General features: G+C 44.6%; 10 protein-coding genes, 1 long non-coding RNA gene and 1 other non-coding gene across 19 annotated transcripts in view; 4 read left to right on the forward strand and 8 right to left on the reverse strand.

Moving 5' to 3' along the window:
* Window positions 1-855: 855 nt before the first annotated feature.
* LOC115246612 (uncharacterized) lies at window positions 856-1398 on the reverse strand. The gene is made up of 2 exons (XR_003885725.1): window positions 1152-1398; window positions 856-1068 (listed from the first exon to the last, which is right to left on the reverse strand). It is a non-coding gene; the product is annotated as an uncharacterized lncRNA (long non-coding RNA).
* Window positions 1399-7669: 6271 nt separating this feature from the next.
* atp2b1a (ATPase plasma membrane Ca2+ transporting 1a) lies at window positions 7670-33697 on the forward strand. Of its 4 annotated transcripts, none has more exons than XM_011613362.2 (21): window positions 7670-7777; window positions 14934-15401; window positions 19666-19863; window positions 20105-20362; window positions 20461-20586; window positions 21326-21481; window positions 21788-21826; window positions 23176-23331; window positions 23419-23633; window positions 23787-24029; window positions 24102-24343; window positions 24697-24934; window positions 25257-25436; window positions 25520-25607; window positions 25701-25807; window positions 25888-26079; window positions 26222-26435; window positions 26518-26729; window positions 26851-26958; window positions 27481-27669; window positions 30637-31011. In XM_011613362.2, the coding sequence occupies exons 2-21, from the start codon at window positions 15209-15211 to the stop codon at window positions 31009-31011; spliced, it is 3729 nt and encodes a 1242-aa protein (XP_011611664.1). In that variant the 5' UTR covers window positions 7670-7777; window positions 14934-15208. The 4 variants fall into 4 exon arrangements, with proteins under 4 accessions (XP_011611664.1, XP_011611665.1, XP_029707511.1 ...); XM_029851651.1 differs by lacking the exon at window positions 7670-7777 and adding an exon at window positions 28194-28368 and having other exon boundaries at window positions 15209-15401; window positions 30637-30819; XM_011613363.2 differs by lacking the exon at window positions 19666-19863.
* A 451-nt stretch (window positions 33698-34148) lies between these two features.
* mest (mesoderm specific transcript) lies at window positions 34149-42926 on the forward strand. The gene is made up of 13 exons (XM_003972799.3): window positions 34149-34297; window positions 34888-34944; window positions 40186-40373; window positions 40475-40554; window positions 40636-40713; window positions 40811-40947; window positions 41048-41106; window positions 41189-41229; window positions 41315-41385; window positions 41468-41569; window positions 41640-41716; window positions 42492-42555; window positions 42637-42926. The coding sequence occupies exons 3-13, from the start codon at window positions 40220-40222 to the stop codon at window positions 42752-42754; spliced, it is 981 nt and encodes a 326-aa protein (XP_003972848.1). The 5' UTR covers window positions 34149-34297; window positions 34888-34944; window positions 40186-40219; the 3' UTR covers window positions 42755-42926.
* On the reverse strand, window positions 37849-40221 carry LOC115246697 (zinc finger and SCAN domain-containing protein 20). The gene is made up of 8 exons (XM_029825872.1): window positions 40162-40221; window positions 40034-40071; window positions 39835-39971; window positions 39515-39761; window positions 39269-39399; window positions 38943-39185; window positions 38703-38809; window positions 37849-38578 (listed from the first exon to the last, which is right to left on the reverse strand). The coding sequence occupies exons 1-8, from the start codon at window positions 40219-40221 to the stop codon at window positions 38537-38539; spliced, it is 1005 nt and encodes a 334-aa protein (XP_029681732.1). The 3' UTR covers window positions 37849-38536.
* An 11-nt stretch (window positions 42927-42937) lies between the features above and the next one.
* On the reverse strand, window positions 42938-48428 carry copg2 (COPI coat complex subunit gamma 2). Its single transcript, XM_003972801.3, has 23 exons — window positions 48283-48428; window positions 47667-47719; window positions 47444-47524; window positions 47282-47353; window positions 47125-47204; window positions 46931-47006; window positions 46715-46807; window positions 46511-46597; window positions 46177-46334; window positions 45950-46083; window positions 45799-45866; window positions 45504-45692; window positions 45323-45418; window positions 44994-45237; window positions 44838-44913; window positions 44647-44750; window positions 44442-44567; window positions 44303-44371; window positions 43915-44226; window positions 43744-43841; window positions 43507-43645; window positions 43334-43432; window positions 42938-43261 (listed from the first exon to the last, which is right to left on the reverse strand). Exons 1-23 carry the CDS (start codon window positions 48317-48319, stop codon window positions 43131-43133), a joined length of 2622 nt encoding a protein of 873 aa, XP_003972850.1. The 5' UTR covers window positions 48320-48428; the 3' UTR covers window positions 42938-43130.
* Window positions 48429-48897: 469 nt separating this feature from the next.
* ucn3l (urocortin 3, like) lies at window positions 48898-50477 on the reverse strand. Its single transcript, XM_029825332.1, has 2 exons — window positions 50303-50477; window positions 48898-50155 (listed from the first exon to the last, which is right to left on the reverse strand). The coding sequence occupies exon 2, from the start codon at window positions 50143-50145 to the stop codon at window positions 49690-49692; it is 456 nt and encodes a 151-aa protein (XP_029681192.1). The 5' UTR covers window positions 50146-50155; window positions 50303-50477; the 3' UTR covers window positions 48898-49689.
* Window positions 50478-52001: 1524 nt separating this feature from the next.
* Window positions 52002-85997, reverse strand: col7a1l (collagen type VII alpha 1-like). The gene is made up of 105 exons (XM_029825331.1): window positions 85797-85997; window positions 82045-82212; window positions 80553-80733; window positions 80312-80471; window positions 79188-79281; window positions 78004-78177; window positions 77650-77804; window positions 76676-76805; window positions 76495-76611; window positions 76221-76376; window positions 75818-75934; window positions 75559-75705; window positions 75276-75395; window positions 75048-75206; window positions 74533-74646; window positions 74298-74447; window positions 73898-74035; window positions 73666-73812; window positions 73420-73539; window positions 73155-73301; window positions 72817-73053; window positions 72571-72710; window positions 72003-72126; window positions 71786-71929; window positions 71533-71714; window positions 71253-71333; window positions 71123-71140; window positions 71015-71041; window positions 70864-70929; window positions 70533-70613; window positions 70419-70445; window positions 70261-70305; window positions 70095-70169; window positions 69927-70022; window positions 69792-69818; window positions 69664-69717; window positions 69503-69574; window positions 69374-69433; window positions 69262-69297; window positions 69148-69192; window positions 69041-69076; window positions 68913-68957; window positions 68765-68836; window positions 68648-68680; window positions 68355-68426; window positions 68199-68258; window positions 68078-68113; window positions 67915-67995; window positions 67684-67719; window positions 67538-67582; window positions 67121-67183; window positions 66979-67014; window positions 66663-66689; window positions 66437-66475; window positions 66308-66361; window positions 66151-66189; window positions 66030-66083; window positions 65904-65936; window positions 65745-65810; window positions 65447-65491; window positions 65160-65195; window positions 65048-65074; window positions 64911-64973; window positions 64773-64835; window positions 64680-64697; window positions 64565-64600; window positions 64430-64468; window positions 64321-64356; window positions 64110-64232; window positions 63882-63974; window positions 63621-63794; window positions 63450-63551; window positions 62825-62869; window positions 62438-62497; window positions 61830-61916; window positions 61361-61411; window positions 61166-61219; window positions 61034-61087; window positions 60578-60916; window positions 60435-60470; window positions 59597-59623; window positions 59443-59502; window positions 59054-59179; window positions 58849-58920; window positions 58730-58765; window positions 58594-58653; window positions 58466-58510; window positions 58288-58323; window positions 57864-57899; window positions 57679-57735; window positions 57393-57464; window positions 57232-57303; window positions 57125-57160; window positions 56968-57048; window positions 56834-56887; window positions 56715-56768; window positions 56580-56642; window positions 56442-56504; window positions 56246-56362; window positions 55606-55683; window positions 55255-55308; window positions 55126-55174; window positions 54140-54337; window positions 52883-52954; window positions 52002-52399 (listed from the first exon to the last, which is right to left on the reverse strand). The coding sequence occupies exons 2-105, from the start codon at window positions 82190-82192 to the stop codon at window positions 52200-52202; spliced, it is 8637 nt and encodes a 2878-aa protein (XP_029681191.1). The 5' UTR covers window positions 82193-82212; window positions 85797-85997; the 3' UTR covers window positions 52002-52199.
* On the reverse strand, window positions 72481-72553 carry trnak-cuu (transfer RNA lysine (anticodon CUU)). Its single transcript has one exon. It is a non-coding gene; the product is annotated as a tRNA-Lys (tRNA).
* A 7577-nt stretch (window positions 85998-93574) lies between the features above and the next one.
* On the reverse strand, window positions 93575-102530 carry lrguk (leucine-rich repeats and guanylate kinase domain containing). 2 transcript variants are annotated; one of them, XM_029825334.1, is made up of 20 exons: window positions 102243-102530; window positions 101952-102053; window positions 101769-101850; window positions 101593-101693; window positions 101235-101316; window positions 101012-101136; window positions 99929-100072; window positions 99753-99833; window positions 99576-99662; window positions 99402-99508; window positions 98949-99068; window positions 98766-98862; window positions 97109-97222; window positions 96818-97019; window positions 96145-96261; window positions 95607-95686; window positions 95415-95503; window positions 94599-94661; window positions 94035-94180; window positions 93575-93959 (listed from the first exon to the last, which is right to left on the reverse strand). In XM_029825334.1, the coding sequence occupies exons 1-20, from the start codon at window positions 102354-102356 to the stop codon at window positions 93784-93786; spliced, it is 2229 nt and encodes a 742-aa protein (XP_029681194.1). In that variant the 5' UTR covers window positions 102357-102530; the 3' UTR covers window positions 93575-93783. The 2 variants fall into 2 exon arrangements, with proteins under 2 accessions (XP_029681194.1, XP_029681195.1); XM_029825335.1 differs by lacking the exon at window positions 102243-102530 and having other exon boundaries at window positions 101769-101845.
* Window positions 102531-103100: 570 nt separating this feature from the next.
* On the reverse strand, window positions 103101-172362 carry exoc4 (exocyst complex component 4). Its single transcript, XM_003972871.3, has 20 exons — window positions 172225-172362; window positions 171491-171680; window positions 171059-171253; window positions 169140-169333; window positions 167582-167691; window positions 165944-166044; window positions 165669-165823; window positions 162598-162778; window positions 156628-156773; window positions 156427-156515; window positions 147529-147625; window positions 129985-130087; window positions 129748-129864; window positions 121626-121762; window positions 120366-120521; window positions 118714-118892; window positions 112560-112704; window positions 111307-111485; window positions 111063-111222; window positions 103101-104669 (listed from the first exon to the last, which is right to left on the reverse strand). The coding sequence occupies exons 1-20, from the start codon at window positions 172302-172304 to the stop codon at window positions 104432-104434; spliced, it is 2952 nt and encodes a 983-aa protein (XP_003972920.2). The 5' UTR covers window positions 172305-172362; the 3' UTR covers window positions 103101-104431.
* Window positions 172363-175373: 3011 nt separating this feature from the next.
* On the forward strand, window positions 175374-219834 carry chchd3a (coiled-coil-helix-coiled-coil-helix domain containing 3a). Of its 4 annotated transcripts, none has more exons than XM_011613393.2 (9): window positions 175374-175611; window positions 176071-176884; window positions 182353-182446; window positions 188599-188779; window positions 202200-202283; window positions 207532-207602; window positions 216855-216990; window positions 217119-217152; window positions 219287-219834. In XM_011613393.2, exons 1-8 carry the CDS (start codon window positions 175531-175533, stop codon window positions 217122-217124), a joined length of 1467 nt encoding a protein of 488 aa, XP_011611695.2. In that variant the 5' UTR covers window positions 175374-175530; the 3' UTR covers window positions 217125-217152; window positions 219287-219834. The 4 variants fall into 4 exon arrangements, with proteins under 4 accessions (XP_011611695.2, XP_003972921.2, XP_011611697.2 ...); XM_003972872.3 differs by lacking the exon at window positions 217119-217152 and having other exon boundaries at window positions 176071-176481; window positions 176791-176884; XM_011613395.2 differs by lacking the exon at window positions 217119-217152 and having other exon boundaries at window positions 176071-176268; window positions 176791-176884.
* An 18062-nt stretch (window positions 219835-237896) lies between these two features.
* Window positions 237897-286790, forward strand: part of plxna4 (plexin A4) — a 146218-nt gene continuing 97324 nt past the window's right edge. Inside the window, exons 1-3 of the mRNA XM_003972873.3 lie at window positions 237897-238326; window positions 254209-255553; window positions 263391-263573. Of these exons, the coding sequence (XP_003972922.2) occupies window positions 254315-255553; window positions 263391-263573 (1422 nt within the window). The 5' untranslated portion in view covers window positions 237897-238326; window positions 254209-254314. The remainder of the gene's footprint in view (window positions 238327-254208; window positions 255554-263390; window positions 263574-286790) is intronic.

The following is a 286790-nucleotide window of genomic DNA, read 5'->3' on the forward strand; positions in this document are numbered from 1 at the left end:
GCTACACTGCGGGTCGGACCAACACCAAGCGGAGGAACACTGAGATGATGGTTAAGGTAACTTCAGCGTTCCGTGACTGAAATGACTGAATCTGAGCCTTTTCACATCTGCTGTCCTGTCACTCATTAGAGAGATCTGGTGAAGCTGTTCATCAAAGGAGTCAAAAAAAGCCAAGAATGCACTTTGATGCTGGGTAGAGTCCAACACACACACACACACACACACACACACACAGGAAGCCAATGGAAGCACCTTGACAAACATGCTCTGATTTCTCCAGAGTCTCGATGCACCACACCAGGAAGGGTGTTTTTTTTTTTTTTTCAACAGACGGAGCTTTGGAAAACTCCTGCGTCGCCCTTCACATGACACAGCGACAGAGAGGAAAGTTTCCATTAGTGCAGAGGGAAGTCCGTAAGGGCGGAGTGGATGTGAGATTCCTGGCAGTAGTTTTCAAGGAAGAAACAGAATATGGGTTTCAGTTGAATCGTGCATCACAGTAACCAAAGCAAATATCTGGATGATAGGAAAGTCCTCATGGCAACTACGTAAGCAGGCGCGAGCAAAAGGTTCATCTCGCCAAAATAAATACACAAATATTGGAATCAACAGCAGAGAGAATCAAATGGCAGGAACAGTGAGAAGAAGCTTGTTGGTGAATTCAGCTCTTCAACAGGCGCTGGAAATATTTGGAGCTGACTGCTCAGACAAAAGCAGAACATATGATAGAAGTGGAAATGAAATTCCATATTTCAGGATTTTCTCCAGTGACGGATCAGCAAGATAGCTAAAGTGCTGACGCGGGTTTTTTTCCCCCCCTGTTGATATTGTGACAAACTGGCTATAACAGCGGTCTTATTACACTGAATCCTTTTTATTACACATAGGTAACACTGTTACACACTTGGCTGCCGTATTTACCATAATGTCAAGCCAACAAAGTTTAAAGTATTGATTTTATCCATTATTGACACAAAATGTCAACACTTTCTGGTCTTTCAGTCAGGACTGGATCATCTAAATTGTTCCCAGCGTTCACTCTTTTCCCCCCAGACAAACCCAGGGTACCTGAAACACACACAACACACACACAGGCCATTATATTTACAGCAAAGCATCCCCATAAGCCCAAGCAAGCATGTCTGACATACCCATCTGTTGTGTTAGTTAGGCCTGATCATTCTCTCTCTAAATCAGGGAGACGTGCGCTCTTTGAGCTCGTTACAATTTTTCCGCCTTTGAGTCTACCCAAATTTGCAAGTCTTTTCAATGAAAAAGCTTTAAAATTCATAAGCTCCCATCTGTGTAAATTCTCAGTCATCCAGGTCATTGTATCCAAGGTGGTTTTCTCTGTCAACTGGACTGGGTTTCTTCTCTTGAAGACGTTTCGCCTTCTATCCAGAAGGCTTCTTCAGTTCTGAAATCGCTGGGGAGAGAGCTTAAAAATATATAGCCCCTGTGGACCATTAGCATGCTAATGATCTGGGTGGTCACCTGAGAGTCGTTAGCAGGGTCGTTGGTCGGGTCGTTCACCTAGTTTCTGTTGAGGTGTCTCCCCTTTGTCTGCTGGGTCACATGGTGATGAGTCACTGGGTCTCCTGGAATGGTGTGAATGTTTGTTTTGTTGTTGGAAGGAGTGGAGGACTGCATTGTATGTGGGTGATAGGAAGTGCCTCAGGCCACCACCTCTGTTTAAGGATGGTTTTTCCAATTTAACATGGATAGCTTCCTTGACCCCCCTTTCTGCCTGTAGAAGCCTTCTCTGTACTGGAAATAGGTGGTGTTCAAACACAGGTCCAGCATGGTGCAGATTTGGGCCGGTGTTAAGGTTGTTCTTTCTGTAAGATTCTTGTCCAATAGAAGGTGCTTGTGGATGGTGTCTATGGCGCAACCGAATGGCACAACACAGACGTGCCACCTCTTCGGGTCAAGATTCAGCAGTCCACTTACACCTAAAGTAGAGTGGGCACTCCTTCGAGGACAGCCAAGTAAGGATACTAGCCAGAGAAGACCGCTGGTTTGAAAGGGGTGTCAAGGAAGCTATCCATGTTAAATTGGAAAAACCATCCTTAAACAGAGGTGGTGGCCTGAGGCACTTCCACATACAATGCAGTCCTCCACTCCTTCCAACAACAAAACAAACATTCACACCATTCCAGGAGACCCAGTGACTCATCACCATGTGATCCAGCAGACAAAGGGGAGACACCTCAACAGAAACTAGGTGAACGACCCGACCAACGACCCTGCTAACGACTCTCAGGTGACCACCCAGATCATTAGCATGCTAATGGTCCACAGGGGCTATATATTTTCAAGCTCTCTCCCCAGCGATTTCAGAACTGAAGAAGCCTTCTGGATAGAAGGCGAAACGTCTTCAAGAGAAGAAACCCAGTTTATGTGAATATTGTATTTAAGTCTCACGTTTACTTTAAAGTGACTATGGCAGAGGTTCAAGCTTCGTTTGGAGTATTCTTGTCAAATTTTTGCATGTTCCTGGCTGCAGATGATGAGCATCCACAATCTCAAGTGCTCCAATCAGAGGCAACCGGACCTCCGCTCTCACATTCAAGGGTTTTCCGATGATGATTATTCGTCACCAAAGTGCAAATGTGCGCCATCCGTCCCGGTCTGTGAGCTTGCCTCTCTGCCCGTTTTTCCCTTCTGTCCTTCCCAGGGGAAACGCCCCTGTGCGAAAGGAAAGAAATGGGTGTAAAGGGCACCGAGTTCCCATTAGGTCTGCTTCTCTAAATCCCATCAGTGCCCAGTTTATGCCACTCTGCTTTGAAAATGGGGAAAAAAAAGCCCTGTGCTGACTTGGGAAGAACAAAAACACTGTCAACGTGCCCCGTGCTCATTCTGTGGGTTAAGCAGAAATATGATAGGACACTGTAATTAAATTGCCATTAATTGTTTTGACTGGTCCCGGGTGGTTCTACTCAGTCTTTGGGATAAGAGAGCAGTAAATTTATAGACCTTATGGGCTCCATGGCTTAGTGAACAGCTAAACAGCCAAAATGATTGTTAATTGCTGCGTGCTGGCACTGATTCACTTCAGAAGTGCTTCTAACTGGCTGCATGTGCAGGCTCCTTCTTGGTGCTAATGTCACCGTGGGCGATTAATGGATAAATAAAAGTTCATTTTCAATATTTACATCACGCTGTAGTCGGGGGAAAAACATTAAAATGACTGGGAGAAACTGGCTGTTTGTGTTTTCGTCTAGCGCGGCGACTGTTTCAGATGGGCCTTTTTTACAGCCTAAAATGTTACGTCTTCTTTTTGGGTATATATATATCTATATGGGAAAGTTGTTTTCAGCCAAAACTCGTCTAATTCTACAGTATTTTCGCCTCCAGTGTTTGGTTTGCACATTCATTCCTGTCCGACTCTAATGGCACATTTTCCATGAGTGCTGCACACTGAGGCTAAATGTGGAATCTCAGGTGGTTTCTCTGCCTTGGCTGTAATTGAATCAAGACTATTTATATGCCCTACATTTTATGACATGTAGATGTTCACTGGCCTGAATGAAATACACTTTCCAGCTCAGCTGTGGGCTGAGCCAAATGTAAATACTGAAGATATGGATGGAAAACAGACCATGGAAAACATGTCCTGGAGGGCACTGCTTCCCCGATCCCGCTAACACCCTTCTATGGCTCTTGCGTGACACACTTACACACACGTGTTTTTATGCTGCGAGCACACTATAACTATACACCACCGCGTCACTCAAACACCCTCATTTTGGCCTGGGTGGGTCCGTATCCTAAGTCTCGCCTCATTGCGCACTTGAGGTGAATTATTGTTTGCGAGTGGAAACTTAGATAATCTCAATGCTGCCTGCTCAGGGCTGAGTAAGACCACTGTCTCCTTCCCCCAGCGCACAAACACACACACCCCAGCCACACACAAACAGCTTCTGTTCCACCATCCATTTCTAGCGTGCGCTAATTAGCTGAGAGCTATCAACAACCACTGTCTGTCTCCCTTTCTTCCCTCTTCTTTCCATCTTTCTTTCCACCGCTCCTTTTCCTAACAACTCCGGCCTTTACCCTGCAGGCCATTCACCTCCCCGCGGATGCCCTTGCCAGTGCCTGCAGTAAATTCCAGCAGTAGTTGGAAACACAAACATGCAGCTAAGAGGAGCCGCTCAGTCACGATGGCCCCCTCCGACACCGCTGCCTCTGCTAACCGTCCTAAGGGATCTTTGTATGTATGACAAGGTCTCACTTCAGCTCTAAGATGATTACGTGCACCATAGGTGTTATTCATGCGCCTGTGTGTCATCTTACTTTAGTCAGTCAGCAGTGTGCGAATGCTAATCATGTCTTTGGGGATTCCTCTAGAGGACATAAACCGGTGTTTGGACACTTGTGGACGTCAGGAAAAATGTGATTACAGTTATTGTGACAGGCTAATGATGTGTTTGATAAGGAAGGCTTGTTATTATGTGCATTAACCATCCCTAATATAAACGTTGTCTGATAAATATATTTACTAATGTCCTAAATAATAGGTATGCACAATCACATATACATGCAAGTGTCTTCTCCGCAGGGTCAAATAAGTGGAAAAACCAGTATAGAATTTTGTGCAGGGAAAAATACACCCACAGGACCCATCGGTCGTCTCCTTCTAAAGTATTTAATACAGTTTTCTCTCTTCCTCTTCAAAAGGAGGAAGCTGCCCCCACCCTTCTGCGTCTAACTCTTGGCCAACGTGCTGAGCCAGTGGAAAATCCAACAGTGCCGGTTCAAGAAGAAAAAAAAAAGCGTGGTTGCGGAAAGATCATTTGACCAGAGGAAGCAATATTCATACAGCACGTCCTCGCTGATAGTAGCCTGGTTTTGCAGGCTGACTAATGAGACATCTTCACGTTCCCATTTTCCGCTTGCCTTGACCTGAGAGGCACATGAGCTCCAGTTGGTTAACTGTTTATTTAAAGGTTGTTTAGGAAATAAGGGATGGTGTCACCGCCACTTATGAGTTATTGTTCCATTCCCTTTTCTGTTTTTACCCTTTTGCAGCAACGTTTGCAAAAGGCCTTATCAGCTGGCAGAAGACTGTTATAAATGAGATAAGATGCCAAAAGTCCACAACTAAGCCGGCCGCTCGGCTGGAGCTGCAGACTCTGGCGGTGCCAGTTGCTAGACGCTCTTTGCCTGAACCTGCAATTATCTGTCAAGCTATCTTGTCGCATGGTGTGTAGAGCTGCTCCCCTAGTAATTAAAGTTCTATGTTGAGATTAACACACACACCCAGCACACGCCGCCGCGGTTAGCTAATTTCTTCCCAAACACTTGCGTCCAAGTTTTTATCCTCTCCGCCTCCTCTGAGGTGCTCTCTTTCGACATAGATTAATATAAATTTCTGGTTGGAGATTGTGTTCGGCGCCCAAAGGCAGCATCCCCTTTTGAGAGAATTTTGGCATGCCTCATCATTAATGCTGACTCAGACAGCATGAACAGCACATTTAGCATGCACAAAGGCTAACGACACTCGACATTTACTGTAGTTCACGGGATGTTCCGGAGCATATGGCAAGTTTCCACCGAGAAACTGAGTCAACAGTGAGACTGAGACAACAGCTGTGGGGAAAATGATCGGTCCCTTTAATTTAAAAAAAAAAAAAGAAAAAAGTTTGTGTTGTGCAAATTTTCAACCAAGGAAATAAAAGACAAGTCTTTCCATGAGCAACTCTGGAGACTTGGGTTGCTCATTACTGTGGTGTCTAGCTCAATTGAAACCGCTTCATCGGAAAATCCGGCCTCTGAACACTAAAGGCGGAGGTCTGATTTGGTGGGTGCGATATTAAGAAGAGGGTCAGGGAAGCATCATTGGTAGAGAAACACTTCCATGAAAACTCAAAGAGTTCAGTTTTCTTTGAGAAAAACAAGCGTCGCGAAACGTCTGCCAATCTGTAAATTACCGGCAGAGCAAGGCAGAGCAATTAATTGGCGGCACCGGGGTCAAATCAGTTGGATATCGGCAAATTCAAAGCTCTGCAGACTGATAATTAGGCAGCCACCAAAACCAGAGAGTGAAATAAATAGGTAAAAACACACTTTTATTCTCTGTTTGCTTCACAAGATCTGGGGGAATTTGCAGCCCAGGCTCTCCTGACGTTGGATGAAACGCTGCTTGGTTCGAAGTTTGACAGTGGAAGATTGCTCGATTGATTAAATTGACTCACTAATTTCCCTCAAATTGCAAAGAACAAATGATTGCCCACGCTGGCTCACGTAAACAACTTTTCCAGCTTCCCCTCTGTCTTTCTTAACGCTTTATTGATGCGGCTCTGACGCACCGGGTCACAAAAAAAGCATTTCACAACCTCCAAACTGCACGCAGACGTGCACGTATTGAACGTTTTCCTGTTTACAAATCTGTAAACGTACTCATCAAAGTGATAAATGCCTCTTTGTGCTTAAGGCGGTCACGTTAATGATAAAGCCCATTAAGTCGAGACAGCAAACATATTACGCTGTTTGACCTAAACCAGTTTTTTTTCCTCTGTTCATCATCTACCAGCGCTCATCTCTTGTTTTTTTTCTTTTTTAACCCCAACTCCACCGTGTTGAATGTCACATGACAAAACCACCTTTTGACCTTTGGCATTTTCTGATTTGTGCTGCTGCCGTGGCGGGTCAACGTATTCAATTGTCAATATTTGCAGCGCGGCCACTGTGAACTGTAGCTTGTGGTTGTTCTTTTCACTGCACATCCAATGGAATTTTGCTTTCAACACTGGCTTTTTTTTCCACTGCAGTTCATTGCATTGTAGCTCCAGGGCCCCCCAAAACAGGAAGGATGATTGTTGAGCATGTGACTCCACAACAGGACTACAGAAATGTAAAGAATACGGGCATTGAAGTAATAGAAAAGGTTAAAAAGTGCTACATCATGGAAAGAATGACGTCAGGTTTAATTAGGTGCCTGGGGAAGAGCCGTGTGGCCATGGTGGAGCTCAGAAAGGCAGAAAGCACAAAAAATGATGTGGGGGTGAATATTAGGCCACTTTAGAAGGGCTGCATCATTCTGAAGGGGGGGGGGTGTTTAAGGGGGGTGTTAAATAATCGTGTTATTATAAAGCGGCACGGGAGCAAAGAGGGAGTACGAGGGGATCATGACGTAACCGTTTCCATAGGCGACTGATATGCTGGCTAAGCCAATGGGAATCCACACTAGCCGTCTTTACCCATCCTTCTTTTGACGCGCATCACATGTCCCCGTTGGTGTTGTGACAGAACGACACACGTTGAGGCGAGATGATTCCGATCCACTCACTTCCGCTTTCGCCAGTAGCTGCGTCGCAGAAGCCCGGCTAGCGTGCGCACTCGCCATTTGACTTAAAAATCGAAATGTTTTCATTCAGATCTTCCCGCAACAAATTGCTGGAACTGCGAAAGAAGGTGTTTTGTTGATCGTTTTCTGTCTGCCATTAAATAGCCCCTCTAATTTTGAAAAATAACCCAAATTTAGCCATGTGCTGTGCGAAATACAGTTTATGCCTCCAGTGTGTCCAATCGGGTGATGAGTCAAAACAGCCCAGCGCAATTTTATCCCGATTTATTATGACGTGGATTCAAATTTCGATCGCGTTTAAACGGGACAGGTACTATCTTGACCGCCGCGGACGCAGCCGTCGGTTGTGGCCGTGACAGCGCAGTGGGCGGGGCTTTACTTCAGACCAGGGGAGAGAGTCTCGTCGTTGGTGAGACTGAGGGGGAGTTCAGGAGAGAAAGGGACCCGGGGTGCGTTTCGGAGAACCGAGTAAGTATTTTCGCTCGTATTTCTAATTTTACAGCGACAGAGTGTCGCACAGGTGCGGTTGCTGCTCGGCGTGTTCTCGTGTTGCACACAGCAACCCGAACACTGCAGACTTTATTTTTTTTTTGTTGTGTGCCAGGAACGACCCGAGCCAGCCACCGGTGGGAAAGCTGCCTTCGGTAGTTAGCCTTCTATCAAGCTAACGCCGTTAGCTAACGTAATATCTTGGGCACGGACTGACATTGGGCGTCCCGTTTTCCAGCCCAGGTGGCTAAATCAACCGGGATGCTGCCAAAATTTCCGTCCCTGCGCTCCATTTACGCAGACATCGGAATTGTCTTGGGGCGAAGTTTTACCGACTTGTTAGTCTGTTGGAAGTTGCAATGTGCCCCTTTCCCCCCATCATTTTAACCCACATAAGCTAACGCATGAGCGCTAGTTGGCTAACATTGCACCCCAGCTTTTAACCATGTTTTCCAACGCGCTACGGCATTTAGAAGGCGGCAGATTGACGTTGACACTTTGGGGCTCGTCGTTCGCAGACTGTCAGTTTAAATCGTGCCAGCCGCCTCAAACGTGGACGTCTCCGCCGGAGTCAAAAATCCGACGTCCACCGTGTTTTACGGTCAGTTCGGCATGTTTAACGGTGTTGGGATTATCTATCCCAGGCAGAAAGATAAGGATTGCATCGTTATTAGCCCTTCCTAGCTGTCTGCTCCGCACGCTGCGGCTCACGCCGTCAATCCAGCCACCTCCGACATGCACGTTTAATTTAAAGACTGGGGGGAAATGCAAGAACCAAGAATACCGCTCTGCAACGCCTTTCCTCGCTGGCTGCTCTATATTTGTGTCTGCAGAACGTAGTGTTCCAGGGTTTGCATTATCTGGTGTATTGTAACGGCGCAAGCGTGTCGATCGCGCGCCTCCAAGCCCAGCGTGCAGCCGCAGGAGCGCCCTTCTGCACCGTCCCTATCTTATCAAGCCATTGGCACCGTAAGAACCTGCCACTTTGCACGGCTACAACAACCCAAGTACCCACTTTATGAGTGGCAGGGAGATTTTAAAGGGACGCCGGTGCTGTAGCGCAGCGTATGCAAAGCTAATATTGGGAGCAGACGTTGCGTTGACAGCGTGAACGCCACTCGAGTGACGTCGGTGCGCGCAATAGTTCTGCGCTCCGACATTGCGGGAAAGTTTGCAGGTTGATGTGTCCGAGCACCTGTTAGGATCCAGTTGAAGGGATCACTCCTTATCCAATTAAAGCGCTCCAGGTTTGCTGCAGCCCGCAGTGTCCCCCTCCACCATCCACAGGATCACAAGTCATGCACAAATGAGCTTTATTCCTACATCTGCTCACCACAGTCATGTCTGCCACGTCACCTTCACGCGGAATCTAACCTTTCCATTAAGCAATTAATTTCCCAAGCGTTATCTTTTGGGTGTCCTTGTGCCGATGTAGGTCAAATGTCATCATTTTCCTTCCTGATGGAATCCGGTTTTCTCCGTTGTAGCATTGTTCAGCTCAGCACTGGGGGTTAGTATAATGATTCACTTATACCGCCAGTAATATAATATGTTGCCGTCTGAGCCCTTTGAACCAAGACTGTCGCTGTCACTCAAGAATGACAAAAATATCCTTTCTCATGCCATGATTTATTTGTTTTTTGATATATCTATGACTGAATATCGAAAGTGCTGCTCTGCCAGAGCTGAGAAGGCTCTTATTTATTCTCCATTCGAAATGAAGCCGCTGCTCAGAAATGGCATGATCTGCTCGGTGTGACTCAGGCTTTTGCACCAAACAACATTCCAAGACTGTAATTCGAGGTTTGGTTTTCATCCTTAATGCGATCCATAAATTAAACTAATTATCCGTGCTGGGTAGTATGCAATTTCCACTCATCCGGCATTATAGCTGTCATGGAACGGGAGGTTTTCTGCCGTCATATGACGATATTCAGCCCGACATGTTGTGGAGTACACTCTGTTCCTCCCAGATTCCCCCTTTTATGTCTGCTGCCTATTGATTAGGCCCTGGAACTGTTGCCGTCTGGTCTTAGCAACGCTGCAATTAATGCTTTTGCCACTGCCGCTGTATTATTTAAAAAAAAATCCCTCTTTCTCTGAAAATAGGGATCACTATGAGGAGGACAATGCGTTAGGGTGACGTAGTGTGCTGATCCAGGGCCGGTGGTTTATGAATAACCTCTATCCTTCACTGCGTGGAAGAGAGAGCGAACCTCGCCTTCAACGCTACCAAAGCCCGACAGATAAATATGTATGAATTAAAAATCTGCCCTGGTTAACTGGATCCCATCATCTGCGATACTTGATCCAGCTGCTATATATGGCTCGGTATCGGAGCGATACGCGATACTGTATTATTCTGGGTTCTGAAGGGTAAGGATGTATAGCTGATGGATGTTTAGGGATTCAGCTCATTGGATTCGATCTTGGACGACCAATATGTTCATCCCAATCAGTCTTTATAGGCATAATATTAAAATGTAGGAAAAGAGGCTGCGTTGCTGTGGTAAAAACCCAGAAGAAAGGGGTTCAAATAAAATCCCAGTGTTCTAGGTAATTGTGGTGTAACACATGACTAAAGAATGTATTTCCAGTGACAGGTACTTTCTTGCAGCTCCATCTGTCACAATTAATTTTGTCATCATTTTAAATCTAAAGTTTTCGAAAGCTCCTTTCCAACGCTGATGGCTTCCACCACTGATGCGCGGAGCGTGTGTGGGAGTGTTATACACACTACAATACAATGACGTTGACGGGCACCGTTTTGATTTATCTTAAATTATGTCTGCAAATTAGATTCTTTTTTGGATTAGAAGGGTTAGCGGGTTGCTAAAATATTGACAGATGTTAGAATAATGTAATTTAGTGTTTGGTTAAATGAGACAATTTGTGTTCTTCACTTCTGTAACACACAATAGTGTAAATCCAGCTTTACAATAAGGCTAAGATCACTGAGCCAATTAGTGGAAGCATTCTAATTTAGACAAATCATTCATTTTATCTCATGTCGCTGTGGAGTTTTTGGCAGCTTTTTGCCCGTATCTGTGATTTAATTGTAGCATTTTAGTCGTAATGGTCGTCCAGGCTACATCGCCTGTTTTTGCAACCCTGTTCTGATTATTAATTATTGATGAAGCTCTGTTCGTGTGGCACAAATGGCCCGAGGCGTTTTCCCATTTGGGTCTTATGAAGCTGTTGGTTTAATCTTTCACTCGGCAGCTGTATTTTCTGTCTGCGGTATTAATTACAAATGTGTATGGTACAGATGGGTTTCTGGAAAATCATCCATAAAACGGGCACTAGGGGTGCGGGAGCAAGCGTCTGTAATGATGGTCAGTGGTATAAAAATAAATAAAACGGTCCCTCTTTCTTTCTTTCTGTTCCCTCAGTAGTAAAAAAAAAAAATCACAATCACAAGTCATCTAATTAAAATGCTTAATAAGGGGATTAAATCCTGCAAATGGAAATTTATAGTAACAACTTTTCGGGAGTACTTAAGGCCTCTGCTTAGGAATTGTTAATGAAAAGAGGATTAAACGGTTACACCAAATGGTTTCACACCACCCAGAATTGGGAAAGTAGTCCCGATGAAGGCGGATCAATACCGAGGGCTCCAGACGTCTCCTGTCCGCTTCTTGTCACAGAAGCTTTGCTGCGTGATTGTGACAATGTCACATTTAACAGGAACAAACTTGTCGCAGGGATCGACTGGAATCCGGCCTTTTTTTCGGACGGACCCTCTCCATGGGGAGAACTCTCCCTAATTGCTTCGACAAGTCATTTTGAAGCAATTACAACTTTCTAATTAGGATAATTTAAAAGAATAAAAAATAGAGTGGCTAGGTGTTAAGAAAGGTACACAGGGAACGTCTTTTGAATTCGTTAGCATGTTCCTTCCGTGCATAAGAGGAAAACTGTTGATAGTGACACCTGACTGCCTGTATGAGCTCGCAGTGCGACATGGTGATCAGGATGGGTGTCAAGAATCCTGTCCTGGGGTGAAGCTGCGTCCTCAGCTGCAGGGCGCGCAGCGCACGGAAGGCTGGGTGTCTCTGCTTTGTACCCTCCACATTTATATGGCCTGACCCAGTTTAGCAAAGGGCTAGCGGAGGGGGGAGGGGACCGTCTGAGAGAAGCTAAAAATACAACTTGATGCATTAGGCAGCTCCGTTGCAGAGGGATCCCTAGAATTGCTCTCCTTGCATCGCCTTCTTGGCGCGTAGGGGCGCACAACCTGCCAGAGGGTTTCCTTAGCATGGAAACATGTTTCTGAGATGCCCACTGCAGAGGAATCTATATGTCGCCACTCCAGAGCCCCGGGTGGAGGATCCAGTGTGCCTCCGGTGCTTTAAATCGCTCCGGTAAGGAAAGAGACGTGTGACTTGCAGAATCTGGTTCTTGGGTAAAACCGGCCTGCCGAGCTGTGGGTTTCGCTGCTGTTGGCAGGAAAGGGTTAACGTTGGCCTCTGCCATTCAACCATACCATGCCAGCTGTTGGCTTAGAGATCCAATCACAATGATTTTCCACTGTTGTGACATGTGACCTGCTCCGCAACCTGAAACTGTTGCAGCATAGCAAATGTTGGCACTTCCTCCGTCTTGGCGGCGTTGCTGTTTTTAAGGATACAGACACCAGAGAGTTGCATTGATTTCCTCATCAAATACAGATAAACTATATCGGAATTAGGTGCCTCTCAATGATCTGCGCGTTAGCACTTTGGGGAACTTTGGACACTACTCAATTTTTAATGTCGAGCTTCACAGTTTAATTATAAACGCGTGCTGTTTACCAAGAGACCCCACCTCGCGCTAAACAACGATCCAGTTTAGATTACGCAATGCTGTTTGCACATGGTTTACGGTCAGCTCATTATCTGTTGTTAACATTACCAAATTAGCCAACCAAAGCTGCCGCCGTCCTCCTGCAGCAGCTGATCACACCTCTGCAGAGATCCTCCTCCATGACGTGCGAGACCTGTTGGCGTTCGTCTTCACCACAGTCGCACCTGACGCACTGCTGCTCCGACGACAATCCCTGTTCTGTCGGAACCTTTTCCACCACGCAGATATTGAGGATATTAACGGCTAGCTCCTATAAATGGTTATATAGCGTGCAACATACCTTCTGTGGGTTGCTTCAGATGGTTATGGTGCAGTGGAAAATCATCAGTGGCCCAGTGGGAAAATGAAATCCAGGCAATTATCTGTTTACCTGGTTAGCATGGCGCACAGCACTAAATAACTACAATGTGCGCTGACAAATGCTTAATACATGCACACATTTTGCCTTCTGGCGGCGAATGATGCCGTGAAAACTCCGTTCGGATAGTGTTTTGACAGCGGCTTGCTTGCATCAGCAACATTATTTTACTTCCTGGTCAGCTGCCAGGGGATTTAAACATGCTGCAGCTCATTTAGATGGATCCTCAAGCCACACTTGCCGCACACTTGGGACCCTCACCAATTAATCTAATCACCAGATAAACTGTAAGGATGGGGCAACTATCTAATCAATCTGTTGTAGAAGCAAACCGGGTTGGTCCCATTGATTCCAGTTCCCATTCTGTCAGGATCCCAACGATAACGTAACGATTCCCTCGTTAGTGTGCTCTGTGGATTTAATGTGTAGCTGCAGTGTGTAACCGTTACGCCTCATTTCTGCGATGCAACAAATGGATAATTGAAGAGAATCTTGAAAGGTTTTTCTTCGGATCGGACGATTTTTGTTGCTACGTTGCTTAGCTAATGAGCCAAGTTTCAAACAACGTTGTGTGACGGTTCACAACATCACACAGTTAGACCAATGTGACGTGATTTTTATTTTCTTATTGCTTGTAACAAACTAAGCAAAATAGGCACGCCTCATTGGTTTAAATGTGTTTTTAATGACTGGTGTTTCTTTGAAACTAATCTTAAAAAATATCAGATGCATGGTGTGAAATATGCAGCAGACTTGTTACAGAAATGTAATTTTAATAACAGGAAGTTAAGATGTTGCGCCCATTATTTGGCTCAGGTTATTTTTGTTTGTCCTGATTGACCTTTGAACTTTTATCTGTCCAGCCTTGAATGCCCTCAGGAGGTCATTCATGTTTAACCTTTACGTCTCAGGTGTGGTAGATAGTCAAATATTGACAAAAAAGGCTCCAGAATACTGTTTTTGGTACTCAGTAAACAGTACACAAGTGTGTACAGTAAATAAACAAGTTATTGAGATGGACATAATGCTCTCCCGCATGGTCGAACCATTATCGGTTTATTTGAACTGATCGGAGATCGACCCCACAAATCCAGATCACGTAAAGGTCTCGTTGTGTTTCCGTGTGGCCTGGCGGCAACATGACCGCGCTCCCTACACAGATGAGCAGATGGTTGTCTGTGCAAGTCCCTGGGTTTAGAACCCAACGAGTGACACAAGGCAACATTCAATACTTATATTTACAGCCAGTCGCCTTCCATTTAATTAGAGAGTGTTTGGTTAGCAAGAAGCACATGCTACACATCGCTCGTAGATTCGGCGCATACGCTACGAGCAAATGGTAAGAAAATAGATTGCTTTTCCATCCTGTTTTGGTGCTAATCCGGAAAGTGAGTCAAAGCTATCCAGCTCATATCAACTGGTCCTTGTTCTTTGGGAATGATATCGTCATCTCACATAGCAGCAAAAGTTGTGTTCAGCGTTGTCTTTTTCCATTGTTTCTATATTTCTCTTGTGGTTTAAATTACCATTTTATTGCAGTCGTACTGTACTTAAGTTCGTTTTAACGTGGTCACCATGAATGGAGCAGCCTCATTGTGTTAGGCTGATTAAAGCTGAATGGACATCAGCCTCATTAGAATGGACTCTCCGATGTAGAGCACCATGGAGCTCCCTGATGCCTCAGATAGTCTTAATTAGATTAAACACAAGGCTTTTCCTGAGGTAATCAGTCACTTGGTCCCTGCATACTGGTGCCGATTCCTCCCTCCCTGCCCTCAAACATCTATTATCGACTCCAAATTTTCACCTAAGCCTGTACAGAGCATTGACGGTTTGTATTGTATACTGTGTTTATGGGCCTGGGTAGTACTTTGGTACCTGAAAAAGCAGTGGATCATTTCACTAATCACTTATTTTTCCTCCTCATTTCAGATCTGCTGCAGTAATCTCCACCTCTGTGGATGATCCTCAGTCACCATGAAAGACTAGGGACTCGGCTCTCGGAGGAAAATGGCTGGTTTTGTATTATCCCTGTTCTGCTACCTGCCATCCCATTCAAGCTGCCTCTGAAGGACCCATCGGCTGTTTATGGGAACTACGGCAGCATTCATACACTTGAGGATTTAAGCTTTTCTGGGGCAACAATTTTTTTTAATCCCCACTGTTGAGCCAAAGCAGCAAAGCTTTGTGGGCGATACAGCGAGACAATGGCGAACAATTCTTACAGTGGGGTGAAGAACTCCACGGCGGAGGCCAACCATGACGCGGAGTTTGGCTGCACCCTCAAAGAACTGCGATCGCTTATGGAACTGAGAGGCACAGAGGCATTAAGCAAAATCGGGGAAACTTACGGGGACGTTCAAGGACTCTGCAGTCGGCTAAAAACATCACCTATAGAAGGTAAAGTGACGTTTTTATTAACCTGTTGATTGGATGAAATGCAGGATGTTTTTCAGACCCGTGCCAATAGTGTTGCAAGCAGTCCAGCAGGGGTGTCATTGGACCCATCAATAACAGTGTGGATACCTTGACATCACTTCCTTGGAAATCTGGCAGGCAGGACAGGTGGCTTTCACCCCAGTCAGCCCTGGTCTATTTCAAGGCTCCGGGATAGGTTCCTCATACCCTCCATTTCTCCTTTTGTACCTCTGTGTATGTCTCTGTGTAAGCTTCAGACAGAACAGCTGTCCGCCTGGGCACAGAACCAGGCTGCAGGCCACTCGGTGTCCCACTTGAAGGTGGTAAGGCTAGCTGGTAATGACTTGAATGTGTTGGAGGAGTGAATTTAGCACTCATTAGCTCTTCTCACCATACAGATAGGTGGATACTCTTACACTGCAGCACTGTTTCTGCTATTTCCTTTTTTTTTTGCCCCTCTATCTGCTAGCTTCTGTATAGACAGTCCACATAATCGCCAGTATGACCTTGACTGAACTCTTATGGGAGGGGATTTTCAGTTTGATCCCAGATTAAAACAGCACCGCATATTCACTGCAACAGCAACAGTTCACTATTCACCGTCTAAAAGTAAGTGGAAAAATATTGCGGCCTTCACCGTACCTAAAGGAATGTGGCAAACACTGCTCCGTGGACCAGACCCGAACAGCTCTCATTCAAGAGCCACTACCTTGCTTTTTAATGCGGGACGTTAAAGCCAATTGTATGTATTCCAATGGGTAGCCATCTACATTCAGGGTCTAGTGGCGAATAGGAATGTGGTGGCAGGATGGGTGAGTTGTTCATGCATCCGGCCGTGTCAGGTTGCTAAAATAGAGTTTTGTCATATTTGCACAGGAATTCTGGTCGATTCATCACTCTCTGTTCCTGCTATCTGCTGTTTGTAGACATTTGAAGGCTCTGCTAGCAGGCAGTGGGGAGCACAAGGTGTGGGAACAACTTTAGCCTTTGAACCAGACTCCAGTAACTCTTTTGGCTACATGGTTTATTTTACATTTCAATAAAACTGTCACTTGGGGAATCGACTAAAATAGCTGTGCAAATGTGCCGAGGGCATCGGTTCTCTGTCAGATGAGGCATTAATAAATCTACGAAACCGTTTTGAACTTCTGCATCACTGCCCCCAATAAACCACCCCTGTCTTGGATAACACCAAGCTGCCCCCCCCCATACAGATGCAGATGAGGAGCAGTCTGGCGTCAAAGGCAACTAGTGCTGGTTTTCTGAGAAACTCCTAAAAGTCACGCTGGATTTTCTCTTCTGAAATACCCTTTTCATGTCAAAATCAGCTGCAGAGCTCAGATTTTTATGCAAGGTACTAAGAATCCTGTAGTTGGTGTCGCGGCGTACGTGATCTCGTATGAAGCCCTGAAATGGCGGGCGGCGCTGCATTTCTGTCCCCGTTTTCAAACCCTCTGGATTTAGATGTTGTGTCGGTGGGACACGCTGAATCCATGAGAAGCAATGTTTTCTGCTCGGTTGCCAGCTGCTTTGTTCCTCAACCTCTAGTGCGATGAGCCTGACGAAGGCCGGCCGGTGCTCACGTCGCCACCGGGTTCGGCCCAGGTCTGCCCTTCACATTGCATGCCAATCAAATATCTCTCCCTCTTCTTCTTTTTTTGTTTCTGTTGTCCTCAAATGTTGATGGGTCTAAAGAATTGTAGTTAATTCCTCTCTGAGTTAGCCGCAGCTGCTGCTAGCTGCCTTAAAATGAGAAGTGATGCCACAAAAGGCTGCAGTCTAGTTCTCCACTGAAGGAACCCCCCCCCCCCCAAGCCTTTCAGATGGTCAGTTTGTGCCCTTCATTACCTGATTGCTTGTAAGGGGTAGGACAACTTAGATCCCATCTCCCATACATCTCCATAAGGTATACTGGGTGGAGTAGGGTATCGCAACAGTCCCTTCTTGAAGTGATTGTCAGGTGCAGAAATCAGTGTTCAAGTGGTTTAAGACAGTCGTGGACAGCACAAACCTCAGACAAAGATCAGCCCTTGCTGGTTTTTGATGCCTGCATTATTAACTTATGTTTGCTTTTAAGCCATTTATTTAAGCTGTTTGTCTTGGCGACACGTAGCTGTGGAGTTAGACCCAAAATTAAAGCAAAGATGCTAGAAGGTAGTGGAAGAAACCGACTGGTAAAACAGGAAAGGGTAGGACATTTCAGGTTTTTCTATTATTGCATATCAAATGCAATAACCAAGCTTGTCGCTGTTTTTCCACTGCAGCAGTTATGTTGCGTTCATTTCGTAATTACTTCTTCTGTCGCACATCTTACAGTAATAAGTTCTTCCCCTATAGCAATATGTGCGGGGTTGAGCACTTGTGTTACAACAAAACCAGTAATTTGTTTAGTGTTCAGTAATGGCTTTTTAAAGGAACTATTTTCTTGTCAGACCACTACTGGCCTCAGAATGTAGAACAGGGTGGGCCTATTTTCATATCAGAAAATGTGCCTTAACTTCCCCTTTACTTGCAAATGTATTGCTGTGCTGAACTAACGTAAGTTCACAGTTGTGACCCCTGCAGCAGGTGCTGTTCCACCCCGTGCACAGCTACCCAGTTTAGATCCAGTCTCTTTCAATCATCTCATTCTTCACTGGCGTGAGGAATTAAGCCACCGTTTAAGATTTCAGGGGCTCAACAATCGAAAAGGGATTTTGTAATTAGTTGGTTGGCCATTTCCTGGACCTCTTAATCCAATCCGGTGCTAATTCTTCACATTTTCAAGCTCAAGCTCAACACTTTTGCTTAAACAAGTTTGAATGAACTCTTCCAATGTGCTGCATTTGGTGCCAAGATGTATATTTGAATACTAATGAATATTCCCTGCACAAGTTGCCAGTTGACTGTAGAACGCACCAACAATTACCGGTAACTCTCACGCGTACGTTTGGAGACATCTATCAGCCTATGTTGGCTACGGGAGGAAACTGTACACGCTAGCTCCACACAGAAAGGCACCGGCTCAGAATAGAACTTGTTTGACGCCTTGACACATCAGTTATGGGAAGAGACGTGTGTGAATGATTAAAGTATTGGAAGCTAACGCCAGCACTTTAGCTTGTAAATGAAGCCACAAGCTAATTTCTTCACGCAGAGCGATGGCTGACCTTTACCCTGGTGAGGTACGTTTGTACTGGTGGCTAAAGTGGCTTTATTTAGACAATTATCAAAATAAACGGTTAATGATTAGCTGTTTGACTTGGGCTAAATTCAGTGTTGAAATGATTTGAAGGGCCAAGGACATGCTCTTTTCTGCTTATGTAACCAATGTAAAAACTTGTTGATTGTCCATGTCACACGCTTTTATTTTCGCGAATGCAAATGGGAAACGTGAGGGGGAATTGAAAGGGGGATCGGCTGTCAGCATGTTTTCATTAGAGGCGTAGAGAACGGAGGCAGGCGCTGGGAGACGCAACGGTGAGTGATGCAGATCAAACCTCATAGGCTTTTAATATGCTGCTGTGATGAATCTCTCATTAATGTGACCTCCTTTTCGAAACGAAAACCCCCTCAAAACATGTATTTATTAGTAATTATCACCATGCTACCATATGTGATCTGTAAACAGCATTTCTAAGGAAATATTCCCTTTAAGTACAGGAAGTACCGACAGCTTCCTTTCAGGCAGTCCGTTGCCCCCTCAGTCCCAACCACCCCCGTTTGCCTACACACATCCACTCCTGGCCTCTGAAACTGCTCCCCCTCCTCACTGCCGCACACGCGCAGCTCCATCCAGCCTTCGCAGCCGCCCACACACTCGTTGGGTATGAATAGAAGTGAAAAACTGTCATGCATCATCAAATGTCCCTTTTGAATATGACTGCCTTGGATCTGGAGGAATTTGAATTTTTTTGTGTGTGTGTGTGAGGTGGGGATCCAGAGCACTCTCTGTTCACATGAGTAAATGGCTGCCAGGCCAGGCCAGGCCAGGCCAGGCCAGAGGTGTGATGCGTCAGGCCTCACGCTCACTCATCTTCTCCCTGTCACTTGCAGCAGCAGTTAAGCTGCTTGACTCTCAGTCCGCCATCATTGTCAAACTTTATCACCTCTACAGCGTCTGATCATAAAGGCTTAACGCAGCATCGCAGCTCTGCGTCTGCCATTATAGCCGGCGTGTCTGTGCTTAAATGGCAAAAGCAATCTGCGCTTTCTTTCTTAGTCTTATCAATATTAAAACACATTTTGTTCTGTCTTCTCTCCCCAGGTCTAAGTGGGCAGCCTGCAGACATTGAGAAGAGGAAAACAGTTTTTGGGCAGAATTTAATACCACCCAAAAAGCCCAAAACCTTCTTACAGTTAGTCTGGGAAGCGCTTCAAGATGTAACACTCATTATCCTTGAAGTGGCAGCCGTAGTTTCACTAGGCCTTTCTTTTTATAAGCCCCCTGAAACAGAAAGAGAACGTAAGTAACAAATCACCCTGCGATAAGATAAATATTAACTTATACTCTACTTAGACCAGAATCTGCACTTTTTTGGTGATATATTTGGCAGTTTCCTGTGTCATGGATCAAGTTAATTTGAAAAATGATACTATCTAAGTGAAAAATGTTATCCTTTGTGTCCCCCTCTGTAAATGATGTGATAAATGTGTGTGTCGGTGATTATGATGGCTTCTAAATCTAATATTCTCTCTCTCCGCAGACTGTGGAAGGGCTGCTGGCGGTGTCGAGGACGAAACTGAGTCAGAGGCCGGCTGGATCGAGGGCGCCGCCATTCTTCTCTCCGTTATCTGTGTGGTGTTGGTGACCGCGTTCAACGACTGGAGTAAAGAGAAGCAGTTCAGGGGCCTTCAGAGCCGCATCGAGCAGGAACAGAAATTCACCGTCGTGCGCGGAGGGCAGGTCATTCAAATTCCCGTGGCGGAGATCGTGGTCGGAGACATTGCACAAATAAAGTATGGTGAGTTCTCCATCTCAAATGCGTTCCTTCATTGAATGAAGAACACGCACAGTTCCCCAGTGTTCCTTCAAATCACGGGCTTGTGCCGTGTCTTTCAGGTGACCTTTTGCCTGCCGATGGAGTCCTCCTCCAAGGCAATGATCTAAAGATCGATGAGAGCTCACTCACAGGGGAGTCGGACCATGTCAGAAAAACGCAAGAAAAAGATCCCATGCTGTTATCAGGTGATATAGATCCTCAGGCTCCTCGTTAGTTAGCGGAAGACGTTTCTTCTCGCTTTGTAGAACACGTCCTCCGCGTCTCCGTGGCTGCTGGTGCTGTCAGACAGCTTTGGAGTCACAGCCAGTCGCCCCAGACTATGTATGGATCCTGCACAAACGCTTTATTTACTCGTCTGACTCCACATGACAAACCTTGAATAGAAATGCATTTTTTTGTCGCCCTGCTTCTCGTTCGGTTATTCGGAACAGGCTGCGTTCATCACGCAATCACTCCCAAATGAATGGAAAGAATTCTCTAATTAATAAGGCACACATGAACTGTGTTTCACCTCTCCTTTTGATCTTTGCTTTTCTGTTCGCGTCAACAAGGTTCGACCAAACTTTAAGGGGTAAAATTAATGTTCCAGACTGACAAATGGCTCCTGATCAAAAGCCTCTGATTAAAGCTTTTGAGGGTATTTCATTCAATGGAAATTTGTCTTTGCAAGTGTGCTCAAAACACTCGGAAGCTTGCTTTTGTTTTCGGGTTTTGCGTTGCCACTTAAAAGTCTGGTTAAACCAACCCCCCCCGGTCTGAGCAATGGAAAGTCAGAAGTTAGAAATGTTACATGTGTCAGGCTTGAAGCTGTTGGAAAGATGGAACCGTGGAGTGTCTAATCTGGGAAACATCATTGATTCACTTTTCGAACGCATCGCCGTCCTCCTCCTTATTGACAGACCTTTTATTTTCCTCTGCCCAAAGGCACCCATGTAATGGAGGGCTCAGGGAAAATGGTGGTTACTGCCGTGGGTGTCAACTCTCAGACTGGAATTATCTTCACTTTACTTGGGAGCGCTGAGGAGGATGACGATGAAGAAGAGGAAAAGAAGAAGGAGGAGAAGAAGAAGCAGCGCAAAAGTCAGTATCCTCACGAGTCGGCTAACGTTTATCGTAACCCGTTGCTAAAATGCAGCCTGCATCTATATGTGTAAAAGCATCAGGACTCTCCAATCCATTATCCACGGTGGAGGTCGAGCCGCATAATTTAATAATTGTTCTGCTGAGATATATAAAATGGTTAAAAGGGTTTTTGGACAATGCAGATGTCCACATTCATAGAGTACATTAACAAACATCCGATATGTTGCTTGATGATCGGCATTAGCAGTTAATGTTCGATCTGCTCTGACTTGCAAACATTAAGTCCTGGTGTATTTTCCACAGACAAGAAGCAGGATGGATCCGTGGAAAACCGAAAGAAAGGTAAATGACTTGCACACGCAGGACAGTGTCTGCCTCAATGTGCCGCTCTTTAGTTTTTAAGGAAGGTTCCTCCTTATTGGTGCTGGATTATATGTGGAATTTTTGCATGACCTTGTGTCGGCGTATACTAGTACTGGCTGTTCTCACCCATCCATTGTCCTGTCTGGCTCTCCCTTCTGTCTCTATCTCCTTTTTTCTCGTCCTTCCCCGTTCACATTGCGCTTCGAGCAGCAGGTGCTACTGAATCCAGTTATAGCGATTAGTGGTGAGGAGATTAAAGCCATGCAACAATTCTGGGGCCAGAACATCTGCTTTCCCACCCATCTCTCTCTCCAACTGTCCCGCAGGCCCCCGCAGTTTGTTTCCTATTGACATTCCAATCTGCACCAGGGAGCCGTACTGTAAGGCTGTTACGTTTTCAGACTGACAGCATTGATAGTGAAGCTGTTGAGTGGTAAGACAGCCCGCAAGTCCCGTCTCGTAGCCCTGCTGGGACACCATGATCAGTACTGCTTGGTTTTGTGACCACAACCCTGGCACAAGTCCCTAGTGCACAGATTCCCTCTGCCTGCCAGGAATCAACAGTAATCCTTTAGACTGAGATTACACAGGCCATGTAAGTGCAGAACAAGCCACAGTCCACAGCAGCTGCAGCAGCCCATGTCCCTCCTGTCTCTGCTACATATATTTACACATAAAACTCTCTATTACGGTAGTTAAAAAAATACCCGAGCATTTCTGTAAACTCCTATCAAAAATGTAAGTTGCTGGGCTGGAAAAGGTTTTAGTCCTGATGTGGAGGCAGTGCAGATGTATTCATAGGGGGTGTCTGGGTGACACAACTGGACCCGACTCCTGCTGGCAAGCCTGCCACCTCACATCACTCCTTGGCTATTAGAGGCTCTGTCGCCAAGGTTACCTGATTTACTGGCTTTGGGATCTTTGCCAGTTTTGCAGAAAGGGGAAGAAGGTCCATTAGTATGTTGAGAAAGATGGGAGAATTTAAGTGACGGCACCTGCTGCTGCAAAAGGAGGCGGTGATCACTAACAGATCCCAACACTTCCAGCTTGTTACCCTCTAGGTAGAGTTTGGTAATTACCTGTACTATTGACATATTTGGTTCTCATTACTGGTGTAGATAGAATTAGAGCGACATGTCACACGTTTTGGATGAAAGAAGCCTGACTGATGTAGCAGCCCTTTTATGTAAAATAGAATTCATTTACAGGACCTGTAGAGTCATTTAATCGTGTAGTCGCCATATTCCTGGTGTCTTATATGTCACCAAGTTTCTTTTGTATAAAAATTGTGTTCTGTGCTGCCGCTGAAAACGTTTTCTTTGCTTCAGCAAAAGCACAAGATGGCGCCGCCATGGAAATGCAGCCGCTTAACAGTGACGAGGGAGCTGATGCAGAGGAGAAGAAGAAAGCCAACCTGCCAAAGAAAGAGAAGTCTGTCCTCCAGGGCAAACTGACCAAACTGGCTGTCCAGATTGGCAAAGCAGGTGAGTTGAACCAAACATGCTGAATTCATCTGCCCGTGCTTTTTTAATTCTCATTTATAACTGTTTTTATTCATCTATCTCCGTCAGGTTTGGTCATGTCAGCCATCACTGTTATTATCTTGGTGGTGCTGTTTGTAGTCGACACTTTTTGGATCCAGAATCTGCCTTGGGTCAAGGATTGCACACCTATTTACATGCAGTTCTTTGTAAAATTCTTCATCATTGGCGTCACTGTTCTGGTGGTTGCTGTTCCTGAAGGCTTGCCACTTGCTGTGACCATCTCTCTTGCATATTCTGTTAAGGTAAGTCCTGTGACCTTGCTTTACCCTCTTAGCCATGCTACCCATGTTAGCCTGTTAAAACTAGCAGGGGATGCTAAACAAGAAAACCATTTACTGCTGTATAACCAAGCAAAATGATGGATTTTAGTTACTAATTTCTATCCGGTTTTTCAGAAAATGATGAAGGACAACAATCTTGTGCGGCATTTGGATGCTTGCGAGACGATGGGCAACGCTACGGCCATCTGTTCTGACAAGACTGGCACACTCACCATGAACCGCATGACTGTGGTGCAGGCCTATCTCGCTGAGAAGCTCTACAAGAAGGTCCCCGAGCCTGAGAATATTCCACCCTCCATTTTAGACATTCTGATTTTGGGCATCGCAGTCAACTGCGCCTACACTACAAAGATTATGGTCGGTCTGCTAAAACCAAATCACACCGTATAGCATTAACATTAGCATACTAAATGTCCTCACTCATTTCAGCCTCCGGAAAAAGAAGGCGGGCTGCCGCGGCAGGTGGGCAATAAGACAGAATGTGCCTTGCTTGGGTTTTCGAATGACCTGAAGCGCGATTACCAGGCGATTCGCACAGAGATCCCCGAAGAGAAACTGTACAAAGTCTACACCTTCAACTCGGTGCGCAAGTCAATGAGCACCGTGCTGAAGTTAGCTGATGGAAGCTATCGCATGTTCAGCAAAGGAGCCTCGGAAATCCTCCTCAAAAAGTAAGTGTGCTTTTTAAATTTGGAATTCATACTAACAACTAATATGTGATCATTCTACACAATCAGTGTGGTTTATGTTGCTTTTCAGCTAAACGGCTAAAAAGTGTCGTGTAGTAAAAGATATATACGTAATGGCTTAAATGGCTAAGACGTTCAAGCGCATCCCACCCAAGCCCCTTACTTTACGTCTTAAAAACGGGCACAGAGAAAATGAGCTGGTAACAGCTCAGTAAGCCTCTTAACCAAGCAGACATCTTTTTAACCCACAGAGGGCTTACTGTGACGTTTTACTACTGCATACACCGTCATCTTCTCCACACGTGTGTTTTAATGCATCCATTTTCACCTCCCAGGTGTTATAAAATTCTGACTGCAAATGGCGACACCAAGGTGTTTCGCCCCAGGGACAGAGACGACATGGTGAAGAAAGTGATCGAGCCGATGGCCTCGGAGGGCCTGAGGACCATCTGCCTTGCTTACCGAGACTTTCCTGCCTCCGAGGGGGAGCCCGACTGGGACAGCGAAAACGATATCCTCACTGGACTCACCTGCATCTGCGTGGTGGGCATCGAGGACCCCGTGAGACCCGAGGTCAGTGGCCACGCGTGCAAGGATCCGTGACTCAATGCCGATCTTTTACCAGCGAGATACCTGAAATCCCAGTTAAACCATAACCGTGTCACGAGTGTGCGTTGTTGTCAGCGTTATTTGGCCACTCATTTACTTGAGCTCTCTGCCATTTTGTGCTGAACAAGTAGTCCTCAGCTCCTTTGCTAAAAAGCTGCGGTTAGCCAGTCGCTTGTTAAGGGCATTGGGAATCCAATGTTTGCTCTTAGAGGTGACTGCTGTGGAAAAAAGGAGAAGAGTAATGAGCGGTAGCATCCTCTCCTCCACTGTTCGCACTAACCTCTAGGTCCCAGATGCCATCAGGAAGTGCCAGCGCGCTGGAATCACAGTGCGAATGGTGACTGGGGACAACATCAACACGGCTCGAGCCATCGCCACTAAATGTGGCATCCTCCAGCCTGGAGATGACTTCATCTGCCTGGAGGGCAAAGAGTTCAACCGCAGGATCCGCAACGAAAAGGGAGAGGTGAGCCACAGGAAACCGCTCTTCCTTATGACCCATTAAATTTGAACCCTATAAATTCGAATTGCGTATATTTATGTCTTTAGATTGAGCAAGAACGCATCGACAAGATCTGGCCAAAGCTGCGAGTGCTGGCTCGCTCTTCCCCCACAGACAAGCACACCTTAGTGAAAGGTATCTTTTTTTCTGCTTAAGAAGAATTATGTTATAAAAAAAAGAAAAATGTTTATTTGTGGTTTCATATCACGTTTCCATGCATTTTCTCAGGTATTATTGACAGCACAGTACTGGAACGGAGGCAGGTCGTCGCGGTGACGGGGGATGGTACAAACGATGGTCCTGCCTTAAAGAAAGCAGACGTTGGCTTCGCCATGGTGAGTTAATTAGACACTGAATAGGAGACGGCTAAAGTTGCACGGTGGTAAGGTGAAGACGCACTGTCTCCTGTTTTTAGGGGATCGCCGGCACAGATGTAGCCAAAGAGGCATCTGACATCATCCTGACGGACGACAACTTCTCCAGTATCGTCAAAGCTGTGATGTGGGGACGCAACGTCTACGACAGCATCTCCAAGTTCCTCCAGTTCCAGCTCACGGTCAACGTGGTGGCCGTCATCGTGGCCTTCACGGGCGCCTGCATCACACAGGTTAGTAGTCTGAAGTGCGTTGGTGGGAAGGACAAAGATAGTTCCGTGAGTAATAGTGGATGGATGAAGCCGATGCTGGAAATACAGCAGATTGAGTTCTTTTCTCGCCCCGATGCCTCACTCGCTCCTCTCCTACTTGCAGGATTCTCCTCTGAAAGCGGTGCAGATGTTATGGGTTAACCTCATTATGGACACTTTTGCTTCGCTGGCTCTGGCCACAGAGCCTCCAAACGAAGCCCTGCTGCTACGGAAGCCGTACGGCCGCAACAAGCCTCTCATCTCCCGCACTATGATGAAAAATATCTTGGGTCAAGGAGTGTACCAGCTCATCATCATATTTACTCTGCTCTTTGCTGGTAAGTGGAGCTTCAGCTTGTTTGAGTGTGTGAGTAATAATTCCGTTTACGTTAACGCTGCCCCTCTCTGAACCTCCCGTAGGAGAGAACATATTTGACATCGACAGCGGCAGAAACGCGCCCCTCCACGCCGCCCCATCCGAACACTACACCATCGTCTTTAACACCTTCGTCATGATGCAGCTTTTCAACGAGATCAACGCGCGGAAGATTCACGGAGAAAGGAACGTTTTCGAGGGCATCTTTAACAACCTCATCTTCTGCAGTATTGTCTTCGGTACCTTCATTATCCAGGTGAAATCGGCTGCAGATATTTTTTTTGCAAATGTGGATGACTCGTGTGAAAGAACATCAGTCAGGGTCTCTCAAATTTCAAATGTTTGTAATTGAATTCCGCCTCTCTGTGTTCTTGTAGATCGTCATAGTGCAGTTCGGAGGGAAGCCATTCAGCTGCGTGGGACTGACAATTGACCAGTGGCTTTGGTGCACTTTCTTAGGTTTTGGCTCTTTGCTGTGGGGACAGGTAGGATGTGATTTAGCTTCACCTTCACACGTCCACATGAGAAGACGGTGACACACTGCCCCCTTGTGTTCGACGGCGCCAAGCGCCCGACCGTTTCAGCGATTTAACCAAATTCTATACGGCCGCTCCTGTTAAAGTTAATCTTTTGAGCAATTCCACTGATCTCTCCCACTTTTGAGCTTTTTAAAATGTCATTCATTCATTTTCGCTCAAAACTTGCAGATTGAACCATTTTAATCTTCATTGTTTGTAGAATTGCTGTTATGATGAAAAAAAATGACCCTATTTTATTGCTATTCAAACTTTCCTACTTTTATGAAGTAATGCTTGTCGCGGACCTGCTGTAATACTTTACTGGATTAATTCGGGGGAGCTCTATGAGGCAAATGGGATGACATCATGCCTCTTTTCGGGGCATCTCATTTTCTGGTTCATTGGCTGCTTAATGGGTGTGATGTACCCAGAAATGCTCAGCCCTGATGAAATGTCAGGTCTGCTCACATAAATCCTGACGTCTTCCAGGTCATTTCCTCGATACCCACCAGCCGCTTAAAATTCCTGAAAACGGCAGGCCACGGCACGCAAAAGGAGGAGATCCCGGACGAGGAGCTGGAGGAGCTGGATGACATGGATGAGATCGATCACGCCGAGCGGGAGCTCCGCCGCGGCCAGATCCTCTGGTTCCGAGGCCTCAATCGCATCCAGACTCAGGTAACCTGCTCCAAACCAGAGCTGTGCACCATCACCACACCACACCAAGGGAATCAAAAAGCCATAAACCCTTTAACCCTTTGTTGCTCCTCCAGCTTAAAACAATTTGTTCTTTCTCTTGGCAACCTTAAAGAATGGCTTCTGCCCTCAAAATAAAAGCCCTCCTTCTAATCTTCCTGTTCTGCTTTGAGCTAAAGCTGGTTCGTACATCTATTTTGTCCGGCTCTGAGAACTTTCCGCTAAGATTTTGAGGAACTGACGGGAAGCGAGTGGCTCCGGTTGGATGGAGGGATGACTGTTGGGAATACTGGCATGGAATACTGAAAGAGAACCCCCCCCCCCCCCCCATTCCCCTCCCATTGCCCTTCCTCTTTTAACTCTAAGGTCTAAATCCAATTTCCAAATGACGTTTTGTCCGTGGTTACTGGTGCCTTTACTTTATTCTCCTCTCTTCTCTCGTCTGGCTGTTCTGTGTCTTATTTCCTCTGGGCTCTTCTCCTGTCATGCTGTCTGATTCTTTGCAGATGGATGTAGTGAGTGCGTTCCAGAGTGGAACTTCCTTTCAGGGGGCTCTAAGGCGGCAGGCCTCCAACTCCAGCCAACAACAGCACGATGTAACCAATGTTTCTAGCCCTACACATGTAGCCTTTTCTACTACTTCCACTACTGCCGCCAACACCGCTTCTGCCACTCTGGGGTGTGAGTGCGTGTTCTCCTCTTGTGCATGAGACTTTTATTTCTTCTGTACCTCTAACACCTTCCTCCTCCGCTCTTTCTTCTCACCTAACGTTGACACTATGACCCTCTCATGCTTCCCAATGCCCCCACCCACTCCCCCCTCCCGCTCCTCCTCGTCCAAAGAGCCAGAAAACCGCACATCTTCCATACTGCTTTGGTAACACCGCTCAGTATACATGTACACAGTAACCAGGTGCTTCTGGTGTCGAGACCTTTTCTCTGTTTCATCATGTTTTCTGTTCCGCTTCTGCTTCGTTCTCCGAATAACGAAACGGTTTCTACCACCGGGGGAGGGGGTCGGGGCGGTGTGCGTTTGATAGAAGTTGGGTTGACGGTCGGCAGGTTTGTCCGCAGCTGCCTCAGTCTGTTCTGTGCCCCTGTGAACACCCGTGGGTCTGTGTCGCAGCTCTCTGTTAGCTAAATGTTTTGAGTATACGCCCATGGTCACTGTTTAAAACAGTAGGGCCACGTCAGGGACACGCGGTGCTCAGTGGACGCCCTGTCAGTCGGCGTGAGACGCTAGTCGGTCTGTGGCGTGTTAGAGATGATGTTTGATGGGCAGCTGCAGGCGATGGCGGCACGGGTCGCTCGTCCGGGTCGCTGAGAGCGGGTCACTCCGAGGTTTCCCGATAACGAGGCTGTGCTGGCTCCTGACAATGACATCTTCTCTTCCTCTTTCAGATCCTCCCAGGCACTAATGTCACACGAGCGGCAGCGGATTTGATTTCAAATCTGAACGCGAAGCTTCCCCGGAACTTCCTTTTACTTTCCCGACGTTGTTGTTGTTTATTGCTGACTTTAACAGGTTTCCTTGCAGGTGTTCCAGAGCAAAGCGACTCCTCATGTGTTTGTTGTTGTGAGTGTGTCTGTGGGTAAAAGGTGTCCTCCTGGCACCACGCTGCCTGAACAGAATGAACCCGACTGACCCCCCCACGTATCCTCCTTTAGATTCTGTGAAATGTGTCATGGGCTATACTCAAAGGTTTACTACTCTTGAACACAAGGTAGCGCCGCGCTCTGCATGGGTTCAAAGTCTCTGGTCTCGTTTGTGAGTTTTTTCTCTTTGTGCTGTTTTCTGACATGTATACCAGCTTGTAGACATGCTTGGCTGTCGCAGCTTTTTTTGTTTTGACTCCACAAACATGCTAAAACTGACCACCTCTTTCTGTCTCTCTGATTTCTCTCTCTTTCTGTCCCTCTCTCCCTCTCTCTCTCTCTCTCTCTCGCTCTCTCTCTCTTTCTCTAAGCATGTCCAACAACAGTAAACGATTGTCCAGCTTCAGATGTTCTTGTCCAAAGAACAGCTTTCCTCATGTCTCTGCTTCCTTTTTGCATTTTGATTAATCAGACATTAGATCTCATTGTGCTTTATGACAAAAAAAAGAAACCAAATAGGCAAGAAGCAGTCGTTGCATTAGCTTTGACGCTGCTTTGAACCCATCTTCAAGCAGAGAATCAGGTACGTTTTAGACAGCAGCCCCTCCAGGAAATTAAGATTCCTTGTTTGTGAAGCTGAAGATGCAGGCGTGCGACAGTCAGTCAAACATCACTGAAGCGTTTGAGGCCAAGAGGCTGACCCTCAGCGCTCGTGCCCCTGTTGAGAAGCGCTTCAGGTTTTCCCTCTCCGAGTTTAGACACTAGGAACAATTACATTCATTGTTTGGATGAGGATTTTGAAAAATCCAAGAGGAATCCTACTTCTCTGGGTTTTTGAAGCTGTAATTCATTTAAATCCTGGAGGATCTGATTTCTTATATTTTCCTCAATTTAAGCTGCCACTTTTTGGACTATTTATTCTTTAGACCTTAATTTAGACCTAAACTGAACCCGTCAGGTCGGGTGATGTTACAGAGCTCGACACATCCAGTATATAAACAGCGCTGAGAGTGAATTAGAGAAGCCAGAGGTGATGCAGATGTGCAACTGGAATCCTCTCTAACACCTGTATGACTGTGAGGCTAACCTAGTCTAAAAGGTGGGTGAGGCTAACTGGTTAACTGGTTCCGTGCTGTAAATTGACGGCTCACCTGCACGTGTTTCTGAGAGTTTTTGCCCCCCCCACCACTGAAAATTCTTTGCCGTTAAACTTACCTACTATTGACCCAATAATAAACTGTTTATTTTTTTATATGTGGTGTTACCCGACGGCTGAAGTTCAACACACGTGTTTCAGTGCCGACCGTGACTAAACGCGCTTCTCCACTTCCTGTCCCTTCTCCGTTCCTCCAGATCCGGGTGGTGAATGCATTCCGCAGCTCCATCTCCCTCTATGAGGGGCTGGAGAAGCCCGAGTCGCGAACATCCATCCACAACTTCATGACCCACCCTGAATTCCGGATAGAGGACTCTGAGCCCCATATTCCCCTCATAGACGACACCGACGCGGAGGACGACGCTCCCACCAAGCGCAACTCCGCCAGCCCCCGTAACGCCACGCCCACCCCGCCCTCGCCCACAGCCACCCTCACCGCGCCCGTCTCTCCCTCCCCAAACCAGAACAATAACGCGGTGGAAAGCAGCAACCACCTCCTCCCAGAGGGCCACAAATCAGGAACCCCGTCGGCCCCAGGGAGCCCCTTACACAGCCTGGAGACCTCCCTCTGATCTGGCCCCGTCTGTCACAACCACCAGTCTGCCAGCGGCTGAGCAGCTCGACTCGGACACAACAAGCGGACTCTTGGAGGGGGGGGGACGGCGGCCCGACAGAGCGGAGTCTGGAGCGTGAACTTGGCCCGGGCCGGACTCAGAACAGCAGACATTCAGAGGAATGTACGGCTTGGTGTGGATGCTTTCTCTTATTTTTGGTTCTTCTTTAAGCCCCACCGTGACATGAGGACTCAGTCTCCACCCCTCCCTCATGCTAATGGTTTTTCTCGGGGGGGTGATCACAAACATGGGACTGAAAATGACCTGTTTTTCTTATTCTGCTGTTATTACTTTGATGGAGAAGGGGAGGCGCTCCCCCTGACTTGAAGATCGTTTGCAAGAGTAAAAAAAAGAATAATCTTTAGCTTCTCTTTATCTGAATGGTGTTGTATATTTATCTTTTTTGGCCCCCGGCTCATTCAATTACTGCTCCATTGGCTGTTAATATTTTAAGTTATTTATGTTTTTGGAAAAAAGCAGGTCTGTTTACAAAGTTTGTAGATACTTTATTTTCCTGTTTGTAGGCAAAAGAGCTTCCTGATATGATGCAGAAAACTGGGACAGAATAAAAGAAACAAGGATTATTTCAGATACTGCTGTATTTTCAGGAAAAAATGGTGTTTCTATTGAAACTTAACTATTTTTGCCTGCAAGTTTTATTTGTGATATATTTGTAGATAAACGTAGAACCTTCTAGCCAAACGGATAAACTCTAAGGCTTGTATAGAGAAGAGGTCCACGTAGTGAGGTGTTTTCGCAGGAGACCGGAAAGGAAAGACCATTCGGACCTCTGTTCACTAACATCGCTATAAATATTTACTTCTTCCATTTCTTCAATAGTTTTCATGTGCACAAAACCTTCTGGAGTTCTGGATTCTCTCTTCATTTATGTTGTGTTCAAGGATTTCCACATGTTGAAAGGTTCACTCGTTAAAGGGAGTATTTAGTATATATCTGGGCCCGTATTTAGCAAGCATCTCTGGGTGATGTTGACACTTTTCCGTCACTTTTGGACTATAAAACTGAGAGTCTGTGTAGTTCTGGGTCCCTAAAGGGGTCCTAGGTGATCTAGTGCAAACTGCTTCCATCGTGGGAGGATCACAGGCTCATTTTTGCACATCGGGGCTGAACGTGTTTTTTGCCAAAATGCAGAAAAGCAAGAAAATTAGAGCTTTATTCTGAGCTGATCACCCACCAGTGCGCCTGTTTCTTTTCTAAGGAATTAGTTGCTAGACAAAAATGTGTGTGCCTTGGCTACATTAAGGATGTTTTGTCCCGTCAGGTTCCACCTTCGCACAACTGCTAATCCTACATATCACAGTAGGACCAAATAAGCCTCGTTCTGATAATCCTGGGCCAGGTCTGAACAGTTTCTCCCCCTGGATGCTTGATAAATATGGACCCGGGACATCCTTTGTAAAAAGTAATACAATAAAATCAGTGCATTTAATTTATTTTTTTCCTTCAGCAAAACATTACCCCCCCCCCCCCCCTCCCCCGTTCGCCAATGTACAATATTGTTTTATTCATGCATAGAAAAAGAATAAAAGGAATCTATACAGGAAGAACCTTTTAACTTCAAACTTTGTGTATTTAGATTGTGAAACTTTGTCTTGGTCAGAGCAACAACAAAAAAAAAAAACAACCAAGTGAATTATTTTCATATTTTATTCAATCTATAAGATAACACCTTAGGAAAACCTTAATTTTACTTCTATTGCTGGTTTGTTGGCATTAATTTTTTAAAAAAAGGGGGGAAAAGTCTTATTTTTTTTTCCTCAACTACAACTGTCAATAAGGCTCATTTTACCATGAATAAATGTTGCTGCGTTTGATTTGTTTGTAAAATATTTTTTGACACCTGTTGTACTGGAAACGCTAACCAATTGGACGTGCATTTTTCAAGAATAAAGACGAGGAATACACTGGGATCTATCTGCACAGGGTACTTTATTGCATAGCGTTCCTTGGGGGAAACAAATTTTGATATAAAGCACGAATTTAAAGAGAAATATCCGTTTGTATTTTTATGACAACATGGATGATAACTTTCCACGTCCTAAACAGATTTTGGATTATTTGACACGAATCATGTTATACTGGGAGTGCTGTCGGAGGATTGGGGCACTGAAATGCGTGTTGTTCTGGATCATTCATCTCAGGGTGCAAATGGTGTGAACGTGAACAGGCCTCTTTTTTGCGTTAATGTTTGGAAAATGGTGCTTGTCAACAGCGCAGGATGTCTCGGACAGCAGGCTGCACCTTCCTCCTGCAGCCTCCGTCACCTGAAAAAGGCCGTGGAGGGGTTCAATCACAACTCTCTCTGGGGAAATAGTCTGTTCCAGTGGTTTTACAGATGTGGAAATAGCAGCTGGGGTTGCATTAGAGCGAGATTGGAAAGACACACGGAGTCTACATGAGTTTGTTCAGTAGCTTCTTCCTGTAATGGGAATGAATGTTTGTTGGGTTTTTTTTTTCCATCTGTTTTATGGATTATTTTTTTATCTTTTAACATTTGGAAATAAAAGTACTTCATGTCTGTTTATCTTGAGCATTTTAAATGGATATCGTGATTGGATTTACATTTGAAACTTGTCGAGTAATGTGTATGGTTTTTAAAAATAAAAAATGTATTTAGCCTAAATGCGGGCTCGTGTTTGTCATTTACGGGACTATTTTGCAGTGTGATTTTGAGTGATAATGCCACAAATACATTTAATTTCCAAATGTAAAATATGTCTCAAGGTTCCTGTACTGAATACTACAATATTTTTGGGAATATATTATCTGCATTGGAGTGGAAACGAGTCAGTTTTGGCATTCAGGTGTTCAATTAAAATTTTATTTTCTCAATTCTAAAATATATTTTAACCCAGAAACCTTATTTAAATGATAAATAATTTTAAAGGACATGTGATCATAGATGCACTCGCTAAATGTTGCAATTGTATGTAATTACACACCCGCGCTGATAGAGGGCGATATTTCCCCCTACGCGTCTCCGTCTTGTCGCCCTTTAAACAAAGAGCTTTGTGTCATGTTGAGAGGACTCGCTCTGTAGCCTCATGACGAATGACGAGGAAAATCACCCACCTCGCTTGGTGCACTCTTCAGGTCAAAGAAACCGGAAGTAGGGAGAGAGTGAGACGTCTCAGGTGCCTTTTCCTCATCTTTGTCTACCGGAATGTCTGCAGCAGCTTAAACGCTGAGCAAAGGTCTACGAGTGGCAGGTCAAAATAAATCCGTAAGTACCGCCACGTTGTCTGAATGAAAAAATACCCGTAACTTGTGTTAGAATCATAGAGTTTTACGATTTGGCCGCCCTCTCATTTCAAATCAACCATTTAGCCATATTCACGCCTTATTAAGGACATTAATGTTGCTTTATTTGAAGGCCCAGCAGGTTTTTTTTTTTTATTATTTCAGTGTGTAAAAGGCGAAAGTAGCAATGCGTTTTATAAGCTTGTCCTTCCAGAAGAGACCAATGTATGTATTCGCCCTTATTATAACAATAACAATAATAATTATAACAATCCAGCTTCTTCTGAGACCTGATTTAGCTCCAACTGGACTGATAAGGACTCCTAAACTGTATCATCCATGCAGTTTCCAAAGGCTGTAAACCAAGATTAAAAGATCATGTTTAATGATCTTACCACTAAATAAGTTGATTCTGGTTCATCCAGATAAATTGTGAGGCTGTGAAGTTGTGCAACAACACCTGGAGTTTGGCTGGACGATGACGAGGATGATGTTGAAGACCGGCGGTCTATCTGACATGGAGGATCTTTCAATCCTCATCATTAATCCTCTTTTCTCCTGTTCTGCTTCCAGATCGGCGCCTACGACCAGCAGATCTGGGAGAAATCTGTGGAGCAGCGGGAAATAAAGGTGCCCTTTTTGTCCTGCTTGTCTTCGTTTTGCGTCCTTTTCCATTCTCCCTTCCTTGTTTCGCTCATTTCAGATTTCTCTCCTTGTCATTTATCCTGTTACTCAGTTTTTCTGTTATCAGTGTGTGTTTTTTTTTCTTTTTAACCACGTGGAACCCTGCTATGTTGAATAACTCCACTCTGCATTGAGTCCGTGGCACCGCTGCTCACGTGCAGCATGAAATATTCTTTCTTTTTAAATTTTCCTCCAGACTTCTATTTTTTTTAAAGGTTATTTACTCTCTTGTGCCACTCTCTTGTGCCACTTGTGCAACGCGTTGGGGGTTATTTGGACGTTACGCATCTGCGACTGATGCTAAATTTAGGAGCGCGGTGGGGGGTATGAATGAGTATGAACCCCCCCCAACATGCTGACAAGTGTATATTTATTCATAGCTGAAGGTCTGATTAGCCTCTATCTGCTAAAGGGCATCAGGCATAAGTTTAAAAAGACGTAGGCGATACCTTGGAGTTTAATCTTAAATATCAAAGGAGCTTTGATTTAAGGGGACTATGTAATGTATTACTACTTCTACTATTGGAATAGATTAACTTCAGCACTGGACAGCAACTATGGAAGCTAATACAGCACAGACAGAGGTGCTTTTGGTGTTGGAGCGCTCTTAAATGTATATTAGAGGCATTAGAGGTTTGGGGCAGGAAGGGCCAGGGCAGAGGCACATAGTCACAATTACTGTGTGTGTGTGTGTGTGTGTGTGTGTGTGTGTGTGTGTGTGTGTGTGTGTTGCACGTGACTGTTTGACCTTTCCCTCTGTAGATTCGATGAGATTTACAGTGTTTAGCAGCTGTTAATGTTGAACAGAACATTTTATTTTTGTCAGTGTCCAGGACACCACCTCTGTCTCTACCTGTAAACAGGTGGCACATTTTCATGAGCTCAAAGTCCACACACACACACACATTTTCATGCTCTTATGCACACGGCCGTGACATTTTTATATATATTTATATCGACTGGGAAGTCATTGTATTAGTTTGATTCATGTTCTTTTTAAAGATAAGAACATTTATCAGGCCTCTCAGATAAGACTATTCACTGTTGCATGAAGAAGCTGTGCATCCTCTGACATCTTTCGTCAGGGGGAAACATGCAACATGTTATAGACTCGAGTGACCCCATGTCACCTTCCTGTAGAGCAAACGGCGACGAAGGATTCTCAGCTGGACCTTTAGGCTTAACGGTGGAAATTTAGCTTTCCTAGCTTCTTTCTGATTGCTGCGACGTAGTTGATCAACTTTCTTTGACGTTTGCTTTAACTTGCATATCATTAGAGCAGCTAAGACGGTCTGGTCGCCGTGGAAATTGGTGTGTTTTATCAGAAACAGAGAATTCTAAACACTGCAGTTAGACTGTGTTGAAAGCAAGCGAATATATGCACTTTAAAAAAAGAAAAATACAGAAGTTACATCCTGTTTTAAGGCTTTTTAGTACCTCACTCTGACTTGTCTCTAATGGAGGAAGAATGTATTTGCAGCGTTTGTGCTTTAAGATTTGTTTACCTTTTTGAGCCGCGTCCGTTTTGTTTTTGGGTCTTTCACCGTTTGTCTGTGATGAAGAGACGAGGCACGTTTTAGTGTGTTTTCATGGAACAGAACAGAACTTGATTTGTATAAAAGTTAAAGAGAGAACTGTAAGGTTCTGGGACTGAGAACGTCTGTCCATACGGCTAGGGCATGGTAGCTGCATCATCCTGGTGTCTGTCTCTGATATAACACTTCATGCACAATAACACCAGATTTGAACACAATGAGGCACACAAGTGTTTCGAGTCAACCAGATGCTACAAAAGTGCTAATGGAAGAAATTAGAGCATTCACCTGTCTGCTGAACTAATTAGCGTCACCTGCTAACCAGGTAATAATAGGTGTGTTTACTTTCCTTTTTAAAAAAGCAATGTTAATCGTGTGTTCAAATGGTATTTCAGTCTCATTAATCTGATGTGATGCCTCCATCCAAAAAGTCAGAAAAGTGAAAGGCCTTAACATAATCAAAGTTGTCCAGCTTCGCCCTCCTTTTGTAATCATGCTAAGCTAACATGCATTATTTAATCAACTCCCAGGGTGGTGTAAAATTCCAGCTGTTGGCCATCACATGGTCCGTAACTCCCTCCATTTATGGACCCAGGGCTTTGGGAGGGGACACGGACCCCTCCCTCAACCCCCTCAGGCACAGACAGGACTCGAACCAGAGGCAGCACCACTGGCGACTTACGGTTGCGTTCTTTCCCACCAGGCCGTCGGAGATGAGGAGCCAATGTCCTCATGGGACTTTTGACATTCAAGTTGGACACTCGTTACACTAAAAGTAGGAAAGGGGATTTGAACCGGGAACCTTCAGAAGCACAGCCCTATGTTGAAACACCTGAGCTACACCCTCAGGCCCCACGAGAGACTCTTGACACCAGTTTTCTTCACAAGACTTCGGCTCCTTCCAGCAGCTTCTGCGTAACGACGCATCTGGAGAACTTCCTCGCTGTCCGACGTCTGAACAAACTCGAAAATGACTCTTAACACGGTTTTTGTTTCTTAAATATTCACCCAAGTGCATCTTCGATAAGTGCGCTCACATTTAAGACGTTTGGGGTGAGTCCGGTGATCCCGGCGCCGCCCTTCTCTTCTGGATGAGGAGGGCCTCCATCAAAGGCGGATCCTGCCACAGCTTCCTGGTGGCGTCCTGCAGGTGCAGGCGCATCCACGCTGACCCAAAGCTCCTGCAGCAAAGCCAAGTTCCAGCCACCCTTGGAGGTCCTCCCACCCCGTCTGGGGCAAATTCCCCTACTAAAGCAGCTCCCTCAGAACAGGAAATGGAATAATGTCAGTTTTAAAGAATTGACTGAACATTTTCCCCGATTTTAACAGTACTAATTTATTTGTCAAACAAAACATGTCGAAAATGTCACATTAACGTTTAAAGGAACAAAGTCAATAATTTAAATAAATAAAGTTCTATACAAAGTCAAGTTGTATAAAAGAGAAGATCTGAGTAGATTATGGAAAAACAAATGTACTGCGTGTTTTGGTAAAAAAAAGAGTTTTGTCTCTGGAGTCTGGTCGCCATACTTTGGAAAGACAAGAGTTTACGATGAGCTTGAAGTAAAATCCGTGTGTGTACAAACTTTCTGTTCACTCGAGCTTTACACTGTTCTAGAAAAGTGAAGCAGGAAATTTAAAAGTTCATTGGGATCGAGTGTTCCACTCCAGATCATCGTTCCATATTTTGTAAGGCAAATGTAAAAGTAATCCTATAAAAATTGGCAGAGCTAAATAGAAAAGTGGGTTCTGTAGTTCTTGGACGCTGATGACCTGATGTTAAATACAGATGTGTGGCCAGATGTTGACCGTTGTGACAGAGCGGTGCCCGGTGAGACCTTTTAAAAGCAAAGAAAATACAGAGACAGAACAGGACGTTTTGTGTGACTCCCACCGAGTCAGGATCAGAAGTTCAGTTTTGTTCCTCGAGCCCTGAGCTTCCTGGTTGTCATGGCTTTGAAATATGTACAAATCCCAGTGAACCGGAACACTTCCCCCAGCCGTCAGGACACGGCCCATTTGTCTTCATAACGGCTGCGTCGGGTCTCCTGAGAACACGGTTTTAAAAGTGCTGCACGTCCATGAGTGTGTGCGTCACTGACATAATTACTTAAAATGATGGAATTCCAGATCATTGGGCGTCTGGGCTGAAGCGATGCGACTTCTTACCTGCGCCGTCGTCTGCGTCTTCGGCCACAGGCTCTGAGTTGATGACGTATTTGTTGCCAAACAGCTGCACCATCTGGTCAAAGAACTTGAATTCCTGTCTCTCCCCTCTGGAAACGACAGGGAAAAGCCGCCGCTGGTTTGATACGAGCTTTAAAAACTGGCGCGCGTGCAAGACAACGCCGCTTGAACACAGATAAGACCGCCTGAACGTCACCCCTGACAGAGGACGGAGGAACCTACCTTCTCCCTTCCGGAAATTAGCCTTCAGCCTCTTTATCCGGTTCTGACACTGCTCAGGAGTGCGCAGGAAACCCTGGCTGGCCATGAGCTCGGACACCTGCGAGTAGATCTGTTTGTTCATCGCCGAGCCCTTCAACATCTGCTGGATGTCTCCGCTCCTCCAGATGTTCAGAAGGGCCTCCGTCTCGCTGTCCGTCCAGATCTGCTTGGAATTTTCCGGCATCCACTGAGCACTTGCTGTCGCTACAGCCATGAAATGGGGTTGAAGCCACAGCTTATTTGGTTTGACCCTCAAATATCACCTCTATTTCAATTTAAAATCTCACCTCTGCCGAGTTCAGCCTCGGCCCCGTATTCCTCTGCCTCTTCTGGCACCAACAAGTCCGAGTCCGAGTCGTCCACTTTCAGCTGCTTCCTGAAAATTCCATCCATCTCGCTGAAAAATGTAAAATCCTGCCTACATCCAACGAAAAGATTAAAACAATGAACCTCCACCAGCGACACGCAAGGAGCGTCGCGTGAAAAAGCCCCCCCCCAAAAAAAAATTGGGAATTAAAATAAACAGCACTCACTTTTCATGGAGGAAGCCGTATTTGAGCCGCTTGATGCGGGAGTAGCACTGGTCCGTGGTCCGCGAGTACCCTCGGTTGCTCATCTTCTCGGAAATGTACTCAAACACGTGGCGGTTCTTCTGGGAACCTTTCAGCGTGAGCTGGACGGGGTCCTCGCCCCAGATCTCCAGCAGGGTACGCGTCTCCTGCTCCGACCAGGGCGTCTTTCTACTCAGGTCAGCCTGGAGGAAGTGGCCGCCCTGCTCGTCTGGGTAGAGAAACGACACGTTCACCCGATGGATTCTTTACCTCCGAGTCCAATTGACCGTCCTTCAACCTACACACGTCGGGACCCTTTTCCACAAGCGGCTGCGACGTGGCGTCGGCGGGGGAACCGTCCTCGTCCACGTACTCGGAGGTGTCGCCGAGAACCGGGGCGAGGAGGTTAAAGTACCTGAAGGAAACGGGGCGTCCGGTTCTGGAGGACGGAAGAGCAACTTAGCGATGCCCCACAGGTGGAACGAAGCTCTTTGGTTCTACCTCCGGCTGTTGCAGTAGCGCCTGTACTTACCTTTAGCCTAATAACTAAAATTAGCTCAGTCCGGGCTATTTTCACTGACGCACCCAGCACAGATATAAATATTGCTTTTCTGTTTGGGAAATGTGACCTCCCTTGTGTTGGGGTCTTGCAGGCAGGAATGAGACCACCCCACCGCTGAGCTCAACATGAGAGAGTGGTGGCTTCATGTCGGCCTGATCTGCATCCCGCTGGTGGCGGTCTACCTCCACATCCCGCCCCCGCAGCTCTCACCTGCCCTGCAGAAGTGGCAGAGCGCCGGGGACGTCTTCCACTTCAGGGGCAACAAGATCTTCTACAGAGGTAAGAGGGCAGTTGCAGTTTCAAGGGGTCAGTTTACGTTCCACCACCTTTGTACTTTGCACTTCTATTATCTCACGCGCGTCCTCTTATCTTTGATCAAGACTCTTATGGAGCTCTGGGAAGCTCGGATGTCCTTATTCTTCTACATGGCTTCCCCACCTCCAGCTACGACTGGCACAAGGTATCTTCAGCACGCTCGGATTGTTTTAAGCTGCTTTTGTTGAGGGGGTGGAAAAAGGATGAATGTGCCTCTTCCGTACAGATCTGGGAACCGCTCGCGCTGCGCTTCCATCGGGTCATCGCGCTGGATTTCCTAGGCTTTGGCTTCAGTGACAAACCTGTGAGTCCTATTTTAAGGGCAGCCATAAAGCCTGTGTTTGATAAGGTTGGTCTGTGTTTCTTATGTTTCTCTTCCTCTCTACATTTTGCCACCCCAGCGACCGCACAAGTACTCCATTTTTGAACAGGCCAGTGTGGTGGAGGCCCTGGTGGCTCACCTGGGGCTCAGCAACCAGCGAGTCAACCTGATTTCCCACGACTACGGAGACACCGTCGCTCTTGAGCTGCTGTATAGGTATGGTTGTGGATGCTGAAAACCACTTTGGTAAATGAGGCATTTGCTAACGTCTTTCCTCTCCTCTCTGGCGGCGTCTCTGCTGTGCATTATAAACTAGGAGTGACCAAAATCGCACCGGTCACCTGACTCTCAACAGCCTGTGTCTTTCTAATGGCGGTATGCTGCACGATTCTGAAGAGTAACAATGCCCCGTCACTGTCGTGGATGGAATTCTGAGCCTTTTCTGTTTTCCCAACAGGATTATTCCCAGAAACGCATCATCCACGGCTGCTGCAGACGGTAACGTTCCCACCTTTATGTTTTATCTTCCTGCTCCGGAGGGACTGCGTAAAAGACCTTGTTTGGTGTCCTCTTTCTCCTAAAGCTTCTAAAGGATTCCAGTTTTCTGGCTCCGCTTCTCACGCGTCTCACCAACTTCATGATCTTCCAAAAGGGGTGAGAGAACTGCAGTTCTTGGATGTCAGGACCAGGATGTCGACGCGCCGCCATGTTGACATTGTTTTCCCCTGGCGTGCAGGATTGGAGAAGTTTTCGGGCCGTACACGCAGCCCACCAACGCTGACTTCTGGGACATGTGGTCCAGCATACGCTACAATGACGGAAACCTGGTTATGGACAGGTGTGTGTGTGTGTGTCTTTGAATTCATGGTTCCGTTCAACCTCCTGATGTTTTCTCCTCCTCTCTTCAGTATTCTGCAGTACATCAACCAGAGGCTCAAACACAGAGAGCGCTGGGTGGGCGCGCTCACGTCCACATTTGTACCATGTGAGTTCACCGCTGCGTCATCAGAGCTCTGAGAAGCTCTGTTCCGGGCGAAGACAACACTTCCTGAAGGTGTATTAACTCAAATGCTTTGAATAGTGTGCCTCCCGTGCTAAGCTGCTTAACCCACGAGGAGGAGCCTCGTGGTCCATCTGTGATCTGGAGTTCAGGGGAGGAGAGTGGGGGTTGGGTCTTAAGTGTGCACTAGAATCGAAAACCAGTTTTCATATTTCATTTTTGGGAAGTGGGCAGAGGAGCAAAGGCTTGGTGCAGTTCACTGTTTGGCCACAAGATGGAGGAAAAGACATTTGAACTATGTTCTCAATGCAAATGCAAATTAGTTTTATATATGTATGTAACCATGACTGAATATATATCTTGTCCAGCAGAACAAGACTTAAGTAGCTTTTGAACAAAAGGTAGTTAGGGTAACCTAACCTAGCTGGGAACATCTACCAGGTTGTGGCATGAAGTGAGCACTCAGCATCAGCCAGATTCCAGCCTGGGGGGTGGGGGGCAGTGCACGTGCTGCCAGCTGGTTATTGTGTGTCCTGATGCACCTCTCAGGGCAGTCTCTGTGGTTTTGTCCATGCTGGGGCTTGAACTGGGAGTCCTCTGTATCTTAGCCTGGCAACTTAGTGACTGAGCTAATCCCACCACCCACCTTACATTTTCTTTATCTTAAAAGACCTGACAGGCAGCATATGGTGACAGATTTAAAAAAAATAAATAAATAAAATCGCTTCACTTAGCTACAACAATCCTTCTTGTCCTTTAGTGCACATGATCTATGGCCCGTTGGACCCAGTCAACCCCCATCCCCAATTCATTCGACTTTACCAGTAGGTGCTCCCCCACTACCACCGACACACATTACAGATTTGCTCTTCAGCAGATTATGACTGAAATGTCGCCTCCTGCAGGCAGCTGGTCCAGAGGTCTACACTGACCATCCTGGACGAACATATCAGCCACTACCCTCAGCTGGAGGATCCAACCGGCTTCCTCAACGCGTATTTCAACTTTATCCACTCATTCTGAGGGGGAACCAAAGGAGAAGGAAGTGCTGCTCTGATGGAGTGATGTGTGCATCTTTAGTTTTGATTCTTCAAGTGCAAAGTGTCACATTCAGCTGCACCAACAGGTTTTCTATGATTTTCTACATTTCAATGAAATTGCTAACTTTTCTTTGAATAAAAGTAGTTTTATACACAAGCGCGAGTGTTGTACTTTGACAGCGTTTATTAACACGAACAGCTGTGTTTCAGAGAGAACATGAGGACCTTTAGACAGTGGAAAGAAAAGTGATAAAAGATTTTATAGGTTGACTTTCACGCATAATTGTTGCTCTAATTTTCCTTTCTGAGCTGCGAGACGACGAAAATAGACCCAAAAAAAAGTGACATAGCCGCACGATTTAGCCGACGGACGCCAGAATGACGTCGACGACCGTCTCCTCGCTGCTGCGAACCGTCACCTGCATGGTGACGCCGTCGGCCAGCGCCAGGCGAGCGCGGACCAGCACGTCGTGACCCCCCCGGAACACACCTGAGACGAGAGAGACATCAGAATGCGCAACGATGGCGGGCGCAACCACAAGAGCCGAAGTCAGACACCCACCAGCGAGGAAGAGGACGTGCGAGTTTTTGTTTTCGGGAACTTTGTCGGAGCGCTCGCAGGGCTGCATCCCCAGGAAGCTGATGATGTTCCCCACCGCCTCTGTACAACACAAACACACATCGGTCCACACGCTGAACATCGAATACGAGCCTTGAGCCGCGGCCTGATCGTACCATCTAACGTCCGCACGGACGCCAGGGCGAATGTCTCTTCCTTCTCAAACTCGTCTCCCACTTCTTCCCACGCCGCCCCGAAGTTGGGTTTCAGAACCTTCTGGATGTGGTCGGCCACCGTCACCTCCAGATCCTCCAGCTGAGACACACGAGAGGTGAGGAAGATCGTTTTACAGCGGCGCCCGGACACAAAGGTCACCGATCTGGCCGCCTGCACGCGCGGGCGTTCTCACGTACCACGTACTCGTCGTCGTAACCGTCGTCGTCGGGCTCTCCTGTGTTGGGGTCGCAGTCTCTGACCAGATATTTCATGGTGCAGCTGAACGTGCACGACACTGAAGGGAGACGATGGGTTAAGACGGATAATGGAGAACATAATCGTTGTGTGTGTGTATAAAAGCAACAGACCGGCTGTTGGGTCGTCATCAGGCAGGCGGACGAGTGAGTAGCAGGAACCGGGCTGACTGTAGGGGAGGCTGGGGGCCGGGATGTAGTGGATCACCTCGTAGGCCTCCGACGGCTCCATCTGCACCAGCACCTTCTGCAGCAGCTGGTCGTTCAAAGTGTTTGTGCAGTCGAACTGGAAGACCATGTGCCTGGCGAACGTGTGTTTGATGCAGCGCACCACGTACTCGGTCTCGGCCTCCGTCAGCTGCACCGGATCGGAGGACTTAAAGAGCGGGCCGAGACCCTGGAACTCTGGGATGGCGGCCAGTTGTTCTGTTAACGACGAGAGGGGACAGGTCAGTCTGTGAAGGCTGTGACCTTCAACCTGACGACAGGGCTACCGGCTGACCTTGGTAGATATCCTGCCGCGACGGGGCCAACTTTTCTGGCAGCTTGCTGGTGGCAGCAGGAGCGATTTCTGAGAATGAGAGGTGCAAATTCTTGATACACAGAACATCAAACTCAACAGCGGGAGTGTGGTGCCGTACCAGTCTTCTGCTCTGTGATGGGAGTGGTCGCCAGAGGGACAGACTTCATGTCGAAAGGTTTTTCCGAAGGTTCTAAAGTGTACTGGTGCAGAGACTTCTCCAGGCCAGGGATGGAGACGGACAAACCTGACAGCGGCAGAAGACACACTCACAACCTGATATCTACACAGACCCTGTGTGTGTGTGTGTGTGTGTGTTTATTTACCATTGAAGATGTAGGCTGCATTCAGGGCCTTCTGCTTCTGCTGCAGCACGTTCATGTAGAAGGTGGCCCTGTCGCGCACTTCGTCGTCGCTGTCCATCATGCACCTACAGGGAGAGCCGGGTTTGAGTTACACTGTGAACCATTCTTCGAAGAGCAACAAAAACCAGCAGGAAACAAACGCTCGTGGCTACCTCTGCATGAGGACCAGCACGCTCGGCAGCAGATCATCATTCTGAGCTCCAAATTTAGCCAGAGCACTGACAGCGGCTGGAGGACGGAGAGATTATGTGAGGGAACGGGACAATGGTTGCATTTAATAGATGCTAGCGTTAGCGGGGTCACGCTACCTGCACGAACTGCTTCACTCTCCAGCACCACCCGGTTGAAAATGAAGCGGATGTACTTGGACGGCTGGGGGGTGCGCGGGCCCTCCTTGCCCAGCAGGTGCAGGATTTTCGTGGCCAGCACCGTGTGCTCGCAGTCCTCGATGAACTCGCACAGATGAGCCAAACCCGTCTCCTTGCTCTCCGGGTTCTCCTCGATGATGCTGATGATGCAGTCCACGATGGCGCGCTTGTACTCGAAGCCGCCCTGCGGGGTAGAGATCCGCTTTAGCGCACGTGACTCATCGCTGAGGAGGACGCGAGCAAATCCGACGCCACCTCAGTAAACTTACGTCATCTCGGAGCATGTTGGACAGGAAGTTCATCATGACGCTGTGCTTCCTGGGATACTTCTGGCACAGAGCGCTGATGGCCTGCACCACCACCACCTGAGGAACACAAAGACCGGCACAGATGAGGAACTGCAGCACAAACTAAATCAACCAGACGAGATGGTGATCTTCTCCTTCCGACCTTGAACTCGTCCGAGATCTCGGACACGAATGAGGAGATCTGCTTCATGAGGCGATCCACGCTGCTCTCGCTGCCCGTCTTGAGCAGAGTGGTAATGGCCAGCGTGGCGATGCTGCGGTTGGAGTCAGTGATCAGGTTCTCCAGGTCCAGGTTGCACGCAGTCACGGCTGATGGGTGCTTCATGGCCACCTGGTGGACGTAATTAATATTACAGGTGTGTTCTGAACACTTTGCATGCAACTAACTTTGAAATAACAAATTCGTTAAAAATAAGCAATATTTAATGAAGCGCTACCTTGTTGAGGGTTCTGACTGCAGCATATCTCAAGGCTGCTTTGGGGGAACTGCAGAAGAGCTGCAACACTGCAACAAACACAATTTACAAAGCTCAAACCTTTACGACTACATAAGGTTCCTTCTCATCATTCAAACGTTTGTGTTCTGACCGGACACAGCAGGAGCCAGTTCCCTGGCAGTGCAGTTTGGCATGTGGACGATGGCCGACGCAGCCTCGTACACCACCATCTCGTTCTTGTTCCTCAGGCAGCTCTCGATGAAGTCAAACAGAGGACTGTCGTGGCTGACGACACAGAGACAGAAGAAAACACCGTCAACAACCCCTCCGTGTCCACACATCCCCGGCGTGCCACCCGACTGCTGCAGGTCTGCTCACCCGGCTTCGGTCTCATCCAGCAGCTTACTGGCGATCCTGATCAGCATGCAGTAGGCAAAGGGAGACTTTAGGCCAGATTTGGTGAACTTGTTGAGCATCTTGGTGACAGCGAGGCGGTCGTTCTTCCTGAGGTGATACAACAGACCCAAAGCGTGGTACTGGGGAGAAAAAAAAACAGCATTCTGGTCAAGTAGCACATCTACACAGTAAACATACAATATCTACGTGCTTAGACTGGACTTCTGTTCCCCTCTGCCTGAACCAAACCTCTCGGTCTATTGAGCCCACACCTACACACACGACGCGGGGTCTTTCTGCGAGGTGTACCACCTACCTGGACCATGATGTTATCACTGGAAGCAGCCTCCTGAGCTTCATTCACCCAACGCTTCACCACATCGTAGCTCATCTTCACCATGTGCTGAACACAAACAGACGTGATTTAACCCGGTAAAAAGAACGACGTAATGTGGTATTAAACACGTCGACATAACCATAAACCCAAACACATGTGGTCAAACTCAGGACATGTATTTACCAGAGAGGAGACCAGGGCGGAACTGGAAACACTGGGAACCTTGTCAACAATAGCCTGCTTCATGTATCGCTCAATGGCTTGTAACATGGTCGTCTGTGTGACAGAAAAGAGACTACTTATCCACACGATACTGGTGATAAAGTTGGTATTTACGGTGTTTCTGCTTTAAATTAAAAAGTAATTGTAACGTGAAAAAGGGAGTAACGAGACACTTACATCTGTAATCCTGCACAGGGCTCGGATGGCAGGTCCCCGGTAAACATCTTCCTTCCCAGTCATGTCTTTAGTTAGGCTGTAAAATATCACACAAAGATTAACAGCATAACAGACCAGACCCCACAACAATATTCTATTCACAGTTTAGGGCTAAAGTTAGCAAAGATGCTGAGAAAGAAGAATATAGCACAGACCTGCTAGTGACAATGATGACATCCTCAGAGATGTTGGCCATCTCTTTAATGGTCAGGTAGCACATCCTCCTCAGGGTTTGCTGGGGAAAAACAGCAATGAGGACAGATTTAGACAATACTCGACAAAAACAGGACAAATACGGAGCTGAATTCTTACATCGTTTGACTGAAAGAGCCTGGTCATTGCAAAGAAAGCCTCAGTGGCCTCTGTGGTCCCAAAATGCTCCCCCTAAATTAACAACAGCACAAGAACAAGTATTAAACTCCTGTCTGGATAATCATTATACTCAACTACAACACTGGTAACGTGACGTTTTACCTGGTTCAGGAGGTAAATAATCTTGGTCAGAATATGCAGGCATCTTCGTGGGTTGATGGGAGTCTCATTGAAAATACGTGCCTGTAAACAAGGCATTAGTTATTTTACTACATGAATTCTGGTGTTAAATATTTGTTCATCTACAAATCTGATGCAGATATGTGTTGTTTTGTGTTAAAATAAAAAAATAAATAAAATGATAATAATAAGGCACATATATTACCTCCTGCAAGACAGCACTCTTCTCAAGATTCTGGAAAGGGTTTGACCCGCTTCCTAAATAACAAATGGACAGAGTCAGACATCTGAACAATTAAGCCTAATATTTTCTGTCCATAGTATTAAGAATATATAAATTATGTAACGGCAGTCAGGGGTAGTGATGACGCTACAACCTATATAGATCATACATATTTACCACTAATCAAAGGAATATCATTTTGATATTCCCAACTTAAATAAAGACGATAGTGCAGAACATATATATATTTCACCTATCTCGTGTGTGCATGGAAAAAATATCAAACTTTGGAAACGTCCAGCTGTTGTAGCTTAGCTAGGAAAGCTAAAGGCTGTGACCCGCGATCACCATACAATTGAACGAAACCTTTAGAAATGCAAGTGCCAGTCATAGTATATCCTTAAATGCATGCTGTAAATTGCGAAATAAGGTTAGAAACCACGATAATAAATCTACAAAGCTATCATTTATTAGCAGGTCGGTGAAATCTGACAGGTTAGCTCAACACTAGCATCTAAGTTATCCTCCATTTACAGGTCCAAAAACAGCTATTCTTCAAACACTCTCACAATTCAACGACATAATCCTTAAAACCTACCAGACTCCTCGTCCTTCTTGTCAAACTTTTTAATCATGATGCCAGAATGTAGTTAGTAGACGAGGGCAATAGATGCTCTCAGCCTCGACCTAAAGCACAAACTACTTCCACGTCGCCAAAATGAACACTCGACACTTCCGGTCCACGTTCCCGGAAATACGTCATAACCCTTTTCACATTAAAAGCAGCAGAGGGCAGCACTCCTCCATTCACGGTCACTTTCAACACAACCAAGCAATTCCTCCAAATAAACCTTTAGTTTTAGTCGTAACTGTCACACCAGTTTATAATATACAAATGCCACCAGATGGCGAGATCGTCTCGTTTCGTGAGTCTTTGTAACCTTAAATAGCGTTGTTCTGCATTATACATAGAAATAACTAATATAACACTTTGTAAATGAAAGAAATCCCTGCGTTTTCTCTCTGGAAAGACTGAGAAAATAAAATATTAGATCATTATATGCAAGCATGTATCTATTGTTTGATATATAAGCGTGTATCAAGATTGCACATTTTCAATATTGATGGAATGATAAAATTGTTAAAGAATACTTTAACATAATTAATGTGTGAAGCATGTAGTTTGTTAGATTTGCTTTATTTGAGGAAAAATAATCCTTTATTTTGAGTATAAAAATAACAGACATCTGACGAACACATACATTCTGATGCATTTACATTTTACTGTTTTTCATGTTGGGTTGTGTTGCGTGTCATCGCAGAATCTGGGGAAATTAAATATATTTCATCATATAAACTTTAGACCAGTGAGGCTTGGAAGATTAAAGTGAGGCGGCCAAGAAAAAGAAAGGAACAATGCATGAAATCTAATCTTGTGCTTATGCAACAGAATGAGAAAAAGTTTCACTGGGCTTAAAAATGATCGATGCTTTCTTCTGTTTAGGTCAAGAGTTAAAATTTAATTACTCTGGGGCTAACGAATCACATTAAACATTCATTTTTGTTGAAAAAGAAAGTGCTTTACTGCAATTTATTACCACGAATAACGTAAAACATAATTATAATAATAATAAATAATAAAAACACGTCTTAAACTCACATTGAGGTGAGTTTAGAGCCAAAATGGGACAATTTTAACGGTTTCCACAGAAAAACATTCTCACCTGAAAATGATCAGACCCGAATTTATGTCCACTTTTTACATTTATCAGCCAAGGCTTTCAGCATTTATTGGTCTTTAACAACACGTATAAGAATCCAGTGTTTAGTCATTTGCATTGATTTCCCTCACAGGGAAAATGCGTTTACGCGCAATGTGAGTGGAAAAGAAAATTCCCCGCGCGAACACAAACGAATAATCTCATTAATTATGATTAAAATAAGAAATGACGAGCTGAGAGGCCAACACCGGTCATGGCTGTTAAATTTAAACTGTCTGATTCGGTCACTTTCTCCGGCCAATGTGCGCCAAGAGGCGCGCGTTCTCGGCCGCCTTTGCGCGCAGGTTTTTGGCCTTGGCCACGTCAAATAGGACGTTCATGATGTTGGTGGGGACGTCCAGGGAAAGGGTCAGCCTGCTCCTTCGGTCCCCTTTGCTGCTGTTGCGGAGCATCTGCCCCCTGAGCTTCGTCCGCCTCAGGAAACGGTAGTTTGCGGGAGCAGCAGTCCTTTTCTCCCGGCTGGACTCGGCGGAGGAAGGGGAGAGGTACGCGGATTGCAGGAGGGACGCCCAGTCGTCCGCGGGGGAGTAACCGGGCACGTCGTCGTCTCCCGGGAGTCCGACTGCCATGTGGTCGTCGCAGAGGAGAGGGAGGCGGTAGTCGGAGAGGTGCAGACACAGGCTGGAGGTCGGTGTGCACAGGACCGAGAGCAGCAGCAGGGTCTTCAGGGACGACAGCATGCTGTGTCCTCTGCGCGGAACATTTCGTCAAATATTAATTAATGCACGTTAATGAGAGGCTTTATGTTAAAATGCAGGGGTGAAGCAATGCAATACAGTGTTGCTCGCACCGATTTTAACTTAAACTCACTCCTCCAACCATAAAAGAACAACTTACCACCGGCGTCGCGCAGTAGAAAACACTTAAAGAGCTCAACTAAGGCGTGTTTGCAAAGGCAACAAAGGGAGGAATCCTCACAGGTGCAGATCTGATAAGAAATTCCGATGTAAATCAAAGTTGCGCGGAGGTCAGCGGCGCGCACGGTCTGACCGGCAGCGTGTGTCGCTCGTCCATTCCCTGCGCGCTCATTTTTAGTAGATGCCATCAAACTGCAGCCTTACGCCAGCAACGACGTCATCACGGTCATATTTTGGCTCGCTGGGAGTTTTCCTATTGGTCGGGATGCGGGGAAGAAGCACGAAAACTTCTGTGTGACATGTTTGAAATTCAATTGAAGTGTTGGGAGCAATTATAAATTCTACTTCGGTGCAGTTTTATTTTTTTGTTCCGTTCGGATCCAGAATGATGCTGCCTGTTATGACGCCATACGCACAACATACACGTTCACCATCTTACTCGAAGGTCTCACCGCACTTGTTTTAAGTCATGAAAAAAGTAGAATCAAATAAAGGGAACTAGAAGATTCTTTTTTTCACTCATTGTTGTAGCTTATGTACAATTCAGAAGCATCTTCACGCAGACAGTGCAACAAAATCCAGGGTTTATTTGCATTTCCCGACCCATCCGCATATAAATGATAACAAAAAAGCACTTTTCAGACCAGCATGAAGTCACTAATGACCGCCTAACCGTTTTTTACCCAAGTGTCTGAGTGTTTCTGCTCTGTATCTTTTAATTAAAAACTGCAGTTGAAAGCCGAGCTCAGCACCAGGAGAGCGACCTGCAGTGTCACGGGGGACAGGACAGGACAGGACAGGAAGAGTGACAGAATTAGATGGTGTTGGGCTGAGCTTTAATGAGCAACCTCATCATGAGATCAAGCCGTAATTATCATAGAATGTGATTAAATGGTCCCTCTTTCATTTCAGCTTGTGTCCTTGAGCAGATACCTTTGAACCTGGAGCCATGCCACATGGCACCTTTTACATTCTTGCCCAGTTGTGTGTTATCTCTCCGGCGTCCTGCTTGGGATTCCGGATCCATTCCTCACTCTGGGAACGTCGGCCTCATTTAGAATCCCAGCAGTGGGGAGACACTTGAAGGCATCCTGTGGAGGTTTCTGACCACTCCTTATATTCATTATCAGGCGGTTTAATGAGCTGCTGCTCTGACGTGAGCTGATGGCACCTTTTTCTTTGCTCTTATCTTCATTGAAGTGGAACTTTAGAAACACGTCAGCTCCGTCGGTGCGTTGCAGCACGTGGGCGTCCATTATCCTGCAGCGTCGTGACTAATATTCTCTGGAGGACAGTTGGTGACAGATACGTCTCTCCTTCAGAGGAAACAGGAACGACGCGGGCTCAAACACAAAGCCCTGGAGCTGCTCTGAGAAGGTAAAGGGAAGAAGTCTGCGTTGAAACTTCACTTCTTGTCCTCCCGAACCCTCAAACGCGTGCAGTCGTGCAGGAATCCCCCCAGCCGCTGCTGATGGAGAGACCTCCGCCGCAGCCCCCCCATGGGTCCCTCATCTGGCTCCCAGCCTGACCCACGACGCCCCCTGCCAGAGGGAGCATATGTGGCGGTGGAGATGGCAGCTTTTAAAAAATTATTTCAGAGAGAGAGAGAGAGAACGTAAAAAAAAGGTGATTTACGTGAAGCAGACGAAGGGAAGAGAACGATTCGACCCACAGAAATGTTCTGTTTAGCGGATTTATTTGGAAAAAAAGGTTTTGAACATTCGCACTGAAATTTGCAGCAAAACGGCTTTGAAATGTATAAATAAATTCAACACTTTACACATTTATGTACAAAAACACTTGTCTCCCCGCCTGAAGCGGCTCTCTCTGTGGATCGAGATGATCGAGCTGGAGAGGGCGTGGCGCTCCTCCCAGCTCTAACTGGGGTCTGACTGGTTTGACCTTTGCCCTCCGCACCAGCTCTGGCACTCTTCCCTCGAGGAGAACCGGTTCCCGTTGCCGTCACAGCCGCCGTACACAAACGGCCTGCATTCTCCAGAGCGAGGGTGGAAGTACCACAGCAGGACGTACTCCGAGCAGGGGCCCTCGGCCATGGGCTCCTGGCAGCGGGCTGCCGCTGAAAGGGACAGAAGGTGACGATCTCATAAGCACATCTGAACGGGAACATGGAGGCTGCTGTACACCACAGACGCAGTAAGCTTTCATGCAGCAATAAACAGGCTTCCGTTTCCCAGAAAAGAGCAACTTTTACATTTGAATCCGGTTTAATTGCCTCCCACTAACCCACCGCCTTCCGCCACTCTCCGCGTGTTGATTGCTATTAACCGTTGTGCGGAAATGTTTTATTAAATTTAGATTACCATTTTCACTCCTTCGCTCTGAAATTGCCTCGTAAAACCTAGCGCAGCCTGGGAAACATTGGGGGATTAAATTTAGGCCTTATCGTTCTCCCCCACCTTGTGCTTTTAATAATTTCAAACAGTCGTTACAGATTATAAAAACACTAAATGGAGCAGGGTGGGGGAATAATATATATATATATATATAAAAAAAATATCAAAGCTGAAAGATAAGAGGAGAATCAGTCTTGGCCACTCACCAGTGGGGTCTGTTCCAAATACCCTTCTTTTCTTCCTCTGTCCTGATTCTGCAGCCCCTTCATTCAGAGAATCTGAGGGGAAACAACATCAGCAGCGTCTCACACAGGTTAGAGGATGAATCCAGGACAGGCCGACTCGGACTGATATTAATTGGACGGGGCTGCATCAACACAATCGTTATCTCGGAGCGTTTCCGAACGCGCAGCGTGCCTTGATTTATTCATTCTTAATTTCTTTGTGCTGGCCTTCTTCTGAAAGAACCGCAGTTACGCAATCAGCTTACGTCACTGTCGAGGGAGCGCTCTCCTTGAATCAGGAGCATGAAAAATAAATAACGTAAAAAAACAAACGCATGAATGTGACTGATGTTCCGAGTCGGCGTGCAGGCCCATAACTAATTAAATCGGTGATTTCTGAAGCACAAAAGAAGTTGGGCCACAGTTTGACTTAAATTAACAAAAGAAACAACGAGAGAGGGGGAACGAAAGCTGTACACTTAAGACAAGTGTCAATTTTTCATTTTGTTCTCTCTGAGCCTCCAAATAAAAGGTTCAAAACTGAACTGTGGGTGACTGGACTTGTACCCGTTCATTAGCAGCCGAGGGTCACCCCTCCCCCCCGCAATCAATGAATAAACAAGGTGACATTGATGCTGGGTGAAGGCTTTGATTAGCTTTCTGCCTTACCTGAGGCCAGAATTTAATAAACTGGGGGTGTGGGCGGGTGATATGTGGCCGGGGGCTGCGTTCGCTAACGAGCTTTATGAAACCACGCGTGATTTCGCTTCAAGTCGACCCTTTGTTTCACCGTCTGCTTGGCTTTTTCTCCCGGTTTCAATCTTCTCAGTGCCAAAAGCTGACATGTCATACATCCCTTCCCGTTCAAAGTTCCCAACCTGCCAAGTGTGCTCAGAAATGTACTTGGTCCTCCCATTTTATCAAGTGCATACCAGACATACTTGTTATGCTTTGACAGCTACATCTCCCACAATGCACCTTGGCCAGGCAAGAGCAGCAGCAACGGCGGAAAACGTGCAATTTAAAGAAAGGACATCTAAGTATGTACTCGAGAACTTCACAAGACGGTGCTGGCATCCTCTGAATGAACAAACAGGCTCTCATTATGAGAATTATGAGACACCGCTGCCCCCTGAAGTGGAACACAACTTATGAATTCTGTGTTTTCGGCCCACGGGCTCGGACTACAGACCAGCAGATGCCTGTGCTAATGTGCACTGCTGCAGTAATGGAGATTACCAGTGCGGTTTGCTAGGCGCCCCTCGGTGACGGCAGGGGCAGGGGTGGACAGTTCTTCGTCTTCGTCTTCATATTCTTCCCATTCTTCGTAGAGCTCGTTGCTGGAGAGCAGAACGCGGTCTGAAGCGTTTTCCCTCTCCGTAACTGGGGCAGATCCGTCTGGATCCACGGATTTTACCAGAAACTTGTATTCCAAACCTGGATTAACGACAACAGAGGCAATTATGAGTTTTTCCTGGCTGGTCATTAACTTGATGTTGGCTTCATCGGTGGGTGACAACAGCTGACAATGGCTGCTGGGAGACGGTCCAAATCTGGACTGGGGAGAAACCAGGAGAGCCAAAGACCTTCTGACCCGGGAGGGAAAGCTCCAGTTCCCCGAGTCCAGAACTGAGATTTCCGTTTCGCTACATTTGATCTGTTTTCATCCTTTAAATTGTAAATATGCCAGAATTTCCACCAGTGGCAAATGAAAGAACAAATGATCTTAAAAGTGTGGACGGATTCTGAGGCGTCCCAGTTAATGGTGGTCGTGTGTCTGTGAATGGTTCTGCTGGTGCTGGCCTCATGGTGTGTGTTCCTCTGAGAGAACACAACAGATGGCGCAACACACACGGGTGCCATGCCGCTGCCACGAGAGCACACACACGCACACACACACTCACACACACACACACACACACACACACACACACACACACACACACACACACACACACACACACACACACACACACACACACACACACACACACACACACACACACACTCACACACACACACACACACACACACGCACACACACACTCACACACACACACACACACACACACACACACACACACACACACTCACACACACACACACACACACACACACAAACACGCCTACACGCTATACAAGTCTGTCTAGAAACAAATGTTTATCCATTTTTGGGGGGGCAACTGTAGTAAATAACCTGATAGGAACGCTGAAATAAATCTTACCACATTTTTGTACCACCTCCTGGGTGACGAGCTCCTTCACTTCTTCAGCCTGAAAGAACATTTCATTCACAAATTATGTCACATTCCAGTTTGTGAGTAAATGTTGAGTGTTATAGACAGTCGACGTACAGAGAGTCCAGGTTCCCCCTTCTCCCCTTTAGCTCCTTCAGTGCCATCTGTACCCTACAATGAAAACATTTTATTTTTAAAATTCTATGTACACAGTAAAAAGGGTATTGATCTGTTATTGTACTAAGCTGGACCTTAAAGAACATTAACTGTATCAAGTATAGTGACTATAGTGCAGATTTTCCGCCCCCTGGTGACTGACTGCAGTAATACCTGAAGAGCTGCCTGTTTGTGTTTGTGGTTTGGTTTTAAATTGTGATAAAAGATTAAAAACAGGAAGTGAGATGATTGCTAACTTTGGGGCTTCTGGGAAGGAACAAGAAATTTTCCCCCAGCAACAGTGACTCTCACCGTCTCTCCTTTAAGTCCAGGGGTCCCGGGTCCTCCTCTATCGCAGGGCTTGGATTTGCCCCTTCTGCCCCTCTGCCCCTGTATGACAACAGACAGAAAACACACTGAGCAGTGTGATCGCATACCAATACAAAGCTAAGCTACCAAAACGCTACGTAGATTGGAAAATCCTCATTAGAGGTTTGCCGCCGCTCTTCGTCACCACTGAAGGAATGGTAATCATAGCTGAAAGGCTCTAATTGAATAAGATATTAGTTGAAAGCTGCAGACAGAAATAGATGTGTGTGTGTGTTTGTGTGTGTGTGTGTGTGTGAGTTTGTTTTAATAAGGACACAGCTCTGTTGTGCTGAAGAGGACATGTTGCCAGTTTCTTTCTTAAAGACACAGAGCGGTGATAACTGTAATCAAGCTCACCCCTCTGCTCATTGAGTTCTGTTCTGTCACTCTTCTTTTGGTCTAAATTAGTTGAAATAAATGTCTTCATTTAACCTCTAACACATTTCTTTTTAGGACGACGACAGACGTACATGCAGTATATAGAACACTAAGATAGCAGCTGTCATTAACAGAGTTCTGGATCAAGCTAAGCTAAATTAGCCATCAGACAGGTCTTTTTTCCATATTATTACATGGAAAACACCTTAGGTCCTGGGTCCCCAGGGTGTCCTGGCGGTCCAGATGGTCCTCTATCGCCATCCCTCCCTGGAATTCCAGCTGATCCCTTAAACCCTGGGAAGCCTGGAAAACCAGGAACCCCCTGGGGGGACAAAAAGATGATTGAGAACAGCAATGAACCTGAGTATGAAGGTGGAAGACCTATAACAGGTGATACTCACCCGCTCTCCTTTCACTCCTTGAATGCCCTCTACGCCGTTGATGCCTCCTTCACCTTCATCACCCTAAAGAGATGCAAACTAGATTTATTTATCTGCTAGGATAAGAAAGGTGTGGTCGGTTTACCTTTGCAGTTTTACCTTTTTCCCCGTGGGTCCGATCAGTCCAGGTGTGCCAGGGTTGCCAGGTGATCCTGTGTTTCCCTGATTTAAAAGGTTATCGGTGTTACTAAAAGAGCTTCCTCATCGTGCACATGCTGATTTTTGAGGTTAAACCTTTTCTCCAGCCAGGCCTGGACTCCCAATGCGCCCAGGTAAACCCCTGAAACCCTATAAAACAAATAACTTTTAACTTCTGCCGATAACCCAAAACCGTCAGACTTAAACCGCAGCACCTTCTTGCCCTTCCCCCCTTGGTCCCCTGGCAAACCCGGTTCTCCTTTATCTCCCTGTAAAAGAAAACAGAACACAAAAAAACCCAACTAAAACCAAGAAACTTTTATAATAACTCTACAATGTTGATTTCTACCTGAAAGCCCCTCAGGCCGTGCAGCCCCAGGTCTCCTTTGTCCCCTTTGACCCCGTCCACGCCGTTTCCCCCGTTGTTACCCTAAAATCGCAACACGGCGTCAGTCTCCAAACTTGACCTTTGCCTCCACAAAGCATGTGTTTATGTCCTACTTTACCCTGATGCCATCGATTCCCGGCTCTCCCAGTTCCCCCTACAAGTGAAGAAGACAGTATTTCAGACGGCTCCACATTCAGAGTACTGAAGGGTCCGCGCCTATCTCACCTTCTGGCCCACTGGACCTCGCGCTCCGAAGCGACCCAGCGTGCCTTTGATTCCTGCTTCACCTTTTATACCCTTTAAAAACACATTTTATCCAGAGTCATGCTTTGCGGGCGCTTCGATACCACGGCGGACTGTCAAAGTCACGGGTTTTTTCCCAATACCTTGACTCCGGGAGGACCGTCTTCACCCTTTTCTCCTTTATCTCCATCAAAACCAGGCGGACCGCGCTCACCCTGAAGCAAAACAGTTGCAAACTTTAAAATCCTGAAAGTCCATCCGTCCAACATGGATTCCGAGAACACGTCCAGCCAAGTGTTCTGACATCAGCGTGCGAGCGCTCGGCACCAGGATTGATCCTTCAGTCCGATATCGTTGCTCTACCTGCTTGATTTTCCCCTGGTAAACATTGGAAAACAGTCTGAGTAAAAACAACTTCAAAGCTCTCACCAGGTCTCCTTTAGAACCTTTATATCCACGGGGTCCTTGGATCTGAAGCACACTCCCCTGCAGGAGGGGATGAGACATGCGCTGAGGTGAGAAACATGCACGCTCCCGATGTTGTGCGATTCTTTGCACCGAAGCGGCTGTGTACCGTCGGTTTAGATGCTCTGATTTGAGGAAAATGGACGTACCCTGTCTCCCTTGACTCCCAGCAGTCCTCGCTCCCCCTTCAAAAGAGACATTCCTCAGACATTGTTTCAATTCCTAATCATCAGAAGCAGTTCGGAGGCCTCGCATCGGCTTAATTAAAGGTCATCCACCTCTGAAAACAACATTAGTGGCGTTTGACAGGAGAGCGTTCGAGACGCTGGTCCCGGAAGACAAACGCGATGGCATTCAGAGGCGGTTCCGATTCTATCGCCACCACGCAGGCCAGGCTGGCTTCACAGTAAATCAAATTGGCTGTCTCGGGATGTGAAAAGGAGTCAAAGTTCTGCCGCCATTCGCACCTCGCCGCTGACGCAAACGTTTCCGTGGAACGTGAGTGAAGGTGAAGCGCGTCTGGGAGCGTCCAGACGAGCGAGTTCAGGAGAATCAGGAGAAAAAGCCTCTTACCCGTTCACCTTTGATGCCACGGAATCCTCTCGTACCCTTGGAAAAAAGAAAAAAAACAATCAATAATACAGATTTTAACCACAGGTGAACCTAATTTTAATGGAATGTGATTACAATAGATCTACTGCTGATCTAGAAACCAAAATACGTATTTAATCATAAACTGGAGTTGACTTACAGGTAATCCAGGTGATCCTTTCCCACCTGGAGTGCCTATTACACCCTAAATATAAAAGAAAATGCACAGAACACACGACTCAGACGGCGCTTTGTAGCTAAAAATGAACCTATGTTAATAAAGATTACCTTTCTGCCTGGAAAACCAGCCAAGCCTTGAGGTCCAGGCTCTCCAGGAACACTCTCCCCCTGATTTAAACACAATGATTGATCAAAGATAATTTATTATTAGTCTGTCATTACATTTTAATAACCGCTTTTGTACCTTGACTCCTTTGGCTCCAGAAACACCAGGTGGACCCTTAAATACAGAATATAAAATGTCTTTTATGGATTAGATAAATCACTAATTCCAGTCATCATTTGGGCCTTCAGACTTCTTACTTGAGGTCCTGCTGCTCCTCGAGGTCCTGGAGCTCCAGGTGACCCGTTCTTCCCTCTTTTCCCCCGCTCACCCTGGAAGAAAATTACAAAACATCCACAGATGATCAGCAAAACCTGTGTAAACGTAGTGATTCCATCTCCAAGTACTTTGATAAGATTAAAATGAGTGGAGTTATGCTACGCTACATCGCGCGTAACCACCTACTTCTCTTCCCATCTCTCCTCGGTCACCCGGGGGACCTTTGGGGCCGGGGGGGCCATGGATACCCGGGATACCTGCGATCCCCTGGATGCCCTGAGCACCTGGAGGTCCTGGTTGTCCTGGTTCACCCTAACACGGAGTGACAAACGCATGACATGAAGTCAAAAGGACCGTGAAAAGGTCAATGATTTCGCAGTATTTAATTATTCGGCTCATCTATTACTTTCAAATAATTGCTTTCAAATAAAAGCTCAAATGTTTATATGCCCACAGTCTCATTGAGCCGGTGAGTCACTGGGACAATTATAAAGCCATGATGGAAACAGGGTCAATCAAGAGTCTGCAGACGCTAATTGATTTGGAAGAGACGTTACAGATGAGACAAATGTCACCTTCTGTCCCGGAGGTCCAGCCTGGCCTTCTGGACCCCTGTGACCCATGCCCGGTTCTCCCTACAAACACAAAACGCTCCCTATGATCCTCTGTGATCCATCACCCAGGAATTCCCCACTAAAATATTACAAAAACTCCCCCAGAAGTTTTTACCTTTTGGCCTTTTTCTCCAGTTTCACCCTAAAAGAAAAACAGACATCAATGAACTGCTATTTAGCTGAAACAATCCAGCACAGAGGGATTTAAAATAAAAAAAACCCCGTCAAACGTGTTCAACAGGGGGAATTATTCACGTCTGCTTTGATCTGCCGTCTCACGGTCAAACAGAAAAGTCAGGTGGCGTTACTGACAGGCGAGACGGGAGACCAGTCCTCCCAGTGCTCTGATGCCATCTCCTGAGGCACGGCTGGGAGGAGTGCGTGATATTTTTATGACCTGGTGGCACAGTTCATGCCGTGACTGTCACTGTCGCTCAGCACGTTATGACAGTGATGCTTTAAATGAGTCCGAAAAACACGCGTGAGGTGAGTAAAGTCAAACAACACATGTTTTGGTACCACCTTCTGACGGGGAAGGGGGGGGGGGGGGGGCTGATTTTGTGCAGCAGTTCCAAATTTTAGCACTTTATGCTGCTGTTTTAGTGAAACTGATCCTAAATGGTGAGGTGAAAAGCTAATTTTGCTCTTTTTCTCATTTGTGTTCACTTTAAAGTAATAACTACTGACAGGTGACAAAGCTGTCACGCGCCTTTGCTTTGCTCTGTGGTGGCCCGTCCATCAAGGTGGACAGCTGACCCCTCCATAAAGGTGGAGAAGCTCAAGAAAACAGGCCAAAGGATGAAGAACTGCTCCTACTGGTGCCATCAAGGAAGAGTTCAACTCAAGACTCATGGTCGTTATTTTATGACCTCAAATAACGAATTTTAGACGTTCGGGAAAACTAAAACAGCCTGAAAAGGTGTGTTTGGAATTTACATCATTTTGTCACTCACCTTTTCTCCTGGGTTTCCATTCTCACCTGCTTTTCCCTGTTGCCCAAAAAAACGCATCAGTCAGTGACTTAGCATCTTCTGAATCATCATCATCATCATCATCATCCTCCTCCTCATCATCATCATCATCTTCGTGTCCTTACCTTCAGGTAATAATACTCTGGGGAGTGTGGATATGGCTGTGGGCTCTCCTCGTCATAACCCCCCACTCTCCTCCTCTCCATCTCCACTCTCTTCCTCTCCCACTCCTCCCTCTGTCTCTCCATCTCCTCCCCTCCTCCACCCTCCTCAGGTTGCCCTTCATCTTCTCCGCTCGTCTCCTCCTGGTCATAAACTGGATCGGCTCCTGGTTCTTTGCCGACCCCTCTCTCTTCCACCACCCCTTCGGTGTGCGTTCCTGGCTCCCCCTCTTTATCCATGTCGGCCTCCGCGTCCCTCTTTTCTTGCCTCTGCCTCCTGAGTTGAAGGTTTGGCTTTTTTTGCTTTTACCACACAGATTAAAACATTTATCAGGCACAAAGTGATAAAAATCAATAAAGCCACCAATTTTATGATCATCACAAAAAACTTGATTGTCAAATACAGTAGAAAATATTTACATTTTCTCCTTGGTTGAGATCATTCCTCCCACCTGGAGCTCCTGGCATGAACCTCTTTGATAGAAAATATATTTAAAAAAAACATTAGTGTCCCTCTACAGCTGTCTCTCAGGCTTTGAGACGTTCACTCACCCGTGAACTGGACCTGGAGGTGCTTTTCTTCACCCTGACGCTGGCGTGAGGGACCTGTCAAGCCCCCACATTTCCATGAGCACAGTTACCAAAACAGGAACTATGATGCCAGTTGTCTTCAGCAATGTTTGACCCTAACCTGATCAATAACAACTAAATATCTATCACCCAAGAACCAGTAAGAGCCACTTCTACCTGGTCTTCTCCATTTGTTGTGATGAGCGGTAGCGGTACTGGGGCCGTCACCTGGTCAGAGAACAAAGAAAAAAACAGGAACGTTTGTGAAAAGAGTGTGAAATCGATTCCAAGAAGATTAGCAAAGACCATAATTAACATCCCGTTATCAAAAACAACCATTATGCGTGCCAGCTCAGCTGAAAACCAGGTAGATCATAAACCAAAAACTAGCTGTTGCATGAGGGAATACCACATTGTTCTGCCTGTTTAGGCTCCTCACATAACTGTAGGACTCTACCAATGTCAGATTAAGGCCTATGATCACCATCGCCATGGTGATGCAATGTCCTCCATCGTTTCCTGATTGCTGTTGGCAGCTTGCAGAAGGCTAAGCAGGCTGAACTTTTCACCAACTGTCCTCTTAATTCACCAGCACATGCATGATTTATCAGTATATCACATCAGTAGAGTGAAAATGACGTCATACATTCAGGAAAAAATCACTTCCTCTGTCTGGGGAGGCTGTAAAATGGTGACTGGTGGATGCTTCCTCTCCAGGGTTTCCTGTTTCATCCTGCAAAGACAGAACAAATAAGCAGAATTCACCAGGAGACTGGACTACAGCCACCTTCCTTGGCTTCCTATCAGAATAAAGTCTTGCCACAGTCACTGGATTTACAGAATTACCAATTTTTGATCCAACGGCGGCACAAATGTTTGGAAACGAAGGTGCCAGTGGTTAAAACCATATTCATCATCAACCCAACAGAATCAGATGCTGTTTAAAGAGGGTTAAATGAGGTCGTCTAAATGAACATTTCCCCCTTTGATGAAATAAATTGAATGGCGCCCTGCAGATAATCTGGGGAGCAGAGGCAGTGGGCTGAAATGACTAATTTGATTTTAATAATCATTTCAGATAGTGGGTGTGCCATTAACCAGCTCTCTGCTTGTGATTATGAGCCTGACAGGTCTGCTAATAAAGTAGTAACACCCACCACAACAGCTCTCCAAATCGGTAACAACGCCACGTCACATTAAAACGAAAGTTTCCCGCAGTTCCCAGATTAGTCACTCATTGCGGCGGCTGCCCACCTCATACTCGTATTCTTCCTCCTCCTCCTCCTCCTCGTCTTGCTTGTCCTCTTTGCTTGTCTTTAAAGATGGGAGACATGACAATAATGAGATAAAGATACCGCAGCGCGTCATAATTTGTCATTCGTGGCAGCGGCGGGATCAGAGAATAGCCGAGTGATGAGGAGCCAGAGAGCCGAAGCTGCGGTCGATGTGATGAGAAGCACACTGACACGGGGAGAAACGCGTGCTTATAGCCTCTAAAGCGTGAGTTATTGTTAGTTTATGATGAAAGATTTTAGCTACAAAGCATTTTTCTTTCTGTATTGCAGAATCCTAAAATTCTGCAGGGTGGGGCTTCGTTGTGTTAGTGTTATGGATGAGTCTGACCCCTTTAGGGACATTTACCAGGCGTTGCCTCTGCCTCTTAGGTCGTCCCTTATTTCTGTTGCCCTGGTTAAAAAGTTGGAGGTTTAAGAGACAGAAAACAACGGATTTTCATGCATCAGATGATCAAGTATGAAAAAATTCAGATATGAGTAAATATATATATATATATATTTAATAAAACACAATGTTGACAGAAAGACGTTAACAATAAACAATAATTTATTAATGGATTTCGGTTATAGCTCATTTATTGTTAAAAAACCAGTATATTAATAAATATATATGTAAATATTGTAGTGGGTCCCCCTCCATGGGTTGAGCTGTTATGTTTCTACGGTTACCCTGATGGACAGAAAGGCTGAAAATTGATCATGTAATTTCATTTCCAGTGATTACTCCTTAGTAAGTCTAAAAGCCAACAACTGAACCTGATTGAACCCGTGGGAACCAATTTTGTTCCCTGACAGCCATCTTAGACTAACATAGAGTTTAAGGAGGTTTGAGGCAGGTATCAAGGTACCTTAAAGTTAGACCCAAATCAATGTAGTTGTAAAGGAATCAGCTGCATGAAAGTAAGCTAATTTATGTTTAAATTGTCTTTTTGGGGTGACTGAAACATGTGAGATCACTGGTGCAGCGTTACCTTCCCGCGCTCTCTGTTCTTCTTCTTTTGTCCCTTCTCCAAAGAGACTTCTGGACTGAGCAAAACCGTCTCCGCCAAGATTTCTGGTAACTCTGAAACAGTCTGAATAATTTAAGAATTTCAGGACATTTGAGAGCCAATAAACAATTAGCGTGTTCGTTTTCTCCTTACCTCCCGGGTGAAGGGAGGGTTTGAAGTAGAACCGATGACATTGAGAGATGCTCTGTCTCTGTCCCCGTTGGCTGAATCCTTAAAACTGGATCTGTTAAACTCACCTCCGTCAAGGTGCTGCTCGGCATTCTGGGTGATGGGAGGCTGTAATGTAGGAGCCGCGGCGGCGGGGCCCTTGACACCAGTTAAAAAGGTGATGAGCTGCATTCATAAACATGAATTCAGACAGAAAGGAACTCAGGTATCAGACCCGCCACTCACGAAGGGCAAAGGCAGCTGTCCTTTTAAACCGTAGCCCTCTGTCGCGTGTAACTCCGACAGCTGCTGGCCGCCGACGTGAAACTTTCCTGAACTCTGAAATATAGAATTTCCCCGCCTTTGAGCTGGGTTTCGTATCCTTTTTATGATGTGAACGACTTAAAGTTTGAAACGAGTTCATAAAAGAGTGCCCAGGAAGTATGAGCTGCAGAGCTAGCTGGCTTGACTTACAGCGTACTCGCTGATGACGTTGGAGGTGCGGGTTTCTGCCGTTTCCTTTGTTTTCCTGGCTCCGAGCGAGTCCTCTGTTCCGTCCTGCAGCAGCCTGTCGATCAAAGCCTTCAGCAACGACAGCTGAGAGAGCGAAAATGGTCTTACTGACAGGATGGAGCGGAGACGGCGAGAGGAATCCTGCAATATTCATCAGTTGCCCCCAGCTCACCCTGATGCCGTAGGCTTCAAACATCATTTCGATGTCCTGTGGAAGATGGAAAACAAATTGCTGCACCCGCTTGAGCGTATTAGGGCAGCATTAGGGAGGTTTGACGCACCTTCATCTCTATAGATTTTCCCGGAGTTCCGGCATCTCCCTGCAGGAAACCAGCGCGGCCAAGAAAAAGGTCAATTCCACTTGAATACTGCGATTGATTTTTTTGTTTTTGTTTTCAGCAGAAACGTTTAACTACCTTGTCTCCTCTCAGGCCCATTTCTCCTTTATCCCCCTAAAAAATCAGACAGGCCAGCAGGAGCAAATATGACATTTCAATTATACCTTGAGTGTAAACAGCTTTACCATCGTACCTTCAACCCTGGCGCCCCCTAAACACAGAAGCAGAGGACATTCTGCCATTATTGAGGGGCTGTATGGAGCCGGAGTGTAAACATGTGACTCACAGTAGCTCCTGGAGGGCCCATTGGGATTGGGAATGCTTGTCGGATATCATCAAGCGTGGCGCCCTGCATTCATTTAAACAATATTAAGGTTAAGATTGTTCTGCTGTGATCATTTTCCAGAAAAGGACCACAATTTACCTCTGGAGTGACAAGCACCTGTTTGCCAGGCAAACCTGGGGGACCTGGTTCTCCCTTATTCCCCTGTTGCAAAAAAATGAAAAGTTTAAAACTTACAACCTCTAAATTTAGGAGTTTTGTTTCTCCGAAACACTTACATCTGCGCCCGCCTCGCCCCTCTCGCCCTGAAAGCCCCCCCCCAAAAAAGGAAGATTGGAACTTGAACTGGCTTCACGAGTGCATTTGTCGGCCGTATTCGATTTTAAAGACCTTTTTTCCGATCTCTCCCTTTGGTCCTCTCTCACCCTGTGGAAAGAAAACAAATGACACCACTGTGCAGTCTGTCGCTCTCCAAGGTGCTGATCATCCTGACGACAACAGGAAGTCACGGGCCGATCCCATTAGATGACTGAAAGATGCTCTTAGAATGTAACTAACAGGTGTAATTACATTACATTTGCTATTTAAACAATGTTGATGGCTGAGCAGGAAAACAACAAAAACACTAAGACATATGAGCCGGTGCTCGGTGTCATTTGGCCCTAATTGCTCCTTACATCTTGTCCTGGCTGGCCTCTCTTCCCATCAATGCCAGGTCTACCCTGTAGAATATAGGAAATCAGTCAGTTACAGCAGGGGTGGACAAATCCAGTCCCCAACGCCTGAGTCAAGCCGGGTTTTGAGTCCTACCAGGTAGGCAAGCTTTCATCTGGGGTCCCACTGCCCTTGGTGAAAGCGTTTTGCAGTAGGACACAAAACCCGGCTTGTATGTGGCCCTCAGGACCTGGATGTGTCCACCCCTGATTATTGACAGCAGGCCTGATCCAACCAGGTTATATTCAGCGTGACACTCACGGGAGTTCCTGGTAATCCAGGCATTCCGACAATCCCGAGTCGACCCTGCTCTCCCCTGTCCCCCTTCTACACACACACACACACACACACGCACACACACACACACATTCATAGGTGCTTCATTCCTCTCATCCATCACCAGGATTTGGCTGCACTCACCTGTCCAGGTCCTCCTTTCTGTCCCTGCTCCCCCTGCGTTCATCAGAAAACATCTTGTGAGCAACACGGAGACGTTGTCTGAGCAGATTACAGCCACGGAGATCATGTTGAGTATGTTTGGCTAACCTTCATTCCCGGTTTTCCTGGTAAACCGTCCACCCCATTCCTTACCAGTCCAGCCTGCAAAAGACTGCCAGTTCTCAACACAGTCGGGCCACAATAGGCACGTTTGTATGTATGCACCTACCACAGATGCTCCTGGTGGTCCAGGTCTCCCTTCTGGACCCTGTGGAGAAACATCCATCCTGTCAACGAAGTCATCAATAACAGGTTTCTGCATTTTGACAATAACCAAGTCAGAGAGCAACAACACGTGTCACGAGAATCTGCGACGGGACGCTCACTCTCGGTCCAGGTAGACCAGCTTCTCCTTTCACGCCAGGTTCTCCTCGTTCTCCCTGAAGGAATAAGAGGAATTTACAGTACCAAACCCGCTCAAAAAAAAGGAAATAATAAAAATTACGCGTGACTACCTTTACCCCTCTAGTCAGAGCGGCGTGCTCGGCCCCGGCCTGGTGGGAAAAGATAAGAAATGGCGAGTTGTTCTAATTTGCATACGCTGGATGATATCAGCCAACTGGGAAATTGGATCTTTGTTCTTTTTGACTACCGATACAACAAAGACCTTTCCGGGCAAGAATGAGACATAAATAACAATAATAATAACATTAATCTTTAAAAAAAAGACGTTTTGTTTACTTGGGGTCCAGGAGGTCCAGGTTGTCCCTTTGTACCAACAGCAGCATGAGAACACACACACACACACACAGACACACACACACACACACACACAGTTAAGATCTATGGCGTCATGAACGTATAAGAGGCGCAGTCAAGGATGCTAAACACAAAAGCCAGACTTAATTATTGAACACATCAGGGGAGAGATCGTGAAGTCACGCTACGCTAGCAGGTTGCAAACATGTGACGTGGTGAGGGACACGGAAGACTGATCAGAATCAGACACAAGGGAGCCACTCAAGCATGAGGGGAACGCCGGTGATTATCAACCTACCGGCTCTCCTTTGTCACCTTTCTTTCCATCAGCTCCCTGCCGAGAAAAAAAAAAAGTTCAAGTTTAGGCTTAAATGTTACATAATGATAATAACACTTGCTTTTTTTGTCATCGTTTCCATTATGCATTTTAAATAACCTACTTGTGGGCCAGTCTTTCCAAGATTACCCTTCTCTCCAGGGTCCCCCGGTAATCCTAGGAGACCCTGAACAGTATTTGGGAAAAAAAATAGAAAATTAGAAATTTGATGTTTGAAAGAAACCCTTTTTTTCGTTTGATTTTTGTTTGTTTTTTAGTCGAGAGCATATGTGGTTTAAATTTAGATCGACTTCAAGTGCAAAGGGGACGTCACGATCACGATTAAATATGGATCAGTGGACACTTCTGACGCTTGTTCTGACGGTGGTGTTTTTCACGAGACGCGGTTCATCCCCCCCCCCACACCGAATCTCCACTGACAACTGTGAACTTTGCATCATCTTGGAACAATATTATATGAAATTAAGACCACTCGGTCTAATTCTGATTCAATCTTAGTTTGAAAAAAATAGATTGATACCCTGATGCCTCTTTCGCCAGCCTCTCCGGATGGTCCTTGTTCACCCTGTAGATCATTATGATCAATTAATGTTTGAACATAAGACTGTATGCCATATAATAATCTTTCCTGAGCCCAATAAGATAAAGTTAACATCAATAATTTACCTTAATTCCTTGGTCTCCTTTAATTCCAGACATTCCCTGCAAACAGTGTCAACAGTAATCACCTCTAACATGATGAATATATGCAAAATGCATCTGAAAGTGGAAATAGAAGTTTGTTTTATGTGCTTAAAGAATACCACAAGCTTTATTTGGCTCTTTGAATAATCCCTTAAAAAGAAAACACACTTGGGTTTTGCCTTAAAATCAAAACATGGCTGCAACGTTACTTACATCTTTACCTCTTAATCCTGGTTCTCCAGGATTTCCCGGTGAGCCAGGACTCCCTTTGTCACCTTTTGAGCCTTCCTGACCCTGGACACACATCTGTGTTAGTTAAGGAGAAGATACAGCGCAGGCTCCAATAAATATAATTTTTTAGGTATTTTTTTCTTACTTTTGGTCCTGGTTTTCCTGACAGGCCAACATTTCCCTGTGAATTACAAAAAGAAACAACATTAAAAAAAACAAAAAACAGATTTATGCTTCTCAATTATAAGTGTTAAATGGTTTTTCACCCTCTCTCCATTTTCTCCTTTCGGTCCCCGTTGTCCTGGAATTCCAAAACCAGGGCTTCCCTGTGCAAGAAATCATCAAGACCCAAAAGATTCTCACATTCCTGCTAAAATGCTACACGCTAAAAGAAGAAACTACATTCTACCATCATTTCCCACCTTTTCCCCTTTGTCTCCTTGTTCCCCTTTCATTCCCATGGGTCCCGCGGCCCCGACTGGACCAACATCCCCCTGGTAAAGACATAAACAAATAACTGAGTCATAACTGTGTTTCAGCAACCTGTTAGCGATCAAAGGCTGAACACTATTAAACTGTCTCTCAAATGAGGATAAAAAATAGCACAGGCTCCAATAGGGTGCTTAAAAACCTTCAAAACACTAATTACTGTAACTGTCGCATGGGCATTAATTTGAAACTGTACATCATTAATTTATGGATCCATAAAACTTACCCTGGCACCTTTTTTCCCTGCCGGGCCCAGTATCTGTAGCGATGGGGGAAAGGCTGCATCATGGTGCTGAGAACAGGGAGATTTGTTGCTTCTAAATGAGTGACAACGTTTTCTTACCCCCTTGGCCGGGTCTCCAGGGGGACCTCTCGGACCTGTGTCGCCTTTTAACCCCAAAGGTCCTGTCAGTCCCTGGAAAACAAGGAAAAACGTGATTTTTGTCTGGCATGTCCAAGATGTTTGTGAGCGTATCTTAACTGGAACTCACTGTCGGTCCTGGTGGTCCTTTTGGTCCCATCTCCCCTTGTTCACCCTACAGGAAATGGGAGCAAAGCGGGACTGGTGAGAAACATTTCTGCTCTGGCACCACAGACTAAAACTGGCTACATGGCCCACCTTGTCCCCTTGCTCTCCTTTTAATCCCTTCTTTCCCTGCAAGGAAGAATAATAATAATATTAAACTGGCAGAACATCTCTAGTTTTTGGACTCTTGTGCCGCGCACCCTTGGTCCGATGATCCCCGGAGTTCCCTGCTCTCCACGATCACCCTATAAAAAGATTGAAATCAAGTTATTTTGCCCAGCTCTGCAGACTTTATGCAATTTTCAGGCCGTTACCTTTGGGCCAACTGGTCCCATGAAGCCTATATTCCCCTGAAACACAAGTGTTCAAACACCTACTGCGACTGAATTTCTTCTTCTAATGGATGTTAAATTGTATTTCCTTCACCTTCTCTCCCGGCTCACCGCGAGGACCTTGGATACCTTGAATGCCGATGCCGTTTGCGCCCTGCAAAACAAATCCAATTGGGCTCAAACTTTGTGTATTTACGGCAGAGAAAACAACGTGAATTTGCACCTTTTCTCCTCTCTGACCAGGGGAACCTGGGATGCCATCGATGCCGATTGGACCGGGCAACCCAGCAATACCCTGCGAAGGTTCAGACGGGTGTCAGCGAGGAGGAGGAAAAGGATCTAAATGCTGATTAATCTTGTTAGTTTGCAACTGTATGTCCTTACATCTCTCCCCGTCTCTCCTTTGTCTCCTTTCACTCCCGGCTTCCCGCGTAAACCCTTTGAAAAACATCAGACGCGTGACCAGATCAAACGGGCTCAAAAGGCCACAGAGGAAGTTCTGATTTACATACTTTTTCACCAGGGTCCCCAGGATCTCCCTGAAACGTAAAACCACCTAAATCAACTCTCGGTTCTCATCTGAATGTCTGTAAGAGCCTGTGTGTCACATACAGTCGCGTCATGACCCATTAGTTTATGCGCACTACCTTCACTGATAACCCAGGTAATCCTGGTGGTCCTAACTGGCCCGGTAGGCCTGGAGGTCCATTGGCCCCCGTGACACCAGGTGGTCCTTGCGGACCCTGCAACACACAATTAACAACCCATAACTTCCTCACTTCTAAGAAACAATAATCATATTTTTTGGGACTCACCGAAGGTCCCTGCTCTCCTTTTCGCCCGGGAACAAAATTAGCACCAGGGCTGGCTATGACGTATCCAGGTTCTCCCTGAGCGGAAACACACGAGGAAAGAAAAATCAGAGTCCGGACTTCAACTTGAGGCAGGAATCAGTCTGAAGGAAACACACATTCAACATACTCGCTCTCCTCTCTGCCCCTTTGAGCCTGGGATTCCTGGTTGGCCCTAAAACGGAGGCGACCTTGAGATGTTAGTCGACAACTGATTGCGAATAATTTCACCTGGTTTTAGAAACAAAATCCCAAACTCCCACGTTTGGGGAGGGAGGCGTATCTTACCAAATCCCCCGGAGTGCCCGGAAGGCCCTGAAACAAAGAACAGGCAATAATCTCGATTGAACTTGAAGAGTAACCACATCAGAGGGAGATTTACGTGTTTAGGAATTCAGTTACCCGCTGGCCGCCAGGACCTGGAGGTCCAGTTCTCCCTGGTCGCCCTGGCAACCCAGGGACACCATCTGTTCCAGGAGGCCCCTGTTATATTCAAGCATTACATTTTGAGCTTAAGATAAATGACATCACAGGTAATCAATGCAACACTCGGGCCCCGTAGCAGGGGGGTTAGTGGAATAGATACGATACAAATGAAAGATTAATGACAACAACAGGTTGATAAATCAGATTTTTGGGAATGCAGCCGCCATGTTAGTATTTACTGTAACGGCTGGGAAGGATGAGGGCGAAACAGAGCGAGGGACCAAACATGGAAAGCGAATGCTCTTACTCTTTCTCCTGGTTGTCCTTTAAAGGAATCAAAAGGATCATACGGTCCACCCTTTTGCCTGAATCTCTAAAAGAAAAATACACTTTTAATAATAACAGTAAGACATGTGGACACCGAGGCTGTGAGTGTGTGGAAGCATCGTACAACTTACCAGACTTCCAAGACCGAACCCATCTCCCTGACGGGATGAGAGCAACAAACAAATAAACAGACATTTGGATTCATTACTGCAGACCTACAAACTGTTGCATCGGCCCACCTTTTCCCCTTTTTGGCCCTGAAAGATGCAAGAAAAGGTGACAAAAATCAAAGATCATATTGATCATCGTCTATATTCTGCCGCTGAGTTGTTTCTCTCACGACGACCGATGAGTCACGCTGGAACCCACCTTCGCGCACCGGGAGGGACACGGGCCCCGGGGCTGGAGCAGCTCGTCTGGGCTTTCAGTGGGAGCGTCCAACAGAGAGGACTGAAAGTGTGAAGCGAGGGGGGAAGGGACTCATTAGGGACTGGACGGGCACGTCGTGACACGAGTCACGAAATAAGGACACGACTCTGACGTGAGGTGGAGGACACGTGTGCTTGGACAGTAATAACCTGCTCGTTGGACACCACAACTAAACATGGTGCATCTGCTATGTTGTGAGTGAAACATTTTCCTCTCTTGCCTCGACTTTGAATTCAGAGAGGAGCTCCTCGCTGCAGAGGCTGCTGATGAAGTCTCTCTCGACGGAGGGGAAGTCGTCGAAGGTCGGCGAGTAGAAGATGTTCTTGTAGCCGGCAGGCGCAGCTATTCTATGCAGCTCCTCGATGTCTGCGTTCGACACTCCCACCGCCAGGACGCTGACTCCTAGAGAAAGCACAGAGAGCTGAAGTGATGCTCCGCGCAAGACACGTGGGAGGTTTAAAACACACACTGACCAAGAGCACGTGCAATTCGTGAAGGTGGCACCACGTTATCCTGGGCCCTGCCGTCGGTGATCAGGACCAGGACATGGGCGGCTTCTGGACGCATCCCCAGGGACTCCTGGAACAGTTCTTCCACAACATAGCTGATGCCTTTTCCTATTTGAAAGGGCGGATTAGGCGACGTCTAATGATGACATGCGGGTTTGTACTTCTGGGGCGTGCTGCTTGCCTGTCCGGGTGTTGCCGCCTACGTATCGAAGCCCTCTGAGCGCCCTGAGAACAGAGTTTCTGTCCTTGAAGTCATTGAGACGGAATTCGATTCGAGGATCGTCGCTGTAATGAACCACTGCGATCTGAGGGGGGATTAACGGAGAAAAGGCTCATCATCATCAATCGTGAACAGCAGCTTAGCTGCAGCCGTATATTTACTGTAATCCTCGTAGGTGGCTGATTTGGGTTATTATGTTACAGCTCAGGCGCTCAGGTAATCACAAGCCTCGTGACGTTAACAGTACCGGCCATACCACCGCCAACTTAACAGCTACTATTATTCATAATTACTTGCATGCAGGTGACTTTAAAGTAGCAGTAATCCTTCATTATTAGATGCTGAAAACTGCATAATTCTGATGCTGTGCTGTTCAAGTTTAGCAGAGCCTGTCTCAGTAGCTTAAGACATAAGAAGAAATCCGTAGACATCACAGCAGCGCCCAACGTGGGGCTCGAACCCACGACCCTGAGATTAAGAGTCTCATGCTCTACCGACTGAGCTAGCCGGGCACATTAGGATGACAAACCTGTGTAGTCTGAGGGCCAATAGCAGGAAAGTAGGTGGCAACACGGAATATGAAGTCTTTTATCTTGACAAAGTTGTTTGGGCCAATGCTGGAGGACTCATCCACCAGGAACACGATGTCTGCTTTGCTCTGTCCACACACTGAGGAAACAAAACAGGTCCTCATATACTTCCTAAGAGATACTCTTTAATGCAGCTGGTGCTGTATAATCCCACCACACAGAGCATAAATCAGAAGCCAGAATACCTGGTCTTTGTTCAGTTGTTGTCTCCACCACTCTGGATGTGGTCGATCTGTCTGATGTCTCCCCTCCTCCTCTGGACTGAGTGACCCGTGGCTGACCCCGAGGCTTCTGTGTTGTCCTGGATTCAGTGACTGGAGTTGTGGTCGTATGCTCGGTGGTCCTGGTGGCAGTGTGAGTGACATGAGGGGCCTCTGTTGTTGGCACAGGCAGGGCTGTCACCGTTGGAGGACCCTGCCCTTCTGGGAAGTAGAAATGATGTGACAAAGGCCCCTGAAAAAATACTGATGCCCTGAAACCCAAAACGGCTCCCAAGACTGAAATCCTTTCTGTAACGTCTTACCTATTTTTTGATATACCGTGCTTATAGGACCTTCCACTTCTCCATACAAGGGTCTGATGGTAAAAATATAAGTCCTGTCATGCAGCAAATCAGTGATCTTATGAACGGTGAAGCTGGGACCCAATTTCTGTGATTTAGTCTCCAACACTGGAAAAAAAGGAGCCTTTTATTGCCTGGAAATGTCATCCTCCTGTTACATGGAGTCACTCTTATCAGGTCGCCCATAAGGCAAGATCAAACACTCGTGTATCACTCCTCCTCTGACCTGAGATGTGCCTCCAGGTGAGGAGATATCCAGACACGCCGGTCACTGGTGTCCAGCTGAGCGTAACGCTGCTGTGCGTGGTGTTCAGTGCTGCAAAGCTGTTTACTTTTGGGAGATCCACTAAAACAGCGTGAGGGAACATTCAATGAAATTTTACGCTTAGAATATATAAACGTCCCTTTGATATGGTTGCCATAACCAAAACGTCAGAAATTTTCCCCCAAGAAAACAGGACAGGAGACTCACAGGTGCGGGCAGTGACCAGCACTGGGCTTCCCTCCCGCTTGCCCACCATGGCGGAGAGCTGGACCTTGTAAGCTGAGCTCTCCCGTAGATTGTCAATGGTGAAGCTGTGTGACGCTCCAGACACCACGTGGGACTTCTGTTCACCTCCTGGAGCAGCAAAAGTTATCAGAAAGGATGTAAAATGCCCGTCCAGTCCTTGTCAAGAATAATCACAATATGTATGCTTCCGCACCCAGGAAGGGGATCCAGGAGACTTTGTACCCCGACGCTCCCGGCGTGTTCTTCCAGGATAAGGTGATCGAGTTGATTCCGACATCCATAACCTTCACCTCCTTCACTCTTGGGACGGGTCCTGTGTCTGAGACAGCAGCTGGAATATCAAACAACAACATTATCCTATCTCCCAGCTAACTGGGCCGACTTGAAACTCAATCTATTGTTTGTCAGGGAGCTGCAACAGGAATTTTGACATGAGGATCGCAACCGTGGTGACACATTCGGTAACTGACAGCGACAGGAAGGGCAGGACCAAAATACATCACTTCCAAGTCAGGCCGAGACGAGACAAGACAAGGCTTTGATGATGTCGTAGCTCGCGGCTATCTAGATCTAAACATAAGTCATGATTGTACCTGTGAGTTGAGCTAAAGAGGATTCTGGACCCTCCGAGTTGCTGTACACTGCACGGATAGTGATGTCATAGGGAGACTTTGGGTTCAGGCTCCCAATTCGATGGGAGAGAACGCTGCGGTCCAGGTAGGTGAACTGAGGTTTGGCTCCCCCTGGACCAAGTCAGGTTAGATGGAACAAATAAATTGTGTCGGGTGGTTAAAATCAATAAATGCAAACCCAAAGATGATTTTATACCAGTATTCCAAGACAGCTTGTACTCAGCCGCTTCAGCAACAGGACTCCACTCAACAGCTATGGAGCTACTGGTGTAAGACGTCACCTTGAAGTTGGACACAAAGCCCAGTGGAGCTGAAAAGAGGAAATAATTAAAATATTTATCACCAGTTAATTATTCAGGGACATTTTGAATGGGCTTCTTTAACGCAACAGTGACTGAAGACCTGGTCTTTGCTGCCCTCTAGTGGCAAAATCTGCAGCAGTGGCGGAAAAGACACCTTCTGACCGTAGATTAGGTGCAGGTGAGCTTTTGTTTTAGCGCTTCAGCATATATTTCCTTCATAATTAAAATAAATATAAGGTTCCTCATTCATTTATTGCGTGTTGAGCAACACATCACTGCATCTTATAACACCCAATGCAAATGTAAAGCTAAGTCCTCCAACTTCAAATTAATCAAGTTTTTTAAATAACTTGTTCCACTATGGACGAGGCTTTCTGTGCACGTGAGATGAGTCTGCATTGTTGCTCACGGGTTTTGAAGGTTGCAGAGACTCCAGGTCCCACCACAGATCCGAACAGCACGTAGAGAGTCAGGACATACTCCGTGTCGTGGGCCACATTCTTTAAATGGTACTCTGTGGTGCTGCCGTTCAGAGCCAACTGCCTGGGACGGTCACGACCGACGAACTCTGATGAGAAATACGTTGACATTCACAGTGTAGCAAAGATGTCTGTGTCTGCAGGATGAGTAAAATCACCTGAGGTGGGTCCCCAGGCCAGTCTGTATCCCGTAGCTCCTGGTACGCTGTTCCACGAGATGAGTGCTGCACTGGTGCTCACAGAAGACACTTTTAAAGTCTGTACTGTGCTGCTTTCCACTGACACACACACACACACACACACGCACGCACGCATGCACACACACACACACACACACACACACACACACACACACACACACACACACAAACATTGTGCTTTCTTTTCAACTTTAAATAGTCAGCGTTCTTATTTGCACTTCTTTGCGTGCATGAGTTTTACATGTCCTGATGTTGGCAGTGGTGATAGACCCTTCTGTGTCTCCAAAGATGGGGTTGATGGTAGTGGTGTACTCAGTGCCTGGGCTAAGGCCCTGGATCATATAGAAGTTAAACGCTTCACCCAGGTTTATGTTCTCTATGTGTCCATCTGGAAGAAACAAAGTGTATATGGATAATTAATAAATTAAAGAGTATTTTTTTGGTTTTGTTTTCCTCTCACTTGTTTTCGTGCAAGGCTCGAGAAGAGTCATCAACAGTACCTGAGGATTGCCATGTTAGCCGGTATCCTGTGGCACCTTTTACTGAGGTCCACCTTGCTTGGACTGTGTCAGTGGTGGCGTTCTGGACCAGGAATTTCTTAACTGGTACCAGCTTTACTGTAACAAACAAATAAGCACATGTTCACAAAAGCACACCACACAAAACAGCTCATATTATTAATAATAACACCACAGTGCTGAGCTAAAAGCTATCTGCGTAACGGTGGATAGCACCCTCTTGTGGAAATAGTGTAGTACTACACTTCACATATGTGAGGTTATTTTTAAATCTTGTTTAATTAAGAAAATTATGAGCTTAAAGTAACCAAAATGTTATATATTTTAGATTAGTGTGTAAGGTCAATCAATCCACATATTTGCAACAAATGGGCAATATACTTACACGTCTTGCCCACTAATGAAATTGGTTGACTTGGTCCATGGGGGTAAATAGCAAAAATACTGACAGTGTACTCTTTATCCTCCTCAAGACTGTCAACGACATGTGACGAGGTGTCTCCAGGAAGCAGCTGCTCATAAATAAACCCTGGTCGGTCAGCTGCAGGTCAATAATATTTCATGGGTCACAATCACATTTTGCAAACGTCACATTGGTTCTTTATGCTTGATAAAAACGAGTTGAATTGCATCATTATAACTGCATCATTTCAACATACATTTTGGGATGAGGATCTTGAAACCATTAATCTTCCCTGGGGGGGACGACCAGCCCAGACGCAGAGAGAACAGACCCTCCTCAATGACACGGAAATTTAACACCTGAGGCAACGGCGCTGAAAGACAAAGTACAGTTGACGTGCAGGAGCAGCTGTATATTTCAAAATGTGCAGCACCCACTTGTCTGCGCGGACACGGTTGCAGAGTCTCCAATGGAACCGGGGTAGACGGCGTAGACGGTCAGGGAATATTCCGTTTTTGGACTTAGGTCTGTCACCACCGTCGTGCTCACGTCTGCTTGAAGATCCAGCTGTCACACAAAAGAAGCAGAACTCAACAGACTTCAAATGGGTTTTTTTTTTAACTTTTACTTTGCATACTTTTACATTCATTTGACGAATCGATGGCACGAATGGTGTCATAATACAAAAATATTCTGCTTCCAGCAGAAGCCGGCGTTAGAGCTATCAATTGCAGGCAGTGGCGTGTCTCTCTGATCCTCTCGCTGTCATTTTCAGCATAAATGATGACCCACATCTGGAGAAGAGCTGAACTGTGAGAACACGTGCAAAGACAAATCTGTCTGATGCCCCAGCCCCACAGACGGCGCAATACATCAATACACAGCACAGTGTCTGGCATTTCATACGGACGCACAGCCTGATACCAGACACATGATCAATGCAGATGTTCCAGAGAGAAAATCTGCACTGCTGCAGAGGGGATAAATTTGGACATTTTACCAATAGTTTCTGCAACAGCCAGTGCCCGAGTGCTTTGTTTCCACCACGGTTTAGTCAAACGTCTTATGGAAATGAAGCTGGACCACGACGGACAAGCCATAAAAGCTCATACAATCATCATGGAAACATGGGGGGGTTACACTCAAGGACAAAGCATGAGAAGCACATAAGAGTCTTGTTGAGAAGCCTCTGTCGGCGTGCTGCTCCTCCCAGAGGTGGAAACACATCCGTCTCCGGCGCAGTCCTCAGTTCCAGATGATTGTCCCTTGTTCTACTCTCCCTCTGCCATTTGCCATCAGGCTTTAAAGTCTAAAAGCAGCATTTACTCAAGCGATTGCGGTTTGTGACAGCGACGGGAACAGTTTTGCTGGATTTTCTCGATGGCGTGCAAGGCCAGGTGCGGGCTCTGACCTGTCGTTGCTGGAGGTGTCCCTTGGTGCCCAGAGGGGTGACAAGGAGCCGATATCCTCTGACGTTACTGGTGGCGTGGCTCCATGTCAGTCTGAGGGAACTGTGGCCCACCTCGCTAACCTGCAGGTCTCTGGGGCCCACCACCCTCACTTGGACTAGTAAGGGCACAGAGACACACAGATACTCAAGAGAAAATACATTTAAAATATCATGATGTGTTATAAAAGTTCTTTATAGAGCAATACATTCCATTTTAACAACGATCTTCACATTTCCTCAAGCTGTTTAAGAGTGATGAAAATCAAACTTTGCTTTGGCTTCTCTGCTCTCGCCCTGCCTTGTTTACTCACTCACCAGTCGGGGATATTTTCACAGGACGTGGAGGTTCAGAGGCAGTGATGCACACTCTGCGAGACAGTCTGGCCAGAATGTTTTCAAGGGCAGAGTAGTGGGTGCCCAGCAGCAGATGCTCCTCACGTGGCTCCGACACGATCCTCCTCAGCTCTGACTCATCAGCTCCCCCAACACCTGGTCATAGGATCCGAGGAGAAAACAATAACAGAGTAGAGGCACAAAGCAGATGCGTCAGGCAAGAAGAACAATCTGAAATCCAATTTGCATAATGAATGTTTAATTGTAAGTTATATGCAATGTGTCGTTCCACCACTAGAGGGAGGTGTTGCACCGCGTCATCCTGCAGGATCCAGTACAAGTACAGAGATCGATCAAACCTTCTTTCACAGGACAGGAGCTGAATGTTAATGTGGGGAGGGGAGGTCTGAAACTCCCAGCTAACCAAATCCCAGTTATAACAAGAATTTTAAAGTGAGGACCAAGGTAAAAACACCAAAGTGCGGGTGTTTCTGGATACTTCTGATGCACGCTGGGGCCACTGATATCAGGTGGCTCCAGAGCCTCTACGGACATGTTGATTTTGAAAACGGAGCTACACAGCAAGAGTGATGAATGGGGGAGCAGATTTCAGTGTCAGAGGTGGAGATGGGGACAATGAAAAGCCTCGTGAAAAATGACTGCAATTAGAACACCATCGGCTAATGAGCAGTAATTATTGTACAGCTCCTCGTTGAGAGGGAGAAGTTGCAGTCTTGTGTGTTCATGCAAATCAGTAGGAGAAGAACTTATGGTGTCTAAGTAAATGTCTGAGTAGAAATGAGTATATATTCATGAGCAGGGAGTGTTGGGGGAGGGGAACCTGCTTATTCAACTCACAATGTCAGAAATGTTACTTTTATAGAGATAGTGCAGCAGGGAAATTTACCACTCACTTATTCTTACACACATAGATGGTAGATATTGTTCTGCCTGCACGAGTGCTTCCAGACACTCAAAAACAACAATTTTCGCAGGCGCTCGCCAACACCCTCCCTGATTCCAATGAATTCAAATGAACAGGACAGGAATTTCTAACCGCAAACACTACAGATAAGCCATCAGATCTCAGATAAAAAGAAAAAAATGGGAGGGCCGGCTGCAGCGGGGATGTCGAAGGAATTGCCAATACTCCGGTCGGCACTTACCGACTGCGAAGAGGGAAATCCCGTTGTCGGCAACGAGTCTGGCTGCGGCCTCCACCGGGTCGTCTGAGCGCCCGTTTGTGATCAAAACTGCAATCTGGTTCAATAAATGAAGGTCATGACACAAATATTTGATTTGCAAACCAATATTTCGATATGGAAGAACCTGACAGGGATCCCTCTCTACAAGGAGCCTGGCAGACTTATTTTAACTCTTTTTCTTGACTGCTTATGACTCCTGGGTCGGTCCTGGGTCGGTCCTGGGATCTCCCCCACAAACAAAACCACTTTCCATGGTCTGTCCAGACAGGGGATTGAACCAACAACCTGTCATGTCTCAGCCCAGGCCCCTACAGACGGACCTACCTCTGCCCAGAAGACCTAGATCAGTCATACTTAAATTCATAAATACTTTCTAAGTGGGATTCAAGGATCCTTGATCTCAGATAATTTGCCGATTAAGGGAAATTGATTTGTGCGTTAAATTTATATCCCTGGTCAGTCAAGATGTGGGGCAGGCTGCGGCATCAATGCGAGGCCGCGGCTCCTCCTCACCAGCTCTGGGTGAACAGTTCAATATCGTGGCCCAAATCCTCAATCCGCCGTCTCCTCCCATCAAGTGCGCTGCTGCAAGATGATCTGCGAGCACGCGGCTGGATGGAGACACGACGGGAATTCCAACTGCAGGCGCCACGGGGTCTGACTGTTGGAGCTGTTGGACTGCGTTTGGATATTTGACAAGGCAATTACAGCGCGAGGTTAATTAGGATTCTACTGGCTGTAATTACAGACTGTTGCCCTGTCATAAGACACAACACTAATTTCATGAGCACAATGTGGGCAAGGCTCATTTGGAGGAAACTGCTCCAAAATGAGCATTTCGAAGCTCCTTTTGTTCCCACTTAAGTTCATCTCAAATATAATCTGTTTTCCTTGCCAGCATAAAGTCCGACTGTTTATTCAGTTTGTTTTTGAGGTGGTTTTATGGTGCTACCAAGGAAAGACGAACTCCTCCAGCCATGTGGGCAGCCTGCTGGAAGCGGCGCTCTTTGGAAAAACGGGCTCTAATCTCGAGTTCATTATTTCCTTGTTTTTCCCTGTTGAGCTCCAACCCCACCCCAAGGTACCTTCGGGGTGTGGTCGCGACTGATGGCAGGGCTGAAGACCTGATGGACCAGAAATGCCAGGGCGTCACCGATCCTCCTGGATCGCCCCTCGTAGGGGAGATCTCTGATGGCCCTCAGGACCTCTTCCAGTGAGCTGTAGTCTGTCAAAGCGATCCTCATTCTGAAAAGGAAGATGGGGAAAGATCATTTTCCACAGTTTTAAGTCACTTTGGTTGTACAGTTGTGCGTATTCTGGACCTACTTGGGGACGTCCCCAAAGACCGTGACCCCAAAGCGGACCCCCTCACTCCCCACCACACTGTCCTTGAAGCTGGTGATGATGGCTGAAACGAAGTCCTTGACATGGGAGAAGCTGCTCGGCCCCACACTCCATGACTCATCTACCAGGAACACAATGTCCGCCTGCGCCACCGTCCTGCACGCTGAGAGAAGCAAAAGAAGAGTGAACCCCCCCCATTCCTCCTCACGGTAACCACCAGATCGCAGTCTTGCTCTGCTCTGCTGTGTTTAATGTTGCAGGAGAACTGCACAAATCCCCCTGAATTTTTAATGAGACGCAAGTGAGCAGAAGAGACTATTAATATTCTGGGCACTCCAAAGATAAAACCTGACTACAGCAATGAGGAGGAACGGGGAGAATAACAGCGTAAACAGCCCAAAATCAGGGGTCCAAATCAGTGAGTCCAAATATTCCCTTCTAACATCCTGATCTGCTGGGGAGAATGAGGGTTGAAAGGTCAGACGCAGGGCGGGAAACAGCCTTCCCATTGATTGAAGACGTGTACACAGACCTATGGGTGCGTGCATTAGGGCTGTATTGATGAAAGCTTAAATCTGCTGCGAGTGCTGATGCCGCTCCAGTCAACGCCTTGGCATTACACATGCAATAACCCACTGCGACAACAGCATTGATTGGCCTTTCTGCTGGATGGCCACCGCCGTTCGCTTCTGTAAGCCATAACTCAGCTCCTCTGCTGGCGTCTGCCCCATTACAGAGCTTTCCCTTTATTATCTCGCCCCGTTTCCTTTGGCTGTAGCCCCAGCGCTCACTCAGAGGGACATATGTGTCCAGTCCACCATCCAACATTGCGGGGTGCTTCTCGGCGTCCTCTCGACCAGCCGCGGAACTATTTCGTTCAACTACGTGCATTAAGCAGGAACCTGAAAAGAACCAGGCTGTCTGTCAAGCCTGCCAGGCGGGTAAGAGCGCCAATCACGCTGGGGGGATTAAGCGTAGTTTGCTTATAGCATATCTGCACCAGTGTTGGATCACCATTGATTAATGCATTAGATATAACCCTCAGCCTGCTGCAGGAAACTGCAGCTCCAACAAGATCAAGAGGAAAAACTGCAAAGCATCAGCAGTATGAAGCCAAAGGTTTGGATTTTAAGGAGAAACAGATCGGAGAGGAGCTCCGGAGCGATCATTTATTCCCAAATTTTTCAAGTAATTGCTTGGTCGTTTGCACTTCCTGTGTTTTGTATGAGTAATCTGTCGCATATCAGGTCTACCAGCCTTGTTTCTACTGTGCAGGTTTAGCATTTAAATTTCATGATTCCAAACTGTGTGCAATGAATATTGTGCAGCTTGATGATCTCGGCCACACGGGGGCAGCAGATTCAACTAGTTCCCTGTTGCTTTGTGCGCACGTGCCGTAAAGCTGGAAAATAAATAGTACATTATGCCGCATGATAAACGTGCATGCATGCGATGCTGAAACATCCGTCGGCACCTTCAGGTTGTGCTGCGATGCTCTGCTGGGAGAAAGAAAGTGACAGTAAAACGATCCACACGTAGGAGTGACCCATGCTCTTCCTCCTCCTCCTCCTCTCGGTTCTTCTCGTCGCTGTGGCCCTTCCTGGATCCCCCTCTGCCGTCATCAATTCTTCCTTCTTCCTCTCTGAGAATACACAAATGAAGTAGGACAAAGTCATTAGCGCTAATAACCAACCACGAAGATAATAAAGAATCAAACTGTAGCTGATACGCAGAGGCTGGAGCGGCCACGCCTTCGAAAACTCAGCCCCTGCAACGTGGTTTCATTTGAACATAACCTTGTTTCCCCTGCTATTGATTGCGCGATCATTAAATTGTTTATACCGAGGGTCCGCGTGATGCATCTGTTGCTGCGCGGCTACATTTGCGGACCAGTTCTCTCGGTAATCCATTTTGCAACAGATCCAAATGGCACCGCAGTAATAAAAGCATCAAGCTGGCTTTTAAACCTTCAAATATAAAGGCCATTAAAGGCAGTTACTGGGAAATCAAAACATTATGGACATACATGGACATTAAAGTTTATTATAGCTCGCTTGCAACGCCGGGTTTGTTTCGGGATAGCGCCAACTGATCAATAGGCTTATACTCTGGATCAATGGAAAGAATATTTGCTCCGAATTGTTTTGCATTTTCCTTTCTTAATAAGTCTGGGAGAAGTTCTTTTAGAGGCAAGAGGGGCTTGTTGCTCCCTGCAGCCTCCTCCCTGGGTGGAATTGGAACGATTGGCTCTCACTTCCTGTGTCACATATCTTTGCTCCATACACAGTTATTACTAAAAGAGATAAATGCATCTCTTTTATGACTTCCCGGCAGTGGAGGCTGCGTGCGAACCTCTGGACATCGTGCACCTGCCTCAGACAATTACTGTAACCGCTCCACATTCGGGTCTGCGCGGCTCAACCACTCAAATTTTTAATGAAAGTAAGCCCAAGACAGTATAACTAATTGCTTATGGTTTGTGTAATTAGAAAAATATGTAGCTCCCAGGCAAATCTGCAGAGAGGCGGTGTTGCTCTTTGGGTTTATTTGTACTTATTACCTCTTGTGTTTTAGTGCACGGGAAAAGGAAATTAACATTTTCAACCTGCCCACCGTTTCACCGCACAGTAATGTGAGTTCATGACTCCTGCCAGCCAGCACAAACACTTTGACTTTGTTCCTGTTTAAAAAATAAACATCCATGGCTGCTGTTATTGTGTTTTTTTGGCTGGATCTCTCCCTCTACTCCCTCGGTAGAGTAACGCACAATACGGACGGTGTTGAAGCACAATTTAAGCCTCCTGGAAGGAAGAGTTTCCTTCTTCCTCTGCTGCAGGGGCCTGTTGGAGGGATGCTGGCTCACCGAATACGGCATTTATCATTTAACAGCTTTGGCCATTCATTCCTGAAGACCTCAGTTTAATGCTGAGATGCTCCACAAAAGACAAATGCAGCAGCTAAAATGGTTGGGAGATCTAAGTACCGTGTATAAAATGCCATTTTTCATCATTCCTGAACAATAAGTTAATTCTTTTTCAAATTAAAGATGAAGATCTTAAGTTAATTCACAATTGGTTTCATTTCATAACCTTTTTTTGGGGACACAGATGCAAAACCCTCAAATTTAATGAAAGTTTCAGCTCTACTGTGCATGCTAATTTGAATAATTGTCCTGATTGTCCCGGCTTTTGTTGCAAGTTGGTGCAATGTGAAACTCAACGATGCGAGTTGAACGTTTCCTTGTCGAAAAAAGAACATGGAAGTTCACATCAGGTCATCGTTGCACTTTACAGTGTCTACGGAGGAATAAAACGCTCCTGAGAGTAAATGTGATGTTCGGGCATTAAAATAATTTGAGAAAAGTCTTCTTTTTTGACAGACAGACTGCGAAGTGATATTAAGGGAAGCTAAGTTTGAAAGTGAGCTGCAATTACGGCAACCTATTGTCCAATCACGCTGCTGGACGGCCCGTTTCGAACTCCGCGCAAGGATCTTGCTTCAGGTATGTAAATTTAAACCCGCTGCTTCAAATACGCCTCTTTCAGTCAGCACAATCGATGAGGAGCCGGAAGAATTCAGCTGGAACTCACTGTCGGAGGGATCATTAACAGATCCCATTTGAAAACCAATGAAACCTGATTAGAGAATCACACGTTTACGGGGACGTAACAACTGGCGTGTGACGCCCACATTCTGTCCATCTAATCTAGTTTAATCCCAGAAGAGATCGTCCATGAGGCTTCCAGCACATTCCTACGCCTGGTCCCATCAGCTTGACTGGTTAACAACCACAGAAGGAAGTTAGTTTTGGCAGAGCTTCAACTTGAATGCAACACAGCTCCCTCCCAAAAAAAACAAAAAGAAAAATCCGCTCTTCACATACCAGTGCTGGGCTCCGATCTGCCTCTGCACGTACCTGGAGAAGACAATCCTGTGATCTGATGAATGACTGAGCACACCGTAGTATTTGTCCTCTGGCGAGGGCTCTGGCACGTCCAAACCTCAGTCTAAAGGAAACATTTTAACTCTTCCTTTGGTCCAGTTGCGTCAGAAATATCTTCAGGCACAACATTGGACGGAATAAGTAGGACCTGATTAGGGATGTGACCCAAATATATTCTTCGCCTCGTGCACGAAAGAGACGACACGTCAAAAAATATTGAAGAATTTAGCCAAACGAGTCTCTCACTGGATGGTGAGTAAGTGAAAAAACGTGATCATGGATGTACTGAGGCGCTCATTCAGGGACCTGAGAACATGTTAACTGGACTGGAGGAACGATTTTCTGCCACTGAGCACGAGAAAAGTGTGCGTTTTTGTGTGTCCCGCACAGGAGATGCCGGTTGTGTTGGCTTCAACACGTGTGCTCGTACAGCAGCGACTCAGATTTAAGGCTAAATCTAGCGAAAGGAGCCGCAGCCTGAACCGGAAAGCAGCTGTCAAGTAGGATCAAATGAATTGTTTTGTGGAAAATAGCATAAAGACCTATAAATGCTCTCCGGATTAAGCCCCCGCACATATTGAAGGTAGTTAAATTAAGTGAAAGAACTACGTGAACACTAGCTCAAACCCTCCGTGTGAAGCCTAGAATCTTAATCCTGAACACACAGACGTGCCTGTGAAGATCTAACGGTGACAAGAGCCTTCATCATCAGACCACACCAAGAACACGAGCCCTCCCAGCGTCCGATTGTGTCTATTCTGGCCCCGTTGGTGGTTTTTGCCCCACTTCTGCAGGATTAAATAAGGGTGCAGAACCAACCCTGGCTTCCCCCCCTGTCCCCATCTCATTGACTCCCCCCTCGCACGTTCACACCTCGCAAGTCTGACTGTGCGTTTCAGCGTTTTTCTTTTACATAATGGCCTTTTTCACTTCAACACTCCGCAGGATGGATTATCCCCCACAGGTGGAAAAACGGTAACGGTGCAAAATAACGCAGGCGGCTCGGAAGTGCGGCGTCTGATAGCTGCAGCCTTTGGTGCGGTAACTTTCAGGTGTGCGTCGGGATGCTGCCTTTAAATCACTCTGCATTTCGCTGGAGGTCGATAGGAGAGAGAGACCGTCTCATCAAACAGCCTGTTTGGTTCAGTCACTTCAGCAGATTCCACACACGTGTAAGACTCATTTCTTATTCCTGTTTTTGCAATGCAGACCACCCCCCCCACACACACACATCCTCAAAGTTCACCAGAGTTCTGAAACAGGCCCATGTGGGTCTGACTTACCACTGCAGACAAGAGAATCATCATTATCTTCCAAATCCAGGCAACCTCTTGACAGCCAATGGGGGGGAAATACCCCCTAAACTACAGGCAAAACTTTCATCCGAGTGTGACAGCAGTGCGGGGCTGATGTTGTATTCCTGCGGTGGTTGGTTATGACAGATAACCTTCTGCGTGTGTGTGTCTGAGTGAGAGAGGAGGTGTGTGTGTGTATGTGTTAGAGCTGCTGTAACCTGTTGAGCACAAAGGTGGGGGTTATGAATGAGCGTTGACCTCGCCAGGAATGCATTACTACTCATCTACCCCTCCGCAGGGGAGGCGGAGACACACGCGGCCGGCGCTGGCGCCCAATGTAGCTAAACGTGAACATGACGGTGCAAAACTAATCTGGGATAGTTGTGCCTTTCCTCAGGGTTCGACTTTTCCAAAACACTCATTAAGCGAACGAGTGCTCACAAGAGCCCCGACTAAAATAACGCAAGGACGCTTAAAGAAAAGAAAGGAAAAACAATAAATCTGTCATGTTTCGCACGCCCCTCTTCCTTTGTGCGCGCACCGGAGGGCATTGGGTCATCTTTAATGGTGGAACCCAGGAATGTGGCGACCAGTTTAATTAGGTTTAACCAGCTGTCAGCCTCGACACGCTGTAACTCAAACACGCTGGGAAACTTGCAAGATTATGGGATCACATCCAGTCGGACCAGGACATAAACCAGTACATGAACATATCGTTAGCGTCACACATGCTGAGCCTCGAAAACCAATTTTTTTTATATAAACAAGCTGCCAAACCAGCACACATGCGAAACAAAATGTGGCGCCACAGCTGAATAAACCTGAGTGGCTTTCGGCAGCAGCTGTGATTAGAAATAAAAGGTGTTGGGGACCTGTTCAGACGGGGGAGATTAACAGGCCTCGTCTCCGCTAATTGTGCTCCCCAGTCGCGAGAGGTCCCGCGACAAAAGTTTGATTAAATTGCTTTTGTGTCAAAGAAGGGAAAACGGTGAAGGAGGAGGAGGGAAAACAAACAAAAGTCAAGCGGGGAAGCCGAGAGCCCCCGAGAAACATCAACCGGAAGCACTTAGGTCGCGACGTGGAGCAGAACAGGTTCCATCCCAGCAATATTCAGCCGGAAAAGGTCATTTTAGACGCTTTATTTATTCTACAGACATATTTCTTGAAGGCCGTATCACTTCTGTAAGCACTGTTGCTGATGCGCTGGAGGTAAAAGTGAGTATAATTACCTCGGAATATTCTGTTTGGATGAGCCGCGGCTGTTTCCCATTCATGCCTCGTGGCAGCTTTTCAAAGAGCTTCTACTTCTAATTTGATGACATAAAGATTTAATGCATTTGTGCAAATCTTAATTTCTCCTCCTCGTTCCTCTGCGCTCCGCCGCCTCCATCGCCGAGGCGACGGGAATCGAACATTCATTTTCCCACTGGTTGTAAGGCACGTCGTTAATTGTGCGATTTCTCAAAAGTCACTTTGATTATGTAAATTGAAGTTTTCGGCTGACATTCAGAAATGATTACTTTTCTTCTTTTTTTTTTACCCTGCTCTGTATAATTGGTGGATGTTTGGCAGTGATGGGGGGGAGGGGGGGGGGGGGGGGGTCGGAGGGACTACGGGAAAGACGGATGCCTGTCAGATTTGATCCACATCAGGAGGATGGGCAGCGTTTCTGTGGTCGCTGGCTAATGCTGCTAACGGCGCCGCCATACAGACGCATGAACACGGAGGTGCTTCAGAACAGGCCTGATGTCCCATCCTCGGTTGACATACAAGCTGCCATGGCAACGGGAGAAAACAGCGGCGAGAGGGGCTTGTTTTTTGGGTTTTTTTTTTCAGATGAGCTGCACAACGCCACTCGATTGAGATGCTGCAGAAGTCTGGGCTGAAAGAATTAGTCATGAGAGTGTGTCCAATTACCACTCTGAGGCACAAATAATGAAGAAAATCAGTCTTTTTTTAATGCACCTCCGTTTACACAGACGCACCAGAAACAACCACGTGCAAAAACTGGGAGTATTTCAGCGAAAGTGTGAGTCTGATGTCAAAATTCTCCAATTGACACACACTTGAGATAATACGTTATTATAATATTGAGATTTAAAGATAAAGATAGACAACACTTTCAACGCATCTGTCCCGGAGAGAGGCAAAAAATCCCGCGGGTCAGAGGTCAGCAGCTGTCCCCACTTGCCTGTTAACCTTTTGGAAGCCTCACATACAGAGAGAACGATAATGAGAGGCAGTAAAACAAGTCAGAAGAGGAGAAATGGGTGCATTTGTTTTTTTAAAGAGAGAAGACGGACCTTTGGGCTCACAGCAGAGTGAGGAGGAACCTTTAGGAAAAGACTTTCTAAAATCTCTACCTGACTCTTCACTGAATTCTGAATTCAGTGTGTTTGTTTTGACCGTGCTATTAAAGTTGAGCTATTTTCCAGGATTTATTATCCCGGCTGTTGCCGCGCCTGCTGCTGCTGCTGCTCTCCATCCCTGTTCTGGCTCTTTTCAGTTGGCAGACTGAACGATTAGCCGCAAAGCACAAACAACCGAGGCTTTAAGACACTGCTGGGTAAATCCAGGTGTTCTGAGAAATTACCCTGCCTGGTTAAAATGTGCCACTTAGACCAAATGCTGCCAATTAAACCTGACCCCAGAGCTGAGCTGAATGCCAAAAACATCCCCTCCGGCATCGCTAGCGGAATCCAGCATTCTGGTTTGTGCTCTCGGTGGCGAGAAAAGCCGATCCGGGGTCGGCTGGTCCCTACGATCCCTGGTAAAACACAGGTTTGTTGGAATCAGACACCGTTCGCTCCCAAACCTTATCAGGCTGAAGGAGATCGTAGGGAGACTCACAATTCTCTACATTTGCTGCTCAGCTGAGCCTTATCCTGCTTTAATGAGCCAAGATTGGGATTGGAGCAGGCAGCTGGTTCGGGTGTGCAGCCGCACTGGGATGAAGCACCTGTACGCATGTCCCACGTGTCATATTTATGGTGACAACTACCGAGAAACTGCGTTACATCACACATCTCGTGTAATTTATGGCCTCCTCACCCTGTTTTCATATAATTTTTTCCAAATCTTGCGACAAATCTAGCAGAAGCAGGCAGATGTCAAGCCTACACAGTGATTAACAACCTATTTTTACTTTATGTCTGAAAGGTATTTGCAATTTAACACCCTCTGAGTATCACTATTACACTGGATTTCATTCCAGTTTTAGGGCCTTTATCTCTTTTAACCTTTATTTGTGGACCATTTATTTCAATTTGGAGAGTGACTCCGCTAAAACACGTGTTAGTTGCTCTAATATGTCGTGTTGTAACCGCAAATACTGAAGAGGGGGTGTTTGGCTTCCTTGCAGGCAGGATGAAGGCTTCAGGTCAAAGCTGCTTCATGGGATGTGTGTGTGTGTGTGTGTGTGTGAGGGGGGACTCTCATACTGGGAGCAAACATGGAGAAACAGCAATGGATTATTGCAGGATCAGGTAATAAAACAGGTGGGAAATGCAATATTTAAAAAAAAAAAAAAGACATAAACTGAATTTAGCAAAGCAAATAAGCGACAATGAAATGAAAATTATAGACCCCCCCCTCAAAGGCCATACTGGGAAAATTGCTCATACAAAAATTGTGCATAATACAGAAGATAATACACCTAACTGCGGTTTTACACATTTGCTGGCTAAACAGGAAGGCAACCACAGGAAAGGTGTGAACTCAGCCTTGGCTGAAATACGCCGTTGTCAGCTTTTCACTTGTTTGCTTACAGGAGGACAACAGAATATCTCGTAAAATCCGGGGTGTGAGCTCACCAGGTATTTGCCAGACATTAGCCAGGGTGACCTCATCGCTGAAACCGGAGAGTTTTCCTCTCCATCAGTCAGGCAGTGAACTCGCTGGAATGTGTCATCCTGTGTTGTGTAACGCTGCACGGCTGAGGGCTCTCAAAGACACACACAGGCAGAGACAAGTCTGCAGGGAGCAGGGCACTGGAGCTGTGCAGCAGCATACTGGACGGGATGGAAGACAGGCGTGTTCTGAGACACCAAAAGTGAATGTTTGCATAAAAAAACCTTCCTTTTTCCTTCGCGTTTCGTTTGTTTTTCCGGTGTATTAACCGCCGACAGCGCTGCGGAGGAGGAGCAGGGGGGTGGGGGGGGGTGGGGGGACGTGGTTCAGCAACGTGGAAAATGAAAACACTGCGGCATGATTCAGAACTTTTTCTTTTTTCCCCCGCCCCTCCACATTTCTCCGCAGGTACGCCGGCCATCGACTGACCTTGAGAGCGGTTTGAAAACAAACGCTGCTTCTGCATGGCGTCCTGATCCAGTCTAACGAAAGCTGCTGCCTGCCACATGTAACTACATCAGTGCGGTGGAGTGGAGGACCTCAGAGGGGTCCCTATAAGCGTCGCGTGACCTTTGTCCCCGTCACGCACCTCTGGCTCACCTCCCTGGGCTGTAATCCCCTCTCTGCACAGTTTGTGCCCTTTAAAAATACCCCTCTTTGATGGAAATTAATATTCTTGGCACTGTGGAGTGAGGAAACAGATAATAATTTGTTGCATAGTTGGAGGCGCTCGCTGCTTTCTGTGGGCGCTACGTCGAGGAAATTCAAGTGTGCCGGTGCTGGAGGGATGCACAGATGGAGGAGGCTCAAGGAAAAATGGCTGCACAGCAATAGTTCCTGAATAATAATGTGAAAAGACCCCCCCAACAAATAAAGGTTATTATTTCTAAAGTGGGAGCCAGGAGATGATGGCAACAACAGGAACAAGGACACTTGTGGAGGGAGGAGAGAACGAAAGCCTCCCAAATTTGTACATTATATCCTTTGAAGGCACCCCTTAGATGCTCTAAAAGAACCAATAATGGTGGTTAAATGGTAACATACTGCCATCATTTCATGCTCTTTTGCATGTTTACACTCTGCCAGAGGAACACGTGTGATATATATGTGAAATTAGCAAGTGTGCATTCACATATAGGTACATAAATGCATAAATATTTCCAGAAAGGTGGAGAAACACGGAGGGTTTTGTTGATCGCAAAAGGAAAGAGAGGCTTTATAAACGGTTGTCGTCATCCTCCGGAACGCTGACAGTCTATTTAAAGGTCAAAAGTCTTTAAAAAAAAAGAAAGAAAATATGAAATAAGTATGTGTGTTCGTTTGCACGTCGGCACTTTATCACCTCGCGCACGCACTTGCAAGGCTGGGCGGTAAAAATCCCACCTGCCTTAAAAGCTGTAATTTCTTCTTTATCGTTCCCCTCAGGCGGCCATTCGCAGGTTGCCAGGTGAGGTCAGCCCACCCTGGAGGGGGCAGTATTGTTCCAGTAAGGGTATCTGTCGAGGCCTGTCCCACGTCTATCTAATGGGATCTGCCATCGCCGGACAGACAGCCTGAGGGATCCAGCCAGACGCAACTTGAATGGGTGGTTGAGAGCCTAGCAAACATCCCGACACAGGGAATACTGTGTCATGTTCACATGCGTCAGTTGGCCAATCCGATGAGAGTATTCGTGTCTGTCCGGGTCAGATTAGATACAGAACAAATGACAGATTGGTGTTACCTTGAAACCGCGCGTCATAAATATGTATGACAGGCAGTCTTCAGATTTCATGTTCTGAAGAATGTGAGGGCAGATGCCACAACACGTATGGAAAAGCAACGGAGGAACCATGGGAACCATCCACATGGACTCCAGAACAAAGACTGATAAAAGCAGAGTTTATTATTATTCTGAATAGACCCCCAAATACACTAGTTCTGTAGCTTAGAGCCGGGAAGTAGGCTAGCCTAGCTTAGCACAAGAATGAAATAAAAGTGTCACAAAGCAGGTCTGTCAGCACTTTTAAAGGGAACAGATTAGCACGTCGGCTAGCAGTTTTCCAGGTGTTTTATGCTAAGCTAACCTTGAAGACCTGCACGACACATTACCAAACGACCGACTGAAAGTGCCCGGCTCCTGTCTGCATATTGATGAATGGCAATGTCCTTACTATACGCTGTGTATTGATTATTGTAATTACACACTATTATGGTTCTATTATCTGTGCTGACTGTCTTTAATTACACTAGAAAGCAAGAGGGAGAGTGAAGGAGGGGACAAACAGGGGGAGGGAGCCGGAGTGATAGATAGATGAAGCGAGACACTGCACCAAACTAATTAAAACTGAAACTTTTTGTTTCAGCGAGTTGACAAGGAAAGAATCTGGCAGGGAATTAATCTGTCCACGGGGAACGCAGGGAGGAGGCTCGAGCGCACGTGCGCGGGCTGAAAGAGAGGGAGGTGCAATGCAGAGTGCCGTTGCCATAGTTACTGAGCGCAGTGCCACATCATTGCGGCAGAGTTAATGCAGAGGTATGTGTGTGTGTGTTATTTAAGCTTTCCTTATATCGCCTCGCTGACCTACGCCTGCATCCTCTACGCAGAGGAAAGGAAATTAGGGAATTAGGGAAGCTGGCGGGAAGAGTTTGTGATATTTAGAAGGATGGGGATGTGTCCAGTTGAGGATGACGTGCTCGAGAAAACAGCTGCAAAGTCAAACCCTGGCAACAGCCGAGGCGTGGCGAGCACGAGCGGCTTTGTCACCCACGCCCCGTACAAATCAAAGCCCATCCGAGCACAAATGCGCAGCACTTTGGGTAACGTCCCGCATCAGGAAGGCAAGTCACCCAGGGTGTCCTGACACGCCGTGCCACGTCCCACCACCAAAACTGCAAGCTCAGCGCAAACCCAAACACCTGGGACTCATCTCATTGTCTGACACTATCAGCATGTTCTCGGAGTGTCGAGGCAGATCGACTCCAACGCGAGTTACTGACGCAAACCTGCTGATTAGTTCTTAATTTCAACGGGATGAGTCAGTTCATGAAGTGATAATTCCGGCATACACACAGAAGGTAATTATTAGAGATGAATATCGGTTCAAGTCTCGAGGAATGTATGTTATGATTGGAAATAAGTGGGAGTCGTCGCGCCCCTCCCTCTAACTCTCCAGCTTTACTCCTGTAGCATATAATTGTACTTTCACAGCCGTTCTTCGAGTCCATTCCCCACCTCATCACCCTCCTTCTCTCCTCCCAGTTATTTTTACAGGACCTTTCACGAGCTGTTGCTTTGAGTGAATCTGTCAGTCTCAGGCTGCTCGCAGAAACATCTCCTTGAATAAATACAGCTCTCTTAGTCAAAGTGTGTGAAGTTATCCTTCGTTAGCAGCCGCTCGTGCTAGCCAACGCATATCACATGCTCTTTAATTGACTGTAAATGGTGTGGAGGGGAGTTATGATGCATAGAAAAGGGTGCAAACGTAGAAATGCGGCTGTTTTCTCGTCCGGTTAAACGTTTCTTAATCAAATCAGGCAACAGTTGCAGCTGTAGTCATGACAACCAGCGGATAAAAAGGGCATGGAGGCATTAAAAATGCACTGCAAACACAAGCAAAGGCCTGGTTTACGTCTCTTTAAAAGAGTACAAAGCTTTTTTAATGTCTCAGCCTGCAACCAACTACATACATTGAGAGAAATGTTCTTGTAGGTGTTGATGAGGTACAGGCTGCGGGGTAAGTGGGTTAGACGCCAGGGGCCCAGAAAAGCCTGTCAAAGAATTATGACAGGGTTGCAACATCTGTTGCCTGAGTGGAATACAGACAGTGATGGATGACCAGGTGGTGTGTGTGTGCGTGGAAAGTGTATGTTCCTTAGGTGCACCTGTGGTTGCTAACACAAAGCAGGCCATAGAATCATGAGATTATAGCAGTATAGAAGGACAAAAGCTGTTTATTTAAGCTTCTACTGTACTAAACTTGAAGTTTGGCAGATCTCTGCCTATAATTATCTAAATTCTCACAGTCGTCAGCTGTCATGTATAACAAAATCAAAGATTTGTGCAAGCTAAGACACGAGGGAGAGATCACAGGGGAAGTGTTGACAGGACAAGCATGTGGGGTTTACGGGTTTACAGTTCTTAAATCTACTGCAAAGCTAACCCCGTGTCAGGAGCCACGCCGGGCACTGCTGGAGTCTTACGCCCCGCGGGGATCGGCGGCAGGACAGCCATGACTTTAGATGCTGGAGGTCCGTCTGAGGAGGCGGAGGTGTCCGCTGCTGGCTGATCAGAGCCTGGATGGGGCGCTTCAGGAGACTGGCCTGTTCGTACAATCAGAGTAGCCCATTTTTAGATGGAACGGGTATGAGAGGAGGCAAATATGGTTTCAAAATAACCTTTGAGCACTTCCAAGGTGTGTCCAAGGACACACATGTCTAATGGGTCCACGAAAGCAGACAAGGCTCTGGCTGAACTGGGAACAGACGGAGGGGAGCTGGCAGGGGCTTCATCTGAGGTGCTCACGGACGCAAGAGCAGAAGGACTAAAAACACACACACACACACACACACACACACAAATAAACCGCCTGAGTCATTTGTTTTAGACTGAATGACCTATGAAGCTAACAAACGCCAACAAGAACAAGACCTTCGGCTGATCGAAAACTAAGTGACAGCAGTTATGATGAAGATGCCATCAGGATCTGTGGACTTGCAGCCTCTCAGCATGTTCGACATGTCTGAAGAAACGTGGCCTCCAAAGGCAACTTTCAATCTGAGCACGTCATTTGTGTGTTTTTTTACCAAATATTGAAAAAAGTTGACATATTTACATCCATGTGAGGCAGAAATAAGACCCAGATCTACAGCAGAATCTCAGAAGTGACAGATTATTGTGTCAGTGTGACGCCTCCTCTGTTTCTCCTCCCTGAATATTGTGTGTATTATGGGGTTTCTCACCTGACGTCCTCGCCCTGATGGACAATCAGATCGAGGCAGTACAGCGGGGCTGTTTGGGAAGACCTGAAGGAAACAAAATTGGGCAAAATTCAATCACCCAAAGAGCCATTTTATACTGCTCTGTCCTTATAAACAGATGTGCAACGGCCACCATTTCTATCTAACATTATACGACTATTACAGAAGAAATAAAGCATTAAAACCTGTCATCTGTGTAAAATGAATGTAGAAACATGTTAGCAGAAGTCATTCATGTCAATGATATCTAAAGTCTTTAAATATTAAAAAAAACATTATTTATGTTCCATTATAAATCCATTATTTAATGTTTAAAAAATGATAGAATAAAAAAAAAGAACTTTGAGGAGAAGTTTGAACCAGTTTTGGCTGCGCTTCTGCATAATCTGTTAGTAAATTATTGATTATAAGTGTAGTAAAAGGATATTTGCTGAAGTGGAATATTTAAACGCCAGAATATTGGAACAGTCAAGCGATTCCAAATAACTCAGCCTGCAGCTAAATTCCTCAGCAGGACTAAATGAAGGCAGCAAATCCACAGTTGGGAAATTCAGGAAATTACAAAAAAAGTCTTTGGTTGGTCTTTGAGGCTCAGTTTTTTCAGAAGTGGAGGGTTTGGCTGCACGTGAGTGATGGCGGCACCTGCCACTTCAGCATCAAGGTCAAAGACCGACTCCAACAAACCGTCTAAACGCAGTTAGGACGAGTGCACCTATTAAACCAATTTGGACCGACTGAGGGCGGCCACTTGAAATTAGGAAGTGGAGTGCAGACAAGGGCCCGCTGCTTCTAATGAACCTGGGGGGGTGCTGGCTGTAGACCCCCGGACTCTTTCCCACTATTGCCTCTCTCACGTGCTGCTCACGCCTGCTGATGGAAGCGAGCTCCTGCAGACCAGAAAAGAGGAGACGGAGGAACGGTGAGGTGAAGGTGACATCTCCTCCTACAGTCTGGGAACCATTATATGGGGTTTATTTATTACTGACTCACAGCGGGGCTTTTCTCACGACTCAGGGCGTCTAAATTTGGCCTGAACTGGGGTGAAAGTGGGTTCCACTCGGGCTCGTGACCTAAAAAAAAGTTCTCAATTTAACAGACAACATATTGGAGCCGTTAAGCTATTATTGTGCTGCAATGTGAACGTGGAAGGAATGTGTGGGCAAATCCAGTCCTCCAGGGTCGTATCCAAGCCAGACTTTCTGTCCTACAGGTAAACACTCACCTGGGGTTCCATTTACCTTGGTGAAAGCGGTTTCTCCCTGGTAGGATGCAAATCCTGGCTTGATTCCAGCGTTCATGGATTGGACTTGCCCATCAGAGGAGGTCAAATCCATTCCTTGAGGGTTAAATTCAAGCCGGGATTTGCATCCTACCAGGCAGGAAATGCTTTCACCAAGGTAAATGAAACCCCAGGTGAGTGTTTACCTGTAGGACAGAAAGTCTTGCTTGGATACGGCCCTCGATGCCCACCCCTGGTTTAGAGAATAAAAAAAGACATGCGTTAGGAGTTGAGTGGATAAATGTGCACCTGAGGGGGTGTTGTTGGGAGACGTGCTGTTGTTTTTCTCTGTCTCTTCCTGCTGCTTGATCTTCAGGTACTCATTCATTACCCGCCTCAGCTTCTGGTAGGCTTCCTCCAAATCATCTAATCACACACACACACGTACACACACACACATCTGGTTGTGGATGGGGCCAATGCATCTCCCATCAAACACTAATGAATCAAAGATATGAGGATGATGACCTCAGTGTAATGAGGTGCTTTCTACCAGTGCATAAAAGTGATGAGGTTCCACGCTGCCTGTATGTTCACCTCATTAAGGAAACGGCTAACATGTCTGAGTGCTTTCATGAGGGGATGATAAACACTGATGTTCCGCAGCTCTGTGCCCTTAATACACGTGGTAATTGGACTGAAAGTGTCCTGTATGGATTTTAGTGAAGTGTATTCATTTATCTAAAAATACTCCAGTGACACGCGTTAAGCCAGAGTAAGAGGGCAATTTTTTTGGGGGGGTGGGGTCTTCCAGGTGCGGAAATGACAAACTGCTGGTGAAGCAAACAGAGGCTTTGAAATTCCCTGCTTACCAAGAGCCATAGGGTTCGCTGAGCTGCACGCCGAAATCATCGATCCCACCATCAAGCAACATTCATGGATATATTTGCTGTTATTGTGAAAGAGTTCCTTTGCGACCTACTGGTGGGAATAACGCAGTCAAAGAACCCCGGGTGCTGCCTGTTGGTAGCGGCGTAAAGCTCTATACGTGACACCGCTGCCTTCATCTGTGCCGGCGTGTAGAGACCGCGGCTGCTCAGGCGGCTAATGTAGCTCTCCACCTGGGTGGGGATGAGTAGGATGTAACGAGGCTCAAAGCAGCTCTTCTTCAGGCTGAGCACACCCTGCAGCAACACACAGTTTGCAGCACTGTTAGAAAGAGCATTTCTGATCACATCAGCTTGAAATACCCTTTCCCCCCCTCCATACGCACCTCTAGCTCCATATGCACGCAGCAGGCTAGCCCTTCTCTGGCTACATCCTCTATGGCATCTCTGCTCAGGCCGTACATGTGACCCCCATACTGAATAGTCTGGATAAATTTACCCTAAAATGGGAATAAAAGAACCTTTAAAGGAGCGCTTTTTCTACTCTCGTGCAGCTTGACGGGCAAACACAAAACCTACATGTCGCCCAACCGTTAATAGAACCTCTCACAACCTCTGACAGCGTCTGATTGAGCCGAACACAACTGAAATTATTTGTTATGAGTCCAAGCAAGATTATTCCTGTAAAAATCAGTAATCACGCACAGCAAATTTAGTTCAATTGGTCTGTCCTGTATGGTCTTAATGACCCTCATTTCTGAATTATTGCAGTTCATTCCATTTAAAGAGCAATCAGAGAGCAAAAGGAGTATTTAGATTCACAAATAGAACCAGAAGCAATAAACAGTTTAACAAAAACTTCTCATGCATCTGACGTCAGCTGCATACAGAAGAGAATAGAAATGTATGATAAATATGACTATTTTAGTAATTATATACATAAGTTTTGCCTCTGGAAGTCAGGCATGGATTTAAAACACCCATGACTCTTAATTTCCACCTGAATATTCCAAACAATGTTTCTGAATCACCATCCTGAAATGCTAAATTGCAGCAGGTGTTGCCTTTGTGTACTGTATGGAGTAAAACAAGCAGCAAATAGTGCTGATTAAGGACGATTTTGCATGAAGCAGCTGGGTCAAGAGGTGGTGTTGACAGTAAAAACGCAGCTCTGATGAAGGGGACAAAGGGAAGTGGGCAGGTGACAGGTGCGGGGGCCAGAGCATGAAGAGCGGGCACAATTGAGCAGGAGAGACCCTCCAATTGTTGCGTGAGGGACAAAATGACATGAACGCATCAGAGCTCTCGGTGTGATTTGCTGCCTAACGCAGCCCTTTCTCATCCCTGACCTTTTAAAGTAAAAACCATAACTTGAATGCAGGAATCATATGGAAAACAGGAGACACCTCTGTCTCCACCCAGTTACAAAGCTGTTTTAAAAAGATCTCCTTTCCTGCGGGTGTAAAGTGTCACGAGAGCCCGCATTGAGTGACATCGAGCTGCTCCCTCTAAAATCTCAATTAAAAACATTAGTTAAATGAAACACTGGCGGGTAAAAGGCAAACCAACCCAGCCAAGTAAAACTAATAATCTTAATATCTCATCTCAATATTGCCAGTGAGTGAACACAGCAAATTGACCAAGGAGGTACAAAAAGAGTAATAGCTTTTGATGAATATCGGTCCATTTCAGTGACTTATTCTGTTACTGGAAGTAAGAGTATTTTGGCTCCAAAGGTCAGACAGAGGGTAAATAAGTCTTCTTACATCTGTCTGAATGTGGCATTTGAGTTCAGCTGATGATTGGAAATACAGATTATTGTGTCCTCAGACGAAGGACCTTTGATGTCAAACCGCTTCTTTCGGAGAACTGTAGCTGTTCCCAAAGCCGTGGCTACTGGGAATCAATCAGGACTGGGGGAGTGGGGGGTGGCGACGGGCCAAAAACAAAAGCGGACCCCATATTTAAGATTACAGATGAGAGTCTGAGCACAAAAGTTTCTTTCCAATGACTCCAGAGGTCAAAAGTGGAAAACTAACGCACCATGTGAATCATATGCTGAAACTCTTCCTCGCTGATGAAATGGTAGTCGACGCCTTCCTCCTCGCCGTAGTAGGGCCCCCTTGTGGTGTGGCAGGTTCTGTGGACGCAAACACAAGCGTGAAGACGGTCACACCCACCTGGAGAGGCCGTGTCGATTCTCAAATTGGAATATTCGACACTGACCCGTAGGCAAAGTATTCCCCCAGATCCTGACACAGTCTGTGGGTCAGCTCTCTCTTCCCACAGCCCTGAGGACCAGTCAGAACCAGCATCGGATACGGCGAGGCAGCGCAAATCAGAGTGCTGCTCGGAGACACACACACACACACACACACACACACACACACACACACACTCGAAATGATTTCTGTTAAATGTCGATTTTGCAGGTAAACTTCATTCTGCCACAGGCTCATTGACAGAGTTGTGAAAGACACCCTCTACGGGCCCTGTAGCCAGGACCCCGTGGCCCGTATGGATGCGCTTCAATGGTAAACTAGACTGTAGAGGCAGAATTTCCTTTGCTGATGATCAATGTTTTCAACAAAAGTGCTGACGCGTGAGCTCATTTTCTTTTGTTTTTATGAAGGGAGAAAGTAGGCACAGCAGAGAGAAAGAATTTATATCCGTCCCAACCTGTCATACAGCACCTGGGGTTGCATCATCTGATAAACCAGGTGGGTCATGTGATCCCTGGCGGCCGCCAGCTCCATCGGGGGGTCATATTTGTTGACCGAAGACACCTGAAATTCAAAGGTGAGTCCCACGAATGTTGAAAGTTGGATTGAAATGAGTAAATATGCACGGTACCTTTTCTTCCACCGTGACTGTGTCTTCATCCAGCAGAGTGAGATGTTGGAGAAGGAAGACAACTTCCAGTCTGTAATCTGCTTGCTCCTATCCAGAACATGCGCGCCATCACACACCTTATTGCGAGCATTGCGTGGCCATTTTTGTGAGGGTTGTCCTCTTAGGACGCTGAACTACCTGCACAGGATTTCCTCTAAGTTTCAGCTCCCTCAACAGGTAATGGTCACGGATGTGTTTACACTCCTGGACATCGCTAATCTGCAACGAGCCACAAACAGTTCTATGCGTGCAAATCCCAAAAAAGGTGGCAGGCTGACACCTGTGTTGTTTCTGAGGGACGCTCGGATCCGTACCAGGTTTTCCTCCAGGTTGATGCGGCACAGGAGGCGGAGAGTCTGAAGGCCGGACAGACTGGTGATTCTGTTCGAAGACAGGTCGAGAACCTGCAGACTCTTGAGGGTCTCCAACCCTTCAATGGCCTTCAGCTGGTTCCCGCTCTTGATATTGACGGGGGAGAGGGCGTATTTAAAGAGGCAAGGACATGATACTCATGAATATGCATGCAGGCATAAGGAGTTCTACTTTATACACAGTCGCTGATTTTCGCTCATAAATATTAAAGGTGCCGTGGTCGCTCTGCGGGGTGCATGCACTTCTTCCCCGCAGTGCCGAGTTGAATGGCAGGACTGCCTCTCTCTGCTAAACCCTGACAGGTGAGGACTGACAGCCCAACAGATGTTGAGGTGCTAACACAGCACGCTAACCAACCGAACAACCGGACCTGAGCTTTCCACCCTTGTCAGGGTCCCCAGGCTGCCACTAACTCTGTTCTACTGACTAAAGTTGTTATCAAGCTGTCTGGCCACACCTCACCCAGCTCTTGCCAAGCATGCCGTCTGGCAGAGGTCTGCTGTCAGTGGGGGTGGGTGACTGGGCTGGTCCCACAAAGCCCCAGGTCAGTGCTGTGATGGGCTGTGAAACAGGCCGTCTGACAGGTCCGTCCTGTTTGGGGAGGCGGCGTGTGTGGAAGAAAGGTCAGGGATGGGATGAGATGGATGCTGGATAGATCAGGTGCGAGCGTCTGCTGGCGCCAGCTCACCCAAACATCGGCCGCTGGCACCGAAGCAAAGCCACAGACGGGTAGGAGAAACAAGGAGGAAACAGCGACACGGGTGCAAACCCCACCCACATAAGCTCAAATGGAGAGATGGGGAGAAAAGACCCGCTGTTGGACCATATGGTGCTCCTCAAACAACAGTTCACTGACTACAAAAACAGGCCTGAGGAGAAATTCACAAGGAGAAACTAGGGGGCAAATAAAAACTGCTGGAATCTGGCACACGTCCCTATAAATAACCGCTGCACTAGCACGAATACTGGTGAGTCAAAGTGCACGCCCTCGAAGATAGTTTTGACAGCAATAGAGGTGAACCTACGAGGAAAAGGTGTGTGAGCGGCAGAGTGTCCAGGCCACTGATCCGAGAGATCTTGTTGTGCGCCAGGTTAAGATGGGTGAGCATGCAGCAGTGCTTGAGACCACAGATCTCACTGAAACCGTTGTCTGAGAGTGGACATGTTAAGGACGGACAAGTCAAAGCCCTCGTGTCTCGTATCGAACGAGAAAAGACTGATGCATTCACCCCAAAACAGGAAGGATACAGCCAAGATCGAGTTTTCTAAGGCAACAAAACGCAGACAAATCCTTCATTTTCTTCATTTGATTATGGGAAAGATTAACCTCCTGGAAAGAGAGAGAGAGAGAGCACAGTAGTGAGCACAGTCATCAGTTTTCACAGCACCTCACTTAAGAAACCCTCTGCCTAAATCCACAGAGTGCAGGAAAGATGTTTAAATACGCTCAGGTCCAGTGTCATTCAAGGGCAGTTAATGCCTTGTAAGCAGATTCAGAGTGACTACAGAGGGGAGATGTAAATCCAGGCCCATCATGAGGGAATAGCACAGAAAAGGCCGAAAGCCAAACGTGGACTTATTCTGTCAGTTCAAGGTCTCGCGTTACCTTGAGATTCTGTGGTGGCTGGAAACCAAAAAAGTCGGAGATTTGATTGCGGGAAGCGTCCAGGATAACGAGAAGTGGCATGTGGCTGACGCAGGACAAATCTGTAACGTTCACACAAGTCGCAGTCGTCATTAAAAGAATAGAAAAGGGAATGGATGTTAATAAGATCAGGTCACCTTTGATTTCATTCTGTGGCACTTCCAGCTTCTGCAGATGGCCGTAATTGCATAAAATGGAGATGTCCTTGAGATTCCTATTCTACAGCAGAGAACACGCAATGCTTAAAATGTTGAATGCACAGGCGACAGCGTGGTGAATAATGCACGTTAGAAAAGCTCCTGTGTGTGTAGGTGTCTTACTGGGAAAGATAAACAGTGGTACGTGTGTTTCATCCCAGTAACACCATGTTCCAGACTGGACAAGCAGCTTGAGACCATCTCAGCAGTTACAACACCATCCTTCTGCAGACATAATGAACATAAACACACAATGCAGACATGCAGACAAACACACGCATCACTCCACTTTTTCTTTGTTTTATCACATCCTTACATATCCCCTGTGAATATTATCCATACATGACGCATTTTGCTCCCATATAGACTGCATATAACACACACAGGCTGTGGTTTACCATCTTCCCAGCTTACCTCCATCTCCGTGTTTCCTTGACTCTCACCGCTGCCGGGCTCCGCAGCGATACCGGCGTCACCGCGGGACCCCGGGGGGCAGCAGCTTGGCGACGGTGGGGGAAACTGTTCCATTCCAGTCAAAATACGAGAACAAATACCTCTTATGATGTCATTTAGCCCCCGAAGTACTTTCAGGATCAGGCAGGAGTTGAATTAGCCACGTTCGGTAACGTTAATGGCTCGCTAGTCAACAAAAAAGTTAGTTTCGATCGGTCCCTAAGCAACAGGTGACGAACGAAAGGAATTGTGGGAGACGTAGTTTTGAATGTAGAAAAGAGAAACGACGAGCCGGTATTTAAATGTCAGAAATTTAATAAAAACAAAAAAATATTTTAAAAAAACATTTCTTTTAGGTTGGCCACGTATAAATAATAATATTGAGATTTCCATAATCCTTAAATTCTGAATATCTTAAACAACACGGGCACTTGGAGAGAGAGATCTGAGTTGTCTTCCTTCAATGGAGGATAAAGAGTTAACCAGTGCCAATAGTTTGGAATATAGGCAGTGGTAATGCAAGGTTCCATAACATTGTAGGTTGCTTTATGATCAAAGCCCGTTGGTCTTGATCCTTGGGAAATCAAGTTGTGACTTTTTACCCGCCATTCGGGGAAAAAAGTAAGAACTCTAATTCTGTAATAAAGAGACACCAAATACTAAATGGTCAAATGAAATGCCTGCTCTGTAGCTGTGACCTTTGAAAAGAGGGCAACATCACACACACTCCTTTGCTTATTTGACTCTACTGTACGCCACATCTGTTGCAACAGATGTTGCCTCATGCACTACAGCTAATGCAGTCACTTCAGCCACGAGCAGAATGGGAAAGTTTATTTTATTCAAGATGTCCCTTAGCAGTCACATTGATGACAATTTCAACAATTTGCAGCGTCGAAGCAAAGAATATATAAAATAAAAAGACTGCAGAGAATGAGAATGCAGGTGCATGGACACGCATACTATAACATGACCAATGAAAACTGAGGCAAGGACCAAATTTATGTAATTTCAGGAAGTTAAAGAGCTGAATAGGCAGATTTCGAACTTTACAGTGAGTGCACATTTCGGAGTGGTGGGCGAGCCCCTCTGCAGCTCGGCGGTTGGGTTCCCATCGATTCCAGCCCATGTGTCATTATGATGGATTGCTGCGTGGGCTTCTGGGAGACCAGCGCCGGGCACCAAGTATTGACAAGTCTCCCGTTTCCCTTCCCCTTCTCTCGTTAAGTACTTCTCTCCAAAGTTAATGAACCAAAATCACAGATTGTAGCAGGGAAAGAAACCTTTGTGATCGAGTTTATTTGGAGTTAACTTTAAAAGCTGAGACGTGTGGGTGGGCGTCCCAAACCCCCCCAAAAAACCCTTAGAATAGCTCGTTTTCCCATTTTATGGGGCTTGTGTGATGGATCTCTTCACATTCCTCAGCTCAAAAAAAGGGAGGGAATTAACATCACGTCGGACTTGGATAACATTTGATTTTAATTTACCGAAATGAATATGAATTAGAAAAGAAAGGGAAAAACTTCCAGACTCAGTTCCAAACATACAGCACCAGGTAAACACTAAAAGGATTTTAGCAGGCAGAAATATTCCACAATTGTCAGCTAGCGGAATCTTTAGGGAGCCCGCCAAATTGGCAGCAGGCCGAGGATGTGGCCTCTTTCACAGCCTAATCTAGCATCTGTTATGGCAGAATGAATCAGCAGGCCCGTGGGGATGCTGAAAGGAGAGAGATGGAGGTGTAATTGAGAACTGCAGTGTAGATCTAATAGGAAAATGAGATGGCGCCCAAGTTTGGGAGAACGTCCCCGACGTTGGCCTGAAGTGACGGTGAGCAGGGGATGGTTGGGAGTTGCGGTGGCTTTCTTTTATAGCTCTCAAAGTGGAAAAGATGCAGATTAGCTGTGAGCGTGGGAGCGAATAGGGTGGACTAGCGTCCCTCCGCCGGGGACCGCTGAGAGGCTCCAGAACCGATCAGGAACAAGCAACAAAAAAAAAAGCATAAAAATAATATAAAAGGAAAAACAGACAGCATGCGAGAGGAATAAAGAAACTATTGTGTTGTGAAAAGCAGGTTTTCCAGCCTAATCTTTAATGATCAGTCGACCAATCAAACATTTGACACCCATGTGACAGATTTGCTGATGTCATCACACCGTGGTTATCTTCTTGTCCTTTGAAGCCTGTTTGATTGCAGCCTGCTCGCAGATGATCTCCTTCAGCCTCTGCAGACGGATGTTTTGGGTGCTCAGGTCTCCCACGCCGGTCTGGCTGCGATGGAGCAGCGACAGGGCGTTGATGTACTCCAGCTCGGTGTAGCGGACGCCCTGGTCCACCACCAGGTTCAGCAGCTCATCGGCGGTGTTGTACAACATCTCGTAGTACTGCCTGAGTTGAGACAGAAGGAACTAAGTTAAAAATAATAAGGCTCTCTTGTGCGGGGAAAAGGGGGGGGGGGGGGGGGGGGGGTGAGAACAAAGGAGAAAACACAAAAGTCAAACTGCTCTTGCTGTCAAGCCCAATTTACTAAAAAGCACTTCAAGAGCCTCAGTCTGCCGCCACCGGGAGCGGAGAGCACAGAGGAAACATTCAGCGGCTACCAACTACACAAAGCGTTTTAATGAAATGTTGACAGAGCCACAAGAGGCAGGAGGTTTGCGGAATTAATAGCTCTTTCATTAGAAGCTGCGGGAACTTTGGGCTATTCCAGAGAGAACACACCGACACGGAACGATCGGCAAAAAGTGCAGGAGGACGTCGCTGGCCTGTCATAGCTGACCAAGACACCAGGTGTTAAAGTCACAAGAAATGTGTGTATTCGTCACAGTAAAAACTTGAAATGAAACTGACAGCATTAGCTCGCTCGCTAATATTGAAAGCTAATACATTAGCACAATACTCTGTAATAGTTGAGATGGTTTTTCACCTCTTGAGGTGGTAGTTTTTGATGCTAACGAGATGATAATGAGGAGCGCCTGTCCCAGAGTGTTAAACCTGCTGAAAAAGAGTGATGACTGAAAGGATGAGTCAGGAATATTGCGGGGAAGGGGGGGGGGGTATCCATATCCGGGCCTTCTTTTCACAAATAATGACCTTGGCTGGCGGAGGATTTGCATTCGCACCTGCTCTCCATCCCGCGCTCTCGATTTCACACCAAGGTCTTGTTCATTTTTCCATCTCTAAGCTCATTTCACGGCAAAGCTTGTCAATATTGATGAGGGTCGCGCCGTTCCCTCTTTAACTGGGGGCGAGACAGAAGGGAAAAATTCATGACCATTCATCATAAAAGGCGCCGCGAACCTGCTCTGCGCCGCTGATGCCGTCTCCGTGTGTTTAAATGCTTTTACCTCTCCGCGGCAAAACTCAGCCTGGAAAACATTTCCGCTCCATTCCCAAGAGGGAGCAATTACCTGCACCCCCGAGGGAAGTCGACTGATTATACGATCCGAGGGGAAAATACTGAAATAACAAAAAAATAAAAACGGCAATAAACCAACAGAGAGAGGGGAAAAGGCTTCGCCGATGAGGGACGTAATAAAATTCAACAGCTTTTAATATTTTAAACTCCACCACAACAATGTTCTAAATGTGTTGCACTTATTAATGGGACGATTTCTGGAGAATATCATGTAATAACGTCATTAACCTGACTTTAAAAGCTGGAAAAGGAACGGACACAAAGTTTTCCCTGAGTTGCTGCTTTCGTACAACAAGTTGCAAATCTTAGCTGCTTCTTCAAAGTAGGAAAGCCCATCTGGCAGATGAGTAAATTATGCACATGGAGGGAAATTAACAACAACCCTGACTGCTGATTGCCGAAACGACGTATCTGCGATGGTGTGAATGAAGTTTAGAGATTTCTCTGCAGTCTGGGGGAACAGAGAGAAAAGCAGGAGGAAGAACAATGCTTAGCCTGATGGGCAGGTCATATGTTAAAGTGTAGGGCGTGTCCTGCCCCAGGACCAAGACTTGAGTCCGAACCTGCTTCCCCTCTCCCCCAAATCAGTCGGCAAATTAAAAATGACAAAAAAAAAGAAATCTCAAAATCCCTCTTGTTGTTCCTTGTTGTGTTGCACCTCACAACACAACAGGAAATGTGCTGTTACAGGACTCTGTGTGTCTGCATGTGCATGGATGCGTCTGGTGAGGACAGCTGGCAGTGAGGAGTGTGCGTGTGCAAAAGCGCTCGTGTCTGTCTTTGTATACGTCTGAGTGATGCTAGCTCGCGCTGTAAACACTTTTAAACAGTTCATTACCCCAGCAGTCGGAAAGCCATTTGCAAACCAGCGTAAGGGGCCGTTAATAAGAATAAAATCTCTGGGCGAACCCGCCGTGGAGACACAACCCCTCAGTGACACACACCAACACACAAAGGTGCCAACGCATCTTTTCATTCCTTCAAGATGGAGCGAGGTAATGAAACCTGCGTCTTGTTGTTCACAAAGGCACAACGAGAATTGTTTTGCTTGGTCCCTGCCTTAAACTCTTTATTTATGCTGCTCATTCTCTCCATCTCCACACACACACACACACACACACACACACACAGAATCATGCTAATTTGACCAGTTTCCACCTGCTTCTGCCAAGAGCTCCATCTGTAAGAGCAATGCTTTAGTAATCAATGAATGTGTGTGTCAACATGCCTCCGTGGTGCGATTTCCATTAAATTTTAATTAGCTGCCCCTTCTCTTCCCTTGTATTGAAAGCAATAAACAAATTCACAAGGCAAGGCTGCGGCGGCAGCGCGTGTAAGTCGGTAGCAAGTGAGTGAGAGGAAAGAGACAAAGACGGACAAAAAGCAGGAATCAGCACTATCTTCGCTCCCCTCATTTTCCGGCATGAACAATATTAAGGCCATTACATGCTGACTCTGTCAGCATGTTTGGAACAACACATTAGTTACAGAGGGAGCGATGAGGAGGGGGAGGAGGAGGAGGGGCAGAGAAGATGAACCACTCCATCAACTGGATCCAAGACTTGTTGCAGCAATGACAAATATGAGGCTTCCCTTGTTGTATAGACTTTTTTAAATTTTGAGTGAAACCCACACACGCACCAGCGACGGACAATTGATATGATCGCGCGCCTTAAATGCCAGTTAAAACTCTCCCACTTGCAGCTGTTTTGGCTAGCATGGCGCAGGAAGTGGGTGCGTCATCTGCCTTTATTTTAAGGCTCTGTCTTCAGGACGCGGCCACTTCCGTGTCTGTTGCATTTCTTTCCGCTCTGCTGACGGCAAAACATCTTTTCCTGGCCATTTCTGACTGCAGCACCTCTGGAAAACTCAGATTTCCAGAGGGATTGTTGTGCTGCTATTAAAAGCAGCGGGTTTAAGCCTGGCTAGTCAGAGCTGATGGCTACAAACAAGGTTTCTAATACATGTTTGACTCTTCATATGACACTACAATTAATGCAATTTAGGCAGCATAACACACAACTAATAAGCGATGCAAAAACAGATGATGAGGAGTCAGCATAACTAAATGGTTACGAGTGGTTTAGCCAAAAACAGCGGAGGTCTTCATGTCATGCTGCCATTTTCAGTGTCTCTCCATCTCTCTCGCCAAAGCTGTGCAGTTGTCTCTCCTCCAGTAATGAGCAAAGGTCTGCAGGGACACCGAGACAAAAGCTTCATCAGCAGAGACCGGCCGCATCATGCTGCGCAACACACCGCAAGCAGCTACCAAAATGCACACGGGCTTCATTAGCAGAGAGCAGCATCATCACAAACACACACACACGCGCGCACGCAGGGGCACTGTGGACGGACATGCTTCATCAGAGCCGGAGCATGTCCAGAAGGAAGGGTGGGGGCGGGAGACGGAAGGCGAGGCAGAGAATAATAATTCAGCAGAGGCTGTGCAGGTGGCAAAGGAAATAAAACAGGCACAGAAAGCTAAATAAAAAAGGGAGTGCGAAGGGGAGGGAAGAGAGAGATAAAGGGGAAGACACAAGGTGACAGGAAGGGAAGCGGGAGCCGAGTGAAGTGACAGCGTCGTGAAAGCCGGGCCTAAACACAAACAGTTTTATCTGTTGACACCCACTGCCTCCTGACACAGCCGTCAACTGTACTTATTACCACATTTTCTGTAGACACACCGGCCTGTCACCTCTGCACACACACGTTCGGTAAACAAAACCCAAGACAGATTGTTTGCCAACGGACACGTACCAGGCTCTAAAAGAAAGGGTGGCGCAACATACGTCTTTTGTGCACACTCGCAGGTGGCATTAGCTGCCGGTACTGGACAGGTGAGTGCGGTTGGCAGAACCTTCAGGGCATCTTGGACCTGCACTAGACCTGACAAAGGGATGCACAGCTTAGCTGAAAAGCTAATCAGCCCGCGAGTTAGCTTGTTATGTTATGACAGCGCGTCGGCCCGCCGACACAGGTCACCGAGCACCTCAGAGGTCCGACATATTGCACATTTGCATTAGTGAGTGAGGGTGAGTTTGAAGTTTGTCACGTCTCAATGTGGCGCCTGAAAGCTAGTAAAAAATGCTTTATTTATTCAGTTTTCTAATCAATCATTTATTAAGATTACCTATTCATAAACGAGCACGAAGCTAATCAAATCAGTAATTTAGCAGCAGGCGTCGAGACAACTGCTGTGGGAAGAAGAAGAAAAAAATCAATGTTGTATAGAGCAAAAATTGAAATAACTGGTGTTTTAAAAGAAACAGTCAAAATTTCTTTTGTGGCAAACAACACAAGCATGTTTTTCAAATGCCATTTCACCTAATCACTTTGCCAGAGTTCCATTTAACTAATGACTAAAGGGGGAAAACCTGAATGAAAAATCTGTCATTTTCTCAAGATTTTCACATCTAGTACTGTCTCCTGTGTTGTGGGACGCAGACGTGCACACACACACACACCAGACACCGCACGGTTCTGCAGCCACTGAAGTGTTTCCGAACAGATGGTGTGTGTCTGTTTGTCAGGTTTTAAGTATGCATATGCGCCTTTGACCTTTACTCACAAACTGATACTGGTGCCAAACGCCTGGCTGAGATGCAACAGACCACCATAGAATGCTGCCATGCAAATACATGAGCTCACACACTCGAAGTAACTTTACCATTGACGGGCTATAGGTACCGACAGTTGGACGACGCGGAGGAATAGCGGCAGCCAGCAGATGGCACTGTTTCCCCACTCTTCTTTATGATCTGGGAGTGAGCCAGTGGTGGTGCGTTCTGCAGTGCTGTTACCAGGGCTCTCCTTAGATCAATGATTATTTCTGTGTCCTTGTTCAGGTCTTTCTTACCCCCCTTTTTCCCATCCAGGGACACCAAGTGTGGATGTCTGCTTTTGTCATGCACGCCAGACAAAAGCCAAAAAAACAAGAGAATTTTCACTTTTGCTACAAATGCAATCATTTTATCCGTGTTTCCACTTGAATACGGTCTCATCCAGGCAGGAGGGGTCACCTCTGTGCACAGGTGTGTGCCGCAGACTCCATGAATATTTACGTCCTCGACATGAATATGGTGATTTAAGAAGAAAAAAAAAAGAGCTGATTGGCTTGGCTGAGTTTCAGCGCGTGAATGGGAGAAGCAGTCGGTGCGAGTGCCACATGCAAGATTCGGCGTTGTCTTGATGCCAATCCGGAACGCCATCTATCTGTAAACAATGCGGCCTGCAATTCCCAATCAGACCGCCCACGTCTCGCAATCAGAAAGCCCAGACCCATAGCTGTTATTTCTCCCTGATCAAAAGTGACAGAGGGTAGAAATAACATACTAATCAAGGGGCCAATGCAGCCAGTCCGGTCCAGGTCATTTAAACTGACTTCTGTTTGCTTTTTGTTTCCTCCTGGTTTGCATTAACGCCGTTGTGTCATCCGTGCAAACGTCCAAACAGAAACGGCGCAGACGCTTGTCACCTCTAGCGTGACATCTCTGCAAACATTTCCAGGAGCTAATTAAACTCTGGACGCTCCTTTACAAGGTGGCCGACACGGTTAGACCCATTTCCCAATGCAAAGTCTGTCCCAGGAGTTTCCCCACTGGATTACCTTGGGGAAATAAATACAGATATCACTCAAAGACGGAAAACAAAGGCAGAGTAATTCTCTTTCTTGCCATCTGGCTTTCATATCTGTAATTCGTTGTTCTATTGTCTCCAAATCATCTAGATATATATTTTTTTGCAGCTGCATCATTTCGACAACTTTGGCTTTGGAATTTCTCTCCTCTCTCCATCTTTGTCATCACCGTCCCTCTCACATCTTTGCTCCTGGCAAGGACACGAGCCCCGCAAAGAGATTAAATATCAAACAATCAACGCTAAACTCATATCCGTTCCTCATATTTACAAAGATACCCGACTATTTCTGACTTGTGGGAGGGTTGTCAAGGCTGGACAACACATGGCAAATCTATAAAAACCGGAGCGACCATCTGTGTGGCCCATACAGTTGTTTTTTAGGCCTGGGGACATAGTTCACATCTGCCCATACTTCCATGACTGGAGCGGGTTCAGACCAGGATCTCAATTGTTTTCACCTGCATTCGTTTTACACTCAATTTGCCGCTTTAACGCTCCACGCTGATAATGTGCCAGGTGTGTTGGCTTCTAAAGGCTCACAGCATTGTGAATGCAAATAAATCCAGCTTCCTGTTATGTAGCAGTGGCGGCATTTAGAGGCAGAGATTCTATTAACCATGACGCGGAAACGGTCTCCAGGAGGGAGAGCCTGCTGCTAATGGCTAAATATTGGGGGAACCCGTTAAAGCTTGACAGTTGCTTTGGAAACGCGAGGGGACCTTTACCTGGCAAAATCTAGGTCTGCCTCCCTGGACATGGTGATGTTGGTCAGGTTCTGCTGCAGGACAAAGATGTTCCTACACATCTTCTTAATACCGGATTCGCTGATCCTCTTGAAGTACTGCGCTCCGTTTATTAGAATACAGGAGATAAGATGTCCCAGTCCTAGCGTGAGGGAACAGGAGAGGGTGAAATCAGAGGCTGCCAGAGCAACATGGTGCAACGAAACAGGGGCGCTCCAGTGCAGACCTTCAAAAATGTACTGGAACTTGTGCTGCTGCAGGGCGGCCCCCATCACCTCCTCGATGGCCGAGATGTCCTTGTTGAGTTTGACCACCAGCGGGTCGTAGTCCATGCTCTCCATGTTGGCCACAATGGCGTAGTTGCCTTGCTTGGTCAGGGGGATCAGGTAGTGGAAGCAGTGCACCCTGGATTGAAGCAGGGAGAAATGACAAAAACAGAGATTTTTCTCTGACATACAGAAAACTGAGTGGAGACAAAGGGTAGAAAAAAGGCGGAAAAAAAGATCATTGAGAGCTGAAATCAGTATTTGATTGTGTATTGGTGAGTGTTGCCCTCTTTTCTGAGCTCCACGACGTTGTCAATGTTGTGCTGAAAGCCTTTCAGAGTGTGTATTAATGCCCACCGGCCCCCGCTTCTTTATGTGTGCATGATGATAGTTTTCAAAAGAAAATTGATAAGGAACAAACACAGATCAGGCTTTTGGCCATCCAAGGCAGCTCCAGTCAGGCTTGAAACCCTCAAGGGTTTTTGTCTTCGTCCGGTGAAATTACATTCGTCTAATTTCACCACACTATCAATAAAATGCCAAGTGTGATTAACAGTTGTTGTTATTATTATCATGACTCGGCAATTCCAGAAAAAGGCCAGTGCGTCTTCAGCCGGGGGCGACGCTCACAACGGTCCCACCTCTCCAAAGCTTCCATCCTCTTCTCCATCCCTTCATTCAATTGTTTCTCACACTTAGCTGGCGTGTGACCCCACCTTAACCCTCGGCACCATTTTAAACCCCCCACCCTCTTTTCCTCACAAATCCCTTCATTCCCGCTTGCGCTCTTCCTCGTGGCTTCATTTAGCCGGTACCACCATCAGGGGAAATTCGCTAGATGGGAAGAGTCAATGGACTGTGGCAGCAAGACATCAGCCTCGGGGAGGGTTTTCTACTGGAATCATAAACAATATTGCATAAGCTACACAATAGTCTGCAGGGAGGGAGCGAGAAAGGGATGATGGAAGACTATTAAGGTTGGCGTATGGGGGTTGAGGGTCTATGATGTGGTAAATGAACTTGGATTGTCTCTCCAATCATAGGAAGGTATACACGTCTTAATTTATGTATTCGGGGTAGACATGCGACACCATCAATGATGCCTATGACCATCAAATGATGTCGACTCTCTGACACTTCAAATCTAAAACCTATGTGAAGACAGGCATCATTTCTTAAATGGAAGAGAGGTGTGTGTTCGACCTCCACCTACCTGACCTCCAGGTGTAACACCAGGAGGCAACGGTCTGCAATGTCCTGGAAGCCCCTTGACAGGTCGTTCAATGTCTGGAGGATCTGCTCTCTGCTCCTCTCACTCTCACCAATCACCTGGCTGTCCGCTGAGCAAAGGGGCGCACCTAAATGGGGAGAGCAGAAGGCAGGGAGGTCTTAGCCCTCGAGGACAAGCGCACTAAAGAAAGCATCACGAACAAGGGGAACCATTCTTAGCCCATTCTTCGCTTCAATGTTTGGATTGGACCTTGAATCCTGACCACTCGATCATATTCCTGTGACCCTTTGGTGCCGATGCATAATGTTCTGGCCTCCCAAGGTGATGTCACATCATAGGAAATGACACTAGCTGAAGGAGTCCACACAAAGGAGGGCCATCAGCTCCACGCCAAGAGCGTGGTCAGCGTGGTCGTGGACTTTCATCGCACCGCTTGTGCTGAGACAGCAGGGGCGTGTGTCATTGCTCTGTATTGTATACAACACAAGTGTGTGAGAAAACAGCGAGCACAAGAATGTGATGAGGGTATATAAATTCACCCCAGCGTAGATCAATGGCCATAAATTAGCCAGAGAGGGAAAGGGAGAGAAATTGGCCCCGTCACTCATCTGTAAGTCTAGTTGGTCAATGAGGCAAATATGTGTGTGTGTGTGTGTGTGTGTGTGTGTGTGTGTGTGTGTGTGTGTGTGTGAGAGAGAGAGGAGTGACTGTAGAGCGGGGGGCAATGCAGGGGTCCACAATCAATGTGCGGCCATTAAAGCCAGCTCCCCAGTTACTCTTCATACCCTTCAGAAGGTCAAGCACGTGCACATACACGCACATGCACACGACGTGACAGGAAGGAAAACAGGTTGAAATAAGCCGTACAATCTGTCTTTCCCATATGTGACAAACACTTTGGACCCATATCCAGTAAAACGGAGGGGCATGGATTTACAGGCACTGGCACACCCCTCTGCTGCACTCCTACAGGCGCCTGCACGGCGGGAGCCTGCAACAGCAGCTGAGGGCTGCACTGACTGGTGTGTGCCCTGGCCAACGCTGGTTATCTGTTTCTCCTCCTGCTCTTGTGGAATAAATGTGCCTGCAGAAGCCTGCAGATGCAGCATGCGCCGTTGTCACCACGCTGCGAGGGCATCCAGATGGCCGCAGATAGTTGCTGCTAACGCTGGTCTGGAGCGGCACAGATGTTCGCGGCCACCGCATTCAAAGGGCTGCAACGCTTCAAAAACACTTAACTACAACAGCACACATTACAATCTGTCATCATCCTGCTAAAAAATCCACTTTTGAAGCGCCAGTACAAGTTGAAATCACCGAGGCTGCAGTGTTTCATACTAGAGCAATTCTTTCCTATTTAAAGCTGTGAGCTATGGATATATGATGTAGTGAACACATTTCCCTGACCCAATTTCTATTTCATGTAAATCAGCTCCTGATAACATGAAACGCCTTTAGCTTAGACAAACAGCAAAGAAGTCGGGCCGTGGCATCCAATCAGCCAAGCAAACACACTCAGGACCGCTGTGGCATCGGTGGGACAGCTGCTAATATGGTATCCACGGTCACATGGAGACGAAAGCTGGGGACTGTATTTCTTTGTAAAAAGGTTGTACGTGCGTTGCGAAAATGTGTGCGCATATATTGCTTCTAGGATCTGACTTGCTAATTAAGTGTCTTCGGGAAAACTCCTGGTAACTTGAGTGGGTGGACGCTGCAGTGCACGATCGGCTGCTGCAGGTGGTTTGTCCAGTAACAAGCGGTAGTCCTTCGATGAAAAGACTGTCTCAGTCGAAAGAGCCCTTAAGTTTCTAACCTTGTTAGCGCTTCAATGTGACACATCGCTCCGTGAAGAAGCCCGGTTTATTCCACCGCTTTGGTAAATTTCAAAAGAAAGAGAAGTCTGCCGCAGAGAATTCTGTACATGTCAGTAATCAATGTTCATAATGCTGGTTTGAATCCAAAACGAATATAAGTGGTGCTGTGTTGACAAGCGTTATCGAACGAGCGACTCAAGCATCAGGAGTCATTGGAGTCCAGCCTGTGGTGCGGTGCACGGATCAAATACGTGATTTCAATCTCTGCTGTCGTTTATGGAAAAAGTGCTGAAGTCAGCTCGTTAGGGAACGCTCCCTCCTCACCCCAGGATGCAGACAGCTCTGTAACAAATACCCATCTCAGATATAAATGGAATTGCTCATAAAACATTAGTAATTAGCAACGGAGAGTGAAGCTCCATCTTTATCTTCAACGTCAGTGAACACATCATAGATGGATGGGTTTGGAAGATCGATATTAATCCACCTGAGTGGGACAGAAGAAACAATCCAGGTGAGTCTGAACCAATAATCGAGACTTTGGTTTTATTCAGCCGATTTTCTTCATTCACCTCATCAGATAGACGGATACACAACGCACCGGCGGACACTCAAACTAACAGCAACCACTGACGGAAAAATACCCATAAAATAAAATGTAAGCAGCACCAAATGAGGCAAGACATGATTATGTTCCATAGAGAAAGGAACAGTAATATTACCGAGCAGTGGGCCAACTGCATAATTAACATATTTGTCAACCTGCACTTCCAAGTTCTCCACAAAGCAGCCGATAGAAGATAAATGTACAACTGTCTGACACGGACAATTAAACTCTCGGTGCTTCTCTTTTCTTCAGGTTGTGTGTGCAGGAGGGTGCTTAGCAGGGTTCCACCTCTGCTGCCTGTGGGCATCGCGGGCAAACGCGGATGCAGCCAGACAAATCTGTGCAAAAACTAACTTTGAGGCTTTTCTTCTTCATCTCACTCACTGGCTGTGGGAAAAAAAGTAGGGGAGGGGTTTGGTGTGGCACCACTGCTGGGAGCCTCTCCGGGGGGCTTCCATGAAACAAATGCGCGTGCACAAATAAAAAATGGATTCCTGTCGCCCCCTTGCCTGCGCCGCTTTGATGATGCGAGGGAGGCATCGCAGCATGGGGGGGCTCCATTAGAGTCGGGGACAGACGGGAGAAAGGAGACGACTCATTGGTCCGGAGTGACAACTTTCTGCCTCTTTTTTCCTCGCGCATCCATTTATGAAAGCCTGCACGTACCAGCGAGTTCATCCAATTAGTTTCAACGCCTCTGTAGTAGATGACAAGAAAGTGACCTTTAAGCGGAAAAATGATGACGGACACATCCAGGCAAATACATACGTGAAGAGTCGACGCCATCTTGCACCGTACGACCTGGGCGTGATGCCGTCGAGGAAATGAATTCAATTGTCTGCTGAACTGACAAACACAGACACTAAATAGCGGATGAAATGTGATCTGTTTTGCAAATACGGAACAAGGTTCCCTTCTCCTCAACAGAGGAGCAGAATAAGGCAGATAAGCAAAAGACAGTATCCTGCAGGGATGGTCTGATGAATGATTCATAAACGACTGACGAGGAGCAGAGAGGAGTTATTAATTATTTTGATGCCTCTGGTAAAGAATGTACATGGTGCACCGGGGGATGTGAACTTGTGTCCAGAGACAAAAAAGGGGGAGTGGAAGGCAGATATTAAATATAGGGATGATTGAAATATTGTGATATCCAAAGACGCGCAGATTGCTTTATGGCCTCACATGGCAACAAAGGCTCTCAACAACCCCGCCCTGAGGGACCAAACAAAAGAAAATATTCCAAACAGAACCACCGGCTCATGCTGCAAATTGTCCCCGAAGCCTGTGAAGTGAATAAGAATCTGGCCTTACTCAGCTTGCCTTGTTAAATGGAGGTTTGCTGAAGGGAACTCACAGTGGTGAAGGTTAAGAAAGGGAATTCTACAAACGATCCAAAGTAGGAGGGATGCGGTCCCAAGAGAGCGCATACTTATTTTATAAAGCCAGCAGCACAGGCTGGAATCAACACAAACATGCTGGCAGGAAACATGAACTTTCGCAAAAAATGCTGCCTCACTCTTCTTGATCTGTGCAGGGTTTGTACATAAGGATCCAACAGCGTGACGCAATGTCAAATATTAAAAATTCATATAGAAACTCACACCTCAAGCTGACATTGGCCTTTCCATTTAGAGCCGAGTTATTGGGCAAATATGGTCAGTCAGACCACTTCAATAAACTTGATGATGAATTGAGATTCAGCGCCACGAGGAGGGGGAGGGGGGGGAATTGTTATCATTCTTATCACAGCATTGGGTTCCACGACACAAACGGGGGGATTCAATCATGCCGGGCGATGACTAAAGCAGAGATCACCCAGTCACACTGAACGGGAAAGGAGGGGAAAAAAAGCACGTTCTGAGTGTGAGCAATGGGAAGGAAAGGAGAAAAGAAACGGAGAAACAAAGATCAAGAGCGACATGACGAGGAAGAAGGGAACACAAAAGTCAAAAAAGGAGAGGGAGAGAGAGAGAATGGGAGAAGAGAAAAAGCAAAAAGAGGGAGTGGAAAATGAGTTGTTCATACCTGACTGCTTCTGTAATATAAAATCCAATTTAGAGAGGCCGAGACTTGATGCGGGGGGAGGGGGAGATAAGGTGGGGGTCCCTTTTCGCCGCCATAGCCTTGTCTCATCTTAAAAATTCATGCTTATGTATACACACACGTGAGCGCGCACGCTAACACCCGAACCGGCGCACGTAGTCCGTCATCAGCTCAGCAAACACTAAATAACGAACAATGCGGAAGCTGTCCCGGCACGATAAGTGAGTGCCCCATCCTTCCCATTAGTGCCAGCCGACAGAATTAATGATAATTATGTCACATCCCTTCCTAACTTTTATTGAATTCTTATCTGTGAATAAACGAAGAAAGCTGGTGTGAGAGTGAGAGGCGAGTTTATAAAGAGATAGTGAAGTCAAGCCCAAATAAGAATATTCCCAATTATTTTATGTCCAAAAGAGGGCTGGTGATATGAACAGCAAAAAGTTCAATGAGCAATCACAGCACTGAAGTTAGAGAGTCGTGACAATGACTGATAAGGACGGCGTTCCCTCTCGATCCCTCTAGGAAAGGTGCATAATTTACCAGAGCTCTGCCTAAGGACCAAGGCGCTGCGATGAACACAGCCCAGGCTCTCCAGAGTGCTGCGGCACAATAATCTAACGCTGAAACCAAAATACGGCGACTTCTGTGGCGTGTGATGTGGTTGGACTCCTTATTATACAAAGCAAAGATTGCAGTGTTCTAAAGAACACTTGGAATTCACCTTGATGATGTTGGAACACAATGAAAAAAGACGGGATTAACAATAACTTGTTAAACAGCGAAATGTGCTCACATTTGCAGAGGCAAAGCAGTGGATAATCAAAGTGTGTGTGTGTGTGTGCGTGTGTGTGTGAGAGAGAGAGCGAGAAAGACAAGTGCTCTTTGGCAAACTCCAATAGAGAAGGTAATGAGTGTGTGATAATGCACTTTAACAAGAACTTAATGAGCCACAGGTAGAGAAGGATCGCGGCAACATCTGACCGCTGCTCTGCATACAGTAATGCACCCGCAAAATATAAATATAAATGAACCTCAAAACGCTTGTCCTGCATTGTATTATTGTTAATTCTGGTTGTGCGCTTTTCAATATTCTTAAGACACAGCAGAAGGAACAACTATGCTGCCATAAAGACAAACATTATCCTCCCTCTAATGTTAAAAGGAGTGGTCTCATCGGGGTCCTCATTCCAGCAGGATGTTTTTTAAAAGGCGCCTAAAATTCCAGGTGAGGCTCAGATTTGTCTGCAGCCAGACAAACTCAGCGCTGCACAAAATTGGTGAAGTGATCCAGAAGCTTCTGAAGCTACAGGCTGCACCAAGATGCAGAGGCATTCACTTGTATACAAGCACTTTTGAGAACAGTGAGTCTACGGACTGCTAATGTGGAGAACTGGTTTCCCATTTTCTGTATTTCTAAACAAAAAGGATGCAGAGAAGCTCATCCTCCAGATTTAATCTTGAATGTGAGGGATTTTTCCATCTGGATCGGTGTTCGAATTGAAGGTTAGCTCCGGAGCTGCAGCCAATAAGCAGTTTTAGGGAATTTTAGACTGCGTTTACAATAACCAGATCATATGAGCATCATTGCAGGCCCTCGTACCAGACTGTGTTTCTGGGCCATTATCCCAAATCCCCTGTGGTTCAGACGTAAAGATGGACTCACCTGACGTTTGGGGTAAGTTAGTGAAGAATGCCTTGAGGCGGGCAGCAAGCCATTCCATGCTCTCGTGAAGATTGGCCAGAGCCTTCAGGTCACTGACGTCACGCAGGATCTCATTTTGGGGGATCAATTTGTCTCCCAAGTTGCCCGTGAGCACCTCCGACTCCTTCGCAAAAGCTGCCCTGAATGATGCCGAAAGTCAGCGCGATTAGAAGGAAGTCGATAAAATAGTGCAATTAAAACTGAATTTCACCAGCACTTGATGTTGCTAATCCAAATGACTGACAGGGCAAATAAAGGGAGCACCAACTATAAAATTATAAACAGTCACACTTCCAGGTTTCCAGTTATTAGTTACATGATTGGCCTCCATTAATTACACATAAACATAAGCCTATTATATACACAAGGACGGAGGACTGACAAATAGCAATGTAGTGTACAGCAATAAATAAAATAAAAACCTTAACTGAGATAGAGGGGAGGGATGCACATGTGGATGAAGAGTGTTAGGAAAAAAAAGAGAGAGACAGACAGACAGACAGACAGACAGACAGACAGACACACACACACACACACACACAGACAGACACACACACACAGACAGACACACACACACAGACACACAGACAGACAGACACACAGACACACAGACAGACACACAGACAGACACACAGACACACAGACAGACACACACACAGACAGACACACACACAGACACACACACAGACAGACACACACACAGACAGACACACAGACAGACAGACACACAGACAGACAGACAGACACACAGACAGACAGACACACACACACACACAGACAGACACACACACACAGACAGACACACACACAGACAGACACACACAGACAGACACACAGACAGACAGACAGACAGACAGACACACAGACAGACAGACAGACACACAGACAGACAGACACACAGACAGACACACAGACACACAGACAGACAGACAGACAGAGAAGCCAAGTTGTCTCTCATGTTGAAAACACATTTCAGACTCATCTTTGAACAACAAAGGCAAGAGAAAACCACACACTTTTTCCTCACCCACACATCGGCAAGCGTGGCTTATTAGTGAAACGTTATTAAAGCATCGAGGTTGCCAGTCGTGGAGACACTAATCCCCCTTTCATACTGATGAAAACATCTACTGCTCTTAAATCAAACAGCCTTATGGTCTTTTGCTATCTCACTGCGCTTGTGTGCGTCCGTGTGTGCACTCGCGCGCGCGTGTGTGTGTGTGTGAGAGAGAGGGAGGGGGTGTGAAAGCGTGTGCACACAACAGATTGACTTTCTTTGGCCACATAACCAATTTATTTATTTACTTCACTATTCCGCTCCGATGAGCTCCAATGTTCCCTGAAGAGTGCGCACATTCAAAGGCAATTTTGATAAGAACCCCCCCCCCCCCCACACACACACACACACACCCCAACCGCAACTGCCTACATCTGTTCTCGGTGTATTTTCTCATTTTGTTCTTCATCTGTTTCCACTCGTCGGCAGCGGGTGACTTAAGTGGAAACAAGTACATTCCCCCACTCATAGGCGTCTGCCCTCAGTTGTATTTTGATTTTTCCGGACGTGCACGAGGAAACGCATGGTAAGCGCGTGTTTTTCGACGCGGACGTACCGGGTGAAGTCCTCCTCGTCCTCTCTCTTCTGCCGAGTCTGCCTGGGCTGAGTCATGTTCGCCCAGTTGGGGAGCGACTGCAGCAGACGACTGATGTCCTCGTCTTTAGACCAGGAAGCACTGATAGTGAGCTTCTCCTCACACTGCACGACGGCCCTGAGAACACACCGACGCACAAAACACAGACCAAACCATTACAGTGCCTTTGTGCTCAATAATGGACGCAGATGAGAAAAGCTTTGCTTCTCATTATTTCAAGGTGCGACGCAGAGACGCTTAAATATTGTGTTTAATATCAGCGGTGTCTCACAGCAGTTGCCTTTACTTAAGTATGAGTTTTGCATCCTTAAAGCGTTGCTAAATGGGGCGTTTCAGAGGGATCCAATCGTGAAGGGTTCTCTCAGCTGATGGCTGTGCGGAAAAGAGGAAAATAAATAAATGAAAGGATCCGGATGGTCTGGATTAACCCTCTCCGGATGCAGGAGACATGTTCCAAATTTCATGGCAGTGCACCCAAATGTTGCTAAGATAGAGCTGTGTGGCTGGGAATTAGTATAATCATTAAAGTCAGCCAGATTTGAGGATTATCGCTGGTATTCAGGTGCTGACATGTAAAATAGTGTTACGACTGCTCTGATTTGGTGTGAAGGCAAATCTTAGCAGACAGCCGTGCATTTGCTTTGTGTGCGTGTGTCTGGATTTAGTGGTGGTGTTGTAATTCGGGCCCGTCTTGTTTAAGAGGTGCACACGCATGGGAACATCAATACACAACACACACCGCTGACAGCCACTGTTGGGCTTGTCTTGGGTGCTAGAGATCCCAAAATGACCCCTGGCGCTCTCCAGATGGAGACACCATGGTAGCACCTTGAATCGCCCCCTTTCTCAAACCCTCACTTTCTGGAGCCCCCCTTTACCTGGACAGGTGTTACATGCGACCAGGGCGTACAGATAACCTGCAATAGTGAGCATGTCCATCTGATTTTGTGTCTCTTAAAGCTTTAGTTTGTATTTTAGGCACCTTCATGTTATTGGAAGGAGATACGGATGTAAGGAGGAAATACAGACAGGCTTTGCCAAGACCAACATATTTCATGCTCAGTCAGCCAATTCCTTCAGTGGTTTCCTTGACGGATTTACACATGCTGGTTGTAAAAAGCATCTTTTTTCCCAACATGGCTTAGCTTCATCAAGTTGAGGCGCTCCCTGATCATGAACCCTCGCCAAATATCAATATCACGGAGCACAGCACAGCATTACCTGTAGGCCGTGTTGCAAATGTCCTTGTACTCTTTTAGCTTGTCGCAGACCATCTCCAGGAACTGGTTGGAGTAGGTACTCAGGTCTTGCATGAGGTTCATCAGGTCCTGGATGGACTTCTCCACGACCACTGTGCTCTGGAGGCAAAAACGAGAGGACGCTATTGAGTGAACAGCTTCATTCACAGGTCAATGGGGAAAAACACAACTTTGATTGCAAATGCTGAAATGAGTTATGATAAAGAACCCCCACCAAAACTGCAACATTCTCAACACTCTGCCGGGCTCCTTGCATGTAAGCGCACAGATTTGTGGATGTTTTGAACTTCTGTGTGGCGTCTTCAGAGGCTGCAAGTGAGAGCATGAGCATTTGTCACAGCGCACCCGTCACCAGGAGCCACTGCGGGGCTGTGACAGCAGCCATTACAGATTAGCCACTCCTGCGTGACTAATAGCTGGCCCAGGAAGAGCGCAGAGGCTTCATATCTCCAGACGCACCCACACATACACACAATGTGTGAAAAAGCACACCTTTGAGCAATACTGAAGCTGTTAAATGAGATTACAATGCAGCGTGTTCCCGTTTGCTGGCACCCAGCACTTTAACAATCTATCCTACATCTTCAAAATCGGTGATATTGCCATTAGCCTGGCTGCAGTCACTCTGAAGCACACTTCAGCTGTTGAGGTAGACGCGCTGCGGGGAGCATATATTCAGCGCAAATATACCCCGGGAGGAAGGTTGAAAATATCATTTATATTCATAATTTGCAGATGCTTAACGTTCATATCGCTGTTCTTCCAAAGTAAACATAATATGGGGGTTCATTGTTTAGCTGTGAAATAGAAAAATTAATAGCTTTTCCAGTGATAGTGGAATGCAAATGATCTGTGGAAGCTGCAACTAAATGAAGTAGAATATGCAGGCAAAAAAAAACCAACAAAAAAACGACGCTTTATTGTGCCCTTCTGACACATTTGGGACAACCAAACGGTTTTTTCCAGTTTGGTTAGCATGCGCTCATCTAAAACACATTAACATCAGCACTAGCGCTTAGAAGAATAAAGCTAGCACCACCGTCATACTTATGACTCATTTTGAGGGTAAGAAAATAGTTTATGTATAATACCCGTCTCTCATATTTAGTTGTGACTGTAGGGGGCAGTAGTGACTGTTGCTTATCTTTACGTATTGAGAGACACCCAATGTCATTAATATTAATAGCTTTTTCTGTGTATCAGTTACCCCCCCTCGGCTCCCTCATTCTGTCGCAGCCAGAAAACCGTGCGCACATGCGCGCACACCCCTGAAAAGCACCCGCTCCGATGAGGGGAGTAATGATCCATAGCGGCGCTTCTGCCCGTGGAGCGCTAACCAAGGCCTCGTCGCTGCCAAGGGAGCACGCTTTACTGTCCACGCCTGACTCCATGGCAACCTGCCAGGGTACGACAAAAAGCAAAACACACGGACCCCGCAGGAGGGTGCGCTCGACGAATGGCAGCTACCGCAGCAGTTAGCGGCCGGAGTGGTAAACAACAACAAGGACAGACTGACAGTGGGATGCCATGCAGAGCAGCGCCGCTGCAGAGGACTGCGTTGTGACATTAATCATTCATATTAATGATCAATAATGAGCGCATCGAGCCGTGTGGTGTCGCCCAGTTACAGGAGGCCGAGTTCCAAATGCAGAGTTTGCGCAATTAAACGTTCTGTTCAAATGTTCCGATGCAATAAAAGAAAGGAAAATTGCATAAAATTGTTATATATGATACAATTGGCCTTCTGTTCCTGCTTTCCAGGCCAGGGAGCACAATAGCAGGCCGAGCCAGTTAATGGAAAAGAGTAAACAATGTATGCTTGATCCATTACTCCTGCTCTAACAAATGCTCTCGCACTCGGCTCCCTTGTCTAATTCTGCTCATTTAACACAGCCATTTGTCTCAGGCTACAGAAATCATTAAAAAGTAATCAAGGGACAGGCTGAGAAAGGGGAAGCTGAGAGAGTGTGACTGAGAGTGGTGGAGGGAGTGTGTTCTGTTCCGGTTCCTCTATTTGAGCTGACCATTATATAGGAGGCATCGTCCTCAAGGGAGGCGTCCTTGCTTACGTCTATTTTAGCGCTCGCCCTAATGTGTCCCGTGCTTAAAAGGTCAACACACTGCTTGATTATGTGAAAAACACCATTATACTTCTTGCAGTTCTAGCTGACAATATCGTGTTATCCTTGAAACTGAGCGCTACCAGCGCTATTTCCACATTCTTCCAATGTAAAAGCAGCGGCTTCAAGGCGAGATTAGAGTGCTGCGTCGCAAATGGACCGGAGAAATTTGCAGGGGCAAACTGCTGTGGCGAAGACAGAAATGAAGGCCGCAGTCACACTGGTTTAATGGCAGCAACAAACCGTTGCTAGCACTTACAGCAGCGCATCAGCTCAAAAAGAATGATGTTAATGGATGCTCATCCATACAGAAAGCTCCCTTGGCTACTAAAAGTGGTGGTTTCCTTTGGTTGAGTGAGTAAAAAGCAGAATGCAGGAACATGACTAATATAGTGGAAAATGCTTTGTGACTACCAGGATGCTTTCTCTTTACCCAAGCACTTAATTAGCTAAATGCTAATAATGATCTACATAATGATTTTAACAGCTAAAATGGAGGAGGAGGGGAAAGATCATAGACTTTCCCATTAAAACAGCAGGGGTGAAAGTGTTTAACCTCGCAGCCTGACCCCGAGCCACTGATTTGTGTAACGTCCGTCGGCGCCACTGACGTGTGACTGCGGGTTGCCAGAATATCACACGTTTAGCGGTGCGCTAACACGACTGCCCACACCCACGCCAACAAGGACACATGCAGTAATAACCCCCCTACTCCCCAAGTGTGTCCCAGACGTGCGCGCAGGCTGTCCTTCCCTGTAACGGGGGAGCTGGACACAGAGAGGGACAACATCTTGACAGATCATTCATCAAAGTCAGAACGGAGCCGCGGATCCCCTGACGCGCACCGGATGGCCCTCGCACGTCTGCTCCTTCCACCACTGCACACGCTTCTGTGTGTGCTTGAACATGCTAGCAGGTTTATGTTAAGGTTTGCTTTAGCGCTGACATCTCGGTAGTACGTTTCTCCTCTTTGACAGCGCCTTAATTAACTCAAACGTCAATGTTTCACGCACAGATAAAAAGTGTAAAACAACGCTATTGTTGTGTTCGTTCCGTTTGTGTCGACCGTTGCTGTCAAAGAGACTAAACCGACTAATTAAGAGAACCTACATTATCATGATCACCATGGTCCTCATCGTCGCCACTGATGAGATTAGGGAAGTGGTGGTAGGTGTTGTAATTAACGGATGAGGAGAAATATCATGCACGGGTGGTCACAGACGGGTGATCATGTTACACAGGCCATTAAATTGAAGGCTCTGGTGGGTAGATTTTACAGGTAATTCTTCTATTTCATCTAGTAATTCATCATTTATTGGCCAAATTATGAAGAATTCTTACACACAAGGATGCCTGTGGACCACATTAAACTGAATATGCATTATATGTTTCCCCAGTAAGCCCATCAGTTCACATGCTCAAAATGATGTATGGGCAAAATACATAGGGGCAGTAAATGCCTGCAGCTACACGACGGCCATTTACCAATTCTAACTTGCCTATTCAGAAAAGAGGTTTTATCAGGCGCTGTGAGCCGGGCGGCTCTTTCCTTTAAGCCAAAGGACAGGTTTGTAGAAGAGCTGACATTTCTCCCTCTCTAACTCACTCACTCCAAAGGCAAAGATGATGTCTCGTCACACGCAGCGGCTGTCAGCGGCAGAGCCGCGCGGTGTCACCGCGATCCACCCTCGGCTGTTGTTGGACAGACTGGATTCTTCTCGATTAGCCCACGTGGAGAAAGGGACGTATTATTTATAATGTCTATTAGAATGATATTAATATATTAACAGCATAAATAAAGCGGGTTTCTCTTGTGTGGGAAAGGAACATGGCCAAGGTAGAGGCGGGATGGGGGCCAGAGAAGCCATGTCTGAGCCTCGGGAGTCTATGTGTTTGGTGTGAGATAAGAAGGCAAAGGTTGGTGGTGGAAATTGTTACACCTGGAGCACTGGGGAAGAATGCAAAGCAGGAATAAGCTCCACAGGGAGCCTGCCTCCAAAACTTTCAAAGCATTTAAAAGAATCCACAGTCCTCTGTAAACACCAGCATAGCTTCGGATCGCGTTATTTTGCGTAATAGCATTGTAATGACAGAGGGGCAGCAAGGACTGATGGAATTACTGCAAATACTCATTCAGAACAAGTAAAAAAACTAGTGCAGTCAAATACTCCTCAAGACCTGGCCATGTTTGATCGGTAATTGCAATTCTTCTCTTTGAAAAGCTGGTGAAAATGGAGACCGGACTTTTAGACTCAAGCACTAAAGCGGCGATTTTTTGTAAATTATTTTTTATTGAGCAACTGAGTTACCCGACTGTATTTAGACACGGGGAAGAAGCATAAAATGATTCCTTTTTGCTGCAAAGCAAAAGACTTTAACTATACTTTTTTGGTGCACTTTTCTCCTAATCTGGAGAATTCCAGTTTGGTTGAGGGGGGGTATTATCAGCCTGGATGAGGGTATTGTATGTTTGTGCACAAACAACCCAAATATGCACCTTCCTCCCACTCCCCACTCGTGTCCCAATCACAGGGCATGACCGATGCAGTTAACAGTTGTATTGTGTTGTGATTGCTGTGTTAATGGGTGCAGGGTGCTGAGAGTCTCCTTAATAAAGAGACACCCCTGTTTCCACGCATTAATCACAGCACCGCGCATGTGTGTGTGTGCGTGCGTATGTGTGTGTGATCGGGTGTTCATAGAGGGGAGCCAATCAACAAAAATGATCCACCCCACCACAAATAGACACAGCCTACACCACATCGCACGGCAAAAGGTCGTGCGAACGCGCCCGGATCGTGTGCACGTCGGATTCTGCCCCGCCCTTTTTGCGAAGCCGCAATTGTGAGTCCAAAATGTAAAATGTCACCATCATTAGCGCCCCGATTGGCAGCTGGCTGTTTCTGAAACACGGTCCATGTTCGGGTCGTTGAGGCGAATCAAATTCAGTCATAATCTGGATCAAGAAAAAAAGACAAATATGTGCACATATTACTCAGACACTGGCTGTGGGCAGAGAGAAACAACAGGGCTACTTAGTGGGTATTGTTCTGACGGACAGGAGGCACATTTGAATGATGCCTGGTTGAAAGAAGAGGACTGACGTATGCAGTAATTACGGTTTTGACTGATGGCGCCGACAACTGTCCCATAAAACGGCGCGTGGACGGTCTCACAGGCGTGAGTGGACGTGCAGGTGGCTCAACAGCCCTGTCCTGTGGGCAGAGCGGATGCATTGGGGCGTTCGCTCGCTTTGCTAGGTTTGTGTCGCTGCCCGCGTGTGAAGCTGCGTGAAGATTAATGGAGCCAATCTCTGGAGCTATCCAACAGAGTGGCCATTCCCTCCCTATCCCGTGTTCTCCTATTCCCTAGCTCTCCCTCTCTGCTTCCACCTCTACCTTTCCCCCCTCGATGTAACTCTAATTAAATGAATCAATCAGTGGCGAGGCCATCGCCGGACCGATAGCATTAAGCTGCTATGGCTACCGGCGTTTGTATGTTGACGTGATGCGGGCTGTAAAAAACAAGTAGAATAACAATGATCAGTTGTAAAGGCGGGAATCAAGAAAGGGATCAAACAGGAACGAATGAAAACCAGAAAACAAATAAGCTACAGACAAATATAGAGCGAGGGGACAGATTTGTGCCTCGCTGCCTTTGTCCTTCCTTTCACAACACTGCTCCTCCTGAGACTTATCAGCCAGGGCTTAGTTATCACACAGACACATGAATGGCTGTTAACCTTTCCCACTGAACTAGACGTCGTCCCGCTCAGCTCTTATCACGCACTCCTAGTGGACAATATACAGCCAATGTCAGGAATAAAACCATCATTATTATGCAATATACACACATGATGTATGTATTAGCACGGCGGCTGAGTCTACTGGGTCCATGTGATAGTCAAATCATTGCCTATTACTATTTTACTTATAAATTGGATGCTTGGAGTCGCTATATTGCTTCCTGTAGACTGATATGATATAGAATCTTCACCTTGACCCGTGTGCAGTGTATTTATAAAGTCACTCTCAAATTCTCCTGGAGAGATATCACTGACAAAGGGTCAAATAACTCATAAATATATTTAATAATCTGGCCCTAAAAGTCTAAAAGTTAATGTTATGGAAATGTATCGATAAATATTCTGCAAGGAGGAAACAAGGCGGATAAATCTCCTGGATTTGATATCGCTGATAGAGTTGAACGGAAGTGTGAAATCTGCAACAGCGGGATAATGCACGTGAGTGCTATCTGCACGCCGGGACATTTGCATGTGGGCCCTCCTCGACTCTATTTCAGAGACTGCACACGCGCCGAACACCAATGCCATCCCCAGATTTGAACTATTGCACGCATTAATGTGTGCTCCAGTGCTTGCAGGGAGCAGATGCATTCATAAAACCTCCTCCCTTGTGGTCCATACGTGGCTCTGGCCAAGGTGTATGTGGAAGAGTGTTTAATGTGGTGTGGCAATATTGAGTTTTCTCCATCTCATCTACCAAGACGGGCCCAGATTGGAGCAGCACGCTGGTCTCTCTGGTTGCAACTGGCACGGAACATATCAGGGCACTTAAAGCACATTATGGATACAAATTCAGCAGGAACAGACACACAAAGAGACTCACAATACCACACACACGCACTGTTACTATGGCAAAGATTATATACAGCACCACTGTCCTTATAACACTAATTATTCATTGCAGTTTTATAGTTGGTCCATCAACCACTGTCTCCTGTGCAATAAACTCCTCTGTGTGGCAAAAAGTATTGTTTTCTTATTATAAAGAGCGCTGACAGCAAATAAAGACTTCAAAAATGTATTATAGGAAAGAGTAGTATCATAGCAATGGCAGTGCAGAGGCACAAAGCAGTTGGAATGCAAGCGCATCCACACAGAGAGCGAACTAACCCCCATTTAAACATAAACACATCGCCAAAAAGACCACAGAAACAAATGCCACTCTAAGCCAGGGATGTGAATGGCAGGGCGAGAAGAAAGGAAGACGCTTTTATTCAGCCCAATTAAAAAGGCAAAAAGCCAAAACAAAAGGAGTGTTCTATTGCACTCCTCACTATTGGCAGAAAGGCTCATTAGCCGCAGCAGCATAATTAGCAAGATGCTGCACCGCTCGTTAAGGAGGGGCCCGAGCCGTAAACAAGCCCTCCTGAACTCCAGACGCCCACGGTCTCCTCTCTGTAATGATCTGCCACCGCTGTTCCCTCGCTATGAAAGAAGCAGGAAGACTCTAACAGAAACAAACATGTCGTAAATATGCACACGCAGACTAATGCATAGCCAACACACCCACGAGGCAACACAATATCTGTATTCATCACAGCCCAGCCCACAACTTCTACAGTTTAGTTCCATTTTTCTCAAAACAAACAGGTTTGCTCATGTGGGATTCAAAAGCACACCCAATATTATTAATACAATTTAGAATAATATATTATTCTAACAAGCTCTCTTTTTTGTGGTTCGGGTCCTCAGAAACATGCTGTTTGGGTGTCAAGTCTTGCTGGTACCCTTCATAGATGAGGCCTGTACAAGAAAAGCCCCCAAAGAAAGAGAAAGTCTAAACGTTCCGTGCGTGCACGTGCGTGCGCATGCGTGTGTGCACACGCGGGCATCAGCACCTGAACTAAATGAAATCTCACAAAACAAGGTGAGTCCACTCAGGAGATCTTTCCTCCATTGAACAGTGGTAGAAAGGGGAGGCAGCGCTAGGCTAGCAGGTAGCGTGGGATTTTCTTTTGTAAGTGCTCCTAACTGCTCACCTGTGGGCAGGGTACACACTCGGAACAGAAGGCTTTGGCTATTCACGTCCTGCCTTCTTAGCTTGGACTGTAAAAATGAACAAAGGAAGCAGGCCGGGGCTAGTCCCGCCTCAGAAATGGGCTTTATTCCACCCTACTTCAATTGTATTTCTATATAATCGAAGCTGGGGAGTTCCTCACCTGCAGCAGGGGTCTCTGGACTCCCAGGACCTTCATGGTATCAGCACCGGCCAGGATCTTCAAAGGGTCGGCTGCTTTGCTGACTGCCTCAATGTCCTTGTTGATTTCATTCCGCACCTAACGGTAAACTCAGTTTCAGCACCAGCCTCGAGTTCTGCTGTTAAACGTCAAATCTAAACCACCCAGATCAGCTGCTGGGTGCTGGGTGTCCACCTGACAGGCTTGAATTTTACAAACCTGGTTGAGAAAGAGGTCGTTGATGTAGTAGGTGAGGAAGGCCCGCAGCTGGCATTGCTTAGCCTGACCTGGGCCCATGTTCATCTCTATCTCCTGGATGAACCTGAGCAGAACAGTCAAAAAAACAAGGGAACACATCAGCTTAGTGGCAACAGTACAAATGTAGTGAATCAAGTGACATGGAGGGTTAAAATCTGCTGGTGATTGTCAAGACACAGGAGTTGAAAAACATTTAGGTGAGTGCGAGCGGCTTAGGAAAACTCTTGGTTCACATCAACAGCGCTTCTGTGTGCAGGCCTGTGGATTTCCCCCCCCCCAGAGACGTGGTATTGTCAGGGTCAGGCCTTAATATATGGGATGGGCGAGATGTGTGCGCAGCACACCTCATTTGTCAGAAAATCCTCGGTCACTCGAACACACCACAGGGTGAACCACGGGACACAAAGTGCTTCCTCAAGCACTCAGTGCATATAAATGCACAAATAAATCAAAGTCCTCACGAAAAGGATTCTTCGACGGAGCTGCATTATTGTATTTGCCCTTAACTTATAGGAAAGCAGGAGATACGGAGAGCACGGATAAATGTTTTATCCAAGGAACTGAAGACAAATCTGTGGTGAAGTGAAGCTACAAAATGAGCCTTAGCAGCGATTCGGATGGAGGGAGAGCAAGAACGAAGGCTCCATTGTCTGGAAATTAGGCTAAAGGAGGAGAGCGTCACCGGTCTATACAGGAACTATCCACCAGTGGGGCGGATGATTGATCAGCTGCAGTTGAGCTGGCGTGCATGAAAAAAAAAAAGGAAAAAAGAAAAAGATGCAATTGCAAAAATGCAATCACAGCGGGGGTGGGGCTACAGAGCAACTCTTGAGCGCTTGTACGCGCGAGAGAGGAAGAAGTCAAGCTTCAAATCATTTACCGATCCTCACAGAGTGGAAATCTAAGGTGATAAACTCGTCTGTCCATCAAAGGTCAAAAGAAAGGTGGTCTGAGATGCACCGCTTTTGTATAAATCGTATAAATTCGCCTCCTTTTACAGAAATTCTAACCCCTGCCAACGGCTTCATTTGTACGAATCGATCACGAGACAAAACCTGCCAATTGAATCGTGCGTGCTGTTGTCCCGAGATCCATCTCATCCTGTCATCATTGTCAATGTTTCAATGCAAACTGTCGAGATGATGGATCCTCGAGCCTACCGCACGAGGACAGATGGATTTTTGTAGGCAGGGGTGATAACGTTTGAGTAATATTGCAGGGATGAGGCACTAAAAGGGTTTTTGTCTATGCAGACGGCCATCTGGAGCCCAGCTGCAGGTCCTTTCATGAGGATGCTGAGCCCATGGGTGCTGCAAAAAAGTTGAGCCAAGCTAAGTGGGCTAAAAGTGCTGCTGGGACCTGCAGCAGAAGCTTCATCAGAGCGAGTAAGCAAATTAAAAAATTTAACAAAGATAGCAAGCTTTGTGAAAGGCTTCAGGAAATTACTGCCCTGTACATTTAAACAGGCTAATTAGATAAGGATGCTTTTAAAAAAAACCTAAATAACACCTGAAAGAAATTATCATTGGACTCGTTCCAACCCTGCTGAAGACGCAACAGCGCTGTGCAGCTTCTAGTGAAAATGAGCGCCGGTGCTGTGCACAGAGCTACATACTTTAAAGGTATTTTCTGGAGCTCAGAGTTTCATCCCAAAAACGTCCTCCTACGCTGGAGCCGCCAGTCGTTTTAGGAGGACGGCTGGACTGAGCTGACGTCTCGGCTTCAACAAGGCTTGACGTTACACGGGTGGAAATTGACATGCTTTCTCCACATCTCCTGGACTTCTGCATGATTGAATGAAAACAAGACCCGGCTCTTCAACTCGTCCCTCGGGAGAATCTAAATCTCAGTCTAAATTGTTATCGTGTCATTAGGCAATGTTAAACAAGCATGTATGCTCTATTTATCAGGGTGTACGGCACCAAGAATAATGAAAAAATGGTCAATTAGTGTATTCTATTCTTCCATTTGAAGGTAAAAGTGTGGGGAAAACGGTTTCCTTTTTCACTTTAGATGGACCTTTTTGGTGCGTTTGGCAGAACCCCTTCTTCTGCGGGGCCATCTCCTGTGCTGACGCCACCGCCCAGATGTTTCACTAGACAGAGAACCGGACCCTGACTGGGTCACCTTCATCAATTTTCAGCAGCTGTGACAATGGAAGGTAGATTTCCCCTTTTTGGGCCAGTTTTTATTTGAAACAATTGTTAAAAAATCGATTTCCATGGCAGAAAACCCCTTTAATTTGAATATTAACTGTAAATCATTTTATATGCTAGCTAATGTTTGAAATGTCTATTAAAACACAAACACAGTCTTACAAAAGAGCTGTTGGAAACTATTTCCATGTGCCGCATCTCCTGTTGCTATGGTTAAGCTTTAGACACGGATCCCGGAAGATTGTCATTTCATGAACAACAACAACTGGATTGAGCAGGAATACATAAAACGGAAAAGGAAAAAAAATCAATTTGACACACTTTGCTATGAAGCGATCATTCGTACGCAGTCTCTCCGGTTCCAAAAAGGCACGCTTGAAGGCACCACGCGCTTACACACCCAGCCTGCTATTCAAATTCAGTAGGTGTTCACAATCCCTGTCCTCCCTGTGGGGTGGGTTGCCACAGGAACCAACGTGGCTGCGGACGTAAGACTCCAGATCCAGTTTCTTAGTAGTGATCTCCAGCGACTGCACTCCACTGGATGTAATAATCAGTCAGTAATAATTAGAAAACAGATGTCAGTCTCGAGTTTGGGGCTAAGGAACTGAAAAGGCCGTGCCCTCTGTGTGTGCACATTAAGAGCGAGCGCATCATGCCTGGACGGAGTCGAAGATTTGGCTCAAAAATGAAAAGATAAAGCTCGATTACTTATGAAGGCCTGAAAAATGAGAGCAGACAGGGACAAAAGAACCCGTTAAACAGCAGACAAAATTAATCGTTCACTGGGAACTGAACCTGAAGTCATAAAAGCCTCTTTAAATAGACGGGGTTGGAATCCCATCATCTATTTCCATCTGCATCCGAGGCGTCATGATTCTGAGAGGGAAACGGGATAAAGACAAAGATTTCCCAAAGACAGAGGAATAAGCACGGGCCGGGATCGATTCGAGTCGGCGTCTCGGAATCGCCTCGAATTCCCCTCCGGCGCAAAGCTCTGTGCTACGGTGAATTCTGATTTTGCCAGACAGAGAGGAGGGATGGTTCTGCAGAGGTCTACGCTGAGAACAGGATGCGCTGAGCCCCTGTCAGCCGAGAGAACTAGAAGGAAAAAGAAGGAGAACGCACGTGCCTCCGCGGTGCAGACAGGAAAAACCTGCGCCTGTATCATTATGACACACATGGACTGATATAAAAATGAACTGCCACCTGTCAGTAGATCAACGCGCCACATGAAGTGACACTTGAAAGCACTTATGCCAATAAAACTACTATTCAGTCACTTCAGGAAGCTTTCCTGAGCCATAAAAGGTCCTTAATGGATGGCGACAGCTTGGGTTTTATGGTGCAACATTAGCTTCCATTCCAAAGGGTAAGACAATAAGATCTACCGCGGTCGTTTTTAATTCCAATCAAACGGCACATTTTATATTGATTTTTTGCACACTCCGATACACACCCTAGCGCAGAAGAATAAAATTAATGAAGTACCACCTGAGAATATACAGAACCATTCCAAAAGCTGAAAAGCTTTAGGAACAAGCTCTACTAAAAGATCGAAGAAAAAGTCCTCCTATCTTGACCCACAACCCATCCTTCCATAATAACTATCACCACTAGATGGCAATGTGTCAGCTTTTTAAGCTCGGACCAGTTGAGTCCATTTTTCTTCTTGTTTCACAATTGGTTTTGGGGAAGAATTAAGATTCCAGTTGGTGTGCGCCATCTGAAACCTGTGAAGGATTTGCCATGTGTGAATAAGAAAGACAAAGGGTGGGGGGAGTGAGGTGCATGTGTGTGACTAAGTTACATTAAGTGGGTATTTTCATCAGCGCCTGGTAAAATACATATGGGCTTCCTACTCACCACCTACGCCTTCACCAGCCTCCCTGCTGTTTCTACCCTGCCCTTGCCCCTCATGCTGCAACACATATGCTGAAGGCTTTCGGTGTTTGTTCAGCAGAACAAAAGAGAACGCAAATGCAAGGTAATCAGTAAAGTCTCAGTCTGTGGGCAGACACTGAAAGCAGCAGGTATAAATGAGGTTTATATGCAGGACTTTTTTTCAGAAAGTACCAAAATAAGGCAATTTTTTATGATGCCTTTCATAATTTCTGCACACAAATATTGATTTAACAGAGCTTGTTTTTCAAGAAATGCCACCAAAACACAGCTACAGTTAATGTAAAAGTACGACTATATTACACACATATCTCATAAACGTTATTAATGATGATGTATGAGGTCTGAAGCTGCAAATGGAAGAAAACCCATTAAAATAGATGGGTTTCATTTATCCACGCACAAGTGCACGACTGGGTATTACAACAGAAATCCAATATATAACGCCAATACATGTTACTGTGCTGTGCAGAAACCGAGAAAAAAGAAACAAAACAAAGCCTGATGTTGATGTACATAAAAATGCTGAACAGCAGAACTAATCAATCCCTTAGGTGTGTATAGCCACTCGGGATATAAGCAGCATTTTAGCAAAAACGCAAGTTCAATATATGTAGTAAGCAGAAATGTGAGCCAAGGGACTGATGTTTGAAATTCAAGTGATCCTATCTCTGAGTGACACAAAGGTACACAGGTGTGTATCCAGATACGGGCTATGGATGTTCAGTGTGTTTGTGTGTGCGCCCCCATATTTCTATTTCTTGCATGTGCATTTATGCGCCTATTTCCGTCAGCATGTGTACGTGTGTGCCGGCGCGCCGCAATGTGGCGCAGACCAATTAAAACGGAGGAGATTGATGACCAGGGGCTCCGAGTCGTGGCGGCGGCAGAAGCAGCAGCAGACAGCTGCTTCCTGCAGACAACAGGAAATGAGATGGCCTTGTTTAGCTGACGCTGCCGACGCGAAACGCCGCAGAGCCTCAAAGACAAATCGCCGCCTCGTCACCGCGGCTGGTCCTTTCCTCCATTCCTTCTACAGGATCTCCTCCATCTGCGAACTTTTTCATGCCTCTCAAAGTCTGCACCCGGAGTAGATAATCTTAATTACATAACAAATGACGAGCGGCTCAAGATTTGTTTGGTTAAAAAACACTGAGCTGTCTCGCGGCGCCTTTAATAACAATGCGCACATGCTGGGTCTGCAATGGACTCTGGTCTCATGGGAAAAAAAGCAGCACAGAAGCTGGGACGGTTCTATTCACAACAGCTTTCAAATTTCACATTTTCTGTCATGAAAGTGTGAATATTGAACAGGCAACGCAGGCTAAAATCTAAGAGGCATTTTTCACTAATGAGCCCATAAATGGATGCCGAAATCTGGTAAGGGCACTTATGCCCCAGTGTGCTGCGTTAAAAAATCTGATTTGTCACAGCGGTCTGACTAAAGCGTTGGAAAAAGGATTCCACCAACAAGTTACAATCATTTCTGTGCTGTAGGAATGGGAGGTACCGTCCACGTCTCAATTTGAAAGTCAGCATTCTAAAGGATAAGAGGGGGGAAACTGAAATGCACCCTTGGAGACAGAGCCCCATTTATTCCCATGAAGTTGCTCGGTGAAGCATTGAGCCATAAACATGTTATATTACCTGGTCAAGAAGTGACGTCTGTACAGCAGCGCGCTATTGACTTCTGGCAAACAAGCAGTCCACTTCTAATTTAGCACTCTGTTGAATTTAATCAAGAAAATAAATAATCTTTTCACCTTGAATAAGAATACAAGTTGGTTGTTTGATGTGGTTTTGGTGGTTTAAAAAATGATCAGTTGTTCAAAGTTAAATGTGACACTGTAATGACCCAGTCTGACCAGCATTCAGTGGAGGTCCTAATATCTGAAATTGCTTTAAACGCCCATCTGCAGTATAAAAGCTTGCTAGCACAATTATCCTAACTGCTTTTAACCCTGGCCAACTTCATTTCCTCCCTTTCTCTTTCTATCCCATGACAGGAGAGGGGCTGCAGGAGGTTCCCCCTCCTCAATGGAGCCTCAGGAGCATAGTGACGATCTTTCATAGCCACAATGGGGGGCTTTTGGGCTTAAATTGCCCTTTTTGTGCTCACTGTAAAACATCAGTCAATACAAATAGCGACAGGTGATAGTACTTATCATGACTGGTCCTCAGAGAATTTGTGTCAGTGAGGGGGGTCTTTGGCCCCCTATTTTACGATAAAAGGCACCAATTGCTTGATGTGTTTGTCACACACACCCACACACACAATTCTATAGTCAAAGAGCCAGGTGCAGACCAAAATCTTGTCTGATTGTACTGTTTACTGCACAGCTAATGAATCAGGATTTAAGTGTTTACCTGCGCCTTATGAAAGAGGGCTGATTAATAACCCCGGCGTTAAACGAACTCCCACAGGTACAATTAGAGAAACAAGAGGAACAGGACGGCTTTATTAAAGTGTGACAGGAAATCTTAAAGAGACAACAGAACAACAAAAACAACAATGCAAGGCTGCTGGAGTACAGCACTGGAAATGATGCTTTGGAAATGAAGGAATTTGATACCCAATACAATTTCTGCCACTTTTTCGGGATTCTTCACCTTCTGCCCCTCTCTCTCTCATAATTAAAGTTTTCCAATCAGAGCTACCGGTGATTACATGATGACATGATACGTCTTATTGAGCATCAAAGGACGCTCGTGTCTCGACGAGTGACTCAGCAAGACGAAAATGGCAACTGTCCCTGAGAGAGCGAGGCGCCAAAGCACTTTTCAATTTGCCTGAAAACTACTTTGAAAAACACTTAACTTGCACAGTGCACGTAAAGCTCTGGCTGCAAAGATAGGGAGTCTATTTTGGCCCAAAGGGGGAAGCGTGAATGGAATGTCGCCCTTAAGAAAGGTAAGTCGGGGTCAATTGTAAGGAAATTGCAGCGGTTTCTGATATATTCCTCAGAAACAGCCACAGGTCAAAGGAAGCCATTTATAGAGCAACTATTTCACACAGCCAATGATAAATAGATTGATCTGACGTTCCCATACTCACGAGCGTGTGCTATTTATTGTATTTTCTCCATATATGTTTCATAGTATCAGAAGAATGTAAATGTTGACGCATTTATTTCTCCGTCAGTTACACGAGAAGAGCCCTTAAATATCACATTTGGAAAAAAAATAACACTTTATAGCCCTTATTTTACACCACTACATCTCACCCTTTATTTCACTCACTTCTCTCCCGCCAGATCGCTTCTGCCTTTTAAAGTTTTTCACGTCCCGCTCCTTCATCTTTCTCCCAATTCCCCAACGTCTCTCTATTTTTACCCCTGCGTTGCCGTTATCTCTTCATGACACCGTTTCAACCCCTCCTCTGCTCAGCCAACCCTTCCACCATCCCTCATCTCACTCTATATCGCACCTCCATTCCATTTAGACCTTTATGTTAGCGTAGGACTTTCCATCCTGTTGCATCTGGGTAGTAAAGTGAAATGGTTCTAGGGGCCCCATTGGAGCCTGATTGAATTTAAAAAGAGAAAATGCCATGAAGAGAACTTGTGGTGAACGGACTGGAAAACACTGAAAGGTTCCCCAGGCTATGATGGTGCTGGCAGGGAAGGAGAGGCGGGCTTCAGCAGAGAGAAATGGTGGAAAGGTATAAAAAGGGGAGTAAAAATGCCACAGAAGAAGAAATTAAGGAAGCAGCGGTGGAGAGAGGCTTGATTTTTTCAAGGCTGACCACGGGCATGAAAAGCAGCCTATGAACGTCGCACAGGAGGAGGCACAAGAGCGCTGACAGGCCCCAGGGAGTGACGCACCACGGGTGGGGAGGAGAGGTGACAGGTCTCGTATTGGAGAGTGCCAGCAAAATGTGAGTCTAGCAAGCAGCTATCAGGTTGTGTGTCTGTCCTGCACACACTTCTGACCCTCCTCCCCCACATCGCATTAGACGCTGAAGCCGCCGCCTGTCAGCGCACAGGGACGCACCAAACCCAAAGGCGGAAGGTAAAAGCAACCACACACAATACTTAAAACACACAAGTCCTTCTGTATACATTTCCGCCATGGGGAAATATGATGTTAGGGGTTAAATTATTCATTGATCCTTTCAGAGCCGGTCCGAGGCTGCTTGTCTTGGTGTCACGTCTTGGTCTCTGCATCAGTGTGTCCACTTGAAAGGACTCTTGGGAAAAGAGACAACCTTGTCCTGACCTTTAACTTTGTGTATGTGCTCTAAAAAGTAATGTGGGTGCATGGGGGGTCATGTGGGTGCGTTGGGTTTTCTTCATATACAATAACTATAAAGATTCCTTATAAATCGGGTCCCGGGATGGCCGATATGCTCCAGTGGGAATGGATAGAAACAAATTCCATGATGGATTTATATTTCAGACATGCATAATAATTTGAGGTTCTATCTCAAATATTAAGCAAGCGAGGCAAATTAATTAAGAAAATTAGCATCAAGACCTGTGCTCCCTTCGGATTTCTCTGTATTTCTCTCAGATTTCCCCCACCAAGAGACCAATTACAGATTAAACCTATTTGTTAGAACTAAAAAGCAAGTGATAAAGACTGCTCTAATGTGTTGTCTGCTATCAATAGTTCATGACATCACGACACATCACATCAGGGATGATTAACTGATCATAGATGAGACTCCGTCCATATAAAAGATGATTTTACGACAATAATTACCCATTCCATTGTCCAATTGTTTGCGGGTGGAATGAATAGTTTCAGTCTGAAACCTCCATAATTATAGCAGTAAATAGTCTTTCTTATTCTTCTTACTAGGAGACCAAAGTCAGTGGTAAACAGATCAATGAGAGAAAGAAAGACAGAGGAATAAAGAGAGAGAAGCCAGAGGAGCAAGGAGAGATGCGGAGACAAGAGGATTAGCCAGAAGAGCCCTAATAATCAGCGCACAGCCGACAACTGTTCTCAACAGCCTCAAAGAGAGAGAAATAAGTCGACAGGGAGAGAGATATATGGTGCTTAACAACAGTTAGGTCAAGAGGATGAGATTCCCTGCTTTGAACATCTGGATATACATTACCTCTGAATCCTAAGACATTATACTTTGCGCAGGAGCGCAGTTTCCCTCCAGCAACTTATTTCTGTGTTATAACTGCGTCTATAACAGGGGTCGGCAACCCAAAATGTTGGAAGAGCCATATTGGACCAAAAAAACAAGAAACAAATCTGTCTGGAGCCGCAAAAAATTAAAAGCCTTATATAGGGCTCATAATAAAGGCAACACTTGCTGTAAGTGTCTATATTAGCTGCATTAGCCTACTTTCCAAATGATAAGTAGGCTACAAATACATAATGAGCATTCATGATGAAATGTTTATTTTCCCTGCAGCATCCTGGAGAGAATGAGGCACCACGTGGCCGCTCTGCTGTACGATGACGCTTTAAGTTTAACTTCCATTATAATGAGATGTTGAAATTAAATATTTATTATACACATTTATACAGCATTGGAAAACTTTAAGAATGATTGTCACGTTATTCCTCCTACAGAAATTATATTAAAACAATTTCCATTTTCATATTTTTGAAAAAGCTCCAGGGAGCCACTAGGGCGGCGCCAAAGAGCCGCATGCGGCTCCAGAGCCGCGGGTTGCCGACCCCTGGTCTATAAAATAAGATAGTCGGTTTCTTTATCTGGTCTTGTGGGAACTCAACTCGGAGATTCTTGACGGTTACGCGGCGCCGCAACAAGGCGTTCACCAACCTATGTCCTGGAATGCTCTCATTACCTTAGCGCAGTTGCTAGGGGAGCCGTGTGATATTCAATACTTCTGTTTCCCATCCCTCCAATCTCATTTACACTTGACACCTGACATTTGCATAATGGCCTCACTCCATCTCCTATCTGTTGAGACACAGGATGGAAGCGTGTGTGCGTGCGTGTGTGTGTGTTTGGCAATGATGGGCGCATATGCTTGTTTAAACTGAGTTTGTGTTTTTGAGTGGGTGTCACACGGTAGGGGTTAAATTACTTCCGTCTTAATCTTGCTCTTTAAACTTGCAGAGAGCTCAGAGTGCATCATACTGGCTGATTTGGGTCAATTTACTGAAATGCTGGCAGGAACACGAAAATGCTAATCAGGCGTGCTGTGACCCCAATCAGTCAGAAAGAGGTATTAGGATATGAGGAAAACTGAGGCGTTGTCATTTCTGTAGCAGGATTATTGGAACATCTGATTATTATCCTACTAAACAGCTCCGAATCAGAGGTTCAGGTAGAGAACAGGAAGTAAAGGGTTGAACTCATGGCTGTTGTTCATGTAGCTGATCCTGCTCTCTGGAAGGGCTAAACTTCACCTGTGACTGACAGGTATGGTACATCAAGAGGGAGCATGACAATAGACCAAATGAAGCCACTAACTGAAAGGAACACCATTTCCACAAGCCTAGCGCATCGGTAATATTGAAATGTATGAAAAGATGGCATCCTGCTAGTTATTTATTTTAAGCAGTTGGCGTTACGCAGAAAAAGCACTTAAAAAGACGTAAAAGACTACTGCTAGATATAGGGTCACAAGACTAATTAGCCAGTCTGTATGTTAGCATCAACCACAGCCTCTTGCTAAACATAAAGAAATGAACAAGACTGAACTTAACTGACTCTTTCTGTGGACATTTAGTTACTTTATTAAAAGAATGAATTGCTTTTATTTTGCTAATTTGTTGCTCACGGTAATCATAGCGAACACTTGCATTTTAATGTCCATCAATTCAATTATATTGAAATTCCAGCAACAAAGACACTTAGCACATATAACATTATCCGTTTAATAGATCATATAAACAAACTTACATGCAAAGGGCCATTCTAGAAAATATTTCTGTCAGCACACCTTTGCATAACTTTCCATCCCTCTCTGACCCTCTCTCTTTTGTAATGTACCAAATTGCCACAAATGGTGTGCCTTGAATATTTATCATGATATCTTTATGTAGCCCTCTGAACAAAAATGAAAAAACATATTATCCCCTCCCACATGCCTTCTAGCCAGAAAGCCAGTGAGCTCGAGCCAAGTGAAACATCATACTTAGTAAATTGCATTTTGAAACCAAGAGGGAATAAATACTGGAGATAAAGACTGCTCTAATGTGCTTAAATCCATTAGAAATCTCATATTCACACATAGTAGAAATCACATTACAAGACACCCCTAATGTCATTTCACGAGGTTTTTCCACGAGCATTTGCTGCCAGGGTAAGACACGAACATCAAACATAATGGATTTTTCTCTCCACCTCCCTTATGTTCGTTCCTCTCAGAGGTTTTGCTCAGTCCGCCGGTTGAATTCATATTCCCATTTGTCACTATGGTGGATCCGAGCTCTATTTCAGCTGTGTGTAATGACATTAACTAATGAGCTTTATTTAAAAAAAAAAAAAAAAAGACCTTCACAGAGAGAGGAAGGCATGTGGGGAGAATCCTAGATGTTTGCTTGGAGTCCTGGAGGAAAGCTCGGCTTTTTCACTTTGGTAGCTTTAACTGTAACATCAAATTGCTCCTTTTTTTTCCCTCAGCTGTCTGCGCTTCACTAGATTCACCCCCCCATAAAATAAATAGAAAAACAGGAGGGCGAAAGAGGTAACGTGGAAGTAAAACGCGTATTTCTGCTTGTTTGGATAACTCTGGAAGTGAAGCGACTGACATCTACAGCGTATTGATTTTTCCCTCTTCAGAGGAAACTCTTTAACAGCCGAGCTGCCTTACAGATATGTACTTAAAAATCAAAGATTTACTTCCAAATACCTCTTGCAATGGGAGCAGGGCTGATTGAAGGCAGGAAAGGCTCGATAAACACATGCTAGCCATGTGTTCTGGTCTGGTTTTTTTTTTCCTTGCGGTTGCACACACAGTGGGAACCCCATGAGTCCACCACGCCCCGCTGGGGATTGAACCATCACCGACCAGGGAAGATGCTCACAAAGGAAGAAATATCCATCCTCAGAGTAATGGGTGATGTCCTAGGGTCCGGGGTAAATTGCATTTGTTTTCAACAGGAGAATTTATTTTGTCAAAGGCAGCAGGAGCTTTTTTTAAAAAAAAACAAACAAAAATTAAACTTGCAGTTGGATTAGAAGTGGCAATTAGACGGGACCACCTATTTTGAGGAGCTACCCGGGGAAATAGACCGACCTTGCAACCAACAATTTAAAGTTCACACATATTTCTTTCAAGGTGAGACGGGGAGTGTTAATTGGACTTTATAACAACTCGGTGATGGGCTGGAGGTCTTTTTTTTTTGAGTTGTGAAGTACAGAGGTGTTAGGCTAAACTACGAACCCTCGCTTATCTGTTTACCTTTGCTAGATTACGCACATGAGCATAAACTGCATCTATAGCTTTATTTTTAGAGGTGGGTACAGTTATCTGGGGCTCCTCTTCAGAATGTACCGCCCCCACACAAACCCACATGCGCACAACCACAAACACATGTAAAGGCTACTTCAGAAGCCTGGCCCCAGACAGGGGAAGCGGATCAATCAATTACATCTCTGCTCCAGCAATCAAACAAGGTTATTATCAGGCAGCGGCTCGCCGACCTGGAAAGGCCTGGCCAATCAAAGCCTGCTGTGATGTGAGGGCTGTTGCTCGCTCATGTGACAGTAACAGAGAGTGGCAGCTCATGTTGTCAAGGGATGGGGAGGATGGAGAGAGTGAAGATGGGCATCTGAGGCTGAATTCAAAGAAGAAAACTGGAGGGAAAAAGGTTTGTGAGGGAGCAACAACAGAATATCTGTAAATTACCCATCTCCGACACTCTATCTTCACCTTCACTTTAATCTCTGAAGGAGAACAGACACAAAGAAAAACAGAAATTGCTATTTTATAACGGGCCCAGACAGGATATGGCGGCTAAAAATATCTGTCCACTTTAGTGATTCTCATTTTCTTTATTCAACAGGTATTAAGAACACAACACCCCCTACTTTTCCTTTTATAGCAACAGGTCTGAAGAATCATATTAAGCCTAATTCAGGAAAGACTCCAAAACACTTTCATTTTATTACTTTAGTGTTGGTAATAAACAGCTACAAATCTCCAGAGAATGTAGAAAACTTCGACAGCAGCCAATCACAGACCTTTTTATGGACCTTTAAGAGGGGGGTGTTGGGGGGCGGCAAGAATACACGAACATCTGTGTGACTACGATCTGGTCACCTGGAAACGCTACAAAGGCAAAACTGTGGTTCCAGGCGCACAGCAATGTTTGTCTGCGTGTCCCCGGAACAATTCGTCTTTCTAAACAGACTGGGCAACAATTCCCAGTCCAGCTATTTTCCCCTCACGCAGGCCTAAAGCCGCAGGGACAGCCAAAGCTGATTTCATAAGAAGTCGACTGCTGAGCATTCAGACAAACTAGACCCCTTAAGCTCCCACCGACAACTCGGTGCCTCGCGTGAGTCTGTTGGACAGGTTGCCCTGGGAACCGATCCTGATTCCATTATGGGATGGATGAGCACAATCAAAGAGTTTATCCTCCTTCTATAGCCAAAGAAAAGACCTCCGCAATGACGGATCTAATCTCCTGCACAATATCTGGTGTGTGTGTGTGTGTGTGTGTGTGTGTTGCCCAGAGAGCACATGTGTGCCTCTGTGAATGTGTGTGCTTGTAGACATGAGAAGATGGAAAACTCTGCACCTCACTAGAAAGTGGCTGAAGCTGCAGTTTCAGAGAGCGATAAAGCTGGGGGTATTATTTGCAGGGTTGTGTGTGTGTGTGTGTGTGTGTGTGTCTGTGGGTGGGTAGTATCCAGTGGGGAGGCCAGAGAATAGAGCCACTGCGGCGCTGCTAACAGGGGCTGGTGGGAGAACCTGGCGGGGCAACAAAAACGCTGGCAACGGGTTCCGCAAATGTCCAAAATGTTTCCGCTCTTGAACACTTTCATTTGGTGTCCTCGCCACTTTCCATCCATGAGAATTCCAGTTTCATTTTGGGGGAACTTTAACGAGAGTTACATTCCAAAGATCAGAAGATGCCAAAAGCTCAAGTCGCATGAAGCGAACGTCTTTGTGAGACTCCTTGATTCATCAATAAGTAGGAGTTACGCTCCCCTGCTCTGTAGGTTATTTCCTCGCCGTGTCTCATATTCTCCTCATGTATAATATATGACACGTGCGAAGTCTGTGCAAGCACAGGTGCAAACAGAATTCAAAGCATGAAAACGTGCCACCCAGCTTACACAGGATCCAACAGGCTTTATATCCTTCTGCATTTTCTTTCTTCTTGGACTTATCTCATTTTATTCTCATTCCACCTGTCTGTTTCTTTTATCATCTCTCCCTTTGTGTTTTTCTTTCATTGCTTCCCATCTGCTCTTGTCTCTGTTGTTGCCTTATGCTTTGTTTATCTGTCTCTCTCCGTATTTCTGACCTTTCCAGTGTAAAATCCTCTCTCCACCTTGATTTCAAGTCCTTAATGGGCACGGGTTTGTGAGGGGGGTGGCAGGAGTGAGGGACAGGAGGAGCGCTGTTTTCTGGGGAAAAGCCTTCTCAAAGAGTCAGAAAAGATTAGAAAAGAGAGCAAAGGCTGAGTGCACGAAGCACGCCATGTATGTGCGCCAGCAGGATTTAAGAGGAGACATTTTAATAGACTCAGGGCAGACTCTCTGATCAGAGGTGAAGCTGCTATTTGGGAATTTGCAACTTCTAAATCAGAATTTCAAGCAAGCCCCCTTTGTTCAATGTCCAATGTGCACAAACAAGTGATAACAAGCATTGAGATGTGTGTCCTCTCTGTCTTATTCCTTAGGATAACATTTCACCTCCTAATTAACTACCAACGCCTGGACACAACCAAACAGATATACACAGCAGAAATATAAAGACATGGCCGTCCCGCGAATGGCGAGCACTTTTCAAAATGCCAACCTCGTCCGGAGCACAGGGTGTAAATACCACCCAAATGTCAGCAGGAGACCCCAAAAGTCAAACTAAATTGGCTGTTATATGCACAAACACTCCCCTGCGTCTGCCACATATTGCCTCCTTAAAGATATACGCTCCCAGCCGTGACACATCTGGTGTGGTTGCTTCACTTGTGGGTGCAAAAGCCGATCTGATCTGGGAGTGGATGTTCAGCAAAGCCCATGTGTATATATGCTGCTTGTGATAACTTCAGAAATGCTCGTGTTTAACATAAACACAGGCTGAAGGGCACACAGTAAATACATTCAGTAAACACTCATCTTCCCCATCATAATCCATCCCTTTCTGGCCTTTAGCCAGCGGCGGACTGTAGTGGCAGCTTGCAAACCAAGGGAACCCAGATGTCCTCCTCCCTAGCTACCTGACCCAGCACTTCCTGGTGGAGGCTCTCCAAGACCAGGTGGGACATGAAACCCTTCCAATTTGCAGCCGTTACTCTGATTTGTTCTTGTGCTGCTTCAAATAATTTCATTCCCATTAACAGACCATTTCAATAAATTCATTTCATGTCATATGGAAATTAGCTCCAAAAAGATTCGCAAAAAGGTGACAAGTAAATGATAATAATGTACATCTGATTTAGGCGGCTGAGGAGAAAAACGGCACAAACAAACTTTAATACCCTGTTGTCTCATCCGCCCACACAAAACGCTGATTTCTAGCGCTACAACCCCCAACAGCTTTTGTCATTAAAGCTACCATAAGTTGCATGGCTGGCTGCAGGAGGTGAAGTGATCCATCAGCAGCATGCTACAGCACTGCCATTAGAAAACCATCTGCAGGAAACAGCGCTCCATTGGCACTAAAAGTTGAGAGAGGGCACGTCAGAGGGAGGGGGGAGCAAGAGGAGAGAGAATATGTGCACGTGTGTGTGTCTGTGTGAGAGGTAGTTTGCTATGATTGATATGATCCATTACGGAGAACATGGGAGATGTTGGCAGAAAGCTCGTCACCATTTTAGTTTTGTGCGTTTGTTCAGATAAGAGCGCGGCCGGGCCGGACCGCACTAAGGGGGGCTTGAACGTCCGGAAGAAATGCGGTGGCGGGGCCGGCGAGGCAAAATCTGAAACATCGCCGAGGACATGTGTTCGCTAGCGACATCCTGCAGAGTAAGAGAGCACCCGCAGACACATGCGCATTGCCATTACACTCTCAAACCTGTAATGTCCATTCAAGGACCACAGATCAATAAACAATAAAAGCATCTTAAGCTGGTCACAAAATGGACCCAACAGCTGGCGCCCAATTAACCACAGAACTGTAGCAATTTCTCTGATTTGATATTGTTTAGCAGTCTATCCAACATTTAATGATCGTGGGATCCGCATAATTTAATTGCGACTTACTTTTGCACTGCTTTTACCCTGACTTTTCACTGGGCAAACTTTAAAAAGCCAAGGAACAAATGAAATTAGCACACTATCATCTACTGCCCGGATGGTCCGTGTGAATGTCTGCATCCTGACCACTCGAGATGCTTTTACAGTCAAAACATCTGTTAACCTGACAGATTTGAGCAATTTCAATGGATAAGTGGACTGTTTTGCTTAGAAGATGCTCTCACACTGTCCATGTCCATTAAAAACGCGCTCCATGATTTTGAAAGTGTACGCCAACTACTGCAGTGTGAACACAGGAAATAGCACTGAGTAATGGGTCCGAAAAGGTAATGCATCACTGCATGGACACAAATCCAATTAAACCGCTTCAATATTAAATTTAGCAACTAGCTTGAGACGGCATCGCCGTACAGAAAGAAATAACACAGCAAAACCTGCTGCCGCAAAGACGATCCTTCAAACTACTCCAAAATAATGAGAAATAGAAGCACAGGCGGCAGTCACTCTTAATTCCTGGATGCTATCAACATAGCAGTTTGGATCAGAATTTATGTAAAGTATACGTTGTTAGCTTTGATTTACAACATACCACAATAGATAGTGACTAAGGGGACATGTCCCATAATGAGTTTAGATTTTACTGACACCGGGTCACGTCGTGAGTGATTTGGCCATTTTAAACCACAACAGATAGGATGGAGTGATACACATTTAGATACAAATAATGTGTTATGGTAGGGACGGATGAGACAGTCTTTCATTTATTTTCTTACGGAGCCTTCTGTTATTGTGGATCATAAAGAACCTTTCTGAGTCACACCATGCCACAGCTTTGCAAGTCTTGGGATCACCATGATGGATTTGTTGCATTGCGGTTATGGCATCCTATTAATTCTTCTTCACTTCTTCCGCCTGAAAGTATGACTTGCTTCCAACTTCATTTATTCTGTACGTGTGCCCGTGCTCTACCTCTGCACTCTCGTGCACTTCAATGACTCTTTTGGAGCTCTGCGTTGCTGAGCGCATTGTAGCCGAGGAAAAAGCACATTTTCGAGCAATCTTTCAAATGACTGCGCTTGGGTTCAGGTCCGTGGTCCGGCAGTCCTTTCAGAGCACTGCTCGCCATTATGACCGTACCTGAGAAGAGGCTGGAAGATCGCAGTGATGTTCCTCGCTCCCGGTTTACACACAAATTTCATTTCTCCACCTTCAATCAAGTTGTCATCGGCACCACCTGGAATAAAGGAAACAGACTTTTAAGGCCCTGGAATAGTAAGTTAAGAGCAACGTGTTTGATTAAATTGAACAAGTGGTGAAACAGCCCAAATGACTCTGTAGCATAAACTCCTGGAGCAAACCTTCAGCCCCAATAAACACAACACTCAATCGGGAGAGATCTCCATCACAAATCTATACACATCCTCGGTTACCTGCCTCCATTGGCAGTGCCGCAGTGTGGGCGAACACCCGGAGCTAATGGGGTTAATCAGGGAATCATTGCCATGTGGCATGCTGTGTGTGTGGGGGGGGGAGGGGGTCTGTGTGTATGAGAGAAGGGTTATGTCACAAGGGAGAAGAGGAGATCATAGGGGAGAGGAAGAACACCGCGGCTCATTAATTCCACTAATCCTGAAATAATCGATATAATTACCGGAGGAGGAGGATCGACTCGTCAATACAGTAAAGTGAAAGGCAAAATGAGCCCGTCTCTGTGTGTGTTCATTCTGAATTAATGTGCACGAATCCACAGCCCCTCACGACACTCTCACAAAGGTCCAGTGGAGGAGGAATGCAGCATTACCGAGTCATCTCTGTGCCAGAGATAAACACGGCTGGAGGCTTCAGGGGTTCAGTTCGTCAGGCCCTTCGTTTTTTGAAATAAGATATCACAAAGAGCAAAGAGGAATATTCTCCTGTGCACCAATGTGCACCAGAACAAAGTTAAGAGAGATCATATTTTCGAGGCCATTTACCTTTATTCTCAGAAAGCTTTAATTTTGTCTCATTATGTCACCAATACTTTGTTGCTGATTACTTTTTTTTTGTTTAGCTAGTCTGTCTCATGCCTTACAGGCTTGGCCCCCCAGGGGTCAATTGTGGTTACGAGCCCATCCATATTTTAAATTGAAGGTTTGTGCATGTGTGCTCCCAAATAGTAAGAGCGCATTGTGGCACAAAGCCTCGCCCTACTTCTTTCATCTGTTAAATTTCCATGTCCAATACGGCCTTGCAATAGTTGTGTAATAAAAGAAATACACACCGCCGCGGTCTGAAGACCTGCGTCTCTTTACCTGCCCAGCCGTGCATTCAAATGCATATCGGCTCATAGTAGCCTGCGCCTGGGACACCGCTAATGGAACAGCTTTCATTTTAAAAGATAGGAGAGAAGATTCACCACGTTTTCATGAGAATGACAAAGTAGGCCTTCGTTCCATCTAAAAGATTCATATCAAAGGATTTCTGAAGTGATGAGTTGGTATGAAAGTCATGTAGGTGACCTCGCAACAGAGCTCCAAAGTGGAAACGCGGAACCAATTCATGATGCACTCCAGCCAATCCCAACATGCGAGTCCTCCCTTCTTAAGACTCAATTAAAAGCAGCCGCAAGCGTTCCTGTTTGTCGACCTTTTCTCAGCGATCATCGGCGTGGAAAGAGCCAGACGAACTTTTCTGTCACTGTCATCAACTTGCAGACGCCTTCGTTTCTCATCAATGACATCCGCATCCCCCAGCCTCTCGGGAAGTCGGTGGGATTTTCCTTTCCCGCCAGGCCAGCGACCATGTGTGTTTTAGCAGTGGCGCCGACCAATTTAATTTCACGCTTCAAACATCGGCATCTTGTGTCAGACAAAAGAGCAAGCGAGCGACCTCATTGATCCATGGGGTCTGGGACCGGCTGCCAGTAGGGCAGAGCACCGATGAATAATAAATCTGTGCATAATAATGTGCACAGAATCCTTCAGAGAAGTCTCGACGTGTCAGGGTGACTGCCGGTTCAGGCCAGGATGCCACCAACCTGCCACCAGCTCGCCATCGAGAAAAAAATATGTAAAGTTGTCATTTTGTGTGTTAGCGCGTGTGGGTGCATTGGAGTCCCCCGGTGTGTGGGTCTGATCCAGGATTAGTGGGAGATGCTTGTGAAGGTGTGGTGCTTGGCTGGAAAGCTGCACATTCTCATGTGGCCAAATCTGCCTGAAATCACTCTTCAGGACCAGTGCGTCGGCTACAACACACACCTAGCATGCTAAGCTATTATTACATGCTGAAAAAACACACATGTAGACATAGAGATAAGAGCGTATGTGGATGTAGCGGATCTACATAGCCACCTTCCATGTGCTCATACACAATGAGTGACAGCCATCCGCCCCCCTGGGGTGCCTTAGCATGCGTTACCCATCCCACATGTAATCAAGTCAGGCAGTGACTTAGTGAAATTGCATTACCTACACTTTCCTGGTTTTGATGAGAAACAGGGTTGATGCCGAGATGAATTCTGGACTTTCACCCAGATTTAGAATGAAATAGAATGACGTGTAACACCTTCTTTAACAAACTGCATCTCCTGGGAGCAGCGTGTTCCTGGGTGCATCTCTGAGTGCGTCAGCGGCAGCGAGACGACTGCCGCAGAGACAGAAAGGGGAGTCCTAATCCCTAATTTGCAAGTGGTTTGGGTCCATGTTGTTGCTCACCATGTGAGTCTGTGAGGAAGTAAAATGCAGTCGAAATATAGATACTGTATGCTAAAAAAATTGTTATTCAAACTTGAAACCTCAGTTTTACAGTGCTGTGACTAAAATGTCACAGGAAAGCACGAGGCAATGCTCTCCCTTTGATTAAGGCCTCTCGATCAGTCTGTTTGCTGGTGCCGCAGGTTTCATAGTAAATTCCACAAATAGATATCACCATATAGAATAATCCAATTTTCAACCTCAGTGGCCTCATTTGTCTGTCGCCGTTATGCTGTGAAGATTAGTTTTGAGAGATCAATTCAAGCAATATTCTCTGTATATTAATGTGTGTGGGTGCATGCTTGTGAAATAATCAAAGAGGCCATCCGCTACATATTCACATAAAAAAAAAACATCTGATCTAATTACAATGACTTTGGTGCAGAAAATAAACGAGTCTCTGGTCAATGTTGAGGAACCCATTCGACTCAGGCTGTCTTCACGTCTGATCGGGTCGTAATGAGAGCCTTCTATTATTAAAGGTAATTTGATGGGATTGGATTCTTCTGCTAAAGCTTGCACAAAACCAAATCCAAACCGCGGCAGAGAATAGACGGCATAAATAAATTATATTATAAATAAATTCAGGTGCAGATTGGCATGAATTAATTATTAAAGGTGTCGCTGAGGCATACAGTGTCTCTGTGGTCTTGAGTTTAATGAATGCACATCTGTTAGCTGTGGTACCGTGACAACAATGCACCCACACCAGGATTAATATTTATTGTGTGGCATTTGGCATAGGAAATAAACACAGGATGTTATGGGTTAAAACCACTGTTCTTCCTATACTAACTCCAATCATCAAACTCTAAATCCACTGCTCAACTTTAGCAAAGAGTCGAGTGATTGATTGTGTTTGCATGCAAGTGCAGGAGTGTTAGCTTAAAGGCTAAAAACCGCGTGTGTCGTCACGTCTTTGACTGGACCCAGCGGGGACTCGGACAATGCTCCTCTTTGCCAGAAGAACCTGTTGCATGCTGGGACAGCAATGGGCGTGTGCTGTTTATCGCTAGTTATTCCACTCAGATTGCTGCTGTGCAGGTGTCATGGTCTCCAGCACTTCGTGCCCTTCCTGCATCCCTCCAGCCCTCCCCTTCTCCACTTGTTCAGTTCTAGATCTTCTCCAATCAGCAGCTCTGAGATTAAAGGTAAACACCGAGGTGGCAGATGAGACCGATGCAGATTAAAATTAGCCTCAGGTTGAGCCGGTGCACAAAGCATTTGCTCTCTGATGAAATATCCGCATTGTGTAAAATTCCCTCTGTTGTCCCCTGAAATCTGTCAATTCTACCTCTGTTTGTAACTGCATTCAACTCTCTGTGATTATTTTTGATTATTTATAAGATTTGACGTTGTTTAAACCCTCAATAAATATAGAAATACTGCCACTTGTGCCTACTAGTGAATGACTCTACCTGCTGTGTATAATAAAAAGAAGCCACTGCTGAGGTCATTTATCATATTTTGTTCCACCTGGGAATAGATCGGGATATTCCCACAGCTGTAGCTAAATTGTGTTTAATAATCTAAGTCGGATTAGGTTTAGATGTGCATTACCCATAATGGTCCAAAGGACCAGATATGACAGAATGTAATGGGAAATATACCAGCAGCAGTTCTGTCACTGCTCCAGAAAAAAAGCAATGCAAAGAATCTTCATTTTCATGACAAGGGGCTTGATGATACAGTGCAGTAAAAGTGGAATATTATTATTACAAGTCACGTTGCATTTTCCACACCGTCTCCATGCTGCACTCTAATTTCTGAGCTTCTGTAATTAAATCGCAGATACCGCGGCAGATGTGCGCGGGGAAAGAGTGCCGCACTGACGTTTTAACCAGTATACCGGCATGGAAATTAAGCGAAAGCAGATTGAACACGGCGATCAAAAGCGAACACCACGGAAGGGCATATGCGCGCCTGTGTGTGTCTTTCCACAATATGCAAAGCCGCTCCATATTTGCTTTCACACTGAAAGCAAATAAAGGCTTTTCACAGTAATAGCCTGTCAGGTAACAGAGGTACCAGGTACTTTATCTACAATTTCAGTTACGCCGCTGCAGGGGCAAAGTGATTCATAAAGGTCTGGCACCTGAATAAGAGCAGAAAACATGTCATTTTCTCGTGTCACTTTGGCCGTGTGCAGGCGTGTAGACCTTTCTACAACATGTCATTCAATTAGGGCATGCGTTACATTTCATCTATGCTGACAGGACCTTTTTTTCTATGGCGCACACACATGCAGAAGTAGAGCTCTCCGGTACAAAGGGTGACCTGTACTTTTTCTGAACTCTGTTGGGAAAGTTACAGGAAAATGAAATGAAGTATGCTCCAAAAAGGTAAACCAGTGATTTCCTACACAGATTATTAACGGCTCTCATATTGTCATCTTTTCACGGTGAACACGCCCTAAAGCGCTTATAAAGGCAAAAAAAAAAAAAAAGTCCTCTGGATTCATACATTATCTATCAGCATGTAGCAAACACAAAACAAGAAATTATACTAAACACACAAACAAGGAAGTAATGTGTTTTCCTGCACCAAAGCTAAGCACCCTGAAGGGAGCAAATATTGCTACATCCTATTTCATGCAGTCTTCCTTCTGAGCCATGAAATGATGAATATATGATTTTTTTGAGTCATTAGACTGACATTCACGCACGGCGACTCGAGATAAAAATACAACACATTGCTTAGTTTGACAAGGTTTAACTGTTTCAATCTGTTTTAGCTCCGTTATCAGGTCTTCCACGCTAGAATACGCCTAGAAATCTATTAAAACGTCAATCTCCAAAGAGCAAACAGCAACAAAGGAAAAGAGAGGCGTGCATTAAACATTAAATCACAAAAGTGAGAGAAAGAAAGAAATGGCGGATAAAGCTGTGCGTCAATCACAGCTAAGCAGGCGTCTTCGACTCTTTGGTACCGCAATCCTTTAATAAATATTGATTTTTTTCACCTCCGAGTTCCATCTGAGGTTCCGTTTATGAATATGATAAATCATAATTGCAAGTTCGGGGAAGTCAAGAATTGATTCACACTACTAGATGAGGGAACAACCATTAGCCTTGACATCAGTCAGCACACGGGAAGAATAAATGATCGGGAAAAAAAACCATTGAAAATGCAGCGCCACCACTTCCATATAATTAAAACTGAGCAATGAGCTCACACTGATGTTGAAGTGGAATGTAGTGGGGGGCGATGACAGTTACCTGGACAACCTCCCGGGAATGACGGTGGACAGAGTTTCAAATAAAGAATGTCCGGGAATCACACTCCCACTGCCCAAGCTATGCAACATCCCACATACTGTACCTCTACAGGAACATGCAATTTCTTGGCGTTAGAAACACATTTGTGCATTCACATTTTCAAACACAGGGTGATCAGCATCTGCCCCAACCACAATCACCTCCACCGTGCCTCCCACACGATGGTTTTTTTTCCATTTACACCTCATCTTCTTTCCTTCCCCATCAGGGTGTACAAACCATCTTGACAAGGAACGCCGCTTCAAGTCCGCCTCGGCTCTGGCCCCGTTTCCCTCCTCTTTCATGTGAATGTGATAGCATTATACATAAACAAGAAGCCCATAATACAGTGTAGTGATTCTTTTCTACCTCAGACAAAGCATTAGATGGGTGGGCCGAGAGAAAGACTGAAGGAGGGAACATTTTGTAACCAGACTGGAGTCAGCTCGAATGTTTCTTTTGTTTGCTGGAGACCCTGTGAACAAATCTATTTGAATATCAAAAAGAAAACCAGGATTGTGAGAAATACACTTGCAACCAACTTGATTATGAATACATCTGCGGAGTGGAGGGAGGTCAGGTGTGGCAGAGAGCTGGGAATGGAAGTAGCACTCTGAAGCAAAGCATGTTTGTTTAGAGGCGTATCTGGGGGCCGACGTGAGGTGATAGACAGCCTTTTTCTGTATGGCCTTCACTGGGAGAGGAGGGTTGTCTCTTCAAACGTGGCCTGGGGCGAGGTAATACCGCACAAAATACAATGAACAGCCAAGGCGCTAAAAGAAATACATTCAGAATATAATAAAAAGCCTGAAAAGGCATTACTGACAGTGTGTGCATGCTGCACACTGCGCTTGTTATTGGGATATATTCCACCTCACAAGATGACCACTTGGGCTCCACTAGTCACCCGCTACCTATAGAAGCAATAAAAGTGCAGAGGGCCAGGCAGAGTAAAGGCCTGGAGACATACATTGGGAATATAGGATAACACCTCCATGGCTGGAAAACTGTTATTTTCATAATTTATTCATTGGGAATGTGATTGAAACTGGGGACTCTCTGATTCTCAAGTACCGGTTTTCACAGGGCACAAACAATCTGACGAGCATGACATATTTTGACAGGCAGCTGAGGATCTAGGATATACGAACACCATGCAGATGCTGCTGCCCCATCTCGCTGCATGCATTTCAAAAACATATTCCAGATGTGGCTACATATGGAGCTGTAATTGAGTCTTTAGATGAAGTCATTGATTAATTGAAGCATACCAGACACGTTTCCATGGAGAAGGCTCGCAATTAAACACCAGCCGCCCCCCCTTGCATGTGCACAAGAGGCCTGGGAATGCACGCCTGCATGTGATGTATGTGGCTTGAATGTACGGTGCTCGGGAGACGTCAATTAGCAAACCTATTTCAAATACAAGGCCGAAGGAGGTTAGAAAGTCAATACATACGAATCAGAAATGTTAGCGTGCTGCTAAAGGATGCCGACGTTTTCCTCTTCCGTTGCAAATGGCGCATAGCTGGATTTATACTGAACAATTAGATTTATTTAAAAAGCTGCACGAGTGACCATCTGAGGTATTAACTATATTGACTGGAAGTCAGACAGAGAAAATAAGAGTTGAAGAAGCTCCACATCAAGGGACACACATGACTACGTTTTAAGTGTTGAGCCAGTTGGACTCATCAAGTCAATCTTTCCCTCAGCCACCGTCCCTGCTACAACTCTAATGTGAAGTGAGAGAAAATCTCCCTTTTCACACCATCTGAATACATATTTTTCTAATTCCGTCTTTCAGAAATCTCTTAATGGATTCGTCGCTGGACCTTGATGAAAACAATGACTTTTAACCTTCTTCTGTCTCCTTCCTTCCCTCCATCCATCTTCCCCCCTCCGTCCATCTTAGCAGACTTATTTCACTTTCTAAATGATTTCTTACTCCTTCAATCTCTTTACAGCCAATTCAGGCCCCAGCCTTGGCTTGTGTCCGCTGCTACGCATTGTGACAGGTGAAATGAAAGCCCAGAGAAATCTCATCTTCTTATAAACGCTCCAAGGCATACAGCCAGTCAAAAAAAGAAGCATTTTTCCTTTTCTTTTTGAGTTGCCAACAGTCGGGAGAAAAAGCGTGAGCAGTTATTTGAAGACCATTTGGATTTATTCCTTAATCCCCAGTTAATCAGTGGTGTTTTTTTATATATATGACACCCATGTACCACCTGCACCGAAATGTTGTGATGACAGTCGTGTGGTAGTTTCTATTTGGATCTGATGTGCAGCAATTTTGCATATTTTGAATTTCAACTGAGCTAAAAAGATGTCTTAATTTTTGATCATCTTACAATTATCAATAATTATGCTTTTCTTGCATTTCATATGGTAATGGACAGTTTTTACACGTATATGGTTCCATCTGCTGCCTTTTTATCTAAGTAATATCAACAAGCTGTACAGGTAAAGGACAGTAGCGGACACGGTGTTGCTAGGCACACCCCAAGGTCACAGGTGGATGAAGAGAATAACACAGAAAGAGAAAGAGGAGCAGAGGAGACTCCAGGGTTTAACTGTGCAACTCACCCTCCCTGTGCGTGTGTGCGTGTGTGTGCGCGCGTTCAAGGCCTCTCCCTTGAGGCAAAGTCGTCCAGCCTCTCTACCTCTCGCCAATCTCTCCCTCCGCCATGTCTCCTGCTGCTGCACACTCTGTAATCCTCTCACAGAGAAGACCTTCCTGAGCTGCATTATGCCCTTTCCTTCCCATCTCCACTGTACCTGCTGTAGTACTACACTCGTGCTCGCTCCAAAACCCTTTCTTTCCACTGCAGCGAGATCCCGCTACCCTCTTTGTTCTCTTACTTCTTAAGGCGCACAAGTAAGCCCGTTCTTACGTGGACACCAGAGTCCCTCTGACCCAGCAATCTCGGCCAATTTTTCTCTTCTTTGTTTTCCTTGTGCTCCACTTCGAGGCCATTATCTCCATCTTTCAAACCACCTCATAGATCCCATCCAGCTGTTAAAGAGACAACCAGGAGCCTTCTCACCTTGCAACTCTCCACTTTTGCTGTACAGCTCTCTCCTCTGCTCTCTCAAGTAGGCGCTCATACTGATAGCGTGGGAGGACGACTCAAACCTGCGCAAAAGGTCAAAGGTTTACCTAAAGGAAGTGGACAGCTTAGCACAAAAGGCAACAACAAAAAAACACAAACTTGCAGAGTTGCGGAAGAGTTGAAATTGACCCTTACTTGAAGAGCGATTGCTTCGCCCTCTGTGGTTTCTTCTTGGAGAAAAATGCAGCAAACTCACTGCCGGTGCTGGAGTATGAGAGTTGGGATGATGGCTCTGTGGCGCTGCGGCTGTTCTTCACATCCAAGTACTCCATCAGGAGAACCTGCGCGACCATAAAGAAACAGGTCTCAGACATAAGTGCGCAAGTACTATTGCAATTTTACAGCAGATGCACTGGACATCGGCAGAATGAGGCGAATCCTAATCCTTTTCAGATATGTTGTTCATCACATCTATGAGAAGGATCAAGAAATGTGGAATATTCAGACTAATAAACCATTATAAAAGACAAAGAGCTTCGATTCATCACTGGCTTTCTATTGAATTTAGGATCAGCAACTGGCCATTGAGTTGCATTTCGCAGCCATTCTATTTATAGATTATGCACACAAATATATAGAAATGCATCAAGTTACGCTCCATTTCTCCAGCACTCGCAAAACAGAAAGCCAAAGTATACTTTGAGTGGGGTCAAAAAGTTCCAGCAGCCTGGAAACATAATGCATCATTTAGCTTCTGATGATGTGTTTGTTTCAAATGGTTGGATCATTAGTGTCCCTAAAATGGATTTATACAAACTTAGGTGGCATCCACTGTCTTGCTTTCCAAAGTTTGCACTTTCATCTAGTAAAATCACATTAAAACGCGTCAGGGATTCGAAGGCGATGCAGGATTTATGGGGCTGGTTGAGAACTTCACCCCCGGTTGAAAACACCCTCCGTTTTTCCACTTACACCAGTTTGACTGAGCCCAAAGTATTATGCAAATACTGATTCAACTCAGCCCAAGTGTGGAGTCAAACCATTTGTGCCGCAGTAAAACACAAATATGCCTGCATCCACTCCAAAAAACAGATAAACTTGTAAAGTATATGATCTTTGAGACGAAAAGATCAGAGGGCCCCGCCAAGTTCTTGAAGCCCGTTGCTCTCACCCGTGCATGTGATCCATGGTGGAATCCATCAGTGCCCAGAGCTTCATGAAAAACTTATCAACCTCTAACAATAGCTCCAGACAAGCACATTGGAACTCAGGTCAAAAAAGAAAGTTGACTTCCTCCACTCCATCATTACATCTTTCACGATCCCCATTTCATCGGCTCATTTTTCAAACCTAGCGTCTCGTTTCTCACATTTCTATTTTCTCTCATTTGCGCTGTCTATTTCTGTTCATCGGCCCTTTCTCCACGCTCTCTCGGCGAATACATGTGTTCTAAAATTGTCTCCCGTTTCTAATAGCTTCATAATTTAGCGGGGCCATTTAGCTCTTGTGTGTAATTCTAAGGCACAGTGTGGGTGAGCCCAGAATGGGACAGGAGTAATGGCCAGCCAGATGGAGATCCATCTCAACCATAACGACGTAATTAACACTGCAGAGAGAACCTTCCTTTCATGCATGGGAAAACCTGAACATATGAGCATCGATATTCATTTATATGTATTCTCTTGTGATTGTATCATGACCAAATATTCACAAATACACAAATGTGACATTGTTGTCAGGATAACTAGGGTGAGCAAACCACCTTAATGTTACTCTAAAATTATTTAATTTACTTTTACATCACTCTTTTATTTTATTCTACAAGTGTTTTTTCTTGTCAGGATGAAATGTTTTACAACTGCTTGGACTTCTTGCACAGATACAAGTTGGAAATTGTAACATTATTCCAACTTAAAGGCTTGTTAATAAATTGATTCAGTGTCAAAACACTTCAAAACAGTTGATATGATTTGTAAAAAAAAAAAAAGCTTTCTTCACCTTTTCCAACCCCAAGGTCTCCACCAGCCTCATGCAGAAGCTAATCCGATCAGTAATATATACTAGAGATGAGCTTATGCTACAAAACCCCCCACTAGCTTGCAAGCTAACACCCAGGATGACTTAATGAAATGTCAGCGTCGGGCTGATGCAGGAGCGGCGACCCTGTTTAAATTGTATTAGCCCAGAGACACACCGTGAACTTCGGAGGCAATTAACGTGGCCCTAAGAACAGATTTTTACAGATGGCGGGACCACATCATAGAAAGAGATGAAATGACAAACATATAAGGGTGCTTGCAGAGTTAAAAGAGGGGGGGAAGTATTGGTGGAAAAACTGGCTCAAAGGAAAGTTGAGAAAATGAAAAACTCAGAACACCTCAGGATAAAGAGGTCTGCTAATAAGTTACTTTGGAGCAAACAAGTGTAGCAAATTAGTGTTTTTCTTCTTACAAGTGGATGGGCTATCTAAATATATCCCAACTTCACTGAGTAAAATAATTATAAAGAATACAAATTTGGGAACAGAGGAAATTTTGTAGCGCGCTGTCAAAATAAACTGCTGAGTTGAAACAATTACAAATATACAAAGAAACACATTGAATCAGAATTTCTCAAGTGTAACTCGAAAGCAGAGATGCAGACTCCTTTGAGTTCAGCCTCCTATTAAAAAATTGGGGGCTCTCACTCTCCACAGTGTCCATTAGTGTCCCAACAACTAAGAAACCAGTGCAATTAGGGATAGATCTGGACTTCACCACTTTATTTTCTTTCCCCCTGTTTCCCTACATGTCTCTCTCATTAAGTCACAGCAAAAGTGGCCAAAAAACTCCCCCCATATCCGAACAATTTGTTCTGTCCTTAAAGCTTTATTTGAAATCGACAAGTTCCCCACTAAGCCGCATAGCTGGCGTCTGGTCACAAATCATATAGAGCCCGGTCTCTTTCTCTCCGGTTGAAAGAGACTGCAAAGTCATCAAAGAAAGTTTTTTCCCCTTGTACAGCTCGTATTGATTGTGTTCCTGAAACTCCAGTTACCTTCACGGGCTCTGACAGATCCTCAGCCTTAACTCATCTCAAAGCTGTGAAACACCGGAGTGCTAATCAGTAGGGTTCACACCAGGAGGTTCACACCTGTACGTTAAAGCAGCCACCAGGAGGTTCACACCTGTACGTTAAAGCAGCCACCTTAAACACTGTGCTAATTCTAGCCTATTAGGTTGGTTAATAACATATTTTCCAATTATACCTGGAAGCTATCTTTGCTTTTTTAAGATGTAAAGCAGCACAGGCATAAAGTCTTATAGGAATGGGAACTAAATTTGGTCATAATGCAAATGAAATAGACATGTTGGGGTCAAACCTGGATTGTAATGTAAGTTTGCACCATTTCTTCAGTAAAATGAGAAATTAGGCAGATTATCCCAAAAACATTCAGAAGCGGGTCATTGGGCCTCTACTGTCTCCACAGGTTTATATGGATATGGACGGGTCGGGGGACGCAGAGTAAAATCAGATTCAGGAATGAGGACTCCACTGGGCCTCAGTGATATGTAAATACGACAGCACTTTGAAGGGCAGAATAAATGTGACACATTGATTAAAATGTTGGGCCGATAACAACGTAGCGATGCCTGAGCTTCATATCTAATTAAAAGAGATCATTGTCTTCTGGCTGCACTCTGGCAGTTCAATTCGCCTTGTTTATGCAGAGGCGATGAGCCAAGAGCCGGCAATGCATATTTCACCCACTGGTATGGAATGATAGATTTCTGGCACAGACACACGCTAACTCAAACACAACATCACTAAGTTTTGTCTAAATTGAGCTATTAAATGATTGAAGTAAATACTACTCTTCTTTAGCGTCGAAAACAAGTAAAAGAAAAAAAGTCGAATAATAACCCAGAAAACAAATCTAATAGTTTTGTTTTGCGAGCACTGGGTCTCATTTTGAGCTCAGTTCTTTCAGGAAAACTTGCTATTTGTAATTTGTCTGCACTCATTAAAAGTGTGATTTGCACGCTGGTCACACAGTCGTGCCAGACAACAGACATGGCGAGCAGTCACCCATCACACCACTCTGCAGAAAGCGCACGTGGCGTGCTAATTAACAAACTCGTACGTTTCGCGAGCAACGGCTGACAAGGTGAACGGGTGAAGGATGCCACTAGCAAGAGGACCTGCGCACCAAAGCTCGATTAATAGCACTGCTGTGGACTGGTCTTCATATTGAATGCATGGATCCCACATTCTATGATCTATCTTTCTAAAATTTTGACATCTTATTAAGGATTCATGCTACTTCCTTGGCACCTGTTATTTTGACAAGTTTTAAATCTATCAGACTGAATATTGCTGGTCTTCATGGGTACACATTTGAAAAGGAAAGGCTGTTCAGTATTAATGGGTACATAAAAATTCCATTCACAGAGATGTCTTTGATAACAAAAAAATTTACCACTTTGAAGAATAGAAGACTTTCTGATGGAAAAAAAGGGAACGGTCCACACATAATGTCGCGATAAGGAGAAGCGAAGGCACACAGTGGTCCACACTTGGAAATGTAAATTTGCTAATGGTGTGGATAATCAATACCTTTACTCGCGCACGTTTGACTGCAAGCCACATTTCAAAATGGAAAGTGGCATTAAAACACTCTTTCTAGTATCGGGTCTTTCATGCTTTGAATCAATACTTCCACATTGAAATTAAACGCCAGCAGAGGCATCTCCAGAATTTCTGAGCAGGGATTAGAACCATTACGCCGACTTTCAAAAGCTTGTTTACCTACTCGCTATTCTAAGCCTAGTGGGGCGTCAGTCACACACTGATGAGCGGCGGTCTTCCACCAGGATCCTACACTGGGCTGAGCCTCGTGTTTTTCTCTGTTCATGCATCTGTCTGAGAGTATTTCATGTGAAAAGGTCAATCTGGTTTTCCCCCCCTTAAGAAGCGTGTGGGGGAAAAAATAACACCAGTGGTATACTGGGAGGTTTCAAGGATAGGTGAATTAAGTATGAAGGGGAAAAAGGTACACTCAGGACAGCTGTGTGTAAGGTCCTGATTTTTACAATACTCCTCATAAATAACCTTTTGGAAAATTCAAAAATAAAAATCCTGCTCTGATTAAATTCCTTTCTCTCCACATGCTATTTGTCCTTTTGTCGCCTTTTAGTTGATGACAAAAAAGGTAAACTTGTTCTAAAATTTGACCTGTAAACCAAAAATGGTCCTAATTACAGAGGAATAAAACACACAACAAGGATAAAACACAACACTGAAGTGGTGTATGTTGTATCGACAAGGAAAAATTTCAATTATCTGCAATTATTGTAGCTTTATAAAAACAAACGAAGCCCAGAAATCTGAAGCCGCGTTACATGTTACTGCCCCCCCAAGTGTCTGCTGCTGTGTGATAATGACTGTCTCGGTATCCAATAAAACGCGACAGAATCACTGTGGGAGTTGTGCAAATTTAATTTCTCTCATTGCTGATATGCGACTCTCTAGGACAGAGTCAGCTAAACAAAGGGGCTCGGAAAGGAGTGTGAGAAGAAGAAAGCCTGATAATGAGTTTAAGAAGGAAATTACAAAGAGCAAGAGGGGTATGCACACACAAGGTGCTGGGGAACTATCACTCAGAAGCATGAGAATTCATGCTGGAAAAGAAGGGAAGAGGGGAAATGGAAATAAAGATGGAGGGGGAAAAATAACAGCGTAATCAGCAAAGGCTTGAAGACCGGCAATAAAGGTGGAAGGATGAATGTGGGCCTTTCTATCGATACAATCAGTCAGAAAATAATAACATGTGTGAGTGAATAAGAAACCCTCATTTCATGTAATGAGTGTTCTAATCAAGAGATTACATTATCTCCCATCACAGAAGCCAGGGCGAGTGGCGCCTCTGGATGTTGGCACTGAGTGCACGTTGGGGAATGGCTCAAAACCTGCTATAAGTCTTGGAGCTATTACAGGGCATCCCTATGTGCAATCAAAGCCCTGGAAGGCATACAGCCAAATATCAAATAACTACACCAAGAAACACGCAGTGACTGTTATCCCACCAGACACAGCGCACAAGCATTTGCATTTGATGTCGGCTGGGTGAACAATTCCCTTTTTGAATGGGGAGAAAACCTTTTCCTCTTAAACTATTTATCTGACCTGCAGTACTGTCTGGATCTTGGCGGAGACATCGGCCTGCTCATAGAGCTTGATGCCCTCTTCGTGTGCCCCGGATGGGCTTTGGACCACGATCTGCTGCAGGTGAGCCAACACCACGCTGTGGGCCTGGGCCACCGCTTTGAACTTCTCAAACAGCAGCTCCAGCAGATCCAGAAGAAGCCTGTAGAGGGAGCCAGAGAGAGTAGAAAGGAAGTGATGGAAGCACAGAGAGCAGAGTGAAGAACTGGATAAGCAGACCTCTTAATCCAAATAAAAATTATGCTTTCATAAGTGGTGTTTATTGAAAGATAAACAACAGTCAATAATTTGGTTTGTAGTAAAGACAGGGCCACAGACAAGCCACTTTCTCCTCCTCAGTCACACCATGTTTACACATGCAAACTAATTCATACTACTAAAATATTAATTACTTCATATGCAAAAGTGAATTTAGAGTGCAGTTCCTGTATTTTCATGAAAGAAATGTTGCAGTTATTTGAAACTATTTCAACCTGGCATCAATGTGCTACCCAAAACAGATTCAAACGAGTTACATTTGTGAGTTCTAATTGGCTCTTCCTGGAAGAGAAGGCACGGTCAAATGCAAATAGACCTTCCACTTTAACCGAGTACTACAGAGACTGCATTGGAAAGTAACAGTTCCCTCATCTACGCTAATGCTTTCATACAAACGGTCTATACTGGCTTCATCCAGAAGGACAAAGCTTTCAAAGTAAAGAGTGAACATAGTGTGCATTAGCTGAACATGTACCTGGATCAGTAAGTGCCTATTTCATCTCAGCAGAGCCACTGCAGTTACATAAACAGACACAAAGGTTGTATTACGCAACCATTTTTGTCTAATATTTGCATTTGAAAGATTTTACAATTTACTCGTGGGGATGCGCGTTTAATAATGCAACTGATGGACGAAAAACAAATCAGTGGAAATCACCGCTGCAGGGATACATCAGAATTCTGTGAACAGACCGTGCGTAATCGTGGACGACAAGTTAATACAAATGACTATTTCAATGCTGGAGAAAATAAAGGTGTGGAGGGGAAAACGGTACTGGGAGTGGGCAAGGCTTCCTTTAGGAGCTGCAAGGATAATGTAAGGGCAAGACGGATGGCTCACTGGGGCACTTGGCTTGGCTGTCTGTCACTACCTGGCAGCAGGAGAAAGTAAACGTTATTAATGGAAAAGAAAGCAGGCACAAATCACCATAAGCTATAACTCAGCGCGTGAAAGATGTTCATGAGACAGAGAAGCTGCGAAATGTCAACGACTCAAGAAATCCCCTCGGCCTCTCTCCTCATCTCTTTCTCTATCTTTCACGCATTAAGAACTGAAAACATTTTATTCGGTGCAGTTTTGCTGTAATTTCTCAACACTCCCCAACATATTTCATAGCCCACCCTCTGTACACACACAAACTCTGGTGTGCCCAGTCCTTCTCATTATCTCCCAGTGGAGGCCTTCCTAATCCATATTGTCTGTTGATCAAGACCTCTATTCTCATTTCCCCTCAAGATCGAAGCTGACATGTGGAGCTGATGAACGGTCGGGAGGGACGAAAGGGGAGTGCTCGCACGGACGTGCAATCTCTAACTAATTGACCACAAGTATTTCTGCGCATGCACTTTGTTTCGCTTTGGGAGGACGATGATGAGATTGCCATTAGGTCAGCTGACAAGCCGCAGACAACGGAATGGTGTCAACGTTGGCATTTAAGAGGGGTCTAAGAACCTTTCAGTCACATGAACAAAGTCCAGTTGTTTCCCAAACTTCTCAGGAGCAAAGAAATGCACGATATGGAAAAACCCAGAGAAATGACCAGTGCTCAGTCTTGTAATCAATCTTGCATTTGAAATTCAGGGAATTTATTTTAACGCCTCAAGATAAAACTGAACTGATAAAAATTCAACAAGATTGAACTTGGCAACGCACTTAGGGGGCTGTAGTGGCCGCCTGTGACTAAACTAAAAAATCTTGTAAAAGAAGTTAAAATGCACATAAATGGAGCTATGTGGATATGATCTTAAAGCTAGTACGCATGGTTTATGAGTGATTATGTATTTCCTCTGAGACTGCAGCGATATATAAAATAATAAATAAAATAGCGTGCAGTATGCAAGATCATGGTTCCACGCAAGTGGTACATTTGCAGGAGTTTCCATAGCAACAAGCCTTGAGTTTAAATTGAAGTGAACGTAAGCGGACCTGGCTGTGCGTGCATCCAAAAACAAGCCACATTAAGTGCTAACACACGGGCTAGCTTGAAGCAATCTGTAAAAGTGTGGTGCCGGGAATGAGCCACGCACTGCCCTGTCACACCGAGGTCAGATGAGATTCAGCAGGCAACTGTGAGAAGAAGGCAGATGAGGCCAGGAAGAACATCACTGACAGAAAACAAGACGTTGCTCTTAAATGGTTCAGGATCAGTGGACTGAGACCCTGTGTTTGCCGAGCCTGCGCGCTCACGGTGTGGATGTGGGCAGGAGAGGATGTGACTGCTTTTAAAATGTACCAGTCCACTCCAGCAGGTGAGGCTTTGTGTGTGTGTGTGTCGGTGTGTGTGTGTGTGTGTCCTTAAGCATGGCCTGTCTGGTTTTAAAGCAGCAGAGGATCTGTTTTCATGGTCTGAGGCAGGGGTGAATCCAGTTGTCACCTTTACAGTGTTTCACACCTGGTTGCCTGTCTGACTATGAACACCCTGAGGCTACAACCCAAACATGAGGCCGGCTGCCCTCACTCCCAGCACTAGATACACAAAAACATTTTGGCATCACCAAAATTGCAAACGCCAAGATTCTCAATTGTCAACAAACATTTTAATTTATCCATTGGTCATGTCCTCTTCAGTGAACCTAGATATTCCATTATTCTGTATACCAGAGATTGGAAAATCCAGGCCTTGGTGGTCGGATTCAAGCCGGGCTTTGTATCCTACCAGGCAGAAACTGCTTTCACCTCAGGTGAAAGTGGTGTGTCTTCCCGTAGGATAGAAAACCCGGCTTGACTCCGGCCCACGAGGACTGGATTTGCCCGTCCCTGCTGTGTACTGTACCTTGGCTGGCTCTCCTGAGCCAAGCTCTCCCCTCTCTGATAAGCATGGTCTGCTATCTGAGTGGTGGACCGCTTGACGATCTGCTTCAGCTCTGGTTCCAGGCGCTCCATTATGGCCTTGATGGCCTCTGGGATTTTTTTCAATTTGGCAAGAGCCTGACATAAAATGACAACAAAATCCGTGAAGGGTTTTCCATATGCCCAGAACAAAATAAAAGCAGCATAGAACATAGGACGGATAGAACATAACGTGCTGAGCGCTGCCTGTGTGCCTACCTTGATGAGGATGCCCATGAACTCGGCGCTGTTCTCCTCGGGATCCACCTCAGGGAGCTCTGCTTGGTTTAATTCACGAACATCTGGCTGCAGCTCACGTACTGAGTAAGACAGCGATTCAGTGGAGATATAAAAAATAGGAGAGAAATAAAAAGTGAACTTGCACTTTTATAAACCAAATGTGCGCATTCACATTGAGAGGATAACCCACCCTACCTATATATCTAATAACAGTTTCAGCTCCCTTGAAAGAGCAAATCACACATATGCAATTTTATTTTTGTAATAACACACACCTGTACCTGTCTTATTACCTTGTCCACCCCTCCACTCCCTATGCTGTCTTCATCCAATTTAGCCACATTAGTGGCTAAATTGAGAGTGGCAGCATGGAATGATGCTCTAATTTCCATTAGAGGGGGCCTCCCAATTTCCCATCAAGGCACGTTTAGAGAGTTAATGTTTATGGCAAGTTAATGGACTTTGCGTGTATTTCCTCATTTCCTCCATTCCGACTGTAGTTTGTGTAATAATTATGACAATTACTAGCTACAAATGAGGTGCTTTAATGCTATTAGACAAAATGGCAAGCTAGGCAACTGATGGAAGTTGGCTGCTGTGTCGTGACCAATACGGTTAGCATGGTGGTGCAGAAGCACTTATTGCCTGGCGATGGCTAATTAACAGCAGCTTCTATTTGTATAACTTGGAGAAAAAGTGTTTTATTATCTTAGGGTGGAGAAAGCAGTAGAATTTTGTAAAAAAAAAAAAAAAGGAATTATTTGCTTTTCTGAATAAACAGAAAGAGCTGAGTTAAAGATATTTTGCTAAATGACAATTAGCCGTCAAATGTAACTTTGATAAGCCATTCATGTTCTTGCCAATATATAAATGATGCTCTAATAAGGCGATTAACATGGAACACATTTAAGAGTTGCATCTCAAAAGAAACCATTTGTTGCCGAGTTGCAATGTCGGCGGTGGGTGGTGAGCAAAGTGCCGTGTTTAATATGAGAACACCAAGGGAACGCTGAGTTATTGCAGGATTAACTTTTTTTCATTATGTTCTTGTTTGAGCTCCTCTGTGCTCTGCCTGGGTGGAATGCAGTGCTGATTCTACAGTACACCCCCTACTGCTGGAACAGAACCCATACACACCCATAGCGTGCATTTTCAGCCCCTGTTAGAGTGCTGGTTACCAGTTTGGGAGTAATGAATGTCGCTCCCCCGCGGTGATGAGAGAAATGTTGGGTTAGTGATTGTATCGACGATAGCAAGGAAGATAATTATAACGTCACCGAGGGACTCATATAACGATCTTCATACTTCATAATGTTATGACACATACTGGAGAGAAAATGCACGAGTGTGCGTTTGGGTAGAGTGGAGGGTAAAAAGCAAATTATAAAACTACATTAATTCAGATTAGTGCTGAATTTGAGGACAATTTTAATGCTATAAAATATATATAGGGATCAAATGGGTTGGCAATTCACAAATGATTTGGAGCCAGGGTGACACTAATAGCTTCAAGTTATTAGCATTTAAGACACCTAAAAACAGCTTTGCTTGTACAGCTGTTTCAATTTCCAAATAAAAAGTCTTTCTTTTCTATCTGATATCATCTAAGAGCTGTACCGCTGCTTGATCCAGGTGTGCTGAACTGTGACGAATCCAAGAGCTTGCGTGGGGTAGACATGCTGCTGGCATCCAAGATGGGGATAGGAGATGTGTCTTTAACTGCAGAGCTGCAAAAGGACAATATATGAAGAGCAAATGGAACAGATTTCAATTGTGGTTTTTCTTTTCTTGACTGCTTTATTCCTTTTGGGGTCACAGGGAGGTTGCTGGAGCCTATACCAGCAACGTTCAACACCTTCCTCTACGATACCTCGGCAGGACTCTGAGGGTGCACTAAGGGGGCTTTGGCACCTCCCAAATTCTGTCCACACTGGGACTTGAACCGGGAACCCTCTGCTTCTCAGCCTAGTAACCCTATGGGCAGCTACCACCAACCACTTTTAAACGCGTTCGTGAAATATATTGCAACTGCACAACCGAAACATTTGAACTGACACTAAATGGAGAAATGGTCTGTTTGACCAACCATACATAGGAACATTTTGTAGAAAAACACCTGCATTTCTTTTTTCTTTTTTTAAATCTACTGCTATAACAAAGGCCTTTTCTGCTTTCAAATGATCCATTTATCAAGCCCTAAGCCAGGGGAGGAAGCAATTGGGGTCTTTTAGGCTGCGCGGTATAAACACAAGGTGCCTGCTAAGTGACTGGGCTGTATGGAGGCTGGTTTGTTGTTAGAGGCGACGCGATACAGGAAGGCCAGGGATCTGTCACTGGCTGACCCCCCGTAATAAATCATTGTACCTCACCAGCCTACTGCCACCATAATTACAGCGCCACACACGTGCACATGCTGAATACCATATCCACCCAACACAGGATCACCGGGGGAGTGTTTGAAGCCATTTTGTTGTATCAGCCCTAATCAGTCAAACTGCTCGATGAGACCTTAAACTGGCAATAGACATATTCAAGATTATTCTCCTAGTGGCTGCGAACCCTATTTGAAGCTTCACTGGTTTCTCATAATAACTGCGGATGCTGAATTCTGTCGTCTTATTTATCAACTGATACTAGGTGACATTTTCACCCAAGTTTAAAAGAAAAACTCCACGGAAAAGAGCAGAGACTATATCCACATATCTAGCATCTTTATTTTCTATTATTTTAATGGTATTTGACTTCATAAATGATGTGGGCAGCACGTTTGTTTTTCCATCCGACAGTTTGGGCGCTCGCACAACAAAGCAGGGAGGAAAGTTATACAGGATCTAATTGTTTTTGCCAGTAATCGGTACGGCACCATCTGTACTCTGGCCAATTGTCCTGGCAACGGAGCAACTTTTAATGAAGTAAAATCAACGCGGTCGGAACTTTTCAAACGAGGCAACCTTTCAGGTCAAATTTTTGTAGGCTGCACAATAAACGAGCAAAGATACTCTCATACCTCTGAGAAAACTACTGGTCACTGCCAAGAGAATTATGTTTTCAAAGCCATAATAAATGTAACATCAGTTATAAAATGCTGTTATTCCCACTTCATATATGACCAGACCAGGTCAAGTGAGAAACATTGAATGAAAGAACTGATTAGTCTCAATTTAAAGTCATTTACCCTGCATTACGAGCTGCATTTTTGTCCTTGTTCTTGTGTCCCAGCCGACTTGTGGATTTTATGTAGAGGTGTCGATGCAGCTCATCGATGAGCACGTGGTGAATGTTGAGCTTCTTACTGTGGAGTTCCAGGCGCAGGTCACCAAGCCCTTCCACCTGAAGCAGTGGGCCTTCTAAGGACTCCACCGCAGACACCTGCACATAACAGACAAACTGCTCACTCCCTGGTAAGAACCAGTGCTTCTTGTCTCTCTGCATGCCTCAGCATACTCTCCAGAGTCACTCTATTTATCCAAATCCTCCATTTATTTTAGCCTCTTCAAGCCGTTTTTCTAGCAAACTCAGCAGCAGCACTGCAATTAATAAATGCCATTAGTTAAAATGTCTCTGTCTACATGGGTAGCTATTTTTGTGCACATGTGTGCACTTTAAGGGCACTAATGGGTAGATGATAGCACTGTGAAAAATATTTGCATAGCCATGGCAAGCTACAAGCAAATGGGTAGCTGGAGGAAAGACATTGGGCAAGGGGCATCGGTCAAGTGTATGTTGATGCAAATGAGAAGCACATTAGCCAAAATGAGCTAATGCACTGTGTGGTCAGCCCCCTTTGGCTTAATATAATAATTCAACTTGTCTACAAAGCTTTCTGGCTGTGTGTGTGCATGTACACCTTTTACACCACGCATAGATGCATGATTATAAGTGTGTGAATCATTTAACGGGTGCACGGCTGTAAGGGGGATATCTCATTACCATTGGGGAGGAATGACAGACTAAGACTGGTTAACATCATTAGGAGGGCAGGTCTGTCAGTATAATGAAGGATATGAAGGCACTCGTGGATTGTTTAGGGCTGGGATGTGGAGAGACAGCGTGAGTGAGGAAGAGCGGGAGTAGACACCCCCATGAGGTATAAGACTGACATTCAATATCAGACAGAGGGCAGAGTCTGAATTTTAATTGTCAGCCCTTAGAGATAAGTGTCATCAAAACACAAACTCACACGCGCACAAACACACAATCCTATGGACAATCAGAGCATAAAGAGAGAGGCTAGGAAGTGTGTTCCTTACTGATCGCCACACGCCCCCCCAGAATATCCAACCGAAAAAACTGAAGGATTTGAGAACAAACAAGACAACAGGGGACCAAACTTAAGGCTGTGTAGCAGAGAATATGAGTCTGAGTCAATGAGCAATGCTGAAGCTGCTCGTTTGCACTAATGGAAGCAATAGAATTTTCAAAGATGATAAATGGGACCAAGAAAATTATCTGCAAAACTCCTAATTCACCTGTAAAGGGAGATAATGAGCCGGTTATTGAATTTAGGTATGTAAGAAAAGCAACACTGTGTAAAATGTGAAGGGCGGGGAGTTCCCAGCCTCTTCCTCAGAGGTTCCCAGACCTTGCAGCCCCAAATTCATACCGATCAGGTTGTTTCACACCGCACACATTCAACTAGGATTAAACCCTTACACTACTTATTTAAGAAATAAATACATGTATGTTACATCAATGCAACTGTCAGCATTACAAAACTCTTTGCAGCAGTCACTTCTTCCACTTGAACTTCCATTTAGAAAGCACTCAGCGCAGGCTGAAGATCCTCTTTTCTCTGCACCCACAGAGTTAAATTTATTGTGTTTTAGGCGCACTCTGCCACTTATGCTATCTCCGTTTCTAAGTATGACCTCATTTTAGCAAAGCAATTATTGCCAGAGTCTGAAGGACATTGCCTGAGAGTGACAGAATGGATGGAATAAAGAGATCCAAGGAACGGAGAGATGCAGACTTGAATCAATGCAATCCTCCAAAACTCACAGGCAAACAAAAGCACTACCCTCATTGCACTTGTTATTATAAATACAGATTTTGGAGCCAATGAGTTTATGTTATTCAAATTATTATTGTACTTACAAGCATATCTGTGCCATGTAGATAGTGCTTGCTGGCCATATATGCCTCCAGCCGTTGAGGCACCTGCTTGATGCTTTCAATTTCATCCAGAAGCTGTAGGACATGCTTGTGCTCAATGCCCTCTATCCACAATTTTCTCAGCTCATCCCGTTTGCAATGGAGCAGCATCTTACAAGACAGCAGGTTCTCCTTCACCTATTAAGCAAAGGGAGAGATGAAACGTACAATTATTAGTGGTAGCTGAAATACAGCAGTGTCTTCAGTGATCTGAAGAAAAAGGGTTATAATGAATGAAAACATTAGGTCAATGTTGTAAACAGAAAAAGCATTTCTAATCAGTAGAAGTAATTAGATGTAAATATATAGCTACCGTATATAAAATGGATCAGTAGGGGCATTTTGTCAGACATTTTAACACAGAAACCCATTAACCTGTTTGATCTTGTTCCGGGAACTGGTGATGCGCTCTGTGATACTCTGGTATGTCCGGATAGCAGTGGTAAGTTCTGCATAATGCTGAACAATTAGTTCATCTAAATCTCTGTCGCAAGTCTCAAATGCCTCCTCCAGACGTCCCTTCTCCGTCTCCCTATCCTGTACATCATCACTGCTGGACAGAGTCCTGTATCATAAAAGACGGAAAGCAAGAGTTGAACGAATGTATGACTATATCACTGATTTTGCACAGGGCATCGATGTTGTGAGTAGGCGACAGAAAAGTGCAGGAAATTATATCTAAAGGCAAAGGTAGGATGGGATACAAACTCATTCAGGCAGCAAATGTAGGGGTTAAAAACTGAATATGATTTTTACATCAAATTAAATATCATGTCAATTATTAGTATACATAATGGTATATTAGTGCAGTTAATGGCTAAAACAATCAATGATTTTTCATATTCGATGAGTCATGCATTGACAGATATTAAAGCTTTAATAGTCTTTTAAGAGCATAAAAAGATAACATTCACGCCGCACAATTCAAGCGTAAATATAACGTGGGAGGACTCTTTTTTAAAGTATTTTCAATACAGGAAGGACGTCGCTAATGTGTAGCTTTAGCATGAAAGCTAACTGTCAAGCTGTATCTGTCCATGAATGCAATCAAAATTTGTAGACGATTTAACTGCGTCATTATTTTGATATAAGGAGATGACAAACCTTACCTTATGACCGAGATTAGCAGACCAGAAGGGTCTTTGTTTTTATTAACTGTGCTCCTGTATCTCCCTGTATCAGCTGCCATTTTTCCAGCTGCGGCACCCAAACAGGAAGACTGACGCACTTGGTTACACCTTGGAATTCTGGGAGTTTGAGTTTAAGCAGTGAGAAAATCCTCGATCAGTTTGATGCAGTTAAAACTGTCCTCTGCAATAACTACCCCATCAAATTTTGATGAAAGTATACTACACTAAACGTTCTATATTTATTATTTAAACTATAATTAATAATTTCAGTCCCATTCCCCAAACTGTATAAATATACAGTATACAATATATTGTGTTAATATGTGATATTTTTCTGGTTTCAAAAAAAGGAACATATTTTTAAAACTATGGCTAAATATGGAAAACAGATAATGTATGCAAACAAATAGAAGTATTTTATTGTACATTTGAAATGTTACCTTAAAAAATTGATAAAGGATAGGTTGAACAGAGGAAAAAGTGAGAAAAAGAGTATGTGTCAATGAGTTAATTGGTTTTCCCATTTAGAACATAAAGTGCTAGGTTTGTGTGGCTTACCTGTGCTTTATCTCTGACAATCTTTGCTGTACCAGTCAGAATGAGAAGGGCATTGATTCTGGGCCAAGATGGGTCGATTCCTTGAAGCCTGGACGCTGATTGATGTGCTGGTGGTCTGATGAGATAACACTTTGTTGTGCTTTGTGTCTTTAGAAAGAGAGAGAGTAAGAAATAAAAAAAGTGTGCCATGTAAAAGCTGCTATTTTTTTTCCCCGGGTCCAGGTTTAATTTTAAGTTCTTATCAGCTTTCCCTGCAGCCCATGTCCCATCAACCACGTTAATGAACAGGCCATCCTTTCTTCAGCCAGCTGATATCAAGGTTATTTCTTTCAGCTTGATGTGTGTGTGGACATTTAGCGATATGCTATGATGGATTCGCCTGTGTGTGAAAGGGCAAATAGGTCTTTGTGGAACATTTGTAGGTGAACAGTTAACAACAACGAATCGACAGAAGAATTGGCATTAAATTTAATTCTTCAGTTACTTGATGCTTAAAGCCACTAAACATTGAATAATGGTTTGTTAAAATCAGTCCAGATTGTGGCTGAAAATGTGTCAAATTAAAAGGGGTCTCTTTCCAAATCTTCATTAAACTATAACTTACTCACATTTGCTTGCTTTTAGGAATCTAATTCCAAGTAAATAGGGGATCCACGACTGAACTTTAGCCTGTGGATTCATATTGTGACCATAGAAACTTGCAAAATATTCAGAGTAATTATTGTTGAGGTTTTTAAAGAAATTGCCGGAGCTTCGGAATTTTCTCTTCTCATATTTCAGTACACTGAACCACAATGCATTCCTGAGAGGGGTTGGATTGATTTATTTGTTTGAACAGTACTGCAAAAATGCACGAGGCAGAAATCACAAATAATAAAATAAAATTGCATTAGATTATTGTGGTGGGTGTGAGAAAGATAAAGTTTCAAGGCTGATTCTTATGAACTGTCATTCCTTATAATATCCCCTTCTTCTCAAAACATATCACATTTCAAGCTGTAACTTTGTGTACTACAAGGCAATATTAGTTTCTGAAACTGATATGGTATACAATATTAAAAAGAAGGTATCCAACATGCAATGATTGAACATCTGCAGCATTGAACATCTGCAGCAGACTTTTTTAATACATCAGAAGATTATTTTTTCTTCCCTGTGAACCTATAAATCACATATTTGTGCAACACAGGACATTCATGCATTTTTTTCCTTCTTTGTATACAATATAGCCAAAATGATCTCAAAAGTGTAAGAAATGTCATATTACTGTGTAAGAACAGTGGTACCTTTTCAGATTTTCATATTACTCAATTGCACCAATAAGAATTCAATCATAATACCTGTTTAAATGAACACTTTTCCATCTGTCTGTGTTGGCTTATTTTTAATATGTTTGTGACTGCCGGCTTTTAACTCTGGACTTGATTTTGCTGTTTCTAATTGTGTTTAACTGCTTACCACCGATGGTAGAAGTAATGTTGCTTCTGTTTGTTCACATCTAATCTTTTGTGTTTGGATTTATTGTGATGGCCTGTTACTGACTTTAAGCTTCCTAACTGACAAGTGCAAGCATCAATATCTTACCACAGGGGTCCTCTTTTGACAGCAGCCATCCAAACCTGAGGTGTTGATGAGAGATTTCATTTGACTCATGTTTTCCACTGAGAGCACCAATACTTAACATGGCAAAATAAAATTTGCATTTATTGTCCTCACATTTATCCCGAGGATGAGACAATTTGATGTACAACCTGCAAAGACATACAGAGAGCAATATCAATTATGTGATGACAGTAATGAGCAGAAATTACATTTAGAAGTGATTTAAAACTATGCTCAATGGGAATTGGGCCTCATCTCTGGGGTGTCCAGGACTTTGCTGTCGCCAAAGAGCGTCATTGCTTTTCTTTCGAGTGACTTATGCCAGTGGTTTATTTGTACAAGTAAAACCAAACGCTGACAAGCTATAATGCACGTGATGGAGCCTTTCGGTTTAATTTGCCACTGCCACCACCACAAAGAGAAAGAAGTCCTTGACTGAAATCCATAAAAGAAAAAAGGAAAAAAGGAGATTTAAAAAACCTAAACAAATGCAATATTGCTTGAATACAATTTGTCCATCAAAGTATCATTTTAAAATTCCTCTCAGACTACTGTCATTAAACTCCATTGTCAATGATGTTGTCATGATTATGAGCATTTAAGTCCAATTATAGGCTATTTAAAACATATTTTTACCCTTTACCAAGTGTGCTGCCACTTTCATGACTTTAACGAAGGATCTTTTCCAGACACTATTTTGTATTTATTAGTGTTTTGGTTTATGTGTGGAATTTATACATTACCTCCCATTAAAAATTCTACCCATTTTTATTGATGTGTTGTTGGTCTTTTGTTGTTTTATATTCGTAATCAAAAAGCTAATATTGGTGGAAAGATGCAAGAAATGCTGATCTGACTAAGAAAGTTTGACTCAAAGAGTAATTACATCGCTTCACCTCCCATATAGACGAACCAATAGAAATTATCGATGTACAGAAGGATGCAAGCTCTTGTCCAATCAAGAACGGCGTTATTCAACTACGTCATACTAAGGAAGCGAATAACTGCCAAAGTACTTTTGGGCCTCGGTCATTAATTTCTATTTCCAGTGGTGCTCAAGGATACTGAACTCAGTTGGACAGAGTTCCTTTTAATAGGTAGAAAACATACAATCTGCGGTTTGACATGGGAGGCAAAAACAGTACCCACCGCGTGTCATTTGAGTCAGATGAGAATGACAACATTACTGTGGTGAAGGGCATACGGGTAAGTGACAGCAACACAAACCAGCATAATGTTGAATAAACAGCGTGGAAAGTGCAGCCGCGGCCGCGTCTTCAAGGCTAAAAGCTATAACCAAACCAGCTATTGTTAGCTGCGTGGCTCGTCTAGATCTCTCAGGATTAGCTAAGGTGTTGTAACAAGGAGGCCGTTGCTTTCATTGTAAAACCACGAAGAATAAACTAACGTAGTTTGATAAAATACAGCTGAGGTATAGAAACGGGGCAAACGTTTGAATGTCCTTGTGGTAGTGTTGACGCTGACGTCACGAGCCTCGTGTTCCGCTGTCAATAAAAACATGAATGAAAGTGACATTGTTTATTGTCCTCGCCCTAAAAGTGATGTAGTAGTCCAAAATTACAATTGTTTTCTCTAGCTAATTCAGCCCAGCCATTTAGCTTAAGAGCCTAATAAGTTATAATCTGTAATACCTGTCTGTTGCAGCTGTCTGAGAATGTCATCAACCGTATGAGGGAAACTTCCACTCCTCCTCCTCCTCGTAAACGTGAAGATGTTCCACCTCCACCACCTCCCCTCCTGCGTCCAGTGCCCCCCCTTTTTGACCCAATTACCTCCTTGCCTCCACCTCCTCCTGTTGTTGAACCCGTGGCTCCACCTTCACCGCCTCCTCCGACAGAGCAGGTAGCAGCGCCCACCATTATTGAAATGGTGTGCCCATCCCCATCGCCCATGGCCGCTGATAAAGCTGTCCAAACACCTGCTTCTGAGGCTGCTGTGGCACCCGCTCTGCCTAATAATGTTGCTGCTAATGAGCCAGTTACTTTGCCTTCAACTCTCCTGCCGCCTAGTTCTTCCCCTCCTGTGGTTCCTGCTCCCTGCCCTGCTGCACCTGAGGTAAAAGAGGATATTACACATTCTCCTCTTGCTGTAAATCAGCCCATTGCTTTCACTCCTCCCTTAAACAAACCTTTGGTTGAACCCATTGCTTCTTCATCTTCACCTGAACCCATACCATCTTCCCATGCTGTCAAGATTGAACCAATCCTTTTTTCCTCGCTTCCTGAATCAGAACCCCTTTCTTCCCTCACTGATTTTGAATCTGTTGCCGTCGTGCCGCCAGTCCCTCCTCCTTGCCGGGATGTTGCTGCACCTCCCTTACCTGAGTCTACTCCTCCTTGTGAACCATTTGCCCATCCTTCTCAGTCTCCAGTGGAACCAGTATGCTCTCCTCCTGTTGCGGAGCCAGCAGTAGTGTCTGAGTCCAGTTCTGCCCCACCACCTCCTCCCGCACCAGCTGGTGAGTTGGAGTTGAATTTGTAGAAATTTCACAAGTATTAACCCTAATTTCTGGGGAGGTGCTAATAAGTCTGATGATTGATCTCCTCAACACAGACCGCAGCAGCAATGAACAGGTCCTCCTTCACTCTGCGTTTCCTCCACAATTCTGTTTATTGTCTTCTGCTTGTGGATCACTTTGAGAGAAATTGATCCAATAAGTCTAAAAATATCAGAAGTATAAATTTATGAAGTTTTAAACGTACTCCGGTACATGGTTATAAGAATTTTTACAACCTTGCATGTTTCCTGATCAAAACAAGCACAATATTCACCTTTTAATTGAAATCGTGATTCTGGATTTTTGACAAATCAGACTGAATTTCAGCTTCTCCTACATAGAAGAAGCAGAACAGCTTCTGTAGACCTTTTATGACAATAGTCAACTGCAGGAGAAACTTATTCTTTGCTATAGTTTATTCTGTCCTGAAATGTCACTGGCATATCTTCATTAGTATGGATAATTAGAAGCTAAAGGTTATAAAAAAAATTGAACTGTTAAAGGATTTATTTTAAGTCCAGTTTCGTTCAATTTTAATTATGTATATTGTGTGGGTGTTTACTTTGAACCACATTAAGGCTTAGCGTCTCAAAGTTTGCTTACAGTTTGTAATTAGTCTTCTTTTTAAACGTGGGCCTTGCAGTACCCTTAGTCATATTATAATTCATTGCCATTCTCTCACTTTTAATGAAATGATTAATTTTTCTCTTGTAATACTGTTAATAAATTGATGCTGTAATTAGCGTCCCTCTCTTCTGCCTCCGACACAGTGGAGCTTCATCTGTCATTATTACACATTTGTTGTATGTGACGGTATCAGAAATAGTGAGTTTAACTATCACCGTTCATCAATTCTTAGCAATATATGAGATTCTTTTTAACTTTTTATAGTTCCCCCATTGATGAATTCAGCTGACCTCCACAATTAACAATTGCTCATATGAAATTTGTATTGGTTTTATGGCACTTTAGTGTCTTTCATCACTTTGTGTTATGTGTCAGGTCTGCATCATGATTCTCATATGAGAATAGCTCTCATTATTGTTGCTATTGTTGACAGAAAAGTATACTTTTAAACTTTACAACCAGCCAAACACCATAGCTGGGCATTTACGAGGCCCACGGGTGCCTCTACATTTATCAGAGATTGAAAACTGAGTTAAATGTGCACTTTCAGTAAGCTTTTATTGGAAAAATTACCATCGTTTGAATCTCCCACTGCTGTTATTTTCAGTCAATCTGATAGTAATAGTTGTTTTTTTCTTCTTTTATTTGACTCATGCTAATTCATGTTCTCAAACGGCCTCCTTTTCTTGTTATGATCTGTTTTTTGCTTATTTTAAATTGATAATTACTGAAGAAAACACAGTCGGCTGTGTTAAATTCAGTTTAACATAAAACTGGAGGTGTTAGATGTTACAGAGCACTTTTTCACTGATAGTTGGCAGCATCCAAAAGGCACCTATAAGAAATTAGGTGGGTTTCAGACTTGCATTTATTGCAGTATTCGTCAGCCTCATTGCCTCTGGTGTAGTGAAACAGCACCTTTTAAGTTTTCTAACTTAACAACAAACAAGGGAATGTTTGTGTGGGTGGTTGTTTGGGAAGGACTGATGAAGAAAGAGCTGATTCTTTCTTGCATAAAGTTTATAGGAGGTTGTAAGAGGTTTCATGCACGACTTGAATCCAAGCTCTGGCTTTAACTTTAGCCTTTTCGGCTCTTTAGTGTGCGTGCATATCTCGAGGGTATCGGAAAGTTACTTGTTCATTATGAAGAACAAGACGGGGCGTGGGTCTTGCTTTTCCAAAGGGCAGCATCGGACGTGGGCAGTCGTCCCCATCCTTGAGTGGGCTCAATCAGTAAGGTAATTAAAAAGGGCCAACTTATGCCACGCCACAGTGACTCTAGTGATTAAAACGACACCTCCACAGTTTCACACAACAAACCACCAGGCCTCATTAAGAGCAGGAGGCTGTTGGCGTGTCCGTGCGTCTTTATTCAGCTGAAGGGCTTCTGTGATATGACATTGAATCTTGTTCTAGCCACGAGCCTCCTTTATTTGTTATTTATCTTTACCCCAGAGTTATTTCTCTGCTCTATGGCTAATTATTTTCACTCACCATCAGTCATTGTGGGTTTTGACCTTATAGCTGCTTCCCTATCAATAAAAGTGCAGTAATCTGATGTAGCGGGGTACCAAACCTCTGATGTTTCTCTCCTTGGAACGGACAGATGTAGACATGACTTCGACACTGCAATTTTAGGATAGATACACAAATGGGAAAATTCATTAGATGGTTTTTAAATGTGTGTTTTATTTGCTGTAATTTTGTTTGTTGGTTTTGCCATTTAATGACTGTCTTCATGGGCAAATCTTGTCAATTATTTTCAGGTATCTCATGGGTAGCATGTTGTTATGTGCTATATTTTCCCTGTGGACACCTTATTAGGTGACCTTAAAGGTTAATATATACCTATAACTTGTCTGAAAAATAATGGGGGAAAACATTTTTAACAATTGATAAAGCAAGCTTATCTGAAGGAAGTCAAAATAAAAAGGCATGATGAATGCAAATGTGAAGCTTGTTAAAAAAAAGTTGCAAAGTTCAGCTCAATCCTAAAAGGGTGCAACCGTAATGAGGCAGACATTGATTATGTGTGTCCGCGAGAGTTGGGTATCGAATGAGGCTCGCAGCGGGTCGGTTGTCTCTCAAATCATGGTCTGAGTCAGAATGTGTGCTGATTAAACCACAGTCAAGGTTGAACCTCCTACACCTTCGCCGATGCACCATAAATATTCATGCCGTAGCCCACACACTGCGATAGGCTAATAGCTAGCCTAAAGTCGTCCCTCAGATGCAGTAGGGGGACATGGGAGAGTTAAAGGAAAGAACTCTAAAAACTGGGTGATTCTACATAGGGGTGGGCTGTGCAACCTGTTATCACCTCCATCAAAATGGACTTTGTCAACTGAAAATGTCAGTTAATTACTTTAATAAGCCAGACAGAATTAGCCAAGTTAGCGATAGGAAGTAGCTGCTCCCATCTCTCGGATGTGGCTGATTCTTCTTGGTGCAGCATTTCTTTTGTCTCTCTCCCATTATGAAAATGGCAAAAGGTGTTCCTTGAATTGACTAGACGTGGGAAACGTGAGAGAGTGGTAATGTTACAGATTATGCCTTCCACGCAGGTCCTGGGGTTAATGAAACTTCTGATGAGAAGCGCAATTTGCCTTGTCTATTATCTCAGACGCCAATAGCCTGCGCTCCGCCACCTCTCCTCTTCTATGGGAGAGGGTTCCTCTTCCACAGGGTCTGGTGATTGGCGGAAATGGAAAGGAGAGCAACACGTCTAAGAAGATGATGAGTTTTTAATCTTTTTAACATTTACATGTCATACTTGGGATTGACACCTCTGCTGTCGATCTGGAATTGTTTCTGACCCGAACCAGGCTCCCTCAAGGACCCCAGACAGCGTTTATCATATCAGAACCTGTTCTGTGGTTGACCCTGCAGGCCCATGAGATATTTGAAGCCTCCCTTTACGGGCCCGGGGTGATAGGAAGAGTTGCTTCGGCTAAACTGAACTTGGAGGACTTTTAAATCTTTTACTTTTCACGTTGCACTGCTGAAGGGCAAATCTAAGATAGTTTAAAAGGTGGTCAGCTTAGAAATGTCAGTTTTAGCTGGTGGGAGAAAGTAACACAATGGCAAGGCTGACCTTTGAATTGAAGCAGTGCTTCTGTTTTCTGCCTAGTATTTATAATTACAGTGCATTGATGCAAAATCTGCATTTTTGATACTGTATAATTGTTAATAATATACTCTTTTTCTCCAAACATGATGATTTGTGACAAATTACTTGCAAAATATCACAGTAGAGTTTGTGTTAAGCTGCGGTTGCATCACTTGATGGTCTGTCATTTCTTTTTTTTGGAAAATTGCATCACTACGTTGAAAGGCAGTGTTGGAAAAGGCAGACCTAAAGGTCATTGTTGCAAGTCTTAACAGAGTTGTAATTAGATTCTCCATTGCTGTGAGATCCCTGTGTTTCTGAATGCCGTCAGACCGGATGATTGTTTTTGTGTGTGTGTGTGTGTGTGTGTGTGTGTGTCCACGTTGAACATTTCGACGGCGTTGGACGACAGCAGTCTCCGCTTCAGGGTGCACTTTGCCGTAAAATGTGTCAACTGTCAATCACTCCCTGTGTTTGCTGTAGTTTTTGTCAAAACCTACCTGTACCTGATGTTTATTCAGCCTCTTCACCGCAGCCAACCGCGGCTGGATTGTGGGACCTTGTTACGTGTCATTTTACTGCAGAGAAAAATGAAGTTAACACAGTGATTTTCCGTGTTTAAGCTGAAATGTCACTTGAGGGTACATTAAGAGTGTGGGTGTGACGAAGCTGCTGAAAGGCTGGGAAAAAGGACTAGAATGACAGTCGGTGGAGGTGGAAAAACATGCTAATGAGCTACGATTTAATGTAATGTAGCCCTGTCTTCGAAAACACGACTATGACTTATCTAAAAGAGCCTTTACAGTGTCTGGGAAATATATCAAAATACCAGGAACATATCAGAATATATGCCTGACAATATTTTAAGTATTTAATTGATGTGTTTTGACCGATCCAGCAGCCCTATGAAGTGGCCAGTGGCCTGCAGTGAACACATGCCAGGTACCAAGCTGTAATAGACCTTGACAAAGGGATTATCCCAGCTAACTAATACAGTGGGAGAGTAATCTTGACACACTCAGACACCCCTCCCATCTCACCCGCCACCCCCCTCGCTGCTGCGTTGCAGCACGCTGCATGGCACTTGTGTGTTCAGAGCACGTTTTGGGCTCCGATCGCTGACTGGCATCTTTACTTTCATGCTTAATTACCTGCCAGGATAGAGACCATGGAGACACGGAGTCAGACATGTATGATGTTCCTGACGTGAATATATGGGGATTGCAGGGTCGGGTGATACGGTTTGTGGGGGAAGTGTGTGTGGCGTATTTTTTTTTTTTTAGCTTTAGGTTTTTATTTGCAATGTAAAGTTCTCCATATTTGCATGATGATTTTAAGTGTTAATAAACTGTAAAAGGCTTTAAGCCACAACTAAACATTGTATTATTCCTGAGTTTTTTCCATTGTTTTCTTCACCCGTACTGTGTATCTTAATAATGTTATAGAATGTTGTTTCCTTCATCACTGTCACCATCATTTCAGCATTTAGTGATTCCTCTGGGAACCCCAAAGCCAGAGTCACTCACAAAATTCTATCACCCATTTCAGCCATTGAATCCATGCATCTGATTATACTCTATGGAAAAATCAAATCTGTGTTAAAAAATAATATCTAAAAGTTGTTGCAGCTGCAAAGCATTAATATTAATTTTTAACCCCTCTCTCAATTCGCCGCCCCCCCATTTCTTTCCAGTTGATGAAGAGGCACTGAGGAAGAAGATCACTGATGAGCTATATAAAGGCTTTGAACAAGACAGGGCCAAGGCGGAACAGGAGCTTCAAGCCTGGTTAGCACACACACACACACACACACACACACACACACACACACACACACACACCCTATTGCAACAATTTTTCTAACCAAATGAGATATTACCACGTTTTTATGAGATGAAATCAAGCTTCCCCTGCTGGCACCCTTGCTCCCTGCCCTCCTTATTCTCTCTAATTCCTCTCCGGTTCAGATTGAATCGGGAGTCAGCACCTTTGTCGATACCACTTCTCCCTTTCATTAGAAATGCATTTTCACATGTGACCACTTTACTTTTTCATTAATAGTCAAAAAGGTCAGCCTCAGTCTTTTTTGATCCCTTCTGTGTTTTCAATCTACCCCTCTTCCGAAGCTCATCAACAAGTTTTTTTCCTTCCCACTACATCTATGTCTTTTCCCTTTTTGTTCTCGCTGGATCAATTAATCTTGTCTGAGAAAGAAGGGCACTATCCTGAGGTAATTTCCTGGGTGTTGAATGGGTGATGCATTAGCTCTGCCTGATGATGAAACTCACTCTTCATGGTAGCCTCTCCTCTCCTCTCCTCTCCGCACCTCTCCTCTCCACACCAATCTTAATATCCTCTGGTTTTGTTGAATTAGCAACTTATAGTTGCCAGTGACATTTTTGTCCCATATTCAGGGGAGTGACCAGTTCCATTACTGCCAGTACACCAACATTCCAAAAATCCTTCCCGTTAAACTCATCTAGTCTTTCAAATAAGTTAAACTCACAACCTACAGAGTGTTAATAAATTCACCTCTACTCTGTTGGTACCAATCTACAGCAACAGCGTTCAAACATTTAATCTTGGATGCTGGCTTCATTTGAACAACCACCGGTAGGGGGAGACATTTTGCACAGCATACTTTAAGACGTTTTTATTGGGTACTGTGTTGCAATTTCCATGTCGTAAACTCGGAGTAATACCAGGTAAATCTAGCTTTTATTTAGAAAAATGTGACCACAAAAATGTATTTTCATCTCCAAGTAGGCTCATGCATAGAATTTATTTCCAAAAAACAATTTATAAACCTCCTGTTTTCGAATTTAACACATCAGTAGCATTTTAAAAATCTCAGATCTGCTTTTTTTGACACAGTTGAACTTTTCTGCGCTTATTGCCGTAAAGGTGACTTTAATTTAAGTGGATAAGAGAAATGCCAGGACAACACATTTTTCCCCCAAATTGGTTGTAAAAGTATAATTGAATTACAGCATAGTTCACCTTTCCACAGTACAGGCATGAAGGAAAGGGAGTTTTTGGTTGTAAGCAAATGAGGCGCGCTGATTAAGGTCTTTGCTGTGTTGGAAGACAAAGATTCAGGTGGGAAACTAGAGGTAAAAGTGTTTGTGTGTATTGAAGCTTGGATAACAAGGCCACAATAGAACCCTGGAGTGAAACTGCTGCACAGCTTGAACACGGGGAAAACGTGAAGCCCCAGGTCACTGGAAACAAGCGCATACATGTGCACACAACAAATACAGGAGGCCAGAATCTCAAGGTTATTTTCAACCCCTACAGTCATCCCTGCAGTCAGTCTGCTCATTAAACGCTTTCACGGATGCTCCGTTCTTGCCCACACATTTCTTGTGAGTCACATAAAATGAAATAAGTGACGCTTGCAAAGCAAAGAACTGTAAACCAGATAAACAGTTCATTTATGCAGCCTCTTAAATTCCTTTATTCTTCACTCGGGTTCCCTTCCTTTTCTGCTTTTCCTTTTTCTTTTGCATTTGTTATAGTGTAGAGAAATGGATGACGTTATATAGTGTTCAGGAGCACCAGCTGATCCTCTGGCCTTGTAAACGGTCAGTTTGTAAATCCCAAGGCAAAGCTTGAACATATACATGCTAATATAGCCCATCATTCCTTTTGTTCTCTGTTCTCTGGTTGTGTGCACAGCAGTTTTAGGGGAAAACATGAATAATTCATCAGGATTATTCCACAGTGGGTTTGAAATGCAGTTTAAAAAAAAAAGAACAGGTGTAACAGAAGTGAAACCTGAAAATAATGTCAGATTGTTGGGCACTAGGACTCCAGGCATGAACATTCCCGTAGTGTTATTTTGCTAGGCAGTGTGGAATAAATAAACGGAGGGAATTGCAATGGACAGAAGTGTTTAGATGAGGCAGTGCATCTTGTGTTTGGCTAAAGGGCCATACTTGAACTCCAGAGATCAGGATTTGCATGTGTTTGCCGTGGTATAGGAGTAGAGTACAGGCTCAGTGAGGAGTTCATTTGTGTGCAGTTGTAAACTCGTTTGTTTCCAGGAGCGGCTGCAGGGAGCAGATTTGCCTTTGCTTCGTCTTTGTGAGGCATTAGAGCAGAACAAGTCGGAGAAAAGCATGAGAGAGAAGGGATAAGAAGAGGGCGACTCACGCACTGTCTTGTCTCTTCTCCTTCAGCCTATCATACCCTGCATCACCATTTGACCATTCTTTTCTTTATTATTTTCCCATTTTCCTTTATATGTAATCTTTCTCAATATTATCAGTATTTCTATGCTGTTTGCACTCTGCCATTCTATTTTCCACTCCCTTCTTTTGCATGAAAATTGTGCGCCCAACACTTAAAGGTTAGTTGTTCTTTTGAAACTTCTGCCCATTAAATCAGCTGTTGACTGAGAACACTGACCTTCTCTCAAAGTCTCTGTATTCCCAGAGCTCAGACCGAGCCGCCTGGTGAATTTGTTATTGCTCCCAGGTCAGACGCGGGCGATCTCGCTGACCGATTTGTTGAGCTTTTATCTTTGATCACACAGAAATACGTTGGCCCACAATGGCAGAAACTCTCAACAAAGAAAGTTCACAAAGTGGTTAGACAGCAAAAACTTTGGCAATCAGAGGGCTTCCAGCTTTTATGTAACTAATAAATTGATCTGTGTTTTCTTGATTTGTTGGATTTCATCCCAATACTGTTCTAAAATCAATCTTATACAATTCTTGCTTGTTTTTTAACCTATCTACCTCATCTCCACTTGAAAAGGAGCATAATTTATAAGTTAACTTCAGAAAACCAAATGAAACATCAGAAAATGAGGTATTGGTGAAATGATTCCAAATACAAAGGTGTTTTTTTTTTTTAATTTTATTTTATAAATGCACTTGTACGACTGCTTTTGAAGGCAGCAGCAACAACAATAATCTTTCAAGATGATTTGCACTGCAGACATTCAACATTTGCTTTGAGTAGCCCTGGATTTCCAAGCTGGAGTAGAGCAGGAGTAACTGTTGTTGGGCTGTAAATACAGCCTGAAAAGTCATGTAACATCCTGCTGCCAGTGCTTCCAATGAACATGAATAGTTATTGACTGATCTCTTTGCTCTCCTGGCACACCTTTTCTGTGTTATGATTTATAGTACTCGGTTAGGTTGTCATTTAGTTTCTCATGTAACCTACAGGTTCTTGGAAGTCATGGAATTTAACAGAAAATCTAAAACGGGCAGAAAACCTGCCTTCAAAACTGTCTTTGACTGTAGCTGTGAAAATATTGCAGAGGCAATTTTGGAAAACTGGAACTACAAAAGAGCTTTTCTGCTTCCTTCAGCAGTGTTGGGCTCCGATTAATTTTCTCACTGCGCCGCTGTTTGTTTCCCCTATGCTTAATTCATACTCCGGCCGGCATTTCACAGCACCTGTGTTCATGTGTTTGTCTGTGAGCACGTGTGTCAGGAAGAGTGCATAAACTCATAAAATATTCATAGGCAGTATTCAGAGACATTATTGATAACATCAATATTGCATTGAGTCTTTAAATGCCTTTGTTTCAAGAGGGCTCAGTTGAGTGTGCACTGGTATAAAGGACTCTACGAAAGGAGGATTAAAGATGCATCTTACTGATGGAGAGAACAGGTAGAAATATAAAGCAACAAAGGATGACCACAGTGATTCTTGGGATTTGCAAGTTTGCTATTTTTCATTTTGATGGTATTTCAAGTCCCTCTGGCTCTTCAAATAAATATTATCTAATTTGTAATGGATTTTCATCTTTGCTTCTGGGATTCAAACATTCCTGTCCCCAAATCGCATTTCTATACAGGGTTAAAAAAAAAAAGAATCCCGAACAAAACATTCTCTCTTCCTCTGAAGACATGTGGTTTTTTTGCCCCCTATCTCCAGGTACTATTTTTTCCTCTCCCTTTGGCTACCTCTGAGCTACCCTTTCCTACCCATTGCCAATCTTTTACACTCCAATGAAAAATGTGTCCAATATCCCAGGGACAGGTCAATAATGACTGGAGAGCAATAGAGGTGAGGCAGACAGATAGCATCCAGCTAGTTACAGCAGGCTTTGCTTCAGTTAGCACTTGTAGTAGTAGTTGTGTAGTACTAGGTACACTTTTATTTTTAATAATTTCTGCCTGTTTTCTTGGCTTCCTTTACTTTTTGAGGCTACAGGTTTCGGTCGTAAATGTGTGTGTCAATTCTGCTGTTTATAACTAATAGACACTGCCACATTTTAAACCCTGGCAAAAAATAATTTGATTAAATCTTAATTGAAAATAAATTAAAAATTTGGCAGAATAGTGCAGTCAGTTTGAACAATAATTGCTTGCAGGGCTTTCCTGGAACACTAGGTTAATATGATTATTATCATTGCACCAAGCAGGGATGAAAGTCTCGCTAAATAAGTTTGACTGGCATCTAAATTTGACCCGCATAACTACCTCCAAACCAGCCAGTGTACGCTGCGGCGGGAAAATTAGAAGACATTTTTGAGAAACATAGCCGATGTAGAGCACTGGCAGGCGGGTTTATTGGAAAATGGCAAAAGTAAGAGGCCATTAGAAGGTATCTTAGATGTGTGTGTGGGACCGTCTGTCCAAGTGTGCGTGAGTTGGAGCCAGATGATGGATGGAGTGTGCTTACGCGTGCAGCCCAGTGGACTGTGAGACTGGACGTGGCTGGTCTCCCTCCATCTCTCTCTCCCTCTCTCCCACTCTGCTTCACTCCTTCTTTGCTTCACTTCCTCAGGGCCAAACATGTCATGTTGCCGGTGCTCACTCACGCTCCCTCCCCTTGATTTTTTTCCTCTTATTCTGCCCTCTCCTGCTCTTTGACATTTAGTGGTGTTGTGGGGCAAATGGAAGCTTGAAGTCATGGGACATATTTTCATTAAATATACCTGTCTGCTCCAAAACAGTGCTGTAGGATACTGGCCAGTTTCATAATAATAATATAGATAAAACTTGAAAACCTGAAGGAAGACATGTTGGAAGCTAATAATTCACACATATTCAGTTGTCTTGTACTGTAGCTGTTACCTGAGACTTGACAACAAAAATGTGCTAGTGCTTTCATGATGAGCAATGCACAGGCTTAATGAGGCGTTCAGTTTTAATGCTTCTCCGTAAACAAAGGTTTGCTACCTTCAGAGCATCACCACGAAGCTGATTCATGTCAATGTTCTGGATTCGAGCATTGCTTTTAATTAACATTGTGCCTCTGTGGAATAAAGCCTCCATGTGCCATTCAGCCGACAGAACTCCTCACAAGGCTTTCTGCCTCATAACTTTTTAAAAATTTCCTCGCCTCCTACCTTCTGTCTGTCATTATTCATTTAGACGCTCGCTTCTGTCTGCTCCGTGTTTATTTTACCTTGCCGCCATCCTTTTTGATTCCAAGCAGAAGATGACTTTCTGGGTTTTCAGGGACGTTCCTCCTGTTCGCCAATGAAGTGCTCTGTCGCTGAGTGGGGATTGCGTTGCTAGGCAACTATGGGAACTCGGCGACAGGGTTCAGATGGCAGTCTGCACAGAGAGAACTCCCTCCGTTATCGCTCACTCTATGGATCCTTGTTTGGGGGAAGGATTGTTATCTCTTGTATCCTATCAGAAAGTTGTCATCCAGTCATTCCTGATTGTAAATTATTTGGAAATGATAATCTAAAACTGTCTGAAAGGGCTGAACTTGTTATGGAGCATCAGATTTTTTTAATTCCATGTACAGTTTTTCTTATTTTCTGATTGATATTTACTTCTAATTTGCCCCTCTGTTTTCTGGCTTGGTCAGAGTAATGATATCTGGGGATGAAACTGACATTAGCACTAGAAATCAATCATGTTTTGTCCTCTGTATGATTTATTATTAACACTAGCCTTTTAATTCTAGTCGAACAGTTCGTATGATGTGAATTAATAATGAAAAAATATTGACTCCTCAGGCTAGAGGAAGAAAAGGCCCGGACAAGATCCAAGGTCCAGGCTGAGACGCAATCCCAGGTCCAAGATGAAATCTCCAGAATCCTGTCTGCTGAGCGGGGCTTGGCCCCGGAGAGCCTACAGCAAGCCATAATAAGAGAGCGACTCGCAACTGAGGACGAGAAGCGCCGCGCCGAACTCTTTGTAAGTTTGCCCATTAACAGTGTGGAAGTGGCGGCTACTGTAATTTGCACTTATCGACCCACATGATCACTTTCAAACGGCAGCACGGTGACAAAAACGGGTATGAAATTGGAGGTGCAGGCTTATTGATTTTTGCACTTTTAAGGTTGTTCCGGCGCACAGAAGAAATGACGTGAAACGATTTTGCCACAGTCGACAGGTTGCATCCAACAGACTGACAAATGTCAGGGCTGCAAGTGTATTATTGTTTCCACAAGCAGTAATCTAGAAACAAATCCGACTGCTCTGCAAAATGTAGCTCCGAGCACACCATTCAAACTCTGATTGTAGATTAAAAAAGGTTTATTGCTGTATTTGCATACAGCAGTTTGATTATTTTGTCATAAATGACTACTTTTGCTCTCTCATTTCCCATTAAATCTCAAAACCTGTTTTTTTACTTCACATAATCACTCAAGACACTGCATTGTTTTCTAAAATAAACACATTTGCCCCAAAGTGCCGCTGCTGGTTACAAACCCATCATTGATTACATAGTTGGTTTCACAGGCTCATCGCAATAATAGAAAAATGAATCATTTTGGCGAGGAGGGGAGGGGGGCCTCGATCCCACACCACAGGACGATTCGAAGAGGGCTGCGATGGTCAGATTGAGTGAGCAGTGGAGAGTAAGAGAGAGATGAGTCGGAGGATATGATGTGTTCATCTGTAATGGCTGGAGCTTTTCTATAATTTCATTTTTTTTTTCCGAAGCACAGATGAGACAGGGTGATGCAGGAAGAAGGCTAAAGCAAACACCTGCTTTGTAATATTTTAGCAGTATTGTAGGTCGGTTGCAGTCACAGATTATAGTCCTTGTGTGTCTCAATGGCTACATACTTCTGAAATATGCATGGTTTAAAAAAAAAAAAACATCCATCAAGTTTTTATTATTCTGTCCAACGGCTGGTCTAGTTCCATCAGGACCAAATGAGTTTGTATCAGTCTGAACACAGAGTACATTCACATATACAGCCTTTGTGCCTACGTCTATGCTTAAAGCACAATATTTCAGAGAATATTCGCAGTCAGGGGCTTTCTCCTCTTTAAAGATGGTGTGTGTATGTGTGCCTTTGTGATAATTTCCTTTGTCTGAGCATTCTTTTGGAGTGCTGGAGTTTTAATAGAATCCGGCGGGTTATCAGTGCTCTTTGCACCACTCGTGTAATTGTCACACCAGAAGCTTCCACAGGCACTGTTTTTTCTTCTTCTTTTTCTAAACTCGGAATGGACTTTTCCAATTTTTAAAGACAGCCTTTTGCCCACGCTGGCTCCCATCGCTTCCATGTTCTTTAAAAGCAGGGATGGTAAGCCATTCAGGGTGAGCTCATTTTTGATTGAACTTTTGTGTGCATGTGTGTGTACGTGCGCGCGCATATGTGTGCGTGTGCATATGCCTGTTTACCTAGAAAAACAGCATAAACCATGAATACATGTACACATATCTTCAGCACTTACCCTTATTGGTCATTTTCAGTTTTTGGTTTTTAATTACAATTGTAATCACAAGTGCACTGGCCCACGCTGTTTTAGTTAACCTCCATATTAAATTTGCATTGTGGTAAAACACACAACCTCTGTAACTGGGGTTTAAACTGGTTGATGGCGAGGCAGGATCAATAAGTTGATTGAGAACGAGCTCCAGAGGGAGGATGTGATTTGCTGTACTAATCACATAATCTGGGGACTGATGGAGCTTTCAAAGGTGATTTGTTCTTCCCCTTCACAAATGCACATAGTGTCTTTGTCCATGTACAGCTGGTTGAGATTAATTGGTTAAGCCAAACGTGTGTTTGTGTGGCCGGTTAGATTTAGAATAAGCCAAATGTTCCATATCTTCTATATGTGGAAGCATGTTAAATGCCGAGTTGACATTGTTGCAGTAGACATCATTCCACCAGGACATTGTTTCATTGAATTTGAACTAGTCTTGCCCTCATGTTCATTGCCATTGAAAATGTATTTGGAGGATGTAAGTTCATGTGTTTGCACAGTCCCTATTGATTTGGCCCTCCCATTAGGATACAGGTCACGCTGAGCCCAGGGACCCCGTACCTCCCTCGACCTCAGTGAAAGCACTGCTATGAGCAGTTATGCCTCGCCACGCTCACCTGTAATGACTATTACATCCTCAACCAAAGCGCCGCCAATTACAGCAGAATTGCCTCGAGACATGGGATCAGAGCAGGGATTCTCACCATTTAGGTTTCATTGGTTTGGATTCAGTAAGTGGCTGTGTTGGAATCTTTAATTTCATACACATTTGAGCACCTTTCTGCCTGCAGTCATTTGTTTTTTTTGTTTTTAATGTTGAATTCTCATTGGTTCGACTTGGCCTTCTTGCCTTTTTATATTTAGAATACCATTTAATCCCCCCCCCCAAAAGTCCCGACATCCTGGTGCCCTTCATTCTTCTCCACTGCGAGTCACTCCTGTCCTCGTCAGGCTGACTGGCAGCAGACGGCTACCAAGTCTAGCAGTAATTGAAACTTCACAGAAGTGTGGGCAGGGGTGTGTGCTGTCATTTTCCTTGCTCTCGGGTTCCTGGGGTTCTGTTGTCGGGGAGAGAACATGTTTAATGTCAGCACTCACATGTGTTCTGCCACTCAGGGGAGCTGCAGTGAAGGGAGGGGCAGAAGCAGCTCTCAGATATGCTCTGCGTCAAATTGCATCATATTTTAGAGGATGGAAGAGCTTCAAGCGTAATTACTGTTTAAGTGTTGTGGGTTTATTAACCCCCAATTGTTTCCAGAGTGATTTATCATATTTCTTTCAGGCTTTGTGGTTGTCATGCCTGAATTTCCTGAGCAAAAATCCAGAGAAAAGCTTCAGTTCTGCAAACGCAAGCCTTAAAAGTAACAAAGGACCACTCAAATTTATGCTGTAATGAAAGTGGTCAAAGCAATTATGCCTCTGCTGGTTTGTCAACATTCTTGACAACATAATAAAGTGACCAAATCTATCCTTTCATTTTGGCCTCACTCTGAATGGAAATCTGTGTGAAAGAAGTCATTTGTCGCTGTAAGTGGTCAAGATAACCTCGTCTAGGAGTTGTTTAATAGTCTCATTACACACAAATAAACCCTTAATTAGATAGTACGCCAGCTAGCGCCTAATTCTCCTGCAACATCAGTTGAGCCTGTTTTATTCTTTGTGTTTTGAGACCAGCTGAAAGTGAAACAAAGACCAGTGACAAATCATCAGTTTAGCGACAGATATATTAACACGCGGCATGAATGAGTTACGCTCCGCATATTTGCAATCTATGTGCATTTGTCACTTTACGTAACTGTGTTTTCACAAAACCAGAGTCCCACTGTCCCCAGTTTGGATTTTTAATAACTCTGCCCCTATGGAGTCAGAGTAGCCCAATGACCAATCAATCACCGACCACAGTTTTGCACACAGACACAGGCTGCAACCCAGAGGCAGACTTTTCAATCAAACCCAGAGTCATTAATCTTGTTGAAGTCGGAACAAATCAGCTCTACCTGGCAGCAATTGTTTTGACTGCTGTTGTGAAATGATCTAAAAATGTGGATACTCTTCTTAATTTATTATTAAATCATTGAATTAAGACTGTGATTGGCTGGTGCTAACGGTGAGCACGGATGTTGGATGACAATCTTTTCGCATCCTGTCAACTACCAGTACATTTACATTTGGTGGATAATTTCACCTGTATTCTTTCTCATCTTTAAATCTTTTAACGGCCTACAAGGCGACAGGTTTAAATCCATGCTACTGTTAGTCCAACACACCTTGTGGTGGAAAAACGATTCAGATGAATGTCTTCTATTACAACCTGTTTCATATACAGAGCTATTCCATACCGGTGAAAGCAGGCAAATAGCTAATTTGTATGTTCTTTTCTTGCGAATTTTTTATTCAGTTTGGCTTTTTAAGCACCACAATAGTGACATATGTGGAACAAACCAAGGGTAAAGCTGATTAAAAGCCATGTTCAACGCCCCACCTCATTAATCAGAGCAACGTGGCTCTGTATTTGTAGCATCAGCAGCGCTGGCTTCTGTGGGTCGAGAGTGAGTTGAATCTCAGAACACGTTCGACATCACACCTGGGTGTGATCGCTTTTGGTTAATTACGTCACATCAGTTCACTGTTTGACAGAAATAGCACACCTTTACCAGTAATTGGCATCATAAGCAGGCTTATCAGACAGCTTTTGCATCAATTCATTTCAGTCACACACGATGTGTACACGAATGACAAAAAGACATTTTCAAACGGATCCAGACCTGCTCTGCAGAGGCACTACTTTCTCACTCAGTGCTGCAGTCGCTCACATCAAGTAAAAGACAAAGAAGTATTTACAGATATGGTGATATGACTGGGTGAAAATCAGAATGCGATGTGCTGATTCTGTGTCGTCCAGAGCGTTGTTTAGCTATCAGCCTTGTAGTGTATCACGCCTTTGTCGCACCATCTGTTTCTGTCTTTCTCCTTCTCATACACACAGACATGCGCACACACACACAGACACACATATGCCAGCAGCTACTGTGATTCTCCATTTGAAGCACCTCTGCTTTCACAGCAAGGGATAATACCGTGTGTTTGTTTGCACTCAGACACACATCACCTCCATCCTCTCAAAGCTACTAGGGAAAAATCAGCCTCTACTTTATCTTTAAACTGTTTCATTTGGTCCCTGACTTGCTTAAAAATGACATTAGATAAGAATATTGAAGCCACCCCTGAACACCCACCCTTTACCTTGCCACTCCTCTTCCCTCCCAGCTCTTTGACAAACTCCAGTCCCCAGCAAATGTCCTCCTAATCCTGGTAATTCAGTTGCATGCTGTTGCATTTTAGATACAGCTGACTGGACCTGGCTGATAATAGAGCAACAATTTAATTTCCTAGGTATTAAAGGACACTTGCTGGGTTTTAAATTGTTGCACATTGGTGGTATTTTAAAAATTTATTAAACCCCCCCCCTAGTTTATTATTCTTTCTTTCCACATCACAGAGTAAAAGTAAGATTGAGGGGAGAAAGGTCCTCATGTCTTTTACTTTTGAAATGAGATAAAGAGAAGAAGTCATACACTGTAATTTCCATATATTTTTGGATTAACTCAACTCGCCAAGGACAAAGTGCATCCTATCTTTGACTCTTGCTGGTCCTCTGGGCTGTTTAACAATAACAGCTCCGAGCCTTGGTGTAACTGAATTTAAAAGAGCCTTTCTGATTAGCATGCTCCGCGGATGTATGATGAAGGAAGTCGGAGTGATGTTGCGCAGATCACCGTTTTGGTTTGACCTAAAATTGAACTGGCTTTAAAACCACCACCCAAACCCTCTGAAATGTTGTTCCCAACGTTAGAGGAGCATAGGGAAGGTTTTCAAATGGATCTTGCAAATATCATGGTTATCCATACAACATTCTATCGACCTTAAACAGAGAGGACAGTCCAACTACATTCCTGTTAGATAGTTGACACAGAAAAATATCCTTAGTTCTCTCTGGTGTTATCAAAATGAAATGACGAAAAAAGAAGCCAGACAGAATTTATCCATATTCTTTGTGTATATATTACCTCTGTATATATTACCAAATGTGAAGTATTCAAGAGATTTTGTGTTACATGGTCTTTTTTCCTATTTCCCTGATGGATACCGTTATAACGTTTGTTTGCTGTAACATAAATGAGCTCATATTTTGTCTGGACAATTGGTTGTTTAATTGCCTGTTACTGATTTATTGTAAGTATCTTTATTCATTTTTTTATTCCTTTTGCTCTTCCTCTTGTTCTGTGGGTGATGCATACTTACTCATCATTTACATGTTGGCAGTAGTCCCTCACCCTTGTCCTGGGTGTGGTGCTCATACATGTCTCCAGCATCGGGTTTGGGAGGTAGGTCAGTGTGTAATTGGAAAGGCCTGTGGCTGGCACTCTGCACCAGACCCTTACCCTGTCAGCTAATTGGCACCGTGCGTAGTCAGAACACACCAGCGCTGCCGTTGATTGATGGATACAGGTTTCAGGGGTGCTTCTTCTTGACAACAGAATGCTACACTCAATTAGCTATCTCGGCTACAACGGCCAGCTTATGTATCACTTCTAATTTGTTTCAACCATTTTTGGGTTGCTGACAAGTACAATATCGCTAGATTTTCTCGACTGGGCTTATGATTTACTTTCTGGCAGTTAAGTATCTATTATATTACATATATTTCCTCGTTAGGCTGTTTGACCTAAATCTGATGCTAAATTACAGCACTGAAGACCTCCAATATTTTCAAAAGCCATTTTGACTGCTGACATATACAGGAAGTACAGCAAAAATAAAAGACAAACCAGAACAGTGAGGTAAAGTGTGAGTGGGTTAGAGGTGACCCTGAGCCTGCTGACAGGTGATAAAGGTGAACCGAGGACCCCCTCTCGTTTTCATCAGGCTTGGAAAGACCACCTGCTGCTGGGTGAAATGCCTGTACACACGGGGGCTGAGGAGTGGACAGTATACCAGCAGCCAATATCACACACATGCAACAGGAACATGCGTGATGGAGACATGTGAGGGCCACAAGGATGTTCCTCTACCTTTCTCTGGTCTGATTCTCTCACATGTTCATTTTATTCTGTTAAAGTATCTGTTGTCTGAGGGGACTTGAGCAGCAACTTGCGTTTTTGGCTGCTGTCTACTTCATTTATTAATCTTTTTTAAGGCTTTGATTTGTAATCCCATAACCCATCACTTAAAAGAAACAAAAAATGGGGTAAGGAAAGAAAGCCTTGAGGGGCTTTTGGAGTATCGCCTTTAATCACACCACATGAGTACAGTTAATTAAATGTAACTCAAAGAATTAGCACTTCAGAACTCATTTAACGATGAAGCTAGTAACAACTACTTTGTAAGTTTCTCTAACCTCAAAGGTGTTTTCCTGAAAAAAGCAAAAATATATTTTTGGTGTAATATAAAGATCATGACGCTTTAGTTCCCTTTTTCCTAGCTTGACATCTGTGTGGATAAATCACCACAGCTCTGTCCAGACCAAACACGTTGTCTTTTTGCCTTTATGTGCGTCTTTCATCCATCCATCGTTTCCCTCGTGCCAATAACAGACTACCTTTTCTGTTCCTTTCATGCGGATCCCTTTTGTCCCCATGTTCCCATTGTTTGCTCGGCATGCTCCCATCTTGGCTGCGACTTCCTCCAAACATGCCCGCCCCCCCCCCCCCCCCCCCCCCCCCCCCCGTCTTGGTAATGAACCCACAGCTCTTCATCTCTCCTTCATCTTCCCCTGTGTGTTGGACATGACAGATGAGTGGGGACCTCCAGAGCTTCGCTCCCCGGGGCTCTAGATAAAGGCAACTCCAACCTCAAGACAATCAATCAATCAGTTTACACCGCGGGCGCCTGATCAGCCAATTAATCAATCTGTGAGCCAGCAGATGTTGCTGTCCCTCAGAGAAGGAGCTGGCAGTGGATGGTGAAGCTGGTGGTTCTGACAAAGGCTGAGAGGCCTCAAGTGTCTGATTGTGGAAGGAAAAGTGACTTTTCATGTTTGTACTACGATTGCAAGCTTTATGAGCTATTTATTTCAGTCTTGGGTTAAAGAAAGATGGTCTTTGATGAGGTTCATCTCCATTAATTTGTATTCTTGGGAAAATGAAGGCAAATGATTTGTTTTTGACAGTTGCTTGACAGCTCTCTCACCAACATTAAGGCCAGCTGCTGGCTCAGGTCAAGACCCCCTCTGACTCCTGTTATTCACTAAGATACAGACACTCTATTCTAATGTGACCTTAAATGGCTATATTTGTGCACAAAGATTGAGTCGCCCACACACATCGACCTGTCAGGTCAGAGCATCATTCCTCACTGGGGTAAGAATTCCCCAGGGAGAGGGTGATTCAGTCTGCTGCCCATGGCCAGTTGTCTTTTGTGCAAGGATGGCACGTCTTTGGTGAAACAAAGGTTCCATCATAAAAGTTTTCAAGCTGAAATGAAATATCTGGTAACTGCTTCTTTCAGTTTTCAGTGAACGATAGTCGTTGACTTAACTGTGCCCACACACACTGAACACATTGTGCATGCTAATAGGCATGGCTTCAATCAAACTTTTCTTTTTTTCTTGGTTTAATTCAAACAACACGGTCACATTTCCCATTGTCTCTGTGTGTGGCTGTTTTCATTGTTGTTAACAAAAGCCTGTAATGTGTGGTTTGGCAAAACATGACGGCGAGGTCGATGGTTTTGGCAACATCAAATCTGCATAATTTGTATTTTGTTGTGATTACAGTCATAAATTCTAATCAAAGGACAAAAAAAATCTGAATTATTTAAAGACCACTATTAAGCAAACAGATGTTGCTTAACCAACTAAACGGAATGATTTTTAGTGTATTTCTATATTCACTGTATGTTTGCCTTGGGGGGGTTAAGGATAATGGGTCATTCTACCATGTCTGCTAAGAAATATAAGTTTTAACAGCCTTGATATTTGGATTTAATGGTGGAGTTGCAGTACTTTTAGAAGCATTTTACATATGCATTTAACTCCTTCGCCTGTGCGCTTTCACCAGACCAATTTAAAAAAATAAAATAAAATCTCCCGGCATCATCTGACAGTTCGGCCAGTTGATAAAACAGTTCTCTCTCCAGCTGTCGACTCATCCATATTCCGTCTCCACGCGAGCCCACGTCTCTCCCTCCTTTTCATCTTGCCCATGAACTTCTGCATTATCTCCATCCATCTCTAACCTCCCACATGCCACCTACACCTCTTCTGTGCCAATTAACACCAGCGAACGATCACATCGTCCTGCCCTTTGACCCCGTCCCCGGCTGTCGGGGCGCACAGGACCCGAGGCCGTTGGCTGTGGTATTACTTTGTCACAAGTCTCTGTCGGGCACCACAGTGATAGATGGGCCCCGGTGAGCAGCTCTGACCCACCCTGCTTCAGCTCTCTGTGGGATGGTGTGAGGGAGCATTGATTATGATGCTCTATGTGACAGGGGTGAATCAAGGATGAGCTGAAGGTAGCAAGGGAAGACAAAAGACACCAAGGTTATGGATGAGGTGCTGCTGGTTAATGTGATGAGATTTGATTTGCGCTCTATTGATCATGGCAGAAATTTCATCTCATATGATTTATAAGCACAGAGTTGGGAAATAGTGTAACGGGGGGTCACCCCGTTGTTACTTCTGAGCTCTCTATCAATGGGGTGGGAAATGAAAAATGGAAAACCGATTTGCTTGTAGCTGTAATGATTTCTTTTTAAACTTTTGGGCAATGAGAAGTTCACGTATTGGGTTGTACCTCCAATTATAGTGGGAATTTGTAAGATGAAATGCTGCCATAACACACATCAGAAACAACAGTTGAAACTTGAAGGAATATTTCTTCCGGGACGATTTCTAATGTAATGTGCTGAAACTGTGTTGCAGGTACCTGTGAATGTCTACTTATCTGCATCCATCAAGTACGAGGATTTTTTTCCAATTTGTTGATAAATCTGTTTGAAACAGAGGGTTTAGTATGTATCCACAGTATTAGCATAATGCATGCCTCCACATGCATTTGCCTTAAGGCAGCTGAAGCCTGCAGGCAGTAGTTATTTTTATTTCGGCGCCTCGGAAGGAGGAAAAAAAAGTGAGGCGAGATCACTTTAAAGAAAAGGTGTGAGCGTACGTGAGCAAAACGGTGAGAGAACAAGAGGTTGAGGCGGGGGCTGACGCAGCAAAATCCACCCGCCTTCATCCCTCTCCCATCCTCCTTTCCTGTTCCCCTCCACCCTGAGTCCCAGCTCAAACTGCGGCAGTCAACTAATTAAAAAACATGGCTGTCCTTAATTATTCAGCTGCGGGCTAATTGATATTCACAGAAGCATTCACCCCGCCTAAACGATCCGTTTAATCTGACCACCGTGGTCTCACTCTCTGCTGCCCGTCACACTCAGCCATTGTGCTACTGTACATAATAAGGGACCGGTGGGAGATGCATGGATGGGGGGGGGGGGGGATGTAGAAGTTTGCTCGTGACACTACCGTTATGGTTTCCTGGACATCCAATATTTGCATGTGGACTTTTGGAATAGTGTTTTTCTTGGTTTTATTTTTTTTTTACTTTTTGCTCGCCAAGGCTTAGTGCACAGGGAAATTACATCCACTAGGACTAAATTAGTGTCTCTGTATTAGCCAGAATAAACCGCATCATCCACTGGACTTGCCCTTTTTAAAGCTGGGCAAAAAAGAAAAATCAACAAAAAGTTCAGTGTGAAGGTGAAGAGCGCTGACACCCTCACATCTTTTTCGCTGACCGTCATAGAAATCCTCTTCCTTCTTAACACCTCTTCGTCACTGGCTTTTCCCACCCTGTTTGGGCCTTTCTGCCCACACCCACCACTTACACCCTCTCCATCCTCACACCGGCTCTCCTCCCCACATCCGCCTCTTCTTTGGTGGAACAAAAGGTGCATGGTCAACGGTGAAGTCTGTCCCATTGTTTGGCCTTTTAGTATGATTAGATTATCTCTAACATAAGATGAATGGGGTTAATCGGTCGGAAGTAATTCAGACTCAGTGTGTGTGTGAGAGAGACCTTAGAGGAGGGCCAACCTGCTTGCATGGAAATTGAACATATGCATGGCTGAATGCACCACACGGACGTTTGCGTAGATGAACACAAAAGCGAGCGGAATAAGAAAATCCCTGGGTGTACATTTCTGTCACAACCTCTCCTCTCTTAATGACCCCTTTAGTCTCGCCTTCGGCGCGCATTTATTTCTCCACCCACTCTGTTGGTACAGCTGCTCCGTTCTGGTGTGTTTGTATATGTGCTGATGTGTGCGTTTCAGATTAGCGTCTGAGCTGTTTGCGTCTTCGCGTCTGCACATATTTTTCTCTTCTTCTGCAAAGCTGAAATCTTCAGGGGCCAGCTATCAACATTTGTTTGAACATTCTTGTGTGGCGCTCCCCTCTGTATGTCCTCTACCACCCTGTCATCCCTCCCATCTTTCTTTAAACAAACTTTTTTTGGCACCTCTGGACACTGAAGGAGTTAGCCAAACGACCATAGAAGCACTGATGGCATTCTTGGAATTATCACATTTAAAGGTCACAATAGCGCTTGTTGTAGTGCACTTGAGGGATACTTGGAGTGTAATTCAGCATGTCTGTCTTTAGATTGCAGTGTGATTCCCTCACCTGCTGCCACCTTTTATCTACCATGAAGCACGTGACTGGAAATAGTTCATGTTGTGTTTTGGACAGTGGCAACTTTGCCCGGATAACAATCTGCACTCAGTTTTATCATACTTACCTGTTTTTCCCCATCCTAAAGTGACTTCTCTTTGTCCATTTTGACATTGAGCTGAGTCAATAGGAGGAAACTCAGCAGGAATATGGGTACTTAGGTGTTGCCTGTGTCTTGTGCACAGTGGGCAGGCGTGAATTATTTGTTTGACTTTGAAACTTTCCCTCCTCCTCTGATGTGTGGACAATCCCACGGTGGCGCTCGCCACCACTCCTCATCACAATGCATAGAGCGTGCAGCTCTGCCTGCAGTGCATTCAGGAGCTGAACACAGATGGTTATCAATGTAGCAGAGATTGGACTTTTTAATGTACACTGTATCTTCCTCTTCAGTCTCCTTCAACTTCCTGCAGTGCCGAGAGAGAAGACTTGAAAACTGACCGCTTCCCATTGGGCAATCAAATGCAGTGGGCTCTCTCTGTTTAAGTTCAGTTTAAATAGCTGCGTTTGCAGAGCATATTTCAATGAAGTGAATGATGGTGAAGTTTAGGCGTCACCCTATGGGTAACCATCATACCTCAACGTGGTCACACTATCACGTGGTGAGATGACACATTGTGCGAGGAAGCAAACTTTTTTAATGAGAAACTTATAAGCCAGTTGGATTTGATTTTCAAGCCAAGAAATACGAATGTGTCCCCAGTTAGTCAACCCAAACACCAATATTGTGACTTCTTTATGTTACTTTCAACTGCTTTATTTTTCCTTTTCATTTTACTTTAATGCTTGCTTTATTCAGGAGATAACACTAAAGGTAAGTCTGAAGGTTTTTACTCTCCTTGATGTTGAGGTTCTGAATCCTTTGAAAATGGTGTGCACACCTTTTCCTGATCCCTCTGTACAGCTTTTGACTGTGTTGCTTTAAGACACACTAAAGAAGGGTGCAGTCATGCTAAACCCTGTGTCCTATTCTTTTTGTGTTTGTCCTCTAGCTTTCCATGAATGTAAATCTGCAATTTGTTGCATTTGTTTGTTGCTGTGCTTCAACAGTGCAGTGTTGGTGCACAAAAATACTGTCACTTGTGATTTTTCAGTCCGTAAATCTATTCTTATCAGTATTGTCCACATAGAGTAAGACGTGTCTGATTTATTTTGATTTTCATTCAGGTTTGAGTTGTTGGGCCTTGATTCCAGCATGAAAGTGCCCCCTTCATACATTCTGTTCTTATCTGCTCCCTATTTCACCAAAAGAAGCAGCCGTACGTTTAGTGAAGGTCAAAGCAGAGACAAGGACAGTGAAGATAGGCTGGGTAAATATACACAGCGTGGCGCTCCTTTGGTCTGGGAGCTGGCGTTATCCTGCTGGCGACCCGGCTGAAGAGTGGACACTGAAAGACAAAAAAAAAAAAAGTCCAATCGGGAAACAAATGGAGGGTGCATTTGCAAAAACAGAGGAGAGATATGAGAATTCTCTAGGAGAATGCCTTCTTTAACGCTCGCCTTTCCCTGACCCACACATAAAAATCAACTGATCTCCATTAAATCAAAAATAGGCATCATTATGCAGAGGAATCTGTTACACAAGCAGTTAGCCGTCAGGAAGAATACTTCAAGGGAGAGGAATACAGAATTTGAATTTCTCTCTTTTTTAAAGAGTAGACTTAGAAATATTCTCAAGAACCCTTTCCAAGGCAGGGTGTTTTATATGCCAGCAGGTTAAGGCTGCAGTGTCAAGAAATGGGTTTTTCTGCAGCTAAAAAAGAGAAGACAACAGAGGTCAGTGTGGAAATGCCCCAATTTGCCAGAATAAACGGTTCAATTTGTCACCCTTTTCTGATTTTGTTCGAGTCATTTTTGTCCTCTGCTTTGGACAGGGAAGCAGGGAAGCATTCCCCGCCATGTTTTAGTCAATTTGCATCCTTTTGCAGTGTGTCTCCTGCTACGAGGATGTTGCACGTGGGCACACCGCACATTCTATGCTGGAATGATTTACAAGACGATAGCAGCCATATTGATAACAATTGGAAATCTGTGCATATAACAAACACCCGTCTGCGTATAGCTCGCACCCAAATAAAAGGTGATTGTTCTGTTGAGCACATAGGTCATCATCTTTCCTCTTTTTGTGTGTGTTTGTGTGTGTGTGTTATTGTGCAGGCCAAGCAGCTCAGTGCCAGGGAGGCTGACTTGCAGAAACAGGACGCTTTCTACAGAGAACAGGTGGCCCGACTGGAAGAAAGGGTGAGTTTACACCTGGAACCCTACAGCAAAGGCTGCGTTAACATTTAAAGTGATGAATGAAAGTATATTAAGTATCTTTCAACATCTGTAATCAGGGTGTAGCGGCATACATAAACCATGAGTAGCAAAGAACTGAAGTGATGGTATTCCATTTATCTTATGGTAATATTGTACTTACAGCTGTATTCCTCATAACATCCTGGTTATTGCAAATACAGGCTACAGTTACCATGAGGATTATTGACTGTAATGTAGTGTAGATCTTTATGCTAGCTGCTGTCTGTGTATATAATCGCCAGCAGCACTTTTTCTTGTATTTGTTGACGAAGCAAACACTGACAGATTTGTCTCCATAAATGCAAAATGGAGCTGGCAAATGCTGCTTCCGAGAATACAGTAATCGAAATAAAAGTAAATATAAGAGGGGATTGTGTGAAAACAATTGCCGCGTTGCACATTTTTACATCGCTTGCGTTGCATTTGCCAACTCAAATAATCTGGGACAGACAAACGGCCAAAATAGTTTTTCTGAGTCATTCATTATTTTTCCACGTTCTCCCAAGTTTGCTCGAGTTCCTAAAGGTGTCCTTCACCGATGGCTCTTTCGTACGTTGTTTTCTATTTTCACCCTGTACTCTGCCACCTGAAGGATAAAAAGGTTGCGACTCCTTCATCCCTGTGTGTGTCCTGTTGAAAACAACACTACCCCAAATTTCCTTGTCAGACCAGCATCCTACAGAGGAGGAAAAGGGTCACCTGCCATTCTCAGACCACATCATTTGGCAGTTCCATGCTGGTCCCAGTGAGACATGCCTGGCAGACGGGGAACAGGGGTCAAATGCCCTGTTGAAGTGTGTTAAAAATGGCACCTTCGTGCTGCTCTCAAATAATAATTTTTCAGAAGGATGCAGTGCTGTTTAATGTGCCCAAAAGGTGGCTCTCACCCTGCGAAGGAGTTGTCCTTTCTGTGAAGGGTGCAAAGTGTGATTAAAATAGAAATATCACTGTCAAATAAGAGAGATAAGGGCAGAAAATCCACTTTGATTTTTGTTTGGGAGTAATCAAGGCACTGTGTGACCCTGTACAAGAGCCCATGCGGCTGGTAGAGGTGAAAATTTAAGTAACATTGACTGCAGCTTCTGACCATTCATCAGTCATGTTGGCCTTTGGTCAATATTGTTTAACTCTAAGATCAACACATCACCTTTACTCCACAGTACAGAACACGTAGAGGAGAGAACACAAATAAGCATTCATTACGGTGACTGGTTTATTTCTCTGTTCATGCATAGAAATGTAATGCTGACGTATTTAGATGTCACAAACTCAACAACACAGTTTTTTCCCCATCAAAACCCCGCAGAGACTAAACACCGCACACATGATTGAGAGTGATTTTGTGAGCAACTGCGGATCAACAGTCACCATATTGCACGTCGTCTTACTGTGCAGCATTGGCTCGGGCCTCCGCGGGGGGTCCAGTTTGTTTGGACTGTGTTAATAATGCTCCTTGTTATGGTTGTGGCCACTGTGTCCCGCTTGATGCTGGATCCAGCCTCCTCTTCCCACTTCCAGTTTAAATTGCAAGCAAAGTCATTTTTGGTCCCTTTTACCTTTGTGCGCTCTCTGTAAGTCCTGCTTGGTTTATAGCATCAGTTTGCAGAGCTCAGTGCACTTAAGTAGAGAGGAAACGTTTTTTATTTCCCATTGGGACTGAAGCCTCCCTGAATTCTTTAAGGTAGTTCTGGTTTGGACAAAAATATCTCCTTGATATTTGACTTTAGTTGTCAGAGCTCAAGGTCATTACCACTCGTCTAAATCAAAATTTCCATCTTTTTATTGAGAATTGTTGAACATGCATAAAGAACAGGTTTTAGAAGTTTAAGATTCTTTTTTTAACATGATTGTTGAATGTTTGGCATTAAGTTCCGGGTGACCACGTCGGCATTAGAGATTATATACATCTGGGCACGTCTGATTGTAAAATGCTCCCCACTGGAAACGTTTTTATTAGGAGCGACTTGACCTTTAATTGCGAGCCAAGTCAACATCGTTTAAATGTCGATGACAGCAACTAAACCTGAAGCATTCTCCATACCAAACATTTCTCCGGCACAGTGGTTAAAACCTTCTGTGCAAGCACGCAGCAGATTGGCCTGGCTTAATATTATCTCCCATCATGCTTATTCATTCTCCGCTCAGTCTCCCACCCACCCACAAAAACGAGCGCGAGCGGCGCCATAAGAGGGAAAGGGAATAGAAGTCTGATATATATTACACGTCTGTTTCAATCCAACATGGCCATTTATCAGTGGGGCTCGCAGTGACAGGCCATCACCGTGCGCCCCGGCACCTCAGCCCCGCTGCCTCTGCTGCAGCTCATTGGGGCCACAGCTACCAAACAGCACCTGAAAACAATATCTATATATTTATCACATTTTCACTCAATACCTGCCCTTCTGTAAAACAATCTCATATTTAACAATCAGCCCCCCCTCATCCCCCAGTGTAGTTCTTTTCATGCTGCTTCCCACTTCTGCTACAGCTTTCTTCTCTCTCCTTTGGCTTTTCAGGCTTTTTTGTGTCTCCCCCCTCTATATCTCGATTTCTTCTTTTTCAATAGAGATTTTTTTTCTTCATCCCCATCTTTCTATCCGCCGTGTATATCGATGAAATTGGATTTTTCTGCTCTCCCATGGAGGACAATCACTGCAGCAATTGCCATCTCAGAGCAAAGATCCAATGCACTGTGAAAGGAAGAAATACAAGAGACAGGGTATTAAAAAAACAGTAATAGCTTATATCTCTGTATTTCTGCCTCTGACTTGCTGGCTTTATCGTTCAGCCTGTCATTTTTGCTATTCTTGGCCTTTTTTTGACCTTTATTTGAGGAATGAAGCAAATATTTAGAATTCCTTTGGCTGACTGCATTTGAAATGTAAAAGTAATTGTAAAAACAGGACCAGGTGTAGGTTTTTTTTTTGTTCGAAAGATTAAAATCCACATAAAGAGTCACTTATCCGTTGATCTCCACCCCCCGGGATGTATATTGTTCCCGTAAGAAATGTTAGTCAGTGTCTAGTCAATTCTCAGTGTGTGGGATTGATAAGAGTTGATTTCTCTGTGCGCTGCCGTGATGAGTCAGTATACAGTGACGAATCCAGCAGATTTCCTCCTGATCTGCAAAACCTTAATATTGGCCATAGTGGGGGTCCTCCCTGTTTTAGCCCACCTGCTCAGCAGCAGATAAGGTAACAGAGCCATCAATACAGGGACTATTCGTTTTATTTAATTCAAAAAAACAAAACTGGAGGCTTTTTCTCTAAATTGAGCTGCAGGCTCCATATCGCTAGAGTGCATTAGCGTTAATGACTTAATTTGTCTATGACACCCCCCCATACACACTAATGCAAGCATTTTGTTTGGCTGCAGATGAGCTAAAAACCTAGTAGAAATCAAATGGAGTAATTTGGATGCAAATAAACACAAGTGCTTTTTAGAGACGCGTTCACTTCATGGAAGGGATTGTCAGGCATCAATGAATCTTTCAGTGAGTCTCTAAGCAGCTGGTGAAGGCCTTCAACTTTTGGCTGAGGAAAGGGTCGTGCTATTTTTTGAAATTAGTAAGGCCAATAGCTGGAAATCACAATTTCGCACCACTCGATAATCAAAGAAATTACTTTGCTGAGGGGACTTTTTGTGGGTTTGTCTTTTGTTTTTTTTTTAATCCGGCAGCCACGAGCCTTGGTGTTGCGTAGGTGCAAGTGCGGCTCTGCAATCATTGTCACCCATGGCCTTCTGTCATCTCTAGTAGATTAGTGTGCTGATTACTGCCTGCTCTGCTATTTAGCCAGGTACTATTAACTGGCACTTGGTATTCGGGACAGAGGCCCATATCCAGGTCCTCCAGCTTGCTCTGTTTCTTTCTCTTCCTCCATCTCGTCAGAACCATTCTTGCTGCTTTAGCAACCTAAAAATCTCTTTATCTGCGAATAAGCTTCCCTTTATATCCTTTTTCTTAGCTCCTGACAGCGTCTTTGTCTTCAATAAAACCTGCTTGATTCAGGGCCAAGAGGGCACAGATACAGCATGAGCTTACAAGTTAACTCTTAAACTTTAAGTGTTTGTCATATAATGTTTTATGTACAACTGTCTGCCTGCGGGGGCAGGTGCTGAAAGTCGGCATAATATTTAGACAGAAAAGGCTGTAATATGTAATATGTAAATGTAAATATGTGAATTCTGAAATCCATTTTTACGTATTTTCTATTTTTCGACTGAAATCCTAGAAGATGTGAGCATACATTTATCGTGAATATTTCTTTGGGATCGTGGTTTAATTACTCACGGGACCCTATAAAATATTTTCAATCACTTAAATGTGACTCTCAGACCTAAGAGATCTTAACACCGCTCTTGAGAATCAAACCGTTTCTATTATATTTGCGTGGCCAATGCAAACACCAGATTTTTGTAAAGCCGTATTGAAAATGCTGCTGTCATTTCTATACCATCAGGGAAAGGCTAAGCGCTCAGGATCTGTGGCAGGTGCTCAGAGTCAGTGACCATCCAAGTGAAGAGGACTGAAATCTGTATCAGAGCTTTTGTCAGCATTGTCATGTCTCATCTTCTCCCAGCTCCACAACACATGACTATTGATCTTTTCAGCAGCGTACTTCATTCGTATCGATCTCCGCTGAACTATGATGAATGTCTTCACTGCCACGGGGTTAAGTTGGGGCAGATGTGACCAAGACGCTTACAGTACCTTTGTCACATTTGGAGTGTCCCTTATGCAAGGTGATGTAATGTTTAGCTGCTCATCGGTTCAGTTCTGGTGGTTCATTTGAGGACTGATTGAGTTAATTGTCTGTGAATCACTTGATTATGTGGTGAATATTCTTCACTGTGTCAAATGTTGACCTACAGGTTTAATCGCTGCCAACATCCTTTGTACATCGCAGGAGAGAAAATTCCCCTCCTGTTAGGGTTAATGTATCAACTGCCCATAGAGCTGTGCCTTAAATATCCCTCTCCATTAAGTTTTAATCGAGTTTGACTTGTGGTGAATGAGGGGGAGCCTTTAGCAGCTGTTCTAATGTAGTGGAATAAATCAAGAAGTGGCATTATGATAAAACTGTGCATGAAAACAGTTTTAAATGAATTGGTTTTTCTTTCCCCTTTAGCTTAAGAGATAAGGATCAGTTTTTAACGCACCTATCTCACCGACTGACTTCTTTCTCTGCAGAGTGCTCAGTTCTACAAGGTCACCACAGAGAACTACCACAAAGCTGCTGACCAAGTGAATGCCAAGTACAAGTGAGTATGACTTCCCCAAAACCTCCAAAAGTCCTGCTACACTGTTTTATTATTTCTATCAAGTTGCAAATTAATTCATACGAATTGGATTAGCATATCATTTAATGAACGGGTTTGTTTTGTAGAACAGGTCCTTGTCAGCCACTAAACACACTATTGAATTATTCTAACCACATCCTAACCTACAGCTTTCAATCAAATCCACATTAGTTCGAGCCATTAGCTGATGTTGACGATGTGGTTTACTGATAAGGCCCATCACATCTTGATGGCAGCTGACTGGGTGTTTACTAGTATTTTTTCGGCAGCAGGATGACATTTACTCTGCGAAATCTTATCTATAACCACATATACAATAAATGCAGTTATATCGACTTTAGGAGTTCTAACATTAAAGGAATTTTTAGCAATGCATTCTAACATTATTTGGATAAATCCATGTTTATTTTTCATAGATTAATTAATCAATTGGACGCTAAGATAAGATAAGGTTGATTTCAATGCTGTGGCTGTGCATTGCAGTTTAGAAAACAGTGACATCACAGAAGCTGTTAACAGTGTCGGTAATATTAACACATTTGAGCAATCGTGGGCATAGCACATATCCAACAAATACATGTAACTCAAGAAGTGCAGCATCCCTCCCCATCCATGTTCCATCTGGTTTCTTAATAAGAAGCCATTAGGCTCCATAGTAATGTTGGGAAAGTGGATGAGGAGCCTGCAGGAGGTGGGGCAAGAATGGTTCCTATCTCCGAGCTCTCCTCCAGGGAGGCTAGGCTAATTGCGTTAGCTAGTCATTAGTCCGCGCTAACGCTGGGATCATTGTCTCCCTCAGAAATGCTGGAAACTGATTAGAGCAGACCACTCGGGGTTTAGCGCTAGACTCGTGGAAGCCAAAGCTCTGACTTCCCCAAATCACATTACAGGCACAAAAAAAAGGAAAGCTCTCGAATAACATTAGCACCAAATGACAGTGCTAACTGCATGTGAACGCCAGGCTACCCCACAGATAGTCATGTGACACTGGCCTGTGCATGGAGAGCAGTGATTGGTTGATTGAATTACCGACGGTGCATTAGAGGGGGTTGTGACTGGGATACTAATGTGGAAAAGTCAAAAAAGAGTGTGTGTGTGTTTGCATGTGTGTGTGTGAGTGTGTGCCCTAATGAAATGGCGGGAAGGTCTGGTGTTACACGGTGAGGGCAAGGCTGCATCGCAGGGATCACAGCAGAGGGTTAACTGGGTTAAACAGGGTGTGTTTGGCTCCGTCTTGTTTACATGGAGTCCATGCATCATATCTTATGTTGCCATCGGCTCTTTGAAAACATTGCAAAGATTTTCTTCAAGACCTGGAAATGATAAGATCTGAAATGTTTTTTCTCGCAAACAAGCTTTTAAATTATTTAAAGTTGAAAATTCCCTTTAGAGGGAGTAAGAAAAATGGGAAACCAGGCACCTAATTGATGAAATTCATATTTAATGTCTTAATGTGGTGATGTCATAAGGTGTGAGATGACATCTTCTTACTGAAATCTCTTTGTTTCCGCACTCCTGCTCATGTTATGGGAGTGATGGCACTCCGGGGAATGATAAGGAATAATACGGATCAGTGAGAGAAAGGCGGAACCAAGGTGTCATGACTGTCAAGGCTTCTAACACCTGTGTGCTTTTGCGGAGTGTAATTAGCACTGCTAGCTGGCTCGAGTTTACAGCCGTTACGTTACGACTTTGCTACTGAGGCAGAAAGAAAAATAAGCATCGAGGTCATATCTGTTCAGCAGGGCAGTAAGTACTGGTGCAAGTTTGTGAGTACAAGCTGGATCGCAGGGTTATAGTGAGCAAACAAATGATTCACTTGAATTTACAGGTGATTTGACTGTGTCGCCTATTTGAATGTGTCTCCTTGGTAACAAACAAAAAGCCACGTCTTGGTCTGGTTCATATCTGATCGTGGCACGGCGACAGGAGCTAACGCTGTCATTTCTAGACGAGCATCCAGAAGTTGTTGGCCATCTGTTGTCATTTCCCATGGCAACGTCGCCCCAAATACATTGAAGTCGACAGAGGGATGCTCAAGGGAGGACCACACGTGCAATATTAGAGTGTGCATGCATATTGTTGTTGACATGGCTGTGCAGGACAGCTGTTCCCTGCTGTTTTCCAGCTCCATCCCCACCGAGTGATGGAATTCCCCTCGAACACATCTTATTTGCATTAATCTCATTACATCCAGCACACACAGTGCAAACGAATGTATTGATTATTTCAGCATCACGCTGTGTCTATTTCAACATAATTTCACCATAGTCATAATCATAGAGAACCAGATAACCAACCCTGAGTACACAGCCGTCCAGAGATACATAAATACTGTAGATGTAACATGTGTGAAAACACAATTGATCAAGTACAAAGGCGTAGCAGCAACGCTTTTATTCCCCGTGACACCAACTGTAGATAAGAGTTTCCCATCACCCCCTGCCTCTGATTAATGTCCTGCCAGCTTCAACCCCACTTTCTCTTTTTCTAAATCAAAGTGCGATGAATTCTTACACTGTCCAGCGACCTTTACGCGCCCTCTGTGCATGTAAGCACACGCGTCTTGTCCACGACGTCTAAGGAATTTGAGTGGCCACGTGTTCGCGACAGTAGAGCAGAGCTTTCCAAGTCGGAGTTGACAGTCATGGGGACAAATGATAGATGGGAGCTTATGCAAAAGAGGGAGATGGGAACGATGACATATTCTTGAGCTAACCTTTGATTTGGCTTTCTTTGTTGACTCAGACCACTGTTTGGCCAGGCTTGGCGCAGAAATGGACCATGGGATGGAAATAGTTTTTGGACACTGTCACTTTCAGATTTCCGCATCAGAGTTTTGGAGAGCGCGTTCAAACCGAAAATGTTCTGTTTTCTCTTAATCGCCATATAATTAGTCTGTCAGCATCATCTCAGTTTAGTCTGCCACTTTATTTTTAGTCACGTCTCTCTTCCCTGAGGCTACACACGTACCTGCTTTCTTTTGTTTCCAGGATTAACCCTATTTTAGTTCACTTTATAGGGAGAGTGGACGCCCTCGCTTTGTTTCTGGGTGTCTGAAAGCACATTAAAGGTGGAGTGACAAGATGTGAAGAAATATTTAAATCAGGGCCCTGTCTGACTTAATCACACTGACAGTCACCCCCTCCTACAAATGGGACACAACAAGGCTGACTCATTAATCATACACATTTTAAATAAAAGCTTCATTTATTTATTGATTATAAGAAGCCATGCAACATTAACAGGAACATTGTCAGGGAATTACTCATGCAACAAGTACACAAACCATATCGATTTCAGCAATTCCAACTTTGCATTTAAATATTGACCTTTAAATGGGATGTGCTGGGGTTTTTTTTGTTTTTTTTTATTCCCAAAAATTACCTGTTAATTCGGCAGGGACGTTAGTTCCAGTCCAGTGAAGGGGACGCCACAGAGGGGCCCGAGCAGCATTTTGACCTCTCAATCAGATAAGGGTGAAGCACGGATCTGTAGCTAGGCAACGCCACCAGCACAGGGACAAGGTGGTGGTCAGTGGAGGACACAGGAGTCAATAACTGCTTTAAAAGCTCTTTGCATTGCTTGTAAATAGCACAGCAGATGCCAGAGACCTGGGTGCAGCAGGCAGGCACCTGACCCTGCAATGCAGATCCACGTTGAGAGACTTGACTACACTGCAAATCCCAACTCACACAGGCACTGCATATGTCCAGGGGTCAGAAAGGACATCTTTTCCCTCTCAGCCATTTATCTCCTTTGTTTGAATCTAAATCCCTCTAACTGGCTCCATCTTGGCCGTATTTTCTGTTCCTCCCTCATTCTGTCTTTCTTCCTTTCCCTCTGTCTCGTTCTGGTTCAATCTCTCATCTACGCTGATGGCTTTCACTGCGGGGGGTCACTCAGGTCTCCTTTTAAAAAGCAGCGTGAGCGAAATGCTTCTCATTTTTCTCCTTAACTGGATCATTTGTATTTATTTGCCTCCCGTTGCTACTGACGCCTGTCTTAACTAGAGAGAACATGAAGGCTTTTTAAGGGGGGACCGGCATCCACCCTTTAACCCTATTAACCCTTAAGTGGACCCAAATGATGATAAATAGACAACGTGGTGATTTTGGAACTCAATCTAATGGTAGGCAAAAGTGATCTATACTCTCTGGTTCTGCAGCTTGTGGGCATGCCCCCCCTCCTCCGAAAAAAAACAAGTCGGAGATTGTTTTAGATGGAAACTTTCAAGAAATCTAACCAAATGAGGCAAACAAATTGCTTCTATCTTTTCTTGGTCAAGTGCTTTTTAATGATAATGGAATCAAGTCCATTAAGAGAATCTTGGGATGGAACAACCAATTGTTTTTCTCTGACACAGGGTTGCAGGGAGGAGCAAGAACTTGGAGGAAATTGATGATGTGCAGCAAACCTAAGAATCTGTGTGGCAGCTTGAGTGCAAGAAAACATTAATTTGGTGGAGAAATAGTCTCGTTGGAGCAGGTAAATGCACTGAGGCAGCTTTCTCAAAAGCAAAGCCAAGCATCCCGGGTCTCCTCCTGGTGGCAGGCTGCGGTACAGCCATAAGCACCCCCTTCTGTTTCCAGCTGCGTTTTCTTTCTCTGGCTGCGTTAATATGTTGGAAGGAGAGAGCGCCGCTGTTACTGCAGATGGAGTGAAAACTTTAACAACATTCCCCAGGAGCCGGTTTATGCAATCAATACATCCTATTACGGGAGATGGTTTAATGCTACCCTGCTGGAAAGGGCAGTGTCTTTATTTATTTCTTTATTTCCTCTGCGCCCGCTTGTCCCTTCAGGCATAATTTAACTCCATGTCGTCTTCATTTTTCTCGTAACGCCTCTCAAATGATGACAAATGAGCAGAAGCGTCACCAGACGCACCTCATTCCTCGTCCAACCACCGAAGCGTGTTGCGTCCCCTTCACAGACATCTATGAACGTCCACTTAGTGCAGGTTTTATGTGTCCACCCTACATTAGTATCTGTTGGTTCAGAGCTCAGTCTCTTGGCATAACATGTTCATATTTTATGAAAATCCCAGAATCCATCTTAAATATACCAGCCGGTTTGGGGTTAATATGTTCTGTGAAGAATGCAGCTGTAGCAATAAAGACGCTCTGATACGTCCCCCTCCGTGGAAATATGCCGACACGAGCGGCACTCGACCTGAAAAAAATGGACACTATGAGATGATAAAGGGACACCTTGAGGAAGGAGACAGACAGCGAGAGGTAGCGAGCAGGTAATCCGTTCTGCTTTATTACATGTTAAATGGGACACAGTCACCTCCTTTCCACCTCGCTTTCTGCTCTTCTCTGAAGAAAAACTTTACAAAAGCAGCCAGCAAACAGCTGCAGGACTGCTTCTTGAAGGGTCTTCCTCTGTTTCTCCGTCTCTATAAATATCCCTGTTTTTCCACGTCTTTTCCTCCTTTTTCTTACAATCACAAACTGTCCATCTCTGTCTCAGATTCTCTATTAAAGCATTCGTCTCCATAGAGTTCCCTTCCTCTCCTCCCTCTTTTTCCCTTTTTTTCATTTATTTTCTTTGTGATTTATGATCAGGGCAGAGAGAAAAAAAGAGATATATAGCAAACTGGCTCCCCCCGTTCATTCCTATCGGCGCATCAAGGCTGTATAGATCTGCACTCTCTCGCTCTCTGTGCACGTGTTATGCATGTGTTGGGGCGGATAAGGTGTTGTTATGGAGACCTTTTGCTGCCACCGATGCCACAAGGCGAGACCTTTATATGACTTTTTAGATTTACTGTCTCTGGGGTACAGGGGTACCGTGCACATTCACACAAACGCGACATATAAAAACCGACTTCTCGCTCATAGTCTATACTTGTTTCAGCCTCGGGGGACTTGATTAAATATCCCATGACCCCCTGGGATTTGACAGGGAAATGGAGAGAAGATGAAGAATGTGAACTGATGCAGAGAGAAGCATTGAAAAAGGCTGAACATCAAGAAGGGCAGTCAAAGAGCATCCCCCCGTCCTTTCAAAGTAAAAGTCACGTACTATTGTTTGTTATCCAAGCCGAAGGCATTGTACGTGCCTTGTAACCAGGATTAGTCATGGAAAAGGTGCTGGAAATGGCATAAATGCTAAATAGAAATCTCTTTACACAAATCCAAGTAAGAGAAGTGGTTATATATAGAAGTGGACAACCTGGCCTACCACAAGAGACAAACATGGCCTATTTTTTCCTTTCATATGTGGCACATTGTGATATTTCTCAAACACGTGTTCCATACATCAAGTGTAAAAAAAAAAATGGTAATGCAGTCGTCACGAAGGCCGATCATTTTTTTATCTGCTAATCTTGGTGCATAGCTCCAAAGCCGCTGATGTAACTGTCACCAAAGCGTCTAACCTAAATGGAGGCCGAGGTGGGAGGTCTTTTCCAGGCGGAGTTCTGCTGCTTCCTCCCCGCTCGGTGGCGGGAACTTAATGGTAATCCTAATGATAGATGATCCAGGACGCGGCACGCAGCCACAGTGTGTATGTGTGACAGTCTTATTGTCTCCAGGAACAACTCCGCCACAGCCCCTTCCTCGCAGAGAGCAAGCAGAAAGAAAAGTACCACCGTCTCGTTCCTCATCAAAGAACGCTCTTCTTTCTCTCCATCTCCTCTCCCTCCCTCTGCTCCCTTCCTCTGTCCCCGTCGTTCTCGCTCTGAGGCCATTACCAGTGATAAACACAGCGGTTTGTATCAGCAGGATGCACCTGGCATTAACGAGAAAGCTTAAGAAAGTAATTAGTGGGTGTCTGTGGCTCACCCCGTCCCTCTAGATGCCCATAGGCGTTGTAATAAACGAGTGCCAGGATCCATAGGCAGACAATGCCAGCAATTTCTGCTAGCGCTGCTGTCATCGTTCAATACCCTGACGCGGAGCGATGGCCTTGTCACACCTCCTAGCAAACGGCTGAATTTCTTCCCCAATGGAGCCACAATTGCAGAACCTTCCCACAACCTGCAGCAGAAGGCTGGAAATGCTAAGACCTGCACTTGAATCAAGCCGAAAAAACAAATTAAAGCCTCTTGGGGATAATTTGCTTTTGAGCCTTTTCCCCACAGAGGCCCGTCTGGCTATAAACCGGGATCCAAAAGTGGTTAAATATTCCTACCAGCGCATCTGTACTGGTGCTTTACAGTACATGTGCTGCATAAGGTTTGTGTTGGGGATACACAGCTACATGGCTTAACTGAAGAAATATCAATACCAATCTATCGTCTTGTCCTTGCCCTGCTGCCTTTGTCTTTCTCTGTCCTCGCTGAGACCACAGAGCCATATTAAGCCATTTTAATCTAGTCCCTGGTCGGTACTTGATTGTTATCTTTGAGACACTCTTGTTTAGAATATTTCTCCTTTCAATTTGGCCTAAATTGTGGTATTTTATTGTCTTCGATCAAATGTATTGATCGATTACACGGTCATTGCAGTGGCTGAAGGCGCAGGGGGCTGATCTTGTGTTGCATTGCACGGTGTTCACGAGATATTTTCTACTAAATCTGATCATGTAGCAATGCACGTATGTACCCGTATCCTCTGCTGTGGAGTTCTGCTTCATATCACCATGGCTAATGACCCATGGCACCTCGCCCCTGCTTTGTATCCGATAGGGGGGTAATTTCTCACTCCGGGGGGCAAATCAAACATCTGATTTTGACTACAGGGGCTCAGCTTCACCCTTTATATTCCTTTGAGATCACCAGAATCGCTGATGGGCAAAATCTTTTTCACAGTGTTGCAAGGCTTTTAGTGAGGCAGATGGAGTGTTCTGAGCACTGGTGTGAACAAAACGATGACACTACCATTAGCATAATAGCCCTAGCATGTGCTTGCCTCATCACTATAGATTTTAATGGGCTGTGTGAACAGGAAGACAAAAGCAGTTATCATTGGGCAAGGCATCTGGGCTGCTGGTACACTCCGCTACTTCCATTCGGAAAGAGACGCTCACTCTGTTGCACTTCTGATGTAACAGTCTCATTTAAATGCACTAAAGTTTAGCGCAGCATCTGCACAGCACAAAGGCGAGGGCGTCAACGTTTAGACTAAAGCGCTCCCCAAAGAAGATCACAATGGTTGTGTCCTACAACCAGGCTCGCCAGCTTCCACATAACTCCACCACCTTTCGGACAAGAGCAGATTGGATTTGTTATTTAGACCAGCGCCATGTGACAGCTGACCAGTATGAACATGGCTGACATGCTCAGAGAGAGTGCATCAATACCCGGCTTCACTGGGGCTCAGAGGAGTGATCAATACTCTCTTCCGTGAGGCCTTTTTAAAGTGTGTTTAGTGGTCAAACACGAGGAGTGATTTGCCAGGAAGGTATACTTTGCTTGCCGGTAATTTCCCTCTCTTTGTAATGACCCCCCCATCATCATCATCAACATGATCGCATGATAAAAAGGAAGACCTTTTCTCCTCACATACCTTTTTCTCCTCACTGCATTACACATTGATTTTTCAAGTAACTTCTCCATCATCCCCCACGGCATCACCTTTTATTTTTCCTGAGGATGAAGCAGTAGTTGGAAGCTTTCGTTGACACCTCTTGTTGGGATAACCCCGTTGATATGCTGTTAATGCGCACGTCAGCGCGGTCAATCGTGCACAAAAGGACGCCCAGGCTGCAGAATTGACCTTTGACTCTCCTTACGGCCGGCACAGTGTCGACTCTTGCATTAGGGGTTCTGTACCGTGGTAACGGAGGGAATGGAAGAGAGACCGCTGAGCATTTTTACGCAGGCTTCCACTTTCAACTAATTGCTGTTTGTATACAGAAGTTGGCAACTTATTTCCACTTCAGATGCTGATTTAAAAGATACTCCACAGTTCAGTTGGATGTGTTTATCTGAGCTATTTTACTGGCAGAATTTGTTCCATTTCATGCCGTCCATTTGTAATCCATCTCAATGTTTTTTCAATCAAACTTTAGACCCCTCAGTGCTGAGTTGGTCTTCTTTTTTTTTCTTATGCTTTTGAAAAAATAAATCAGATGGTAAATATTTTTTTTTTTAAATCCATATGGATGGTTCTATATCCTGCATTGCACATTTTAATGCACTGGCTTCTATCGGGTCTCCATTTCTACTCTTTTTCACACCAATGCTCCTCCTGCACTTTTCTATTTACGCCACATTTTCCCCATTTTCACACCACTTTCTCTGCCCCTCTCGCCCCTGCAGGCGGTACGAGATTCATCCGGTGTGTGCAGATCTGCAGGGCCGGATCCTCACCTGCTACAAAGAGAACGCTGGAAAGACTCTCAATTGCTCCAACATTGCGTCCCTTTACCTCCAGTGTGTCAACAATGCCAAACAGGTGGGTAGTGACCGTAGTCACGTGTACATTTGTATACATTCACCTTACTAGGATGAGGATTAGAGACACTGTTGAAGCAGAATGTTAAAAACATTGATCATTTTGCTTTTTTCCCCCCTTCTACAAAGAATTAATGCGAGCATGCGCCGCTTGGACAGATCTGTAAGTGCTAGCAGCTGTAGTGTAGCTAACTCCTTGCATGTTCTAAAACACGTGTTTCCACACTTAGGTGTCCTGTTCCTGCCTTCCCGAATGAGTCATAACAATCCCCTTCATGCACATCTACACCAGCGTAGACGTACGTGCACTGGCTCCATGCTTTCAGGCTGGAGACGATCATTTCCTCTGAGCTGCCGGCGCCTGTATGAAGCCCGTTTAAACCTTACAGACCATTTCCATAATACCCACGGACGCGGGCCTTTCCCTCCGCTCTGCCTCCCTCCCAGTGTGTTTTACTGTAATAGGATGAAGATGGCAGCGGCGGCAGAAGAGATACCAGGAGCGCTCCGTGCACGGCTGAGTGTTAATGTTTCTTTGCCCTCTGTCGTTAGCAGTCCCACCCTGCATGGCAGCAGTGTCCCTCCTGTGGAGATTACCTCCACTCCCACGCTCTCACTTTACGACATGTAACATCCACCAGCCCCAACAAGGTCCCATTTACATTCATGGGGCTTTTTTCTATTAGATTTCTTTTTAGTTCTTTTTGATTTTTATTGCTGTGCCGGAATCGAGCGGGCCTGAGGTTTGTGCCTCTCCCCGGTATCGGTATTGGATTTTTTTAAAGAATTCTGGCAGGTTCGTAAGCTACACGTCATGTAAGTTTCTAATGTTTTATTCATCGTGCGCACGTGTGTAGCTGCATTTAAGAAAACTACCTGTGGCCTTGTCGGGATTCAGCGAGGGCGCCTCCGCAGTCTGCATGCTGTTAAGATGTTGTAAATTGTTTGCAAGCAAGCCAGCGACGATATGCTAATCCGCTTGTGTTTATCGCCCCGCGGCAATCACACACACTCCTGTTCATCGTCGGCGCTTATCTGCATAAGACTTGCTTTTAAAGTCATTAGGTGTGTGTGTGTGGGGGGGGGCAGTTATGTGATAAGGCTTTAAAGGAATAATATGTGGAATTACACAAATGACAAAATGGGGGGAGGTAAGAACTGATGTGAGCCGATGAAGCCAGTGCTGCCATGTTTACATAGCTTTATCAAAGCCGAGCAGGGAACTGCACCGAGGACGTGACTTTGACCTCTGGGGGTGAGGAGCTCCAAACGTGGCCTCCTCACAGCCGCCTCCTCAGACAGGTCCCCTTCTTTACTCGCCCCCTTACAGCTGATAAGCATCTCCTTAAGTCTTTGTTTGCCAATCTGAAGCCCTGGAGTGACGGCTGTCATCTGGCCGGCGTTTTGAGCCGCCTGGCCTGATGATTACACACGCGCTGATAACGTGGACCCACTTCCAGTGTCTCTCTGTGGCCTCTGCGCCCGTCACCGTCCCTCCTCTTCCTGTCTAGCCGCCATTTTTCGTCACATTTCCAATGCATTCAGCACTTAACAGGTCCAGATAGCCAGCAGTGCGGAGTGGTATTCAAAGGGCTGATAAATTCTCTTTTTCCCCTCTCCATCTATAAAAAAGAGTTTATCATCGAGGCCCATCTCTCTATCCAGTCCGCGCCACCTCATTCCATATTCTTCCCGCATGGCCGCCTCTTGCTCGCTACATTTTTCTCCTCCTCTCCATCTCCTCGACTGACCCTTCTGCCTACTTTCCCTCTCGAAGGGACGGGCCAGAGTCTGTTTTGTGCTGTTAATGCCATTTTCTTTAGATTGATAATAGACCTTTTCATCCCTTCGAAGTTCATTTTTAAACTTTTTGTTTCTCTACAGTCAATAAATATCTCATATTTATGTTCTCTGATCAGTTCCTGTGTCATTTTCTCCACATCGTTGTCACACATATATGAACTGGACTGTAGCCTTTGAGCCTCAGAATTGCTGTGAATTTCGGTGGCACGAGATGTGTATTTGTCTTTCTTTGCGTCCCTTAGGCGGTTTTCAACCAGTAGCACCGGCTGGAATAGAGCAGTTCAGAGCGTATTGACGGGGAGTGTTGGGGATTTGTGGCTGCACTTATCTCTAACATGGAATCCGCTGCCCCCAGGTCCCGCTCTCTCCATCCTCCTTCCCTTTTATGCCACTCTGAAACTTCCCTCTCTCCCTCCTTTCAGAGCTGATGGCTTTGTTTGGCTATAAGAGTTTTGCTGTCCCTTTAACACAGTTCTCCCTTTATTCATCCACAGAATAAATTAAGAACTGGAGGATAAGGAGGAGGGAGGAAAAAAGGGAGAGCAGCGGCGATTCTTCATCAACTGACAGACGCACCAAACCGGCGTGGAGGACATGAAGAATGAGTCGGCACCAAGCAACACACCCTCTAAACCCTGTGGAGAACCGATCCACGTAGGACTAGCGCCACCAAACACAGTATCCAGAGAGCGACGACTCTTCCGTCTCAGTTTTTCACCTTTCCCTCTTGTGTCTGTCGTTCCTGGGAACCTTTTAAGAAGAGAATCCTCTTGAGCAGCAGCAAGGGTCGGCCGGACCTTTCAAGCCTGGGCTTGGCCGCTAAAGTTGAACGAGCAGACGCCACCTTTCTCACCAACCACTTCCATTTCCCCAAATAGATCTATTTTTAGTGCCCTCCCTCATGCACAGTCCTCCTGGTGTGCACATCAGTGTGTGTTGATGCCTGTTTGTATAATGTAACGTGTGTGTCGAGTGTTCACCCAGACCAGCACTTGTGACGATGTCTGATCAGAAGTAATAAAAGAAGCAATGCAGCACAAAACTTCTTTTTATTCAAACTTTCTTCTATAAATATTCAGCGGGCTTGGTCTCCAGGGGGTGCAGAGATGTGTGCGTTTTATGCTAATTGCAGCCAGTATTGTCCATCTTTCATGGTTTCGCAGCCTTGGTGTTGTCACGGTGACATTTTGCAGAACTAAATGAATGAACCCAGGAGATGCAGATGCACCGCGCTGTAAAACTGCTGCCTCTTGCTCATTCTGCAGCTCCTCCACCTCTTCCTTGTGGCCCCTTCATCATTTCTGTCTCCCCCCTCAGATTGTTCCCTCTATTCTGTGCGGTGTGGACATCAGAGGGACACAGTCCTGTTCTGAAGTGGACGTCAGCCTGTGTGTGTGTGTGTGTGTGTGCAAGCATGTAATTCATGGTGACTAATCCCCTTCTGCCTCTCTATCAGTCAGCTGTCCTTTTGCTTTTTGACTTTTGCCGTCTATATGGGTGAGGGGTTAGCTTCTATTCGATGTCGTGTGTGTGTGTGTGCGTGTGTGTGCACGTGCACTACTGTGTGTTGGGGGTAATGGGTGTGGAGTTCATGGCAGGTGTTCTCTCACAGAGGCACGGGGGCATCATTTTTTCTCGATCTGTGACTTTTCTGACCCACAAGAGGTGATTTAAGGGTGAAATGTCAGTAATGAGTGTGTGTCTCCCTCACTATACTCAAAGCTTGATTAAGGAGTCTTTTTTCCAGGTGTCCAGCACTACAATTCAGGAATTGCTGGTTGGAAAAACCCAGCTGACATCCAATCTGTGTTCTCGTTAGCGTTCACATTTATATTGGAATGAAAACCCGACTCTTCCATGTTTCACCCTCTCCAGTTGCATCCCTGGACCTTTCCCTGTGACTCCTGCTCTGCGTTTCCTCCTTGGACTGGGTTCTTCTGACGGTCTGTGCTCCAGGCAAACGCAAACAACTGCACGAATGATTTAAGTGCGGGCCTGTCATTTTAATGTGCGTCCCAACCGGGCGTGTGAAACCGTGACTTGCAGTAAAAGTGCAATAAGAACACATAAACTTTCTTCGACGCCAAATAAACCAACATTGGCGCGCTCGCTATTTTGCACTCTTTTCAGTTTGTCATTAGATTTAATCCTTTGCTCATTTTGCAAGTATTTTATGGGTGTTTTAATTAACTTCTGCCTCCTCGCTGCTGTTTCAGCTGTTATTTATAGGAGCTGCAGCCACTTTGGCTTTTCTGTCTCTGCACAGACAGTGAGACGTTGCCCTTGATTCCAGTCCTTGTATTGGGCTTAGAGATTAGGATAAAGCTACAATTTCATTTCTGTGCTTTTATTTCTATATTGTGTCTTCTCCTAAGAAGCTGACTCTAAAAAAAGATAGCAACCAACCAATGCACCGCCGCGATGACTAATCACATTTGATTTAATGACCTGCCTGGAGGAGGAAGGAAAGATTTTCCTTTAAAGATTTCCCCACGTTCCCCCGGCAGCTTTTATCCTCCTGTGTGCTTTTCAGGATCTCCACACTATCCCTACCCTTGTGTTTGCATTTATTTGGTTCTTTTGTTCGCTCTCCCTTTGCTCTTTTCTTACTTTCCCCCCTACATTTCTTTCACTTTCTATCTCATCCAAGATAAGCAATGGGCCGGCAGCCCGAGGGGCGGATCTGTTGGCGCTGATTGGCTCTCCTCGCCTCGCCAATGAGGTGTGAAGCGTCTGCCACGCTGCTGTAACTCTTCTCTGAGGGCCACGTTTGCCTCCTGCACCTTCTGCGCGCTCACACACACGCGGGCGAGTTTGATTCAAACGCAAAAGAGTCCGTGACGAAGCCGTGCACCGACGCAAATTAAGAACACAACAGAGAACACAAAGGCGTGCTTCTGGACGCAACTTCCTGTTTGGACTTTAGAGAGGGTGAAGACATATGTGGGCGCACGTAGATGATTTCTGGCTGCCAGTGATGCCAGTGGGGCCTGAAGATGAGAGTAGACTGTGCTCCACTCTATTCTAGTAATGGGCAGGCAGATGGCAGGCTGCTCTGTAGCCTCTGCTTAGGCTGATGGCTCTATTCATCAGGCGGCCCGGCCTCCCTGCAGCCCTGCGTCAGGCCGCGATTTATCGAGCTCTCCTCTCCCCAACACGCCCCTTTGCTATTCTCTCGCGCTGTTATTTATTTGTCTTTTCATTTTAGTTTGCACATCTTCTCTTCTTTGCCCTCACTCCGTGCCGGGTCCATCTGCCGAGCAATATAAAAGGCTGTTTCATTCCAGCCAGAAGCTGTGAAGCTAGGGGGGAGCGGCGCATTGTCTCCATGTTTATTCGGTTATTCAAGTGCTTTTTCTTTCAACTTTACACTTCCATGTGTCAAAACCCACGTATAGTTATTAGGTAGAATACTTCATGTTTTGGGAGGTAAACCGGACTAAATCTGTCCAGCCAACATCAATTTGTCTTGGCTAACTGAGCATAAATGCTGCTAACGGGTCCATGCTTTGTCCTGAGATGTGTCGTGGCAGGGAGCAGGAGCTTCTGTCTTGGTCTGTGAATGTCACAGCGAGCATAAAGCCGCACGCTTGCCGTGCGAATACGCCGCATGCGTGTACACAAGTCACAGCAGTGTGATTGCTTGTATTCTTTAGATTCCTTTATTCTGATAGTCAAATTCCTTTAAGCTCTGCTTTCTGGGGAAGGTCGCTGCTTTAGTGTATCGAGCCCAAGGTGCAGTTCAAAAAGGACTGATTACTGTACCATATATTGCTTTAAAAAAATCCTTTCAATGTGTTACCGTGTTCACTTCAGGAGTCAAAGAAATGTGACCTGAAGGTCACATGATCACAGCGTAGGACTGGAAGATATAAAAGCTTTAGTCACAAAATAATAAGCTGCAGGACACAAACTTGTGAGGGAATGGGAGACGGAAAAGAAGAAATGGTAACAAATGGAGTTGCTCACATTTATCAGAGGCTAAGATGGTGCAATTCACAGCCGTGTGTGTGTGTGTGTGTGTGTGTGTGTGTGTGTGTGTCTGTGTGTGTCTGTGTAGGGAGACAGAAGCAGGGAGACGCTTGGCTTTGACTCTCCCCGCAGAGAAGAAGTGAACACTGGTAATGAGGCCCTGTGCTGCTGTGATGAGGAGACAGTAGGAACACCACGGGAGGAAGATGACCTCGAAGACCCTGACCCACCCCCATACACACACACACACACACACACACACACACACACACACATGCACGCACTGGAATTTGGAGCCACGTTGCTGTGATGGTTTCTATTATTTTGCTGAGGAGAGAAATGGAGACGGTCTAATGAAAAACAGACTTTCAAAGATGTTGATTCAACTTTTCGGGATATTTGGAGGCGCAGGGTCCATTTGAAATCATTCATTTTATCTGCTTATACCGTGATGGCTCCCCTGCAAGAGAAAGAGAAAAGCTTCCCAAAGGCACGATAAAACTGAGGCGCGGGTTTTAATGGGAGGCAAGTTAACAGATTGCTGGATTAAAGTGTGTCCCCGTTCTTTAGCTTGACATTTTACGGCCATTCTTTTTCTCCTTGTGCTCTTTTCAGGGACTCCAACAACATGAATTTTTCAAAGCCCGAATGACGGCCAGTAAGATAGAGGTCCGCTGGTGGAATTGGAACCTTAGGAACGGTATCAATTGTGAAGTTTTGGAACAAAAGTGTCAACAGTGGAGTCATCGGCCAATAGCGACTCAATGGACCTGACCAAAATGCCACATGAAGGTCTGACAGGACAGAACTGGGAGAATTCTATGACTCTGCCACGAGGCAGTGGCTACTAAACCTGTTACATGGCCCTGCATAAGCCTATCCACCCATGACCTGCCAGTTTAGGCTAATCCCCGCCAGTGTAAAAAATGTTTTCTCATCCTTCAGAAGAGGATTTAAATTACTTTAGACTTACAACGTGGCTTCCCTGCAATGTGGCGCGCAGCTGGCGCCTGGAGCGTTTCTGCTGTTAATTTCTTCTGCAAGCCCGATGTACTTGGATGACCGCTGCCAGTTCAGACGCCCCGCGCTTGTATTGTCCCTTCCGCGCCCGCTGCGTGGACAGAAGTGTGTGTGGAGAGCGCTCTTTGTCGTCCTGTGAGCTGCTTTAGTCCATAAAGAAAGCACCTTTACCCAAAATACGAATACAGAGACAGAAGTAATGTATTTACAGCTCACACACACATACTTTCTCCATAATATGTAAAAGCCCGGAGGGCAAAAATGAGATATTGTATTTTCAAACACACACACACACACACACACACACACACACACGCCCACGCCGAAAGATGAGCGGACTTTGTGTTGGAGACCCTATTCTACCCAGCGTCTGAGTAAATGTGCCTCCAGGCGTTGGCAGCACAGACACACACTTCAATCTGTTTAGCTGCGTTTCATCTCGGTGATGAGGTCATATTGGCGTGGATGACATCATCACCAGCCACTTAGACACACACACACACGCACGGCCCAGGGGATAGTTGCACACACACTACACTCGGTCCAGCTGTGCAAACACACTGAAATTTGGCGTGACACACAAGGAAACATCCCTTTATGATGTCTTAGAAGAATGCAGCCCCCCCCCCCCCGGATGTCAGGTAATAGCTGCTACGAGCGTCCCGATGCTGCTACGCCGTGACTTCACCTTATAACAGGGCTCAGATGTTCCTTTCTTCCAAATGGGGGACAGGGGGTCTGTGGTAGGACATCATCCAGGCCCGGGCCTGCAAATGCACACGGGCGGGGGCATTAGTGTTACTGCTAAGATTCTCAGATCTATCTTTTGTGCCTTTTCCAGCTTTAACTGAAATGCAGCGCTGATTTCCACTTAGCTCGCTTTGCATGTTTAATTCCGTGTCGGGAAGCAACCTTTGCGGACCGTCTCCCTCAGTAGCTTCCCCTTCAGGCCTTGCAGGATGGCTCTTGAGCCGAGTGAGGCGGCCTGAGTGGTGACTAATCAAAGGCGCTTTCACGGCGCCAAGACTGATGGCGTAATTAGGACTGCTAATGTTAATCACACTTAAATATTTATAAGGAGGAATTCTTTTGTTTGGAATTGACCTTTCTCTGGAGCTCATTAACAAGGTTCTTATTACTGCTGGTGTGGTGCTTTTTGCTCTTAAACACGGCGGCGGCGGCGGCGCTCGCCCTCGGGGGGGGGCTGTTATTGATTTTGATAGAGCAGACATGGCGCGGCGGTGATGCTCTGTGTGGATGACATTGGCTTATCTGCACTGGGAGTTTAACCCCGCAGGTGCGGATGTGTGTGTGTGTGTGTGTGTGTGGACGTGTGTGTTGGGGGATGCCTCAGGGGATGATGGGTAATATCTTATCAATGCAGCGAGGTTTCAGTGCCTGTGAAGTTGATGGAAGCGCGGCCATGAACAACAGAGGCTATTCCCGGGTTGCCGCCAGGACTGGATTGAAATGTTATTTCTTACACACGCCGACCCAGCCTTCATTTTCTGATTTAAAGCGCCGGAGGGAAGGTGTCTCATTAGGATGTGCCGTTGATGGTGTGGCACTCGTGGGTTAATTGTGGGGGACATTGAGGAAAGCAGCTTCAACGTTGCACCAATACATCCGCGGCGCCTCTATCAGAGCCGATGCAGCTTCCTATTAGCGGTGCTCAGCATCGCCAATTGAAATTTTCTGTTTAAGATACCAGAACCTTATACTAATTACATGTGCACGCGGGTAATAAACACCTTGTGCTCCGAGGATGAATTATTGTTGCGTGGGGTTTAATGAAAATCATTAATCAGTCTCTGTTATTCTTTTAATTTAATTTGGAAAGAGTGGGCGCCTGCATGGTCTTTTTTTTTAATATAGAGGCCTCAAATTCCCAGTTATTTATTCCCAGTGTTTACATGAACAATGAGTGAGGCACTCATCCACCAAACAAATTACTCGCTGAGTGTTTGCTGATCAAAATGTGTGGGAAGGCTGAGTGCTGCAATCCTGTGGTAATTTGATTACAGCATGTATATACATAATCTGATACGTTCACTTTACTTTTAAAGATAAAAAGATTATAGCTGATTACAAGGTATCACAATTTATAACCCGATTCTATTACGGAATCTTGGTAAAACGTGACACAACGTCATCGAATTACAAGTTGTGATGTTGCATAATCAGATTTTGATTGCAAATTACAGCAGATTACAATTTGTATTCGGATTTAATGTAATTATAATGTGTCACTCATTTACTTGTTACAATGGTTCTAAAGCTTTAAGGAATTAGATGTGCACCAAGATTTGGAGCCCAATTGAGGTTGTGCTTCAGCAGAAGTTTTAAATATTCCAATTTTGATATAGAAATGACAGAAGAAGGCAGGAACTGCTCGGGTTGGTTTGGAAAGCTAGCTAATGAAGCGCCGTTCCCGCCATACTGAGCTGCTCCATCTGTTCCTTTGTCTTTGATATGCTGATGTTTCATATAAGCCACAAAATTAAATATGCCATATGCGTGTCCCTGCAGACATCGACATTTGCAGGAATTCAGTCTGGACCCTCTCGCCGTTGCGTTCATTGCCGGGTTAAGTTGAACCGGGTTCCGGGGCAGCGGTCGCTACGACCCACCGAAATGTGCACATGATTATTTTACACTTGCTACCGGAAAGGAGCAGCACAATATCTCGGCTGACTTTCCAGGCGGCCTCTCTGTGACTGTAAAAGAAGCAAATCTTTAACTTTTCATTTATGCCTGAGTGTCAGAAACACGCGAGAGTGAATAAGCGGAGCCTGATTTGGGTCTCGATTCTGGCGTGAGAGCCGCCATCGCCTGGTCTGAGACATGTGTTTGTGCGTGAGAGGAAAGGCTTATTGAATAAAGCGAGCTACTTGATTGAAAGCAGCCACTCTGCCTCAGCTCAGTAATCACTAAATGTCATTTTGGGAGGCAACAGTAAGCACTTGGAACCACCTACGTCTTTCACAATCAGAACAATGAATAAAAGATTGGAGTTTTGAGGGCTCGCATTTGGAATTGTAAAATAAGAGTTGTGGAGCGGAGCCTAAAACGGAGCAGAAGGCCAAGCGTGGCGACTCCTGTCACCTGTCCTCATGCACCGCACTGAAAAGCAGACTACCCTTTGAGACCGATGAGCGGGCACAGGTGCCAACAGTACTTTCAATCTCAAGTTGTCTTTTTGATGCTGCAGAGGCCTGCAGACTGCCCCCCTCCCCACTCTCTCTTTCTTTGTTTCTTTTTTCCCCCCAATCCCACAAACGCCCACTCCGGCAGGATTTCCGACCATTACCGGCTGATCCTGCAGAGATTGTGATCTCCGTCTCCCCCGGAGAGACGAAAAGCACACGCGTGGAGCTCTTTCAGAGTCCTGCAATCTGGAGAAATGCAAATAAGGCTCCTCAGCTGCTAATAAGGCAGCGTTTGAAGACTGGAGCAGCAGAAATTAACCACTTTTCCAATGTAAAACATGAGAAACAACATAGAGGTTGAAAGGAAAAAATATGCCGTCATTTCTGCTCACTTATCTATCAGGTTATACAAGTGTTCAACATCACAGATGAGGACGTTATGCTGATTAAGAAAGAGAATGGAGGCACTGAACGAGCAATTTAAAGTCAAAAATGCTCATATTGTATCCCGCCTCCATTGTTTGCTGCCTCTGGTTGCTCGGCACCTGTTGCCGTAGTTTCCCAGCGACATTAAAGTCACACCTGCATCTGTGGAGCATTTTTGCAACAAATTTCACATTGAAAGGATAAGAGAAAAGTAACATTAGAGGTATTTTTCCTTTCCAGAAGTGTGCATCACAATGTGACCTCATTTTTTTCTCACCAAATTTGATGTTTTGAGCTTTTTAGTACCGTTACAGTTTAGTAAAGACTGAGTTTTACAATCTTTCATCAAAATAATCTATGAAGACCATTCATCCCCCACAAAAAAATTAATGAGTTCTTTTCGCGATTATTTTGAACAAAAACATGGATTGAAAGAGGGACGTAAAATGGTTTGGTTCCGTCTGTGTAAAATCCTCCCAGGATTCCACACCCTAATCCTCTTACGTACAATAACGTTTTCAAACAGGCAAGTCAAATGTTTTCTCCTTTGTCTCGATATCCACCTCTGGACCTTTCAGTCTGCAGGCCTGCTTTCTTCTTCTGTTTGTAGCCAAAGCTCTTAGTTTTAATTGTAAAGAGGTTTTAAAATGGCAGCAGGGTTGACGGCCTGGAACAGGTACAGCAGGAGCAGCAGATAACGGGCCAACAGGGGGGCCACGTGGATACAAAAGCAGGTGGATTAAATATTATTTAATCTCTCTTCTCCTGTTTAACCCTGGCTACCGCTCTCCAGTCCACTAATCGGTCTTCTCCCTTCAGTCCATGTGGGAACAATTAACATCTCTGGGAACAACAGCCACCTGTACAGCAACAGGTACAGTAGAATTATGACCTTCATGTTGTGGTGTGTGCAGAACGGCTGCTTTCTGCCATCACCGGGCAGGAGGAGCAACTTAGCACCTCTGGAAAGATGTTCTCTGGGGATTCCAGGGCTTTTAAACCCACTTTAAAAGCAATCGTGGATTGAAGATGTGGCGCTCTGCATATGCTGTAGCTGTCATTTCAGCAACTTCTTGTAAGGTTGGAAGGTCTGTGGCTGTGCCGCTCATTAAAAACACACTCCAACTACTGTAAGCAGCAGTCTCTGTTAGTGCGGCTGACACGGATCAGTGGAGTTCTTATCAGGGGGATTTACTCTAAAAATCCCAACGTTGTACAAGGTAGTGCAATTTTAACAAGCGCCGCGCCAGCGGCAGCTACCATTAGCCTAGCGTCACAGACCGGAGCAAGATAACTAGCCCCGCCCCCTCCTGTAATGTCCTGTTGCTAGGTCAGGTCACGACTGAACACATATCAGCTCCCGCATCCTGAGAGACCATTTTTGCAGTCACAGGCCATCTCCTTTTCCCACCGTGTCAGTGGCAGAGGCAGCGAACCGGCCTGGTTTTCAGAACGTGTGGCAATTATGTCTTTAATTCCGTGCAATATAATTATCGTTCCGGTCTGTTCTCAAAAAAAGGTAAAGCGTGTGTGTTGTGTCCTCGCTGCAGGTTCAACGCCAAGGGAGAGTCAAGCCTTGGAGGGGGAAAAAGACAAAGGACGAACTAAAAGAGGAAGACAGAAGCTACAAGACAGGCAAGAGAGATTAGGGATTGATTATTGATTGCTGTGGAGTTGTCAGGAGGGTGAGGAAACACACAGCACAGCAGCCTATTTTGCTATTGTTTGACCCCCCCCCCCCCTCCTTCATCGACTGACGGGAAGATTGCCGGAGAAAAGGCGTCAAAGATTCATGTTGTTTCTCCTTCGTTTACCCTTTCTCCTTTCAACATCTCTGGTGTCATTAAGATCTTATTTGCTTCTCTGTCTGTGAAAATACTGGATTAAAAATGAAGGTTAGACAAAAGGAGCCGACACAAAGCAAGACGAAGGACGAAAGTGCGGTGAGATGGCTTGGTGGGGGGGGGGGGGATTGGCTATATTTACTTTCTACTAAACAGGCAAATCAGCGTGAAGAAGACATTCCGATTTCCAATTCCCAAATCAAACAAGCTCTCATTAAAATCCTGTTGTCTTTCACCATCTTACAAATCACTTCCGCAAATTTCATTTCGTGAAAACACACATTTCACACCAAGAGAGTAACCACACATAATCCTGCGCTTCATTTCCATTCAAATAACCATTCTAATAACCACCCGGTGATTCCTAACAATAATCGCCGTTTTCGGGATTCATCCATCAGTGGACGAGTGTGCGCGTCTTTTAAAAATGTCAACAGAATCCCAAAATCTGATGACTCTCTAATGGAAATGTTGCACTCGTGCAGTCGCTAAAATGTGTCCACTGAAGGGTGTGTGTCTGTGTGTGTGTGTGTGTGTTTCAGACACACAGATGTGTGCTGTGTGTGACTGACATGCTGATTGGAGACTGCGGCACGCTGTCCGAGTCTGCTGCTTCGCCTGCAGAATGAGTCCATACGTCACGGCAGCGCAGAGCCCAGTAACGAGCTAACAAACACCCGTCTGAGGGGGAATGTTGGGAAGAAGGAGCCACATTTAACATGGACGCTGTCCCCAGTTTGCCCCTCTTTGATGGAAGCCTTTTAAATGCATTTACTTTTGTTGGGGATGCTCCAGACAGTTGCTCTTTCCCGGCCTTTTCCTTGACCCGGGTTTTTGGAAAAACATTGGCGCGTTTCCACCAAAATTACCCAGGAAAAAAAAAAAAAACTTTCACCAATCGCAGAATTCTTTGGGGAAAAAATAAGATAGGAAAAAAACTATTCAGATTTCCTGTTTCAGGGGGTGATAAAGGAAGCTGATTGGTGGAGCACACTTCACCTCCTTCGCCCCAATGTTTAAGCCCGTTTATTTCATTTACACAATTCACTTTGGAAATGGAGCAAAACGATGAACGACAAGGTCAAATCTCCTTTGAGGGCTGTTGCTTCGGTCTAGGGAAGATTAGCCAACAAGCTGGTGGAGCCAAATGATGGAGCCATGTCGGAACAACGTCGAAGGAATCTTAAGTCCAATCTTAAATCCAAGAAGCTGAAGGGCGGTACCACTTTAAACCAGCCCGATCTGGAAAAAGGACTGAGGCCACAGTTGCGAAGAAGTTGTGACAGTGTGGCTATTGAAAGAACACACACACACACACACACACACACACACACACACACACACACACACACACACGTGTCCTGATATACAGCTTTCTTAAGACCGTGTGACGTCTCCAGTAGCAGGTGATAAACCACAGTTAAAGCAGCCATATCTTTAGTGTGTGAAACTGTCCCCTAAATGTCACCTTGTGGAAAAGCTCCCCCCCACTCGAGGAGCAAACACACACACACACACATGCAGAGCTGTGCCGCTCACGTGAAGAACCTATACAGATCATACAAAAAAGGATTTGGGCCACATTGGTGCCCACACGCACCGACAACTCTCTTGGTTTATTAAAAATAGCCGCAGCAAGTTCTAAATATAAGCCAGTAAATTGCCAGTATGGCCCACAGACAGGAATGTACAGATCCCAGTTTGGTGGTGGGTAAATCTGATTACAGTATTTGTGAGGATAAAAGGGGGAAAGATCCCCCCCCCCCCCACACACACACACACCAATTCTCCTTTTTCAATCAATAACCCCTTGATTCTAATAGACATCGATTGTATCTGAATCCCAGATCCCCAGTCCCAAATGTGATTATAAAATGGCCAGTCTTGACACTTTATTGAAAACAATGAGGCTGGAAGGAGGACTGAAAGGGAGGGGATGGGGAGGGTCCGACTGGGAAAGATGGATTAATCCTGTGTGGGTCGGCTTGTTGGGAGTCGTCCCTTTCAGCTGCTTCTCCTCTCTGGGCTCCAGTGCACGTGTGGGAGGATGCATGTCAGAACCGCCGCGCTCACCATCGCGTGGTGAACTTTTGAAGCAGGGGCAAAGTCGCCAATGTCTGCATTTTTGTTATTAAATTTCCTAGAATTGATATAGTGTGAAGCTTTTGGGTGGTTATTCATGATAATTAGCCTAGTCTGAGATTATGTTAAACATACTATTCTTATTTAAATGATACGTCATATAAATTAAGTTTATGTTGTAATTATTTCCCGATTGTTTTCTGCAAAAGAATGTAATTAGTTCAGGCATTATGTCCGCATGCTGCATTTTTTTTTGACTGGAATGTGATGCTACATTTACAGAATTTCTTGATATCTTGTCCTGGTATTCAATGAACAAGAGCAACGCGCTAATTATCAGCAGATTATGGTTTGTTTGCAAGACGGATCCATTGTGACTGAAAAAAACAAGATAATTGACATTTTGCCATGATGCCAATCAATATGAAAGACTGATGTACAGGATGAAAGATGAAAGATGTGCGTTGGGTCCTGGCTGTTCAGTAACTGACAGACATTTGAAGTGATTACTAATCATAATGAACAGCAGGAAAGCCTTAATAATTTACACATTTTTCACCCGACGGGCTTGTATTTTTACACACTCGTAAGTCTTCAGTTTTGATCTTCTATCAGTGCCTGTTGTCAAAATGTGTGATTAATCTCCATTGTTCACATTATGGCTCCTCTGGATCGGTTATTCTTTGCTCCAACATGTGTGGAGACAATCCGCCTTCACATCCCAACAGCTGGAGCTACTCAGCAACACCTTTCATGCTATTTAACACTTGGAGAGGCAGTTGAGCCATGCACTTACCATCCACGCCAACCCTGCATTTATGTGGCACTACTATACTTTGAGTCCACAGGCAGCAGCCTGACAAGCAGACTGCTGAGACTTCGTTCCTGCTCATTTTGCAGACTCAAACGCCACTTTGACCTGGAAATGCAGCGACTCAATGAAATAAAGAAGCAGTTTGAGTTTGCGCTCATTTGCTTCTTCTGCACTCATGGATCATGGATGTCGCCGGCATAATCGGGATGGAGTTTCTCCCGTGATCTTACCAATGACCTGAAGCTTACACACACACACACACACACACACTAATTTTGAGACTGTTTCGTACCTTATTTTATCATCTATTGTCAAAAACATTACAAGGAACGCATGAAGGGGTTGTAAAGCACGACTGCAGCTGCAGTATAAATGATTCTCTGAAGGATTATCAAAGGCCATCTAGATCCAAGGCGTTCACATTAAAGGGGATTTCTTTGTGCTCTGACAGCACCTGAAGCGTCTTTAGCATTTATTGATTTCTTTTTTTTAATAACCTCCTCGACTATATTCGGTTTGACGAATAAACCTTGATGTGCTGTTTTAGAGCGTTTTGGAAGAAAAAAAAGGTCTTGGAGGGTTCGCGGAGCGCGGCGCTTCCCACGCCAAATCCATGATTTTCATCTGCTGCTCGATGCTTCCGCTAAAACAAACAGCCCATAATGACGGCATTTACAGCTCCCCTGTCAGACTCTGATCAATCTAAAATGCAAATGCACGCCCTCTATGCTCGATCAGTTGATAGTGAGTTATGGGATAGGACATTAGTGGATCATTTAAGGTGTTGCCTTCCTATTTCTCTCATTTAAATGAAGTGCCTGATTTTAAAAAAGCACATATTAAAACCTTTATTTCCACTGCAGGCACCGTTTTAGGGACGCACAAGGACGCTGATGATTCAGCTTCTGCAGCAGCAAACACAACACAGGTGCACCTGTATCACATATTCCCTGCTCTCATGCTCTTAATGAACCTTTGAATATTCGTCACGCGCGTCAGAATGACTTGAAATGACCTCTGCTCACGTACACACGGGCTAATTTGTTCCGAAGGCCTTATCTGTTTGTTTGAAGCCAGTTTCGCTGCAGGTCTCAGGACCCAGATAAACTCGTTACGTGTAGGAAAACATCCGTCCGCCGAGCCAAGAATATCAGCCTAGATAAATATCAAAATAAAGTTATTATGGACAGAGGATATGAAGCCGCACATAAATTCAACCAGTGGACGCTTGCCAGGAGAGAAATGAGAAGAGGAATGCTGATCGTCTTGAAGTGGAAAGGTGCCAGTCGATATTGTGCTGAAAGCCCCTGGTCAATCTGGTGAAAGATACTGTCAATAGATTGCATCCTCAAAACCACAGCAATAGATTCCCAGAACATCACAGTGCCCGCGTGCGTGCGCGTGTGCACGTGTATGTGTGTGTAGATGAGGCAAACACAATTACCCTCTCACACTATCCTGCCTGATTTGGACCTGAGCTCCTGTCACAGACTCGGTTCCATGACACATTACTCTAACAGCAGGATGCTGCTGATAGTTTATTAACCGTTTGGTCGCAGCAGATATTTTATGCATATTTGTGGCCCATTTGTTCATATTGTGATGAGTAAAATATCACCGTGAAGAATCTATACTGGTTAAGCACAAATTATTTGAATGGTATCTGCCTATAAAATATCAATCTAGAGTTTCCAGAGGGCTCCCTGACCATCTGCGCCGCCCACCCCAATGGAAGCCTTTAATTCTGGGGGGACAGAAAGAGGTCCAGTGGGAGGGGTGGCTTGGTTTGGGTCTCCCTGGGCATCATGGGGCGAGGGTCTCTGGAGATATTGTTGGCAAAATACTGACTCACCTGGCCCTGGAGGGTTTTGGAGCACACACACACACACACACACACACACACACACACACACACGCACACACACACACACACACATTAGATAGACAGCTGCTAGCATAATGGGGAAGCTGATGGAAATGATACATGGATAAATACACACAGATACACACAATGATGGAATAAACAGTGAACACACACATTTACACCCAAAGCGGTAAGTCATCAATATGCAAACTAACTAATTATATGACTGAGTGACACATTCAAGCAGCCCGTCCATCCACGCCGCCGCGCGCACACAAGCATGCACATGCGAGATACACGGAAATGTCAGCTTCAATATAATTTACTATCCAGCAGCTCAAGTAAAGGACGGAAAATTGAAAACCTATTTACAATCCAAATCAATGGCATATCAGAGTGTCATTCATTGTGTTCGTACAGCGCATAAAACTTCATTAGCCCAACGAAATGCAAATAGATTTTCTCAGAAAATGAGATATCATGGAGGAGGCTGGCATCCAGTGTTACGTGTCACTTAGACCAGGAGGCAATATGACTCCGAGGCAGCGGGCAGACATTTTTATGAAGACGGACACACTAAATCCAGCGTCACCATTGGCAGCCCATAAATATTATCAACCTCTGGATAGATATGACTTGTAAATTGACCATAAAGCAGATATATATATATATACTGTGTATGCGTGATTTAGCGGCCTGCTGTATTGAGGGACATGCGGTGGCAGATGTGTGATGAATGTCGATCTGTCATACAGTGTGCGTGCAGGATGTGTGTGTTTCGGCTTGCAGGGGAAAGGGGAACACCCGCGGGAACAGAGAGCTACTGTCGGGTGATCCCCACAGGCTTAAGATAAACCACGTACAGCTGTGTTTAAAAGGGTCCAGCGAGTTAATTCAAAACGAGGCTGGGAGCCACGCGTGCGCCTGGCGGTTTGGGCAAGACGAGAGGGGCCGCTGAAATAACAACGCGACAGCTGGCAACGGGAGCCTCACGGATCCTCTCGCACCTCCCTCCAACCCACTTGACTGCATTAAAAAAGGAGGCTTCATCAAAGCTATTCATGTTGCCTCCATAAGTCATCATCTCATTTGCAAGACAAATGGGGAAGTCAGAATGGTCAGTGCATTCTAATGAAGAGCTGAGCGGCCAGCTTCTGTCCTCCTCTCCTCTCCTGCCCTTGCAGACATAGGACGGCGAGATTTACTGAACTATTACTGCATCAACATTCAATCTACAGTATTACAGACTTGCTGTGGTATATATAAACATTTAGGGGACACAGGGGCCAGTGATTGGGTGTTATTTGTTAGATTTCAGTTACTTACCAGATTGGAAATTACTTCATAAATTCTCTGATGAATCCTTGTACTTACTGTAAGTGCAGCTGTGCCCCAGGGCTATGTCATTCGCCCCGTTTTTCTCACTGTACGGACATTAAAAAGCCTAAACAGCCAAATATTTGCATTAGAAAATACTGAGATAACAAATTATACTCACCAGTGTCAACTACCGGCCCTCCAGTTGGTAAGTGATCTTTGACCCCTTGACCTTGAAAACCAGAACGACTGATCAGGCGTCTTCCTTCCAAAGCCGGGGCTTGTTGCTGTGTATTGTAAACCATGTATTGTGTATTGTAGACCGCGCCTGACAAGCACTCAAATTTCTGATTAATTAGATGCTTTTAGTTAATGTATGCCTGTGCAGGACATAGATAAGATGGAGGCCAATGATCACAATTGCAAACCTATTATCATTTGCTCCAAGCGTGCTGGATTCACTGGTGAACCAGTGACCTTAACATTAATTTCACGAGGTCGTGCAATCCTGACCTTTTGTGGAACGACTATTGTCACTGTAGATGGCAGAACAATTGATTTTCAGTGCCCTGAAAGCTATCTAAGTCTGAGATCAACAGACTGTTGATTTAGCTCCGCGCTTGTCTTGAATAATTAAATAAACCCAATTGGTCTGTTGATATCTATGCATTTTAATCACTGAAATGACTCCATGAGATGCTCCAGGAATCTGACAAGAGGACCAAAAGTGTAATAGATGAGCACAGATATGACACCCTGAAAATCGATGACCCGTCAAAGGGAGATCTGGGCACTTTAGCTATTGTTGATTTATTGTGGGAATTGATTTTTTTTCTTTAAAGGTCAGTCTTCCATAGAAGTGGCATGGGAATGTGAACTCTGAAAGCTTTTTAGTCACAATAAATTATTAATAACTCTCATCCACACCTTTACAAGATATGCTGGCTCAACAGATCCAAATTTGCAGCAGAAACAAAACAAACAAAAAAAAACGGAAACGAAGGCGCAGGTGAGCGAGATGGCGTCACGTGACAGCAAGGTGACGATAATTAGTCCCGTAACGTTCCTTTACGGTGGGAACTTGCTTCAATTTTGAGGATATAACTACTTTAGTTTTTTGCCTTTCTCCCTCCTATAAAGCAACAAACCAATTACCATTTCCTCTCGACTTAAAAAAAAAAGAAAGATTAAACGTTATATTCCTTATATGAGGCTAAAAAATTGAAACTTTCCCACCCATTTTGCTCTGTATAGTATGAATTGTCTGTGACGCAGTCATATTTATGTGCAGGTCCACGCAGGTGTAATTAATAAGCTTATGTTCCAGGTACTGACGCAGTTCCCAGCACGCCTTTGTGCGCAAAACAGCACCTTTGCTCTGACTTCAGTGGAACAGCTTCTTAATTAATATCATTGGGAATACATGTGAAGCTCCTATTTAAACAGCAGCTGGAATAAATGGCCCTTCATAAATAATTGCGGCATAAACACATTTATTTTGTGTTAGCGTTTTCAAAGCTGTCCTCCGAAAGTCGTAGTGGAATGTGGCCATCTGAGGGTCGCCAGGCACCGCAGAGGCGCCTGTGCTTGTGAAGTTCCATCGGCCTGTAGGTGGGGCTCTGATGCAGTGTTTTAAAGCCTGGGAGAGGACAGGACAGCAAGGGAGAGGAGAGGAGAGAAGGGTGGGAGAAGATGCTGCGGCAGGCGCAGCAGACCTCACCGAGCACCCGAAAGAAGGTTAAACAGTCAGGGGACAAATGCCGATCGGAGAAGTTGATTTTGGTCGAGCTGATTCCAAAATTTCACCACTTTGAACGTTGTTTTAGTTCTTTTCGTGTGTTTACAAAATCATATGATGCACAAAGATCGATGCCTGTATTCGGTTTTATATATCAGATTTGGCTCCACGCATTTCGCCAATTGTGTTACATACACGATTACATAATTGGATCTTTAGGAATATTAATGTGAGGAACTGTCTGGGGAATGATGCGCTCCTGAACCGAGAGATCATCAAAGAACAAAAAAATTATAATCCCCTGTAACTATGCATGAACCGGAGGCCTAATTATGTTTTTTTCTTCGTGCCTAATCCCCATCTTTAAACGATCCCCGCGATTAGACATTCAAATCCGATGATCTGATTTTTTCACCCCGGTACTGAGAGTTATTTGTGTAAAGTCCCTCGTTGGCGCCGTCGGATCCCATTCTCAACGGGCTGAATCACATAAACCATGCGTGGAGCTTTTTCCTCAATTATTCTGTGGAAAATTTCAAATCAGTAGGTCATTCTTAAAAATAGTCACATAATAGAGTTTCTGGGATTTTTCGAAGTTGAGAGTACTAATGTGCGTATTCCGAGGTTGGTAAGCGGGTTTTATTTGCGTTCCTCTTTCTCGAGCTCTTTGACAGTGCCTTAAACTACCCCCGGACCCGAGACTTTACTGAAATCCCCGAAACAAAGATCCATTTCTGGAGACGACCCAAGCGTAACCCAAGTCCCTTCCGACCCTTAAGAGCCACCGCCAAGCTGCAAACTCCGACTCACGCCCCTCTCCTCCTCCTCCTCCTCCTCCTCCTCCTCTTCCTCCTCTCTCTCTTCCTTTACGCACTCCGCCGCAGCACCCTCAGCGCCTCAGTTGAGCAGGAGCACCGCACTGAGTCACAACTCTGCGCATACACGCACGCACGCACAGCTTCCTGCGGTATCCCACACGGCGCATCGGGTTTTCCATCGGCATACCAAGTGCGTCTTCTGCCCGGGGATGGGAGGCGCAGCTCTCGGGTCTCGGCGAGCTCAGAGCGGCGTAGAAGAGTCCTGCTGATCGGGGATGCTGCTGGAAGTCCGCCGCTGGTTCTTTTCCTCGCGCAGGAGCCGTCTTATATCGACGCCTCTTCCCGGGATTTAAAGACGTTTGGCCAGGATATAACGTGCACAGCGTTTGTCATATTTGGGGGACTGAGAGGAGTTGAGGATTTCTCTGGACGTGCCCCCCTATCCGCAGTGTCGATGCGGCTGTGAAGTGAATATCTCCAGAAATTACAGGTAAGCAGCGAAGCTCTTCACCGCGTTACTTCCAACATCCAAGAGTGTCTGAGGGCGCATCGGTGCCGTTCCAGCCGGGTTCTGGGCGGAAACTTGTCATTGCATTGGCCAGGTGACGGAAGGTGTGCTGCACCTGTTCTCGCTGCGCCAAGCCCGGTCTGCGCGCTCGGACGGAACCGGGTCGTTTGGATCATACGTGTAGGTGAAGTGCAAACATGCGAGCCGAATTCGGCTAAACTTGGAACCGCGTGGTGATCGGATTTCCAACGTCACCCATGCCCTTCATCCTCTCTGAGCCCAAGTGATCCGCATGCCCGGAGCGTGCTCGTTGCTCTCGCAGCCTTCAAGTCTGAAGGTTACAAACCGAAAGATCTGACGGGGTTCCCGCGCTTGATTTACGCAGCACCGGGGATAAACCCACTGCGTAGGACCAGCCCTCGGTGGCGTGTAGACTGGGATTTGGATTGAAATAATGGGAATAAACAAACATTTCTCCCAGTTGGTATAATTCTGCTCTTTAACAACAATACGCTTTTAACGCGCAGATCTTGGCAGCTCGGCTGATCTTGTCCAATAAAAATGTTTATCCGAAACTATTAAACGACGAGTTCGTAATGTTTCTTTCACGGTGGCACAATCTAACTTATTGTTCCATTCATGCGTAGCCAGAGTATAAATTATATGCATTATTAAGGCCAGTGGAGTAGCTCTGCCCATTTTAAAAGGCACGTTGCCTTCGCACAGGCGCTCCTCTCCCGGGTGCATTTCCCAGGATCGCCGGACTTCAGTCTCTCGTCCGCGCGTTTGAACTTTTTTCTTTTTCTTTTTTAAAGTTAAGGGATACTCGCAGTGTGGCTGTTACCAGCGTTACACTGAATTAAAACAGTGTAACACAGAGATAACTGAGAGATATTGCTTTAAAAAAAAAGTCAAAGAAGTCAAATTTGTGCATTTCCATCAAAGTCATGCTGGAAATGTCACTTGACATTTTGAACATTTTAAATTGTACAGATATTTAGATGGGCAGTTGTCTTTGGAGGCTCCAACTAAGCTGTAATGGCTCTTTGCTCCGTCCTGCAATGCATCACTTTTTTGTTCTTGTACTGTATTTTAGTTCTCATGCCAATAAACTGAACAAAGTATTAATGAATATCAGTGCTGCCTTGAATGTCCCACGCATCTGTAGAGTAAGAGCAATGCAGGCGTTGAATGTCGGACATCTCCATAGCAAATTTCTGTCCTCATCAATGATCGTAATGCTGTTCATATCTCTGAACAGGGACTGCTGGAGCTTAAGCTGATCAGAGTTGTAATATTTGAGACTCTTGAGCACATGTTGTCGTCTCAACTGTGTAATACGTCTCAGATTTGAAATGGAGCTGCACACTGGGCTCCGTTCTTGCTCTCTCTCTTCTTCCTCACCTCTTGTTCGTCCACACTCTCTCACACCTCATGCGCAAAGCAGCTGCTTCAGCTTATTTGCAAAATGCAGATCCGTAGTGCAGCAGTCCTCCCTGTTCATCAAGCCCCTCCAGTGTTCCTCCCTCTCACTCCAGGCTCAATGCATCAATTCAGTGTTGCCCTCAATCCACGCAAAATGCTGTCGTTACTTGGCTGATATCTTAATGTTGCAGGTTGTTTTACAGTTCAGCAAAAGGGTTAACAACTATAAAGTAGACTTGGTCCAGAGCGGAGTTCTCAAACGGAAGCGACCAAAAGGGCTCCGCAGGCTGGCTCAGTTGATAAATGTGTGCAGGATTCCATGTTCTTGTTCTTGTTTTAGGAGGACAGTGACAGCAGCTCTGATGCGTTTACGGGCTAATTAACTAAAACTTCAGCATGTCAACACATCACAAGGAAAACTATGAAAGCATCTGTTCAGTTCATTTATTGGCTTTCATGCTTTTTTTTTTGAGAAGGCAAAATTAGCTCTTCTAACAAACCTCTGCTGGTTCAGTTTGAATTATTCTGTGAGGATTAGCACCTAATGAAGTTAAACATTCTGTGCAGACTGAAAATCAACTGTCTCCATTAAATATTGGCTGAGGGGTGACGTGATCATTGGTAATCTGTCTCATGTCCTTAAAGTTCCAAGGTGTAAGCTAGACCTTTGTTTTGTGCACTTTAGTGCCTCAGTAGGAAAGGAAAATCTTTGAACCTTGATCATCTCCCTACTTTCATCTGTCTCTGTGTCCTGTCCATCTAGGCCTGCCCTCAGGAACGGGAACAGCAGCCTTTATTGGCCTGTAAGAACCTCACATTGACATTACTCCATATCCGCCGGCCAACGTTACAGCTAAAGGGGCGGAGTTTGGACCCAGAGAGCGCGGCCCTGTCAACATTATAGCTTGCAGATGGCCAAACGCTCACTCCAACCTTGGTTGTAAGGACATCAATAAAATTTGGGGCGGCCAATTTACATAAAGAGGCTCTATAAAAAATCTTGTGCTGGAGGCAGCAAATGAATATGAGGGTGATAGATTTCCTATATGAATGATTTAGGTAGCAGTGCTAGTCTGAGTGTGCTTGTTTGCTGTATGTGGGCGTGAATGATGCATCTGTGAGTTGTGTGGCAAGGCCCTATATGGATACTCCGGTCACATAGATGTATCATCATGTCAGACTGAATGATGTGTCTGTGGATTGGACTTGAATGGAGCTCTCTGTTTGTTCTCATTCTTTCTGTTGCTCTTTGTCGTCCAGTGTCTCTCTCCCATTCTCTCTCACTGTGCGATACACACATGCACTCGGTTAAACCCCCCTGGGCTGTGACAGGGCTACCAAGACGCAGGCTAGCATCCAATTAGGCTCTCCCTCATCTCCCATGCCACTCTATACCACGGAAAAAGACTGCAAATTTTGGTGTTAGTTTAATTTTAGAATTCAGTTTGCCTCACCAACTGTTTCCTCCATAATTGGCATCCATATTTTAGGACATTTGAAATGGTGTAACAATGGCTGCCACAGTTAAACATAGAATTAGCTGTGCTTTTGTGGTAATGGTCGCAACGAGTATGATCGGATGAAGCTGGTTTATCACTTAAAAATTCTGCTACGTCTGCACGGATTTGACCTTAAAAGTGAAGTTCAAATGCACATTTTAGATTTAAAAATTCTTCGTCTGCGTTTATTTGAAGCTTGATTGGCATCATGTTATTACCCAGTGACATTGTGATGATCTTAATCTAAATTCCAGAGTGAGGAGTAATTGCTTACAAGTATGTAATTAACCCTTTTGTCATGCACCAGTGCAAGACATATTGATATCTGCAGCAGCGATTCCAAGGGAGGATCTACAAACAATAGGTGTTTTGAGTCCTTTGGATAGAAATCAATATGTGTCACAATGTGCAATTTTTAATGAGAGCCTTTGTTGTTGTCTGAATAGTTTGCTCAGCACAAGTGATGCCTACAGTAAAGGCATAGTGTGTGTGTGTGTGTGTCTGTGTGTGTGTGATGGGGGTTGATCACACACACATCCTGCTGCTCAGAATTCTTCTTTCTGCTTGGCAGAGTCATATTGAGCTGTCACGTGTCTTTATAATGGCCCAGCCCATGCACATGCAACTATATCACAGTTGCACCAATTTTATTTCCTCCTCCCAGCCTTCTTTCATGCTTCCTTTCATCTTTTTTCTCAATCCCTCCCTCGTTCGACTGTCTCTGCCTCCAGCTCACTCTTTCCCGTATCTTTATTCCCCACTCTAAGCTGCCAAGCACATAACTTTATCTGTGCGTGTTTGGGTCCCAAACGTTGTGACATTGGAATGACCTATGAGGCAAAATGAAGTGAGCGGAGTAAACTGGGGAGGGTGCAGGTTCAGATAAGCATCAGCGGCCTTGCTGGAGTGCAGCTCCTGATGGGACCACATTAGGCATTTCCCCCGGTTCCCTTTTTCATATGGATCTCTGGGTTTGATACTAAAACGTCTCTCTTTAATGTGCTGGCAGGTGACACGCTGTGCAGATCAGCTCTCATGTTTGTGTGTGCCAAGCCAAGCATAACAAGCACTAAATTAGTTTTGTTTTAGATGCACGAAATGATGAGAAATTTGCAGACAGTCTTAGGGCGTTTAATTCCTCCTCCTCGCTCGTATTTGCTCCAGGGCCGCCGCCATAAGTCCACGCATGGATTAGGCTTTTAATTCTGTTTTCATCTTGTCTGTCACACAGAAGCATGGGCATGCATGTTTAAGTATGCAGACATACATGCACACATGTTATTAATCCCTGCCACACAACACTTCAAAGCATCCAATATTTATGGTACATCTAACATGTGAACTCTTTCTTAATTGCTTGGAATTTATCTCTCTGCAGAGACGGTTCGCCCCTCCCACATCAGTTTAGTCTCTCACCAGCAAATCTTCCTTTTTAATTGAGACTATAGGACCAAACAATGTTTCAAAATGCTTCAAGTGGCCTGTTAGCACTTTACTGGAATGTTAGCATCTGAATCCACTGCTGAAATAGGCTTGCCTTCATTGTATTAATGTAATCCTAAAAGAATAGGCTTGCTTTCTATTTTCACTGTAGATTTTGACTTGTTTGGAACTAAAAAGCTCTTTGAAGGTCAGCTAAATTGAAAAGGACTTATTATCCAACAGTTTGGATGTGGTTAGGTAGGTGTGTGAGAGTGATTTCCAAGCAGTTAATGAAGGAAAGGGCCCATTGTGTCATTTTTGGGCGTTTTGAGTCTCATATTTTTACAGCACAGTCTTGTTTCCTAGCAGGAAGGACCCTCTGGGGGTTAACAGAGGATTAAAAGTTAATGATTTGTCTCGCATCTCCTGTGTCTGCTCCATGCAGCTATATTGTCCCCTCTTCTCCTTCCTGTCTGGCATGTGTATCAGGGGGCATCAGTATGCAGCGTTACCACAGTAATTGTGAAACAGCAGGCTCTGTGAGGACCCCTGCTGTGTTGTAGCCAGAAGGCAGTAAGGTTGGGAGGATTGGCTTTACTGTAATACCCTCGCCCACCCCCCCTCAGGCTGTATCATAGTCTAGCAGTATAATATTGGGGATGTTACAGAGAGGTTTAACAAGGCTTACTCTGGGTTTTGTGTTATTCTCTCAGTACGATATTCTCTTTTTAGTTTGGGATTTTGCTTTTCTTGAGTTTTTTCTTTTTGTTGATGGGATTTGGAACGTGTCAGTGTGAATGCAGCGGCTGACTCTCAGCCAGGGCCCTGACTCTCTTCAACTTCGGGGGAGAAATTTGTTGCTCTTCTGGAATAGAAATGTTTGGTTTGCTTTTCTGCTAAAGCCTTAGACTTTTACCGCTGCTGTGCGCTGACTTCTATTTGCTGTGGTTAACCAGAGGGAGAAAGTGGGTGAACTGAAACATGAAGTGATTGTTGCTAAACAAGACCCCATTTAGGTGCAGTGTCCCTCACACATGAGCTTTTTCTGCAAGCACCCGAGAGCCTGTTGTCTTATATTTAGATCCTTGCTTCGTGTGAAAAAGGACCTATTAAATTTTTCTCCGATAGTGACACTATCCCTACCTGCCACCTACACAAGCAACAGTGTTCCTATGGCAACATGACTTGTCAACCGAGGGAACCCTCATGAAAATTGTCTTCTCTGCTCGATTTGTTGTGGGGAAGAATAAAAATGATGGATACTGTAACTGATGGGCTTTTGATCACTTCAAAAAGCTGTAATTGGACTTTAACTTTTTCATCTCCAGAAGATAAATCACCTAAAATTGTTGAGTGCCTTCAGTGCCGTCAGTTATCCATCTCTCACACCAGCTAGTTGGAATCTCTCGGCTTTCTCCATCTGAACTCTATATATCTTATCACTATTGTTGAAAAGTTAGTTTAGTTAATGTTAGACTGTACTTCATTTGGCTGACTGAAGATACTGTAGGTGCTAAATCGAGAACTGCAATTAAAATGCAGATAGTTTATCGGACGTGTTTGCTGTAATTACATGTGGATTGTGACGGTTGCTGTTGCAGGCCTTCCCCGGGGACGGGGCCACGTCTGAGGGCAGCAGTCCCAGTCCAACTGCCCAGCAACTATTTGTTGTTGTGTACTGTGGAGAACAGTCTGTTGAAAATCCTTTTGTTCTGCCATCTTTTGTCCTCCAACGGCTTCACTTGGTAGTTAAAAGAAAAAAAAGCCAAGTCTTTTCCAATGATTATTTTGTCCTCTTATACGCAAATGTTCTGCAGGAAAAATGAGTTTTGAGTAATTATGTAACGGAATGAATATGATGAAATAAAGGGGAACTGGATCAGCTGGACAGGAAAGGGTTGCTGGACAGGAGCTTTTCTGACTGTTTTCTGTCTCCATCTATCCTGAATCGGTACCCCAAAGCTGTAATGACCAGTTGGAAGGCAGGCAAACGTGGAGTCCTGAATCTTGTCGTGCCTGCCTGAAAGCTGTAGCAAAATGTAAAGTTTGGAGAAGACAAACACAAACACGTCAGTTGGAAGAGAGCGTGTTAAACTCTGGATAGTAATTTGCATCTTGTCTCTGTAACTGATAGCTGGCTAGAAAGCTTGTCAGATGTGTTTATACCAGAGGGCTTTTAGGAACTAAGTCAAAGGGAGAAGGGGAAGTTTTGAGGGGAGATGAGCACTGAGGAGGGTGGGAGGTGCTGGAGAAAAGCGTGTAATGGAGGATAAACCTGCCTGAAGTCAGTTTTCCCATCTCTCACGTTGGGTAAATGATTCAGACACACTTTTCCAGCCTGTACTCAAGGGTCTAGTTCTAGTCAATTTAGGGATTACATAACTGTTGTTAAACTGGAGAAATAAATAAGGGCATCTGTGTATTTGTAATCAAGAAAGATGAATCCCTGAAACATTTAATCTGTTTAAAATTGACCTGTATTTTAGTTCATATACCAACTTTTCTCACCACAATGTAAAGCATCTGTCTGTTTAACAGCATTTGTATTGGCAGTTGTATTGATTTTAGCTGTAGCAGGACTGGGTTTCTCTTCCGCTGAGTTCTTCTTTTGCAAATTGCATTGCATATGATGTCTCAAATGTATCTATTCATTCCATATAAAAGGCCCCAAGATGGGATTTGAACAAAGGCTGTGTCTCCATGGCTAAAAAACAAGGCATTTTTAGATGAGGTCTGTAATCACCAAGTCATGATTACGTTTCCATATGAGCTGTGCATAGAAGCTCAGTCAGAATTGCCATATTTGAGCCATCAAAGAGCCACATTTTGGTTGATTTCCTCGACAGAACATCAAAAACCAAATTTGGCTCAACCAGTTTTGATTAATAGCCAGATTTGGTTGTATAAGCTTTACTGAAAATGGCTGTTTTTCTCCATCGTGTTCATATTGTATCCTTCATGGATTATATCCGGACGTTAGAGATGCTTAAACCATCCATGTCTGTTGCTCTACATTGTTCACGTCTGACAATGTGCTCAATACTAATTGACTGCCTTTTGTGCTGGCTTGCTATACGCAGCTTGTTATTCATAACATGTGTAGTGAAGTGTGATAAAAGGTGTTCAGATCTGATTTATTAATCTGTAAATAATTGGTAATATGATGCGTCTTTCTGTCTTGAGTTTATGGGTAACATCCTCCATCCACTCAAGTAAAGTATAACTTTAACCTACACATTTATATAAATAGAGGGAAAAGTAAAATTCACCCCTCAAATGTTTGCATTCATGTGTTGAGTATACCTGTTTCCATCATAAAAGAACCCTTTTCAACACTGTAAGATAAAGCCTGACTTCAGCTTGCTTCTGGAGATTTGTCTGACCTTTTTAAAGGAAAAATCCACTTCAGCTCATTTGTCATGCCAGCTTTGTCCTTCTAATGCCAAACTATTTGCTGAATCTGTTGAAAAGGGGAATACTTCAGCAGCTGGAAGGGCACTTTTGACACACATTGTCAAACTGCTCAGTTCTGAGACAAGTACTGCAAGACAGCAAGTCTCTGCAGGTGGAGACATTCAGTCTTCACGAGCAATAGCCCAATTCTCGCTCTATCCCAAATTGCTTGGACTTTGGTGCACTTTGCACATGCACAGGACGGAACAACACACGCTTTTCAGGTTGAGGCAGGGGAGAACGGTTTGGGGAGAGGAGATATGCTGACACAGACTTCAAGTAAGCATAGCATAAGGAGTTAAATGTGGAATACAAGGCGAAGGGCACACGTGGTTGGAGACTGACCTCATTCCAGCTCTGTGTAGCACACCAACAGATCTTTAAGACTCATCACCACTATGGATTAGATGGAAAAGCTGTAATCCACGCGCTTCGAGTAAACCAAATCAACTGCTGCACAGCTGAGCCTCACAGATGTGCACAGGGAGAGAGAAAGGAATAAGACAGGATGGATTATTAGGACAGTTTTGTCCAGTTGTTTGTTCTTTGTGCTCAGAGCAGCACACATGCACAAATATTACTGCAGAGATTTGATTTGCACGCAACCGATTTTCCATCCAGCACACGGCATTCCGACTTCTTTAAGAAGCAAAAACGAGAGGAAAAATAAAGCAGAAGTTTTTAATATTTTATTTTAATCACCACAAAGCCTTCTAAATGATCCAGTCTTGGATGTTAATCTCAGAGGTCAAGGCAGATTTAACTCTGCAGCAGCAGAGATGAAGATGTAGAAATGTAATAAATACCAACAGGCCCCTGATAAAAGCTTTTGGAGAAATACACTTGGATCGATGTTGGGTGGATTTAAAAACAACCTGCTTCGTAGTCAATGGTCGACGATCAACGGCTTCAACTGTCGTGACCAAACAGCTGAACTGGGGCAAGTCTGATCCTGTTTACACTGATTCAGCCAAAACGGCTGATTTAGCCAAAGGGCGCCTTGAGAAGATGTTATTTTGGCACGCTACTGCTGTTTTTCTCATGAGGCACCACACATGCTGAAACCAGTTGGAAATTCAGACAATTTTAATTGTTATCTTCCTATCGGATTACTGTGTATTAGCTATTAGCAGCAGGAAATGTGCTACAGCTCAAGTTGTGTTTGTGCCACATGTCCTGCGTCTACAGGGCATCAGCATGTGTGGCCACATTGGAACACCAACTGAAACACCCAAAGAATTCCACTCTGATGCTATATCTGAGTGCTGTTACATGTTGGGGAGATGAGGCATGCAAGGCAACAGAAGTTGCTAGACTTGTCTCAACCTGGAGCGCTGCTACCCAGCTCCTCTCTCTCTCCGTCTTCCCTTAGGCGCTGGCTCCCCTGTGTGCATGTTTGTGCGTGTGAGAGAAGGCTTTGTGCCTGCCAGCATGTCTGTATGTCCAGCTACAAAAGTTGTTCACAACAGACTACAGAGGAAAAGATGTAATAATGATAATAACTCGGTGTAATTAATGGTTTAATTACGTTCATTGACTGGAATCCCTGCCCAACTGGCAGAGCTTGCAGGAAGCTACTGCCACATTTAGATTCAAGTGGCAATTATTCACACTGTGCTTTTACTGTTTCCATGTCAAAATGTCAGATGCAAAATATTTCCTTTCTCAGGTTAAACATTTTCCGGGTCCCGTTTTATTGCTTCGCCCTCAGTGCACACAGCCTTTGATCGAACGCTGCGGCGAAACGTGGAAGCTTTATCATCTGAAGCTACAGGTCAGCCTTTCCAATTTCCAACAAACAAATCTTGCAGGCATTTATGATGAAGGCAAGGTTGACCACTACGCCTCAAAAGAATATACCGAGGAGTCTGGCCTCGGGACATATGGATTTGTGGTATCCATTCTGTTGTAATCTCCTTGGATCCAAGTATTTCACTGTAGTAGCTCTGTGTCGGCCACAATTGATACGAATACATACATTTAGTAATTGTGATTTCATCAACTTTAGTCTTCTGGTTATGGCTTTATCAGATCTCTCCCCTCATACTCTCAAAACTTGGGTTTACATGAGCAAAATGAAGCAGTCCTGAATTAACTGCTTCAGCGGAACTGACATTGATGGATATAGATGAGTGAGACAGTCATAAATGCAGCGGCAAAGAAGAGGGGCAGAGGGAAGATCCAATGTGAAAGAAGACTTTAAAGGATGTCATCTTTGCTAAAGCTCGTAGCGAGGCTTCCTGCATGTAGGCACATTGTCATTCTTGCATGTTATTGCTTATTGGTTGTATTTAGTCGTGTATTTAGTATATAGTTTTATATTTTAAATGTTTTATCTTACTTTTGATATCCGGTTACAATTAAAACATAACCAGATCTGCATTAAGTGAGGAGTATAATTCATATTATTGTTAGTTTATATAAGTCATACATTTAAAATTGATAATGCCTGCTGCTTAAGGCAAATTTCAATATTACTATTTCAAAGATTATAAATTTGGGATACGTCCAGTAGCAGACCAGCAAAATGTCTCTGGATGATACAAATATGAAGACATTTTGGCTTCTTTGTTTTGAACGTGACCACACAGAGGCCACCACCCTGACACGACTTGTTCTGGTGTCAGCGTAGCGTCCGGCACCCTGCAACTCATTATTAATTACTATGTCAAGACAGAAAAAAGGGACAGGGGAAGCTAAAGGGGGGGGGGGGGGGGGGGGGGGGGGGGATGGGAGGACAAAGTGGCTTAAATAGAGAAATTTATAAGAGAGCAGCTAAAATAGACGTCAAGAGGTGTTCAAATACGTAGCCGTGAATCCTAACTTTATTATTGTTGTTCAGCTAATTAATCGATGCTGATGAAGCTCTCTTGATTGGTCGCTTGTGAGTTGCTCGTGTGTCACGTCTCACCATCCTAATCCACTCCAGAGCTTCATTAAGATCACTGATTAAATGGCCAGCTTGGACATTGGCAGGTGATGTGTATCCACCGCAGAGGCCCCGCCTATTCAGGAAGTCAGCTGTCATCCAACCCAATCAGAGCAGGGCGCTGACAGCCGGCCAGTGGGCTCTTCAACAGCTCTAATGACATTAGAGCCTCTTGATCTGCACTGATGATAACACACTCCACCAATCTCCACCTCCATCAGCACACACGGCACAGAGGCCCGGCCCGAGCCAAGAGGGTGCGTCTGCAGTCAGCCCTCGTGCGCATCTGTATGCCACGTTTGACTGACCTTTCTGTGAATTCAAGGACTGTTGGAGTGCTGCATGACCTCAAGGACTCTGTCATTTCTCTCTAGCATGTAGAAACGCCTCCGGTGTCGTTCCTTTCAACGATGCAGAGATGACTGTTTCTGTACCATACATTTTCCAAAGAGGCTGGCACTGTATCTACCTTCTTTTGAAAAGGAGCATTAATAAGTCTCATGAAACTGGGAGAAATGGACTGTGGCTGTGAATGAAATGGACAGAGGGATGGGCAGACGTCGGCTGTTTAAAATCCAGAGGGGTGGCCCAGTTGGATCTTTGCCTTGGCCACATCTTTGAATTGCTTTGACTTGGAGAGAGAGAAAACCTAATCATAATTGGTTATACTCTGGAGGAAATATGGAAATGTGTAGTCTGCAGTGTTGCCTTCACAAATTGAACCTTTTAAATGTCACAAAGTATATTATTTATAGCCTTTAAAATGAGCCTTTTTGCAACATCTGTAGTAAACAATCTTGTACGTAATGTTAATGAGTCTCTCAATGGCTTCTGTCATGGACTCGGATGACAGTACAATCCCAAGGCTTTCTTTATAATATCAACAGCCTATGGTGGATTAGACCTCCTAACCCTGATCTAAACAGGGTATCTGGTGACAGTAATCCACGCTGCTAATCCATGTCTTGATGTAACTGAGGACATCATGATTTTCCTCCCTCTCTCTCTTAGTTCTGTTTTCATTTCTGCTGCTGCCTTCCTCAGATAGCACCATCTGGTTTGTGTAACAGCAGGGATTAGTTGAGTCTGAGACCTGATCATGCCATCATTACGTTTCCTTTTTGTTTCCCTGTGCTGTATTTGCAGGTGTTGCAATTCATAAAATGTCAGTGTTTTATGGAATAAAAGACAGGAGGCATCTTTTCAAATTATGACTGAACCTTTTTCCATTCCCAGTTGTCCATATTTGTTCATTGTTGTACTAAATGAAAGATTATCCCTGCATGCAGTGATGTGCAAATCTTGGTCACTTCATGCCCATACCACATTTCCAAAACCCTACAGTTTTCTTTTGCCGGCGACACTGTAGAAGGTATAGAGACATTGGTGCCAGTGGGTGTGTGCACGCTCAGCCAGCCCTGATCTCTCTGGCTCGCTGCCTTTGAGTGTATTCTGTGTACAAGTGTCAAGTTTCGAAGTGCCGTGTTGCACCGTGGTCTGGATGTTACGCCGAAGCGCGTGGAGCCCGTGTGAATGTGTGCATTTGTGATTATACAGTAAATATGCTGGGTGAGCGCAGGGAGACTGTTTTCCTGCGGTCCCAGTGTGTAGCTGTGATGTAGAGTGACACTTATGCCTCAGATCAGTGCCAAGGCGCAGCAGGGGAGAGGGGTTGAGGCAGGTTTGGGGAGGGGGAGGGACACTTTTCCTCCCCAACTATACTGTCGTCTTTGCAGCTGCCTGCTGTAGGTTTCAGCTACTGCTGCTACTTCCCAGAGCATCCAGGCATCTTCATGTGCAGACCTATGTTCTCCAATGAGATGACCAAGCATTTGTTTACTAGAGATGTGAGATGGCTGCCAAGCGGATTTCAAAGTAGCAGTTTAGGAGCCTTTTCAAGAGCAGGTGCATCGCCCGAAGCTCTGTTCCTGAGAGTCACACAGCAATCCACCACACTGACCCTTGCCATCTGATATCATGCCAGCCAGGAAGATACACGGTTGTATTACAAGGCGCTGCCAGATAATCTATTCCCAGTGGTCGAGAAACTCTTGCTTTTCACAGTGAAGTAATACATTTAAAAAAACAAAACAAAACCCCCAGATTTTCTGCCTGGTTGTATATATAATTGCTGTATGGATTTGACCAAATAAAAGGAGAGATTGGGTAATTTAGCTACCACAATAATGCTCAGTTATGTTTGACTGTCTTCCAGGGTGCTGTAGCACTCTGGATCTTTGTAAAGGACACAACCATCCTGCGACCACATTGTCACTCTAATCTCTGTAATCTACCTTCACATACTTTTGATATTTACTTGCCATCGACTCGTCTGTGAAATTAAAACTGCTCATCTTTTTACCTTGATATTGATTGATAATATTTACCTAGATGATTTTCTTCCTTATGATTCGAAGGGATTATGTGCTCGTGCAATGCAAATGAATTGTTTAAGCTCATACACTGTTGGATGTTAAGATTTCTGCGAAATATTTGGCCTCCTTGTCATCCCAATTCTCACACAATCCAACTGAAGGCGGATTGTTTTGTTGTGTCAAGCACTACTGTCATATCTAGCCTTGGCTCAGTCTTGAAGTGTTATGGCTGTGACACATTTATGCACCATAGGTTTTATTAATGGTATTGTCCCTGGAATTGGCTCCCGCATCAGAATTTGTTTTCAGTTGCTCTTTGAGAGCAGCCGGCTCTTTACAGCCGGACCTTTTGAGAAATATTGGACAGTCAGACTAAAATAATCTTTTATGTAATAGCCCGAGCAGGATAGAAATGTCATCTGGTTCAGGATATTTGCACACCTTTGATCCGTGGTTTTGCCGTATCTGATGCATTTCAAATGCTGTTCTCACATCTTGGTCACACATTTATTAATAAGCTGTTCGAGCCTCTTTTTTCTCCCCCCAGTCGGTAGTTGTAAACTGTAGCTGTCATGTGATCCTGGCTGGCTGCTGACGGCTTTTGAGGACACTGAAAACGAAAATGGGGAAAAGCAAACATTCCAATTATGCTCTAAAGACTGAGCTCAGTTTTGAGATAATAGGCACAAGCACACACAAACACACACACACGCACACACACAGCTGGAATGTACCGTCCCTTTGAGCCATCTCTGAAATGCATGTGTTTGCGTGTGGTGTAAAATGTGAATTCATTAGCACATTTTTATGGCTAACAGGCTGTAAATGTAGGATTGAATGAGTGTGTGTTGAGTGACTCTGGCTGTTGGCCCAGAGCAGTTCTGCTGCACACTTGGGTCACACAACTTAAAACCTCTTCTTTTGTTATTTGCTTCTTTCTACTTTAATTAAGGCAAGTCGGTAAGCTATGCTTTTGAATGCATATTGCACATGCAATAGTCCCGGTCACAACTAAAGCAGACTTTAATTAATGGAGCTTGATCATCAGCAGGCAAGGGCAAACAGCTACCAAATGAGCTCCCCCCTCCATCAGGGAGGATAATTACATTTCACCAACAAGGCGAGGCTTCTTATTGGAGACACACTGGCACAACACCGAGAGGGCAATTTCTTTTCCCTTCAATTCTAGCATTTGTTTTCTCAAAACTGCGATGTAGGGAGGCTACTGGGAGCTTTTCTTATCCAATTTGGTTTGCTTGTTTTGGATGTCAGTCAGCTGTTTGCTGCAGCCATGAGGGTAGGTGAATGCGAAGGTGCTTTTACAGCCTCTGTTTCTCACTTGTGCCAGTTCTCCCCCTTACACTCCCTTTGTCTCCCCTCATCAGTCTCTTTTTCTATTAATAACAACTCCTGAATTAAGTTGTCGGGGAGTTTCAGAGGGACGCTTTGGTAATGGCTGCCCCTCCTGTCAGCTAAATGAGAGGCGGGAACTCCAACGCTGTTTCCTGAGATTAATAGGCAGCTTCCTTTCCAGTTCTTGGTGAAACATTGTGGGCTCAGAGCTCCTTCATTACCACTGATGTAGCTGCAGCTCTCTCTCCTTGTTAAATTTCAACACCTTTCACTTCGATGGACAAAACAGAAACGCCTTTCAGGGCAATTACTGAACAGTAATTATTAATGTGCTGCAGTCGGGACTGATGGTAGATTGGTAGAACATCTAATAATATCTGTTGCTACTAACTTCAGATAACGGTGCTATTTAAATAGACTGCAGCTGTCACAATCAGATCAAAGGGCTTTGTATAAATATTAAAATAGAAATGCACATTTATCTCTGAACCTCTTGTTTCAATCTAATACCTGTAATTTACCTGAAGAGCGCCCCCCCTGGTGACATGCCGCTTGTCACAAGCACCCTAATGAGCATGGAACATACACATGGATGCATGTGCGCACACACAGAGGCCATATTTGCAATAATGCAAACTGCATTAAGTTCTGCATAATGAGTTCTCATGTGGTGATCTGTCTGTTGGGTTGTGTTTACGGAAACGGATTGTACACATGCATGTGAAATTGAGTTTTTTTTTTTTTAAACATGTAGACATTACACCATTTGTAAATAAACTTGAAGGGTGACTATAAGGAATCTTATTTTTGCAACCACTTGCATTTTCCCTTTAATTGTTTTTCCTACTCTGCCTGTCTGTAGGCATGTTAAATATGGAGGGGAAAAATGCATTTTCCCCTCCTTGCTAGCAGTATCAGCATGTGAGCTGCCATGTTGGGCAGGGAGAGTAATTGCCAAAGCATGCAAATGACTACTCTAAGGGGAGATTCAGTTAGATGCACAGTGGCTGCAGCAGAAAGGCAAAGAGGTGGAGAGGGGCAGGGGTCCATGCGGAGACGAGGCGCCGATCCTCTCCTCCGGGGTGATGCATGACTCCTTTGCCGTCCTCTCCTGCAAACCATGATCGTGTTGGTTTCAGGTCTCTCTGCACATTTCCCAATCAACCTCTGCTGCGCCTCAGCCTCGTTTCTTTTTTAAACAGCTCATTTCTTTTCTAAGTATAGATCAGACTCAGGTCTCAAATGTGTGGCCTCGTCACCTGTGTTCCTCATTTTTTAATAATCCTCTGCTCCCACCTGTGCCAGATAGAAGTGGAACATAGATGGCATTATTTAATTGTAATAAATTGATGTATACAATACATGCTTGTTTATGTTCAGTTTTACTAATTTTTCTATCTTCTTTTAGGCACATTATGTCCTCCATGTCAGAAGACGTCTGATCCTATTTGGCCTGCACTACTGGACTGTGCCTCCTTCCTTCATCTCACCACTCCCAGCCTACCAGCCTAGCCATGATGTCACTCACCAGGACATGGACCTGCTTTTTTGTTTGCTGCTTCCTGTCTAGTTTGGTGCTTCCTGTGACCTCAGAAACAGTGTTACAAGCCGCGCAGGCCCACAGCTCCCAGGTTATCACAGCCTCTCTTCAGGAGGAGGAGTATGCTTCGTTTAGAGCTGAGAACTCTGAGTGGAAATTCAACCATCTTGCTGTGGACTATCGTAATGGTAACGTCTATCTGGGAGCTGTCAACCGCATATACAAACTGTCTCCAAACCTAGAGGTCCAGGTGTCACATGAGACTGGTCCCGATGAAGACAACCGTGAGTGCTACCCGCCACGCATTGTCCAGCCCTGCAGTGAGCCCTTGACGCTCACCAACAACGTCAACAAAATGCTTCTGATGGACTATCGGGAGAACCGGTTGCTAGCATGCGGCAGCCTTTACCAAGGCATCTGCAAACTTCTGCGCCTGGATGACCTCTTTAAACTAGGAGAGCCCTTCCACAAGAAGGAACACTACCTCTCTGGTGCCAATGAAAGTGGCCCTGTGTTTGGTGTCATTGTTTCATATGGCAATGCCTCTCCGGACATGCTTTTTGTAGCCACTGCAGTCGATGGCAAGCCCGAGTACTTCCCTACTATCTCTAGTCGTAAGCTGGCCAGGAACTCAGAGGAGGATGGCATGTTTGCCTACGTCTTCCATGATGAGTTTGTTGCGTCTATGATAAAAATCCCTTCAGATACTTTCACCGTCATCCCGGACTTTGACATTTACTACATTTATGGCTTTGCTAGTGGGAACTTTGTGTACTTTCTGACTCTGCAGCCTGAAATGGGAAGTGGGCCCACCACTGGGTCTTCCTCCACCGGTCGAGAACAGGTCTACACTTCAAAGATTGTGCGCCTTTGCAAGTCAGACCCTGCCTTCAATTCCTATGTGGAGGTGCCCATTGGATGCATTAGTGGTAATGTGGAGTACAGGTTACTGGAGGCAGCCTACCTGTCCAAAGCTGGTTCCATCCTGGCGCGCTCACTTGACGTGGCACCAGATGATGATGTTCTGTTCGCCGTCTTTTCAAAAGGCCAAAAGAGGCACCTACATCAGTCCATGGAGGACTCTGCATTGTGTGTTTTCTCTCTGCGCGAGATCAACGAGAAAATCAAGGAGAGGCTGCAGTCGTGCTACAAGGGTGAGGGCACGCTGGACCTGGCTTGGCTCAAAGTCAAAGATATACCCTGCAGCAGCGCCGTGAGTACAATGTGCACAGTACATACACATACACATGGGTGTTTACTTAGGATTGTACACTTTTCTTGCTCGAGAACTTTTTTCTGTTACCTACATATAAAAGAAATGAGGATTTGATAGGAATAGATGAAGGAATCCCATCTGAGCAGATTTGTAGCCTATTATACATCTTATTATAGTGAACATGTGCACTCTTTGGGTTCTGTCAACACTATTTTCTTAGGTTTATGCTCCATTAATCATCAATGTGTACTAACTCATCAGATCTGCACACCCATTTTAACAGTGCAGTACAGCCATCACACAGATTACCACAATTTAATTTTCTCCCAGTATGACAAATTTAGCACTCTATTTCATTTGATTTATCACTATGCACAGATAAATAAGGTTAAATATGGTGTTACATGTTTGGACTCTCCTCACCAGTATCTGAAGCGGCTTGACATGTTTTTCTTGTGTTGCTCATGGGGAAATTCTATCAATAACAAAACTGCATATGCTCGGCAATCATGGAACGACCTTCACACTTCTCTGTGTGCTGAATCAAATATGCATAAAAGAACCATGTGCACCAGAAGGTGGTTCTTAAATTTAAAGACTCTGTGTAAGACTGATAGCTCAATATAATCACTGAATAGATTTAATATATTATGACTTAGATTTGTTTGAGTTAGAAAAACATCTGTGCACACAGTCCAGACCATAATATGATTTCAAACAATTAAAAACAAACGCAACATTGCCTAAAATTTCCCTTCTTAGTGCTGGTCATATATCCCATGTTTAAAACTGATCTCATTGCTCCTGCTTGACCTTAGCCATGCACAGGTCATTAAAGGACATTAAAAGTTGACCCTCTCCTGTGTTTTGTTGCGAAGTTGCCGTGTTTATCTATTAATCCCTCTCTGACACGGCACATGCTCCGGGGTGCCTGTGTCTGCTGCTTGAGGGCCTGATAAATCATGCCTGGGGTGGAGCTGTCGGCAGGGAGAGGAAGTGAGAGGGGAGCACACTGGGGTTAGCACTGAGGAATGATGCCGCTTCAGCATGCACCATAGTATCACTATGGCCACAGCATAAATTAGACCCTGCTGAACCAGTGACAGTGGCTACTGCAGGAGATGGATGTCTTCAGACACACGTGCACAACCTCCCTCCACTGAGCAAGGTGGCTTTTAAAGTCAGGACGCTCCTGATAAAGTGGAATAATAAAGTCATTGTTATGAAAGGATAATTCAGTCATTTACTATAATGTGGAATGGGTGTTGGTATGTTGACTGATGCTCATATCCCGTGATTCAGTTTATCTACTTTTTAGTCTTTGGTCCTTAGTTTGTAATTAATTCCTTTGCTGCCTTCGATGTGTTGGGGCACCACATCTCGGATATCATCAGGATCCTAGTTTAAACCCATCGTTCACATCTTCTGTATGCTGTGCCTCCCTTCGGTGCAGGAGGCCAGAAATCCATACAGGGCACATGTACACACATCCAGGCTTTACTTATTTATTTGCTTTGAGGAAATAGGATTGCTCCGAAAATTTAAGATGTTGGAGTGCTTCATGGTTTCCTGCACTCGTAAGACGCTCCAATCGGGGAATCACACAAGCTCGTAAATGTTTAATAAGAGTCTTATGCACTCTAATACTGCTTGGATTTCCTCTTACATTTCTATTACTGTACAGAATTGTTGAAAGCTTCAGTATAATTCAGCTGCAATCTTTCAAACAGGTGTGTGATGGTGATGCATTCAGAATTTATTAGTGTGAAGGTTCCATCTCTTGTTTTCTAATTTTCCAGCCCCCCCCCACCACCAATCTTTGGACTCATTAGCAACTAATTTGCACTTTTCTCCTTTTTTATGGTTTAGATTGCATTACTGTGGTCACTTACAGTCCACAAGAGGGTACATTTTTATGTAATGGTTTTTAAACCGAGATTTCAAACTCCTCAAGGCCTTAAAACTCAAGGACACGACATTGAGCACATTGATTATCACCAGCTTTAAGTAGCTTGCAGTCCAAGTGAGTGGAAAGAGAGAGAAGTTGAGAAAGTGTGCAGAGTGGCACCATGGTCAGGGTATGGATAGTAAGAGGCAGAGAAGCGGAGGATGCTTCCCTTCTCCCCCAAAGGGTCACGCTTGGCCGAGCTACATAATGCATGCTCAACAGTATAAGGCTGCAAAGGGCCTGCGTCCATAGATCATTGTGAAGTGGCATGTGACCTATAAAAAATGCACCCTGCTCCCTACATGTTCACTGTGTCAGCACAAAAAAACACAACAACAAAACGGCAGCATGGCAATAAATTCACTGGTCGCCAGCTCCTCTCATCCCCGATTTCGCGCCGCTTGTGTTGCTCTCTCCACACGCTCCCTCAAACATGGATGAGGAAATTACAAGGTCGGCTGTAAGTCCCTGACATGCCACGGCCATCCCCTCATCCCTTCTACTAATGATCATTAATTACATGTCATTAACTAACACGCCACGGGCTATTCTTCCACATTTGTCATGTGCTATCGACTTCACATTCTGAATTCACTCCAATTAATTAGATTATTCTACTCCGCAGCCGTTTCTTTGAGTCTGTTTCTTGATCTTTTTCACAGCCTTTCACCACACTCCTCCCTCCTCTGATCCTCAACTTAAAAGGAACTTTTCCAACATAACAATCTTGGTCTTTCCCCACGCTCATTTTTCATGTTATTGCCAAAGTCCTTTGGTTTATTGACCGACCTTTGAATGATGTTTTCTCCCGTGCTCGCCATCTCTGCTCCTCCCCTACATCTGAGCGTGGAGCTTAATCCGCAGCTGACTGCTGCTGATGAGTCAGTCTCAGCCACATCCTCAGGAAGAGACTAGACTAGTGGATTCATTATCCAGACTGCCTCCTGCCCCCTTCCCCACTTCACCTCCTCTCCATCCACATATCCGCTATCCTGCTTGCTGGCTGGCTAATTAAATCTCCATACATGATACCACTTGCTAAAGGTCAGGATCCATCACAATATCATTATTTTGGAATTAAACAAATGTCTCTCCATTCTTTCAATGCACTGTGCCAGCTGGCTTCCAAAAGAAGTCCCTCCATTTGCCTCCGTTGTGGGTTTGACTTTAACTTAAAAAAAAATAAAAATAGACACATTATATTATATGCCTGTTCTCTCATTCTTTTCCTGCTCTGGTCATGCTTTGGTATTGTTCCTCTCTGAAAAACAGCCTAGTTTCTGATTTGTTTATTCCCAACTAATATTTATCATCTGACGTTCAGCTGGCAGCTGTGAGCCTCCTCGTGCTGCCAACAGAGTACACAAGTCAACTTTGTTACAGGTACGCCCTGAGTAGTGTGCTTACAGCGTGGTGCATACACACTCTGGCACATTTGCCAGAATCGGCACTCAGAATTTCCCACCTGCTGTCAATTAAACGAGATCATACCGCAAAAATAAAGTACACATCTAATTTACAAATAAACTGCAATCTTGCTTTTTGAGATAAATTGAATTTAGGCCTAATCATTTGAGTGGATTTCTGTTTACTGCTACTTGCATTTCTGTTAATGTTTGCATTATTGAATCAGAAGTAATTATGTGTTTGTATGAACGTATGACCAGCCGGGCTTTGTTAATCAGACTTTAAAACTCTGTACTCTGTTTTTTCTGCTTGCCAAAACTGGCATTGCAAGTCAGCAGAGATTTCAGATGGCTCACTTGAGTATAATATTGGACAGTTTTTGGAGTTGTTTTCAGTGCTGTATGGGAAAATGATTTAAGAGAGCAGGGAAGGAGTGGGCAACAACACATCGACATGTGAAACTTTCACAGGTTCACTCAAAGATCAACAAATGCAAAAAAAAGGATTAAATGCATCATACAATACACAGTATCTGTAGGAGTTGGCTAAGAAGTGAAACATTTTCTCTGCATATAAGAACATCGCGGCAGCAAAGGTTTTTTTTTTGCACATTCTTCACTTCAGAATGACTGACTGTTACGACTGGAGTCATGCAGCCAGTGTTTTAGCATAGCTAAATTGAATGTTGACGTTATGTTTTACAGTGAATGCTGCAAACCCTCTTAGCTATGACATGATTCTGTAGTGCTGCCAATTATTCTGCCAAGTCGATCATTTAGCACAGTGGGGCCAGAGGAAATACATCATGTAAGTGGCTGATTATGCAAAAGAACAACCAGGATACCGTCCTCCTTAATTCCTACATTGTCAACAGAAACTCTGCAGTGCAATAATAAAACAAAAGTCTGGCACAGAGGACTTAAATGCAAAGCGCTTCCCCAATACGGCCAATTAAAATTGAACTAAATCGCAACATTTGTGCTCATTAAATTGGTGCTTATACTATTTTGTTATGCAGCATTACAAATCAGACTTATTAATACTAAATGATCACTGTTGCAACACAGCCAAAACAACATTAGAGAGCTGGGAAACCTCGTTTTTCAAACAAACTTGAGATGTTGAATTAGACTTTATAGAAATGTCAATTATTTGTTGTCTTATTTACAGAAAATCATATTGCTATTCTGCTGTCCGTACAGTTGTCCTGAACGGGTCCCACAGCTTGAAATAGCAAGTCTTGTGTGCAGAATTGTTGTCACAAGGACGTCATTAAAGAAGACAGCTGAGGCTTTAGTACCAGACGTCCTTGGATGCAGCTGATTTCATATATTTAAAAGAGAAGGCAACAATATTTTAGTGTGTGAGTAAAAACAATATTATTGGACAGAATTATTGATCTTATTATCAACTGCTCCACAGTGACATCTAGTGTGCTCCGTGATGAAACCTGACAGAACGCTGCTGCCTCGAGTATAAAAAACTACTTTAAAAAAAAAAAAAAAAACGGTTGGAAGTACAAGAAAATGGACTCTCTGGATTCTCCCACAGTCCAGCAGCGACACGAAGCAGAGAATATTCTGTGTTTTTAATGTGTGTCATTAACTTTGTGAACTCAAGGCCAGTGGAACAGACCCTCACAACAGTGGAAGCCCAGATTAGGCCATACATCAGAGAGCGTCGGAGAGGGGATCTCTTTCAGTGCCCGCTAATCGCGTTGAGCAACAGTCTCTCTCTCTCACGTGCCCGCTCTTTCTTGCTATCCTGTATCTGCTGATCCTGCTGCACAGTCCAGAAGAGAGCTCTCTTTGTGGTGATGCTGGCAGCCAAACAGTAGCAGAGAGATAGATATGGCTTAGACTGACCTGATTCTGCCTCAGTCTGGGCAGAATCCAAACACTGGGCCTATGCTCTCCTGTCCTTTTCTCTCGAGGGAGGAACCCCCAGTCCTCTGCATATAAAATCCACTCAAAATACCAGGGCGAACACTAACATTTTTAGAAACAGATCTTAAGTATGTCTGTTGTATAACTGCAGAGTGAGTGGCTGTATTTAAGACTAAATCTATAAAGTGTGGGAAAATTGTATTTTACAGATTAATTAAGGTCTTTGGATTCATTTTGTATTAAATATTAATTTAAAAACACCGACTCTGTTGTATATGAAGAGGTCCTCAGACAGAAGAATGCAGATTTTCTTTTGTGTCCCATGTTCACGCCAATAACATGAGGCCAAGGACATGAAATTTCATAGCAAAGTTGACATCAGCATCTCATTACAGGGAAATGTCAAAGGCCGTGCTGATATCCTTGAAATCTGACTGGAAACATCTTGATAATAATGTTCAACAGTCATCTTTCTTCTTTCTTTCTCCATGAAATGTCCTTTTAAAAAAAAAAAGGCACAAAGCATGTTACATTGGATTGCAGCATCTAGGGTAGAGATGATGGAAATAATACATGATGTGCCAGTAACAAGATGATATCACACTTTATAATAAGAAAACAACAAAAAAAGAAACCATCTCACACATGCATCATTCAATGCACACACAAATGCGCACATCAAGGTGTTGACAGATAATGTGAAGTGTTTTTGGCTATAAAAGCCCCGTTACTGGGACGGTAATCAATTTTAGGAGAATTGATTGTGCGTTTGTCTTTTGAGGCACTATTTAATTAGAGGGTGCAAAGTACTCTTTATTACCTGTGATAAATCCTGCAAATCTTTGAAACATGGCCCTGACAAGGCCTAAAATGACTAAAATGATCCTGTGTGGTGTTAGCAGCCAGAATTAGCTTTTTAACTCAGTATGAAGGGAGAAGACTTGTGCTTATGAATTCACAGAAAGGCAGGTTAAGTAATGGTGACAGGCGGAGTGATATTTTACTGCAATTTTATAGAGGGACCATGCCTCTCATCACTGCCATTTATCTACCCACGAGACACCACTCAGGACAGAGCAAGCATTCTTGACAACAGCAGATTCTGGAAAGGTCATAATGGAGAAAATGTGAGGAGATATAAGCTGATGTGTTTTGTCCTGGGCTTGTATTCATCTTTGTTGACCCTCCTTGGCATGTCTATCTTCTCCGTGTGCCTCTGGTGTTGCTCCCTGAATCCTCATCTTAACCCTCCACCCATATGACATGATCTTGACCTAAATCCAGGCCATCTCTATCGATCACTCAACCAGCCTAACGCCTCGTTCATAGCCTAAAGCTCACTGTAGCCAAGAACATCCACGTTCCATTTGTCTAATGAAAGCAGGCCTCATATTTCCTCTGTGGCTAAGTCTGAGGCTTCTGATGATGATGATGGCCTTTAGTGAAAGGTTGTGAAGAGGCACTTTGTGCTGGCAAGATTGATCGAGAACCCAGGGGGTGCGCTTGTGAGAAAGGGGGTAGAAAAAGGGAAAATAAGACATAAACTAAGAGGCTCCCCCAGAGCATCCCACCTTTGACAGCTCCAACCACTGGGCAGGGGAGATCTGAAACAGTTTGTTGGATTTTGAGTGTGATGTGAACGCAGACATTTTGTTTGTTTGTTTTGTCAGTCAGCTTCTGTTTGTTTAAATATTGTATTATATATCTGAACAGTGTCATCTGTCATTGTGGCTCATTATTTTACATGAATATGCTGCCATAATGCTGGTATTGTGTGACTCCTACCCACTATCCTCCATTCCTGCTAATGTGTTCCAAGGCATCTCTCCTCACAACCACCTATTACATTATTGAGCTGTTAATCAGAACAGTATTGGCATTATTCTTACAAAACCCCATAATTCTGTGACCATAGTGACCAGAATTAATCTCCCTCTTGCAGAATAATGTGCAGGCAGGTCAAAATGAATCAACGCATGAATCATATCTGTTTAATCATAAGGCTATATCTGCATGTTCAGGACAGATTTAAGACTATTAAAACTTCTGTTGGTCTGCGAATTCTCCCGTCCATGCAGCAGGATGTGAGGATTTTACTCAATGTGAAGATGCAGCACTCTTTTGTTCTTCGCTTGATTCAGTTTGAGTCGTTTCACATTGAATATCTTGCTGCTCTGGCATTTCTACATTCTGCTGTTGCATTGGGTGGACGTATGGGAGTTGTGCCTGACAATGCAGCCTCTGGCACGATTACAGAGCCCGCTCCTGACTGCAGTCTCCCTCCATCTTCCTCTCTACTCCTTGCCACTTTTTACCATTCTTTGCATACCTGCTGCATTCAAATGCCTGCATGTCCTCTAACCCATGTTGACCCCTGCCTGTCTGTCACAGAATAGGTTTAGAGAATGTATTTTCTTTTTGAGTCATGAATTTTTATCGGTTGAGTCGATCAGAGGTTTGTTTTGAATCCAGTTCTGGTAACAAACCTCCTAAAAAATGATCTATTGCCCATAGACTTTACACATCACAGCACAAAACTTGAAATTGTACTTTTTTTGGGTGTGTTATTGACTAATCCTCTTCTTCACTGCAGCTCCTGACCATTGACGATGACTTTTGTGGCCTTGACATGAATGCGCCATTGGGTGTGTCCGAGATGGTCCGCGGCAAGCCTCTCTACACTGACGCCTTTGACAAAATGACCTCGGTCATTGCCTACGTCTACAAGAACCACTCCCTGGTCTTTGTCGGGACAAAGAGCGGACAACTTAAGAAGGTAAGGCCCTGAAACTTTGGATGGATTGTCCAGATGGATGAGATGAAGGGAGGGATTTTGTTTCACTGCGTTGGCATGTGGGGTAAGCCCAGGGAGTTGGGGATTGCCGGTTTGGAGGAAGGATGGTAGTTGTAGGGCAGGTTGACTTTCAGCAAATCAGCTGAGTTGGCTGTATTTGCCACAGATAGGGGCGAATGTGTGTGCATGTGAGAGGAAAGTGTGAGGATGAACGATGTGTGCGTGCACTTTACGGTGGGATGGGAACTTGATTTGTGTGTTTTGAGCAAGACGGATCAGAAGAAACCCCTGAGGAGATTTTGTTTCAAGAACCTTTCTAGCTCCTCATCATTTTCCTCCTCATCCAGTGCAAAACGTATCACAAACACATTGTATACAGAGATTCAGGACCGTCCTCTGTAGTTTTCCTTCACTTTGGAAATCATAGTAAATCCAGACCCCTGGGGGCAGATTGTAGCACGCATCAGCACGTTGCAGAACTTTGTAGAGAGCATACATCAGCATGTTGCAGAATCGATTAGACGCTGTCTTATCCATTTCTTGAGGAAAATTGAGGGATCAGATGAGGAAGAAATACATTATTTAGTGGTTCTGCTGGTATTTGGGGTGTAATGGATATTAAAATATTAAAGAATAGAATAAAAGAGAATATGAATTAACTTCATTTTGTCTGAAATCTTGGGATCTAAGGAGTGTTCGCTGTGCGTGTCTGTGTGGATCTGACAGTACAGCCTCTGTCTAAACAAGATTTTACCCTCAGTGTTAAACGGCACCGGATAAGCTGTGTGTTGTCATGTCGTAACTTGAAACTTTCTGCATGAACCTGTGCTCTCCACTGTATGGAAGGCCTTCTCTAGTCTAATGGGATAATGCACTGCTGCTGGGTATGATGGAAGGCTGCTAGTTTCGACCCTTTAACTCTAATGCTCTTACAAACATGGTATAAGGCCGTGACTGAGACTAATTTTTGGGCGGCTCGGCCGGTGAGTCTCACAGGCCTGAGGAAAATGGTATTACATTGAGGGAGAGTATGGAATAAAGAGAGTGGGAAAGAGATTGGACAGAGGTGAATGTGCTCCTAAAAAGTGCATCTTTGAGTGGAAGAGTGGTCGTTTATATTAGTCTTACTCATTATCGGCTTAAACAAAGGTTAGCGTGCTTGGTACAGTCATGCAATGAAATAACATAGGATGTGATTGGTGTTTTCTGTCAGCTCAAACAAACACATTGGCCCATTACAGGCCAATACTCCCATCCCATATACATACTTGTCCCCGCCCCTGTCGTTAACTGTATACCATTAGATGACATCACAGGCAGTAAAAGAAAACAAGACAATAAAAGGCCCAAGCTTCAGGCCACCTCCTTCATCAGTGCCTTTATAACCCTTTGGCTAATGGATGTTGATTTATGTCTACTCCTCCACCTTACTTGTTCCATTTCTCTACCCGATCCTCCTCATTCCCCCAGTCAGTTTTCCTTTTTCTGTTATTTATGATCCCGTGACTAACGCGACACCTCGAATAAACATAAGAGTTACGGTAAAAGAGAGTGGGCGGACGTTAATGCAAGTGTTTGTGCTGAAGTAAATGTTGGGATTTACAGGCTCACGTTTATGACATCATGAAGCGGAGCTGTGCAGGAAGTGAATTCACTCCAGTTTGCCCGCAATATTGGTTTAACTAATGTGGCGAGGGTCAAATCTGTCAGCTGTAACATGAGGCCCGTGGGCTTCATTAGAGACATGGTTGTAAGTGTAATGATGGAGCCTGTTCAGCTGCTCCACAATAACCTTCTGCTACCACAGCTACGTGGATAACAATCATGTGTAGAAAAATATGTCAGGCTAACGAAGAGAACTTAGTAAAAAGCCTTGACTAAAGCTTTCAGTCGGTCTAAATGGTGGATGGGAATGCTGGTCGTGGTGATGGAGCCTCTTTAAATTTAACCTGAAAGATAAGAGAAAAGATAATGGTGTAAAAATAAAAGCTACAGCAAATGTGAAAAATGAGGCCCAGGAAACAAAATCTGCAATGAAACATTAAAAAGGTAACGCATAAGAGTTTTGAGATTGAACTTGCTTATCAAAATGCAGCTTTTAAGTTATTTCCCCTTAAACAAGGCTTTGAAGAAGTCAAGACCAAATAAATTCTTAGAATTTTGCAAATTTAATTCTCTAAAAATGTAACCTCCCATTCCTTAGAATAAATGGACCCGTTGCTGTCTGCAAAAACAGACAAAAGTATTTACGACCCCACAGCTGCCATGTTTTTGCATGTCATATCAGATCATTCCTAACCTTGTTCACCTCTTTATTTTGTCCATCCTCCACTGTTGCTCATCTTGGAGCTCTTTGAAGACCACCTCCTACTCTTTAGAGTGAATGGACCATATGGCTTCGGGGGACCGTTCATTGGTCAGTTTTATGTGCGTTGGTTTGTGGCTTTCAGGGATGGAGATGAGATGGAGATAAAAGGCTGCTGGTTGGAGAGGTTTAAACCCATTTATTGCAGGTCAGTGCACATCAGCAGGTCGAGAGGAAAGCCTTAACCACCTGCAGGTCTCAGTTTGATTTATGGTCATTTGGTCAGCCCCCATCTTGGAATAAAAGATTAATATCTGTGTCGACAGAAATTTAAAAGAGTTGCATCCAACGTTGGCCAGGTAATTCTGTGGAGCTGTGGTTTGAGAGGAGGGGTGGTGTAGAGAAGAGGAGGGAGGTGTGAAGAGTGTGAAAAGATGAGATTGAGGGCCACCTGCTGATGTGCTAATGCATCTCTACTTTCCATCCCCATGGGGAAGCCTTGGCACTCAATACAATGGGCAGCTAACCTTGAACTTGACAGGAACATTAATGTGAGGAAGACATAGCTTGAAAAGGTAGTGAGGTTGAAGAAGCTGAAGAGGATAGTGTCTTAAATTGTCAGAATTATAAAACACAAATGCTTGTGTCTCTAAACAGTGGAAAAATGAGGGTCACTGTGTATACAAAGGTCATAATACTGAGATGAACCACTTGTTACAATCCAGAGAAAATGCAGGTTAATGGAGGAAGGATTCAAGATCAACATAATATGAGGTGAAGAGAAGTCTTTCAGACTATTTTATGACTTAATAAGAAACAGGTCAATTTAGATAATGAATAGTTAATGGTTGTTGTCTGCGGGGAAAGGTCAAGTCGACTTTTTTTTTAAGTCGACTTCTGCCAGTTTTGATGGTTTTTTTTACCCTCTACACCTCTGTCTACATTCAGTGTTTGTTGTCACTCCTTGTGTCTACTTCATCCTCTTATCATGAGCTTACCATTATTCAATAAATCCTTCTTTCATCTGTAACAACTCCTGATCTTATGGTAACCATGCTGCTCATTTCAACCTAAAATCAAATCAGCCAAATTATTTGTTGCCTTAAGAAACCTTACATCTAATCATGGAAAGAAATTACAATGTAGAGCCACACTGATTGGAATAAATGCCCAATTACTGCCTTTTAAATGTATTAAAAAGACAGTTGGCAGAAGGCTTCAGCAACATTTCCAGTCTAACAAACGCACAGGAGTGACCCGGCTCGCTGGCAGTGCTGCCTGCACAATAGATTAAGGATGGACACATATCCCCATGTGGGGGTGAGAAAGATATTTATCGCTCTGGACCAGTCCCATATGTTTTGTAAGTTGATTGTGTCCTTGTTTTGTGTGTACGGGCGCCTGTCTATGAATGTGTGTATGATGGGTTGGTTAGCCCCAGATGCAGATTATTGAAATAGGCCGAGCTGAGCCATGGTCAGTGGAGCAGAGGATTAACTGCTTAGAGCTAATGATGAAATATGCTTTAGGACAGCCAGACATTGTGTGTATGTGTGTGTGTAGACAGTGGTATATAATTTAGCCCCCCCCTCCCATCTTTATTAGGCTGCAACCACAATTCTCTCCAACAGGACAGCGCACACGTGCACACTGTGCAGCTATTACCTTGGCCTGCCGCCATTACTACCCTGCCCAGTGGTCCATTCATCCTGGGTGCTGGTCTAACACACTGCTGGGCTCAGTCAGTATACCCAGAATGTCAATGTTCTCATACTATTAGGTATTCCTCAGCTGTCTTCTAGCTGCCTTGGCACCGTGCGTCTGTATGTATTACAGCTCCCACACCAGCTAGAGTAGCAGCACACCAGAGAAAACTCAGTGGTGGGTTGCCATGGTAGCACGGGATGGAATGTATAGAAATGCTCCGATATTAGAAAGTGTGTTTTTAACTCCCGTGCCTGCAGCGTGTGGCCGTCGTCTGGTTCATTCAGCTGAGTGGACATCAGAAAGATCCTTTTGTGTGATATTGGGCAGGTATTCGATGAAAGGTGCACTGAAGGGATTGAGGGATAGGTCAATGGCAGTCACTCAGCAAGCATTTCTGGCACATCTCTTTTGTTCTTTGTGACTTCCTTCTCGGTGCATCTTTTAAGTGCGCTGTGCAGAGTGTCCATCCCTTTAGCTAGCTAGCTGAAGCAGCAAACAACACTAAATTCATTCTGAAGAAAAAACACACTCACACTTGTATTCTTCATTTTGCTTTTGTCCGTGTGTGTATGTGCGCGCGTGCGTGTGCCTGTTAGTGGGCATCTGCTAAAATAGCTCTTCACCTTACACGTGTCATTCAGATGTGTATTTATAGATGTCACTGCTCTAACTTATCCTCGCCCCCTCCCGTCGAGGGTCCTTTATAATTTATGATCCGCCAGGGGCTGAGCACGACAGTTTTGTACGCACGGACACGCACTCGCATGAAGACACACACTCACACTCTCCAACCTGCTTCACTCCAGGTTAACACCATGTTTGCCATCGAGCACCCACCAAAGTCGGACCCACTTGATTGCATCAAGCATCTGTACGGCTTCTGCTTGTCAAAAGAAAGCCTCCAGCTAAGAATCTTTGTCCTTGCTGTGGCCTAGGTCCTTAACATATCTGCGACAGTTCAGCACCAAATTAATGTACCTCAGAAAGTCAGATCAGGGATACGCTGCTTGGATTAATATTCATACACAAGCAGGCAGAATTGTCTTTCTTTACACCATCCTGTTCTGAAATGAGTGTCGGGAATGGAGAACATGAGCGGCTTCAGAATCGAGATTGCAATGGAGAGGCTGAGAATCTAGAGGGCAAAATTGGTGACCTAGCATGATGGGAGGAAGCTCCAGTGATGGCAAGAATGCCGAGACAGAAGGAGAGGGCGAGAGTGCTGAAATAGTTTGATGTTCATTTCACCCTTCTGGGTCTGTAGCCATTGAGGGAAGTACCTTTATGCAGCAGTCAATTGAGCTGCCGAGCGATTTGAGTGGCTTTCCTCTGCTGTGTGTATGTGAAGTTGAAAGGTAGAGAAGTTTTGGAGGAAGAAAAGGACACGGTCAACTTCAGTCTGATATTTCCATTTCCTGGTGGTTTGAACTATATTTGACTCAGTTACTGGCTGTTACCGACAAGGTTGGCTTCTGAGAGGACGGAGTCAAACCCACTTCTTCAGACACAACATCCTACAGATGCTATTGTCTCTCAAATATTCACACTCATATAACACATGACTTTGTTTTATTCTATCTTTCGTGTCAAGTTCAGCATTAAACCAAACTCACCCCACTAATTGGCATGACCATTAACATTCTTCAGCCACAGCAAGCCAAACCAGCAAATTGGAATGAGTTTTTCTTTGTTTCTCTCTTCCTTGATGCATCATTGAGCAGGTAACCACATAGAATCACTGCAGATGTAGCCATTTCTCACACATACACACATTTACACACACTTGTACACATGTCAAAGGTTGCTGAACAGTTAAAGCTCACATGCCGATGTTGCCGGAGGACAAGTCAAATGCAGTTTTCTCCTCAAAGAAGTGTTTTAATTGGCATTAATTACTCATGTGTAGCAGACGACGTGGATACTCCAACACTTATTATTAACAATTCTAGAATATTTTGTCTTTAACTAAATGTTTAAAGAGCTTTTACTACAAATAAATCCTAACCAAATTACAGTGTATTATTCTTTTCAATTATTGTTTCAATGTAGTTGGTGAATTTGTATTTGTCCTCACGCTCTTACAGTAGAATATCAGTAGTCTCGTAACTGATGACAACGCTTTTCTTAGCATGCTGAAAAAGGCTCGTAGGATGTCTGCTAGGATGTGAGTCTTATTTCCCGTCAATTTCTCCATGACCATTACAGTGTAGGGCCATATAATATTTAGAGTTATGGGTCACTTCCAGTTGTGGCTTAAGGGTTATTATGATCAGGGATAACTTCAGATTGATGTCCTTTTCATTCCAGAATTGACATATCACTCTCCAGGTAATGTCCTCTCCTGGCATGTATGTCTCTCTCTCCTCCGATCTGTTCTATTCAAACTTTCATCACTGCGAATGTAATGGATTTTCTCAAGGACATTGATGGATGGCTGCTTAAAATGGATCCATTTTTCACTATTTTGTTCAAGTAGTTATGTGTGTGACAAGACTGTTTCTGCAAAAAAAAAACCTGTCTCTGGATTCCTCTAAGCAAATCAGCCTCTTTCTCTCATTTGTTATCTCTGTCCTCCTGCCCCATTCCTTTCTTTTCTGACCATTTCAACTCCCCTTCGTACATCCCTTTGATTTATGGTGTGCCTGTGTAGCAATAGAGGACACACTGCGGCAGGTGGGCCTCCTCCCCGCCACCCACTTCCGTGCACGCTTGGAGCCAGTCACTTGACACTTGAGGCTTTTCGGGGTGAATCACCTCACACCTCTTCCTCTCCTTTATCCCGACCTTTTCTTCGCTGTGAGTTGTTTGACTCATAACCGGGTCATTCTTTGTCCTCCATTCAGTAAATACTAGCAGGCTGTCAGGAAAGCATGCAACGGCTTTGTTTCATTCCGCAGCAAGGACGAGCTGCATCATGTTTGCTGTATGAAACCAATTTTTAACATGTAATGTTTGTTCGTTCACACCTCTTGCAGTGGACATGAATGTGAAATGCATATGTGGCTCTTTGGAAGCTTCTCCTCTGGCCACATTAGATCTGTTTCCCACTGCGTGTTTGTTTGTTTGTTTTGGATGATTGGCATATTCTTATTTTGCTGAGCTTGTCCTCCTACTCATCTCATAGACACACATGTTTTCGCTAAATGGTGAGGACTCATGTCTCAACATGGACACACACACTGGATTGCATTTTATATTACTGTGACCCGCCCTTGAAGCAGATGCAAACATAAACATGTTTAAGAGTGTCCCCGGGTCTGTCTGTCTGACATCAACACACTGAAATGTGCCTGAGGTACTTAAGTTGCTTTATGGACACGTTTGGTCGCAGAGTTGGAGAGTGAGGGAGGTCGAGACGCTAAATAAATGGGATGGATGGAGGGAACAAGACAGAGGTTGTTGTTTGAAGCAGGAACATCTTCCATGCCTATTGTTTTTTTCCCCTAACCGCCTCTGCCCACCCTTTCTTTTGCCATCGTCAAAACAGCCTTTAATGTGTGGATTTTTATCTCAGCTACTCCAGCACTCCCAGGATTATAGCCCCCCCCCCCCCCCACACCCACACACACACACACACACACTGAATAGCAAGTGCCCATCTGCATTTAAGAACAGTCTTTGTTTTTGAGTTAATGAGGTGCAATTATTTTTAAAAAAAAAGAATGAATATGGTGTAGCCTTTGTATAGTACCTGTACAGCTGTAATCACACCCCTATAACGTGTGCAGCCTGGAGGTAAGGGTCCTCTACTGTCTAGACGAAGACACTTCATCAGTGTCCTGTGATGCAGAGTTAGAGTTCAGAGTATGCCAAGTGTTCACTACACATTTAATAATGTGGAACAGTACAAGATTTAATATTGTAATGTTGAATATGTGTGCTTTTAGCATGAATAGTTGAAGCTACACATCTATGTGTTTTCTTTGATTAATTTGTCCGTTTTGTCACATTCACTGTCCTGTGTCCACACATGGATCCCTCCTGCAGCTTCAGCTCCTGCCAAATGAAAGCCTAGTGCAATGCTTCATTAATTGTTTTCAGGAGTGAAACACCCACTGAGCCAGAATCATTTGCGCACACACACTCTCTGAACACACCTTTTAAGCAGTCTGATGTGACTTTTGGTCTTTATAGACCACTATCTGTATCTTATTGCCCTTTAGGTGCCAAGTCATGCACCAGCTAGTGTATTTAAAATGCGTAAGAAAACGGACGAGTCTGTCAGTGTGCTGTGTTTTAGTAGATTCCACACACACTTTTCAGATTCCTAGGAAACACAATGATGCTTAAAAATACCCAGCATGCCATGAGAAAACCTGTCAGATGAGCTTATAATTCCTTTTGGAACAGTGTTCTAATTTGAAAGAAGTTCAGAAACGTTCCGGTGGGACGTGTTTGAAGAGGGGGGTGATCCTTTTTTCTTCTGTGTAATAAGATGCTCTTTTGAAAGCAGGAACTGTGAATATCATTTGTTCCCCTCTATTTTGTGGAACTGTGGTTGTGCGACATCAGGCTGTGTAACCTCGGTCTCACTGCTTGAAAGTGAACTTATTTGACTTATTTCTCTCTGCATACTGTTGAGCTAGGTGCGCATTATCCTCCATGGCCCATGACATCCCTCCAAATTATCCTGATCCAAAGCATCAGGCATTTATTGCACCTCTACAAGAAGATGGAGACCCAAACCCAGCCCTTTCGTGTCATTAAGTTTCCTCAATTAAACAGCGATAATAATATCCATAAAGATAGATATTACTACATTCTCAGTACCATTCATTGTTTAATTTTCATTTACATTTCATTTCAAATTTGCCTAATCTTTTTGTCTAAGTAAATCTTTCAGTCTGTGTCTGTATTTGGCTAAAAATCCACAGGCTTTGCCAGGCAGGCTCACGGCTCTGGCTGTTCCATCTGGTTTGGCTCTCGAGATCTGTCCTCGTTAGGCCATTACTGCAGTTTAGTCTCAGCTGCCCGCTTCTACAACTGGCAAACCAACCAAACCACTGTCCTCCTCTCCTTCTGCCACCACCATCATTGCCTGGCTCTTATTCTCAGTAGCAGCTTATCTGCCGGCTCCAATTTCTATCCAAAAACCTTTGTAAATGTATAAGGCTGTTGGTGCGAGACAGTGTCCATTTATAAAACCACCAAATCTATATTTCAAACGGGTTCATAAATCCAAATATCTTGCCGTGCATTTAAAAGTAGAATATATTTATCCTATTATTCTCTCTAATCCGTCTCTATGTTACAATACCTGCAGTTGAGTCTGGGATCCCCTGGTGGCTTAGCCTACAACTGATGCATGTGCGAAGAGACTTTTTGGCAGGCAACTTCATTCACACAGTGTGGGCTACAGACTCGTCTGACAAAGACTTGTCTCCCTGCAATGACCTATGTTTCACTTCCTTTGGAGCCCTCCTACTTAAATGATGTTGAATGATGTATTTTTAATAATGTGGGAAAATATTAATTAACTTAATTTATGTTTGAAAGTGGCCAGGAGATCTCCAGAACTTCAAAGCCCCTTTTTAAATATGTACCGCCTCACTGCTTTAAACACGAAAGACACACCAAAGGTCTACTGCAAAGAGTTTTAGAAACTCACAACTAAGGTGTGAAGACACATAAACACTCCTAATAATACATTTGTCACCTTTTTATGTGTAAAAGCTGAGAATGAGTCTGAAGATTTGGGGAGATAAATTAGAAGCCCAGTCCCAACTGAACCATTGATGACTCTTGTATTACTCTAGCAAATAGGTTGCTGATATGGATGCAGTTGAACATCACTTAAATGTACAATAGGCCTATTTGCTGCTGCGTGGCTGCACATCTCTGCAGCACTTTGTTGTGTTTACATCATGGCAACTTGTGCTTGAATGTGCACTGAGTTGCCAGAACCAAACACTTAGTTCCCTCATGTGAAATGGCCACTAATTCTCTGTATCTGGGGATTATACATAATTGATTTATGGACGGAAAATAAAATTACTCATCATTTGAAAGAGAAAGGGCATTTTGTTTTCTTGCCAGAGTGCAATAAACTGTTCCTCTAGAGTTAATTAAAGAGTTTTTGTTTGTAAATCAAGTATGGGTGATAATCAATAAGCCAACAACCTAACATTTAATGGAATAGCTTTAACATTTAATGGTTATGGCTCTTTTTCTGTCGCCTTTGTATACTACATTGACTGCATGTGTTTGTGTACCAATGGTGACTTGAGCCAGCACTAAACAGAATATCATCAAGGCCGGTTCGGCATCTTAGGGTACAGGAGGGAAACAATGGCTGTTACAACTGAGACGACGAATCCATTTCAGTGAGTTTAGCGTTTTCCCTGGGTCCGCTGTTAATAAAATCAAGCTTTGCTCAAAGTGGAAGCCCGTCCCCCCTTGAGTTTTCTGTTCAGTGATAGCATATCTGGATTGCTGCTGTTGCTAGGCAACTATTTGTCCATATTATGGGATTCCATGAGGTTTAATCAGCAACTTAGCACAGACAATTTAGCCTTCTGTTTCCCACACTATGCAGTGTGGTATAATGCATATTCAGATTGCAAGTGTAGGCAGTTCTATGGAAGTAAACAACAGCTGTAGGTCAGCCGCTGCCTCCAACATATTCTTGCATAAATATATGGTGCCATATCATTAAACAAATGGTAAAATATGCACAGCAGTAGCATAAATGATGCAGATATGCACAGGATGCTCCTCTTTCTTTCAGGGCGTAAGACATAGACCTGTGGGTTGCAGCTGTGGAAGGTGATTGAGGGTCAGAACAAAAGCATGTGCTTCTTGCAAGCTCACATGCTCATGATTGAGTTCTTGCATCTCTTCATGTACCCTGTATACACACACACACACACACACACACACACACACACACACACACACATTCAGATATACAAACACAACGTTTCCACCCATCAGTCGACAGTTGACGATCTCATTAATTCTCAGTCCCTTTAAAGGTAAGTCATTGACCTTCCTAGTTCATCAATTTTTAATATTGCTGTTCTGCACTTCACCAAACTATCAGCACACAGATGCCATAAACACACGCTGGCCATCATTTCATCATCGGAGTAGGTATTCTTAATGGCCGCTCCAACACGGTGAGCAGGGAAGTGAGATGATTGATGTCTATCAGTGTCAACCGTACATGCCAATTTACCTCTGAACACTGATGAGTGACAAGTTCCTGTTACTGGGGGCTTTCTTTTGTGCAGACAATCACATCCCCCTGGCCTCAGAATTTTGGGTTCTGGAAAGATTTTGCACAAAAAATAGCTCAAAGTTCCTCTGGAAACATGGAGGAGATATGAATGTATCAGAAGAAACAAAAGTGGGTGGGGAGGAAGGTGACACTGTTCTGCTGTGGATAAAATAAATGGTTCCCCTAAGTGATGTTAATCTAAAGGGAAAGGTGCCTGTTGGGCTAAATCTGGAAGGCAAGAAACATCCACGCTCTGATTGGTGCTGACAAACGAATTACGACCAGTATCTGTGTGTGTGTGTGTGTGTGTGTGTGTTTGTACATCAGTGTTTATGGTATTGTGGTTTCGGTCCAGGTGATGAATGTTCCAGTGGGCTGAGTGCAGAAGTGTCCATAAAACACTCCAGTCATTGTTCCTAGTCTTCTACTGTCCTCCATCTTTTCCTGTTTACCCCTTCCCTGTTGCCGAAATTCCCTTTTGTTTGCTCATCTTCTCCCATTCTGTGTTTCCTCATGTCATCTTTCTCCTCCCAAATTTCATCTGTCCCTGCACTGCTCCAGGCCAAGACTGTCAGTAATCAAATGAACGTCATATTATTTTAGGGCGACTCGAAAGTTTCTGTCTGTTTTAACAATTAAGGGAAACACTTCAGGGGTCGGTGTTAGAGAAGTGGTGATGGAGGAGAAGCTTTCGTGGAAAGATACAGACAAGAGGACTTTATTATTTAAACAAGCCATTGGCAGTTTGCATGGAAATGACTCTTAAATGGATGATCAACCTGAAAGGATAGAAGGTTTCTATTTTCACTGGCGGCCTGGTAGGGATGATCAACTTTTGTGGGGGAAATATTGGTATTTTATGTAACTTGATCTGATTGTTTAAGTGGGAGGATTCTGTGTTTTACAGTGTCAAATGTGTCAGCAACCCCTCACGTACACCACAGAGATGCTGCTTCGAGGCCCTCATCACCAGCCTGCTTCCTGCCTTTATGTCATGGTGTTTTGTCCTTGTTGGTGCCAGTTGCCCCATACTGCTTCAACTAACAGCCTCCCTGCAGCCCCCCTATACTTATGTGCACAGGCAAGCATCCCCCAAAACCAGCTGAGATGAAAGGCTGTGGATCACACACGCACTAAACTTTGATCAATCTGGCAACACGTGTAAATAGGATCATTAATGGGGATTTAGCAGGGGGCTGCAATTACGTCTGCAATTACACTTATACAAACACACGTACACATGGCTCTTTTTCAGCTGTACACACACACACACACACACACGTTTCATTTTGTTGCCTTCAGAGACAAGATGTAGTTCACACACAGAATACCGACAGGATAGTTAATTGGGGTGTAAAGTAAAAATCTCAATTTGCCTCAAGTGGATAGAGAGATCTGACGGCCAGTGAAGGAGAAGTAGGAGTTGAGTACTGCTGCAAGGACAAAAAAAAATCTGTGTTTAGGAGCTTAAAAAATGAAGGGAAGAGATAGTCACAAGAACAAGCTTCACATATTTTCCCAATATTTGATCTTCTGTCACTCATGCTGACTATATTCCCTGTCTTATTCAGTAATACCAACACACACTCCATTTGCCTCCATAAATCTGGTTTAAATGCGTCTCAGTCCAGTTCAAATCCACAAATCAGTGAAATCTTGCCCTCCCAAAACTATTTAGGTTTCCATGGCCAAACGCGATTATATCGCTCTTACAACCCCCAAAACCCTCGATGAGTGTGGCTTTCCAGCTCCAAGCCTCTTATCTGCTAAAGAAGACTAATGAGTTTGAGGCTCACCACCACCAAAGCCATGCTCCATAAGTGCTGATTATGGTCTGTCCTTTCAAGGAATACACAAAATTGTGATTGGTGAGATTACAATGGCATCATCTTTTTGCCTCCCACCTTTGCATTCAATTCAATTTCTGAGCTTTGTGTTTGGCTTTTTCTTGCCCTCAGAGTAATACAGTTATTTGTGGCATTCAATCAATCTGTCATGAATTTACTCAGCAATGATGATGGATCATAGCGAGCACTAAGAAAATCAGTGATCCCACGACTCACATGGTCATCAATGAAGTTATCTTTATTCATTGGGCCTTTCTGTGTAAAGATCAATTATGAGGCACATGTGTTTATCTTGCCAAGGTCATTTTGTATCACTCCATTTCAAAAGGGATCTGACCTCAACCCTCACCATGACCTCCTGACCCTTGACCCCTGAATTGTGCACTTGGCATTGTGTATGGTTGTTGTTAGACAAAAAGGCCACACAGGAGCGTGCAGCTGTTACTATAATATATACTATAAATTAGATTCTGAAGCATACAAGCATCTAATTTTGCAGCTTTTGGGGTATCCTTATGAATCCTGTCTCCCCCTCCCTTATAGCAGCTTTGATTCCTCCATTTCTCAAAAATAAAAAGAGCCTGGCACGTGCTGTTTTGCCTTTTGGACGACGGCTCCTACCCCCAGCGTTCAATTATTCATGCTGAAGTCCTATTTCCCCACAGCTATGGAGGCTAGAACACACACATACAGACAAAGAGCTGTGTAAATGCATGTGCCATGTGTTGTTGGCAGTGATATTTTGGGTGCTTTGTTGTGTGATGGTGACTGGCAGCATCAGTGTAATACACAGAGACTGTTACTGCAGATTAAGGCAGAGGCTTTTCATTTCTCTCAATGTTTGGACAAATTTTTTAAAGTAATGAACTCTCATTTTTTTGATTCCCTGTTTCAAAGCTTGTTTTTCTTTAAACTTTTATTTACCTGTCTCGTATAACTCCTTTGTTTTTCAAGCAGTTCTGGTTCCCTCATTTGTCATTGATCTTTTTTGCTTCTGTCCATTCCAGATCTCCGCTCTCCTCTTTTTTCATTCAGGTGTTTTTCATTCCATTCAACTCTGTTCTCTGTTCCCTGTGTGTGGGGCATGGGGTTCCCACCCCTTCCTGACTCACACATGTTGTTGTTCTGTCTCACTGCTATGACAACAGTGTCTTTGGAAGGGTTAGGTAACAATGTGCTGCGTGGCCCCACTGTGCAGCGGTGAATTATTCAGTCAACTCGACAGGAGGCTACACTCTTATGTCAAGCAGAATTGCACGTTACCAAATACTGTATGCCTAAAAAGAGACAGCGAGGCATCGGCTCAGTAGTGAGTGTTGATCAAAAATGACTAGCGAGGAAGAATTAGAAACTGTCAAACTGCGGGTGAGCACATGTGCCATTACAGGCCGATGTTTTATACAGCAACAAAGTATCGTGACACTGTCAATCCTCACTGTAAAAATAGCATCTGTTCAATCCAGACGGAGTGGCATATGCAAAAAGATGATGTGAGATGTGTTTAAAAAACTTTCCTATCAACATTGAATGTCTCCTCCCGCTGATATATTAGTGTCCAGAGAACACATAATTCCAAATTGTGGCATATTTTTCATATCGCACTCCTTATTTTGCAGCTTGGGGTGGCTAACAGTTGGACAAGTGTCTGTTTTATAATCATGGCCACTTTTGGGTCCATATGGGAAATTTTGTCTGCAGTATTTCAACATTTCTTGTCATATTCAGTCCTAAATTATACATTCATTGTCTAGACCATATTCTTTTATAAGCGATAAATTACATTATTTAATACATGCAGTGGGCCATGTCGGGCTTTTCTGAAGGAAAGCTAATGTGAAGCAAGTGCTAGGAAGAGGAGATGAGATGGGGGGGGGGGGGGGACTTGATTTTTATAACTGCCAGGAAAGACTGAATGGACCTGTGCGATGATTAAGAGGAAATAAGGTATGTGAATGACTGAGATGTATAGAGAAAATACTCCTGATGTGAGTCATCAAGCCGCTCAGGGATGGGTCACCATGGACACAGCCACTGACCCCACACTCATGCCCCATCGATTGATCCCAATAAAGCTACACGTCTGTGCTTCTGTTCCTCCATCTCTTTGTGGTCGCTTTCCTGTCTGGCTGTATTAATCTTAATGAGATCAACAATTGTGCGTCTTTCTGCTCCAGTCTCAGCTGTTGTCTCTCTCCGTATGAATAAACTCACATCCAACGGCCTCACTCCCTCTTTTCACTCCTGCTTTATTTTAAAGTCTATTTAGTGCTTTCACCGGTTCACCGCCTGACCTACAAATAGCATACATTATGGAAATGAAATACCTGGTTAGTTGCTAATTCCAGCAAATAATTTGATAAATCAGCATGTGTTTGTCCAGCTTTGAGGTTGAGTTTTAAATAACAATGGGCTATTTCCTTGCATTTGGAAATTTGTATATATAATTGCAAAGGATTTCTGTGGGAATTTAAATATATTGAAAACATTTGGATTGATTACAGAGGACATTTTAATTTAATAAAGGGCATCCACAAACAAATGTGGGCTCAGATGAATATGTTGTATGCAGAGAGACAGGCTGTCTGATTACTCACCAGTGAGATCATTTGCAATTAGTCCCCTTTGTGCTCGTATAAAAGGTTATCAGCCACGCGTCTGAGTGCACACCCTGACACACAGAAGCATCCTCACTTAAAGCCATTAAATTTATTTCTGTGGGAAATGTCCTCTGAGCCCTTGCTTCACCCTTTTACAGTAGACCTTGATTAGAGCTTGATTTAATGCTCTCCAAACAATGAGCTCCTGTTTATTTCCAATTAGCATGATGGATGCAGAATATAACAAACATGCTGCTTTACTCTTATTAGCCCTCGCTCCCGGCTCCTGAAATCCTTCTTTCCATACTTTTATTTTCACATCTTTTCCTGTTGTGCTTTGACAAGTATGTTGCCATGGAGAAGCATTTAAACCACTGTGGCTGCAGTCAAGTCATTACTTAATAACTCAGAGTTCACAACATGTTTAAGCTGTGAAGTTGTGCTTCCTGTACAATTCTTTTAAGAAATTTGAATTTCTTTAACAGTTTTTTAAATGTAAATCCTATAATCCACATTTACTGTATATTTTCACACTATATAGATGACCGTATATTAAGGTCAATTCACATTCACACATTTTTTTATGTTGTGCAATAGGATCTTATTTGACATGCATTAACAATAATATGGTGATTATTTCCATATTTAACCTGAATTATGTCATTGTGCCAAGACACATCCCAATCTATCGGTGTGCTACTCATTCACCTTAACGCATCCCATCATTTCAAATTGGGAGTGCTTAATGCTCTTTGGCTGGTAGAGAAGGGCAGCAATTTTCTGCATTTCTGATCTAAAACTTGAACAGGCCCCCTCTCCTCTCCAGGCTGGCTTCCAATAAATTCAGATGATTTCCCATGTCATTAAATGCTGGATTTGACTTGCAAATGGCCTCCTCATGCTTCCGATGATGACAAGATGAATGCACGGTAGGCACACAGATTGGTATATCCAGACATACAGAGCGGCAAAAGACCACTCATGTATATCGTGTTTAATTAAGCGGTTTGTCTGCAAGAAGGAGGGGAGGATGATGGCCTGGTGGGTTTTCTTCAATAAACTTTCCCTCTCGCTCCTCAAAATCCTGCGTCCCTATAGGGGGCACCACATATTGGGGGCACCACATATTGGCCTCTTTTGGTTGCTGTCAGCATGCCCAGGCTAAACATCCTCTTGGATAATCTCTTTCATTTTTTATCGGACTCTTTTTCCTCTTGCTCTTCACCCCCTCTCTCATCCTCTGTCCCATTCACCCCCCATCTTGATTCCACCTCCTTTTTTCCATCTCAGAGATGAAAGCCTCCCCACAGCTCTTTTTACTCCTCCTGAAGCGGCCCAAATGAGGTAGCTTATCTGATGAATACCCCTCCCTCTTTAGAGAGGTCACACACACACACACACACACACACACACACAGACCTAGGTATTTACACATTAATACTACCGTGCACTCTTTAACACCAACACATTTAGATGAAGAAACCTCCAAGAGGTTTTTGAAGTCCATAACTCGACTAAATACACATCAACAGAATGAGAAAACACCCACGCAGACCTACATATGGTTTGCCTGGAAGCAGGACAAAGCCTGGCAAGAGATCCGGGGGCCTGGCATCTGGGTGTGGGGTGCTTGGCGTCGGGTCCCTGGAGGTAAAGCACTGACTGTGATGTTTGGTTATTAGGCTGTGTCTTTTGGTCTGCTCTTTAGGGGGCGGAAGGTGGCTCATACAGCGTCCTCAAGACTGTGGCAGCTGACAGCTAAAGCACACAGTTTGCACCTTTTCAAGTCCAACATGGACACGTGGAGCGTTGCAACTTATCGTCAATTTCCGGTGTTCGGCACTGTGACATCACGTTCGGTGTAGATTTTTGCCTCTGTGTAGCTCTAATGTAGCATAACAGTTAATATGTCAGAGTTCAAAGGGTAAGAGTGCAGCTGTATGCTAGCATCTGCACTCCGTCAACAGACAGCCCTTATACCTGCAGCTGTCTCGTGATTGGGTTGTTCCCCACCCAGGGGACTCACCTCAATGAGGGACATGTGTGTGTCTCTCTCACTAATTACCCCCATACACCAGCTTGCCAAGTGTGCACCCCTTGTTTCCCCTGTGGGCCTTAATAAGAAGAAAAAGATAGAGTAGTCTCATCTCTTCCTCATACATCCATGCATTTTGAGGCCATCTTACTTCCTGCCTCAGCTTCCCTCCCCCCAAGCTGTTTGTCTGTCACCCAGACAGGGTTTTCCCAGTGCAGTTTTTTGCCCCAAGCCTCTGGCCTCTCCCCTGGGTGCCATGAGGAGGAAAGGCTTGGGCTTTATCTCCCTGTCTAGACCCCGACACTAACCACAAGGGGAGAGAACTTAATGATGGGATCAGCGAATGTTTTCTTTCCTGCACACACAGACGTGCGCAAACTTCCTTTTGTTTGTCATTTAAACTCACTGACACGAGTGACAGTGGATGCATACTTTAACATTGTTCAAATGTAATTAAACAATTTAAGCCTGATGCCCAAAAATTGTGGGCACAAGTCGCCCATATATCTGACTCAATTCTGGTAAAGTGGTCATGGATGGGTTTTTTTGTGCTTCTTGGACTGAGAAAGGAGCTGGGATATCTTTAAAGCTCCTCAATGGAAGTTTCTAAATGGGAAGTAAAGTGGCAAGTGCAGATATCTCAAATTTGGTGAAATAAATTGACATTTTAAACATGTCATTTCACGAATCCTAAATTGCCATGCATGCTTGACTCAAGTCATTGATCTCTCCCTGCTAAATCTGTAACTTGCACATTGTTGTGAGAATTTCTTTGTGCATAATTTAGAGATCAAAACGTGAAGTATCACATTGACTTTCTGTCATAAAAGTCAAATTGCACAGTGCACTTTAACCCTTCTTTCACTCATATTTGAACATTGTGTGCAGTGAGCCAAAGGGACTTGATGCTAATGATAAATCTAATGTGACTGTTGTGACCGTGCAGGTCTGCAAGAGGGATGTTATTGTACAACTGCCAAATATGGTGTGCATGGCGCAGATTTGCAGAAGATCTAATGAGCACAAGCATCTTGGAAAAAGCATAAAACTTCAGCAGTGCTCCCTTTTTGACCATGCATCTGTTTCATGTTGGCGTTAATGAGCAATGCTGAATAACCAAGAATAAAAATCATGTCTTTATCGGGCTTTTATTGGAAACGAGCCTGTGCTGATCCAGTTACCTTTCAGCCTTTTTCCAAATCAACCCTCAAGAGTCAAAATAAAACCATACATGAAAAGGGACCATACAATAATTAGTATTTAAATGGTTGTGAAAGCAGTTAGTCATTGTAGGGAAAGTGGCACAGTGGGCCAGAATGATAAATTCTGCATATCTGTTGAATTCAGAGAATTGTAATTGTAAAAACTCACTCCAATATCCCCCATCTAATTTTCTGCTTCCATTTTAGCTGCTTCATTACTTGGTTAATTTATGTCCTGACACGAGATTTACTGTATGTGTTTTGCTATTTATATTTGAAGGGGTTGCAACAATTTTGCCATTGTTATATTCGCTCTATTTCCGTCCTGACAACAGACTTTTACATCTGCCATGGTTTTTCCTCAATGCTTGAAGTCCTGAAGTCTTGAGAGGAATTTTAACAAAGTACATTTTTCTGGAGTAGAGTCATTTTGTCCATCTTGGTCACCTCCAAACACTCCCCACAAACAACTGTAATACGGAACACATGTGATGAGTTGATTTCCAAATTGCGCTTGTGTGAGACTTGTTGTTGTCCTGAAGTAAGCAGCCCCAGATATGAATGATAAACAAGCTTGTTTGTGACACTGGTAACAGCTCGCACTGATTAGGCCTTTGAACATTGAACACTGTTCATAACTCGAAACAATCAGCTTTGCTCTTCAAACTTCAGAGAAGAATCTTTACTGCTATAGCTTCCATTTCCTCATGTTTATACAATGTAAATTAATAGGATGCGGACAAAAAAAGCCCAAATATGCCACTTTTTGTATTTGGTATAGTGAATACATGATGAGGGACCAGTCCAGTCCTTTGGTTGTATATGGCCTTTCTGGAGCTGCAGTTTGGAGCTGTTTCACATTATTGTGTTTATCCTTTGAAGTCGACTGGCCCGTGGTCATTTGACTTTAGCATTCCTCTCCTCCCCATCCCCCTTTCTTTCGACTCGTCTGTGATCAGTCGGAAACAACACACTGGTCGTACACACTTGCATTGAAGTCACATCCAATTGTGGGTCTTGTGAAAGAGTGTCAGTTATGTTTTTGTGAGGCGATTATAGCATATATGCTAACCGTATGTAACATGACCATTGAAATCATTTGGCAGACGGGCCCAGATGAACACACTGTCCCATTCACGCCTCGGGGAGCATGTCACTTGGTTTGACCTGTGGAGTTTTGGCACCAGATGTCTCCAGCTGGCACCGCTGCAGACATATGCTCCCCATCTCTGTGTGCGTGTGTGTTCGCGTGTGTGTTCCTTGGCAGTTTCAATAAGCCCCAGTGTTTACTTTTGCCTTATTGCCTTTGTCTTTTCATTTCCAATCCCAAGTTTGCTTTTTCTGTTCCATAACACTGTTCTCTCTGTTGATGTATTTTATCAATAAATAGGGCTTCCTTACATTCAGCTATTTTACCAATGATATTGTAGCATTAAATAAAATAGCTTGGCCTCTTATCCTGCTTGCGTTGTGTTGTGCCTCACTCCTCGGGGATCTAAAAGGACTCAGTGAAAAACAACTCCAAAAAACTGTACTAGACCAACTTTTTCCACATACAGTACATGTTTGTGTGCATTGAGGTGTGTAGGAAAATCAATTACATATGCTTAGTTTGTCTTAACCCCTTTGTTTTGTCATCAATTCATGTAACATTTATATGGCCATTGTTCTTCTGCATGCACAAGGTAGTTCTTTTATTTTGTAGTGTTAAATTATTCAGTCACTCTGTGATGGATGCACATGACGTAAAGGGATAGTAACACATGCACACAAGCAGGTGAGATTCCCCTCTGTGATCTGTGGGGATTCTTCTTCCGTTGTTTATCTCGGCACTATGCGTCTCCCATGGTAGGCGATGAAACACAGGCTTGCCTGATCATGTCGTGTTGAGGTGTAGGACCTATTTAAAGAGTGACAACATCTACTATGACATGGTAGCTTTTTTCCCCTGTATTGACCATTCAGTTTTGTACCATGGGAGAACAGAGCTAAAAGTTGGAGCTTCATTTTTGATTCATAAATTTCTGCTCTAATTCGAAGGTCGACCCTGTTGCTGGTATTTGAGTACAGCTTTTTCAGTTCATACAGAACTGAAAGTTATTCCTGTTTGAATGTTTGTGTGATTGGTGAATGCAGACATTTCACGTTATTTCTTATTTTTGTTACAGGTGCTTTTTTAAGGTCCTTGGAGGCCCACAGTTGTCACGCGTTTCACAGCAGATGCATCAGCTTTCCTCCCACCTCTGCCAGTGACACACAGACGTTGTCTTTATGAGAGCAGCCTCTGACTTTTAAGTAGACAGAAGCCTTTTACAAAATGTTCTGATTAATTTGCTGACGGAACAGTTTTTAGAGTGTGACTGGAAGGCGGAGTTGACTAGTTGAATCCACAATGATGAACAATGATAATTAAGCGATGCCAAGAGAATGTTGGTAGGTGTCCTCAGACCAGTCAACACTTCCAGCTCTTGCCCATGACTACCACCCTCTGTTAAAGGTTGTGGTACAGTCTTCAGTCTAGAGTTCTGAGCAGCTCACACAGAGACTCCCTTGAGATCAATTAATAGTTTATAGCAGAGAGGAGAGAGCAGTGAAATTGCCTGTCTTGGTGGTTCATGCTCTGACGCGCCATTGCCAACATTTTTAATTAGGCCAAAAATATCTTTTTAAGAACTCGACTGCAAGAACCATTTTTGTTTTGTTGTTGGCTTTGGGGTCCAGATTTCAGTTATTAATATTTGTGTCTTCATAACTGAGAGTGTGCTGTGGACTAAATCAATTCTTCACGATGCAAACAGCACAGTGTAAAAACACTAAAAACCCTCGAGGCTGTACTCCACAGTTCGATTGTGCCTGGTACCAGCTGCTTTGACTGATTGATTAAACACTCAAGTGCTGCTGTACTGAATTATGCTCAGGGTGGCTATGGCGATGATTACAAAGTGAAAATTGCGGCACTTTTGTACCTTCCCAAACAGATCGAGTTTGGCTGGTGTCGGAGCATTGTTAACTAGTTTAGATTATTATTCCAGCCAAGTTGTGATTCAAGTTTGGGTTATAAGTAATAACCTATGTAGTCAACAAAATGCATTCAAATGATAAACATAAACACTGTTTATCGGTGTACTTTAAGGGTACTGATATCATTGATACAATACAAAACAAGGTTTAAACACCAGGATAACTGTAACATTAAAGTAATGCTGGCAATATCAGCAGAGTGAGCACAAGTTGTGGATGTAGAAGGTAATTTCCAGATCAGCACCATGGACAGTGAATAGGGAAGACACCGGCTGCCATAAAAGCATGGTATTAGTGATTGATTCACATAAAATACTGTGTATAACAGTGCCTTCTATTTCCTAATGAAAGATATCAGCAAGTCAGTTTTATTTCTTCCAATAAAACACATCCTGACGCTTGGTTAAAAAAAAAAAAAATCACCTTTCAGAAGTGTTTCTTGCCTGATTCCTTCAAGGTAAACGTCATTCTCTTAAAATTTAATGCAATTAGAGTTATTATCTCATCTGGTCAGGGTCAGATTGTACTGTCCTGCAGTCAAGGACAGCCTGCTTCTCATTAATGTAAAACCCAAGTTAAAAGTGATATACAATACTGGGTCACAAGCAGCCTCTCACACGTTAGTGCGTATCACATCATATCTGTACCACACCATCTCTAGCTGGGTTCATTTTTTTTCCTCACAACACTTTCATTCATTATTATTTATTAAAACGGAAGGGAATCGAGTGCAGCCTCCCATATTTCCTTCAAGCTTCTTCGAACATCAATATGCCGCCTGCTTGAAACGTAGATAATTTCTCTAGTATGCTTTTCATAGATGCAACACATTTGCAAATTAGTAGGCATTTAAAACGATAATTCAAAGGAGGCGCATGCCTTTTTAGTGGCTTGGTCTAAAAAAACTGAAGATCTGAACTTGAGTTCCTAAATGTTCTGTCATTTGTGATGCCTAGCCTCACGTGATTATGCATAACTTACATACACAATTAATTGTATCAAAGACATATGCATAATGTCTCCAGAGGGACGACATACATCTGCTCTTCCCTCATTAACGCCATACAGGCTGCCATTTGTCATCTGCAGTGTCACTGGCTTCAGTTGGCCACATGTGTGTCCAGGGATGGATCAGGTGGAAATATCAATTCTCTGGAGGCTTCCTCGCAAACCTGAATGCAGAACCAGTCGGTCACCTGCGTATTTACTTTTGACCTGAACAGCTGCCTCAAGAAAATGGGTGCCCGCTGACCCTGGTGCTGTTGT

The sequence above is a fragment of the Takifugu rubripes genome, chromosome 18 (assembly GCF_901000725.2).
Source record: "Takifugu rubripes chromosome 18, fTakRub1.2, whole genome shotgun sequence".
Taxonomy (NCBI): Eukaryota; Metazoa; Chordata; class Actinopteri; order Tetraodontiformes; family Tetraodontidae; genus Takifugu; species Takifugu rubripes.

Excerpts from the sequence above, each read along its gene's own strand:
- atp2b1a (XM_011613362.2), top strand. The coding sequence starts at position 15,209 with ATGGCGAACAATTCTTACAGTGGGGTGAAGAACTCCACGGCGGAGGCC. Across the intron at positions 19,864-20,104 it reads CCCTGAAACAGAAAGAGAAC|ACTGTGGAAGGGCTGCTGGC; the intron begins GTAAGTAACAAA and ends CTCTCTCCGCAG. Across the intron at positions 23,634-23,786 it reads CTCTTGCATATTCTGTTAAG|AAAATGATGAAGGACAACAA; the intron begins GTAAGTCCTGTG and ends CCGGTTTTTCAG.
- mest (XM_003972799.3), top strand. The coding sequence starts at position 40,220 with ATGAGAGAGTGGTGGCTTCATGTCGGCCTGATCTGCATCCCGCTGGTG. Across the intron at positions 40,948-41,047 it reads GCTCTTGAGCTGCTGTATAG|GAGTGACCAAAATCGCACCG; the intron begins GTATGGTTGTGG and ends ATTATAAACTAG. Across the intron at positions 41,570-41,639 it reads GGAAACCTGGTTATGGACAG|TATTCTGCAGTACATCAACC; the intron begins GTGTGTGTGTGT and ends TCCTCTCTTCAG.
- LOC115246697 (XM_029825872.1), bottom strand. The coding sequence starts at position 40,221 with ATGTTGAGCTCAGCGGTGGGGTGGTCTCATTCCTGCCTGCAAGACCCC. Across the intron at positions 39,400-39,514 it reads TACGGCTTCCTCCATGAAAA|GCAGGATTTTACATTTTTCA; the intron begins GTGAGTGCTGTT and ends CGTTGGATGTAG. Across the intron at positions 38,810-38,942 it reads TAATTTCCGGAAGGGAGAAG|AGGGGAGAGACAGGAATTCA; the intron begins GTAGGTTCCTCC and ends TGTCGTTTCCAG.
- copg2 (XM_003972801.3), bottom strand. The coding sequence starts at position 48,319 with ATGATTAAAAAGTTTGACAAGAAGGACGAGGAGTCTG. Across the intron at positions 47,525-47,666 it reads AGAGTGCTGTCTTGCAGGAG|GCACGTATTTTCAATGAGAC; the intron begins GTAATATATGTG and ends CCTTGTTTACAG. Across the intron at positions 46,084-46,176 it reads CTGGATGAGACCGAAGCCGG|CCACGACAGTCCTCTGTTTG; the intron begins GTGAGCAGACCT and ends CTGTGTCGTCAG.
- ucn3l (XM_029825332.1), bottom strand. The coding sequence starts at position 50,145 with ATGCTGTCGTCCCTGAAGACCCTGCTGCTGCTCTCGGTCCTGTGCACA.
- col7a1l (XM_029825331.1), bottom strand. The coding sequence starts at position 82,192 with ATGACGGCAGAGGGGGATCCAGGAAGGGCCACAGCGACGAGAAGAACC. Across the intron at positions 71,930-72,002 it reads AGGCGGCAACACCCGGACAG|GAAAAGGCATCAGCTATGTT; the intron begins GCAAGCAGCACG and ends CCTTTCAAATAG. Across the intron at positions 65,492-65,744 it reads CTGGATTACCAGGAACTCCC|GGTAGACCTGGCATTGATGG; the intron begins GTGAGTGTCACG and ends TATATTCTACAG.
- lrguk (XM_029825334.1), bottom strand. The coding sequence starts at position 102,356 with ATGGAACAGTTTCCCCCACCGTCGCCAAGCTGCTGCCCCCCGGGGTCC. Across the intron at positions 101,137-101,234 it reads TAGAAAACTCGATCTTGGCT|ACAACGGTTTCAGTGAGATC; the intron begins GTATCCTTCCTG and ends GTCCACTCTCAG. Across the intron at positions 94,662-95,414 it reads TACAGCCAGCACCCCCCCAG|GTCTTCCCAAACAGCCCCGC; the intron begins GTTCATTAGAAG and ends TGTTTCCTTCAG.
- exoc4 (XM_003972871.3), bottom strand. The coding sequence starts at position 172,304 with ATGGCAGCTGATACAGGGAGATACAGGAGCACAGTTAATAAAAACAAA. Across the intron at positions 162,779-165,668 it reads GCTCAGGAGAGCCAGCCAAG|GCTTCTTCTGGATCTGCTGG; the intron begins GTACAGTACACA and ends CTCCCTCTACAG. Across the intron at positions 147,626-156,426 it reads CAAAAGTGGAGAGTTGCAAG|GTGGTGCCGATGACAACTTG; the intron begins GTGAGAAGGCTC and ends CCTTTATTCCAG.
- chchd3a (XM_011613392.2), top strand. The coding sequence starts at position 175,531 with ATGGGAGGCAAAAACAGTACCCACCGCGTGTCATTTGAGTCAGATGAG. Across the intron at positions 176,885-182,352 it reads ACCTCCTCCCGCACCAGCTG|TTGATGAAGAGGCACTGAGG; the intron begins GTGAGTTGGAGT and ends ATTTCTTTCCAG. Across the intron at positions 207,603-216,854 it reads CAAGTGAATGCCAAGTACAA|GCGGTACGAGATTCATCCGG; the intron begins GTGAGTATGACT and ends TCGCCCCTGCAG.